At 31.7% G+C, this 240,436-nt stretch overlaps 11 protein-coding genes and 1 long non-coding RNA gene across 21 annotated transcripts; 6 read left to right on the plus strand and 6 right to left on the minus strand.

Annotated features, from left to right (window-relative positions):
- Positions 1 to 6,966: 6,966 nt before the first annotated feature.
- LOC124538381 lies at positions 6,967 to 8,165 on the minus strand. Its single transcript, XM_047115425.1, has 3 exons — positions 7,891 to 8,165; positions 7,564 to 7,633; positions 6,967 to 7,344 (listed from the first exon to the last, which is right to left on the minus strand). Exons 1-3 carry the CDS (start codon positions 8,137 to 8,139, stop codon positions 7,043 to 7,045), a joined length of 621 nt encoding a protein of 206 aa, XP_046971381.1. The 5' UTR covers positions 8,140 to 8,165; the 3' UTR covers positions 6,967 to 7,042.
- A 19,536-nt stretch (positions 8,166 to 27,701) lies between these two features.
- Positions 27,702 to 28,402, plus strand: LOC124538526. Its single transcript, XM_047115612.1, has one exon. The coding sequence runs from the start codon at positions 27,739 to 27,741 to the stop codon at positions 28,150 to 28,152; it is 414 nt and encodes a 137-aa protein (XP_046971568.1). The 5' UTR covers positions 27,702 to 27,738; the 3' UTR covers positions 28,153 to 28,402.
- Positions 28,403 to 39,931: 11,529 nt separating this feature from the next.
- Positions 39,932 to 42,264, minus strand: LOC124538391 (phosphatidylinositol N-acetylglucosaminyltransferase subunit H-like). The gene is made up of 4 exons (XM_047115438.1): positions 41,881 to 42,264; positions 41,445 to 41,569; positions 40,674 to 40,763; positions 39,932 to 40,028 (listed from the first exon to the last, which is right to left on the minus strand). The coding sequence occupies exons 1-4, from the start codon at positions 42,161 to 42,163 to the stop codon at positions 39,948 to 39,950; spliced, it is 579 nt and encodes a 192-aa protein (XP_046971394.1). The 5' UTR covers positions 42,164 to 42,264; the 3' UTR covers positions 39,932 to 39,947.
- An 803-nt stretch (positions 42,265 to 43,067) lies between these two features.
- On the plus strand, positions 43,068 to 45,747 carry LOC124538479 (cilia- and flagella-associated protein 36). Its single transcript, XM_047115557.1, has 7 exons — positions 43,068 to 43,397; positions 43,593 to 43,669; positions 43,928 to 44,131; positions 44,209 to 44,345; positions 44,422 to 44,605; positions 44,958 to 45,090; positions 45,559 to 45,747. The coding sequence occupies exons 1-7, from the start codon at positions 43,289 to 43,291 to the stop codon at positions 45,714 to 45,716; spliced, it is 1,002 nt and encodes a 333-aa protein (XP_046971513.1). The 5' UTR covers positions 43,068 to 43,288; the 3' UTR covers positions 45,717 to 45,747.
- Positions 45,748 to 46,475: 728 nt separating this feature from the next.
- Positions 46,476 to 58,315, minus strand: LOC124538670 (serine/threonine-protein phosphatase 4 regulatory subunit 3). 5 transcript variants are annotated; one of them, XM_047115805.1, is made up of 10 exons: positions 58,254 to 58,315; positions 57,438 to 57,853; positions 56,358 to 57,293; positions 55,729 to 55,921; positions 55,363 to 55,505; positions 54,850 to 55,025; positions 53,973 to 54,163; positions 53,204 to 53,404; positions 52,301 to 52,437; positions 46,476 to 51,593 (listed from the first exon to the last, which is right to left on the minus strand). In XM_047115805.1, the coding sequence occupies exons 2-10, from the start codon at positions 57,732 to 57,734 to the stop codon at positions 51,492 to 51,494; spliced, it is 2,376 nt and encodes a 791-aa protein (XP_046971761.1). In that variant the 5' UTR covers positions 57,735 to 57,853; positions 58,254 to 58,315; the 3' UTR covers positions 46,476 to 51,491. The 5 variants fall into 5 exon arrangements, with proteins under 5 accessions (XP_046971761.1, XP_046971762.1, XP_046971763.1 ...); XM_047115806.1 differs by having other exon boundaries at positions 58,218 to 58,295; XM_047115807.1 differs by lacking the exon at positions 58,254 to 58,315 and adding an exon at positions 57,944 to 58,211.
- Positions 58,316 to 59,132: 817 nt separating this feature from the next.
- On the plus strand, positions 59,133 to 68,942 carry LOC124538471. Of its 4 annotated transcripts, none has more exons than XM_047115548.1 (12): positions 59,133 to 59,194; positions 59,612 to 59,726; positions 59,810 to 60,567; positions 60,877 to 61,098; positions 61,378 to 61,544; positions 61,728 to 61,843; positions 62,787 to 63,027; positions 64,059 to 64,230; positions 65,011 to 65,118; positions 65,693 to 65,782; positions 66,206 to 66,333; positions 67,850 to 68,942. In XM_047115548.1, exons 2-12 carry the CDS (start codon positions 59,695 to 59,697, stop codon positions 67,901 to 67,903), a joined length of 2,088 nt encoding a protein of 695 aa, XP_046971504.1. In that variant the 5' UTR covers positions 59,133 to 59,194; positions 59,612 to 59,694; the 3' UTR covers positions 67,904 to 68,942. The 4 variants fall into 4 exon arrangements, with proteins under 4 accessions (XP_046971504.1, XP_046971501.1, XP_046971502.1 ...); XM_047115545.1 differs by having other exon boundaries at positions 59,148 to 59,313; XM_047115546.1 differs by having other exon boundaries at positions 59,155 to 59,418.
- Positions 68,943 to 76,778: 7,836 nt separating this feature from the next.
- On the minus strand, positions 76,779 to 138,542 carry LOC124538212. Of its 2 annotated transcripts, XR_006966972.1 has the most exons (4): positions 138,402 to 138,542; positions 120,156 to 120,297; positions 111,751 to 111,781; positions 76,779 to 77,142 (listed from the first exon to the last, which is right to left on the minus strand). It is a non-coding gene; the product is annotated as an uncharacterized LOC124538212 (long non-coding RNA). The 2 variants fall into 2 exon arrangements; XR_006966971.1 differs by lacking the exon at positions 138,402 to 138,542 and having other exon boundaries at positions 120,156 to 120,447.
- Positions 138,543 to 142,509: 3,967 nt separating this feature from the next.
- Positions 142,510 to 151,782, minus strand: LOC124538651 (nose resistant to fluoxetine protein 6-like). The gene is made up of 13 exons (XM_047115783.1): positions 151,445 to 151,782; positions 150,975 to 151,198; positions 149,952 to 150,166; positions 149,448 to 149,533; positions 148,975 to 149,156; positions 148,582 to 148,733; positions 148,116 to 148,284; positions 147,563 to 147,756; positions 145,391 to 145,538; positions 144,756 to 144,939; positions 143,879 to 144,021; positions 143,076 to 143,185; positions 142,510 to 142,731 (listed from the first exon to the last, which is right to left on the minus strand). Exons 1-13 carry the CDS (start codon positions 151,764 to 151,766, stop codon positions 142,599 to 142,601), a joined length of 2,262 nt encoding a protein of 753 aa, XP_046971739.1. The 5' UTR covers positions 151,767 to 151,782; the 3' UTR covers positions 142,510 to 142,598.
- A 4,481-nt stretch (positions 151,783 to 156,263) lies between these two features.
- On the minus strand, positions 156,264 to 160,557 carry LOC124538553 (zinc finger protein 200-like). Its single transcript, XM_047115641.1, has 5 exons — positions 160,426 to 160,557; positions 159,142 to 159,810; positions 158,307 to 158,501; positions 157,185 to 157,436; positions 156,264 to 156,892 (listed from the first exon to the last, which is right to left on the minus strand). The coding sequence occupies exons 1-5, from the start codon at positions 160,555 to 160,557 to the stop codon at positions 156,710 to 156,712; spliced, it is 1,431 nt and encodes a 476-aa protein (XP_046971597.1). The 3' UTR covers positions 156,264 to 156,709.
- A 16,845-nt stretch (positions 160,558 to 177,402) lies between these two features.
- LOC124538415 (zinc finger BED domain-containing protein 4-like) lies at positions 177,403 to 180,577 on the plus strand. The gene is made up of 2 exons (XM_047115466.1): positions 177,403 to 177,725; positions 178,004 to 180,577. The coding sequence occupies exon 2, from the start codon at positions 178,010 to 178,012 to the stop codon at positions 179,951 to 179,953; it is 1,944 nt and encodes a 647-aa protein (XP_046971422.1). The 5' UTR covers positions 177,403 to 177,725; positions 178,004 to 178,009; the 3' UTR covers positions 179,954 to 180,577.
- Positions 180,578 to 209,690: 29,113 nt separating this feature from the next.
- On the plus strand, positions 209,691 to 220,050 carry LOC124538176 (senecionine N-oxygenase-like). 2 transcript variants are annotated; one of them, XM_047115125.1, is made up of 8 exons: positions 209,691 to 209,839; positions 213,275 to 213,477; positions 215,872 to 216,010; positions 216,702 to 216,873; positions 217,195 to 217,470; positions 217,725 to 217,888; positions 217,997 to 218,140; positions 219,674 to 220,050. In XM_047115125.1, the coding sequence occupies exons 1-8, from the start codon at positions 209,759 to 209,761 to the stop codon at positions 219,875 to 219,877; spliced, it is 1,383 nt and encodes a 460-aa protein (XP_046971081.1). In that variant the 5' UTR covers positions 209,691 to 209,758; the 3' UTR covers positions 219,878 to 220,050. The 2 variants fall into 2 exon arrangements, with proteins under 2 accessions (XP_046971081.1, XP_046971082.1); XM_047115126.1 differs by lacking the exon at positions 209,691 to 209,839 and adding an exon at positions 211,973 to 212,165 and having other exon boundaries at positions 219,674 to 220,049.
- Positions 220,051 to 230,959: 10,909 nt separating this feature from the next.
- On the plus strand, positions 230,960 to 240,223 carry LOC124538175 (senecionine N-oxygenase-like). Its single transcript, XM_047115124.1, has 9 exons — positions 230,960 to 231,065; positions 233,495 to 233,697; positions 235,639 to 235,777; positions 236,319 to 236,490; positions 236,922 to 237,191; positions 237,428 to 237,591; positions 238,054 to 238,197; positions 238,810 to 239,020; positions 240,030 to 240,223. Exons 1-8 carry the CDS (start codon positions 230,970 to 230,972, stop codon positions 239,011 to 239,013), a joined length of 1,392 nt encoding a protein of 463 aa, XP_046971080.1. The 5' UTR covers positions 230,960 to 230,969; the 3' UTR covers positions 239,014 to 239,020; positions 240,030 to 240,223.
- The last annotated feature ends 213 nt before the right edge of the window (positions 240,224 to 240,436 follow it).

The raw sequence follows: 240,436 nt of genomic DNA on the forward strand, positions 1-240,436 counted from the left end.
AAAACCCTCTCCTTAATGGAAGAGGAGGCCTTATCCTAGCAGTGGAAAATTGACAGGCTGTTACTTTAAGCATTATAGAATACAAGCGACCCGTCCCAGCTTCTCACGGATAAAATACAGATAATAAATATACTACAGATGATGTGTTTTAAACGACATCACTTTAGGAACTTCTGAAATTATCAGTGTTTTATTTAATATTTCGTCCATGTATTATACACAAAAACCTTCCCTTCGAATCAACAAAGTCGCTTACCGCTTTCTGTCTCTATGTATGTTAAGATCATTAAAATTATACGATGGATTTAGATGAATTTTTTTTCAATAAATAGGTTTATACAAAAAGTAAGATTTATGTGTATAATGAATACATGCACACTATAGTAGAAACACTGATTATTATTTTAGAAGTTTCAAAAACTGATGTCACAAATAAACATTATTTTGCGCCTACATTGCAAACGCTAAACCCTAGGAGATAGAACAAAATAATGTAGTACGGTATTGTACACCTTAAAAAAGGTCTTCATAAAAGTCCGTGATGGTATATGTCTACCTTTTAGGGAGCACACACAATAATAATTTTATCCTTTACTTTATGCGAGCAATAATAGCTTATTTTTAAAGCGATTTTAGCAATACAGCATTAATACTTTTCCAAGTACCTTAAATACCTTGTGTATTAAATTTAATATAGATCAATATGGTCCTTTTTTAGTACCAGAATTGCTCCCGTGCGAAGCTAGGACGGGTCACTAGTAGGTATATCACTAGTATAATATAAAATAAAAAATATTAATAAAGCCTTAAAGTTACAATGAGCACTTATACAAAGCAACATCATTTACTTAGAAGCTAAAACGAATTTGTTAATAAAGGAAAGTAGTTAATTTACTCGTTCCACGTGAACTGAAAAACTTTTAATACATAAAACTTTCGTGCATTCAAAATTACTAAAAATCTGAGTACATTGTTGTGTAAAGTTCTAGTTTGAATTCCACGCAGTCTCCGTTGCGTCGCGCAATAAAATATTTCATTACTGCGTGAAACATCCGCCGGTAGCGAGGTGCATTTTTTTATTCAGTTTTATTTTCGACTGCCCACTACATTGACATTCTACTATATATATAAATATAGGTATTTCTATGTATAACGGAGCGCGTTTTATTTGTTTGTGTATTTCATAATTAATGGTTAGAGTAATTAATTGTTAAATAACTTTTTTGTTCCATTTGATGTCGAAACGCTTGGCCCTTGGAGTAGTGGTGTAAAAATCTTCATCAAAAGTATAACACCTCGCCTCATTGCCTCCACTGGTCTCAAGAGAGCTGGATCATTTGTTGTCCAGAGGATCGGAATTGCGATTCAACGGGGACATTCTGCTAGTATTCTTGCCACCATTTCGAGTGATCAGATTGTACAGCAACTAGTTTTAGTTCATATTTGTAAATATTTAAGCATTTAATGTTATTAATTCTTTAGAGTAGGTAATAATAGTAGCCAATAATATTTGATGGCTGATTTACTTTCAAGAGCGGATCAAACCGAATGGATATGTAAGCAGCACGGCAAAGCGTGTCGTTATTATTTGATAAGCGTCTCGAATGAGATGGTGACTTGCTAATACATTTTACTAAAATAGTTTTCCAAATGTTAGGTCAACTTGCAAACCCACGTATTCGGCATCCTATTCCTCCGACATATATATATCATATGCCATGGCAGTTGATTTAAAATTTTGAAAATTTGAAAATTTGAAAATTTAAAATAAACAACAAGCCGAGCTACGAATTAAACATCATGTGGGTGTCGAAAAGGCGATTATTTAAATATTTTTGTTACGTTCATAAATATTATCAGCATTTATCACCTCGACAATCTTTATGGCGGGAATTCAACCCACCAGTAATAACATTCCCGGGGAAATTCGCGTAAAGCAGGCGGTTGGTTATAAAAATCTGCCAAATCCCTTTCTTATAGGAGATAGCCCAATATTTAGAACGCTTGAATCTTAAACGAAGATTGTGTTTTGAAATACAGACAAGTAGTACCACGTTGTTAACTTAAACTTTCAGTTATCTTTTTAATTCTTAACAGTAAATAAACCTTATTATTAAAATACATTTTTTATAGTTATTTTTTTTTTTTTGAAAAAACAATACCACTAAGAGAAACTATACATCCAGAATATATGATGAGTGGTATTAAATATTCTACCAGTATTCAGATACAACTGTGATCCGGTTTGAAGGGAAAGTCAGCCAGCGCTATGACAGGCATAAGGCACGTAACATCTTGGTGACCATCATGATTCACACATAACAAATAATCTGATCACAGGTCTCGCCAGAAACATTTGCACTTAATTCCAGGCAGCAAGCAGCTTTTAATTTGTGCTCATTGCCCAGTCACTATAATTATAATAATCATAAAGAAAACTATTGATACAATTACTAAATGTTGATTTATAAGTACAAAATAATTTGAATAGGATTTGGCTTCTATGAGATCTCAAAACTTTTTACGATGGAAAGACTGTATCGTGAGACTTGACATTTTTTACATTTAATGTTTTTTGTGGCATATTTCTACAGCGTGTCTATTGGCAATCGTGTTGGTAAGTGTACTAACAGGCGGCCCGTTTGCTGCCTATATCATAAACGACAACTTATTTACTTAACTGTATCAATACCAATGTAACTCGAATATACACAATAAAACGTACAATGACATATCTACGTACTTGTTATCTTGGCCCCAGTATTCACATATAATCCACAGTTCGTTGAACGTTGGCGCAGACCCTCAACATACTACACGCTTCATATTTCTTGTGCAATACGCTGCGGTATTCAGTCTTAGGATATATTTCGGTTCTAGTAGATGTATAGTTTATTATAATTTTGGTAACCTCGAAATCACAAGAAGTCTTATTAAACTTGTCAAAATGAGCGCTGATATTTATTTATGACACTATACAATTATAGACTTTTAGTATAAATTATACTATGTACAGTCAGAGTAAGAAAACTTTCGTCAGTTTTCAAATTCATCTCTTTATCAAGTCTTAAACTTAAGAGTTTATAGAAATGAGGGTACGAAGGATAGGTACCTTTTGAATCTAAACATCACGCGACGAGACGAGATATATCATTCTTGACCGGTAAAGCAGATTATCGCTCATACTGAGCACACGAAAATAGGTCTTATGGTGACGAACCCTTTCGTACCCCGATTGTAAAAAATCATTACCTTTGTCTTAAGATCCAATACTGAATTGATGTGTGTATGAACAGGCTCATTATTCTAGATAGTAATGTGTCCTATTCGCAACATCATAACTGTGGAAAATTTCAGCCCAATCATTTCGACCCACGTAACAACATCAAATAAAAACATCTATGCAAGAATAATGAATATGAAAAAAAGGTGTAAGTTTACAAAATTTAAAATCAATCGCGTGATATGGGTATAGTGAGAAGAGCTTGGAATTGTTATAAAATTTAGTTGCAAGATTTTACCAAATTCGACAGTTAGTTTGATATGTTTTTTTATAAATTAATCAAACAAAATACAGTTCAAAATAGTTTAAAATAGTTCACAAATATTTAAGGGAAGAGTATGTTATTTAATAAAGAACTTAAATATGCAATCTATTACAATAACGGCATGCTATTTAATTAAAACATAAAGGTAAGCGCTTACGCCTTATTCAAATTAACCTGTATAGTACTGGTATCAATAAATAAACGTAACGTGTAAATATCAATTAGAAGCGCATATGTTTTCATAAATTCGTTGGTTTGTGCATCATATATATAATAACAACATCCTACCCACCTCTCCGCAGTTCGCTTAACAAACTAGTTTGTTAAATGTTTCGGGAGTTAGGCATTGCTATTATGGCATGTTCATTGAACCTCGTTAATAATTATTAATATTAAGAAGTTTGCATAACAGCGTTTTCGTATGTATTATATAATATAATTAAATGTTATGTAAGCGTATTGGTAGCACAATCGAGTGTAGTGCGTACGTGACTCTTATAATGGGATGGATAATATTTCCCTTTTCTTAGGAGTTATTACATTTATTCCTATTCGTGTAAGCAGGTGCCCCGAGCCTATTCGCAAAGTAACTGTTATTTTTATCCAATTGCAAAAAATAGTTTATTAATTCATTCTCATTTTCTGAGTATGTTTTTCGTTAAGCTATACCTATTCAATTCTTAATGGATCGGTTATATCTCGAGAATTATCTTATCTAAATTAAATAAAAAAGAACCTTAAAAGGAATCTTGATAGACAATTAATCAACATCTGGTAAACAATAAACTTCTGTTCTGTGTTTATAAGTAAAAGTAAAGTAACTTATTTTTGGTAGAGAGAGAGAGAGAGTAAAGCGCAGCGGCGATGGCATGAGAAAGCCTCACGTCATACGAGATGTCATAACATACGACATTTGTTCCCTGAGACGCGCCAATAAATATTTCAAATTAAAAAATCTCTAGGGACTCATTTAATCACAAATAAAGTAAAGGACTGTGTAAAAGGGATCATCTATATCTGCATAATTAAATAAAGTTCGCGCGTCGAAACTCAAGCCAACATTAATAAAATATGCACGTCCTGCGATTTGAGCAACGATTTCAGTGTTAGACAGAGTTCCAAATTGGAAACCTGTTGAAGACCGTCAACCGTTTTGCTACTGTTGTTTAATTTAAAAGAAATACCTGCTCATAGTGAGTGTTTACTATTCTGGAGTGAAATAGGGGCTGATTGTATGTGGTCAAGATTTCCTTGCATGTTTTATCATCAGTCAACCTCATTCTCCTGTCGGTAATAGTCGGTCTATTCTTTTGGATAGACATAAAATAATCGTACTTTAAATTTTATTAGTAAATTAAGGATTTGATCTTGAACTACTTTTTTAGGAATTGAAATTTGATTTCGCTAATTTAATTTTATGGATAAAGTTAAGATTTGATGTTAATATATTTTCAAGTATTGAGTTTACTTTCATCAACAGATCAATTCGCTCGTACTCTGCTATTGCGTAATACTAGTACATTAAATTATTATTTAACGTACATATTTTAATTATAAAAGCTCGGAAACTGAAAAATAATGATTTCTCGAATATCTATTCGAATATTTTGTTTCATATCTGAAAATACAATCCTCAGTTTATAACACTACGAACCAAATATACCTAACTTTTATTTTTTTATTTATTCATTCGCATAAACATTAAAAAAACGTCTTTATTGTGAATGCGCAAATATTTTCATACATTGTAGTTGTCCGAGCGAAGTCATCTTCTTCGACAAATACGGATAAAAATGCAACAAACACATAAAAATCTAGATGATACATTTGAGAAATTATACGAAAACCACGAAGATATGAAACCTTACCTTACACATCGTAATTACTTACAAATGTCACCTTACCTATCACTAATTAAAAAACGCATTCAACAAAAATAATATACATGACAAGAAAAAACGTTATAAAGATTACGATGACAAGAATTAAATGTAGTAAAATATATTTTATTTATTGTTACTACTTTTGCTTTCCTTTTATAAGACAGCAACAAAATCTTAAACAAATGTGAAATTTCAAGACACATCTTGCTTCCCTAAGTTCCAGTCGGTTCTATTGGCTATCTGGACATCTGTTGGCATTCTGCAGTGTTTACATTTCATTTCTCGGAGCAACAAACGGCGTAGTCAGAGGGATGCGCGCGCAGAGATCGCAATTCTGATAGCTTTGAGCTCGTAATCGAGATCAACGAGCACACTTCGTAGTGAAAAGTCGTTGTACCGCTCTTTACAACAGCTACATATTAGTTTTTAAAAAACAACTGTTAACTTTGTTGATTTTAAAGACTCTCTGTGAAGAAACACAAAAAGAAAATTGTTATTTATTTTAGTACAACCACAAACGAAACTCTTTTAATTAAAATTTTCTATCAAATTACACAATGGACTATTGCTTTGTTGCAATACTTCCACATATTAGAATACAGAATAACTATATCGTAAGTAGTATTTAGTATATAATTTATGAAGTCCGAATATTGTACAGTTCGAAACACTCACCTCTCGTATGCCAGAGGGAACAATAAATCCGGAAGTAAGTCCAATACACAGAGGAACTAAAACAACGAGAACGTTTCTCATTTTCCAGTATTACGAAACGAATAGAAGCTAGAAATATTTCTGTCGCTCCGGTATAAATCGCTTTGAGAGTGTGTTCTTAGTAACAACTCTTCGTTAATGACCACAGACAGATATCAAGCCAATCAAGACCGCGTTGTTATGTAATAAACAAAGGCGGTAATAAAAAACTGTTATTCCAATAACCTTAACAAAATATCTGTAAAATTATTCATTTTTAAAGAAATTAATTGGATTTTTGCGTTGAGCAACCTCTATTATATATATATTCATTAAATCCATTTTAAATGCTGTTAATAATATGACCTAGTTATTTTTTTTCTAAAACGACACATATGTGTTTATGAAGTATCCGCAAGCAGATCTGTGTCAAATTTCGTTCAGATCCGTTAAGCATTCTAATGTGATTAAGTTATCAACAATTTGCATGAAATTGTTTTTATTAATTAATGACCTACATATTTATATGTTTAAGATTTAGGAAAATTGTACCAATATTTTACCTATATTTGATTTGTATTTTTAAATGTTAAAAAAGAATAACTACTGAATTTCTTGCCGGTTCTTCTCGGTAGAATCTTCTTTCCGAACCGGTGGTAGCTTCACCAAATCAAATCAATTACAATTAAGTACATTATATTTTAATTATAGTTAAGTAATTTTACAATTAAGTTCATTGTAAAATGACGATTCAAAAGTGCTTGTAAAAGCCCACTTGAATAAAGTTTATTTTGATATGATTTGATTTGAATAATGTTTTGTGTAAAAAAAAAAAAAACATATTTCTGAGTATGCAAATTTTATTACATAATAATTCAAATATGATAATTCATGAATGTTTTTTTAACTTGCATTTACTTAGAAAATTCCAAGCATAGCCTTAGCTTCGAGCAGGATAAGCTCAACATCGATTCCGTTATCTCTCAAGATTGTGACTTCGTTCAAGAATGTCTCGTTCTCCCAGAGAGCGCTGTACAACTCATTCCATTCCTCGGTCTCAAAGCTTTCCATGGCGCTTCTGAATTCATCATCTTCAGCCATTTTCTGTTCATAGAGAGCAGTTAATCTCGCCTTGGGGAACTCATCGATGCAGTCTCTGATAAAAGATGACATATCACGGCCGCTGACCGAATGACGAAGAGTTCTTCTCTGAACGTCATCTGAAAAAAGATATTCTATTTTATCTACTGTGATATGCGTTATTTGATAAGTACGATAAGTTCACTATTGCTTTAAACTCAAGATAATATCATAAATCTTGCCTGTATTTTATTTTTAACATACAGTTCAATTTAAATTACTTTTCTTACAAAATTTAAGAGTATTTGCGGTACTCATAGTTTAACCTTTCGTTAAAACAATATAAATAGTATACTTACCAACAAAGTTGTTGATAGCGTTAATGAAGTAATTAATGTCGATGTTATGGGTCTCGAGGTAGTCGACAACCTGGAATAAAAAGGATTTTTATACTGTAATGAATACTTTATAATAATTTTATATAAGATTTTGTTTATGATCTATTTAGTCATTTATTGACAGTGGGTAGACGCCTTGTGCTTTAAACACACAACCATTTAAACCTACAATATTTTATTTAGCAGGTAAAAAGTATGAAGTATGAGTATGTGAATACGTAGACCGGCTTGCACGATTTTGCTGCCTACATTTTATATATATCTTTATTATATCAAACATTTACTTACAGCTTTGAATTCAGGTAAGTCTTCCATCTCGTAAACCAGATTCCTGAAGTTAGGGGTGACCAGGTAATCGAGGGACGCTTGGAACTCTTCGAATTCCAAGTAATGTTCCAACAAGTGGTTTATGTCATCACCAGCTTCTTCCCCAATAATTCTGGAGAACTCTTCGAAATATTCATGGAACAGAGCTCTCGGTTGGGGAGCTGAACACGCGACAGCAACAAGAGCGAGGAATGCGATGGCGACCTTCATCTTGTGAGGATATTTTTTCAGTGTCAATCCAATGAAAAATCATCTCTTATATACCCTGTATGATGCTGATAGTGATGAAGATATGATATCAGGTGTGAGTGACACCAGATTTGGTTTTTCACTCACTCAGACGAATCATGCGAGTTGCTTAAATCTAATCTTGCAAAGATGATACCTTAATAACTTAAGTTCGTAAATAATAAATTTATTTGATTAATATTAATTAATATTTATTAAAGTAAGCCAAAAAAAATAGTTTTGTACCTACGCGATAGGTAAGGCTCGTATTTGTCAGCAATTTATCACCAATGTTCTGAACTAACCGAAATAAGGGGCTCATAGACTCTTATTCCGAAGATTAACATGCTCCTATAGCCGGCGATTCGCCATCAGTGTTCTATATCCATTATTAAAAATATAAAAAGTAGAAGAATTACATTTTATATTAAGGCTATTTAAGACTTTTAAAATGTAATACATTTTATATCAAGGCTATTCAAGACTTTTATAATTAAATTATATCTCCATAAAATTTTGGGATCATTCCATTTTTCATTATTTAACGTACATACATACTTAACGATCCTCGGTCTAAAGATATGGAATTTGATAATAATAGTTCTACCTGTTTTAAGAACCGAATTGTTCAAAAATTTTAATCATCTCTTGATGCTACAGACTGCGTAACTACATAGTATTAACAAAATTTACGCCAATATACAAAAAATGTTTACCATTTGTTTTCTATGTCGTCTTGGGTCTGGGTGTTTGTGGTACCGTCGTTACTTCTGATTTTCCATAACACAAGCGCTTTAGGTACTTATATTGGGATCAGAGTAATGTATGTGATGTTGTCTCATATTTATTATTATATTACACTTTTAGCAACGGTTTTGTTCAACTATTATACCCTTATTGACTTACAACAACAAAAGCCTGTAAATTCCCACTGCTGGGCTAAAGGGCTCCTCTCCCTTTGAGGAGAAGGTTTGGAACATATTCCACTATGCTGTTCCAATGCGGGTTAGTGGAATACACATGTGGCAGAATTTCTATGAAATTTGTCACATGCAGGTTTCCTCACGATGTTTTCCTTCACCGCTGAAAACGAGATGACTTATAAAGACAAATGAAGCACATGAAACAGCGGTGCTTGCCTGGGTTTGAACCCGCAATCATCGGTTAAGATGCACGCGTTCTAACCACTGTGCCATCTCGACTCTATTGATTTAAAAAGTAGGTATTTATGATTCGTTTGTAATTTTTATGTTTTTTCAGAAATCTTTAATTATGAAACGAATTGATAACAACAATGAAAATACCTGGTTATGTATACAATAGTTATTTATTATACTCATCAGAGAATTTTGGAAAATACATATGACCGAAACTTACCGAAAAATGATTTCGTATACAAATGTTATAAGGAATACAAAAGCATATAATGTCTAATTAAAATTACGTCGGAATCAGGTATCTAAAATAAATAGCAATTACATGATAATAAAATACATTTTTCTATGCATTTGGTTAAATATATTTTCATTTTAGTTTCTTTCGTCATTACAATGGCTCACAGGCCATCTCTTTTATAAACTTTAATAATTTATAAAAAATAAAAATTGAAAATCAAATGCTCATTATATGATTTATAATTAAGATTAAAATGATTATAGTTCTAAAAAAATTAACTTTTTAACTATTAAATTAAAATAATCTATCTATAATTCGAGGGGATAACTTAGTAATGTTCAATCAACATAATATATATAAATTTTTCTTATATATACATATATCTAATCATTAAATAATCTTCATTTCGTAGCGTTACCTTAAAGGGTAAATCTGTTGTTTGTGTCTATTGTTCTAAACATATAATTTTGTAATAATATAAAATGTGTAATATATTTTTTATGTGTAATATTTTTCATTTGCGATTTATTTAGTTTTACATTTACACTTCTTATTGAATACCATACGGCTCTTCGAATTATCTTTGAGAATATATTCACCGCAAGTTGGACAATGGTGTAATCCGGAGCTATCGGTACGACCAATATTTTCTGTTTCATGAGCTTCATTCACTGTGGTACCTTTAATTAATCTCTCTACTGGTTTTTGAACATCGTTACTGTTACCATTAGACAGCTTTTTATTATCATTTATCAAATACATTCCGTCATTTGGATTGACAATTGCGTCAATAGTCTTCCCACTAGGGTAGGCTAATTTAAACGAATTTTTATTAGACACACTTTGTAATATACATTGTTGTACATCACGAAAATGGTGTACATCCGGTTTTAAATTATCTTTAGTCGCCTTTCGAGCAATTTCAATATATGGCTTTAAAAAAGGCTTTATATAAGAAACCAAATATTTTCTTTGTCCTCTAGAATAGCTTCTAGCATTGTTATATTTGAAATTACTGTCATAAATTTTATTAAAACCTATGTCCTCTGTTACAGTATTCTGATTTTCTGGTTTGCTTAATATTAGATTGGAGTCATCTACATTTTTATCTGTATTCGTAATTCCAACTGAAATTCGACGATGAAATTCGTCTAAACTATTGTTTTTATTCAGGGTATAAGTTGCACGTGTCTTATCGTCATCATTCAGTTCAGGCACTACGTTAACAATGAAACGGTTACTAAAAGGTTGTTTAGCCCTTTGCTTTATTAAGACAAACGATCTTTCATTTATGTTATTGTCCTTCTTAGACGTGTCGTCATATAGATCTTTTTCCAATTTATTGCTCATATTATTTTTATTACATAGAGTTTTTGATTTATATATCGTTTCATCAAATCCCTTAGTTAATCTAGTTGTTTCGAATTTCGGCTTAGTTTCTCTTGTTCTAATATGATTTACATTTATATTAGTTAAGTCATCGTCGAATACCTGGAATGTCAAAAAAAAATCTCCAGCAAACTTATGTTACATAGCTGAAGAAAAAGATATCTTACAGCATCGTTGATATTAGACTACACTAATATCAGTACTAGATTTATAATTTACTAGTAGTCGCCCCCGATTGTTCGGCAAAAAAAGGAGTGTTAGGCAAAAAATGTCTATAATCTTTCTTGGAGTTCATGTTTGCTTTATACCAAATTTCATCAAGTTCGGTTCAGCGGTTTGGTCGTGAAAGAGCGACAGGCGAGTTTGAATATTATATAATTGGAAACACTCACCTCTCGTATGGCAATGGGAACTATAAATCCGGACGTAAGGCCAATACACAGAGGAACTAAAACAACGAAAACGTTCCTCATTTTCCAGTATTACGAAATGAACAGAAGCTAGAAATATGTTTGTCGCTCCGGAATAAATCGCTTTAACAGTGTGTTTTTTTGAAACAACTCTTCGTTAATGACCACAGACAGATATCAAACTAATCAAAGCGACGATGGTATATTATAGACAATGGCGAGATGAAATAAACAAAAGCAAATAACTAATAATATAAACAAAACAAGAGCGACGTGCGTTTCAATTGTTGTACACCACCGATGACAATTATTTTGTAAATTTTGTAGCATAACAACTACTGCACTGTAAATCAAACAAATTTCATATGATCACATCTTTACTTAGATAGAAAGAAAATATACTTAAATTGCCAAAATGTTAACAAAATATTTAGTGTAATGAAAATGATTGTTGTTTGGGTAAACCCAGACCTTAATGCATGTAAGTACATGCAATTAATGTTGTCTTAGATTTTCGCAATTATTACACATTGAAATAAAACTAGTTTTAACGGATTTAAATCGCGTATATTAATTATTTTTATCATCCCGACGTTTCGAGCACTTTACAGCGTTCGTGGTCTCGGGTAGACCCAGTCAGTCTACCCGTGACCACGAACGTCGGGATGATAAAATAATTAATAGGTATACGCGATTCAAATTCGTTAAAACTAGTTTTATTTCTACATGGAATAAAATTAATATTATTATAGTTTATAGTAATATTCTAAATTGTTTATTTTGTGACAAAATTCAGACATTTCATCTTCGTTTTGCTTTAAGATCGTGGCTTTGTTCGAAACATCTCGGTCTCCCAGATAGCGCTATTCCCCTCTTTCTATTCCTCAGTGTCTAAGCTTTCTATATCTTGTCTAAGCTGATAATTATCAGCCGTTTTCTCTTCGTACAGAACAGTTACTTTATCCTTAATTTAATGCTATACGCTGATGCAGACATATCAAGGCTACTGATCTGGTGAATCAGACTTATTCTGAAAAGGTTTTTGCAACAAACACATAAGAAAAATCCTTTATATGTCTTCCATGATACGGACGTCAACATCGGGTAATAAAATTGTTTTGATGTAACTTTGTGAAATTGACTATTTATAATTCGATATCGACCGATATGAAATTTTGACGCACTGTTGCTTTGTAAAACACTTGGTTTAAAAATGCGGTAAATTCTGTGATACCTCAGAAAAACTACATAAAACATTATAGTTCACAGTGATAACCTCAGGTTCAGTAGTGCCTCGAACAAACAGACACCACAGATTGTATCTAGATCCAATTTAAAGACGAACAAATTGGTACCATCATATCGAATATCTTGAAGTATTCACCATGGTACAAACGGCACAAACATTTTGAGTACCAACGTCACTCTGGAGTTTTATAGATTGTAGACTGTTTGAAATCATCGATAAAACCAACGCTAAAAATTGAGAATATTACTCTAGAAGCACCAGATTTTGTAAAGCATAAATGCATCTTCATCTGCGAAATATCGACTTATAAGTTTACACCCAAAAATGCCCCAGCCCCTTAAGAATAGTTCAGTTATATACGTACACATGTACGGAGAATTTAAAAATATACAGAAAATTATATAAATGTCATCGTTACAGCGGCGACCGATTTAAAGCCATACCATATAATATTTTTTTTTATTTGGTAACGAATGGATAATATTGATAACCTCCTGACCGCTAATTAAACTAAAATAAATCGCTTATTTAACCAACATTTATTTCCGAAACAATGAATCGCAAATAACAAATTCATTAACGAATTTAATCAAACTTAGCCATCGATTAAATATTTTATAATACTTACAACACACAGCGAACATACCTATTTAAAATAATAATAGACCAACAAGTTTTTTTTTTTTTTTTTATTATTCTTTATTGCACAGATCAATCATGTACAAAGGGCGGACTTAACGCTATTACAGCATTTTCTGCCAGCCAACCCAGAATAGTGCAGGAGAGAAGTCAGTAGGGTGTGCACAGAAGTTAAAGAAAAATTAAAAAATACATACATAGCGATAGACACCTATAAATATATATAATAATAATACAGTAAATTAATTAAATCAATGTTATACATAATATAATATAAAATACATAAATATACATATACATAATATACATAAATATGCACAAACATATACATATATAAGTACATAAATATTTAACATATATACATAAATATATATATATATGAATCCAATTATGAGAATGGTATTGATAAAAAGACATCACGCAGTGTTGACAGACGACAGATAAAATTGTTTTACTTGGCGCTTGAAGGAATCGCGCGATGGAGCTCTACGAATAGAATCAGGCAAAGTGTTCCAAAGCCGGGCTGCAACTAGAGAGAAAGAGTTGGAAACAAAGCCAGATTTATGGGAAGGTATGAAAAGGGTAAGGAATTGAGAGGATCGTAAGGGCTTATTATGAGTAGAGGAAAGAAGAGAAAATTTAGAGGATAAGTAAGTGGGAGCATTAGGGTCGGTAAGAATGGAGTAGAGAAGACATAGAATCCGAGTATATCTACGTTCCCGTAAAGGAAGCCAGTGTAACTGTTTCCTAAAACGAGAAACGTGGTCGAATTTGCGTAAGCTAAAGATAAAGCGAATGCCAGTGTTAAGGAGACGATTAAGTTGTTGCAGGAGTTCTTCCGACAGATCTAGATAGCAGGAGTCACCGTAATCAAGAATTGGAATCAAGAGGGTAGTAACAAGCTGGATTTTAGTTTCCATGGGCAAAAAATTTTTTAAACGCATCATGGAATGCATAGTGGCGTAAAACCTACGAGAAACTTCTTTAATATGTTCCCCCCAAGTGAGTTTACTGTCAATGATAATGCCGAGGTCTTTAACACTACTTCATCAAATAAAAAAAAGTAAAATGTATGCCAAAGAGGTACGGGAACATGCTTTCTTTTTTTTCAAATTTACTGACAAATTCAAAGCATTCTTTAATGCACAATTTCGAAAAATATTCTGATGTTATATAGAATGTTATTTTAGCAAGACATGATTTTTATATTAATAATGGTAGGCGGGCAAATGGGCTACCTATTATTAACGGTCACTACCGTGTATAGAAATCGTTACCATAAAATCAAAATCAAAATATGCTTTATTCAAGTAGGCTTATACAAATACTTTTGAATCTTAATTTTACAATTAAGTAAATCTACTTCCAGTTTGGAATGTAAATCATTAGTTACTCTTTTCCACTATATTAACCAAGAATTATATACATTACCATTCAACGATAGAGTTATCTAATGAGTGGGTGGTACCTATCGAGGCGGGTTTGCACAAAGCCATACCACGAAGAGCAACATCAATGTTAAGAAAATGGTATTTTTTAAGAATCAATTTAAATAAATATAAAAATCCTGTCTTCGCATGATTTATGTAACTAACCTAAAGTTTCTCATGGATCACCTAATATTATTAGAAGTACAAATACGTAGTTCTATTTATGTAACCTTTTCGAAGTCTTAGACTAATATATGAATAACAATAAAACTGAAACCCTTACCTACATTAATAAACCTATCTTACACAGGGATCTTATATAGGATAACAGGAGTTATATACAGGATTTCATATATATATATCATATATCATTAGATGAACCTGTGGCTGTATAAAACACAAACTTCCAGAAAGAGACTTTAAGAGCCAGTAAAGGTTAATGGACCTCTCGATAAGTTTTTCTAAATTAAATCTGCACAGCAGATTCATGAGACTGAGAGAAGACTGCAGATTCTGCAGTCTTCTCTCAGTCTCACTTGGTGGTAGTGCATTGTGCAAGCCCGTCTGGGTTGGTACTGCCCACTCATCAGTTACTCTACAGCCAAATAACAGTACTCAGTATTGTTGTGTTCCGGTTTAAAGGGTAAGTGAGCCAGTGTAACTACAGGCACAAGGAACATAACATCTTAGTTCCCAAGGTACATTGACGATGTAAGGAATAGTTAATATTTCTTACAGCGTCTTTGTCTATAGGTGATGGTGAACACTTACGATCAGGTGACCCATATGCTCGTGCGCCAACTTATACCATAAAAAAGTCAACTGTTATTTTTAGTGTTGATTCGCTAATGTTAATTAAGAAGTTTAATTCTATTAAACTATTATGACTACTAAAGTGAGTTTATTTATTTTTGTAGTTATTACGCCCTCACCTCATAACTTTTTAACCGTAGGAATATGTTATGCATTTAAAAGGGACATAATGTACCTATCGCTCTGACAAATTTTAGAATTTGATATCATGGTCATTAAATTTGGAATAGGATATTTTGGTTAATAATCTATCCAAAAATTAATGCCCGGGATATCTTGGGACCTTAACCCTAGATACTCGATACACACTATCGAGTATCGAGAGTATCCAATAATAGAAAGGTAAATTAATTACAAGAAAAAAGTAAAATAATAATAAAAAATTTGAACCCGCCATCTATGGTTGAGATTCAAGTGTTTTAGTTACTGGTAGTCACAGTAAATCAAAATAAAAAATCGCAAATAAAACCTACACAAAGTAAATTTAGAAAATTAGAAACAAAAAATAGAAAACAGGAAAAAATAAACAAATTATTTATATAAATATTTATTATTCAGTTCTACCGAAGTTACTGAATAAAATTAAAAAAAAAAAAACATATTTATTATATAAATTTTGTTCAATTATATAACCACTAATTATCACTTAATTTAGTCCTAAGATAGCTATTAATATAGCTAATATATTATAGCATATAAAATAATTGAAATTTCATTTTTATTTGAGTATTTCCAATTCGTTCGAATTGGTCATTTTCAGCAAACTTCTCTTCATAAAGAGCAGCTAGTTTAGCCTTAGGGTTAATATCAATGCAGTCTATGATAAAAGAAGACATATCATGGCCACTGACCTCGTGTCGAAGATTTTCTCTATGAACGTATTCTATAATGAAACACATTTTTAACCGACTTCAAAAATGGAGAAGGTTATAAATTCGTCTGTATTTTTATGTTTGCTACCTCATAGCTTTTAACCGAGTGAACCGATTTTAATATATATTTTTTAATTAATTGTAAAAAAACATATTTCATAAAGTTTACTCGTATTGTTTTTTGCTAAATACGAGCTCGTATATTGTAAGGTTTTCTCAGCTGACATCAGCTCCAAAAATAACAATAATTGTAACTATATTGTATAATCGTAAATAGACTTTTAAGTAGTCTAATACTTTTCATTTCATTTTACTTACGAGAACTCTGAAAAATATTTTGAATACGAAATTATTTTTGTTACTTTTTAGTGCATATTAAATTGTTTTGAAATAGTGTATTGTTTGAAGTCGGTCTTTTTTTGTTAAAATTGTTGTTTATAATTATATCAGATTAAATATTGCCATGCAAATAATCTACTCGTTTATGTATAAGCTATCCGACCCGATTTCATACGAGTAAAGTTTTGTACGAATTTAGTTAAGTTAACCACGTTACGATGTTACGAAGTTAAATAAGTGATTGACTTACCAAGATTATAACGAAATTATTAACGAAATCAGACATATCTATACTTATAATAAATCTGTAGAGAAGTCAATTCTGTACATCAAATATTTTTACAAAATAACTATCAGGGGGTGATCAGGGGTCGATACTGATGGCAAAAATGCAATCAGTAAAATTTTTGTCTGTCTGTCTGTCTGTCCATATAACCGTTATAAAAACAAAAACTACTCGACGGATTTTAGCGGAACTTAGTACAATTATTTTTCATACTCCTGAGCTGGTTATAGTATACTTTTCATCACGCTAAAGTCCATAGGAGCAGAGCACTGAAGGGAAATGTCTGAAAAACGGGAAAGTTACCCCATATTTTGAGCTTCCGTCGCGTGTTTAGCCTTAATGGTTAAAGCTACACAGAAATCATGTATTACGGAAATGTTTTCCTTAAAATTGTACAAAAAATATCCCATGACAGCCTATGTCTATCTTTTATGGTTGACTCACAATAACACGTGTCACTCCCAATAGCTTAGTAGTTCGAAACTTTCTGATTATATTTGTCTATTCCTACGTTTATAACACTCTCAATCATCCCAAATTACAAAAGTTAACAGTATTAACTATTCCATAAAAAAATCATAGAAATCGGTATAGAAACACCAAAGTTATACATAAAATACGCACGTGAGTACTAAATCTATACTGTTATATAAATCTCTAGAGTCTGTCTGTACACTTATTTTTGTCGTAATTCGTCATGTGTTCTTTGACTGACTTAATTTTTACCATTTTTGAAATTTTTGTGTGTCTGTGTCATTATAAAAATTGGCATACAGGAAAAACATGTACTTGCACAAATCATTGGCTATCTGTACGTACAAAAGTATATATAGATAGCCAAAAGGATGTGTTTGCATATGTGTCATCGATAAACTCAGAAACTATTTGATCGATCATTATGAAAATTGGTATTTTTATCTATTGTTTTATGGAGAAAGTAATTATTTCATTCGTATCATTAAAAATAACCAACAGATGGCCCTTACGTGTATCACGATACATTTATTATATATACATATATTCCGATCAACCGATAATTATAAAATATGAAATAAAAAATGAAAATATATTCAAAAAGCATTAGAACTAATTTCATTTCCGTCATATGCCAATAAATATAACATACTCACAACAATAATAATTGTCATTTTAAAATGAGATAATTATTATAAATTACATATATGGGAAGAAGTGATTATCTGTTTTGATTATAAGAAAGTAAACAATAATCATAATTGGTAAGTATACTCATAACTCCAATAACAATGAATCTTTAGTATAAAATGTAAACGTAAGACACATAACCAAAAAAAAACAACTTATTTATATAAATAGAAACCACCATGCCATTGAAGAAACAAAAGATCGGAGTATCAACAATATATGCGTAGCGTCATCCAAAAGAGCTACGGAAACAACACACCAACAAGAAATACGTTTAGAAACAAATAGAATTACCAATTACCAATTACTGGATGATGAATGATTAAAAATGACTAAGTCAAGAACAAGAACCAATCTCAATAAATCAGCCTTCAATTACTATATAGGTTATGATAACAAGATGAATCCCGATGTGATCATTTGGTCCAATGAATATATTGTCCAGTATGCCCATATTGTCACACTAAATAAACTGCTAGTATATGCTACTCCACTTGTAAAATGTATTTACCACAACTGGTTGAACCACCAGAACCTCTTTTTACCTACGTTACGGGAACTATTAAGGAGTCTAAATATTTCCTTCAGTATATTAGAAATTACAATTCATGCTTTTAAATGACTCTTTTGGAGTAACAAACATTGTACAATACAATAATTTCGCGTCTACATTTAAAGTGTATCATATGATTGGTTCACTTCTTCCAGTATCTAAATAAAATCCCCAATTTCAGGACATTTATTTCACGGAATACGTAGAAAAAGATTGATCTTTGATGCATGTTCAGTACCACAACTAATAGAGAAATCATCGCTAAATCTAGGATTATGCCTAAAACTGCTCTAGATAGTGAAACAACAAATGATTCAAAGTAATTATCAATGCAGATAGAACGCAGAGCATAAAAGGCGTATTAAAGCTTCCATAGCTCCTGAAGTCACAGCTGTAATTGTCGGACTGTAACAGAAATTACAAAACGAGGTATTGTTATCACTAAGCGACACAAAAACAATCAAGGTGTTGCTAAAAAATATCAATCGTATGACAATTATTACGATTAATTATGATTATGCGAGCAGAAAATGGGTATCATCTCGGACTGTATCAAAATAATCTCACGACTGGCTCTGTGACATCGAAGAGTTTGATTTTTATGCGTATCGTATAATTAGAGATAATCAATCTAACCATATTCTGAAGTATCGTCAACTGTTTTAAAAATTCATTGTTGACATGTACGCTATGGTCGAGAACGAAGGATTAAGCTACATTCGATGTAACGAATCAAAACTTCGAGCCAAAGGGTACATTTATTTACGAGATACATACAGATAACAAGGTTGTAAATGTTATATCATCGATATTTGATAGAACTGGATAATAGAGGACGTTTTTGGTGTGATACAAACTTTTCTAGACTATAGAAATTTAATTAAAATTTTCATCGTACCAACTTTACATCGAGATTACACCAACAAAAACATTCTCATAAATCATATCTGTTTCCGGATTCCAAAAAAAGAAGATATGATCTTGATAAATAAGTTTATGGGTGTTATGACCAATCTGCAGCCTATCGAGAACATCATTGACGAATATTAAATGAAATAATTTTAAGTATTTCATTAGATCTCGCATATTTCTTGATTATTTGTACATTGTATCGGTAATTAATTACAAAATGAAAAATTAAAAAAATATTTTTCTAATAATAATGCCCAGCGAAGCGGGCGGGTATAGCTAATTTATAATAATTTATAATAAATGTAAAAAAATAATATATGCAAATCAAATACATGTATTAATTTACCAAGTTAATTTTTAACCTTGTATTTTTAGATATAGTATATGAATAAAACACCACTCGTTTCCAAGACAAAGACAGTTTATTAATTTGTATTTTCCAGTGTTATATATTTTCCTTTGACAAAGGATATCGCGATTTAGAAAATCAAACTTTTTGAACAGCGACATCTATTGACACATGTTTAAAAATTATACATTCCGCCCACCATGGACAGAATGTCCATTGCTCTCACCCACCTTGATCAAACTTTTTATTCGAAAAAATGGACTGTATAAGTTATAATCGTAGTTTTTTTCAAGGTGGTTAAGAACAAAAACTTAAAAATCTTAACCCAAATTATGGTACTAAAACAAAACAACAATTATTTATAACAAATAAATAATCTTACTGAGTTATAGGCAAAACACAAATTTTAGTTACTGGTCGCTTCAACAAGACACCTTTACATTTTAACGTAATCACCCTCGTAATATCGTCTAAACCAGGATGTTTTTCTATAATTGTACCTAAAAGCCATTTAGCTGGCGGAAGATCATCCTCTTTAACTAAAACTAAATTACCTATCTCAGGTTCAGGATTTTTGTTTGCCCACTTGTAACGATGTAGAAATTGAGTAAGATATTCTCTCGACCATCTACGCCAAAAATGTTGTAGCATTTTTTGTGTTAATTGCCACCGTTTTAAAGATGAAATAGATGATAATTCATAATTTTTCTCTGGAACAAGTTTTATCGGTTCACCTATCAAAAAATGTGCTGGAGTCAGAGGTATGGGATCTTGTGAATTAGAACTTATTTGTGACAAAGGCCTGGAATTTAAGCAAGCTTCGATTTGATAGAGCAAAGTCGTAAGTTCCTCAAAGGTTAATGTCGCATTACCTATTACCCGTCGAAGATAATGCTTATTAGATTTAATTCCAGCTTCCCAAAGTCCGCCGAAGTGCGGGGAATGCGGTGGAATAAAGTGCCAAGTTGTACCGTTGTTTGCTAAAGCCTCAGCAATATCTTTTGTCAATGTCGACTTCTCTTGAGCAAACAGAATTCTGAGTTCCCGTGCGGCACTAACAAAATTTGTTCCGTTGTCGCTATATAAGTCAGCACAATGACCGCGTCTGGCAACAAAACGTTTGAACGCAGCAATGAAACTTTGTGAAGTGAGATCACTCACAGCTTCCAAATGAATGGCTCTTGTTGCCATGCACACAAATAAACATATGTAGCCTTTATAGGCCCTCATACCTCTACCTTTAGACGTTCTGATCTGTATAGGGCCTGCGTAATCCACTCCACTACGATAAAATGCTCGAATTGGCGTTACACGAACCGGTGGTAACTGCCCCATCAATTGATTCCTTGTCAGTGCAGCGTGTCGTGCACAGACCACACAGTTACGAACAACCATTTTAACGCGGTTTTTTGCATCAAGAACCCAGTATTTACTACGAAGATAATTTAACATTAATTGTGGTCCGCCGTGTAATGTGTTCATGTGAGTTTCTGCCAGAATTAGGTTGGTAAGATGAGATTTTGAAGGAAGTATTATTGGATGTTTTGTGTCAGTTTTTATTTCAGCTTGTTCTAGTCGCCCACCAACTCTCAAGATACCTGCTTCATCTAGAAATGGATTCAAAGAGGTAAGTTTGCTCTTCTTGAATACTTTATTGTTATCTTTAATATCCTTTAATTCCCGCTGAAAGTTCACTGCTTGACATTGCTTAATACAAATATTCAGAGCCTCATTCAATTCATCACTAGTTAGCCATACTGGAAATTGACTAATCAATAATTTTAACTTCTTTATAAATCTTCTGCAGTATGCTAAAACCCTAACTAATTTGCGCAGAGAAGAAAATTTAGTCCATAATTCTAATTGATTTTGTTCTATTACGCAGTAAACTCTATTAGCCTTTTCTTCTAAGTTAGTGTCTATTGAACTTGTTCTATCAAATTTTATTGATCGATTTTTCAACCATGCTGGACCTGATTTCCATTGCTGAAATTCTGCTACTTCAGATGGATTTAACCCGCGCGAAGCACAATCAGCTGGGTTGTCACCAGATGATACGTGTGACCATTGATCTCTATTTAAGATGTTAAGGATTTCTGAAACTCGGTTGGCTACAAATGTTTTCCAACGACTTGGATGGTCGCTTAGCCAGGCTAGCACTACGGTAGAGTCTGTCCATGCGTGGATACAAGTTGTTGATATTTTTAATACTGCTGAAACTTCCTGTAATAATTTAGCCAAAAGAACAGCTCCACACAATTCAAGTCTAGGAATTGAGATTTGTTTAATGGGTGCTACTCTTGTTTTTACAGTCAACAAGTGGACATTAACGTTTCCAATATCATCTACAATACGCATATAAACAACAGCAGCATATGCTTCATTGGATGCATCGCAGAATCCATGTAGTTCTGTTGTATTATTTGTCTCGCTAAAATTAATCCATCGTGGAATACGAAATTTTGTAAGTTCAATGAGTTCTTCCCGATAGTGTGTCCATTCATTTAAAAGCTTAGATGGTAATTCATCATCCCAATCTATTCCGCTTAACCATAGCTTTTGAATAATTATTTTTGCTTTAATTATTGCTGGTGATAGCCATCCCATAGGATCAAACAGTTTTCCAATATCTGAAATAATTTTTCTTTTTGTTACAGGTTTACTGATAGGCGGCAGTTGTACCGAATACTCAAAGTTATCAGTTCGTCGGTTCCAAGTAAGTCCTAAAATTTTTACTACTTCATCATTTTTTAATTCGATATTGCTTGTTGTTGCTTTATTCCCTTTGCTTATTTCATTAAGTAGTTCATCATTATTGCTTGACCATTTTTGTAATTCATAACCTCCTTTTTCTAATAGTTTATTCATTTCTAGGAATATTTGTTTTCCTTCGGCTACAGTTTGACATCCGGTAAGTAAATCGTCCATATAAAAATCATGAAATACCCTTGAAGCTGCTAGTTGGAATTGGTTTCCTTCATCATAGGCTACTTGATGTAGTGTTCTCACAGCTAAGTAGGGTGCTGACGCGGTTCCAAACGTGACTCGGACTAAACGCAAATGTCGTATCTCCTGGGTATTGTTTTCTCTCCACAGCAATCGTTGATAGTCTGCATCTTGTTCTGTCACTTTTATTTGTCTATACATCTTGACTATATCAGCTGTTAAACAAATTGGATGAAGTCTCCACCTCATAAGAATGTGCCTTAAATCCGATTGTAAGGTTGGACCTACAAGGAGATTACTGTTAAGGGACACACCATTGTTATCACGATTTGAAGCATTGAACACGATTCGAAATTTAGTAGTTTTTTTATCTTCTCGTACTTCATGATAAGGTAAGTAAACCGCTGTAGGATTATTTATTTCTTTTGTTGGTACTTCTTCCATATGACCGAGTTGTAGATATTCTGAAATGACCTGAGTGTATTCAGACTTCAAATGTGGTGATTTAATAAATCTTCTTTCTAACATTAGAAATCTTTTCAATGCAATCTCACGTGAATTTCCATATTTACAGCTCGGATCAGCTTCCTTAAATGGTAGTTTGACAATATACCTGCCAAAATCATCGCATTTGGTTGTTTCTTGAAATATCTCTTCACATCTTTTTTCATCTGGAGTTAATTGTTTCTCCAGCGTGAAATTATCCGATTCTAGTTCCCAAAATTGTTTAAGGTTAAACTCTTCGTTAGTTATGTTGGTATGCAAACTTGCGATAGTACAGGAAGTATTGGTTTCACTATCACAACTAGCTTGTCCCGATAAAATCCAACCCAGTCTGGTGTTTTGTGCAATTGGTGTTCCAGGTGGGCCTCTCATCAATCCTTCAGTTATAATCTGACAGTAGACTTCAGCGCCAAGTAAAAGATCGATTTTATTTGGTATATTAAACATTGGATCCGCTAACTTCAAAACTGGTAAAGTTGCCACAGTTGGACCTTGAGTTTTCTTACAGGGAGAAATGAAGTTAGTTTACTTAGAACAAGTGCTTTAACTTGTATGGTAAAAGTAGGGTCGTGGAGCGATTGAAGCTTTATAAATACTACGTATTTGGAATTAAGTGAGGAAGTTTCCTCACCCCCCACTCCAGTGATAACACTATTACATTGTGTTTTCTTAAGCCCAAGCAACTGAGCTGCAGACTCCGTAATAAATGATGCCTGCGATCCCTGGTCTAATAAAGACCTTAATGTAAAGTGCGACCCATTGCTAGCTACAGCTTTCACTAAAGCTGTTGCCAATACAACTTGACAGTTAGTATTAGATAGTTGACAAGTGGTAATGTTGTTGATTTTGGTCTCGTCTTTTGGTGTTTCGTTAACTAACATATTGGTACTGGTGTTATCAATTGTTGCTTCATGCAGCAAGGAATGATGTTTCCGTTTACAAATTCTACAACGCGTGGGCAAACGACACGATGTTACAGAATGATTAGCTCCTAAGCAATTGAAACACAAACCTGATTTTTGCACGAAGTTACGTCGTGATGGCAAGTTTTCATTGGCAAACTCTTTGCAAGTCCCGAGTTTGTGATTTGTGTCAGAACAATATATACATAATGACATTTTATTTCTACTGACATTATTGACAACGTGATGAGACTTAGTGACATTACTTTTTGTAAATTTACTACATAAAAATTCAAGCGACCTGAATCTATGCTCTATAAATTCTAAAAATTGTTTTAATGTTGGCAATTCATTATTAAAACTACAAACCTTAGCTTCCCACTGCTTGCGAGATTCATTATCTAATTTAGAACACAATATGTAAATTACAATGAGATCCCAACTGTCTACATTAACACCTTCATTTTTTAAACCATTAAGACATTCGTTAGTAGTATCAAAAAGCTCTTTTAAACAGTTAGATGATTGAGTTGTTACAGTTTTTTGACTAAAGAATCTTTTAAAAATACAATCAGTTATAAATTTCTTATTATTAAATCTATGTTCTAAAGTATTCCAACAAGTTAGATAGTTTTCACTGGTAACCGGTAGATGTCGCAACAGTTGCTCAGCTTCGCCTGTTAGATAACTCTTCAAATAATGGAGCTTCTGTACGTCATCCAACGAATTATTCTTGTGTACAAGAGAAAGAAACAGATCTCGGAAGGTAGTCCACTGAGAGTAATGACCAGAGAATGTAGGTATAGAGATTCTAGGTAACTTCACGCAATTCTGGTTACCGTCAGCTTTCACACAATCTGAAGTGGTTGTATTGATATGATAGTATAGATGATCCTTCATTGCTGTTTTATAATCTGTATACAAATCTTCACCCTTACTATACATATTACTTGTGTTGTACTCCGACTTCGTGTACTCTTCCTTCTTAGACTCAACAATTAATTTACGATGTGTTTCTTCAAATGAAAACCATTGCTTTTCTAAAGATTCCAGTCTTGTTTCAATGTAGCTCATTGTAATTCTATCTTTTGGAGATTTCTTAAAGTTTATGTAGCTTCTTTCTATTTTTTGAATAATGTCATCTTGTAATCTGATCCAGGCATCCATTTTATTTTTTCAAGAAAAAATAATTTCTTTGACAGTTAAAATTTGCTAAGATAAAATTGCTCTAGTTTTTTCTAAGTCTAAAATTAGCAAATTATTCTAAGTTCAATTTTCAAAGTCCAAAATAAGTAAATTATTCTAAGTTCACTTTTCACGTTTTTTCGAAGTCCAATATTCACAAATAATTGTAAATGTTTGAAAGATTGACTTAGACGAAATTTAAAATGGATTCTTCAGACGTCACGCTAAGTCAATTTTTTCTAAGTCCCAATTCACTATGCTTGCTTGGTTGTACACTACTTTATTATTAGTTACTTACAGTTTGTTCTTCTATGACACAATCACATTCACTTAACTGCCATATTTATATTGACACTTCATCCGACTCGATGCGACCATGAATAAAACACCACTCGTTTCCAAGACAAAGACAGTTTATTAATTTGTATTTTCCAGTGTTATATATTTTCCTTTGACAAAGGATATCGCGATTTAGAAAATCAAACTTTTTGAACAGCGACATCTATTGACACATGTTTAAAAATTATACAGTATAAGATATCGTAAGTGTATGTTTTAATATATGTACCTTAATAAAATATCTAATAATAATAGTACATTTTAAAAATCTAAATATATAATTTCAAAAAATCTAACGGCTTTAAATTCAGGTAATTCTATCATTTCGAAATACAATTTCTTTAAGTCTTGTGCCAATGTAGTCAAGAGAAGTTCGGAACTCTTCGAATTCCAGGTAGTGTTCTACTAAGTGGTTTATCTCACGACAAACTTCGTTACTGATAACTTCCTTGAAATCTTCAAAATTTTCATGGAACAGCTTCATCGGTTAAGGAGCTGAACAGCTGAGCGCTACCGAAGCGAGGAACGTTAGGGCGAACTTCATCTTATCGGTATATGTGTCAAAATTTTGAGAAGGACTCTTTTAAAGTTACTTAAATCATATCAAACTGAGATACAAATAATAGTATGAGTAACGCAGGGTTTGTTTTTTAACTTGTAATTTGAAATAATGATCTTCTAAAAATTTTTTTTTTATTATTTACTAGAAGAAACATACACGTGCCACCCAGGGATAACTGGTCACAGTCTCCAATCCTCATCCGGGAACTAAGATGTCCCAATACCAGTACTAATACGTAGTCGTAATACAGGCATACTCGTACATAGAAAAACTGTTTGGCTGTTTTCTACATCTACGCAATTATATTTTACATTTCGTAATTCCCTAAATTTTCATAATTAATTTGAATGGATTATACTGAAAAATAGTATTCCTTAATTAATATGTGACATACTTACAATTCGTAAAAAGAAACAACAACAGTATGGCATTCGCCATTGTCGTGATTCATGATTTCTATTAAATGTTAAATGCCTAAATCGCAGAGCTCGCAATTTCTATGAACCTCACTATTTCCTACTTTGGTGCAGTCATGGTTCCGGTACAGCTTACTAAATGTATCTCAGGAAGACGCCTAGCTGCTCACACTCAATCACTGACCTTAATGTATTGTGACAAAAATATAACATCCAAAGCCAGTCTAGTGAAACTCAAAATCAAAATCAACTCAACTAAATGTTAACCACTCTTACAAATATGCCCAGGTTTTGGCTAAAATTTTGTTCTGGATGGCTGGGGTTGAAATTGGGATAGAATTGAATTAAGGGTAAGTTTTGAAAATTAATCACAGTACCAAAAAACGTGTTTTAAAAATCGTGTTTATAAATAAAACCTTCCACCTCAATTGTTCAGAGTCATTGTGATAAGTCAATAAAATATTTTAAAAACAATAATGTTCTATACATGATGTATAGAACATTTTTGTAATGATAATAATGTAGCGGTATATTAAAAAAAATCAGTACTTTCCTATGCTCCAGAAAGCACGAAAATATTCTAATACTCCGTTTAATAGATCAAGGCATACCAGATAACCATCTTACCATATTCCATAATTCAATGATTCCTGAAAAATGCAAGCAAAATTCTATTCACTAACATATAGCATACGCAATAATAAAATAATATTTTATTGTACTCCAATTGTACTCATGCGAATTCGAGTAGGGTAGTTAGATAATAATCCAAAACCTTGTTATGTTCTACATACGCTTTGTACGTGCAGCCACTTCAAAATGTCAAATTTGATTTCGACCACCGTCAATGATAAATATATTAAGACACAGTAGTGAACAGCTGAGTCACCACAAGTTTGATATTTAAGGAAAATTTTATAAATAAAAATGTGTGATAAACAATTGGATACATTCGATGAGTCGGCCACGTTATCAGATCGAACAAGCGATGAAGATTTTTTTATCGACGATTATTCACATCTCAGATTATCGTACTATCAACATCGAGGTAACGTAACAAGTGATGATTCAAATACAACACTAAATGAATCTAAAATGGATAAAAACAAGATCGATGATGAAAGACGCAGACTCCGTGAATATTACGTTTCGCAAATACCAGATCTTCCGCACCCGTCGTACACGGTGGCGTCTGTTATAGCTACTGCATCACAAAAAATGAACGGCAACGGTTTCAAATATGAAAAACAAATTGAACAAGGCACTAAACGACAGGACGAAGATAAAGTGAAATTTGATCCCGCCCGAAGGTCTACACTGAAACCTAACGCAATGTTATAATATATTCTCACTAATCATAGTCACTTTGAATTGAATTTTGCTTTTAATAATTAATAAGACATTCATAATTAAGGTCGTTAAATATCCATAAAAATATCCGTTAAAATATCCAAACCAATCTATAAAAGTTCTGATCTATGATACTAAAATGATTTGAAATGATTCATAGTCTAGTACCGTACAATTTACTTAATTTATTATTTAAAATATTATAAAATGATTTGTAGGTTAAAAATAAATATAAATACAATTTGTTCACATTAACAAAATACTTTTAATTATCTATAAAATGTATAATGTTTTGTAAAATTTATATTGGAATAAACACGTTTGATTAAAGTATAAACTGTTGATTTGATTTCCAAAAAAAACTAGCCGAATTATATATTTTCAGAAATATTATGTAGTATATGCTTAATTTCTAATAAAAAAAGACGATTGATAACAATGCAATCTTTAGCAATAGGGACATCTCTCAACTCTGAAATATATATTAATAATTTTTTATAAGTGATATTGATTTTACAAAATTAATTAAATAATTACAATAGAACTGAAATATGTCAGCAATTCAAATAGTGATGATAATATTGAATTGTATTAACGAATGAATAATATTTAGTCACAACTAGAACATTTTATCTGTTTATCTTTACGTCGCATCAGAAAAAGTGGTGGAGGGACAAAACGTATAATTACTGTAGCTAGTGATTTCCCCCGGGTCCGCCGCACTGCAGCGCGGAACATAGCTCTTATCTTGCTGGCTTTTTAAAAAAAAATATATTATTAATTTCTGAACTTAAACCGAGTCGCGAGCTAAAATATATTCTGTGCTTTAGCTAAGCCATATAAATGGCCTGCACACCAAAATGGAGGAGATTCTCTTACTTTGTGTTGTATTTTAAAGCGGAGCTCTTCAAGAAATAACTTATACAACATTTAATATTTAAAAACAATTGACTTTTTTCAAGCGATCCAACCTAATTAATAAAATTTATATTTGTAACTAGATGATAATATTTCCTTTGCTGCATAAAATACAGTTATAAAATTTAATTAAATTTTAATCTTAAAATTATTTACAGTCAATTCTAACTGAATAAATATGCTTTTTGATGTCAGACTAAGAAAAAATACTTTAACAATAAAAAAAAACAACTAAACGTGTGTTCTTTAGTGTTTTGGCAATATATATTAGTAACTTTGCTTCTTGTTTCAGTTGATACCTTCGAGACTTTTAACAATCATGAAAAACGCTCAGTAATTCTGAAATTTCTTCCGTAGGGAACACTATTTATAAGGTCCTAAGTTAAAGCGAACTGTCAAACAAGTAGCCTCGGGGAAAAAAGTTAGGAATGGCGGTAAAGTTCCTTAACGTGTCTTTATTTCTGATTTTGAGAACTTTCTACGTAATGATTTCTTACAATTATTATTAGGTTTTTTGAATTGAGATTTAATCTTAAACATCTCAATTTAGTCGTTCAGTGAAAAATATTTGATTTTACTTTTTATTGTTGATTGATTAACGTACTACCTAAAAGTTTACCGTCAAGATTTATTGTGAACTAGCTATACCCGCCCGCTTCGCTGGGCATTATTATTAGAAAAATATTTTTTTAATTTTTCATTTTGTAATTAATTAGCGATACAATGTACTAATAATCAAGGAATATGCGAGATCTAATGAAATACTTAAAATTATTTCATTTAATATTCGTCAATGATGTTCTCGATAGGCTGCAGATTGGTCATAACACCCATAAAATTATTTATCAAGATCATATCTTCTTTTTTTGGAATCCGGAAACAGATATGATTTATGGGAATGTTTTTGTTGGTGTAATCTCGATGTAAAGTTGGTACGATGAAAATTTTAATTAAATTTCTATAGCCTAGAAAAGTTTGTATCACACCAAAAACGTCCTCTATTATCCGGTTCTATCAAATATCGATGATATAACATTTACAACCTAGTCATCTGTATGTATCTCGTAAATAAATGTACCCTTTGGCTCGAAGTTTTGATTGGTTGCATCGAATGTAGCTTAATCCTTCGTTCTCGACCATAGCGTACATGTCAACAATGAATTTTTAAAACAGTTGACGATACTTCAGAATATGGTTAGATTGATTATCTCTAATTATACGATACGCATAAAAATCAAACTCTTCGATGTCACAGAGCCAGTCGTGAGATTATTTTGATACAGTCCGAGATGATACCCATTTTCTGCTCGCATAATCATAATTAATCGTAATAATTGTCATACGATTGATATTTTTCAGCGACACCTTGATTGTTTTTGTGTCGCTTAGTGATAACAATACCTCGTTTTGTAATTTCTGTTACAGTCCGACAATTAAAGCTGTGACTTCAGGAGCTATGGAAGCTTTAATACGCCTTTTATGCTCTGCGTTCTATCTGCATTGATAATTACTTTGAATCATTTGTTGTTTCACTATCTAGAGCAGTTTTAGGCATAATCCTAGATTTAGCGATGATTTCTCGATTAGTTGTGGTACTGAACATGCATCAAAGATCAATCTTTTTCTACGTTGTCCGTGAAATAAATGTCCAGAAATTGGGGATTTTATTTAGATACTAGAAGAAGTGAACCAATCATATGATACACTTTAAACGTAGACGCGAAATTATTGTATTGTACAGTGTTTGTTACTCCAAAATATGTCATTTAAAAGCATAAATTGTAATTTCTAATATACTGAAGGAAATATTTAGACTCCTTAATAATTCCCGTAACGTAGGTAAGAAGAGGTTCTGGTGGTTCAACCAGTTGTGGTAAATACATTTTACCAGTGCAGTAGCATATACCAGCAGTTTATTTAGTGTGACAATATGGGCATACTGGACAATATATTCATTGGACCAATGATCACATCGGGATTCATCTTGTTATCATAACCTATAGAGTAATTGAAGGCTGATTTATTGAGATTGGTTCTAGTTCTTGACTTAGTCTTTTTTAATCATTCATCATCCAGTAATTGGGCTTGTCAGGTTTATCAGTATCTCTTGATAAATATGCTTGTTCGAAGATCTGGAACTTGATCATTTCGTTGACTAACTGTTTTGGCAGCTCTTAAAGTAGAAATTCGGATTATATTTGTTTCTAAACGTATTTCTTGTGGGGGTGTTGTTTTCGTAGGTCTTTTGGATGACGCTACGCATATATTGTTGATACTCCGATCTTTTGTTTCTTCAATTGCATGTTGGTGTGTTGTTTCCGTAGCTCTTTTGGATGACGCTACGCATATATTGTTGATACTCCGATCTTTTGTTTCTTCAACGGCATGATGGTTTATATTTATATAAATAAGTTGTTTTTTTTGGTTAAGTGTCTTACGTTTACATTTTATACTAAAGATTCATTGTTATTGGAGTTATGAGTATACTTACCAATTATGATTATTGTTTACTTTCTTATAATCAAAACAGATAATCACTTCTTCCCATATATGTAATTTATAATAATTATCTCAATTTAAAATGACAATTATTATTGTAGTGATATGTTATATTTATTGGCATATGACGGAAATGAAATTAGTTCTAATGCTTTTTGAATAGATTTTCATTTTTTATTTCATATTTAATAATTATCGGTTGATCGGAATATAAATGTATCGTGATACACGTAAGGGCCATCTGTTGGTTATTTTTAATGATACGAATGAAATAATTACTTTCTCCATAAAACAATAGATAAAAATACCAATTTTCATAATGATCGATCAAATAGTTTCTGAGTTTATCGATGACACATATGCAAACACATCCTTTTGGCTATCTATATATACTTTTGTACGTACAGATAGCCAATGATTTGTGCAAGTACATGTTTTTCCTGTATGCCAATTTTTATAATGACACAGACACACAAAAAATTCAAAAATGGTAAAAATTAAGTCAGTCAAAGAACACATGACGAATTACGACAAAAATAAGTGTACAGACAGACTCTAGAGATTTATATAACAGTATAGATTTAGTACTCACGTGCGATAGCTTTATTATAAGCGTATTTTATGTATAACTTTGGTGTTTCTATACCGATTTCTATGATTTTTTTATGGAATAGTTAATACTGTTAACTTTTGTAATTTGGGATGATTGAGAGTGTTATAAACGTAGGAATAGACAAATATAATCAGAAAGCTTCGAACTACTAAGCTATTGGGAGTGACACGTGTTATTGTGAGTCAACCATAAAAGATAGACATAGGCTGTCATGGGATATTTTTTGTACAATTTTAAGGAAAACATTTCCGTAATACATGATTTCTGTGTAGCTTTAACCATTAAGGCTACACACGCGACGGAAGCTCAAAATATGGGGTAACTTTCCCGTTTTTCAGACATTTCCCTTCAGTGCTCTGCTCCTATGGACTTTAGCGTGATGAAAAGTATACTATAACCAGCTCAGGAGTATGAAAAATAATTGTACCAAGTTCCGCTAAAATCCGTCGAGTAGTTTTTGTTTTTATAACGGTTATATGGACAGACAGACAGACAGACAAAAATTTTACTAATTGCATTTTTGCCATCAATATCGACCCCTGATCACCCCCTGATAGTTATTTTGTAAAAATATTTCATGTACAGAATTGACTTCCCTGCAGATTTATTATAAGTATAGATTAAAAAAAATAGAAATTACAAAATGATATAATGACTTCTTTATTATGAGTTACTCCATTTGTCAACAACATTCCTTAAAAATTTTGTTCGGCGGATTATTAGTTAAAACGAATTTCCATCTTTCTGTTGACATTAATTTAAAATTTGAAGAAAGAAAAAGAATTTTATGTAAATAATAAAATTTATAAATAACTATCTATTGTAACAAAAATTATGATAATGTAGTTATGTTATCTAGTAATTTGAAAAAATAACATAAGGAAAGTCCAATCGGGATTAGGTTCGCCTACTTTACATAATAAGGCAGGCCTTAAAAAAGATCCTCGTGTTATTAGCATATAGATTGTGTGCGTGAAGACAACGCAATCAATCAACCGTTCGCATTAACATGCTACCTATATAACCTGTTTCTTCTTGAAGATTACATATTCGATTTACTTACAATATTTATTGATTCCCTATATAACGGAATCCGGATATCTGCTATAATAAAAACGCTTGTGTATTTTTTTTTATTTTATTTAACTAATGTTTGCTTTGTAATTACAATATAAACTGATCGCGAAATATTTTCATAAAGTTTTTCTTTTTTTTTTAATGTTTGTGTTGCCACTATTATAAAGTATCTCAAATGTAACAATAAATTTATCAAACATGATAAAAAACGACTTATAAATACATTACGTGATTTTATTAAAAACATGTTACTTTAAAATAGTACACAGAGAAACTTAAACAGCGACGCTATATCGATGCAGATTAATTAGCATTTATATTGAGCAGCGTAGCCCTAAAGACTGCTTTAAATTTTAGAATATACTCTGCGGAGACGTGGACAAAAATAAGGAAACAAAAATCCTTTTACATTAAAGCACCAACTAATACAGCAGAACGTTTTAAATATGGATGAAATAATTACAAAGACTTAACGACATACGATACAATTTATACTTTTTTTTAAATAGTAAATACGAGACAGAATCATATAATATTAGAATTTAATATTTAAAACGTTCTTGTTACTTAATTTGTAAATATGTGTGAGACCTATAAATTAAAAATAATAATCTTAAATGGCAATATATAATTTTAAATGGCAACACACCTTAAACGTGCAGTTTTGTGAATAATATACACATAAAAATATGTATCTTCGAAAATAAGATAACATTGAACGTCATAAACAAATCTTATCTTTCCCGCTGTATATATTAAGGCTTCTCAAAGTAATATCCAGTTGCCCATACCTAACAAGCAAGGCTGGAGAAGTTGAACTCCAACATAATTTAAAATTCTAAAGTCCACACCAATATGAAGTTCACCAAGCTATATTAACCTGATGCTGGGTATACGAAATTTTCTGTAATAGCTCCCAACGTAGCGTACTTGAAATTTAATATAGGGTCGGACGCTACTCGCATGCAACGAAACCCAATAATCTTGGCCAGAAACTAATTTTCTTGTTTGTAAACAAATTAATCTGCAAATGTTGCATGTCTGGAAAATTGTATATCTCTTGATATTTACCTTTCGTATCGAATTTATATTACGTAATTTTGATTCAATTCGTTTTAGTTTATGTAGTTGAAATTTAATATTCTATGTTTATTATTATTTGATAAGGTAAATAATATAGTCTTACTGAACCGTCCTGGCTTCGCCCGGATGTAATACCTATAAATATACTATAGATTGTCTGTATGTACAGTCACAGTGAGATAACCTTCGTCAGTTTTAAAAATAATTCTTTTATCAAGTCTTAAACTCTTACCTACCTTACCTTTTGAATCTTAATATCAAATCTTTAGATGCAATGTGTAATTCTTGATCAGTAAAGCAGTTTATCGCTTTTTAAAGTGTCCTTCTCTTACCCCGACTGTACAACATTCAAAGCTCTTTGTCGTTAAACAATAAAAACCGCTATGACCGTGAACTATAAATCTATAACTTCTTCGAAAATATTCATTTAAATTACATTCTGTAAATATTGATCTGTATTAAATGCACGATGTTTCTAAGGTATTTCATTGGATAAGGATTAATGCTGTATTGCTTGAAATCTCTTCGTTATTAAGTTATTATTTGTCCTTAAAATAAAGGTTAATGAAATAATTTAAAAAAAAAAATAACACCGACTTCAAAGTGATCACTAAAAAAGTAATAAAATAATTTTATTTAAACACATATTATTGAAATCGGCTGATCGTATGTAAATATTTCTACATTTTATTTTCCACTCAAAATTGTCCGACTTCAATAATACGTTTTTAAATCAAATTATTTTATTACTTTTTTAGTGATCACTTTGAAGTCGGTGTTATTTTTTTTTTAATTATTTTATTTTACTCTTTCTAGTGTTATTTTCTCAAAATAGAAATTAAAAGTCCTTATGTAACAAATGGTTATTTGTTGTTTTTTTCAAATAGCGCTGAACCTATTTCAATAAAATTTACAATAATATATACCAAACAATAACATAACAAAATAAATGTTTAGTGAACCTGTACTTCTCTTCATAAAAGCTACGAAGAGTAGTATAAATCCATATATTAATGTTCAAAGAACTATTTCCTAACTTTTAGTAATTGAGGACTTACACCTTCCATCATCAGCTCAGCAGTATAATATTATGATTGCCAAAAGCAAATGCCATTCTATCTCATATAATATGTTTAATTATATCACTTTAGAAAAATCTAAAATTATCAGTGTTTATCTATTATATTACACATAAAAAACTTGCCCTTGAATCACTCCATCTATTAAAAAAACGCATCAAATTCCGTTACGCTCCGTTAAATATCTTTACGGGGCGGATAGACAACGAGAGGCGAATTTGTTTTACACTATGTAATGATGATATTCAACTTAATTATAAATTATTATCAGGAAAAAATAATCACAGAATGTATATTTACAATTTAACATTTTATTACTTTATTATAGTGCTTCCTCCTGGAATAATATTTTGATTTTAATTTTTGATGAAATACTTGTTGATTATTTTAATTGGAGAAACAAAATGTTCAAAATAAATAATAAAATTTGATACCTTTTACATTGACACTCTCATATCATGATAAGATTATATTTATGAGGATTTATACGACTTAACTACAGCAACGGCCGTTACTAACGCCGTTAACACAATCGTTTAAAGATAAAATGGTTTCTCATACGTAGATAGACAAGCCAATTAGATAAAAATCTATCTAATATCCTTAAAATAATAAGATTGAATACTAAATTTAACTGAGAAAACATTATAATAAAAATTTCATAGCAACTGAAAAATATTGTTAATGTTACCTAGGTAAGTTTTTTTCTTTTACATAATCGTAGGTAAGGTTTCTGCGTAAAAATAGTAGGAATCTAGTTTTTCTTCTGGGTAGGTAGTGGTTAATACCGCTATCAATAATTGGCACCGGTAGAAATTTTATCCATCCTTTACATCGCCAATACCCCATCAACGTTGCTAACTAATTTTTCAGTGGTTTGGAAAGCATCACTGCATTTCCATATGCTTAATTTGACTTTTATAGTTCATCTTGTGCTCTGCGCTAAAGGAAAACATCGAGAGGAAACCTGCGTGTGTCAAATTTCAAAGTTATTCTGCCACACATTATTCGGTCAAATAAAAGCCTTCTATTCTTATTGACCAGTTAATTATATTAAAGATATCTGTATCATCTCAACCATGTTTTTTGGCGACTTAATAAATTGAGAAATACAATATCCTTATTAATTGTTTATAAAAGTTGCGTAATTTGTCTCTTTTTAGGTTTTAAATTTAAGGCATTAGCAGTCATCACCCGTCTGAGACCGTGCTTGCCTAATACGTAGGCTTTTGTTACGTATACGAACGCCTCTTTTACAATTTTTCTATCTATACTTACATTATATAACATTAAGTATAGTATAAATACCTACTTATTCTTATATAACGAAAGAATATAACGTTCGTTACTAACGCCGTTAAGAACAGACGTCAAAGATAATACGCTTCTTCAAACGATCTTGATAGACAAGATAAAAAATTATCTATGTTCCTCGAAATACTCTGATTAAATATTACTTTTAAGTGTAGCTCGCAGACGGATTAATGATTTCCTGTAGGTATAAAGTGTTTCATGATAACCCGAAATAATAATTTGAAAAACATTAATATATATATATATATATATATATATATATATATATATATATATATATATATATATATATATATATATATATATATATATATATATATATATATATATATATATGATTTTACGTACTAAATAATAAATTTGTGTAATTTGACTGTATTTATGTTACTGTTTTGACTTTTTTCTTATTTAGCAGCAACTTTAAATCGAAGATCGCGTTTTTCAATCCTAGTCAGTACTACTTTTTCTTTTTTTTTACCCATGTTAAGCACATTATTTAAAATATTATTCTATTGCAGTAAAGGTATGAAGTAGCCGCATTGTGAAGATATCCCGGTCTAACTGTGTAACGTTTACGGAATGTTACTTTATAGATTAAATAATCATTTAGTTCAATCTTAATTAACATGTTTTTATTTGTTATTTATTATTCAAGTCACTAAAACTTATACAAATAGTCCCATTTATTCCATTACTACATTTACATGTGAAATAATTTACCCGTTTAATGAATCTAACATAACGAAAATGCGAGTGATTTGTGCAATCCACGAAGATCAGCTACCTACAGCCAGTCCCACCCGAATCTAATTAGGTAATTGAAATCATTCGACGGTGTATTCCGGGAAGCGTCACGTCGTCAATTAGTGCACATTCGCTCGCTGGAATATGCGACGCCATTTTGCGCTAACTGCTAAGCGTCATTTGAGCGATATCAGGGTTGCTACAAATAAGATGATAATTAATATAAAATTGGCGTAATTTATCGTAACACTCTAGAATCTAGATGCCAACATTTGGATGCGGCATTTATACTACCTATGCATAATACTAAAACTATTTTCATCTACCGAAATGCTTGCTTGCGCCACAAGTTCTGTATGCCCAATGATCCAGCACTATGTGGCCTAGTCATGATGACAAAGTTTGGCTTAACTGATTGTTTTTTATGTTTAAGTTTGTTTAAAAAAAATAATGATATTATTATTTTAGCATTTTGTCAATTAATGTATGTGTAAACCTACATTAGAAACATATATATAGAACAAAACTTCGTTATTAAATATAATTGTCTTGAGAATCAAAATGAATGCCATTACCCAATACCATTGTCATTCCTAATTAGTATTTTTATACCATTGCTTCCCCAATCATCTTCATAAGCCTAAACTAGGTAAAATACTAGTTATTCAATGATGCTAAACGCTTATATCAAACGCATCCTTATCGTTTAATGAATGTACGAATTTGACATTTTAATTAAGGTATCGGATCGCGTAATTACACGGCAGTTGTGAACAAGCGGTGTATCAATTTGCGCTCTGCGACGCACAAGCAACGCTTGTTACGGAAAACCAATGGAGCGGTTTAGCATGTCACTCCTGTTTTTGGCAATGTACAGAATCGAGATACAAGGAGAGAACAAATTGGAAAACGTACTCCAAATACCGTCTGTTTTGCTAGCGACGACAATTTGCTAGACGTAAACTCGGGACGGACTATAAATATAGGGCCATATCGACGCTCAATCATTCCGTGATGCGTTGTTCGTACCTTTTCATTACGTCAACAGAATGGCTTAAGTAGAGCGTTCGATTTAAATACCGCTGTAGGCTTATGGTCAAGATGACATATCTTCAGAAATGTTAATTTGTGGACTACATTACAAAATATATTTATTAAGTAATAAATGATTAGATAATAGTGAGGCGCGATGGCCCAGTGGTTAGAACGCGTGCATCTTAATCGATGATTGCGGGTTCAAACCCAGGCAAGCACCGCTGAATTTTCATGTACTTAATTTATTTATAATTCATCTCGTTTTCGGCGGTGAAGGAAAACATGTAAAATTTCGTAGAAATTCTGCCACATGTATGTATATTCAACCAACCCGCATTGAAACAGCGTGGTGGAATATGTTCCAAAGGGAGAGGCCTTAGACCAGCAGTGGAAAATTTGCAGGCTATTGTTGTAGGTAATAAATACACATCTTAAATTATTCTTTACGGTACTCAGTACGGTACTGTTACAACTCCATATTTGTTTACGAGAAATTAAAACTCTGATATATCACCACATTACATTATGGCTTCTTTATAAAACTCGTATAAGTATTAAAGTAATTGTAAATATCCCACTGCTAGGCGAAGATCTTTTTAAGAAGAAATTTTGGAATTTATTCCATATTTGGAATGTTGGTTGGTAGATTTAAATATGGCAGACAAGTTATCGCTCGCGGCTTTGCTCAAGTTTTAGGGTGATGGTTGTCATGAGTTGGGTAAAAAAGGAGCCTGTCCTTACTTTTTTCCTGTTTTCATCAAATTCGGTTCATTGGTACGGTTATTACCTACTATTGGTGGTTACACATTAATAATATTAATAGTATTTTCATAAAATATAAATAAATTACATTTGTTATGTTATTCAAGCTACGAAGGGTCATTTTTTTTATGTTATAGGTAGGCGGACGAGCATATGGGCCACCTGATGGTTAGTGGTCACCATCACCTATAGGCAATGACGCTGTAAGAAATATTAACTATTCCTAATATCGTCAATGTGCCACCAACCTTGGGAACTAAGATGCTATGTCCCTTGTGCCTGTAGATACACTGGATCATTCACCCTTCAAACCGGAACACAACAATAATGAGTTCTGTTATTTGGCGGTAGAATAACTGATGAGTGGGTGGCACCTACCCAGACGGGCTTGCACAAATCCCTACCACCAAGTAAATTTCAGCTTAAATAGGATTATTAAAAGAAAACAATTACGGCATATACTAGATTAAGATTAAACTAAATTAATAAATTCCAGAAACGATAACAAAATTTTATTTAAATTTACTAACATACATAACAAATAATTTAATGACTTAAAAATATTATTTAAAACTATTTGGTTGAGTAATTTGACAAGCTTATTTTATTAAAATTAAAATATATCAAATAAAAAATCACATTTTTGACTATTTCATCTGCATTCATTTCCTAGAAGATATTTTCAACAGCTCTTGCAGTTCAGAGTAAATTGTCTCCAGCATGAGAAGCCGTGGTTTTGTGTACTACAACAAAAAAATATAAGAAAATATATCAGTTTCCACGACAAAAAATATCATAAAACTACAAGATCAATAAGTTGCTTGATATTTTATATTTGAGTGTTGCTATGCTCTAAAATATGTGAAGAATTATGTATTAAATTATGCTGAATGTTTTGCTTTCTTCTCTAATCCAATATTCTCTCTCTTCTCCAGTATTTTTATTGAATACAAATATATTTTTAAAGAGGCGGTAATCTTAATCATATGGCCTATTACAAACAGGCATGTTAATTGACCGAAACCAACAATACAAATTCAATCATAATTTTGTTTGATGCTTGGCTTTTTATTGTGTATATTGTGCCTGAAACATGTGTTGTGTTGTGCCTGGCACTTAGTTGCCCGAGGGCAATTGTATTCTATGGCCTCAAACTTTATACTTTAAAAAGTTTATTGTGCCTCTTCATATTACACAAAACTAATTTTAATTGAATTTCTTATACCCCCTTTGGTAAAAGAGAAGACAATGTATTTGTTTATAAATTTAAAATTCCAGACTTCTTAATCAAAACATGGTAACTTTAACATGTGACAATGTTTATAACTAATTTACAATAAATTTCTTTAACAATTTACAAAGAAAATAGAAATAAAATAATACAATACCTTAAACAGTGGTATTAATCTTATAGGCTCCGTGTCTTGCCCTGAACTTCCAGTTTTGACAATAAGTGTAAGGAAATATAAAACACGATTCTGAAAAAATATAGTCATTGATTTATTTTTTTAGACATAACAAAATAATACTTTGGCACTATTCAATTACTGACTTTATTTTCTCATTATTTTCCAATACTAATTATTATTATTCGAGCATGAATATTAATAAATATATTTTAATGTTTACAGTCCTTAGTTGATGTATGGTTATGTATCACCTACAAAAACACTTAGTTTTGTTTGAGTCCCGCTTTAAGTTATGTGAGAGCTTGTTTACAGGATCAAGATAGATACCATCTGGACTTCAAAAGCTAATGGCACATTGGCAATGTAAGAAATGGTTAATAGATCCTACAGATCCATGTCAAAGGCCTAGAGGTGACTGCTTATTAACAGATTGCCTATTTAACCATACCCACCAATATTCTAAAATATATGTTTTGGTATGATTTCATGATGATTGATTTTGTTTATAATAACTGTTATATCAATGAAACAAAATAAATTGAAAAAGATCAATATTTTATCTAATACAAGATTAATTTATAGGTCCATTGATTATGGATCATAGTCTTTCTGTATGAGTAAGTTGGGCACTTAAAATTTTATTCAATACTTTCTAAAATTATGCCATAAATTTAGCTATGCCTAAAATTTGCTTTCACATTTTTTACAATAGTTAAAGTAATATATTTTAAGTTCAGTTCATATGCTTACCAGTTTTATAACTTCATTAATAATAACATCATCAATACATGCCCATGGCACAAAATAATCTTCTCTGCCAAAGACATACTTCACAGAACTTTGAACACCAACTGTTGGAATTACTAGAACACTTTCTGAAAATAATATAAATAATGTTATAAACTTTGTGTGATTATGAGTGTTTAAAATCTGTTTTTAATGTAAGAAAATAGGTCTATACTCGAACTCTATAATACAGAATGTTTTGGTGTAGGGAGTGCCAACATTATTTATGTAAACAATTTTAGTGTGTAAATAAGTAATTTATTTACTTAAGGTTTCATGTCTCATAAATCGATAATGATTAATAAAATTTAAATTAATTAGATATAATAACGAACGACGTTAAAAGCTGGTAGGGTGTATAATTATTTGTTATAATGATATAAATTTATGCATATTTAACCTGATTGAACACTGTGTGTTATCCAGAAGAAAACCAAGAATGATAGTACAATTATTATAATTAACATCGCCTGTACACTTATACGGACATAAAACATAGTGATAATATTAAATATGATGGCAAAAATTAATGATTTTAAGGGCCATTTAGACTTTTTTTCCTTATTCTTGTAAGATATTGTAAATCGTTGGGAATTCGGTGTATTACAACGACTATCCACTTGTAAGGACAAATTTACACCGTTTACATTTTCATGATTTATAATTTTTGAAGTATTTGACATTTTCAACTGCAATTAAATTTAAATTGTCCTATAATACTTATATTTATTTAAAACATTATTATTTGTTATGATATAGATTACAGATGTGATGCTTCTGAAAGTGTTGCAAGAAACATAAATATTTTACCCTTAAATCCTCTAACTATTACCAACAGAAAATAAAAAATTGCCATTAAATAAAACGAAAATAAAATAGTGGCATATTATTTAGCACTGATTATTTGTAAAATTTCCTTGTAGAATTTTACTATGCTGTAATATTTGAATTTGTTTGAACTCCGATTAATATTATAAACTTAAAAAAAAAATACTTAGAAAATAAAGCTCCACCGAAAAGAGGAAATAGAGCCAGATAGAAGCTAGTAATCAAAACTTGAAAAAAAGTACTATTATGAATTTATGAGTCGCAGATTCATCTGTAAATATTATGTTTATGAATGTGAATATAAGCCGTAGCCAGAACGTTGGGGGTTTTCGTATCCAAACCTAATAAAGACCTTCATATACCTATTACTACCTTAAACTCATACAGCAGGAGCCTTCAACCCGTAGATAATATTCATATAGTTACATCATTTCATTCATTTATTTCCTTCAGTCACATATTACCAACAAAACATTAATATTCGATTATGTTTGCTTTCCAATCGTATAAACTTCGTAAGTGAAAAGATCTATTACTGCATATAAATTATTAACTTCTCAAAATCAATAAGTGATACCAATTAATTTTGTTAATGCCAAGATATTAAACCTACATAATTATGTACAACAAGGATCGGAACTTTCCTCTTTATACTAATAATCATTTCAGACATAATATGCTTCACAAAAATACATTTGAAGATGCCAATCTGCTTTAAATTGAAACTACATATATCAATTCAAAAGTGTTTCAAAGTTTCTATCATTCATTAAAACAATATACACCTTGCAGTTATAATTTTGCCGATGCCTGAAACTATGTACTATTTTAAACAAAAAACTAGGTAGCCATAGTAACCAGAGTACAAATAAAAATTAAATGTCAAGGTAATTGTGTTAGTAAAGTCCAGTGTAATTTAGTTATTAGTCCAGTTCTTATTGCAGTATCGGTAAGACTGATACCTCCGATACATTTATACAATGGATAATCTGGAGAATAATGCTTGGGTTTTTGATTCCTTGGTCGGCTTTCTACACGGGCCAGTGTGGAATATACCATTACAAACATTTATAGAGGAAAAATCTTTGCGTGAGTACTCGTTAGAACGAAGATAAAATTAAAAAGCCATAATGCGCTTCAGTATTGATTTTCATCATTTGTTTCGAAAAGCTGCAGCTATTTCGTTTTGTTAATATAATACAAACATTGTGCGCTCCACAATATGAACACAAATGTTAATCAAACAATTTTCCAATTTTAAATTTATTATATATTTTTTTTTAGCTTTTGAACCTACTGATGATGGTGAAGTACTGGACAGGCCGGAATACAAAAAGATTCACAGTGAATATCGGAATTTGGTAAATAACTTGTATTTGAAATCCATTGTTAAAAAATTGTAAACTAATTTAAATTAAGGTGCTTTTTTAAAATATTATATAATATTCATTACTTCCCTACTTCTAGTCTGTTCTTTCTTTTTAGATTAGAACTATTTATTTCTGCAATGTGGAAATTGCAGTGCAGTTATTTCTTTCGCTTGATTAAGATTGCTTTAGAAAAATTATCGTTGTTATAATGTATTGTGTAATACTTATAGTAAAATATTCATTATCAAGGTGGATGTTATGCTGGGTTCATTCATGGACGATATCGGCATATCCGCTGACCAGTTTGAAGCAGCTTGCCGTCTATCAGCACACGATCTAGCTGGACTACCCGCTTATTTCCACAAGCGTCTCTTTGAGCAAATATGGGCGGCAAATGACTACGAGATGTTCGTCAAAATGATGACCCACAAAAATGTTGAACTACAGTTACAAGTAACATTAATTTATACGAATGAGATTTTGTTGCTAATAACTTATAATATAATACATCGAAATATTTTTTTATATAGGCTTTAGAACTAATAGAAAAACGATTTGGGACTATGCCTAATTTGTTTTCCACGGAACCAGAAGATTTACAATCTTCACACATCGATGAACGTTCCGATTGGCCGGATAATGATGACGTCATGACAGAAATAAAAAAGTCCGTTTTTATATCGTGCTTCTAAATGTATTCCGTTATTTATTTTATTTTTAAATATTAAACATATTTTTAATAGATTGCAACTGGAAGACATTGAAGTGAAAAACGAAATATTATCGGTACCCCCTGAAGAAATGGTAGCCCAGAAACAAACTCTGTTAAGCAAATTACACCACATTGAAAAAAAAGAAAATAATGTGGAGAAAAAGACTGAAATAGTGAATTTTAAAGAAGAACCTGTTATACCGAAAAAAGTAGAGGTACTACATAATTTGTATTATGAAACTAATGATTTTTTTTAATAGCAAACGTGGGCAAGGCAAAGGTATTGCCAATGAAAAGTCATATTTGAGATACATTTTATTTTAATCGGTCTCATTTAAATTTAACAAAAAAGTTATTGTCGTAGCTTTAGTTTACTCGTAACTGCATCGGCTGTCTGTCAGTGAAAATCCCCGTCAAAATAGGTCCAGCCGTGTCAGATTAGCCGGAACAAACAGACAAATACCGTAACAAAATATTATTTTTCATACACATGCATGTATATATGTAATATTTTATAGTCCTGTGTGCAGATATTAATATATAGATGTTAGAAAAGATATTTTATAGGTAAGCGAAGAAGAAATTCGAGCTCGACAAGAATATTTAAAGCAACAGCGAGATAAACTTCTAGCATTGAAGAAACAAGTACGCGAAAAGAGACTCGACGTCGCGAAGAACGAAGGCGAGTCAGAAAGTAACGGTAAGGTTTCTGACACACATTTTTTATCATCGCGTGCTCTCTTGAATACAATCGCGAATACATTGACTTACAGCTTACCTTTTTTTACGCTTATTTAAGAAGTTCTTTATAGTTATAATTTATATTACTTGACTTTATTTACTTGGCTGTAGGGCTTTGAGCAAGCCTGTCTGCGTAGGTACCACACACTCATCAGTTATTCTACCGCCAAACAACAATACTCAGTATTATTGTGTTCGATTATATTATTGTGTTCGATATATTGTGTTCGTGTTTGAAGGGTAAGAATCAGTGTAACAACAGTCACAAGAGACATAACATCTTAGTTCCCAAGGTTGGTGGTACATTGACGATGTAAGAAATATTTCTTACAGCGTCATTGTCTATGAGGCCCATATGCTCGTCCGCCAACCTATAACATAAAATAAATAACAGAAAATCATTATTTATATATTTTTTTATGTAAAGTTGGCGAAGGCTCCAAAACCTTCGCTAGGCCACGGTCTGCTCGCATCGCACAAGCGGCGCTCGCGGGCGCCACACCTGCGCCGCCGCCAGACGCAATGCAACTAAGAAGAGCTCTTGCCTCTAAATTGAAAAATGAAGTTGTCGACATTAAGCATTAATTTTAATTCTCTCCTTTAACTTGATTCGAATAAATGTTATATGTACTAAACTTTCTCATTTTGGAATTTCATCATGATATAACCATAGATTAAATCACAACAAGAAAAGCCTTTTCCCAGTATGATTGCCACAGTTAAAAATCTACTTTATGTATAATATTAGAGGTGGCGTATTAAGCAAAGCCAATATATAATATACAAAACTTTACCAGAAAATTCAGCGTGTATCGGAGCAGTGTTTTAGTATATAATACTTTATATGTAGCCTATTTCAATGGAAAAAAGATAAACAAAACTATATTTCAGTATGTCATGCGACTTGCTAATAATTCAGCTATATTATGCACTACTATGTTTATAATTAATATATATGTATTTATAATACAACTTACACCCATCTACTTATTTCCACTTTTGTCGACGATCATAATGAATATCTTATATTAATTATGCTCTCTATCAATGATATGGCGTCAATTTACTGTCAAACGTTATTTCGTTTTTTCCTCTTTTGTTTGGAAAAGAGAATAAGCAGCTACACTTCGTACTATCTACTTTGAAAACAGACAATTGGAATGAAAAGTGTGAGTTTAATTTTCTTGTTTTGTGTTGTTGTTTTTTTTGTTTCAAGCAATTGCATATTTAAAACAGGCACGGTAGCATTGATTAAAAAAAACTACAAACTGCTTTAATAATATATCGTATTACTTCATCATAGTTATATAAAGGAAGTGAAAATAATAAATAAAATGAACACTCTTCGCATCGTATTTCCTTATATTTATATTGCTTACGTAACTAGTGACATCATAATAATAGCATTATAATAAGCTTATTTATTTTACACAACTTGCCAATAGGTAAATCTATTTAATTTTATTCTGTGTATAAATTAGTTTATGATGGTCATCCACCTAGACAGATAAAAAATAGTTGTTACAGACTACTTTCATCTAGAAATCTTATATTTTCTCATTATACGGGAAGTTTATTTCAAGGAATATAAGAATCGTATAAATCTAATTGACAGCTAGATGCTATTAGACACGTGGATGTTTGACAGATTATCAAAATAAAGTATTACATAAAACATCTATTTACAATTTTTCTCTGACACACCCATTCCACGCATGTAATAAATTTTAGTCTCGCATAACTGTGCATAAACGAACGCCTTTACATGTCGAAATAAAAATTAAAAAAAAAAACTTTTAAATAAACAAAAATAATCTTTCGACTTAAATATTCGAACAGATGTCAGACTTGTTTGCGTATAAACGGTTTATTATGATTTATTCATTTTAACAATTAACGATCTTATTGTAAGCGTATAAAAGTCCAAATTACAACAAGTTTCGAATTATTGCTTGTATAAAATTGAATGAATGATATCTGTTCGAACAGTAAGCATGACCATCATCCCATTTGCTGGTATAGATTGGTTAAACGATTACGAATGAATACAGAGATCAATATTACTTCGTCAAATATATAAAATTGATATGTATTTCTAGGGCAGACACACATGCATCCTAAAAAAATTTATAATACAGATTTTATTAGTTAGATCTGTCGTAGAATAGCCGATAAATAATCACACAAAATATCACGTATAATACAAAAAAAAAAATTACACACCAAATAAATTATGATTTCTAAACATGCATTCGTTAATTTTAATCAAATATATTTTTTACAATCATGCAACGACACATAAGATATTTGCAAATTGCATAAAATAACATTATTGTGCCCTACGACTCCGCATCGCGAATTCAACATCAACACCGAGTGAGATAATCGAGAAATCGTCAAACATTTCGCATAAAACGTTGCTAAAAATATCCATAATATAAAAGTATGTCCCCAATGAAATCTATATAAATAATATCTTAAAGTGACCCAATCTTCCTGAGTATCTTTTACAAATGAAGAGAAATTAAACATATAAATTATTCAGAGTACTATTCCAAAAGACATGAACGAAAAACCCAATAAAAAAATAGTGGAATTGCGAACGTTGGGATATTTACACATGAGGTTTTAGTTGCCGATTAGTATATTTTTAGTAACGTTACATGCGACGATGTATGGAGACGAATATCGATTTTATAATCGAGTTCGGTTTAATATATTAATAAGGGTGACGACCATTATTATTCATACAATTCTATAATGTCAGATATAAAAGAGAGGAAAGATAACGAAGACGGTGAAAATTTGAGACAAGGCTGTAAGAACAAGGTAGTACGTACTACAGAAACCATTTTTAGGAGCCTGCTCACATTTATAATCATTTTTAGATAAAACTTTTTACGCTCATGATCAGTCTCCTACGATTCGTGTTTCTGTAGCTACCTATACAGCCCTATTACAAATATTCACCTTTATTTCCATGAATATATGATTCAGGAATTCAATGAGCTGTAGAAATGAATAAGGCCATCTAAAAAAAGCGAAAAAACAAAAACAATTTAGAAATGTATTTAAATTAACGTGTTCTTTTAATACGTCTACAAATTTATATTCAACAAACCGAACCAGCAACCATTGACATATTTTATTTCAATAGAATTTAGTAAACGCGAAGAAAAAATTATACAAATCAAACTATGAGTTAGAATCGTTGCGTTTGGAAAATATCAGCACTTGAATTTGACCTTGAGATTTTGAAGAAATCATTGATTAAAAATTAAATTCTATTGAAAAAAAAATGTATCATGATGCAAGTTAAAAAAAGAAAACGAAAGTTAGGGATTGTTTCACAACATTTGCATGACAAATCCAGTTATGATTTTTAAAACACTGATTAGTTAGAGATAGGTTGAAAATGTTACCATGTGCAAAAATGTTTCACGTATAAGAATCGGTTGTGACATTTCTGACACTGCTTTTACAATACCTCGGCTTCAGTATTATGATAACACAACAGCAAAACGATGTAAACGACCGCCGATACGAATACTATATAAAATCTAGTATTATTTACATAGTAATGATTAAACTATATTTTAATTGTAATAAAATAAAACTGTTCTTAATCAGATATCTTTTATCACATACAAATTATTTAAAAAAATATAAAAAAAAAAGAAAACGCGTAGAATCGTTTAAAAGAAAGACGGAGAACTTTTACTGATAGTATTAGAAGAATTATTAACAAAAAAATATGTGTTTATCGACATCGAAAAAAACGACCAGATTTTTGTAAAAAATCTTGTACCCAGTGTAAAAATATAACAATGTCCGTTCAACAAGGCATAGAGTTGTATCGATAAGTATCTAAACAGAAATAATGTTTGACATTATTCCGCAGTGTCGATGTCGATTACCACACATTTTCAATCGAAACAATATTTCATACACCATTCAAATCGATAATACCGTGGCCTGATGCTAAAAAGGTAAATAAAGAACCCTCACAATTGCTTATCAGAATAGCAACAATGAACAGTTATTGACTGCTTTATATAACATATTGCTTTTTGCGTGATATTGTTTGTAATCTAATGCAGTGTTTTAGCTTGAATAAATGTATATTTTTGGAACGAAAGTTTTCCACGCGGCTTGCACTTGAGTGAACTGACAGAAATCATCACGTACGGAAAAAGCATTTTCCCCCACCAGACCTGACACTCAATCTATTTTTTTATTGTAATCGATTTTATATAAGACTATTAAAACTTATTTTATATAGCAATTTTACTTCTTAGTCTTCAATTATACTCCAATATTAATTTATTTCCTTGTAACTGTTATTTAATACAGAATATCATAAGCTACTTCGTTCCAAAAGGGCCTCCCATAATATTTCACTATGTTTTTTAATTGGAATTAATCTGTACTTGTACCCTTTTAACACCAGGCCATAGAAAACAAAATGTAAACAAATTGATGACAATTTAACATTAATCTTTGGAAGAAAATTAACGAAAATTTTATAGATTTCTGTATTTTAAAATGCTTTAGTTAAAATTGTTTCGCTTTCGTTTATAATTTGTACGTACGGATCGAGATGGTTGATACTCTTGACAAAACATTTGAATGTAGCATGATTATTTGGATCCCGAGATATTGCAGTTGTTGATAATTAAAACAAAATTTAAAAAAAGCTTCTGCATTATAATCAAATAAATAAGTCAGTCGAATACAGAGTTATGTGAGTTAGTTTTTCCTAATACTTCTTATTAATTTAAAATTATATTATATAACACAAATGAATTATGCTTTTATAACATGTTATAAATAAAAAGAAAAGTAGATAAGTATGCGGAACCGAAATATAATACTGTTTATGTAATCCAAAACAGACCGAGGAATATAAATTGCTTTGAATATAAATAATATTATTTATCTTTGCTTTAAAGAAACCAATTATGTACTTAATTTTTTTTATAAATGTAGAAAGTATATATGTCTAATATATAAACAATCTTCTTATTGATAAAGATTGTATTGTTACACAAAGTTTCATTTTATTATTTCGAATTAGAAATTGCTATCTATCCTATAGCTTTCAAAAGTTTTTCAGTTAGACTGAGTATGTAAAATCATAAATTATATACAATATAATAAATAAATAAATTGAAATAAAATTAGGCTTTAAATGTTTAACTCGCGTATATTTTTATTTAATATTAACGTGTGTGATATACTTTTCATAAATATAATTTATTTTTCAATTTATTTTATCATTACACTGTTTCATTAAATAACTAATTTCTAGAGATCCAAATAACCGTGCAACTGATGAATTAAGGTTATTTTAACACAGGCGAGTTTCCGAGAGATAAATATTATGAAATAAATTAAATAATAACATTGTACACAACAAAATAATAAATTAATGACATCGGAAATGAAAATCATTTTAGTATTACTGTTTTATGGCATGCAATGACAATATATATAAATAAAAAATATATTATGAATTTAAATGAATGTAAAACTATTTCACAATTAAAAAATTATGTTACTGAATAGTTCACTAATGAATTAACAAAAAATATCACATGTGACGTTTTTAATCTGTTAAATTTTGTCGAGTTTATTCTGTAAGTCTATTATAATTTGAGTAAAAAAAATGATCCACAACTCAATGTCAAGACAAATATAAATCTCTGGGAAACTCAATGAAAGACAAAGGAATGCAATTAAATTATTGTGCAAAATTAACAATGGCTAGACAATTATAGATTGTTTGATAGATAAATAATAATCATTAAATTAAAGAAACCACTACTGTGTAGCAATTCCACATTTATTATTACAGACTCCTTAAAAACATTGGTCTCATGGTCATTGTGACAAACTAAGTAGGTCTCTACAAAATACATATACACATACCAATTTCGGTGATCGACTTTAGTACTTTCATTATAAAAAATTTAAATCCCACTCCTAATATAATCCTTTGTACTTTTGTTAATTAACAATCCATCAGAAACGTAACCTAGCCGTTAAAATTATTTCACATATATAATTATACATTTTATAACCGATATTTGTTCTAAAAATTCAATACCGTCCGAATGAATTACAATTACACTATGTATGAAAAACTTCATACACTAACTAGTTAAGTGAAACTGGAGCGTCACTCGTATTTACATGATGTGGACATAACACAGCTAGAAGTACCTCTCCGCCTAGCGGTATCGACTAATCGCAGATGCAAGTCGCATCTGCGCCTAGATAGCGAACGTAGTCTTACAGCGCTCCCTGCACAGCTGAGCGAGACGGGACTATATTCCTTGAAACGTGCGAGCGGCGCCACTACGCCAGGCGCGGCCGCTTGGCGTCGCGCTCGTCCGCCGCCGCGCTGCTGCCGCCGCCCTCCTCATCCTCGTCCGAGTCGCCGTCGTAGTCCACCAGACCCTGCGCACACACTCAGCACGTGACACACCAATATAGAAATAATAGTACTGCCTTGTTTATACAGACAAATATTTATTTTCTATTGTGAAATTGTTTTATTTTTATCATGAACTCGACATCGATAAATTGATGTTAAACTCGACACATTAATTCCGAAATTGTATGTGATCTCGTTTAGAGATCACATTGCCTGGAATGGTGTTTGTGTTCACTATTATTACACAGTGTTAGGTAACTGCGTCCCTTAGGGATTATATGAGAGATATATAAAAAATATATCATATGCTATTAATGGGAACTCATCCCACATGGATAAGATAGCGAAGCAATTGCATTAATGATAACATAAGGTAATATTGCCTATGAATAAAAATGACATATATTTGATGACAATATATAAGTCAATTATGCTATAATACCTTCCATCAAGTGATAAGTAAGACTCATAGACTATGTAAGAAACATATATATTCGAGTATAAATAACATTAATAATAAATAAATAATTTGGTGAATTAATACCACCACCAATTCATATTATCCTCATGCATATATTTCAGTATAACTAAACCATAATTGTATGTTTTATACCGAGAAGCAACAAATTAATTGCCATATTAAAAAATTTATATAACAAAACATGAGATCGCTTTATGAAGCATGCTCATTATACCATTGAAGCAAGTATGTGATTGAACTAAAAGTTACCTTATTGAGTAATCTGGGCGTGGATACCTGAACGTCGGTGTGTGCCGGCTTACTGGTGGTCGTTGTGCTCAACAGCACTCTGCTTGGACCGTTCACACTCTCAGTACTCGAACATACTTTCTTTTCCACTATTTTACCTGAAAGCAGTAGATTATTGTCAACACACGCCTCAATTAAGGTAAAAAAAAATATATGTACAATAATTTTTTTTTATAATCTTTTAGTTTATTTTTAACACAAATGTAATTTTAAAAAATATTTTTAATTATGCTGCGTGCTCATAATAACAATTGGTTCGAAGCTAATAGTATTATGCTATATATAATATTCTTCAATAAATTAATGTTATGAGATCACTGATATAAAATTACAATTAATTTTAGTATAAAATATGGCGTATGATTACATAAAATCAGGTTATTACCTTTAACTACAAACAATAACAATAAATTTCAAATCAAATATGTAGGCAATATTTTTGTAATGATATTCTATGTAAGCGACACGTCACGACTGTCGAACCACTGGGCATCTCGAGAGTCGACATAGCCCCGCGGTTAGAACGCGTGCAACTTAACCGATGATTGCGGGTTCAAACACAGGCAAGCACCGCTGACTCATGTGCTTAATTTGTCTTTATAATTCATCTCGTACTCAGTGGTGAAGGAAAACATTGTGAGGAAACCTGCATGTGACAAATTTCATAGAAATTCTGCCACATGTGTATTCCACCAACCCGCATTGGAACATTGTGGTGGAATATGTCCCAAACTTTCTCCTCAAAGGGAGAGGAGGCCTTTAGCCCAGCAGTGGTAATTTACAGGCTGTTGTTGTTGACACGTCACTATTATCGTGTATTGAATCCTTTATCTGTATTGTGATGTATAAGCGAAGGCCACAAACCGATGGCGTCGAGCGCGTGGTGCGCATGCGCGTGCGGGTGCGGGTGCGCCTGCGCGCTGTCGAGCGGCGCGTCATCCTCCAACTCGTCGTCGTCGTTGAACCACATCTCCTCCTCGTCGTCGGGCTGGCGCGCCTCGCGACGGTACCGCGAGCGCAGCAGCGACGGCACCACCGCCTCCGCTACCGCCACGCTACCACTCACTAGAATTGATCAACAATAACTGTTTAATGATTTTATTGAATACTAGTTGTCGGCCGCGGCTTAAGCATGCGTTTTAGAAATTAGTCGTCAGGTATTAGATATAAAAAGCATAGCAAATTTCATCGAATAGGGGTTTGGTGGTTTAGCCGAGATAAAGCAACGGACAGACTACTTTCGCATTTATATTATTAGCATAGATTTAGTAAAAATATGTATCTATCATAAATAAAATAGACCATACAGAATTAAGTTAAAAATGTCTGACTTGCTTAGTGCACAGTAAAAATAGTTCTATCACCATATAATAAATATATTACTTTTAAAATTAAGTAAATTAAGTACTTAATAAAAACAAAATTAATGTTATTATATATAGGACTAAGGTATGTTTTAAGTTATGAATTATGCTCAAATGAAATATATATATCACAATACTCAACCAATAGAGTTGAATGAATGAATCTGCATAACAATAGAAAGAAGACAGAAAAGTCTCAATTCTCAAAAGGAATAGTGTGTAAAGGATTAACTATGTCCAAATAAAGTAAAAAGAAACAATTACTATACCTCTATCCCTTTCCTTTAATTTATCCTGGTGCTGATCGTACCGTGTTTTTAAAGCTTTAAATGTTTGTACATATTCAACGTCCTCTAAGATCTTTCCATAGTTTTCAACAACATGCGAACAGAGTGATTTTATATCTTCCAATTTGATGAACTCAAACAACTCTAATATAGCAGAATCTAATAAGTTGTATCTGAAATTTTATAATATATTTTAAAGTAAATTACATTAATGAAAATGCAAAAGGTACCACCCACTCATCAGTTATTCTACCGCCAAATAACAGTACTCAGTATTGTTGTGTTCCGGTTTGAAGGTTGAGTGAGCCAGTGTAACTACAGGCACAAAGGACATAACATCTTAGTTCCCAAGGTTGGTGGCACATTGACCATGTAAGGAATAGTAAAAAAAAAAAAAAAGAACAAGAATGTTCTATCTTTAGCACCATTCAATTTTCATTGGCTGTATTTGTACAACATCTCGCATCATGCTCGACAGTGAAATATTGTGAAGAAACCTAAATGTCAGATAAAAATCTGCCATATTTGTATCACACCAATATCCATATTTCTTTATGACACTGCCAATCCAACCATTAGAAAGTTAAAAGTGCACTGATTTATGCACAACATTACAGTTGTCAAGGTCAAGTGAATGCAAAAATATTTTATTATAATAATATTTCAACTTATATACAGTTTTAAGTTAATTATAGGTATGTCTTAACTTTAATTTACTATACATTCATTTGTTAAATAGGGTTGCTATTTATATTTTCACAAATACACTTTGCCACAGAAAAGCTTGGTGTAATTTTATATAGAAAAAATTTATTGCCTTGCAACCTTCTTTTAATTATATTAAAAAAAGAACACCAACCTGCCATTATTCCTAAGGAAAGCATCTATAACTGGTGCAATGAGATTCCCTTTGATTATGTACCGATTGTAGTATTCATCTTTTAAAGCGATGATTTTCCTCATAAACCTTAGTGCACCAAGCACTAAGAATGTGTGTGTTGATCTCATAAGCACCAATATGCGACGGAGGAGGTCCTGAAAAAAGAAGTTTAGATCAGAAAAACTCTAATAAATTAAACTTAATTATTTAAAGAATGTCACTAGATTTACTTGACCTGTTTCATTATGTTTAATTAAAATACTTCTTTAATGTATTTGCATTACTTGTATTTTTATTTCTGTTTACAGTCACCTTGTGTATATAAAACATTAACATACATTATTCAATTAAAAAACTAAATAATGTACAACAAAATACACTAAACAAAAATTAATATCAATAATAAATTGACTGTTAAATCATAATAATTTTATGAATGTACAAATAAATATTTTAAATTTTTTATAGATATATAGTTTAAAAAATAATTACCTTATTTAATATGCATGTTTTGATATGGTATGTGTGATGTTCACAGCAGAAAGAAAGTAGTTCAAGTACCAAACCCAATAGTTGCACTGTGTGATAATCCTCTTTTAAAGGCTTCTCTCCAGTTGTGTTTTCAAGTAATGGAGCTGAAATTTAAGTAAAAACGAGATGATGTACTTGCGAGCCATTAAGTAAAAGATGTTTTAGTTATAAAATTATGAAATAAATACTTAATTTATAATTTTATTTAGAGCTTTTTAACATATAAAATAAAGTATGATAATTATAATTTCCGTGCAATGCAATGCTATAATAATGCTTTTTAGATATTTTTTATTCACATAATATATGCCGCATTTAAATACATACCTATGAGTGTTTGTATACTATGTTTGTAAAAGAAATTTAGGAAGTCTGCTTTTTCACTCTTGTTGACGGAAGCCAGCATACTCTCTGGATCAAGTAGGATACGTAGGACTCCCATTAACTGTACTGCACCACCAAGTTCGGGATCTTGATCCCTAAGCATCTGTTCTATCACAATGTTTAACAACATTTGTTCCTGTAAACATGAAGTAATGTAAATTCATAATTGTAGATTGCAGGTTCAAAGCTAGGAAATACCACTGAATTATCATGTGCTTGATTCGTTCATTGATCTAATGCTCAGTGGTGAAGATATCATTGTGAGGAAACCTGCCTGTGTTTAATTTCACTTAATTTGTTACAAAGTCAGCTCATCAACTTCAACATACATTGCTAGAATAAGTCTCAAGCCATCTCTTTAATGGGAGAGATTATAATCCAGCAGCAAATTACAGAATGTTTTAATTCTACATTAATTATAGTTACTTGCAGGAAGAACAATTATCATTAGTGAATCTATTTGCCAAACATATGATTATGGTGTACATGATATATTTTAACATACTTCTAGCTAACATTATCTTTACAAAATGAAAATCTATTCTAAAGAACATATGGAAATATGTACATACCTCTTCAGTGTTGTTAGCCTGCTGTAATGTATAATCCCTCACAACTGAGGGTGAAAATTCAACAATATAAGTTAAAATATCTATGGATGCAGTCTTGGTCTTCTGATCATCTATGCTTAGAGTAATTTCTAAAGCTGGCAGGATTCCCAATGAAACTAATGTCTTATAAAAAGCATCTTTATCTTGAGGTTGCAAGTTTTGTGAAAAATTACAAAACTCTTTTAAAAATAGAACTAAGTCTCGTCTTTTAACATCAGGTGTCTTATCATCCATCAGCAATTTAAATAAGTCTGTTAGAAATTTATCATCATCCTCTATAAGTTTTACTATTTCTACCTTATTAAAAAATATAAAACTGGACAATGTGCTTAGCAGATTATCCTCAAAGACGGTTGGTGTGGGCAAAACTATATCTTGAATGTACTGTACTCTGTAAGTTTGATGTATTTTTGCCAACAAATCCTTATTCTTAATAGGAATGGCCTCTCGGAATTTAGCTAGCTCTCTAAGGTATTCTCTGTGTTTCTTAGGTTGGGGTAAACTGGGATCATATTCTAAACAGCCAACTACATCAAATATAGTGTCATCCGCAAACATTGTGTCAAAAAGTGTGTTTTTATTAAGAAGAAATATACTTTTGAATATCTCATAGAGATGATGCAATCCCTCAATGTTTTCAATATCTTCACACATATGAAAGAGGTTTAGAAGTTTCTTAATGTAGTGCTGTGTCTCCAGAGCTGCAGCTAATTTATCTTTTCTTGCTGGTGACACTAGACAACTGTTCACTAATTCACTTATGTCTTCCAGTCGACCCATTTCACATGCTGGTAGCTCTACTGGCTGTACACTATCTGACATTTCATCAAAACGTTCATCTTCCGACTCTTCTACTATGTCTTGTGTAATTTCAACTGAGGGATCTTTACCTTGTACCTATAAAAATTTTTGAAAGTTATAGATGGTTTTGAGTTGTAATGCAATTAAATAATATATATATATTTCTAACTAGAATATTTTGCAAACACAAAAATTATAATTTTTAAGAACAATATTTATGTTTTATAAATGGATATTTACCTGACATATTTTCTCCCATATTTCATCGCAGCCAGCTTTTTCTTGAAAACTTAATGCTAAGTCAAAATTATCTCCTTCTGACCATACTATCAAAGTATCTTGCTGTTTCTGATAGGCTGTGTCAGGCTGTATTTTGCTCTCTAGCAGCAGTGTGCCATCTGACTCTGCCCTTACCAGCAACGAGGTTCCTTTCAATCTTTCCACATAACATGAGGAAACATGCCCCGTTCCTCTATCGTCCCACTGTCGGTCAGCGTTCAGAGCGTAAAGCTTGACTCTTCGTCTAGTGTCTGTCATGATAGTCAACGCAACTATTACTATATACTCAAATAATGAATCAATTATTATGGCGCTAATCCTGTGCACCGGTTAATTTTTTTTATTTAACTCCCATTTGTATTAAAACTTATGCACTTCTGGAACAACACAAATATTATTTGATATTAATAAAAATCATAATAAATCACAAAAATAATCTTTATAGGCTATATAATTACTGTAATTACAATCCTTGAATGTCGTTGGTCTTCGTCAAGCTCAAAAGTACCATAAATATTCACCGTAATAGTATTATATTCACTTTGTAACATGGACGTAAAGTATATTTTATAATTAAAAATATTTTTTGTATGACAATGGATCGCTAAATTATCGGAAATCACAAACAAAACAATACAATCTGTAAGCCTTTCACTACACTTAACAAATGCATTTAATTATATAAACTAAAACTTAATTAACGTCCTCGTGGATTAAACTTTCTAAAAACAAGATATTTACCGGATTACACATTATAGAATCGTCAAATTGACGTACCTTCAAAATATTAAAACATCAGATAACGCCATATTGGATTCACAACAACGCTTCGAATATAGGGGTTCTCAAATCAAAAATGAAATGGCGCGAAATTTTAAATATCATTAAATATTTTCACGAATCATATTAAACATTATTTTGTGTTATGATAGTCTCCATTACATAATAATTAAGCCATATTTATACAAGAATAACGGTTAATTTTTACGACTATGTCTTAATTTAAAATATTTTGGTTTGTTTTGATTCAATGTTTTCTTGACAAGCATGACGACGTTAATGAAAAATAAATATAAGACAGTAATATTGAGGTAATATTATTAAAATCTTTAAAAATATATTTAAAGTGTTTGATTCAATAAAATGTTAAAGCTTATGCCAGAGTTGCACAAAATAACTGCAGTAACATTGTTTCGCCTTAAATCAACTGAAATTTATTTATTCACGTTCGAATTCATTCTATATTACAGCCCACAATTTTTTTATTTCAGAAAAAATAACTAGCACGTATATTTTATATTACGTAATTTGTAATAGGAATTTAGAAAAATACTTTTCATCAGATACCAGTAAATATTTACTGTTGATATTATTTCATTTTTATTTGTTGATTATTTTAAGGAAAATTAGTCGTAAAAACAAAATGCTCTGTGTTATATAATAAAAATTCCTATAGTTTAATGTGCTTATATAAAAACATGATGACAACGTTGAATAATAATCGAGTTCTTTTTTTCAGTAAAGTACATTTTTATTTCTTAATAATTAACTGAATGGAATCAGAGTAAAATTACGAGATTCGTTGATACTTTAACTTCTTTCACCTTTAATATATCCATCTTTTATATTACTGAACGCAACTGTATTTTGGCTACCATTTGCCTTAATCTGTCAATCTTTTGATTTGATGTTATTGAATAAAAGTTTGAGTTACAAAGGTCTCATTTTTTGAACAAATTTTAATAATTTAGTTAATTTTATTATATTTGAAATACTGTATGGACTATTATTGAAAACTAGACACAAAAAATGTATTGTAATTCTCCTATATATTAATGTGAGAGTTATTCCTAATGTTCTAAAAAAGTTTTTTTTTTTCTTGTTTGTCAGTGTTTACTCATATCAAAATAATTGTCAAATAACTGAATATTTCACTTTTAAGGTTAATTAAGTTCTTTAATAAGACTTACAACCGTTTTACATAGAAATTAATGAATAATTTTTAGTAATGACAGATGTCATTGTGATTGTCATTGCTTGGTAGTCTTATCTTGAAAAGCAAAATAATACGTATTTTGTATTGTATAATAACATGTAAGGTGATAAAAAATATTTTAAAAAAATGTACTTTTCAGTATGAAGCAGAGGGACCAATCGAATAGTTTCGTATTTCCCAGTGCAAATTGTTTGTATCATTAGGTTGTAAAATGAACACACTATGTCTTATTTGAGTGCTTCAGAAAATGTGGGGTAAGATATCATCTTACGCGGGAAATTACTTGTAAGTTATGCGACTGTGTGCAGTATTCAATGGTCTTAACTGGTTTTATTAGTTTCAGTGGTATTACCCAAAATATATCAGATGCGAGTTGTGCTACACAGTATAAAATGGCAGTTGAGAGTGTGTCAGGGGGCTGCGGTGGTGAAGTAAATATGTTTATACATGATAGTTCAGGGGATGAACAGTACATACCGCACCTGAGTGAAAGCTTCTTTCATACCAAATTTAAAATAGATCCTAATGAATTATACACATTTCATGACTCCGATGTTATTGCCGGAGAAATAACAGTAAGCCATACTGAAGACAATTTAATATTTCCTGACAGCACTGATACTAAAGTAAAGTTATCCGAAAACTTAAATAAGGAAATAGATGTATTAAACTCCATAAGCAATGGTGATATAAAATCGGAAAAAAAAAATGTAGTTTCAAATGGTCATTATTCACCAGTTTTTAACAATGCCTCGATTAATCATACAGACTCAAAAGCTATCCATGCCAAAGTTCAAAAAGCAAAGACTCAAGTTAATGCTCTGCCTAAGGCAGCAGAGATTCGGCGACCAAGCATTCCTAGCCCTAAAGGTCAACATAATTCTGGTTCAGCACCGAATTGTCCGAAAGTTAGTAATAATACAAACACCATTAATGAAAAGCTTTCATCGGCGTCAAAATCAAATGCTGAAACATTCTTGGATGTTTTTAAGAGAGAACAAGGGCTTACAGAGAACTCCTCAATGACTGTTAAAACTGAACCGACTACAACACATATGAAAACCCCAGCACCAACACCTAAAAAACCCCCAACAGGTAATTGTGGTCGAGCTCACATATACTATTACTTATAAAACAAAACAGGTTTTCAATGACTTGTTATTTTCATATTATGTTACACATTTGAGTATAACATTACACAGGTATATCTAAAAGTTGTTTTAAACAGAATGAAAAGGCATTTGTTAATATTATATTATTCATTTGACTGCCTTGTTGATTTCATGGCTCCTTTATCATGACAAACTGCAGATCACATGCGTGACCTTTGTTTACTTTCTTTAAGTCAACTCCCTTGATAATTACCAACGTTAAAATATTTATTATTTTTCATAATTTCTGTAGTTAAATCTTCTCAATCCAAACCTCGAAAAGGTCGAGGTCCAACCGTTCATGAAGCTTTACAACGGATACCTCAACAACGTCGAGTTTTGGCTCTACCTAACTCAACATGGCATGCTCCGGGAGAAGAGATGTTTCAATGTGGTCCTCTAGATGACAAAAAACCGAATGCCTTCAGACAACTAGAGAGTAGCAGTAGCGATGATGATAACATGCCAGAATTTGGTAAATAAAGGATTTACAATTTTTGACAGTAGTTTTAAATATCACTGAGGTAAGAATATGGTATAATAATTACTTTTCTTTCATGTGTGTGATTGAATCGTAAAGGTTTCGACAATGGATTATTATTAATCATGTTACATTGAAGTAGAATGCTGGAATTACCATTTCAATATTCGAAATATTGTATATTTTATCTTTAAAGCAAGACTATGTATATTAACACTGAGTATTAAAATTTTGTGTAGGTTTTTTGTGCTTATTATATTATATTAATTTTAGAATCAGGTTCTGGGCCGGTATGTGTCGAAGAGAGTGCGGCAGAGACTCGGGGCGCGCGACTAGCACTGCGTCGCGCTGCCATGAGAAGACACGTAGCTAGGGCTGCCACGACACTACAATTGAACAAAGGCCACAAGGAACATAAAGCTTTAGCTTCGATAATCAAGGTATACATAGTTTATATCTACTATATAATATAATATATTTAAATATATACAATATGTCTGCTAGTAAATAAAATTACAGGTAAATTGATTGATAATAATAATACTTTATAAGATATTGGATACATTAGTGTTTTAATTGATTTAAGTTATTTTGTAAGTTAATCTTGGATTATTTTTTTTTAGAAACAAATTAGTGGTAAAAATTCATCATGCCGTCTTCCACCACAAACTGTCAATCATTTGCTTGCGATGCGCGGCATGACTTCTGTCTTGACGTTACAAGATCGTAAACAACTCAGGTATGATATTATGTGGATATATTTGTTTACCTTTAGTCAATTCCCATGGCAGGTGGAGTTAAGAGAAATAAACAATTTTGACCTTGACTTTGATTTGACATTGATCTAGAGTTAATCTGTGGTATTGAGCCCAGATGGCCCAGTGGGTAGAACGCGTGCATCTTAATCGATGATTGCGGGTTCAAATCCCAGGCAAGCACCACTGAATATTCATGTGTTTAATTTGTATTTATAATTCATCTAGTGCTCGGCGATTAAGAAAAACATCGTGAGAAATCTACATGTGGCTAATAGGCTATTTGACTGGTTTTTAAAATCCATATTATGTAGGAGAGGTCCAGGAACCTAGTAAAAGTAGATTTTTTTATTTCTAGTACATATTAGCCGAAAAGTATCATATTTAAAATTCGATATTTAAATAGCGCGCTACAATATGGCGCTGCAATGGGGTCGACGTGGTGACGTCACTTGCCTGTTTTTTATTCTGTGGTACACATAGAAGGCGAGCAAAGTTAACAAGCAAGTGACAATCAGGAGCGTTATATGTCACGTGACAAACGTTTAAAAAAATGCATTTTTATTTTTGGATTTTTGAATAGATTAACTATCATTTTCAACTTTCGTTATTAAATGACCATTTTTAAACTCATAATATTTACTGATTACAATAATTGACACTTTATTTCTCGCATTGTCAAATAGCCTATTTTATAAAAATTCTGCCACCTGTGAATTCTACCAACCCACTTCGGAACAGCATGGTGGAATATGTGACAAACCATATCCTCAAAGGGCGAGGAGGCCTTAGCCCAGCAGTGGGAAATTAACAGGCTGTCATTGTTATTGTTGTCTTATAATGTAATACATATTAAATATATAATCTGAGTATATTAAGCATAATTCTATCTTATTAATGGATAATCAAACTTAATTTATGTTTCAGAGAGGGTGGGTGGTCTGGCGGCGAGAGTTGTCGTTCGGAAGCGAACATATGTACAGACGACAAATGCGTGCAGTCTCCCCTGCCCTGCGGACGCTACTGCCTGTCCCACGTGACGCTGGCGCCGGAGCAGCGGCTGTACGCGGCGTGCGCTGCAGTGTTCGCGGGCGGGGAGCGCTGCAAGCAGCCGCTGCTTCCGCTGCAGGAACAAACGCCACTCTGTACGGAGCATGCGTGGAAGCGGGTAAGAATAGTCATCTTTACTTAACAAAGTAATAAGGAGCACGTGTTTACTTATAGTCTGTTCGCGTTAAGAATGCAGTGAGTTGTCATTCGTTACCGGCCTGACTCCGCCCCCTTTGACCAATCAAATCTTTTCAAATTACAATGTCAAGTTCACATTTAATTAATTATTATTAACTGATATTTTTATTTTTTTTAATTTAAATTTTGTTTATTTATAAATTTATATTTAATTTATTCAAGCTGTACGCGTAATAATTAATGTAACCTATAGCTACAAGATGACGTTATGTCAAAATATGTAAATTTTTACATCGCGATGGCAAGATTCGCAAACGATTGTATATAGTGTTAAGAATTTTGTTGATTAATACCACGATTCGATTTTTTATTCTAATGTGTATTTTCTAAATTAATTATACTTAGGCTTTAAAACAAATATAATTTGTTGGAATTTTAACACAAATATGCATACACCTTCACCATGTTGTTAAAAAAGATTTGATTGGTCAGGGGGCGGAGTAAAGCCGGTAAACAATGACAACTCACTGCATTCTTAACGCGAACAGACTATAATTCTGTTGATCTAGTTTCTCTTGTGAAGTATACCTAAAATCTGAGAAGAATCTATAAAGAAAGTACTCGTTTCGTACTTCATGTTAGTCTGACTGAACGTAATTATAGTACGACACAACTTAGATGTCGCATCGGCAAAATTCGTAAAACCGATCACATCCGAATTGAGTACGGTATCCCAAATTATCAATATTTATTTCTCATGCGAATATGATCTTTACACAAACGTAATAACTTGTAATATCATATGAAATGATATATTCGTCAATTTGACGCGTCGATTTACATGCACTTGCTTTCTCTGTCGCGTGAATCTATAGCGACGAATAGCGTCGAATGGCGCGATAGGGAGCTATTTCTATTGGTTGTGTTAATCGGCAGTAATCGGTTTTTATTTTCATTCCATTGCATTTTCCGATGCTACATCTAATTTTTGTCGTACTATATGTTTGTCAGGATAATTACGAGCTGCTAAGCCGTGAGAGCAAGCCGGCCAAGGCGCCCCGTAAGAGGGCGTGGGCGCCGCCGCGCTCCCCGCGTCCCCCCCGCGCGCCCCGCCCCCCGCGCCGCCCCAAGCGCCGCCGCCGTCTCGTGCCCAAGCGACCCACGCAGGCGCACTCCTTATCAGGTATTTACCATCAAACCTTCATTTTCTAAATTTAAATACATATATATTGACATTAAGTATTTGTTAGAGCTGAGATGGCCCAGTGGTTAGAACGCGTGCATCTTAACCGATGATTGCGGGTTCAAACCCAGGCAAGCACCACTATGTGCACTATATGTGCTTAATTTGTGTCAAGCACCACTATATATATGTGCTTAATTTGTGTTTATAATTCATCTCGTGCTCGGCGGTGAAGGAAAACATCGTGAGGAAACCTGCATGTGTCTCATTTCACTGAAATTCTGCCACATGTGCATTCCACCAACCCGCATTGGAACAGGGTGGTGGAATATGTTCCAAACCCTCTCCATAATGGAAGAGGAGGCCTTATCCCAGCAGTGGGACATTTACAGGCTGTTACTTTACTTTTACTTTACTTTAAGTATTTGTTTGCTAAAAATGATATTTATTTGTTGTGTGCATAGTTGCATTATCATTATTATTACCTTGTGATTAGATTGATAAACTATGTCGACAGCATTGAACAGATTTGTGATGTGATAAGTGTTAAATAATGTGATGTAATCTATATCACTTTTCAATAACAGGCTCCTTGTAAAGCTAGGAGCTTAGTTCATGATTCTAATGGATATAAAGTGTCATAATTTCAAACAGATATCCTCGTAAATAAGTACTATGTTTATTTCACCTATGAGCTTGATATGAATCATAAACACAATTGCCCAAAGCATCTTCATCATTTTGAAATATTAACAAATTTATATGAAATGTTGTTTACAGAAATCAACGTATGTTCCAACTCATCCGCCTACGATAGTTCTGAGGATACAGCGATTGGAGGTTTAAGTGAGAACGAATATATGACTCCGAGTAATTCACATGATCTGGGTATGACGTTTATTTTTATATTTAATATAGAATGTTGATTTAATACATGCAAAGATAGGATTGGTACGCCAATAAGTCATCTGATGGTAAGTGTTTATAATGTTACTATGAATAAGTCACTAGCTGTTTTATGTTTCATAATACAAAATATTAATAAATGGCCAAAGTATTTATAGAATTCTAAAGTTGAAGGTGTTCCACAAGAATCAATTTTGAGTCCTTTTCTATTTTTGGTGTATACAAATGACCCTCATTTGGATATCAAAAATTTAATTATAAGAATTTATTTTTATTTATATCGCGTATGTTTATGGAATTCATTTTGACAGACAGTGACAACAACACTAACTTTTCTAAATATATGTAAATAATAGATATTTTATTCTACAATAAAATTTCGCACTATATTTACGAAGTAATAGATTTAATTTAATACATTATTATGAAATTTTTATGAATGAAAAATATGTTTTTTCATGTATATCTATAAAATTATATAAATGTAGTTTGTCAAGTAAAAAAGGTATATTTAATTTAAGTCTCAATTTAATAGATTTTTCTTCGTGTTTTACAGAAGTGGGTCACGTGCCACCGGACGACATTTTAGATCCATCGGTATTGAGTCAGATACCGGACGAAGCATTTACGGAATTTTTTAATCAAAGTTTGTATTTTCATTTCATATAATTGTAACCGATTTTCTTTATTCATTTTTACGAGGTAATTATGACATAGTATAGTGCCCAAATTCATTAAATAATCAAAACATTTATAATTGTACTTCCCTTCGATTGGATCTCTGCTACATATGTCTTAAAAGTTAGCTAGTATAACGAAATTAACCATTTATAACTAATAACTAATGAAATTGTCATAAAATATTAATTTGTTTTTAAGGATAAAATTTACAATAAGCTTCAGGCTCTAAGACACTTTTATATGAAATTATAACCGAAATAAACTCGCATCATATCGTTAAGTATATGACAAGGGGCTTTTATAATCTCTCACTCTCTTTAAAAAACTCTCATAATATCGTCAAGTATATGATAAGGGGCTTTTTATAATCTGTTTGAACGATTTCCAGCGGAAAGCGGTGCCCCGTTCGGCGAGAGCTCTGAGCTGGCGGCGGCGCTGGAGGCCGTGCTGGACGAGCGCGGCCTCGACGAGCGCGCGCTCGACATCGCCGACGTGTTCGACGTGCACAAGCACAAGGTACGCACACACACACACACACACACACACACACACACATACAGCATGCACACACGCGTACACATACAGCATGCACACACGCATACACATACAGCATACACACACGCATACACATAGAGCATGCACACACGCATACACATACAGCATGCACACACGCATACACATACAGTATGCACACACGCATACACATACAGCATACGCACACGCATACACATACAGCATGCACACACGCATACACATACAGCATACACACACGCATACACATACAGCATACACACACGCATACACATACAGCATACACACACGCATACACATACAGCACACACACACGCATACACATACATCATACACACACGCATACACATACAGCATACACACACGCATACACATACAGCATACACACACGCATACACATACAGCATACACACACGCATACACATACAGCACACACACACGCATACACATACAGCATACACACACGCATACACATACAGCATACACACACGCATACACATACAGCACACACACACGCATACACATACATCATACACACACGCATACACATACAGCATACACACACGCAGCCAGCGGTCCCCATGGCCCGGATTGGTTGGCACAAAGTAGCTAGTAGTATTTTGACATAATCGAGACAGATTATTTATAGTATTTTTTATCTGTACTACACAAAAGGTCTCAAACTAATAGGCAAGACATGGTTTAGTAATGGAATGGAATGAAATATATTTTCAATACAAAATTCACCTACATCATTATTTATTTATTTACTTAGGACAACCAACAGTAGATACAATAACACATTGAATTAATTTATCTTAGGAATAACAATAACAATACACTAATTATAACTGGGCTGTACAAATAAATTCATTTATTTTTTTAATGAACAGAGAGCGCGTATCATAGCAGATGTCTATATAACTATATATTAAATAAGCATAAATGTTTATGTTATACCATTTTTACCACCATTTCACGCATTCATTATTAGTTACAATACCTTCTTTTATTTTTTATATGTATATTATTTAGATCAATTATAAATATTTTATTTCATATATGTAATTATATATATTGTAAATATAAATCTACTGTAACGATCAAGAAAGTATAATACGACACAACTTAGATGTCGCATCGGCAAAATTCGTAAAACCGATCACATCCGAATTAAGTACGCTATCCCAAATTATCAATATTTATTTCTCACGCGAATATGATCTTTGCACAAATGTAATAACTTGTAATATCATATGACCTAATATATTCGTCAATTTGACGCGTCGATTAACATGCACTTGCTTTCACTGACGCGTGAATCTATAGCGACGAATAGCATCGAATGGCGCGATAGAGAGCTATTTCTATTGGTTGTGTAAATCGACAGTAATCGGTTTTATTTTAATACCATTTCATTTTCCGATGTTACATCTAATTTGTGTCGTACTATACAAGTATGTTATATAACATTTAAATTAATTTTAACCTCGTGTTACAGATGCAGGTACCAACGGCAGTCGGCATGGAAATGTCATCGAATGCGCCTTCATAACATATTAGTATACACGTATTATGCTAAGCTAAAATAATTCTTATGTACTATGTATTTAGGAACAAATTCGTTATCCGTAGTCTCAAGAAGTTTTCTTCATGCTTTAAGTTTGTGTGCGTGCATGTCTAGTGAAGTTGTACTGTAGGTATTGAAAAGTCGGAAAAACGATTTGATTGTGACGATAAGGGAGTTCCGATAAATCTTTATGGCAATTTGTAAATTATTTTTATATTATTCGGTGGCTTTTCCTTTTTATTTAGCGTAGTGATCGTTTTAATCACAAAATTTCGAATTGGCATTTAAGAAATTAACCTAATTAGGGTGAATTTATCAGTATTAATATTTTAAATTTTTATGAATATATTAGTTAGTTTAAAGAAATGGCAAATCCATTGTACTTAACGATATTTATTGTAATATTGAAAGCTAACGGTTTTTATTTAAATTTAGATTAACTTAAAATGCTAACCGGACGATCTAAAATTGTTGATAAATAAAATATACTTTAGAGGGAGATATTGAAAAAAATAAATTCATTAGTTATATTTGTCGGTCCTCACTTATTGTGGGTAGAATAGAAAAAAATAGCAAGTAGGTACAATTGTGTATTGGACACGGGAGCCCATCGTGCGTTCTCTTTCTAATTCTTCTTGTGGGAGTGAGATAGAACTAGAAAAGTAATACCTTAGAAGTTTGAATTGGTAGCGTGTCGTCGTATCGTTTTTCTGTGAGTGGTATATATTGGAAAGTTGAATCGTTTAAATGGATTGAATGGAATCCAGAGTATGGCATTAATTATTCCAGGTATCAAAGAAATAACTAGATATAGATGCGCCCCATAACATTTACGCTGTCAAATATTATTTATATTTTTGTAATTTCATTTATTAGTATGAATGCAGTTTAGGTATTATATGAGGTTATGAAGCGAATATTGTATTAGTGTATGTGGTAATTTGCTACAGCCTTGAATAGTTAATGATGTTTTGATTTGACGATGGATAAAGTAATGGCCGTTACTAAAAAAAAAATAAACATTTTTTTTTTAGTAACGGCTTAGTTTTTTAGTTATTCTATTCGATTTTTAAAATGTTGTCATAAAAAACAATTACAAAATTACATCTGAATTTAATAATAATCGTACTAAATACCAATATAAAAAAGAAAAAGCTCTTTTTACGGTTATTAATTGTTAATATAATTGTGATGTATTATTTTATTAATTGATCAATCTTAAGGCTGTGGCAAAACATTTAGTATGAGATTTATATTTTGTTAAAATCTCAATTTAGTTAAATCCATTATTATTTATGAACCACTCTTTCATATTGTATAATATTTCGTAGACATATTGCAAATACTATTAATAGAAATAGAATTTAAACAGAACCAAATGAAGAAAAAAAAAAACATATTTTTGTAAAAATGTTTATGTTCCTATAATATGATAACTTGTGATTCGTCGTGACCGAAGTGAGTCTGCTATGTTTTGGTAGTATTAAAATTTTCATTGGTATATTATAATTTTTGTATAAGGGATATAGGAAGTACATATTCTTCATTCTAGATTTACACACAACCCGGTATACACATTAAAATATTATTCATACATAATTGAAGTGAGATGGGAGGTTTAAGTGCCAGAATTATTATCTATAGAAAAGTGTGGAGTGAATTATAAATATTTTTTATATCGAAGACACATTATAGACAATTTTATAATCTGGTAACCCGAGGTTTTGCTGTCTTAATTGATGTTTTAATTTAATTTTATTGTTATAAATCAATCCAAGTCTGTAAATGAGTATCAGAACCGTGACGTCAATATGATATAGCTTTTAAGTATAACAGTTAATTATTAGTGCAGATGACAATACAATATACAAAGTATCTAATATATCTATCTATCTATCTGTGAGATAAGAATTATGATGGTCATAGTGGGTGTACTTTAAAATATTCGCTGCATTGAATCGGAGTTATTTATTTCTTATATGAATAAATAATAAAGTCAGTGGGTAAGTCACTCCATCTGATATAATCTATGGTTCGAAAATCATAGACAATAATATTTGTTTATATTTCAACGAATAAATCCTTCATAATAAGAATTATTTGTATTCCATGTTTGAATACAGAGTAACGACTCATAGACAATAATGGCGTATAAATTGTATTGGAATCTGTACGGTGTAGTGACGCACGACCGCCCCATCCGCCTCAGTAATCGTCGCATAGTCTTATCGGAGACGCTTAAATCTCCATTGCAGTACCTGTATTCGTTTTATAACAATATACAAGTAACAATAGATAATAGAAATTTGTATGTTAGTATGTATTTTTTACTTGCTAGTTATTTATTTCTTTGTACTACTTTAGATCAATTCGAACTGACTGCGTTTTTGGGAGATTAACATTAAAAATAGTATAAGTGAACATTATTGCACCTTTAGTTTAAGGTATATGTAGGAATTGGTCAGGTTATGTAAAACAGATGCGATCGAATTTCAAATTTTCGGTTTATTTTTTTATCTTTTTTTATTTTAATTTCTTTTTTTTTTTTAAGATGAACGAATGACAATGACCGCGTTACAAATGTCAAGAAAGCAATAACTAAAATTATTACTAGTAATGTTGAATAATGTAACTATTAACTACTTTTTGTATGTTTCATACACAAATTGAAAAGGATAGTGAAATTGTTTATGGTATTGTATATGTAATAAACGCTTGCGAGTTACAGATTCTAACGACTTGAAGTAATACCTGCATTGTTATTTTTCGCTGCGATTGACGTGGTATCACGACAAAGTATCGTTAACATGTTTGCTCATATCTCATGAATAATACTGTGACGTATCGAATAACCCCCTATTATTTCGTAGTAGGGATAATTATTGTAAAAAAATGATGTGTCGAGTGTGAACCTTTTTTTCTATAATTGTCTATGGCTAGCGTGAATCGTCATACTAGTGAATATTGTTTAAGCTATAAACGACGGCAAAGATAAGGAAGGGGGTGTATATTGTTTAAACTTCTTAATTAACCGCCGGTTAAGGAAACAGCTTTAAAAAAAGACATCAAAAATAATCGACGTAATATTCTGATAACGAGTAAATTTCGATTAAACTAAGTCATAATAAATCTATATAACATATATATCTTAAAACTTGCAACGGTACAGTGAAACCTTTTCGCGTGAGAACTCTAATCCCAACGTTACATATAGTTACGTTGGATGTTTTAATCATCGCGTTCACTATGGTTATTGTTTATGGTCGATTGATATTGTGAAGTGGCTTCCAACAGAAATTGCAACGTGTGTAGAACTGATATAGACGTGTGTGTCGGTGTCTTAGGATTGGTAATTGTGCTAAATGTCTGATCAAACGGATATCACGTTTCAATATTTGTCCCGTAAACCCTGAGATACATATTCAGCCTCGCTTATATACAAAATCAAATATATTGTAGATTATTGATAAGTAAAGACATTTTTCTTTTTTAATTAAGGTATTTACAAGATGAATATTGAAAAGTAACCGTGGTTTTGCAATAATGATATGTGGATATAATAAAAAAACTGCTACCTCTATGAATGCCTGATATTTATTGACGGTCTGTTGTCCGATGCGTGTAACGTGATGTTGAAATTTGAAATAAACGTAAAATAAGATTAATATTATCTTATTTAAATTTCATTGTGTCCGTTGAAACCCTTTTATTATTTTTAATGTAAACATTACAAAGTTCTTTCAATGATTTATTTATAATGGTAACACAATATTGCAAAATTTATAAATTTTACGTTCATCAAAATATATTTAGGAAACCGGCGAAACGAATTTACTAGTTAATCAGTATGTAATTTTAATCTAGATTAAAATATCAGCACATATTTCGTTCTAACTGTACAACATACTCACTACTATAATCATTAATTTATAATGAGACTACTTAACATATTTAAAAAAGGAACTTTTTTTTTAAAATATTTATTGACATTTCAAGGAAAACTTGTTAAATATGTAGATTCAATTTCCCGTCATTATTTTAATGCAAATCAGATACACATACTGTTATGTACATGCTATGTAATGAAGACTTTTTTTTATATAATAATAATTATAAAGTAAACAATATATTCATTTTTATTATTATTTTCACATTTTGTTTAATGCTTGTAAAATATTAGTTTCGAAAACGGTAGTCTTATTTCATCCGTCATACAAATTCTACTATTTAATTAAAAATAAAACACAGGTAAATTTAAATATATTTTATTAAAGGGTTTTGTTAAATAATACACAAGTTTCGGGGTATACAATATTTAATAGTTGAATCCGCAAACGTTTGATTATAAACGGCATTTTAAGACTTATATTTCAATATAGACCGCGTCGTGTAAAAAGAACGCTGGAAGAAAGCGGAGGGGGTGTGCTTGCGCATACGTACAATCGAGCAACAAAGTACTAGGCATATTGTTTATTTTTGAAGGAGCCTCGCTCGCGGGTTTGCAAATTAAATATTGATAGGCACGCCGAAAAATTTACTGGACAGAATATAATTAAATATAAATAAAAACGTGTTTGATTAAAGATAGTATATTTAATCTAATTACAAAATTAAAGGTGTGGTAGATAATCCTTTTTCGATTTCAATGTCTGTTATTGGTTTTTTATACAGTTCTTTTATTTTTGCCGCTAGTTAGAAAGACAGTAAGAAATTCCGAATCTTTTGAACCTTTTAAAATTTAGATTCGAACCATTTTGTAGCCAATCTATAAAACGGACCACCATTTTACAGATTGTTATAAATTATTATCAACTGCATTAATATCAGCCTCTCTCTTCATAAAAAAATTTACGTCATAAATATTATTTCTTTCTTTCCTATGTAAAACCATTTCGTAATAAAAACTTTTTTTGCGTGATGGTATTTTGGGAACAAACGTAACGTGGACACGGCGTGGATAGCAAAGGGCGACTGACGAACCAATAGCGCACCGGCAAGCATGCGGCGCTTGACCCGCCGCACCTCATACCACCAAATAGACCGATAAATAGTCTAGTGCGCAGGTTGACTGCTAGCGTTCTTTTTACGTGACGCGAGCTATACCTTTGCTTAACCTGACTAAAATTATTTTTTAAATATTTTCTCATTAAGTAATGTTATTAAGATTAAATTCACTGTAAAATATACAAGTTTAATTATATTCATCAATATGAGAAAATATTGTTTGTTTTGTGTAAAATAAAACACTGTTCTTTCTGGACGTTTCTACTTCCGTAATGTATGAGGATTTTGGTATTTCGAAGTAACCTAGATTGCCTATTTTTTTTTAATAATAATTAAATCGCATTTTTAGTTGTAACTCTTGTACAATATGTAATTTGAATATGGGATATCATTTTCTTAACTTGTAATTTATGTGTAGTGGAATAAATAAACATTTTACTGTATATTCGTTTGTTTTATTTTCTTTATTATTACATTTATAGACAACAAATATACATTCTAAAGCATTCAAATTTTACTTTTCCATTTGCAATTTGTATTACCTGCATCGTTCGATTTAAAAAAATTGACCTGGCCTTAAAAAAAAGATTTATTAATAAATAAATCATAGTAATATGCAAGACAAGTTTGAAATTATATAGGTCAAATAAGAAAAGCAAAAGACGAGAATAAGTCTTTACATAATACCAAGTACAAATTATAGCACAAGATATGCGGGACAAATAAGGATGTGTATAATTAATATGGCGGTCCACGTGTCCCGCGACACGCTTTGGCGTCCGTCCCATAAATGCACCTGAAGGCTAGTGCATTTATTTCAGTTCATTGGTGACACGAGTTACGTGCGAATATGATGCTATTTATGATTTTCTATTTGTAGGTCACGTCGCTTATATACTTTGTAATTTCAAGCACCGGGATAATAATAATTGTTCCATAAATACATGCTATATATCGAAGAACTGGAATTATCACTTGGAATGTTGCAATATGAAAAAAAAAATCTTTGTTTGAATTTTAAATAAAAATGTATATACAGATTATTTCATAAAGTAATATTTTAACATACATTTTATTAGATGGACTTTAATTTAATTTTGGTTTACATTCATTCTTAGTTATGAAGCAACGGGCATCTCCATGTTTAAAATACAAATAAATTAAAACCCGCAGACTTGCCAACTTTCTAATTTAAAACGCTTGAGTTGATAGAATTCGTCCACTCGTCACAAGTGTTTTAAATTAACGTATAATTATCGTATAAAATTGACAAGTCCAGTTGAGAGTAATATGTGGCAAGGATTTCGTTAATTCAGTCTTCAAATTCTTGAAATCCAGTTGATTAGAGAGAGAACACAGAGGCAGTGGCGTTACTGGCTGTTGTCGTGATCTAAACAACCAGCTAACCACACTGCCAATGCGGTCTGTCAACATTTCTTCTGGCTTCGATCCTATTTTCTTCTAGCTTCAGTCTTCATTTAAGCAATATTGTACAGAAAAAAAATTGTACATTTCGTAAATATGATCCGGCAATTATTACCGATGTTGCTGCACTCTGCGATTTCCTTAAAAAAAGGTAAACAGCACTATTCTGTAAAAACTCAAATCGTAACTCATTGGTTAAATATTGTAAATTACTTTACAGTGATACGCTGTATTTGAAGTCTGTGTCTTTTGATATTTGATAGAATATGAAAAAAAAATGTTATTATTATTTTATTGTTCTGCATTGTGTTTCAATGTTTTGTTCTTCAATAGATCTATTGATTGGAATGAATTAATATTAAATAAATAACATTTTCTATAACTATTACATTTGGATAAATTCTTAGTCATTAATAAGTATATTTTAATAACTCTTTTTCTTAATATTTTCAAAAAATTACCTTAATGAAATTCTAATTCAAATTAGAATTGATTCAAAATAGATTTGACAGGATGTTAGGAAAGGAAGTCCATTTCGTCAGATTATATCGTTCGTGAAGTGGCCAGAACAAGGTTCGTCGTTAAAATTGTTGATGTTATTTTAAAACTTAAATATTCAATACATAACTTTGTCTGTTAAATAGACTTACATTTTTATGTATATTTTATAGATTTATTTGAATTAACCAAAATAAATGTAAGCATTTTTTACAAAAATGACGAGTACAAAAATAATATATTTGAAATTTAAAGAATGACGTAGCTTCTTAATTCCTATTAGCCCAAAGCTGGATCCTGGAAGTTCTGGCCTGCTATACCTCAAAACTATGATCTTAATGTGTACCTCGATCTGGATTTTTCTCTTACGCTTGACATTCGTCGCTTGACATTACCTAATCCAAACACAGGAGGAGCAAAGACAATCAAAACAAACTGATACCATTGGTCGAAAACTTAAATAATCTATGGTATTAATTATAGATTCGTGTGAAAAGTCTTGATTTTCTGCGAAATTAAAGTGGATTCATAGTTAAGTGGATTACTTTAAATAAAGGTGTATTAAACACGAACTATATTTGTGCGTTATATAGCAAATCGCTTGATTTATTATGTAAATGTAAGATTTGTTTATCTTTACTTAATCTTCACAATCATTATTACAACGGAAGTCATGTTTTGAAATTTCGATAAATCAATTCGTCAATTGATGAATTGGAGTTCAATTCAAAAGTCGGAGGTTCAAATCTATTAATTCGGACTATTTGACAATGATAAAACTATGTTATATTAAAAAAAAAAAACTATCCATACGTTCTCATATAGACGAAGTAAAATAGAGGTTATATTACATTGGTTAGATTCTGCTAACAATATTATAATCTTTGCACACATTTATAATCTTGAAACGTGGTGACATTTTAATATGGGTACGTGTTTAAATTAACTACTTAAATAGCGTATTATGCAAAACGCATTATTTATGTGTATTTCCATGGTATTTAATTGGACGTAACTCGATAAAGCGGTTTCTCACATCTAACATATCTAAAGTAACACTTTAGATTAAAAATAATTCTATCTGCTATTTTGCTCTCAAGACTTAATAAAAAATAGACAAATTAAGTTGAAAAAATTGTATAAATTTCTTAATAATAAAAACATTAAATATTTTTTATTAAACTCATAAGTGTCTGATGAAACTAGTTTGGCTATATAATATGTCAACATATGCACAAGATATGTACTTGTACACATACATTCTAAAAGGAAAAATTAAAACGGGAGATTCAAAATTAAAACTCCAAAAAACCAAACCGACACGAGCGAAAACAATTCTGAAGTTCAGGCTTACATGGCTTATTATGGCGTATCTTTTCACTGGTCCATAATAGTTTGTACTTAGGAACTCGCTTTCAGCAGCCTTTTGTGCTAACCAATAGACAAACAGGGCATTTAAATTTTGGAAATAAACAAAACAATTTGCACCTATAATAAACATACAGCATGTAAGTACTCTATCATCAATAACTCTATATTAAGATGCAATATCCTTTCTGGTCTTTAAGCCAGGTATATAATAATTATGGTTTGTTTGGGGGACACTACTATTTGCACCAACAAAGTTTTATCGTTAATACTTAACAATACCTAATACTTCATGGTATGGGCATGTTTTGCGGAGGAATGAGGACCATATTGTACGGAAGGTCTTGATTGGTTGGGGACAATAAAAGAAACGATGGGTGGATTGTGTAAAAGACAATACGGCTGGAAAGCATGTTACTTGTGTGATCTCAGACAGAAAAGTATGCAAGAAGAATACATGCTGCGCCGACTACAAATTAAATTGGTATAAGGGATGATGATGATAACTCAACTTAAACATTTAAAGTCAATAGTCGATATTTTTGAAATTGATAGTGTACGGCTCTATTTTATTACAACAGTATTTATTACCTTTATCCCTCTTTCGTTGGAATCAACATAATTTATGACAATAGTGATGTGAGTTATGTCTAAAAATAATTTAGTATCCACTAGTAATCGCTTGCGTCTTCGTTCGCGTTAAAGGTTCAGTGGTTTAATTGCGAAAGAAGTCCAAACTGACAGAAAGACTTTCGAATTTACAATATTAGCATAGCTAACTTTTTAGTGGACGCCTAAGATGTTAATTGTCGGTAATAACAGTCGTTCATTTGTTTTTAGACGAAAATAATTACGCATCCAACGCATTTTTCTCAGTCGCAGCTATAATTTGTGTTCATATCTTCGCCGCCTCTATTTTCTTGTCCAACCTGAAAAAGAAAACGATATAAATTAAACATTGCGTGTTTATTTATTTCATTATTCATTAACTAAGTGAAAATTTTAGTCATTAGTTTGATTAATCTATTTGTACCCTGAAAATTAACGACTAACATTCTTATATTATTTGTTTTTATATTACAATTTTATTATTACTAATAATCGCCCATTGTTCGAGATTCAACCGTAATTAATTGCTGAAAATAGTCTTAGACTTGATAGAAGTGAATCTTTAAGTATCTTTTTGATTTCAATAGCTAAATGTGTACATATTTAATTATTTTTTTGATAAGTTTTGTATAAAATTTAATTAAATTTAACTTTTTTATGATAACTTTAGGTTTAAAACATGTGTTGACTTTGATAATGTAAACCTAAAGTATGGACGTTTTATTTTACTAAATGTATTGCTTTTTGAAATGCGTCCAAGTAAAACTCATACTTATTGTATATACACTCATACGTATTTATCCCAATTCCGTTTTGATTTAGAAATTTAAAATTTTCTAAAATCTTATATCAAAGAGTTTAGTAAAGAGTAAATTTCAAATCAAACGAACATTTTCTGTGATTTCTCGTGATTTGGTGTTTTGATGATTATTTCTAAATGTTGGACCAAATTCGATGTTATTTAATGAGTATTTGACTCGGACACTTGATGGTTTCAGTGCATGAATTTTACTTTTTAATATTAAGAAAAAAAAACCGTCGTGTATGTTTAACTATCAAACTCAAAGGAGGCCGATTTTAATTAATTAAGATCAGTTTATTGCTACTATTTCCGTGAGATCGGGAGTACTGATCAGACAAAAGAAGGGTTATGCTTAGCAATGGTTGAAATCTGGATGCTTTTTATTAGGTTTCAGTCTTGTGTTCTCTAACGTGAAACTGTAGCTTAATAGCGTTAATGATAATAATAGTTGAGAAGGATTGATAGTGCAGCTTTCACATCTCTACACGCCCAGTAATCGTTATAAAGATTTACGTATATTTCATCAGCATTTTCATATAACTGTTCAAATAAAAGTCACAATTTTCGGACTTTAGTTTTAAAAATATAAAAACATTCTTTAAGTGATTTTAAAGTGTTTGTATGCTTGGATTTTTAAAAGTGTTCTTTGACTACTTAATTTGTGTAATAGAAAACGAAAATAATGAACACAAAAAAAAATTGTAAAAGAAAACAAACGACGCGATACAAGTTTTAAGTACATTCGTCAAGAAACGAAAATGCTCGATGTATTTTTAAATTATGCGAAAGAGAAAGTCCATGTAGTTATTCATTAAAATCGTCTACACATTTGCTTAAAACGTTGCCCGTGTCTGGTACACTTAATAATTCACGTAGGCATTTGAAAGTGTTTCTGATTATTGCATTGCGATGAAATCGCTTCCTCCTGCATCAACTGCTTGCTAATAAACTACACGCTTTATTAAAATACCTTCTGCGGACAAAACACCGTTTTCCATTTCAGTCACGCATAGTGCGTGTGCGTTGATGACGATTTGTTTCCTTGATATAAATTTGACATGTTTTAATTCTACAATTATACTTTAATATTCATAAATAAGCATTTTACTTTATTAGCAATAAATTATATGAAATTTGCCGAGTTACGTACTAGTATATACTCGGCGAATTGTGAATATGTTTCCACTACATTTAATTTATGTTCATGTATTATAGTAGTTTATGTAAATTAACCTTTTCAATTTTAAGCTTAACTTTTTAATTATCATTGTTACAGAAATATAGAGGAATAAGTAAAAGTTTAGATAATATTTAAAGTAATGTAACGAAATTATTAATGAATAAATAAATATTAATAAATAAAATAAATTATAATCTTAATTTTTAAATCGTTTGATAGTATCTGTGTAGAATGGTTGCGCCACACTGAGCGAGTTAAAATATCTAAGCGATGTTGCGTTGCGTGGCTGTCTAGTGGATGGTTGGACATAGACGCTACTGTATGTTCTGAGCATTGCGCCACAGTAATTAAGGTCGTATAATTAAAATTGCCGCCATTTAATACTAACCGAGACTAGTTGCTTTTAATTTATTCGAACAGAATTAAAAAATGTGACTACATTAGAATGGAAGATCATCAATTATCAAACATTTTAAAAATGTTATTTAAGTTATTATTTACTAATACCTACTTGACTAGCGTTCAAATAACGTTAGATGCAAAAGAACTATTTTAATAAATTAGACTTTTTAAAATTATTTAAATTATTGTCATTTGTTTATTAAAAGAAGGTATAAAATATATTATCAACTATGCCACTGAAGAGTTTAGTTAGTTTTTTTTTACCGTAAATATACGATAACGCACATCACTAGTTCATAGTCTCATACTTCTTGAAATACCATAGCCTGTCCGCAGTTTGTCGATCGTATGTTACCTCTCACCTCACCTCAGTTCACGTTATATAAATAAAAATAAAAAGCATTTTATATTTAACTGTTAAATTAGTTACAAGTGGAAATTAAAATGCTAGTTAATTTGTAAAAGTGATACTTGTGTTGAGTTGAAAACATGTAATGCGTAAAATACTTCTTAATTTGGCGTTTTTGTTGTAGTCTAGTAAACGTAACCTTTCTACTGTTTTAATATGAAAGCGAGATTATAATTTTTACTTTCATACAATCTTTCACTTTTAGTATATTTTTGTTTGTACTTGTAAAATGGATAGTTCATTCTTATTCGATGTTTAGTTCTCTATATGGTCATTTCGTACATTCTTTGAAATCTTATCAAGTGACCACATTTCGGCAACACTGATCCATTTCAAGAGATTAGTCAGTTGATCAGGCGTATTGCATATTGCGTACAGCGTTATGTTATCCCTTACTCACTGAATCTAACTGCAGTGGATTATTTACACTGCCAACTTCCTAAATCTAGCTGTTAATGAAGAGCTATATACAGGATTTAAGCTCAGGAGCTTTCCCTCTGCGAATTACACCTAACTGTTGTTTGCGGAGTAGTTTTGCGATAAAAAATATTTTACTTCTGAGAGATGCTGTGCTCCATCTTGAATACTAGGTTGTACCTGACAATGGTTAAAATATATAATATATAAATAAAATAAAATAAAATAAAATAAAATATGTATATCATACAATAATATTAGTTATACATTTGATACTCTCTTTTATAAATACATGAGCGTGTTTACTATATCTTTAATACTAAGTAGTTTTGGTAGATGTATAATAATAGTGTATTTATGTCTAAATAGTCTGTAAAAGCTAAAAAAATAGCGTTCAACAGTTGGTCTATAAGTAAACGCACACTAGTAAAGTAGTATGATGTCAAATATACTCTATATATTAATCATCATCATACGAATATGTTAAAGTTGGCCCGTTTGTTTTAGTTATTTTGTAGCGTGTATAGATAATACAAGATATATAAATATTTTAAGACTAGTTGTAAGACTAGATAAAGTTGGCCTTTTTTAAATATAGCGATATTTAATTAAGTTAGATCACGCTATGCGATCAGTCTTGCCCGTACCAGACACCTTCAAATTTCTAAAATGTTTTATTTTTTACCGCACATTAAATGCCAGTTCTTTTTGGTTTTTGATTATATTGTGATATTATATCAAAACAGGTTATATTAATATAAAACGGATTTAAAAAAAAAAAAACATTCAAAAAATTCGATCAGTTTAAACTTTTTTCTACTTTTAAAAAGTCAAAACTACGGATACGATCTTATTTATATTTACTATTTCTTACGTTAATGTAATGACATTGTGGAATGAAGCCACGAGCTCATAGCGATGTATTATTTTAATATCGGGTGCAAGTAGGACAATGTCTTATCTAATGTCAAGTCAGTCTGCTAACGATACTCAATCGTTAGGCTGTTTGCCTATTTATAAAAATTTGGTTGACTAACATTTTGGTCTATAAAATGCATATTTTTTGTTGCAAAAAAAAGCTCAATTGAATTTAGTAATAAACATAGCATTCGGCTATTAGTTTGATGTCAATATAATAAGTTTTTTCTCGAACTAAAAACCAGACGTTGGAGAACGATTAGTAAACGTACAAATACATTATACATATATAATAACACACACATATGTATATTTGTTTTAGTATGAAATTAAAAATCATGAAGTACGAATATTTATCATAATTTCAAAAATCGAAATGATCTTACGAGCGGCAAGTTACAAATAAAAACGTCCTTTTGTAATAAAACAATTCAATAATAAATAATTGATATCGTACAAGGACAAAAATAACGCTAAGAAAATACTGAGAACTATGAATTGTCATAAGCAAGTAGCTAATATAATTAGAATCTATATTGTCTTTGTTGATATTTCTATTAAAGATAAATGGGGCATATTATATATTTTTTTTTAATCGACGTTGTAACTTAAACACGTAGAACCAGTATAGGGTATCATTTGAATTCTTATTTTTTATATCGTATTCGGACAGCAAAAAGTAGAAAGTTTAAAATGATTTGTAACTGACCAGCCTTCTCGTTATGTTAATGGATTTAATTTGATGAAAACCGACAGTCTTTCCAAGTATATGAAACATTTCATCAATGGATATCGCGGTAAGGTTGTGTCAAATCTGTGTAAGGATACCACACAAATGAATTTAATACTCAGTATTTTTGTGTTTAAAGGGTGAATATGTCAGTACAGCTAAAGGTAAAAGATATAATATCTTAGTTCCCAAGGTTTGCACATTGGTGTTTTAAAGAATAGTTGGTTCACATGGCGATGGTGACCGCTGATCATCAGGTGGCACATACGTCTATCTGTTTCATGAAAAAGTAAAACCTTCTTATTTCAAATTTGTCTTAACAGTATAACTAATTAGTCAAAACTTGTTTTATACTGGTCGTAAAATTATATGACTGTATACCTGCCTTAGAATTGCATTTTTATTACATTTTTAACAACGTCATACAAGACACTTAGGTAGTATTTACTACATATTTAAGAGACAGAGAATGTAAAAAAAGTATTTAAAAACGAATCAAGTTCGTGCGTATGGTATAGGACTGTATCTTGACAGATATCAGCTATGGCAGTAATTCTTGCGAAGACCAACTTCACAGTAATTATTATTATTATACGTATGCTCACACGAGTAAATCTGTACTCTATTCTCATAACCTATTACGATGGATCAGACGAAGGACCATCACATTTACGTGCTTTCCGAGGGTGTCAAAGCACTGGCAACTTCTTAAATACAAGAGAATAATGTGAGAGAAAAACTCACTCAATACCTTTTGTTGGTCCAAGTGGGGTTTTGAATCTGAACTTGAAACTCGTGGACTTAAACGAGGAAGTAAGAGACAGATGTAGGAAATGCATACGCTACGGATTATCGTTTCAAAAGCAGGATGTTCAGAATGGTCCTGTATTACGAGTTAACATGACTCATGTCTTATATCAGTGCAGTGCAAAGAAACAGCTAAAACATTGTCGATGTATTAGCATCTGTATTCACGTATAGCATCTCTAATCATGACGAAATGCTTGATATTTCATTTTGTTTATTAATAGCACTATATGATATTAAAAAGAAAAGCTATTTATTTGTTTACTAGTATTATCAAAAAGAAAAAAAAATGTGAAAAAGTTAGTCCATATTGCAGGCTACGACCGTAAAGAGAGGCGCTGTGGTCATAAACACCAACCAATCTAGAAACTGTTTATCTTTACTACGCGAATAATGTGTGTAATCGAAATTAGCCTTGGGAAATATCTTGTTATATTATTCTAGACTAGCTGTGCCCGTAACTTCGTGCTCGTTTGAATCAAACTGAAACCTTATCTTAATTTTATGAAAGTAACCCAAGTTATTACATCAGCTATCTGCCAGTGATAGTCCTGCAAAATTTGGTCCGCCGGTTCGCCGGAACAAACAGACAGACAAAAATGATTAAAACTGATAACAAACAGACAATCCAATTACATGTAAAATATAAATATATGGATTGGACAACATCGCATACATTACTCTGATCCCAATGTAAGCTAAAGCACTCGTGTTATGGTAAATCAGAAGTAACGACGGTACCACAAACACCCAGACCCAAGACAACATAGAAAAGTAATGATAATCTACATTGATTACCGTACCCATGATACCCGGTGTACACACCATGGAGGTCGTCAAAATTGTGGGTATATATGTCGTCTGCGGATTTGCCTGTTATAGCGTTTGGTCTTTTAATCTTGGGCATAGAAAAGTAGACTCTAGTTCTCTGAGGGTCAAAGTTGCTTCATAGCAATATTTAATAAAATTCAGTTCTAAGTTCAGTCGTGAAAGTGTAACAATAGACGGAGAGACAGTTACAGTTGCATTTATAATATTAGTGTAGATTAATTTCCTCTGTCATCATAAATTCATAAAACAAACAATTGCTATGCACATTGAGACATACTTATATCAATAACGGCATGAAGTATACGTTTCAGATGATATGTTAAATCGATAGCTTTATCTATTCCTAGTTCTTCACCTCCACTTAAGGTTAGCTGTTGATAATATAAACTACAAACGTCTTATAATACGTTTATTAAAACTTTTTTGTGAGAATTATCCGGCTCTATGGTTTTTACTTTTAGTTAATACATGATGACTTCCAGGCATTACATATATATGTAGTTGTATTTAACTAACATAACTTGTTTTTTTTTTTATGTTGAAAAAGATGAACTACTGAGTTTTTTGCCGGTTCTTCTCGGTAGAATCTACATTCCAATCTGGCGGTAGCTTCACTTAATATAGTTGTTAAACGACGATTTAAGAGAGCTCGTAAAAGCCTACTTGAATAAAGTATATTTTGGTTTTGATTTCGCCTGCAGCTTTGATCTCGTTTTAGACGTCCGCCTTTAGCTTTTATGTAAAAAAAACATTCAAGACGCTTAAGTTTGCTCAAAATTTTCATCAAATTCAGTTCAGTGTGAAAGGGTAATATTCAGAATATTTTTATAGATTTATAAAACATAACTAAATTGTTACCTCAAATATTATTAGCTATTTATATACTTCCACCATTTTTTGTCTTTTAAATGTTGCCTTATAGAACGTAGATAACGGTGTTTGCCTTTGACTTTAAATTATAAAAAAAGAAGTAATACAATAATAAATTTGCAAACATTAACGTTCAAATATTTAAGACGAATATTGATTTTATTAATTATATTTTTAATTACGTAGCAACAGAAAAATGTTTCTGTAAAAGCTCTAGTACATATAAGAGATGTATTTGCTTTTACCTATTTATTATTGGCATAAGGCGCTCGGGTAGTCTTTGTAAATGTTTGTCCAGGAATATATACTCCAGAGAGTCAGTAGTAGTCATGATGTATAAAATTATGAATCAATAATATATTTAATATATTGCTATGCTATTAATAAGTTTCATTGAAGAAGTCTGATTTATAACAAAAATATATTCAATTAACAATTCATTTTTAAAATCAAACAATCCGTTAATTCTTTATAAGGTTTTGTTTTAATCGACGGAAATATATTAAAATGTCGGAAACAATAAATTCGTGTAATGAAGGAAGATTGCAATAAAATCATTTGCAACACTTGATTCGGTTTCGTGCTTATTTTTGACATCTATTTCCTCTCATGTAACTAAAACATTCAATTTGTTTTCCGATTTGTATCGGCCTTCTGGAAAAATCATTTCTCACTGTATCAATTATTTATTAATAATTACAGGCATTGGAAATCGTATTGCATTGATAACCTTTTGTCTATTAAATATGAATATGGATCGCCTATTAAATGATATTAATAATATCGAATGAAGTAATTCAAAATTAGAATCTAATTGATTTTTTTATGATGAAGATTAAAAAGAATATTGATTCGTTGACAGTTTATAAATTCCAAATTTAAAAAGTTAATTAGTAAGTAGGTACAAAATAATGTATTCGATTAATATGTACTATAATTCTGAAAATAAAGTTTTAATTCATATATAAACGAAGGATCGAAATAAAACATAAAACCAGAAATAAAAATAATTTATTGAGACGTAAAACATAGAAAAATATGTTATTAGCAAGTGATCAGGACACATAAATTAAAATAAAAAAACACATCAAATTATATGAATAAAACAACAATATTTATCATAAAATTACATACAACCTATTTTAAGTAAAAAATGTTGTATCAAATACAACTTTTAGTAGATAAAACTAATTTAAATTAGTCGAGTATGGCGATGGCGCTTACGATATTTTGCAGATTTATATTTTTTGTTACTAAATAAAGTAATTTAATAATATAATATTAATTAAAGGGTATCATTATTATTTCTTAATTTTTAACACACCTATAAGAATAATTTTATTTGAAGTATTAATAAATAACTCTCATTAATTTACATACAAAGTAAAAGTTGCATAGTTACGTTAAATGTTAAATTCTTGTTCAATATTTCCAGTAGTAGGTACCTACAAGTAGTATAAAATGAGATTACAATGCAAGGCCGTATAAGGCTTCCCCCGCACTTGTGGACCTAACTATACTTGACCTAATCGTGTGCTACTTATTTATTCTATTAAGTTCCACTGACAATTCTTGAACGTTATAAATTAATTTAAAAAAAAAGTAACATTCCTAATTTAAAACATTTAAAACGTTTATCTTGTAACATACATATGTATGTATTTGTACCTATTGTGTTTCCCATTGTTAAGTAGGACGGCGATTGTGATCAATGTTAAATAGACCAATCAAAACGTACAATAGAAATAACATACCCGTTGTAATAAGATTAGCGTAATATAAATTCGATAATAGGCAATCTTGGGGTACATTTTATTCGTAAAGAAGTAATATTGAACAGCTACGGATTACTTTAATTATTTAGCTCAGTTATTTTCAGATCAGGGTTTCCCACGACTTGTCTACTGAATTATTAATTGACAAGTGTTTTTTGTGGGAAACTGATTTACTAAATAAAAAATCGTATTCGATTTATATGCGTTTCAAATTTTTTTATAATTCCACTACTAAAAAGAATATTAAACATGATATAGGGTTGTGACGCTCGATCGTATCGATATTTCTTGTTTAATTTAAAACGATCAGATGTTTTGATGAGGTCACTATTGTTAGGAGTCACGGACGAACAAATTCTATTATTACGTAGTTGTTTAACAGACTATATACCTAATCATTGCATCCTTTCGTAGAAACCTCAGTGACTCGAGCGCGTAACTTTGTAAGAAATTCAAGGTCTTACAAGAATAGTACAGAAGTGTGAATAGGAGGGAGCTACTATGTTTATTGCTTCTATAACGTACCGCTAATTATAACGCTTCGCTATCATACAATGTAGCATATGTCAGCTGTCAAATTCTTCGTTTTTCATAAATCTAGGCCAGTGGTTATTTCCAATGAAACAAGACAGGGCTGAAAATGAACAGTCGCGCCTTCAAAAATGTGTTAGGCAGATATATTATTAAATATCAGCTGATTTGTACCTGTTAATCGATGCTTCAATTATTTTAATTATTAAAGACTTTAATCGAGCTAAACTAATATTTATGAATATTGATTGATTACTTTAAATTTATAAAAAAGCGCCAAGCTAACGTAAATTTGTCGATGAACGAATTATAAATGGTCTGCTACGTCTATACAGTTTACTTTTTATCTTTTGATAGCAAGACATTGCCAATCCATTCTATGTCCTGCCACTTCGTTAACTCAAGACAAAAACAATCGAAGAAGAAAGAACTAATCTACATATGCAAAATAATAACTACTGATATAAAACAAACATAATAAATTCTGGAAAAAACATTCATAATAATACAAAACAGGTTTTATAGTTGTTTAAATTAATACAAATAGTTATAAACTAAGATACAATAAAATATAATTATCGTGCATAAATACTTATTAAATTAAAATAAAATTATTAAGCGAAATATGAGTAACTTTGTATTGAAAATATATTTAAATTAAGTTCACAATTACATTTAATATCGTTATCTCATATTAGGCGAAACATATACAACTAAATAAAAATAATAATAATAATAAAAAAAAACACTAATTAAAATATAGAAAGTTCAAAAATAAACCGATAAAATTAAAAAGCACTTTTCAGTTTGTATCAGTTCATAGAACTGGTGGTGGCATATTCCGAGTGGCAGGTAAGATGCGTCGCAACACATCACGGGGTGTCGTACCAGATAGTGCATTTACAGTGTCAACTTTGCCATAATGCAAATTGTCGCTTGCTTTGCAAACGCACTCCTGGCACGAACCCCGAGACGTACTCAAAACTTCGATATCGATTGTTCACGCGTTACGTCACTAAACGTCTATGCACAACACTAATGTCCCCTATATTCACTTTCAAATTATACCGTAGGGATGTTACGAATAAGCGTGAGTTAGTGAATGAATTGAGTTAGTTACAGTGTTCGATATTTAGGTCTAAATATCACGTAACCATTACCAAGCGTGTAAACTAATTAATATTTTATAGGCGCAATGACTGTCACATTAGCTGATCGACATCGTCCGTTTATTATTCATAGAGCAACATTAGATTAGTATGGATTGTTAACGTGTCAAATGTTTATGCATAAGTATCAAGTACAAAATAAAACGATAGCTTTGTTTGTAAATTGATTAAGAAATATTGAGTCACCGGTCGTGGCTTTCGTTTGACGTATAATAAAAATCAAAATAGAAAGCGAGGGAAAGTGTTGACAGAAGAATAAGATAAATATGAAAGAAGGTATAGGTGATATTCTCCGCGGCCTCTATATGTTATGTATGCCTTTGTACCAGGACACCAGCAATGATAAAGAGACTTATATTTTTTTTCATTTAACTATAACTCATATGTTAATTTACCATGTGAATGTGTAACACAATGGAGGAAAAGCAATTTATTATTGTGTATTCATTAGGTTGTTTGGTCATCGGTCATGAGATGTCGTCACTCGGCATAGATCAAGGTAGTAAATAGAAAATAATTGCTCGTTTCCATTGCAATTGATTTAACTTTGAAACTGAAATTAATTTATTCCTTCTGAATGATTATAAATTGCAACATATTTTATACCTTAATAAAAAATCAAGTATCAAGGATGTACATTTTTTAAGCGAATGATGATTCATTCTCATTAAACGTCATAATATCGTGACGTGATCATACAAAGGATACAAACATTATCATTTGACACGTGTAGAATATATCTTTTATATTAGTTGAAGATACGATATGACGATGTTACGTATTTATTTATAATATTATATGTATGTACAAACATATTGAAACGAACATCGGATTATTTACTTTAGTTTTCTTTCGAACGATGTGAATAAATGTCGCTTGATCGTGTGAAAAAGCGACGGCATTGTGTAGACAACTATGGAGCATTAAAGTCAATTGTTTGTAATTATTGCGCGTTAATAGAGGCGAGTTTCGCTTGGCATGTTGAGACAAAGGTGAGCGCTAGCGCAAGTAGGCCAGACCGGCCTTGCCTCAGACTGACATAGCCCTCTATCCACCGAGTTAGGCAATGGGATAAATCGAAATGATATATTATTACAAAAAGTTTGAATAACAGACTCTAAAATTTGTTAAATACATAACAACAAGGTATTATTTTGGTTTCAATTATTTGTTCGATATTAATATTTAGATCGTAATACCAAAATAATTTGATTATGAATGGGAATATAATTACAAAGTTTATTTAACACACAACAGAGTTTGTAGTCGCAATTACTAAACTATATAAAACCTCATTAATCGGGTTTAATGAGAATGGGGATATGTCTTAATTGAATGTTATTTTATAAAAAACAAAAACGAAGTAATTTAAATGCACGTGTAGCATGTCGTATGACATCATGTTGGTTAATCCCCGAGATGCAACTTGTTCTTTGAATCATTAGATATTATTATTTCTTTTAGCAAATAAAAAGTCTATCTTACATAAATATCTACTAAAATTTTAACTATAATCGTCTTCCTTCTCACGTTATATGAAAAGCATTTTTTATATTATACTAGCAACGTTTCTAATGTAGCCTAGCCGATTGCATTACAGCATTACTGCCGATCGCCCACGCGTTGTTCGCGGTGCATTCTGACGTAACACATCGTATGTAAGCTGGGTTGCATTGCACGTTGGCCATAATTGCAGACGGGATATCAAAACTGAACGTTTTAAATGTATATCCTTTGATAAACTAAATTACAAATCAACATTATTCAGCAATGTAATGTTTATGGATTGGATAAAATGGAAAATAATAAAGGTTAGATGCAGGAATGCAATTAGAATTAACGTTTATGATATTTTCACGTAAATATACTTTCAAAAAATATCCCTGTCCGCTTAGAGTTACGTCACACTCGTACGATACTTCGAAAGTGCAGCGTAATCGTATTAAACATCAAGAAAGTAGGACAAATAATTGGCTCCCCTGAGCTAGATAAGTTGCATTGTGCAATTGAGTATGGGACTCGTACATGATAAATTGGCATTCTTCTTGATTGCCATTCTACACTATTGAAACGTCCTTGAATACATGGGCCGCATTAGAATGAACGGTTACCGGTTAGAATGTCATAGTTAGCGGTTATGAATTATAAAGCGATGTTACTTTTACTGGTCGATTGCACACGAGCGGTCGGCGAGCGGTCGGAAGCGGCACGGTCTAACGAACACTTTCCCTCTCAACGTCACATCCCCAAGTTTCGACATGCCTTTTAAGATTTGACACTCTATTTGCAATATTTCCTGTGTGTGGGAAAATCTGTATGTGATGAGAATACTAAACTAAGATTAGTACAGAGGACAGGGTTTTTAAAAGCGTCTTGTTCTGATACTGATTCTACTTTAGTCGTACTGCAGTCTTGAGACAGTGGCGGCTAATGCGAGCGCGCTGGGCGCGTTATATTATCACGGCAAGTACTTTATGCTAAATGTCACAGTGTCAGTGTAGTTTGCATTCCGAGTGCGACCTACACTTTATCATATTTTATGCAAATACCAAGCCAAGCAAAGCCTCGATAGAAGAACACATGATTAAATTATATGTAAGGTAAGCATGCATTAAGCTTCAAATGAAAAATAAATCAAATAGAACACGTGACGAACATAATGCAACATTGCACGTGCTTCTCTAAGTACTCATATACAGGTAGGGGTTGCGAGTCGCGAGTCAGTCTCGCGACGAGGTCGTCTAATTATCTAGTTTAAAATAATCCCGCTGTAGGCGGAGACTTGCGCAACACTCAATTCCAACGTTCTAGAAGCGACACTGACACGACACTGGGGGACACTTCACTGGAGTCCACGGAACGTGCAGAGGCGGCGCGCGCGGCCGTACCACTGCGACGCGTTCCACTTTTCCTTCCGGCGCGCAGCGGCGTGCGAGCGGTCGCGAGTTGGCAGCGGCACGCCTTGCATAACCGCCGGTTTCGCAAAGCGGTCGGTGCAGCGAGCGGCCCGGCTTGAAATACGCCGCACCGCTTCGACGCCGACAGCCGGCCGCCTTGCGCGCTGCCAGCCTCCGACACCGACGCCCGCCGTTGGACGCAGTCGCCCGCCGCGCCGTCCATGCCTCGTGCCTCACCTGTTGCGGTTGTCACCCCACCTTTTCTTCGTCTGATTTCACGCATATCACTTTCGCCTGCGTGCGAGCTCGCTTTCATCCTCGGCACATCCACGCAATCATGTGAATTTACGTAGAGAGCGTACAATTATATGTGCAAAGAGAATATATTTGGTACCGTGGGCCACACGGGTGAAAGATAAGCGCGCGCGTTACCAGATGCATCTTTAACTAGGTCACCGTACACTCTGCCTGCTCGATTGTATGATTACAGAAGTGGTTTTACGTCGGGATATGTTTACGGGATGTTTTATCGCATTATATTTAAATAGGTAGTAAAGCGGAGTAATAGGGCTTACTCGTTAACCATGTAATAAGCTCAATGTTCTCGGTTACAATAATGTCGCCGCGGGCCTCGAGCGCCACAAATAGATGCTCCATTTCGACGTCCAACCTACTGCGATAAGCGAAAACACTGCAGAAGCATTTCTATTTTATATTTAGGATTTAACTACTTTACTCACGGTAAACAAATTATTATTTTTAATTTTCAGAAACACTCGTTTATATCTATTTACGGAGGAACCATTTCAAAAGCTATTTCGTTCAAATTAAACGGATCCAATCAATTTATTTAGGAATAGACTCGACCAGTGCTGGGATAGTTATTTGGCAACGCGTCTATTTCTGTTTGCTATGATGAGTATAGAAGGTTCGTGTCACACGTAACCCTAATATCGTTCAATACGAGAGTAGAGTAACCTCGCGTTACTGGCTCGTTTGTTGGCTGAACCGATAAAACAATATTTTAGTGGTTGGCTGGCGGGTTTACAATGTACTATGCGTCAAGGCCGCCTGACTCACGCGTCTCTCCTGTGCCCGCGCAGCGAGTCATAGATCATGCTGCACGCATGTGCACTCGCCGCTTATTGCACTTTGTGTATCTATTTTATCTAATATAAAAACGATTCCAGTTTTATGAGTTTACATTTAACCTTGCGAAGGATAGTTAAAATCATAATTTATTGTTTATTTGGTATAAATTTATAGTAATAAGAAGCTCAAATATTATTAAATTTTCTATAAAGTAAGAATCATTCAAAATGTTATAAATTTATTGGTACACTGTTATTTAGTCTTACTGAGTTTTAACCAAACAATTATTAACTATTATTGCTGCATTTTATTATATACTTTTTTATTAAATATTTATATTGACGTGACATACGTCGACCATTTTCATATATGTATTTATGAATGAAATATTTTCGTTTTAATAAAATTCGATAACATTATTTAAAATTCATAAATTTGTATTATGTCTACGCGCCAAATTTATTATTCAAATATGCATCAACAAAACTGGTTCTGTAGTTTGATTTGAAATAAGAAACTGGTGTCAGTTTATATCTTTAGAGAAAGAGTAAGTATGCGTATATCGCTAAAAGAAAGTATACTAACATTGTAAATTGAAGTGATAACTAAAAATAATACTTTCTAATATTTTTTTAAGCGATGAGCATCGTAGTTGATTATTGTTTGATTTAATACGAATTAACCTGAATTTAAACCACAACCTCACATAGTTTATTTGTAATTAAACGGATAATTAAGTACATTTATATATTAATAAAATACATTTGTAAAGAATCATTTTAATTGAATATAGAACAACATTTTGGCTGTAAATAATGGAATTTGCTTTTTTAAGCTTTCCGCACTGGGGACGAATTTTATATATTTTTGGACTCCTGGGACAGCGTTTGTGACATTTAGCGCACAAAAACGGTATTTGTAATGGAATTTATTTTAGGTGACATTTCGGTATTTCAATTATAAGAAAAAATATAAATACCTATATTTTATATAATAGCAACATAAACAATTAATATGTCAAATATTAATTAATATTTCAACAATTAATATGTCAAATATAAATTGTTGAAAGTAAAGAGAAATTTCGATTTTCATATTTTAAATTAAGAACTGTTTAATTATTTAATATGTAATTTATTTCTACAATGTTGTTTTATACATTTTTTTTTATTGTTCTTTAGAAATACTCATTAATATGTAGCCATAAAGTTTAGAAATGGAATGTTTAGTGATTTATTAATTTACAATTTTTATTTATTTATTTTCAGAGTCGAAATTCGCTCGACGGTATATCCAAATAAAAATTAAGCCCGAACTCAAATAACTGGTGAGTTGGCAATAAGTGGGACGCTATTCCATTATTGAATGCCTATTGATGCACTCTATTGCCAATATCGCTGACTTCCTGCATCCCGGACAGCGAGGCGGGCCGAGGGGAGGGGGAGCTGGCAAACCGCCCAAGGACGCATCTAGGCGACCTAGGACTCGCGGTCAAGGACAATTCTGACTAGGCTAGTATTTTCACGATCTTAATTCGATTTTGAATTTATATAATTTAGATTCTTTTGTATTTCAAAGAAAATGTGTAGAAGTTAAAGTTTGAAATTTGAACAATTTAGTTCATTGTAAATATAGTTCAACATTACCGCTAAGATAAGAAAGGAACGGAGAAACGGGGCTAGCCCAATTGCTGCTGAGGCCTTAGAGTGGAGGCCTCTCGCCATTCATTACATTCCACAGGTGGGTTGGCAAAGATGTTAGACCTCTTACGACACGATTCACTATAAAATTGAAATGCAATGTGCAATTTTAATTATTAAACGTTGCAACGCTGCAGTCAGACTTTCTACGGATTTGCGAAAATGTTACAAAAACAGGTAATGACATCGCGTGTCTCGTCGAGGCGTATCGTGAATTACAATGGCCAGGGCGATCACCGACGTTACGAAATGATTTAGAAAGTCGAGCCACGGTCAATGGTCCCGCAGCGAAAGTTTCGTATGGTGTGTGGCTCGCTTTAAATGCGTGCCGAGTTTCGCAATAAGATGCACGCTCGTATGAGTCGCGAGCGAGATGAAAGTGATAGCGATCACCATCCATGGTGTCGTGACCTTTGCGATGGAAAATTTTGAAACATTAACACGGACTTTTGAAATGAACTTTTATAACGGATAAAATGTACTCGTATGTACTGTATAGACATCAATAAATGGTACAAATATTATAAGTTTATATAGTAGACGTCGATGACAACATACAATAATACAAGTGGGTTGTGTACGTTTGATTTATGAACGTAAATAGACTTACCTAATCATGCTATTTCGCGATAATATTAATATACTGTACAGACTATTAGATATACAAAAAGTTCCGATTTATCAGTAACACGCGATAGGCAATGTGTTAAATGTCAATCAGTACGACGGACGATTCGAAAATAATTGAAACGAAGTACTAATGAATACTCGTTGGGGTTAGGTGGGCGGAGAAATGATTCGTGTGGGCCGATATGCAATAAGCCCGGGACCTGGAGGTCCGGGTGCACCTGCGCGATCGCTCGTAATTCATTGCATTCCCCCGCACCCCGCACCCACCCGCTCCGCTCCTACCTCCCCACTCACACCCACCGTCGACCTTCGGAGTTGCATCCCTGGCCAAATGCCAGATGCAGCATACCTCTTTATACATTTCATAACATCTTAAATTATACCAACAAACTATTGCACTCTCTTTAAAGTATTCAAGTGAGAGATGTAACATAATATTACATAATAATGAACAATACGTTTTCATTTTGAAAAATGTTCAGAATGTAACTATTACTAGTACTCTATAAAATACTGTAGAGCTATTAAAATTAATCAGATAATGTTGAAAGGTTGTTATCAAAGGGGTCGGGGGAGCGCGGGGCGGGGCGGGTCGAGGCTGCTGTTTACCGCAGATACAGATCTAGATCTCCGCCCTTCCATTGTCGTTAAGGAAATATTACTCCGCAGATTTTCCCTAAGCAAACCGACATACAGTACCTTCTCACACGAGTAAACGGACAAAGGACGACAGATACGTCACTGACTTTAGAACCTAGCGAGCACGTGAAAACGCTCCGGTACCCATGGGTAACATATATTACGACTGGTTTAATGCAACAGCACCGTAACCGAGGAATGTGAACGGTGAAAGTAGCCTCGTCCGCTACTGAGAAAAAGAGTTTTCCACACGGTTTCACCTCGCGCAACAGGTGCGATCGCGCCAATTTGTACCACACTGATGTTTGTATTAAAAAAAAAACGTAACAATTAAATATGGAAGCACGTTCGAAAACGAGTAATGAGTAAAGACAGAGTGCACGGGGGCGTTAACGTTGCATTGCACGGCGTAAAACGCGCGCACTGGCGGAGGCGCGGCAAGCGACTGTGAGCTGCACCGAAATAACTGCTCATTGCAGCCCGGCCGCTCGATGCAACACGCCTCCCCCCCCCTCCCTCCAGGTCACGGCTGCAGGTCGTCATGGCGATGGAATTGAGCCTCTATCGATCCAGCTGTTGCTTCGAGGTCCCAGTTGTCCTTGAACTTCAGACCTTTCGTTGTCAGCTTCCGATTTTATTTAACTGTCTTCTTTGTGGGTGTTGCTTCACTTCACTTTAAGACCTTACTTACAATTTAAAATGTGTAAATAATATTTATTATTTAATGATTTAGTATGAATCTCAAAAATGAAACAATATTGTTTTTCGGAAAAACCTCCATACTGAAGTTAATTACGCCGATGTTATTCTTCTAAGGACTGGCCTTTTTTTAAAAACGTAATTTAAGATTGTGTATGTTTCTGTTTTTTGTACCTTAATGAAGTTTCGTTAAAAAAGAAATAACAGAAACATCACAATAATATTGAGCAACAATTGTAATATACGTAATTGTATATATATGTACGTCTCATGAAAATGTTTTTTAATTATTTGTATTTGGGTAAGTATTCAAGAATTAACTCCTATAACCTGTATACGAATACAGGCGATTTTGGTAGCTTTATTATTAGTTGTCTTGCCTTAAACAAAGTTTTGAAAATTATTTTAAATTTTATAAATCAAAGTTTATTAAATATATAATTTTGACGCCACTGTTGTATTAATAGTATATATAATTGGTAATATTTGCCACAATTTAAAACCATTTAACGTATTAAATGAATAATCTATATTAAAACATCTGAGATATTACCTTAACACACAAAAAGCAATTAAAGCTGATTAAGAGTTATATATGCAGTTATCGTTATTCTAATGTAATAACCAACCATATTTAAAAGTATTCTCTACCTTAAAGTTCGGTCATATTATTATGATTTTTAAATATATTACCATTTCTAAGTCGCGACGATAATACCTCGATTTTCTATTCAATAAAATACCGTGTTTGTAGGAAGAATCAAATACGAAATCGATCCTTTCAACGAAGATATAATAATATAAGAGTGATTACATCCATAATAATCAGATGTTATACCACTAAACAGGAATATTTAGTATTTATGTACAGCAGTAGTTCCCATACTTATTTTTCTCGTGGACCACTTTCAAATTTTTTTTTTGTTTTCGGTGGACATTCGGTGCTGCTACATTTATCTTAAAGTCGCCAAAAAAAATTGTGTCGTTTTTGAGTTAAAATAAATGCGAAAAATGTTACATTTTCTAGCACTTTACTTATTAAAAGAATAGAATTACAAGAAAAAATTAATAAGGTACTAAAACAATGCTTACATTTTTGCTCTTTACTATCAAAAGCAAATATTTTTTTATGGATCCCGATTAACATTATGGACCCCCATTTTTTATTCACGCTTACGTAGACCCCATCATGTCTCCCGTGGACCCCTGGGGGTCCACCTGGACCACTTTTAAGAATCACTGATGTACAGGCACAAGTGACATATCACGGAAGAATGATAAATATTTCTTACAATATTCTTGTTTATGGATAGAGGTGACCAATAAACAGGAAATCACTATTTTCCCAGACCGCTACTAATTTCTATGTCATAAAATATTTTCTTTTACTAAATATATTCTAACTAGTAATGTAATCAATTGTTTTATTGTAGTGATGAATTTGAAACTGAGCGTGATTATAAAACGTTAATAACTTAAAATTTTCTTTACAAAGAAATAAACAATGGATATTTAATTAAAAAATATATACAGATATATAAATAAGGCATATTATTTTATTCAAATGCATAATTTTCAAGTAGAGTATAAATATTATCATAATATAATTACTATAGGTAACACAATGATTATAAAAAAGATTAACTACTGAGTTTCTTGCCAGTTATTTTTCATTCGGAATCAATTATATCTTTTCAATTATTTATTTTGTAAAATGAAAATATACTTTATTCAATGAAGCGTCATTAAATAAAGTATATTTGATATTCACTTTGATAATAATACTAATGGTATTGTAGAATACTACCTACGGTTATACTTAGTTGGCAGTACGCTTCATTGGAATTTTGATTTGATTTGAAATTACACTGAAAAAATAACTGAATAGGGAAATCAGCGGTTACCAATCCGTTACATTAAATGGAAAAATATTTAGCACGAAAGCGAAATTTCTTTTTATTGAATTGATAAATAAATGTAATTTCCTTTTTTATATAGAATTATATATGTCATTTAAATTACAAAAAAGGGACTTTATCTATACATATAATAAAATTTCATTGTCTGTTCAATATTATAATAGTCCTTTTTTACTCAATGTATATGTATTTATACACGGTACATATACCAAAATAACATTTTTCACAATTTTTGTCGGTCTGTTTGCCTGTCTGTCTGTTTGTTCCGGCTAATCTCTGGATCAGCTGGACCGATTTTGACGGGACTTTCACTGGCAGATAACTGATATAATAGGGAGTAATGTAAGCTACAATAATATTACTTTTTTGTTCAAAAACGCGTACAAGGTCGCGGGCACAGCTGGTTATAGAATAATAATAATTAAACCTTTATTAACTTGCAATAACCTGGCAAGCTGAATAAGAAACAGTTTCACTTCTACAAAGTTGAAATTTCAATGAAAGTTCAATTCTGATGGCATGCATTTTTATGATATGACTTCATTAACTCTACAACTACTAACTAGATGAAGGAACTCCTTAACAGAATTGACACGAACCTCACTATATAATAGCGTGTCTTTATAATTTACTTGTAATGCAACATTGTGGATACATAAGGGAATATATATACATAAGGTTTTTGTTTACAGTGTAGTAATAATGTTAAAGTTGGTCTTCGTTTTTACGTGTGATAATCATACACATTTTCATATTTTAAAGCTTTCCACGAGAACATATACTATATATATTACGCCTGAATAAAATTGAATATAGTTAGGTACGTAGTCATATTTTGTACATATACATATATAGGAAAATTGTTCCTTTCTATAGAACATAAATAAATGTAAAAAACAATTCATTATATGAATAGATTTTTGCAAATTATTTCTTCTGAATAGATATATCGAGCTGCCCTTGTAGTTATATATTTGTTGATGCAAGGGATGTGCCAGAGACAGTTGGCAGATAAGTCTTGGCTATGCATCTGCGAGCCCCCGGCCAAAGTTATTTAGACTCTAAGGCGCCAAAACCGTCTTTTCAAACTTGATTATAATATGCATTTTTAATAGTGGAAATATCGTAATTGTCGTACATGTTTAAAAATAAACACAGTTTTATCGATCTTTGGACTTGCAAATATATACATGTTTTATATTTAATTATAAGACCGAGCTGAATAAAATTATAAAGGTATCCAAATACACGACCCACCGACCTCTTTGCCAAATTTTATCAAAAACTGTCCAGTTATTCAATAGTGAGTGAGTAACAGATTAAAAATGATTTTTTACTAGTATGATAATTTTATATTAAAAACTCATTTTAAAGTAACTTAAAGCAAAAAGTATGTTAATGATGTAATTGGAGGAAGCGGAGCTGCTAAGACCTACATACATACAGCCAATATTAATTATAACGACGTACACTTAAGAACCTTGTCACATTAATATTACGCTGGATCTTTGTAAGTAATTGGTCGGAACGTCACACGACTGCTAACTAACACAAACTATGGTATGGGTTTATAATATGTGTGCTGTATGCAATTAATGTGTTTGAATCGATTATAATGCATATGATGTCATATGCGCAATAGCTTATTTATTTAACATATTATGGCTAGAATTACACGATATGTTAAGTTATGAAAAATGACTGTACTTTATTTGTTCCATGGTTTAAACTTACACGACAGGATGAAATAAAGAGAGTTTCATCCAGTATTTTAGTGGTTATTTAACGATAAAAAACTTTTTAGTAGATGCAGAACGGATACCAATAATATTATTCCATTACCTCATCTTTGTGATTAATACGACTCTTCCTAAAGCACAATACATTCATAACTAAAAATCATAATTTATCGTTAAAAAAATCTCTTATACACAAACAGTTATGACGACCTCCGTGGTCGAGTGGTGTATACACCGGTTTTCATGGGTACGCCCCTCCGAGGTCCCGGGTTCGATTCCCGGCCGAGTCAACGTAGATTACCATTAGTTTTCTATATTGTCTTGGGTCTGGAAGTTTGTGGTACCGTCGTTACTTCTGATTTTCCATAACACAAGTGATTTAGCTACTTACATTGGGATCAGAGTAATGTATGTGATGTTGTCTCATATCATATTTATTTATTATATAGTTATATCAATGGTATGGGTCTCTACAAGTTGCCTTGGGATAACACTAGCATGTATTATAGCGCGAATTAGCAACCTGTAATTTATTTCTGTATTTTAATTCGAAGTCTTTGTGAGCTATTGAAAAAGGTATAGCGAATGAAACATCGTAGATCATAGACACAATGACAATCAATGATGACATAAACATGTGTCATATATACATGATACAGTTACAGCTACTATATAACATACCATAACTTAACACCTCTGTACAAATTAAAACCTTCAGCAGATATACTGATTAATTAAAATGTAATCAATAAAATTACATATACTGGATATGGACGAAATTGATTATTTGCTATAAGATCTGCCTTTCTTTTATAATTTATGGACAAATATCCTATGAATTTAGAAAATACTCAAAATATTTTAAACGATTTCAAGTTTTAATTTAAACGAAAGCATTAATGTGATTGGTGACGTAAAACATTTGTATAACGTTTCTATGAATAACTTTGTGTATTGTATGTAGTGATAAATTGAAAAAAATATAGTAGTACGACATAACTTACATGTAGCGACGGCAATTTCAATAAACCGATTACTGCCGATTTATACAACAAATAGAAATAGAGAGCTCCCTACCGCGCCATTCAACGCTATTCGTCGCTATATATGCTCGCGTGAGTTCAACCCGAGAAAAACGACGTGTCAAATTGACGAATATATTAGGTTATATGATATTACAAGTTATTACATTTGTGATAAGATCATTTTCACATAAGAAATAGATATTAATAATTTGGGATACCGTACTTAATGCTGATGTGATCGGTTTTACAAATTTTGCCGATGCTACATCTAAATTGTGTCGTACTATAAATATCTTCTGTTATTAGAACGGGAAAATGTTTCCCGCGATCGATTTTTAAAAGAAGAAAACAAATTGATCCGTTGTCAATCATCGTTGTTTTCTCAGTTTTTTGGCAAAAACGAAAAGCGCGTCCCAATTGGTTTGAGAATTAGCTTCTGGCAAACAACGGTGTTATTTGAAGATCTGTTGCTGTACAGACATTTCATTATTAGCAAGATTAACGAAAGATTCATTATTCTGTTTTGAATATACATATTTCGTTACGAACGATGTCGTAAATTGGAGTTAATACACTATAGATTGATTTAAAAACTGTGTTAGAGTAATCTTTTGTATATCATCGTATACAGAAATGTGTTTAATAACAATACTTTGTATTTTAACCGATTATTATGATCAAGCACCGCTGAATTTTTCCGGGGTTAATTTTATTTATATTATCAACTCTAGGCGGTAAAGGAAATCATTGTGAGGACATGTGAAACCAGCATGTTGCTGATTGGGAGGAAACCAGCATGTGATGGATCTGTTACACAACGTGTATCCTCTAATCCGCGATGGAGCTACAGCCAGAAGATAAGTCCAGCAGTGAGACATTTACAGACTCTTTATTTAACGATTTCACTTTTTATTTTTCACAACGTTTCACTTCAAACGATTTAATATAAACAAAAGAAGATTAGGATAGGACTAACTAAACGAGTGTTATTAAAACCAATTAAAATGACCTTCGTATGCCATCAGCCCTGGACTTTAGTGTAATACACAAAGCACGGGACCGGGGAAATATGATCTTACAAAATTTTGATTACGTTAGAATATTTTGGTGTTATTTGATATTATTTATGTATTATATTTTACTTGGTGGTAGGGCTTTGTGCATGCCCGCCTGGGTAGGTTCCACTCACTCATCAGACATTCTGCCGCCTAACAACAGTACGCAGTATTGTTGTGTTCCGGTTTGAAGGGTGAGTGAGCCAGTGTAACTAGAGGCACAAGGGACATATTATCTTAGTTCCCAAGGTTGGTGGCACATTGACGATGTAAGGAATAGTTACTATTTCTTACTGCGTTATTGTCAATGGGTGATGGTGACCACTTTCCATCAGGTGGCCCATATGCTCGTCCGCCGAATTATAACATACTTAAAAAAAAGTGACATGTACGTGTTATACGCAACTAGCGGCCCGTCCGTTGTTATTATGTATAACGTTTTTTTTTATATTTTTACCTTTTATTTACATAATTTTTTTCGCTGCTTTTTCCCGACACCTTTAACAATTGCCGTACTATTTCAACTTACAAAATAACCTTAATAAATGTTATACCGAAACCTTCCTTATGAATTCCTCTGTCTATTAGTAAAAACCGCATGTAAATCCGCTCTATACTCTTGGAGTTACATTATAGTAAACATACAGACTGACAGACGCGGACGGACTTTGTTTTATAATATATAATAATAATTACATTTATTCTATTTATAATATAGAATAAATGTAATTAAACAGCAGGTGACTTATAACTTCAGATAGAGCTGTTTAACGTGATCGTAAAACTAGTCGTTTAACGAGTTTTATTGTAAAGCAAAATACTAACAATAGATGTAATAGCGACGCATGCCCATAGCGTCATTAATATGGCCGCATAGCTATGGAAATTAATTGCAAGGACGATGAAACATCTCGTTACAATGCATTAAGCACACTCGTCTGACAAAAATGCAATGATAAATATACATCTTATATCATATGAAACGCGCATACATTTTATTAACAACTTTATTTGTTATGTTATATGTATACATATATCCTTGTAATGTAGTTGAAATAAATATTGTTACTCTTAATTTTAAATGACTTTAAGTATATTACGTGCCATAGATTTTCAACAAAACCTAACACAACATAAATACATGCAAATATGTCTACGTTTGTATACAAAAATATAAAAATATATAGACGCGATGTACGCAAAACAACGAATTCACCTAACTACCATTTACTACTTCCACGAAGAGTTATCAGATAATCTTCTATGAGGAACTGAATCATTGATCGGAATGAAAGGTATCCTATGTCCGTCTGCGTACCGTTTACGAGAATGACCTAAGTAGGAAACAGGAAACAAATACACAGTAACAGCTTACAAAATAAACATACATTTTATTTTTCATTCATATTATAAATGCGAAAGTACCTTGTTACGCTTTCACGGCCAAAACACTAAACTGAGTTTGAAGCAATGTGGTACGCAGCTTTTTTTTTTGTTATAGGTTGGCGGACGAGCATATGGGCCACCTGATGGAAAGTGGTCACCATCACCCATAGACAATGACGCTGTAAGAAATATTTACAATTCCTTACATCGTCAATGTGCCAATCTTGGGAACTAAGATGTTATGTCCCTTGTGCCTGTAGTTACACTGGCTCACTCCCCACAGCATAAGCCCCAAGGAAGAACTCCGGGCAAAACCACGGCCGGAATTAGTAGGTATATTAATATAAAACGCTTATAAAGGGGAAAATGATAGACTGTGCTTACATTTAATATTTATTATATTATAACAGACAGAGAAAGCTAAGACGCTATGACCGGAAATGTCCCAATGAATGGCGGACGTGAACCATTACTGAGTTTATAGATACAAATCTGGTATTTCTTTTTGTATTTTTTTTTATTTTGTGCTCGATGGTATGACATATACTAACTTGTATGTATGTGAATAAGCTTATCATAAACAGACGATTATGCCTTCGCCAATTGTGAGATACGAGCTAACTATTGATAAGAAGTATTGCAATTTATAATAATTTAAGACGGTTTCTTGTAGTTAAAATAAAGATTTCATCAATATATATACAAAAATAATTACGTCCGTTTGGTTGTCTTATATTCTTTCTCGGTTAAACTAATGAACCGATTTTGATTAAATTTGGTATGAAGTAAGTTTCGACTTCAATTTCCTTCCTTTTATTCAAGGTTCTTCTTTCCTAGGGGCTACTTTTGTATGCCTAGCTTCTGTCGATCAACCCCTAAGTCACGAGCTAAGCCGGGAGCGACAACTTTTGAGATATAAACATTCGCCAAGCCATCCCGTTTTCAAAAATATATTTCAATATGTCGTTTCAAAGCTAGTTCGAATCGAAATGTGTAAAATTAAATTACATTAATTGTTTAAACGCTGTTGTGGTTATATTAATATGCGGTTTATTTTAATAAGGATTATACATTATTGTATTTACATAGTATTATTAAACCATTTCACAATTAAATTAAGCGAATTAAAGATAAAAGGTTACAGTAAACTAAATACACATTCTGAAGATTATGCATATACATATATAAAGACTTTACTTAATCGAAGTTTTCAATCTCAAAAAGATGCAACATATTAACTTACTATATGAGGAAAAATAAACAAATGAAGTTTCTTTGTAATATCAATATGATTTCCATAACACGTAGTTTCATGATTTTCAATCTGAATTGATGAAAGTTATGTTATTCGGAATAGCTGAGAAGTCGAGTGTGCTTTTAGAAGAAAGCGGAACGTGGGAGTACCCTCCAGCAAGATGGGACGATGACCTTCAATAGAGAAGTAACAGATACAGGTAGACTGAGGGACAGTGGTGCTATTACGGCTATAGCATATGATGGCAACTGATAGCAACTGTTGCTGTTGCTTTGATGTGAATACGATTTCTTAGCCTGTAGGCCAATATCCCATGTATTTTTATGTATTAAAATTATATATAATTATTAAAGTTATAGATTTCTGGATATTTTTGTTCGTTGAAGCTCGATATTTCGACATTATCTACAAATGTCTTGTACACGAGATATATATATATATTCGTAGATAAAAATAAAAATCATGGTAAATATACCGAAATCAATAACTTTAATAATAAAAATAACCATGTTGATTTAAAATCTTATATATAATTGTATGCATAGAAATGTATCTATTACTAGATGAAAACCTGGCTCGCTCGGGTTAAATAAATAGACCTAAACAAATACGTCTTATCGTTTACTTTCATATAATATATAGGTACCTTTTTCATAAAATTTTCAATCATCAAATATGTCTAACATCACCTGTAAACGTCAAACATAGCCGTTCGTTGAAATGTGTTATCTTTGAATTTTATGGATTTAATACTGAAATATAATTGTTCTGATCTATAATTGTTAATATAATATATAGGTCTTTCTATCGTAGGTCTGCACACAATTATTAATATAGATACCTAAACAACAGCATCAATACACTCGAGTAAAACTGAGTTTAATATTGTTTATCTATTTTCACGTTACATTCTTTCGTTTAGAATTTTCACTGCTGCGTGTCAGGTAACTGTTTCGCTTTAGCAGACAACGTTTGTTGTTAGACTTTAGAAACGTAACACAGAAACCCGTTTTTATAACGTCTATCTTCATCTATTTAATGAAATATATTAACTTTACACACAACCTTAGCTATGATGGATAAGAACATGAAATTTGCAAAGGATTATTTTTGGAAAGTAGGCGAGAACTTCGAAAGGATTATTCAAAAACTTCAAATTTTAAATAAGGGTGAAAGTTTGTACGGATTAATCATTTATATTTACTTTTATTTGTTAATATTAATTACAATAACTGCTGAATAGCAAGTACATATTGATCTTTGTAACACATACAATTAAAACACAATAATTGAATTATGTGACGTACTTTCTTTTTGTTATTACATCCAATTTTATAAATAACAAATCAATGAAAAAAAAAATAATGCTGAAAGTCAATGGCCCTGCACTGTATCGTAAATATATAACATATATTCCTTTAAATTAATTAATTATTTTAGCACTCATAAACATTTTTTTATTATTATTTTATCTTGCACCTGTTATTAATAACTGTATTTAAATTGTTATTTATTTGTAATTTACATTTTTTATAGGAGTCCAGGAATAATATCATGTAAACGGAGCTAAAGGTTACATGTGAAAAAATGCCTTAGTAAATAATTAATTATAAAGTAATGATATTATCTGTGGAATCCATTTTTTTTTATTTTACTCACGTACATTCCTGTATTTATGCGAATGTAATTTTATGTATATTATTTTTAAATAATTTATTCTTAAAACTTAACGTATCAAGCCACTCTTTCAATGTTATGCCAGTTAATAAATAATTTCGTTACGAAGCCCTAATTACGTTGTAAGTACTTACATTCAATTCGAAAACTCTCACTTGATTTTTGTATAAAATAATGTATGCGAAGTGTCTAAAAGCGAGATTTAAATTATCTTTACGGTGTAAAGTACCAAACATGTAACATCGTAATATTTTCTCACTACCGACTTTTTTGTGCTCTATCACACTTGAGTTCTCTGGTTGCGCTACCAATCGTCTAACCAAAGAAAAAAATACGATTTAATTATGTGTAATATATTATTGATTATACTCAAATGTATGGGTTTACTGGGTAAAATATATTTGAAAATTATTTTTTTTCAATTGATAAGATAATTATGAGTTATCCTTAAGAAAGACTCTTGTGGTTATAATTATGAAAACAGTATTTTATACAACCTTTATTTGGCAAATAAATACTCAAATTAAGTATTCGGCATCCGAGTGTAAAAGTACATTTAAGAGAAAGTTGCCATTCGGATATCACGTAACGAAACTGACAGAACGCACGTATTTATCTAGATTGGATGCAAATGCGGTTTGATAATATTTTTTGTGAAATGAACCTTACACAAAGTGCATTCGTAAATGCTAAAGAAACCGAGTTGACTCAGTAAGACACGTAGATTTTGACTGAAGATTGCGTGTTTAATAACCTATCTTCCACATCAGTTAGAAGACTTAGCCCAGCAATGGAATATTTACACGCTATTACATTTTTTCTTTCTTCTATATTAGCTTTCAGTATTATATAAAAGAATTACTCCATTTACACCGATATTTGATTTCAGTATTCATAAACAGTAGTGCAATAAAAAAGAAAGGATATAAAACTTTGAAATCGCTGGTAACTATATTTATACAAGTAAAACAGTCCACAGAAGCTGAATGTAATGATATAAGTTTTATGAACATTGGTTTAGTAATTCTTTCAGTGACGTTTTTCAAGTAATAGGTCCTTAGTTATTTATACATGTTAATACAGGCAGTTGTACAATGTACATTTTATTATTATGTTATGTTACATTAAATAAAAATAAAATTAACATTCTCTTACGTCACTAATAGGTTGACATCATTCGTCGTCGTCATTGCATCTTAGATTAACTAATACAATTATATTTTTGAAGTCGGTTTTAATTTACATCAATGAATGAAAATATCTTATTCCTTAAGTTGTCATTAATTGTACATAACAACGATTATCGACTGTATTTGTTCAACGATAAAAAAATAATTAAACAAAGTTAATAAAAAGGATAATCTAAATCAAAAATAGTAATTTCTAATAATGTCTGAAAATATCAATCAAACATTTTATAATGACAGCAAATTGAAGGGTTTTTTAAGAAACTTGATTTATCAAGAATATTAAAGCGGCAGAGGCACTGGAGAACAGTTACTTTCTCTCGGTTAAAATACGAGAAATACTGTCATGTTCGGACGTGGAACGAATAATTAAAAAAAAAAAAAAAAAAATTTAAAATTGGCAGGAAATAATTGGCTAAAAGATTAAAAATTAATACGATTTTTTGACAGTAAATATAAAATGACGTATTATAATACCTATAATAATAAGAAATGCTGATTTATAGAGACGATAATGATACTTTTATAAATAAATGACTAATAACTCACAAAATATTTATAAAAATAAATTATTCATCGTATTTAATCTTAATGAAATTAATTATTTCAAAGTATGCAAATGAGATTTATAACATTATCGTCATTAAAATTAAGCATTAAGATTGTGAAAGGTTTTAACAGTTCTTCTGTTTTGCAACGCTTTCTTCTCTTCTAGAATGTTCATTCGTCTTCCGTGGGAGAACTAGGGAACAACTGAGATACCACCAGCTGTGTTCACTCACCAGTAAACCCGAGAGAGCACAGCGTGGCACCCGGTCGTTCGATAGCCTGGCTTCTTGCTTGACCATAAATATTCCTTAAGCTTGATTAAAGATGCTTCTTGTGATTCTGCTGCGTTCAATCTTGATTTTCATATAAATAGATAATATTAAACACATAATTATTTAGCGTCTTAAAGTTAAGAGTAAATAAGAGTTACCCTACTAACATAAGAAAATCGTGTTAACTTAGGAGGTAGACGTGAGTGAAGATATACATATGTAAGTGAATTGAAACTTTTTTGCGTCAGTATCGTTACATATATTCGTTGCATTTTAAAATTACTGTCACAGCGCACAAATAAGTTTCATTACATAAGTTATTATAAATCAATTATCATTATTGTTTATATTTTTATATCCAGTTGACTTTAATGCGTTTATGAACGTTTGTAACCGACTTCAAAAGTTTAAGTTTTATAGTTGTAAAGTAAATATCAATTTTGTAAACATTATGTTTTCCTTTGCATCTTAAAATTAACATATTCTGCTCCTTATCAGGTAAATTTATTAATGACTATATTGCCCTATTAAAGAATTAAACGTTAAAATTTATTAAAATTTCTTAAAAGGCGAGTCACGATATTTTATTTCTAGAGATAATAGAGCTAAGTTCTGTTGTTTTAAATACAGATGTAAGAAAATCCAGATTTTAAATCGATATCTAATTGGTTAATATAATAACCGACATTATTTTCAATTAAAACTTTTTTTACATCTCTTTAGTTATCTGTATTCTGACATACAAAGAAAAAAAATTAACGTTACGTTATTACTTCCCATAAATAATTCTGCAGTACACGAAATAAATAAATTAACCGCTTCATGATGTTGTGTTTAAAAAAAGATTATTTATAAGCATTTCCTTTTTAACGAAACGGGTAATCAACGTCATCTATCGGAGATAATGATAACTATACAGGCTTCTTGTTAGCCGTTAAGAGCCACCTGTCTCTTCGTACATGCACTACATTTAATTATAACAGCCTACGAGTTTTCAGTTATAATCAATAGATGTCACTATACCATTAGTTTTTATATGGTACAACCTTAAGGACAATTTTCTTTTTCATTTTGTAACATTATTTTATGCTTAATTTTACTATCGAATTAATTGGTATATTATGTAGAAAAAAAAAACAATAAAAAGTTTGTTTTACAGATAGGTATGAATAGTACAAGTAGTTATCTACTTTACGAATTCGATATTGTTGATAATATATAATTCTTTTTTTGTTATATGGACTAAAATTCTACGAAATGTGATGACGATTCCGAATGCATACGAAAAAAGTTATAATACAATACCTATATGTAAAATATAAATTTAAACAAACGAATATTTACTATTTAATCAGCCTATACTAAAATTTAATTTAAATTAGTTCAAGGTATATCAACTAATAAAATTTTTCGCTCAGTGAATCAGCAGCAATCGGATTCAACGAGGGAATAGCAGCCATTACGAGCGGGCATGATTTGCACAATGGCGGCTATTTTAAACTTTTATTAAACTTTTATTAAACACTTATTTAAGTTAAACGTGTGCTTATAAAATTGCATGTTATATTATTCTACAATTAAAAATGAATCGCTTATTACAAAAATGCATTATTCTACAATTCAACATAAATCGCTTAGTACAAAAAAAATCAAATATTTAAACTTTAACTTTCTGTTTTTAATTTAAAATAACAAATAAGTTTACGAAATTGAATCGATAGTACAACAGGCTGACAACTTTTTTTTTTTAATTTTTAGATGAGATTTACGGGTTAATAAGGAAATATGTGGAAAAACAAAACAAGGGCGGAGTCGTAGTGATAAGCGAGTCTTTTCATAAATGTTACGCTAAGATTATTCACTTAACATTCAGTAACTATGTCAGTAACTCTGGAAATATGAACTGGTTAATAATTATAAGTTTGTAAAGTATATATAAAATATCTAAATAACTGTGATTAAGTTTATAAACTATTCGAGATATGTTTGAAACGCATGTTTTCTTAATGAATTACTATTTGCAATTTATATTGATATTAATTTAAAATAATACATTAATAGCGTACATAAGTAGGAAATAGAATTTGAAAAGAAAAAAGAGTTTCAAATTTATCATCGTACTTATTTGATTCACGGTAGCCCTACCCAAGATACAGTCTCCGAAGGAGGCAAGATTTGGCGGGATGAGGGGAGGGCCTTCTCGCCACGTGCGAGCCTTGACCTTGAATGGCTTGTGTACGCCCGTCGCTAAATGCAGCTCACCACTTAATTTGATGCAGTGCTCGTTTGATTCGGTTATCTCAACGTCTCGTCATTCGTTAAATTATCTTTGTTCTGTTCATAGGTTTAAATGCTGACTGTATGCTGACAATAAAATAATTTCAACTGGAATATTCGCAGAGCTCAAAGCTCAAAACAAATTAGAATCTATAACTATGTAATAAAATTGGAGTGTCTGTTTGTAATATTAAAAAAACCGCTCTTTACAATGTTTGTCATCTTTCTGTCCGTTTGTTTGTTCCGTCTAATCTGTGGAACGGATTGCCCGGTTTCGACGGGATTTTCACTGGCAAAACGCTGATGTAATAAGGAGTAACTTATGCTACAACAATAACCTCTTTGTTAAAAACGCGCGCAAAGTCGAGGGCGAAAAAGATTATGAACAATTACAATGATCTAGGGCAATATGTATATATATACCTATGTCTTTATGAATAAAAACATAGGCACCAGACGAAATATAGATCAATTATTGGGTAACCTAGCTAAGCTAATTCAATAACCTGTATTAAGGCCAACCAGTCCTCTCCCCAAAGTAGAAATGATCGAAATGCATCAGAAATATTGTCTAGGTTATTAAAAGTGGTTTTAATATTCATCAGTGTAATAACTATGTGCTTATCAGCACGTTATCTATGAAACATGACAGCGGTGTATATTGACTGCTCATTTACGACGATACGAATCTATCGAAATAATAATATCATGATGAATGACTTGCGCGCATCTTCAACAAGCCGCTTAGAGCTATACATTTCAATGTTTTGAAGTATCGTTTATACATGTTATATAGAAGTTATACTTAAGTTTAATTTTATAATATTACAAGTGGCAACACTCTCACGTGAATGAAGACAATAATTACTTGATGTTTGGTTCAATAATCAGTGAAAGCGTTAATACAACGGTTAATACAACAGTACTCGATCACACTGCACTCATGATATTAGGGCTCTGAAATTAACAGGTCCCTTGTGGCCTACACTGTTCAAATATAAAAATGCATCCCGAAAGTCAGCCAGGGGCACGGTTATACGGTTAGTGCTGAAGTGGAATCGAATTGAGTAAAAACGCATTCAGTTTGACATTATGAATTGTAATGCGTACATAATTTGTTCTCAAGCTATTCCAGTCGAAAATGAATGACAATATATCGATTTAAAAGTTATAATCGAATTACGGAGACATCAAAACGATAACTATATCCATACAGAAGAAAGCCACTTTTAATTCATACTGTGTTTTTATGAATTTGCCTCATAACATTAAAATTGTTCGTTTTTGTTAATTTACTCGTATGGGGCAGCCAACAAATTATTTCAAGTAGAACAAGTGCTGGTAAACGGTAGTCCGGTTAATTTACTAAAACCTATCGTATTTTCTTTGTAACCTCACCTCGACCTCTAGTTAAGGTTATGACGTCAGGCTAATGATGCTCAAGATGATAAATTATATTTGTTAATATAAGTATTAAGGCTTCACTTGGTGTTGTTTACATTTGAAATATTTCATAGTATATTTGAGTCACTAATGTTAAACATTATTTTATGTTAACGTTACGGTACAATAAGATTCCATTCAAGATAAATATCATTCTAATAAGTTTTTTTTTCGAGTCTGAGAAGGTTTAGACATCAACTCAGTTTCTTTAAGTATACTCTTGCTATAAATTCTTGACTGCCGACGAATCCTTGGAAAGTTTCCAGACAGGAGAATTCACGTGGATTTTTATTTCTTATAAGATTTTTATTAAAATATATTTCTTTCGAGAAAACGATATCAGAAACTTCTATGTGAAGACAGTAATCTTTAAGGTTTCTCTAACAACGTCAGGTCATAAGTTTTGAATTTCGTTCAAAACTGGTTTTATCCGGTAAAAACAAAATGGCCTTAAGAATCATACAATAGCACAATATAATAGGATGACTGTGCTATTTATGGACTAATGAGACTTAATGACATCCCGTGCTTAAAAGAATGACCCTCGCCTTTTCTTTCTAAGTTTTGGTGCATAATTTTACTTTAGGTGTTTTTTTACTGTTCATTTTATTTACTTAAAATTAAATGTTTGTTAAATTAAACTTACTTGATTCAGCAATAATTCAGAGCAGAAGTTCCTGCAAAACATAAAAGATTTGTATGAATAAGATAAGTAAGCAGAGATAGAAAAATTTGGCCTGATAAAACCTCTAATGTTGGGTTTGTCAAGGCACGATATGTTTTGCCTCGGGTAATAATGACTAATGTAAGTGTAACATTATATTAGTTGCAATATATTGGAAACTGTAAATATTTGTCTGAGGATTAAACATACTGTCATAAGCACTGTTACTAGTTGAAAAGGTGGTCTGTTGAGTCAGATAGTCATCTGTTATTTTTATATTATCTGAAGTTTCTAATCTTTTTCCTATTTGATTGAATATGAAATTATTCATTGACTCAGACACAAAAAGTCACAAAATGTCTGTTTGGTTTTACAAGACTACAAGTTAAAAATACAATTATTATGTAGAAAAATATAATGTTCTGGCATTGACCACTCACCATCAGATCGTAGAGCTCGTCTACCTTCAAGTCATCCGTGATGAAAACAGAAATTAGTATAATTATCTGCTAAATATGCACATGATTTCACATAAACAGATCCTACGTTTTGCTTTACAGCGCTTTGAATGCATTCCAGCGTACACCAGCAACATAAAGATGTTCATATCTTAGATCTGTTGATGTTTATTTTAAAAGATGCAGTACTTTAAAAATATTTATAAGGATAATTAACATTTGCTTCGTGTGTTAAATTTTTAGTTGCGTTTCGATATTTAACTTTTTGTATATAACCTGAGTCGATGAATAAGTTGTGACGTAGCCTTCATTTTTGTATTTTTATGCATTATTTTTTTTCCAATTTTCTAAATCTCATGATGACATTGGTTATCATTCTAAAATAAGGGTTGTTTGTTTTATAATTTACCCAAAAATGTGCGTTGGTTCTTTTATCATTAAAACCATCTTATTATTCATTAAATTACTAACTATTATCCGACATTTACATACAGGTTCTCCGTAAGGACGAAAAAAGTAGGTAATAAGCTAGAAACTCTCTTTTCCTTATAAAATACCTAAATAAAAATAAAATTTAATCAATTAAGATTTTTCCGAGCACTTTTAATTCGCCATTTTGCAGAACTAACTAACTAACTATTTTTTAAAGTTACCAGCGGTTCGAAATGTAGATCCTACAGAGAAGAACTTATAAAATATTTTAACTTTAATTAACGACCCTTTGTTAATTAAAGTTCTCTTTAAATCTTTTCCCTAAAAGACTGAAGTCCTAGATAAAAAACGACTCTAAAACATGTCAAGACGAGATTGATACGTTAGGTAATATATTCGTTGGTCACAAAGAAAAATAGATGACCATCGTTCGTTCGTTCGTTCGTTGGTCGTTGATTTATGTTTGAAACTAATGATTAAAATGATATGGTTATACCATCATGCAGAAACAGAGGCTTAAAGTAAAGCAACTGAGTAACTGTATTGTTAATTTATACACAATAGTATTTATGATAAATGTTAATATTTATACATTCGTCCAAATTACGCACACAACCTTAAAAGTTAGAGTTGGGAGTTTGGGACAAATAACGACATTACATAAATATTTTACACTTGCACTAATTTTATACCGTCCGTTTGGGTGGAACTTCTCCTTTTTCCCAATATTAAACATTTTTGTGTTATTCTTTTATGCCAATTTATTACATTTTATTAATATATAAGTAAGAAAAGCGAGAGATACAAAAGTCTTAAATTATAAACATCTGCATCCAAACATTATCAGTCAATCAAACAAATAAGTAGTAACTATTTTACTGTTTTATCAAACAAGGGTAGTAAGCCACCTACTTAGGATTACGTTTTTATCATTATGAGTAGTATTAAATAATTCAAACGAAATACAGTAACGAGAGTCGCAAAATGTTGTTATGTTAATATCTTGATGCTTTGAATCAAAGCTCGTAATTAATGAAGGCACGTGCATGCAATACAACCTCTTTTTAGATAAGTTAATTATATTAAAATAAATCTCAATAACGGAGGCTTGATTAATTAAGAAACGTAACTAATGTAAGACGTGACGCGTTAAGTCTCGACAAATTAGCAGTGGTTACCGTATTTTGTTTTGAATTTTCAGGAAATCCTAAAAATAGACTTCTAGGGCTTTTGCGTCATCTACCCACGCCGGGGTGTGGAGGGGGTGGAGGGGAGGCAGGATGTAAGCGCATGCGCTTCCTTACCGCCTACGTAATGTCAAAGGGCAGACCCGGGCGAGCTGGATCCTAGGAACCGACGCGGACTAGATTGATTTAACAACTTGTACGCTGAATTTTGTAATCGATAGCGACTAAATTTTTTACCTTTAGGTTTTTCCAACAACTGACCGTCTTTATATGTAAGTATATATAATTTATACAGGATAATTGTATACGTTTACGTAATATATTTAGCAATTCATACCGCCTTTAATGTTATTTTTAGTAAAAACCATTGTTGTTTTATTGTTATACAATTAGCATGCTCATATTAAAACCCATTCATTGTCAGAGGGTAGTCATTGTGACTCTGTGGTTAAGTGGTTTTTATTTTACTGCCATTTTGTTGTTTATATATTAATTGATGATTTTTTGACTTAGTGTGACTTTAAATTAAATAGAGCCGCATTTTTTAGTATCGTTAACTGGGGAAATATTTCTAATGGACTGGAAGATGCCCGTTCTTAATATAACGATGAAGATGATGATAAAAAGTTACCAAAATCTTATAACAACTATTAATATTATATGCTAAAAGTCGCAATATCGCAATAACAGTTTATATTTTTTAAATCAATAAATTCGCGTTTAAAAAACTAAATAGTTCATAGTATTATTTTTTTTTAATTAAAATAAGCAAACGTCCAATTATAACTGTTTATGTTCGTTTGAGGTTGAGGCTTATGTTTTAGCCTTTTATGCCTTTAAATATGAATTTTCGAAAGCTTTGGTTTCTAAGAAAGATAGAATAATTATTTTTATCTAAGTAATTTACACTCATTTAAAATTCAATTTCATATGTCTTCGAAAAATTGTAACTCAAGCTATCAGTGCGGTGGAAAACCAACTTCTAACAAGATGATAATTTATAAAACAATAAAAGGGATCGTGAAGCGACATTTAGTTTCGATGAAACAGCGACACGCGATCCATCTCAACAAAGGGACGGGCATCTGACAAATGCACACAAAAGGTCAAATTCCCGCCTGCCATTACGACTCCATAAAACGTTCTGTTTAAAAATTGCCAGCAAACGTGCAGACGAGTAAAACAGAAATAAATAAGCAAGCGCTGGCAGCGCTGTTGCTAGGCGCGTTCAAGGTCTCCTGCCCCTCCCCATCAGCGCGCATGTGCAAGCTGCACTCGCCAGACGCACACACGTACGATCGCACACATACCCATGTGCTAGCTCAAGAGCTAGCTCTCCAAGTGCTCGCTCAAATCGACGTATATTTATCTGATTACATTTAAAACAATTATTACAAAGGTATTCATCCACATGTATCCATGTACATGAACACCAATGCCAATAATCACAATTAACATTACATACGACAGTCATTGTTTTTTTTTATACTTATTTTTATTTAAAAAATATGCGTCCAATATTTCATTAGTTTCAAACTGCGCTTAGGATTCATTATACAATTTTAAATCACAGTACAAAACAACATTGACAAATAAGGCATATGACTCAATACAAAAATACACGTATACATATGTCTACAATATTTATTTTTCAATTATAGATGACGTTGACGATAATAGAAAACGTGTGTTACACGTTCGATACCAACATTGTATCATCGAATAGCTGCCAGCTCTCGCGCTACGTCCACAAGCACACACAACCTACGTAGAGTACAGACACGTGCAAACTTAAAGGGTTCACGTATGTGTGCGATAGCTGATTAATAACATGAGATATTCTTGGTTTTGTACGGAATCGCTTTAAAATTTCAAACAGCGTTAATAATAGATAGTTTCTATGATAAATAATTTTTCAATGTTCAAGCACCGCATATGGAGTGATATTTACTCGTGCTTGTACACATATCTGCTTAAATATAGATTTTTAATATTTAAAATGTTGCCCTTGCAAATATTTAATGATTTTAAGGTTTTGTTCAAATTTTCGTATGGGCATAAAATGATATTTTTTTTTTTACGATTTCGGTATGTTTGGGCAGTACAAGATCAGCTTTTGTCAGGTCTCTTGACAAATATGTGAATCTGTTGTAATGAAACTATAACGTTTATAATGAACCCATCGCTAAATTAAACTTGATATGTCGTCAAAATATATTACGCGAAATCATTAGCGGACGAATAACATATATAACCTTGGGAAATTCAAATTCTATAGAATATTACAACGCGTATTTTTTTTAAATAGACCTATAAAAGTAAAATAACAGCTCATTCATTTATTTTCGACATACAAAACATATATTCTTAGTCAACCTTACTTAATTCTATTCATGTATGAAAATCGGGCACTGAAAAATCTGAATCAGAACTAAGAATTCACATTTATTATTTTTATATGTAATATATAAAAATAATAATTTAAATTATACCTAATCATAATTCTGGAATCAATAAAATCGATCTTAATTTTGAAAAACGAAGCTAAAAAAATAAACAAATGAGTATGTATTTAATGTATCACAAACATTGGGCCTTTGCCAATTATTGTAAAAAAAAACCTTTCCTTTCCACGGCACGTGTAAAATTTACAATATTTGAATGAATTCTCTTATCACCGCTATGCGAAGTGTATGGTTGAAATTCATTTAAGCAAATCAATGCTATGGGATGGATATGCGAGTCGATTTATTCGCGTAGTGGAAAAAAAATAAACATATTATAGGTACAAGTGCTTTTATTCTAGATAACTAGATGAATCTAGGAATTCGTGATGCTAATTTTAATACCGATCTGTATACAATTATTGAACAAAATTTACGATTTATGAAATCTTATGAAAGGAGCGAGTTATTTCTTTATAATTATAAATATTATAAGAATATTTAATACAACGATTTCCGAAAACGACGATATCTACAATATGACAAAGGACTTTTCTAATATTTTTTTGAAGGCAGACAAGGAAATTTGCTCAGATGGCAAAATTCACCTACACCGATAACAATGGAATAATGAAAAAAAAACCTAACACCATCAATGCAGAGTGAGCCTCCTGTAACTGTTTATAATAATTACTTTTCAACCCGAACCATAATATATAGGGAATTCAATTTATGTGGTAGAAAACGTATAAGTCTCATAGTCGATACATATACAGATGGGCTTACTCACGCAGTTCCGGTATAACTTAAAATATAATAGTAAAACTTAAAATTTGAAAACTAGCAGGTACCGAGGTTTTGAGTAGTTAATGTCTCCGCAATTGTTATAGTATTTTGTACGTAGCTCGTGTACGAACGTAGAATTTTTGAAAATATATCATATGTAAAATATTTGTTTCTGTATAAATATTAAATTAATTTATATTTAACTATGTGAAATTTTAAACTTAACAAACATAATCATTCTATAACTCTTTTCTAATAAGAAATAAACAAATATTGTTGCTTTATTTCAAAATAAATACGTTTATTATAGAATAATTCGAAGACTTCCGAATCCACAAATGTTTATGGATAAACTTTTTTACTATAAAAGTTATTAATTATTTTATTTATATTTAAAATACATAACCTTTAAAATAAAAAAAAATGAAAAATTTCAATACTTCATTCAATAAAAAATCCACTAACTTCGTTACACAGCTAATGCATAGTCTAACTCCCCCCAGGGTGAAGAAAGTAACCTTTGAAATGTCAAACGCGATTGAAACGACCTTGTTTACCTAGTCACCTACTTACTTATTTACAAACTACCCTCTCTTTCTCACCCTACTGCACACGCAATGGGGAGATTTGTGGGGTTGTTGATTAAATAGTACGCAACTATTAAATTACATTATGTACAATCGCGCCTCGAATATCGTTTAAAAATTGTTAAATATTTCAATAGATTCTGTGAATTCAAATTAAAATAAAAAAAAAGTTATTAAAGTCAGTCAATTCGTTAGAAATTTATATATGACCTTTTTTATAATATTGTTTTGAAATAAAATATAGCCTAATGTATAGAAAAAAAAACAACAGCTCACTGCCTACAAACTAAAGTTTAATTAGGTATATCACGGTCTCGACTCATGATGGAACAATCCACCGGCGATTGTTTCTGTCTACACGTGCCGAGACGTCACAAAATGATCAACTTACGGCAATTTATAGCATTGATATTTAAACAAGTCAAATTAAAAAGTATAATTATAACGAACTATTTTGTAAACACAAGTAAATTAATTAAAACTTACATACATAAAATATTGTTTTAAATAAAGCAGACCGCAAATATTAACATGACTCTTATAGTTGTGACTAATGTTGTTGTATAATGTAAATAAACATAAACGATCAGCCATATTGGCCGCCATGTTTGTGACGATACGTCAATGTGACGTGACCGTCAGCTGATATTGTTGATAGCGCTATTGCACAAGCTCATAGAGCCACGCTCATGCGAACTTGTTTTATTATTTTCCGTGAAGGTTCTATATGATAAGTATAAACGTATGTCGAACCAAAATACTACGTGAACGAGAGCCAATAACTGTACCAATTTACATACGTTTGATCCAGTTTTAGATCGAATAATGAACAATGGTTTTGTATACAGCTTTGTTATTGAATTGCATGCTCAAATGTGAGCAAATTCCTGAATATTTGCTACAAAACTTTGTTACTCATTTTGAAATATTGTTTATTATACATATTCAATTATCATATAAACCGTATTAAATACAAATTAAAACAAAATACGTTTTGCTGATTATAATTATTAGTTTGGTGATTGATATTCAGGCTTCGCGGGTACGGGTTCAAGGTAATTTAGCCGTGTGGGAGGCCCCCGGGCCAAAACTTTTAATACATCAGTTACATACTGTACCTCGATACAATAATTTTACATAAAGTTTTGAAGTTATAAATATTTTGTACGTTAAATGGGCTTCTTAGATACATTTTCTCAAGAAGAAACACTTTTAGAATTTGGTATATTATATGTATATATATTATAGTATTTTGAAGCTTTTCGTTAACAATTGATTAGAAAATATTAATTCGTACATTTAAATATATATGTTTTATAAAATTGAAATGATTTGTATCGATGTGTTGAAGTGTTTATATAAAGTTTATACCTATAATGGAAGTAACACATCTCTTAAAATGTATTAAAAGCAAAATGAAGTAGTGTTACAAACATATTTATATATTATATAAAACGGCAATTATTACAGATTATTTCACAATATGATAAAATGGAACCCATAATTTCTACGTACAAAATTGTGTAACAGTAAGCCAATAGTAACACCCATTATACACTGCCGACTTCGCCATTGTTATACTGTTGCGTCATTTGAACTTTTTTATAAAATTAAAAAATATATATAAGGCAGAAAACGAAATACATAATTTTAATTACTTGTATTTGTCGGAACAATGTGAACAAAATGAATAATTGCGGTCGAACACTAGTAGTGTTCAAATAAAGCAGCCTGCCAAAGCTAGCGTCGGCTGGGATCACCCGATTGCCTTGAACTTGTGTGTTCGACATTTTTTGCCGACTCCACAACAGGATACGACGCGGTGTATCAGTCTCTTGGCCCTTATTCTTGATGCCCTTGATTGGCCTTAGAAATTTTTGGCAGCCATTTTGAAAGCGAAACTTGAAATAGTTTTCTTTGCATTCTTGAATTTTTTGAAAACATTTTTGTTCTTTTTTCAAATATACATACATATAAGGCATTAAGAACAATTCGTCCTTTTTTGTTGCTAAGCGCAACGATGATGTGCCTTTTACATAAACATCTTCACCTAGCGCAGTGTTTTCAAAACGTGACGATAATATTTCATTCATTTATGTCATATCATATCTGTTCTATTTGCAAAACAATGTGAAGCAGATAAAGACGTTCAAAGTAATTCATAAACTGACCGCCACGAATGCAAGCTGTTGTCTATTTAAGACTTAGTTGGGTATGTCTAGTCTAAAACAAATATGGCCACTACGACAAGTAATATGACGCCTTCAAACGCTTCCCCGTAGAAAAGCAAATTGTACATTGATTTTTGTTATAGTACCTTAACTTATTGGAGCTATCCATTAAAAAATATATTTAAACATTTCGAAGGATATAAATTGCGCAAACGACACGTAGATTCTCTGCTTACCTACATTTTCACGATAAAAAATAGCGTGGACTCCGAACGAGATAAATGATCGGTATATAAGTACGAATGTATAGCTTACTGCTTACCAGTAATTTTCGCGTCAGGTATTGCATAACTGGAACCGGGTGACGGGTCTCGTGCGCCAGAGAAATGCACATGGTGTTCACCGGCAGAATTCCGACACGTCGCGGTACGATCGCAACTTTGCACACTGCTCTTTCGCGTCACCTGGAAGGACCAGAGGGCGTTTGAGAGCCTTAAATTTTCGGATGGTTGTATTAATTTGGCGGTTAATGGTTGGACATCGTAAGGAGTTTCGCGATGCGATGTGCAGCGTCGTTGTCGAGGTACTGACGGCGGGCCGGCCGCGTCGCCGGCCGCTCCTGCATTGCGGCGCGCAGTCGCACTCGCTCGCGCATGACCTTGGCATTGAACTTGGCAATGGGCCGGCGCGGGCCGAGGGGCGCGTGGGTGCGGGGCCCCGCCCGCGGGGCTGGTGATGCACCGGCAGCTGCACCGCCCCTCCCGCCGCCATCCTTCCGCCTTGCCGAGATCACCTCGACCAACCCTTCTCCCATTTTAAATTTAGTGCTACGGTTTGAGCCTGTTTCGGAATTATTAATGAAAGCTAACCAGGACATAAGTGGAGATTTAATTAAAAAGAAACAGTTATGATATACGTAGTATGAAATGATTCAAATTATTGCATAATTGCGTAATTTCTAAATAAGTATCGTCGTTGTAGGTAATTTAAAAATAGAAGATTACTTACATGGCCTTGTTAAGCTGAACATTTATTAGAAATTAGTATGTAAATAACTAAATGCTATGTAAAATGTGATCGAAACGTAAATATAAATAACGAAAGTTCGATTTAAATTAAACAATTTAAATCCATCGATTCATTCATCGCTGTACCCGTAATTTCCGATTACGTATTCCCGATTACGTTTACATTACCAGAAGCGTCAGTAAACGTAATGGATTTCATGTACGAATGGATCTAGAATTTCTGGATGAATTCTCGTATAACAATATCGGATATCTCCATTGAGTTACAAAATGAGTTACTCGGGTGATGCCTGATGGCGTCTTCCTACACGACGGGTGGAGGTGGTTAAATGAGAGATCGATGCGGAACGCGCATGCGTGAATCCGCTACAGCCTTCCTGGGCTTGGGAACTATCGAGCCCGTCACAACTTCATCGCTACATTATATGTAGTGTCCGTTTTCATTACCATTGTAAATGAATATGTAAAACATATGACTCACCTTTCATTTAATTAATAATTGCGATAGATTAACATACATATATATATTGTTTTGATCTGATCATAAAATAAATGGAATATAAATTGCATATTAGAATATAATATGGACATTAAAAAAAAGAAAACATAATACCTTGTATATATTAAGTATTACAAGATTGTACTACAAAGAAAAACGAAATCGCGAACTGCAAGTAGACCATATTGTTTCAATGTGACGTTATATCGTAATATCAATATACTCGGAAAGCGTATAATTTAGTTAAAACACGTGTTCAAAATGGCAATCATAGTCTTCCAAACAAAACTTGTAAATCAATAACGTTATCGTCTAGATAAATTGTAATCGGTTATCATCAAAGATAAGCCAGTTTGCAGATCACCATAAATTATAATGTGCTTTGCATACTATGTACTTTAGAAAAGTTATTTAATGGAAAGATACTCTATTGCAATGTGCATTATCTTTAGAAGTCTATTAATAATATCATTTTTAATTGAAGGTAAATATAAAGTAAACAATCCATTGCTGGGCTTGTTTACATGTTTAAAAGAACGAGTAGTTTTATCCACCAAGCTACTCCACTCCGAGTTTTAATTAGCTTTAATAATAAAGAAATCTTCATTGTATTCGAAATGAAAAATAATCATTGTAAATGTATTAGTTTGATATGCAAAGTCAAAAATCCTGTGTGCTCAAAACGTGTCACAATTTTGCAGACTTGTGGGTGGCCTTGTCCTTGCAGGAATCGATAGGCGCGCGCCCTACACCAGCTGAGCCCTGCCATACATTCTAAGCACCAAAACTTGTACAATTTTATTTGAATATATCACTTATTAACACTGCATTAGAATCTATAATCGTATTTACCGTCCCGTTATACAAATCTCAATTTATAATCCTGTTTATTTAAATTGTTACTTGCGAGAATACAGTCCCATAGCTTTTGTGTGAACTTTACACTGGGAAACAATTAGGTTAATATATATTTGGGACAAATGTTACGCTATATTTTTATTACGACTTTATATTAAAATTTCTTCTTGTTATAAAATTTTTATTCAATAACACGTACTATAGAGCCTATTCCACATAATTCCAAGAATTAATAAATATAACGTAGAGATCAATGTAATATTTGAAGTACTATAAGAATCAATATCAGGAAGCTTTTACAATTTGCGACTGGTAATGAATAGGTACTAGTAATAAGTACTGCTCCGTGTCTACTAAATAATAATGTTCTACCCCTGTTACCTACTAATAGTTATGTGTGTAATTTCCAACACCGCATTGAAGCATAATGTCTGCATCCCATCAATTTATTGGAGCAGGCTTCCATTTTGCAGTGAGACGTAAATAAAACGATGACTGGATATATTTTTCGTGCATTAAGAATATTTCGTCTATGAGCAGATAATATTGAAATCTATAAAAAGAGCGCATTCCATCAGCCCACTTCGCGATACCATTCCCTCACGTCACGAATTATATGACACTAAGGTCGAATCGACCCTCATTTATTTTATTTGCAATCCAATGTAAATTTGATCAGCATACCTGATTAACACCACTTCATCAATTCTGTATAGACGGACATATATACACATATATATAATACATATATATAACACTAAAGGCAGTAAGATATATTATATTACGAGAAAAATCATTATTACATACACGACAGACATTTTTCTATTTTTATTAACGTGTTAATGGAGATGTAAATATTAAATTTCTTTGTATTCCGTTTATCGCCGTTGACATTTAAATAATCTTAATGTTTATCGAAAATATAGTAGATTCCATACTATATTTTCGTAGAGGAGGTAAAGGCTTGTTACTTTCTAAAATATTAGAGTATTTTCTCACTACACATTTTCGTCTTATTTTTGTTTATATTAACTAATTTCATCGTTTCATTTCATGTTTTTTTCAATTTTTAACTTTTTAATTTTTCTATAATAATTTCGCTAAGTCCGTTACGTAGTATTAATTATTTTAATATAAAAAATTGTGAATACTACTCGGATCCACACCCAGATCATCGCCGTATTCGTTTTCTCGATTTCCACCCGGGAAATCGAAAAAAAAAGAACTAGGATATAACTATATTATAACTGTATCTGTATTTACACCGGCTCACTGGACCTTCAAACTGTAAGTATTTAAATATATAAAATTAAAAAAATATATATCGTTCACGCTGAACAATTTCTCTTGTCCCGTTTTAAAGTATTATTTGTAGTTTACGTGGAGATACATTAGTTAAGTGCACCCTAGTTTTGGAAATCAATTTGTTTTCCTACTTTTATTATTTATAATTATTAAGAACAAGAACGACACTATCGTTATCGTACTAATACGAATCTGTATAAGACCATTGTTAACTTATAATATATACAATGGAATAAGAGTTAATATCGCTTAAGGTAGCGAGGATAATACGACAATGAATAAGGTTGAGTTATTTTAGTATACCAGTTTACCCAATAAATACATAATACGATACACAGCGCTTATTCGCTGCCTTGTGAAGTGTACTAATATTATACACGTGAAACTAACTCATGTCTATTTGTTACGCTTGCACGAGTAAATCACTGAACCGATTTGATGAATTTATGATGTCTGAAGCAAGCTTGAACCCAAGAAGGGCAGAGGCTACTTTATATAGTGTTACTCAGTGGTAAGGCTTTATACAAATTCGTTTTGGTAGTTTGGTACTCACCAGAATATCTGATATTTGGGGCGATATTCCATGAAGCCATATCTGGTATTGATGTGTTCCGGTTTAAAGGGTGTGTGAGTCAGTGTAACTATTGTGCCTGCCTGTGTTAGAAAAAATATCTTAGCTCCCAAGGTTGGTGGCGTATTGGTAAAGTTAGGGATGGTAGTATTTCTAAATGCGTCAATTTCTATGGGTGGTGGTGGCCACTTAACATCAGGTGACCTATTTGCCGAACCCTGACCTATTACATAAATCTAAAATATGCCACTAATGCACGGGGAAAAGTAAGTTATATAAAGGCTAATCTTTCAAGTAAAACCAATAAAATATTTTTTCAAACTTAAATATATTCTAAACATGTATAAGTAATAAATTAAAGCGCCGAAAATCAGGTTAACTTTATGACAGCGATTTCAGACAGCTTATTTGGCTCTCATTCAAGAAAAATATTTTGTCAGACTTCAAGCATATACTAAGTTAGCCATCGCCATTTAAAGGAGACTAGGTCAGTGGGATTATTCAATTTTCACAAAGAATATTCTTTAAATATAAATTTCTTGGGTAGTAAAATATTCATATATGTAGGTAGTCATGAATTTCCAAGAATAACTTGTAATAAAGAGTTCATATGCTGCTGGAAAGCTCCGCCATATTTTCATATGTTTAACTTAGATACCGCGAGGAAATCGGACCGGTTGTATAATATTCTACCAAATGGAACCATCACTCCCAATCGTTGTTAACTATGTTTCAATATCCTACAAACACGACGCGATGCATTTGCTCTTTTAGCAATTAGCCATAAGAAATGGTCAGTTTTAAAACACTATAACGTGCCTACATATAATATATCGTTGTGTAATTTAGAAATCAATATATTAAGAAGTATTAATATGAAAAAAGAACCGCGTCTTTTTCAAAAATAAATTTGTTTTCACTTTAAATAGTCATATATATATTTTAAATACAAAAATATAAGTTGGCTTTTATAAACTGATATACATCAAAAGCACGAATAATTCGGGGTTCGGTAAAGGAAGATTGAACTTTATAGTATTCAGTAGACATACTTGCTAATTCTTTCTACGGTGTTATATTGTATCACTAAACCAAAGAGGCAGTCTGACTTGCCTAGGATGGAATAGAGACTGCATCTTTGTATATATACACTTATGTATTTAAATAGGTCCTGCGTGGTTGGTCTCACGTGAGATTGGGTTTTTGGATTGGGCCATCATCGCTTAGGAAGTATTATATCAGAAAAAAGACATTTTAATTCAACGAATATCAACTTCTTAGATGACTATCTCGTATAGACAAATAGATTTTGATCTTCTAATGTTTTTAATTCTTGTCTGGTCCTCCTGACTTAAAAAAGCTGTAGATCAGGGGTCCTCAGTTTATACTTATAAAAAAAATCTCTTAACCGAAATCGTTGAGGCAAAATATACTATTAAACGTTAACATTAAACTTGTTTCATATAACGAACGGAAACGGAACAATTAAAACTTAACTCTAATTAATAACTAAACTTAATCAAATACCCATATAATATGATTTAATACACAACACTATAAAATATTTTGCTTTAAGCATTCACATATATATTTAAATGTTGTTATAATCACTGATATTTCAATTTGAAAACAAGTTTATGTTACCTCAATGTGACGTCAGTTTGCCTAGTCATGAACATTGAGCAAAGAAGTCTCATAGAAAAACCCATGCTATAGTTCAAAACAAAGATTTATAATGCTAACAAGCGAATCGCCCGGCCTCGAACGGGTAGCGCTGACAATAAGTACTTAGATACAGATACACGTATAGTGTCGCGGAATCTTCTTTAGAACTGATTGAAAATAATAATTCCTACATACATTTTCGTTATGGATTAACACGGCATTCTTCAAGGAAACTGACAGCAACCTTGCTTTTTGTTAACCTTGAATATATTGCATTAAATATTTTAATTGAATATAAAAATTAAATTCACCTATCGTTAAGATCAATTTTATTATAATTGAAAACAGAATAGTTTTAGAAATTCGAGCGAATATAAATCCTGATACACAAGGAATTTTTTTTTTTTTTTTATTGCAGGATCATCTACTGCAGTTTTTTTTAATAAAACTTCCAGTTTTACAGAGCCATATTTTATCAAACACGTCGTTACTTCGAATTGGTATGAGAATGAAAATGAGAAATAGTTTCTGGGGCAGCTTCGCTGTCCAGTCACGTGTTCTGAAAAGCACGTGCTCGAATTTCCTTTCACAATGTGACATTTTATTTTTTAATCAATAATAATGTATTTACAATAATATGCAAACATATTTAATAATAACATATAAATGTTACTTCGATTTATGTACATAAAAAGTATATTTTTATACCTAAGCAAATAGGAATTTGTTATTTGCAAAACAACCTAGTAGAATTAAATAACATATATAAATAACTTAATTAAATATTCATATCGGTGTCCTTAAATTATATAAATATCAATTTTGCAACGATGACAAATTGTCAAGTATCATTTTTATTCTCTTCTATAATTATAGACATTTTCATTAAACCTAGTATTACATTTTAAATCTCTTTAATGTGACGTTGTTTATGAGATTATAGACGCCGAGCGAAGCAAGTGTATAATAGTTGCTCCTTACGTAACATTGGTTCCTCTAACTACATATGTAATACCTTAGAACATAAAATATCATGGAAATGTCATCGACCTAAACCATAAAATGTATAAAAAAATTAATGTTCAAATTTGGAATATAATGTCAATTCTAAAGATGACGTCTTTATTTTTACGATTTTATCAACGTAACATGATTTTTAATTTCAAGATTTTCATCCGTCATTTTTATTATTTTAACCTATTCGTGATCAAAATGTCTAAAAAGATTTAATTTGAATGTTGCCACGTTGTGGAATTTCCATTGATATTTTTGTTCTAACATAAAACCTCGATGTTCTAGTCGGTAACGAGAAGCAATAGCAAAAAACGGACACATGCGGACAAAGCATGAATTCAGAATTTGGAGGACACTGAGTTATTTGTACAATGAATCAATGCTCGGTTGTTATGCGGACTGTTTCAAGTGACACTCTACTAGTTTGGAACTTAAGCGGAGTTATGCGATTTAAAAAATAAATTATTCGTTGAAATATTAACAACATTTTGTAGGTTTTTTTTTTCGTAGCGTTATTTGTATTTGCGTACTTTCGCGTCCGTTTTGTTTTTTGATTCTTATTATTTCGGTGTTCGCGAATTCAAAGGTATAAAAAAAGTAAATGCCTGCTCACTTCTAGGATCTCTCTACCCTTTTTGAGAAGTTTGGGAGCTCATCACGCTGCTTCAATGCGGATGGGTGGATGCATATGTGAAAGACTTTCATCCGACACGAGCAGGTTACATAGTTATGCTTCACCCCCGAGCAAATGAATTATAAACAAAAATTCAGTACATGAAAATTCAGTGTTGCTTGCCAATGTTAAGGCACGTAAGAATCATTTATACTTTGTACAATGTAGTGTTTTATTAATATGCCTTCGTAGCCGAGGTTTACGTGGAGGAAGATTGAATTGATGTCTTCCTTAACGATTCCAGCCGCGGGCAATTGCAAAAGGAGTATATCCAACTGCACAGGAGTAATTTTAGCGTATAGATGTGTGTGCAATGCAAAAGTGTGTACACTTTATTACCACCCTCCACATAGTTGAGGCAATTAATGTAAATACTGTCATGTTTCAGACACGCAGCTGGTTACTTAGATTTTCTGGGCTCATAAATCGAATTTATTTTTTGGCCCGAGAACCCTTTTATCTTGGGACATCCTGACAGTCTACCTACTAGAAAAAAGAGGCAATCAATATTGCATTATGGATGCTATCCCTTAGTTTAATAAAGAGAAGACCCAGTCGGCCGGGCGACAAGTAGGTATATAAAGTTCATCTAGTATGTAATGGGCACTAAAGTACGCTAATGGAGTTCTAAGTGGCTGAATATTATTATTATTAATTACGCTGAATGTTCGACATTATGCAATTAAACTTTTTTTTTTTACTTTTTAATGTATTTTATATTTCTAGTAATTAATTAATTACTTTTTGTATATGCTTAATGACAACAATGCTTATTTTATTAATATAATTATTTTATTTTTGCTGTAAGTATATAAGCGAGTCTTTCTATGAGTAAGAAAGCTGTGTCATCCGTAATATAATAATCTTAGTAAAACCCTCATATATTAACTTCCAATATGTTTTATTAAAATATCTACTGACCTATGCATAATACTTATATAGATATGTCAGCTTCAACCAAACTATCGATCAGTCTTTATTCCAGTACCATATTCGTTCTTAAACGTATTTTGAAATATCGTTTAAAGTCAAGTGAAAAGTAAAGTAATTTTGATAATGTTTAATGTTGCCTCAAAAATAAAATTACTTTAAGTTTATCCTCAACACGAACATGGATATATTTATTAATATAAGTTTAATTACTAAATCATTGAGTAACATCTACTGAAGTGATTTCGAGAAATATATTAAATGACCAAAAATCATTGACGTGTTATTAAGAAATAAAACGAATATTACACGACATGAAAAAGTGCCGTCTGCTGATATAAAATCATCTTAATCTTATATATATAGTAGCGCTGTAACAATTTACCATTCCTAGCATCAACACCACGCCATCTCGCCACTATGAAGTAATGTCACTTGTGACTGTTATCACAAATGCTTAATCACCCTTCATAGCCGAAACATAGCATTAATAAGTGGCTTTGATTGGTAGTCGAATAAAGGAGGCGGCTAGTACCTAACCAGACAGGCCTTAACTATGTTATATTTTAAGTAAAACAAGTAGCTACATCTCTGTCTATTATAAGAGCTGATGGCCCAGTGGTTAGAATGCGTGCATCTTAACCGATGGTTTCGGGTTCAAAACCAGGTAAGCACCACTATATATATGTGCTTATTTGTGTTTATAATTAATCTCGTGCTCGGCGGTGAAGGAAAATATCGTAAGGAAACCTGCATGTGTCTAATTTCGTCGAAATTCTGCCACATGTGCATTTTACCAACCCGCATTGGAACAGCGTGGTGGAATATGTTCCAAATCCACTCCTTAATGGGAGAGGAGGCCATTAGCCCAGCAGTGAGAAATTTACAGGCTGTTACTTTACTTCACTTTACTATCTTTTATGTTATCACCAATATGAAATAAACTGAAAAGTTTTCCCACTATTCTAAGAAACAATATGTACCTACATATATTTAGCAAGAGAGATATATGGAATTATATGAGGGGTTGTTAATAGTCATTGAAACTAGAGTTCGAATAGTTCGTTCGTTAGAGTTGAACATATATATACATATATTAAAATAGCCCTTATTTACTCAATGCGTTTTAAGTCATGTATACATGGTACATATAAAATGCAATTTTCAAAGTTAATTTAATAAGTGAGCACATTTATAGTAATAGTGTACTTTATATAAGCTGTCCGAATGAAGATAGATTATTTCTTTTATAAGCAACGCTATTTTTAGCTACTGCAATGCGCTTTATTGGTTTTTTCCTCGCCTTGTAAGCCTTAACTATAAACAGATCTATCGCTACAGTCTTAATATTTACTTTCAAATATACCAGAGTAATGTCAAATTTAAATTAAAAAGCATCATTTCTTTATTTAAAATGAATACTGCATAATGACAATTATTATCAAGTGGACTGTCTAAAAGTAAGTATTTTCGAAAATGTTACCAAATAAAATTTATATCCATTAAACAGGAAAAATAATTTTCGTACCAAATTTTTTAAGGCGGTTTACATAAGAGTGAACTGGCAGAAATTGTCTCGGATTGAAGAAGCATTATGCCTCTAGGCGACCTTTCGTCTCTTTCCCTATAGCTATTTTACACTTTAAATCATTTAGTCTTTTTAACTCATATTGGATATCGTTCATAAACGATACTGTCATTGTTATTTAAATATTCTGAAATGTCGGTCAATTATTTCATTGTTTTCTATTATTTAATACATACTACAAAATATACAGCGAAACCAACTTTGATGTGTCATGACATGTATAAATTTTTTTTTGGAAACTTTATCGTAAATATTTCAATCGTGCATTAATGATGAAAACGAATATATAAATAATTTAAAAAATAAATCTCAAGAGACGCGGTGCATATTTTAAAGATTCATTAGATTTAAGAGAAACTCATAGCACGTATCGAAGCCGTAGATTATAAAAATAAATATATGTTCTATGCTGATAGTGTCGGCCGATAAGAATTCTAAGAAGTAATGTTAAATAGCAAACTGAAGAAATGCGCTCATTGTCAATGAAGTGATTCATGTTTTAAAGTTATATACATTACCGTCGAACCTCAAACTACGAGCTACGATGCTCTATTTTCAACCGACTTCAAAAAGGAGGAGGTTCATCAATTCGTCTATACTGTATTTCTTGGCTAACACCGACTCCAAATATAGCAATAATTATAACTACATTATATAATCGTAAATCGACTTTTAAGTAGTCTAATATTTTTCATTTCATTTTACTTAGGAGCACTCTAAAAATATATTGAATACGCAATTATTTTTATTACTTTTTAGTGTATATTCATTTGTTTTAAAATAGTGTTTTGTTTGAAGTCGGTTTTTCTTTTTGTTAAAATTTTTATTTATCAAACAACACATTACTGGAACTACCCTTTACGTACATACGAATACAGTCGAAATTCATCCCTTAATTCGACTGAAATTGATATGCCATACTGACTAAAATAAACTAATATAACTAATATTGTCTAATATAACTTTTGAAGAAACCAAGCACCAAAATACTACATCCACGTAAGTAAGTTCTTAAGTGAAATACGAAGTGAGTTCTATTCAAATAGAACTGTACTCTACGATTACATTCAGTAACATTTTATAAAGGGTACTTTCCATCATAACAAATAAAACTCGATTCTAATTATTCCAAGTCCAAATTCATGTGAAAGAAATTATAATCACGGCTCATTTAAATTGAAATACAATCTAAAAAATTTATATTTATGTGGATAAGGTACACTAAATCAATAATTATTTATATTCATTACTTTGTAAATGTAAGGGTACAACTCCAATTACAGTAATTAAACTCAATTTAGTTGATCTGCCAATCTTCCTCCGGAATTAAAGATCGCCACTAATGTTTGACGGCTACCTGGAAGTAGCCGTTAATACTAAAAAAACAAGATGGCTGCTCGTCCGTCCGTATACATTTTCAATTCGCATTTAGTGTGAAGCGTCAATAAACAATTTTTTTTATCTGTGGGCGGATTTGGGGAAGTTGGGGACGGTCGATAGAGGCGACTACCGCCCACGCCACCCCTCGCGCTCCCTGCACCCCACCCCCTTTACCCAGCTTCCCCTGACCTACATAGGGATGGGAGTACGCACGCGTATTACGCACACAGAGAAATACAGATTATGAAACAAACGATGAATTATAACTCGGGTTAGAGGTTAATCCGAGAACGCTGGAGGTACATATGTTATCGGGGAATAGTTATACGTACTCGGATGTACGTACAGCACTAACTACTAACGAGATAAACGAATTGAGAGCGCTATGAAATATATATACACTTATAAAAATATGTTAGATTTTTTCTTTATTATTGAATATAGCTTCATAAGGCGAAAATGATTGCCATAATGAAAATTATCTTTACAATATTAAATTTAAAAACCTATTCTAGTTTAACATAAAAATCGTTTAATTAAAGCTATATAAATTTTTATATTTGTGTTGATAAAAAATGTGATCGTCACGGCAGATGTGAAACATCGATAATTAATTATTATTGATGGTTATTGAAATATTTTAATTATGTAGCAAAATGTTTAGTTAATAAAATTAATATTATTTTCATATAAGTGTAATAATAATTGAGTATGTAGTATGCGCTATACGCTCCCAAGGGGGTGGAAAGTGGTGGCGGAGAGGGGCATTATGGCATAGAGCGTCAAGCCGTTTGTCGTCACGGCATACGAGTCTATTTTACTCATACAAATCAAAAGAACCAATTAATACGTTAAAAAACAAAAGACAAACGTTTACTATTGAAACAACGAAAATCCATACAATAAAAACAATCGATACTTCTGTATGTACTAATATTATAAATGTGAAAGATAATACTAACCAAGTAAGTAAGCAAGTAACTTATGAATAGGTTACATACCTAAAACTGAACCGATTTCGATGAAAATTGCCGTGAAGTTATAGGCACTTTTTAATTTACCCCTTCAGGGAGTAAACTATGTAGTTTTATAAAAAACAGCTGGTATAATAATAAAGATGTACATAAAATAATTTCTTTGTTCTCATTTGTAATACGGATAATTGTTTAGTGCCTATGCTTCTATTGTATTCATACTCGCTTAGATAAAATCGTATAAGGATGATCTATTGTCTATTCGGTTCTCTTTGTCCTTATACTTTATTAACGCCGTAATTGTTACCTTAGTACTCTATCCCAGACGATCAGTATCAGCCAATCTTGAGTAATTGTATCATGGAACTAATATAAATAAAAACCTTGCCCTGTTAACTTTGCTTGTAAATAGGTAGCTCAAAAGAGAAATTAATAAAGTATCATTGCAGTTTCGGATATATTTCGAATTTAAATACAACGAAATCCTAAACCAAATATTAATTATTATAAATAATTAATTGTTCAGTTGAACCTATAAGTTATTTTCACAACGTCATTCAATGGCTATTTTCTTCCAATTTCTTTTAATCCAAGGGACAAAACCTGTTCAAATTTGATACTTATCAACAGCAGAGATGGCTATGTGTGCGTGGAAACCTTTACCGATGATTGCGGGTTCAAGGCCGGGTCTCATTGAGTGTTCATGCGCTTAATTTGTGTGATTCATATCGTGCAAGCATGCACTGCTGCAAAGCCTGGTGGCTTTACTCAGCAGAAGGACATGTAGAGCTGATATTATGATATTACATTGACAGATGAATTTAGATGAAACTGTTCGAACATTATACGTTTAGTTTTTCTTCCCACATTTTTCTTTAATCTAAAAGTTGTATGCATAGCTATTGTGTGGAACAGTGAGAAACCGGGATTGGTAGCTAGTAAGAAATAAAATAAAAAGTTATGAAATAATATATTAACTAACTTAATATATTTATTAAAAATAATTACGAACCATTCCAATATATAATTTTTTTCTTAGTTTTAGGTAAACCTATTTAACCTAATCACCTAGTTTCAGTATAGAGCCGAATAACCTTGAAACAGAATCTTTAGCGATGCCTTTACCGATATTATATTACGACCTTCATCTCGTACCTGTAACCGCTTCCGGATATCATGTGTTATTATCTGTTGCGGCTCGCACATTATAAAACATAATCACAGATTAAACATTATTAATTGACAATAAAATTTATTATAATTAAGATAAATTATGTAGAACCTCTTTGGAAATATTCGCTTTTTTATTGATAAAAGCAATGATGAGATTTATTATACTAATAAAAAATTATTTTACTGTATTATTCATCAATAAAAAATAATTGTTGTAACATGGAATTATACAAGACATATTTATGGTTAGCTGATACTTTGAATCCAATGAAATTGCATTGAGTTATGAAAACCGATCCCAATGGAACGAAGAGCTTGCGAACTTACTAACTTGAGGAAGAGTTTTGTGCAAACCCGTCGGCATGTTACCACCCATTTATGAATTACTCAGACGAACAAACTAAAAACATTATATCTTGGCTAGTAAGCTAAACAGCGCATTTCTACTATGTTAATATCTATGGGTAGTGTTGACCATTAAACGTAAATTGACACATTTTCTCGTCCCTATAAATATTATAAAATTAACAACAGAAAAACCTACTACAATCGTATGATTTGAATTGTCAATCAAGAACGTAACTATGCGATATTTATTTCATATCATTAACTGCGATGGAAATATAAGTTTAGAAATTTTCTTCACTGAAAACTCACTAAGCTGATATTAATGACATTTTGATTGTTAGAAAGTTTAAGAACTAGCACACGGTCATTTAATAACAACTTCAAGAAGTGTACAACGCAAGAATTAACTACATTTTGCTGGTTTTAAGGGCCTTCTAATTGTATGGGTACATATTTCTCTTATAAATATAAAATCGAAAGCGAATATAGTATTTACAATTTACGATCTAAATCCGCAGCTTAATCCGAGGACTCAGCTCAGCTGATTGTTTTGTGAATTGTCAATTCAACTGATTGTTTCGTAAAGTTGTTTTCAGTCCGTCATCTATATTAATAATTTCGTCCAGATCTACGATAAACCCGACCAAAACCTATCTACAAATGTAGAACGTTAAAAATAATGATTTTTAGTCGACATCATATTTCCGTAATATGTATTTGTATAATCGAGATAATTCGATATTAAATCATGAAATTCAATGACAATTCAACTGGCGGCCATGTTTGACGTTTATGGGTGCGTTCAGAAAATTGTGTAAAAAATCATTATAGTTAATTTTCACCACCTAAATATTAAATATAGAAAATGAAACCATTTGTAAAATAATTAAAATTTAATAATAAACCGTATTTGTTTAGTTTTATTTATCTCAGCCCAGCGAAACCGGATTTTAATTTAGTACTATATAATTTGTTTTTGTTGTGTTTCATGGCGGTTATTGTCAGAAAATCTAATAATCTGTAAGAAATAAGAAAATATTATACATTTATAAGCGTAGATAATAGAACAAGTAGAGTTTTACAAATTTTAATAATATTTTAGTAATGAAAATTTTTATGAGGTTAAACAAGTCTCATTAATTTGAGTTTCACTTTGAGGCGACGTAGGCTTTGTGATTGGATACACTCCGAATCCTAAAAATAATGATTACGAGTCTCTAAAAGGTAATTTTCCTTGTTCATAACCTATTATTATGAAGTTTCATAAAAAAATGCAGAATTTAATTTTATAAAAAATGTATCTTTATTTATACTTAATATAAAGGAGATAGGAACATAAAAATTCACGTACTAAACTCCGAGCACCTCGAAACATAAAGGGTTGTCAAGAGTCAGGCTACCTTTATTAGTCATTCTTATTTATATCACATTCTAATTCAATAACTCTCAGTTTAATTACAAAAATGAGCCTAGATGGCTCAGTAGCAAAGCATATAAACCATACAAGCGTTGAGTTACGTATCCCACAATATATAGTAAAGGAACTTGCATGTTTATTTATGTAATCCAAACCATTTCCTCTGAGCAACAGACACTAACCCACTATTGGAACACACAATAGCATTTTACTTAAAGAAGTTAAACGTACAAATACGTAAAACCTAATTGTATTCCATTCAGTCATATGTAATTCAATTTAAAAATAAAATTGAATAGCGTATTGTATTGATCCTTGAATAATAATTTGTCCCATAAGATTTGCAACAACTTAGTTGACAGAAGCCCCTCGTAATCGTTTAAGACGGCAAACCGGTCTACGTAATGAAGACACGAGTAATTACTCGCTATGCTTGTTATTTTTTTATTTATATCGACGGTGAACTGGGCCATCGGATAGTAGGTGGTGACCACCACGGATAAGACATCGGTACCCTGATTAATGTAGTGGTAAGGTTTTCCTCTTCATCATACTCCTATCATTCCTGTCACCATAGTACCGTAAATCCGTTTCAAGAAATTACATTACATTAACTGGAATTAACGTAACCCTTAATAAAACATTTTTTTTTTCGATTTCCTTTTGAAAAAACATCTGAGTTTTTATTAGTGATTAAATACATCTCATGCTCGGAGAAGAATATAAACGTAGTAGGAAATATTGTATGTGTCTGAATGATATGTATTTAATGTGTGTCTTCGAATTAGGCAACAGACATAGGTATATATACCTATCTCTTTTTTTGGTAAACATTTTTATATTAAAAAAAGACAACTGTAGTTCGGTTTAGTCCAATCGCATTGTAACAGCAAGGTGGAATAACGCCAAACTCCCTCAAGAGAAGAGGCTTTCTAACAGCCGTTGTATGTTTACTTGAAACTTTACTATAAATAATATGCTTAAAACATATAATACATATCTTGTTTGAATATAATCATAGTAATGTTTTAAATATTTTATAATAAAATAATTTAAAAAAATCGTTCCGAGCTGAATAATTTCATTACTTTTAAAGCTTTTATCGCCGCTCAACGAACAGGTGCTTTAACAAAACCTTAAGTGAATTGTATATAAGGAGGTCCACTTAGATAGTACGCAATGTGGATCAAAATTTCAAAATTATTATTAAATAGTATTCAGTACCCCTAGGGTCTGAAAGCGAATACAGAAAAAATTTCGAAAAAAAAATACATCCGCCATTAAGTGCATGGAATTGGTTTGATTTGTTACTGTATCCTTGTCCTCTGTATTTAGCAAATAACGCGTGTACGGATTTCGATGAAATTCGGAAAAAAAGTACATAGTTTCTCCCCTCGCGGAAAACATACACAACCAAAACCAATTTCAAGCTAAGTTGAGAGGGGAAGACAGTTGTAATAATGCAAGCTAGATAGGTCTATGTATATTATTATATAATATAATTTATTTATTTGAACACAAACAAGCAGATAACATTATTTTTATTTTTTTAATACATATTGTGTAATGTGATAGTGCATGGTGCGACTAACCGTAAATCCGAGAACATTTTAAAAACGAAAATCCTATATGTTTAAAAGAAATAAATCAATTTTTGATCTAGACACGCGGTAGCGTGTCAGCCAAGTTCAGGAAATACCTAATATTTAAAAAAAATAATTATACCTAGTTATCCTAATGCGAGAGTAACTCTGTCTTTCTATTGCTCATTCACGATGAAACTGTCGATGATATCAATAATATGGTATGAAGTAAGCTTGAGCTCCAAGGAAGGGTCTACTAACCTAACGACTTATAACTAAGCTAACTTAAAAATACAAGCGAAGAATAAATAAATTATAGAAATATATAATATAAGAATAAATTATAGAAATTGCACAAAAGAATTAGAGCCGTTTGTCAGTTACCGCGACAAAGGAAACATGGCCACAGAAGTCATAGGTTTATTACTGTAATCATAATAATAGCTTCGTTCAATGTTCCATCATAACAATAACAAATAATAATTATAATTTGGATAATAAAGCAGTACAAGATGTGATCTCAAATAAATACCGCCTGCATGCATTTATATATTTGTTTATATCTGTCCTCACACATTCCGAAGCTATTGATCGGGATAAAACTAAGAAAAACGGTTTACGAAGACCAAAAAAAGCCAAAATCTACAAGCAGGGACATGTAGATAGTTTACCATGAACTTATTAAATCGTTGAAACCGAAATCATAATAAGTGCCACTGTTACCTGGATCTCATTAACATAATACGTTGTAAGCAAATTATAAGAGTTATTGTATTTCACTATAGGTATCAAAAGATTATACAAGTATTAATAAATATGCATCTAGCGATTTGAATTAAATTAATTTTCTGAGATTTACGTAATTTAAGCGTCATTTTCGTCATTCAACAGATAAATAATGTTCATTATTTAGTGTTCATTAGTTTGTTGGCATGAATCATTTTATTCAACATACGTACCTATAAACTATTACACATTTATTAAACACGGTACGTACGACCATTGTTTTTGAACTTCATTGACAAATGTTTACACGAACCGCCATTTCATATTTATTCCATTAAATTCTTAATTACATTACTAGAAAAATATCAAACTAGCAACGATATAATCCGCAGCTGCTATTCAGGGTCGTTTTAAAATAAATTACGTAACAGCCCACCTTTGTTTCAGAACCTTAGGTCTAGTTAAACTCGGCACTAACATTGTTCCGAAATATAGCGAGCTGTTTGTTTAGGCGATTAGCGCTCACCGCGATGACGTGAGGCACGTAAGAACTATGCAAGGTGATGTGACCGATTTTTATACAAAACATGTCCATTTTTAACAATTATCATGAAATTATTCTCTAATGTATAAAACCAAGGAACCTATGGCGTCTCATTATTTATATCCGCAATCACACAACGAAGTTCATCAATGATTAAGCCGCGAAGGCGCATTCGTCCATACCTACCTCTCTATGAATACTTCATGATTACAAACATTATCCAATCGATGTTAGTGCTGCGTTATGAAGTATGGATTTTTGTGGCTAAGGGATTGCATAGGAATAAAGTTACCTTCGTTGCAGTGGCAGGGTGGCGTTGAGGGTTCACTCGCGGCGTATAATGCGCATTACCCCTTCATAGAAATAGTTTCGAGAAAGAGGGCACGCAAGAGACTTGCCGACGCGGCGGCGCGCGGCAGAATCGCGCGTCCTCGACCTTGGCCGTCAAACCGGCGCATGCGCCCCGCGTCGCCCCCCGTCGCTCCTCCGGCAATTATGTCATTATGTTTGCTGCTGTTATGTTGCCAAACAGAGTCGCGCTCCGCTGGACGCTGGATACAGATTCCTAGCATGTTTCATATTTAACATTGCTAGCTTCCATCTCCTACTATTATTATACCATTTATACCGATACACTTATAACTTACGCCACGCTCTAATATTATAATGATACATCCCAAACAACACAAGCGTTTTTATATACATACTAAACAAGTTCCTAGGTGTATAATGTTGCCTAGTCAATATTCTACCAAAATATATGTACCTATATCATCTTCGCCATTGTCGGGAAAGCATTAACTTTAAACTCTACATTAGATGTAGAGCCACAATTAAGTACTTGTATTTGCCTCGACATACCTTAGTATGGATACCTAAATATCTCAGATAAATTGTACTTATTATAATTATGTATTGTAATACTTTATGTTTATCAAAATAAGTCTAAATAATTCTTTTGTGTTTTTTAGTAAATATCATGTTTTACATTTTATTTTCAAAGGATATAACTATATACATAACACAGAGACCTGTGAGGAATTTGAAGAAATAAATATAGAAGTAAATAGAAAGTGAACTTGATACAAAATAATTGATTTACCAGAACTAACTATTTTTTATTAGTTCAATATAAAATAAGAGGTAAGTAAATTTTGTAAATTAGTTTGAAAGGTAATATAATAATAAGGTAAAGAGAACGGTCTGTATAATAAGTGTGAATATAAGTAAGACTGTATCTATGTAACATTGTATCCATAACCTAATGAATTCTAATAATAATTCTAACATCACGCGGCTTGTTTAAGTGACGTAATGCCTGTTGATTTACCTGCAAGATGCACGTAGGTAAATTAATTTGCAAACTCATTTGCTTGCTGATGTGTGTAATTCATTCAGGTCATTTAATATTATTAACATGAGGCTAAATATTTTGTATGATAGATTAATTTAAACGTAGATTGTTTGTATCTTTATGATAATATCATAGCTGGGCATTAACTCGTTAATTCGTTAATCGTTAATTAACGAAGTTAACATTTTGATTAACGAATTAACTTTTAAGTTAACTTTTAAAAATGTTAACGGACACGTTAACTTTCGTTAATATGCAGAAGCCCGTTAATCGTTAATCTAATGCCTACTATTTACCGCTCGGCACCGCGGCGCGGCGCGAAAAACAGGTTCAGACAAGTATGAAACGAATGACGTCCCTCTCGATCGTATCCTAGGAGAAGCTCAAGCATATATCGGATCACTACTACCGACAATTGCAGCAACTGTCTATAAATTAAAAAATATTAAATCTAAGGGCCTAGTAAATTGCACAGCTTTAGCCAATGCCTTATTAAATGGTATAGAGAAAAGGTTTGGTCTACTCCTGAATGATGAACAGTGCCTACTTGCCGCGGCATTTCACCCAAAGTTCCGGTTGATATGGCTGGAAACGTATGACAGCAGTAGAGTGGATGCAGTAAAAAAGGTAGAAGATGCTTTACGACAAGAAGCAGCGGAAAATTCGAAGGACAGAGATAGTTTAACTGGTGGAGGGAGCAATGCGAGTAACAACGATGATGACGAGGAAGAAGACATTTTAATTCTGTCACTCAGTCTATAGAAAAACCAAAGAGCTCCAACTCTTTAAAGAGTAAAGCACAAAGTCTCGTTCAAATGTGGCTGGACATGAAATCAAGACTCGTTCAACGATGCTGCATTCCTCGGGGAACAGATATTCATAAATCTATTTATTAAAATACTATACAATACTGCTGCTGCCCTCAAGCGCTGCAGTTGAACGTCTGTTTTCCACGGGTAAAGACATTTAAACACCAAAACGATCCTCGCTTTCAGACGAGAACTTCAACATGTTAATGTTCATGAAGGGGTTGCACCTTATGCCCGACGATTAAATTACACATTTGTATTATACAAGTATTTTGTTTTATTCCTAACCTGTTAACTTCCAGAACCTAAGCTAACAAGTTGTATAAGTTCACTAACCCAACGATATAAAAATGCAATTTTACACGTATTAACGGATTAACGATTAACGTTAACTTGCGTTAATTCTTCTGAAATGTAACGCTTTAACGCTTAACGAAGCTAACTTTTTTTGTAGCGGATTAACGATTAACGAAGTTAACTATTTGATTAACGGTGCCCAGCTATGGATAATATACACAAAAACTTCAAAATATGACTTATATCAGCATTTTAAAATAAAATAAATCAAGAGAAACAATTTTAAGTTATTTTATCTTTTTATAAAGTTATCATCAGTTATTCATTTTGACTATCAACGCCATCTATGTAAACAAGGTACAATAGGATTGCCTTTGAAGTTGCTCTTAAGTAATTCAGACTCAGTAATTTTACTCATGAAATATAGATGGCGCTGTTATACACTTAAACTTCAAATAAAATAGTTTCAAAATATTGTTAATGTTTAAAAAACTAGTATATATTGAGTGAATAATTATAAATATATATTAATCTGAATATACCCTTGCTGGACAAATGCCTGTAGTCTTCTTCAAACATTTGGACTTAGTAATTCTACCTGTCAAAAATAGATGGCGCCATTATTTTAACTCTTAAATTTCAATTTGAGTACTTATGTCATAATGAAAAAAAATCAGCAAAGTCCAATACAGATCTACAATACTGGATTCGTTGACCTGGGGCAAAACTACGGCACTATATCTAGTCACTAGACTAACGATGTAAAGTAAAGTAAAGTAAAGTAAAATATCAGAATCTAAATTTCCTTGCTTGTAAAAGGTAAAGACCTCCTCTCCCATTATGGAGAGGATTTGGAACATATTCCACTACGCTGTTCCAATGCGGGTTGGTGAAATGCACATGTGGCAGAATTTCGATGAAATTAGACACATGCAGGTTTCCTCACGATGGTTTCCCTCCCCGCCGAGTATGAGATGAATTATAAACACAAATTAAGCACATATATATAGTGGCGCTTGCTTGGGTTTGAACCCGAAATCATTGGTTAAGATGCACGCATTCTAACCACTGGGCCATCTTGGCTCTTAACGAGGCAATAGAGTCGAATTCAAATCATTTTGTACATACATTTTTCTTGTTTTATGCAAACCTTAGCTGTATATTATTACTTAGAATATTTGATTACGCTTTGGTCTCTGAAAGTTACACTAATCTATACATATTACTGTATCCATGACAATGTAATATTCTCCAGCAAACCAATATAGACCACTTCTGAATTAGTCCAAACTGGCTGTCAAACAGCACAGAAAGTGAACTGTCCGCTGTCCTAACGGTGATGAGGAGAGACGACAGAAGCCGACGACGTCCTACGATCAGATGCCTACTACAACGTGTATTCCAAACATTTTATTTTATGGTATAGGTTGGCGGACGAGCATATAGGCCACCTGATGGTTGTGGTCATCATCACCCATAGACAATGACGCTTTAAGAAATATTAACTATTCCTTACATCGTCAATGTGCCACCAACCTTGGGAAATAAGATGTTATGTCCCTTGTGCCTGTAGTTACACTGGCTCACTCACCCTTCAAACCGGAACACAAATATACTGACCAAGTATCATAAGGGGCGAAAAGTATAATAAATAAATTTAGCTTTCACGCACTGCTGAGTTTTCTTGGTGGTTTTAAATTTTTATCAGTATACTGCCTTCCAAACCCGTACGATTTGATTTGAATGCTCTGGAAAAAATTTACAGGCGTTAAGTGCAGTAACAGTAACAGAATAAATAAAAAAAACACTTTTTGTGTTACATATTTTATTTTATTTATAAATATTTGATTACCTTAAATTAAAGCATTCATATTTCTTTAAGCCGATTTTTACAACTGTTTATTCCTAAACTTTTAAGAAGACTTTAATACCAACACTTAATTTGATGCCGATGACAATTATTATACAAATTTTTGGTATAACACTTTTGGTACATGAAACAAAAAAAAAAAAAAAACTAAAAATCATTTTATATCTTTGAAGAAATAATCTGTACCGACGTTGGAATATTTTCGTGTAAGTGCCCACTGTTTGGTCTTTTATCGTTTCCGCCATTTGTGGATGATTGTCCTTCTGCATCCGTTTCTTTTTTCTCATTGTTACTGAAAAAAAAACAGGACTAATTTATTTAGCCATTTAGGTGAAAAGTTTCGAGGTGCGAAACAGAAGGATTTTATTAAATCTATTTCAAAATGCAGATATTTGAATCTGTTACTTGAAAAGTTTAAAACTTATTTTCTAGTGCATGTTGATTAACTTAAGATATTACGTTATATTGTGTTCAAGAATAAAAAAAAAATAAAAAAATAATGCACTAATAATTGTTTTATTTAAATTAAATTATTTGCTTTCTAAGAAATTTGAATGCAAACTTTAAATAATAACCTTTTCTGTTCTTTTTGATTCAAATAGATTATATTTTTATATAGTTTATTTGAATAATTACCTGAATTTGAAGATGACATTAAGAAGGTTGTTGATAGGTGCTTCAGCGATGAGCCAAATAAGCAATGCCGCCAGACATCCTTCGCAAATGATACCGAGACAGTACGTCATCTGAAAATACAATATTTATATCACTATGACTTTAAAACAAACAATATGTTTTAAAATATGATTAAAATATACACTCATGACACTCTCCATTTTCGTTAATTCTAAGTGTGTATATGTATATATACAGGGTTATTGGTAATTCCTCGTATTCCAGTTAGGGATATATAGTGACTATTTGCATTTTTTTTAAAGCAAAATGCATTATGCAAAAGTGAACCATTTTCGAGTTAAATCGTTTTGAAAAATGCAAGTTCAACAATTTATTTGAAAAGTATCAATTAAAATCTATTTCTTTATTTTGACTTATAAGAACAATTAAACAGTGAATATTATAGAGAACGTTAGGAACGTAATCTAAGGCGCTGTTCCAACGCGGGTTTATGGAATACACATGTGGCAGAATTTCGATGAAATTAGACATATGCAGGTTTTCTCACTAACCTAACTCTAACCATTGGGCCATCTCGGCACTTACATTACAAATAACTCCAATTCAACAATATTATGTTATATAGCTTGGAATTAATACCTGTTGACTTCCAGGCAGGATACATTACATACATATATTGTTTTTAACTAATATGATTGTATTTTTTAAATGTTGAAAAAGAGTAACTACTGAGTTTCTTGCCGTTTCCTCTCGGTAGAATCTACTAAGGTTCATTTTGATTTTGAGTAAATTAAAATACTTACTATATTAATGTAGTCGTGATGTTGTGGATTTCGCGTGACATAGACATTGCGAGCTATGAACACGGTGTGAATGAGATAGAGGCCATACGAGAGACGGCTCAGCGGCACCCACGGGTACCAGGTCAGGAAGCCCTTGATGAGAGCTGGACATAAAATTTAATTTAAAAATTTTAAAATATTCTCGACCTCCGTGGTCGAGTGGTGTGTACACCGGTTTTCATGGGTACGCCACTCCGAGGTTCTGGGTTCGATTCCCGGCCGAGTCAATGTAGATTATCATTAGTGTTCTATGTAGTCTTGGGTCTGGGTGTTTGTGGTACCGTTGTTGCTTCTGATTTTTCATAACACAAGTGCTTTAGCTACTTACATTGGGACAAGAGCAATGTATGTGATGTTGTGTCATATTTATTTTATTTAATTTATATAATATAATTTTAAGTCTACTTAATGAAAAAAATTTATATACACTATGTTTGGAATTAGGGATATTTATTTTAAGGCTATTTCAGTGTTGTATATACGGTCAGGGGAGAGATGCAACATTCAAAAGCCTAGCTTTAGAGACGCATGTAGGCCGTTCCGGAACACACAATTAAAACATTGTACACTTAATAAGGATATTTCGAACAACATCTCGAAATCAATATACATCATATAAGACGAAGCGTAAATTGTAACTTTGTCACACTCATACACCAATGGGAATGCAAAAATCTTGCTATAGGGCGCTTATGATTTTAGTTTATACGTTGCGTCATTTGAATAGTTGTGTATCTTTAGTTAGCAAAGATTATCTACATTACTATAAGCTAGAATTGTTAATATTTAACCAAGAATGAAATATTTAATTAGTATTGTCTTGCAAATTATTACTCACGAACGTGTCCAAGTGATAGGCATATGACGAGCAAAGCGACACAGCTGGCCCACACCGGCCGATTGAGGGCCGCGTATATGGCGCTCTCAAGTACGTCGTAGCTACGCCACAGGAACATGGGCCCAGTAAACATAACTACAGCCATAGTGAATATACTGAGACATGCACCTAGGATGGACCATTTCTGAAAATCGAACAAATTACATATATTTTAGTTTTTTTTATATGTAGGAAGATGGACCAACGTTATTGCCAATAGCAAGTGTTGACCACTTAAATAAATTGCCTTTATATGAAATACTTATTCATCCATCTATTGTCAATACCCCATATTCTTTGGGAACTTACAAGTTATGTCACTTGTGCCTGAAGTTACACTGGCTGTGAGCCAGTTCAGTGAACCCAGTTCAGTTTTTAGGACTTAATCCTAAAAACTGAAACATACCTAACACACCCACACCTAACACATCAACAACATCCTAAGTATTTCTGTTTGGCGGTAAAATATATGATGATATGATATAAATGATACGAATGTAAATGGTACATTTAAAAAATGAAATATGAATCAAGCGACAAGCTCAAATTTTTCTTTATATTCGACGAATAAACTACACATATTTCGTTTTACTTACTTTGGATATCTTATTGAAGTTATCGGACGCGGCGCAGTAAGAGTACAGGTGACCACTCAGGAAGCCGATGATGTACGCAGCATATCGCGTGTGGCTCTTGATATACGTCATGTGAAACTGCAATGGTCCTCGGGGGTTTGTTATGAAGCTGTACAAAAGACAGACATTTGAATATCCAATCCAATCCAAACCAATCCATCAGCCCATTTCCGTCCACTGCTGGACATAGGCCTCTTCAATTGCACGCCACTGAGATCGTTCTTGGGCTATTCGCATCCAGCTCCTGCCAGCCGTCTTGCGTAAGTCGTCACACCACCGTACCCGAGGACGTCCTACACTACGTTTGAATATACTAATATCGAATAGATACAGAATTAGTTTTGCTGTTTTGTAGATGTGATACTGCCGGGAACGATTCCTTAAATTTTAAGGACATAATTTGGTGTACGTTTATAGCACGCTGATCCAATGCAGAATGGTGGATGGTGAAGCTAAAATATTATGTCCCTTGTGCCTGTTACACTGGCTAACTCACCCTTCAAACCGGAACACAACATGACAGTATTGCTGTTTTAAAATATCTGATGACTGCGTGCTACCTCCCTAGACGGGCTTGCGCAAAATCCTATCACAAAATAGGCATATCCTATCCGCAATTCACATTTAAAAAAAGAACGTGTCATCACTCAGTAATCTTATAGTATATCAGCTAGAGTAAAATAATTCGATTGAGAAGTATAAACATTGAAATACAATGTTTATATTTCAATTTCATAACTTACTAAGGAATTATTAAGTATCGTGTTAATAATGAGATATAAATTATATTAGACAATAAGTTATTAGAGAAGCAAAGTGCTGGTAATCATGCAAAATAGCAGAGGATTCATAATTACAACCTTAGCCCTTTTAGAGTGGAATTTTTATAACCCGACTTATCAATAATCGTAGATAATCGTGGAGCAATGATAGATGCGTAATGGCGTAGTGCAATAATAATTGGATTGATTCAAGCGTAAACAATGTGCTAAGAAGATTAGAATTTTCCATTATTGTATTAACGTATAAAAAAAAGCGTTTTTCGCACGCTATCATTAAGTATTACATATATATTAGGTAAATAGAAGTGCATTATAAAAAACATGCTTAGAATTAGCTTTGCTTAATTTTGTATTAAATATATTTTGCGAATAGGAAGTAATTAATGTAATCCTGTAAAATTACGGTTCGAAAGAGCTTAAAATGTAAAAGGCCTTAGAGACTACTTAATAAATTGATTTTTAAGTGATCAATGAAATTTTGATTCGATACCCCATCGAATCAGAATTTGTCGTGGTATTCTTGTCGTTTTAATATTATTTATATAATTTAATTTTTTTAATGTTTTTTCATGATCAATTTAAACATTATTTGAGGTCTTCAGACCTTTTAGTAAATAAAAGCTGTAATATCTTTTGAATATAAAGGACAGTATAATATTGTTATCATATTTCCAATAATTAATTGGTTTAAGTAGTACTTAATTGTTGCACTTATATTTTTTATAATGTAAATAATGAAACGATCGTAGGTCGTAGCGCTTAATCCTCGTTATTACAACCTTGTTATAGAAAAGGTAATACTTTATTGCGCGTAAGTTTTCAGTTAACTTTAAAGTTCTAATAATTATTCTAGTATTTGTTTAAGTCACACTGTAGATCAACAAAATCACTAACAAAGATTTACTATGAGGTATATAGGAAACAAAGATTATTACTTAAATTAAAAGGTTTTCATTCACTTTCAACTTACAGAATAAGTTTTAGGAGATTCAAAGAAAGAGTTTGATAGAAAAGTTAAAAAGAAACATAAGAACATTAGTGTAACATGGAGATTTAGCAATATATTATAGAGGAGAATCGAATGACGATGACAAGATTTCTTTCAGATTAATTTATGAGACGTTATAGCGTTATATAATAAAGAAGCATTAATTTTCAAGTTCATAATATGATGATGTACTTCTGGTCAATTTCTGAAAGTTAACTGGTCGTGAGTTGAATTTTAACTCAGGACGTTGGGATTTGTGGCTTAATATCTAGCCAATCAGCTGGCGAGGCTATTCGATGGATTAGTCAAGATATCATAACAAGTATTATAGAATTCAGTTTCGCAATGCTATATTATACTCACTCATAGGTAAACAACTGTATCGCCGGTAGTTCGTAAATGTAGTTGATTATTCCTGGCGCGAGGATTGCAGCTATGGAGACAACGGTTGCCAGTATTTTTCCGGCCAGAGGAAATTTCTTATAGAAGCAGTACAATGCCATCGTAAATATACAAAAGTGGAAGTCGCAAGGAATGTACCAGCTGACGACGAGGCACTGTTGAATAAAATGATGAAAGATAAGTTAGAATTGAATTAAAATATATCTTATTCAAATGCTATCAAAGGCGCATTCAGTTGGTGAAAGAAGGCGGGCATATCATCATGATAGTCCTCTTTCCTCAATTCATATAATCGAAGAAAGTTAAGAAGTCAGAATATTTGTTTTCATTTTTGAGTTTTGATTGTTTATAATTAATGTTAAGCGGGCAAAAGTAATTTATCTAAAGTTAACTGTTACGATATGAAGGCTTACGGCACACATGATTTTATTATGCTAAGCGACTTTGCTGACTTTTAAAACTGGTGTTAAACATGGTAAACTTATGTAGTATAAAAATGACAAAAGTCACTTACTATGTTTTCGCTATCTATATAGTTACTCAGCATGAGAAGACTGAGCCACCAGTTCTTCCTGCATGGCTCTGTGTCAGCTGCAATGGCCCTGTGCCACAGAGGACCGGAACCAGTATACGGGAAGATCGCACAGATGTAAAATATAACTACGGCATACGCCACCACTAACCTGTGGAAGAAATTAAAAAACAATTTACAATAATGAAAACTTTACGTAAGTTTGGATAGTGCCACTAAAAGGTTAATCCAGATATTTGAAAACGTAATAAATAGAATGAACAATGACTTGTCAATGAGAAAAAGTTGGAGTTTCCTACAAGCCTGCAACTCATATTCTCGGTTACATGCAGATTTCCTAACAGCATTTATAAAAAAACAGCAAAGTCTTAGTTGTGACCATTGACCAATCAGTAATATTAATCTTTTATTTGTAGAAAGAAAGAAATATTTAAAATCGAATTCATACCTGACGTATCTCTTTAAGAAAAATAAAAATAGATTGGGCAGTTTCTTCGCCTTTATAAGTAATGTGGCCATAAGGAAACCGGATAGCAAGAAGAAAGAGTCTACTACGACATCTTCGTGCAGAAACATCATACCAAGTATGGTTAGAGCATCCTGAAATCGAAAACAAAAACGTATATGAAAGTCTCTGAAATTCCATCAAAGAGAAAAAATCTAAAATAAACTTTATTTAAGTAGACTCGTACGTTTTTGGATTCGTATTTTTTATAAAGAAAGAAAAATAATTTTAAAGTAACCAGTTTGAAGTACATATTACCTACCGGTAAGAACCAGTAAGTCAAAGTCATCTAATAAACTTGGGATATTACCAAAATATACTAAGTGACGTCATTACCTCGTCCAATTTGGAACCATTGCTCACTGGACCTCCATTGAATATACCGTACTGGTGAGCGGAGACGATCACACACATCGTAAGGAACTTGATACCATATAACACTTCAAGTCCATTCCCCGACGTTTTTAGCAAATTCTTCGCATTCGTTTTAATATCGAATGCAATAATAATGCTGTCTTCTAAAAAGGCAAAAATATTTTTAATTATCATACTGCTTATTGTGGTCGTAAAACATTTCTGGAGCTTTGGAAGCCAATTAAAAACCTTTAATTGAACTATATTTGTCACACGATTAACATATTATTACATTTATTTAAATCATATATGTATATTTTATAATTTCTCAATAACCTTACAGTGACTCAGTATAATATAACGCGCATAAGTATTGAGTCACCATCAGGTTTCTTCGAGTATAAATGTGCAATAATTAAAATACAAGAACCATAACATTTTATACAAATACTTACGAATTCTGTTATAATTTAAGTCCTTTTTCTTATACTTTATAAATGTGCATGCGAGTGCCAAAATTGTTAAAGACCCCATCACTCCTCTGAAATTTTAAATTAACATAAATTAATGTTTTTCATATCAGCGATCGCTTGCAATTTGCAAAACCAAGATGGCTCAGATGTTAGAACATGATAATCGTTGATGAAGATTTCGGATTTAATCTAAAAGCATTTATATTCAAGTAATTTGTGTTCATAATAAATCTTGTACGGAATCATTTCTTGGCGTAAAAATCGTCTACATATTAGATTCTAAAAACCCGCTTTAGAACAGATTAGTGTTAGCTTAATCTTCTACTCAAAAGAGGAAAGGAATTAAACCAAATATGGAACATTTACTTTTTAAGTCATTGCAAAACCTTTTTATAATGCTATATTTTTATAGATGTATTTTATGTATAATATTGTTCGCATTTTAGATTGTTTAGTTCATGTAATATTTTTTTTAATTAAACCTACATGAAAGCATAAAACAAAGCGTCGAACGGTAGAGGTTCATCAACTTTCTGACATGGTTCGGTGACGGATATGTGAGCTCGCAGGCCCGCGGTACCGAGGTGGCTGTGTGCAAGGAGGATCCCCATCAGTCGCTCCACAGACTTAGGTTGGCACACTGCAGGTACACATACTCCCCAAGTTAGCTTGTTCAACGGTCGACGGAACACAGATCGGTGCTAAAATTGAAAATCACGGCGACATTTTGAACTTCACAAATAATTACAAATATGAATCTAAATAAAAATAGCTTTAATAAAGTTTTAAGAATATAAACGTCAATGTAATTAAGGAAACTATCTCATTGGTTTAATACCTTGAATGTAAGACCGCAGATTGGCATAAAAAGTAATAGGTTTTTCTATAGAAAACTTCTCTGTGTCCGAGTCACTTGGAGACTCAGACACAGAGAAGTTGGAAGTATGTTCCTACGTTTACTGGTATTATTTAATTGTTGACGATTCAAAAACGCTTTCTTGTAAAGTTTACTTGAATAAAATTGATTTGATTTACCGGCACTTCGGATTATGACACTTATGCACATTATATGACCTGAGCTGTAGGCTAGTATCCCTTAAGAATGGCCGCCACTGAAATCTCTCAGGAAGACATCACCAACAAATGTCTACGTCGATTTTGAAAATATATTAAAGGTTATAGCCTCGATTACCTATTTACTAATAAAACATATTCATAAAGCCTATTCCAAAAACATAAAAACAAAAGCAACATTCCAAAATTTGTCGACGAATTGACGCGAAAGCATTGAACATTTTGTAAAACAAAACTCAAAAGAAAATAATTGAAAGTATAAATAAAATTTATATCAGAATTTGTGCATTTTGGAGTTTTTAGTGCATAATATCATTATGTCAGAGTTTTATCTTTAAATTTGGACTTAACCCAATAATTTTTGATTGACTTGTCATCATAGTTAATGTAAAGAAATAAAGAAAAAAAACAATTTTAGTTGGAGCTTGTACTCACTTCGAGAAGATTTAAAGCAGACTGGTACGGATCATACGGGTCGGAGATGCGTTTCTTAACGGGCTTATCAGTTCTCTCCAAAACAATATCAGCTAAGCAGTACTGAGTCCGAAGCTCTGGTTGAGTTTTGTACCATGGCGCGCTCATACACTCGTCAAAGTTGCCCAAATGAAATCTACTCCCAAAAAGGAGACCCTGAGGTTCAGATGATATCGCATCCCAGTCTATATTAAAATTTAAAGAAATAGCTTACTTGTACACGTTCAATAAAATTTTAAATAGGACCTCATAATAAATGAAAAAGAATGTCAATAGAGTTAATAAAGTAAAACCTATTTTTTCTATAATTTATTGAGGTAGGTTGCTGCAACTCAGTCATATGAATGCTAATCATGAATTTATTTCTATAAGCTCTATGTCTTTATAAAATATTTCAATATCAGAGTAAAGTTTTAAAAATGAAAACTTACTCCAAACAGCCCATAAAGTAAAATTCTGAAGATTGTGTAACATCAGCAGCGTTCTATGTAAGCAAGGCTGTTCTTCTTCCGTCCAATTTTGATTCTTCAAAACGAATAACACATCATCAAGATACACCGGACTGTCATTCAAATTAAACGTTTTCACGGATCCCTTCTTCTTTTCACCGGATTTGATATCTGACACATTCTGTGCATGATTATCCAAAGGTATACTTGTTGTGACGTCACCATTTTTTGTAAAAGAAGTCACATTACCACTTGCTAATACTATATGTACTGAAATAACAATAGCTACGGTTATATGTCGCATGGTGTTCTTTCGAGAATGGTTTGTTAGTAAACTAAAGTTTAAATGAGAAGATCTTTCATTATAACAGGAAAAAAATTGCATGATCAAGTCAGGCAATCTTAAGAAACATTAGTAATTAACATATCTATTGTAATTTTTAATTGTATCGCAACTTGACTAGTTTGTTGTATTATAATCTTCATAAACAGACCCATTATAATAAATGTGTTTGTATATGAAAATCGTATTTCCCGAAGTGGTTTTTGTTTTCTTTGGGATTAATTTCTTCAATTGCTTTGGAAAATTTCTTTCTTTTCATTAGCATATTTCTTTGTACTTTTCTATAAGCCGATGTTGACACAATTGTATGGACCGAGGTGAGTACAAACAACAAACAAACTTTTTAAAATATCGCCATATTTAAATATTAAATTCCTGTGCGGGTTGTTCACTCACAACAGCATAAGCACATTTTAATTGTGAATTTCTAATGTTAATTATCAAATATCTTTATGACTTTATGTTATATGCATTTCAATTATTTTTAAAATCTATTTTCCTTCGGCAGCAGTAAACCATAAAACCCAGTTTTTCCTTTAACGGAATGGTTGGTAAGATCGTTTTGACATATTATTCAGTCTTTATTCGTAACATAATGGATAATTTTTTTGTTCTTTTAATTATATTGTTTACATAGTAAAGTATTTGTTGACTTCAATGTTCGACACAGCTATATCGATGTTATTCTTTTAGACATTTATATTCTCGTCGTTTGCTATAATTTGTTCTGTATGTGGCAATAAATAAGTTACTTTCTTGCTCACCCTTAATACAAGTTGTGAGATGTGCTTATAGCCTTCCTTACTTCTCAATATATACGTAGAGGATCTAGACATCTATATAAATATAAATTAGGCGACGATTTCGATAAATTTTCCCGAAGTGCGCTAGATCTTCTGGTATAAGTTATATATATATTGGTAAAGTTTTGATTGAAACCACGGTGGTTCTTTCGGTATCTTTTCTTAGGCCTATTTCCGGTGACAAGTAAGTAGAGATAATTAAATAATAATATTGAATAAATATCATTGGTATTAAATTTTAATCTTTTATTATTTTAATTATAATATCATTTGAACTTTAAACATCTCATTTTTTATTTCTTTGAATAGAGCCATCTATTGGAAATTTTCAAACCTAGTCTGTCCAACACCGGCACCCTCTACGATACACTCACCCCTATAACCACCCTTCGCTGGAGCTACAATCGTTTTACAATAGATGGTGCTCAAATATGTCTAAAAGCTTTTGGAAAGTTCGTACCTAATCGTATTGTATGTATGACTTTTCTTTTATTTTCACAGCTGAATATCATGAAGTACTGGGATTTGAACCCAGAACGGGGAATAAAGGTAATTCGATTTTCTGACAAGGAATCCCAAAAATTAGCAGTCGGATTTAATAAGTTAATAATGTTACACCTTTTTTTTGTGGACTATGTGTAAATCTTCATTGATACCTGTCTCCTGGGGGGGATATCGGGTAATGTGAGATTGTACTTACTAAAAACCACTGCGATGGCCGCCGACAACACCTAACTAACTTGATATAAAAAAAAATGCACTGCTGTATATTATTCCTAACGAGAGTATTGACACAGTACAAATGTATAAGAGAATAATATAGCTACTAGCTAAAAATCTATAATCATTCAAGGAACCGGGTTTAAATGAAAAAATATGTCATTTTTTAATATTTTAATAATTCATACTTTTACTAATAAATATATACATTAAACTACATTCACAATTATTGTTAAGAACTACTTACATTTTTAATAAATAAGTGCACACTATGTTCTACATCGCCACAACGCTATAACATCGTGTTAAAATTGCATTTAATACAATTAATTAATTATATATTACCTTAAGATTAGAATCATTTAATTGTAATTACTTAAAAATTCTATTTTCCGCTTAATTCTATAAAAATATTAAAATAAAAAAAATACAGATATTAAATCGGATTCAAATAATCGTAAAAATAATAACTATTATTAGTTGCTAAAATAAAAATGGTGTTACTATTATTTAAATTTAGTTTATAAGAACTGTAATTCTGAAATTGTTTAAAAAAAGAAACAAAAAATAGGCTTAAATAAAACCTCATTTTTCATTTAATGTTAATTCTAACTTTTTTTTTTTTAATTTGTTATTTAAAGACTTGGTAAATGACTAACTGCGGTGATATTATCTATTCAACGTACTATGAGAGATTGCAGTTATATAATATTATAAGTATTCATACTTTTGTATATTGTTATTTAATTACAGATGTCAAGATATCCGTTATACATTCAGGTTTAATCTATTTTTATTTCATAACTATTCTAGAATCCGGATCTTTAAAATATTATATTTCATGAATTCATATCGTACAAACTTACATATGTAAACTATACATATATATTTAAGAGTTTGATGATACATTTTAGCCTAGAATTGTACTTTAATCAAATATGTTCAACGTTTAAATATTATAACCACTTTTATCTGTTTGATGTTATGTTTAATATTCTTTACATATATTTAATTGTCTATTAACTATAAACAATTTCTGAATTAATATAAATGAATATAAAATTAATTGATCATTTCAAAATACTGTTAACTGTAAATAAATTCGCAACTTTAAAATAAATTTAAAAAAAAGGTTGTATATGTGTTTGATAAATAAAAAATAAAATTATTTGATCTCTCGTTTTGTAGAAAATAGAAAATTAAATTATACAATAAATATTTATCTTATTTTAATAATAAAATATCTTAAATAAATTAATTGCGTTTTTTTTTTATTTACAAATCTTTGGAACGCGTTGCAAAGAACACACTGACTAGATTCCACTCGATACCTTCTTAAAGAATATTACATCTTTCTATTCTAATTATAATAATAATAATATATTAAAATTTCTAAGATAAAATATATTTATATAATTATATGTATATTTTAAACTGATATGTTTTATACTATAAAAATTTAATGTTACCTCAATGTAACATATTTTTTGTTAGAACTATTTAGTTAAAAAGTAATATTAATTATACGTGTAAAATTGGTGTATTATAAGTTTGTAATTTTGTAATAAGACAATGGAGGCATAGGTCGCTGTAAGTTTCTGCGTGCAGGATGTAATTGGTTTTAGAGAACGATATGATATGACCTTAAACCGCTTTAATTTATTTTTATAAGATTTTTTTATTATGACTAGAAACTCTTTGAGATCGACTAGATTTGTATAAAATTTTATGTGACTAGACTAAATGACTGAGATCTTCAACGAATTACTAAATTGTAAAAAAAATGGTGTGACTAGACGTAATGACTAAAATTTTCAACCGATGACTAGATTTTTATAAAATTTTAGGTGACTAGAGTAGACTTTGAGATCAATAAATTGACTTTATATAATATACGTAATGACTAGAATACGATTCTAAGATATATTTTATAATATTTAACTTGACCAGATTTATTGACTAGCAAGTAATTTCGACTAGAATTAAATTAAAAAATAATATAAGAATAATTTATTTTAAAATGAATATAGACTTTTATTTGACTAGAATTTAATGAGATCTTACTAATATATGTTTAAATAAAATAATTTAAAAAATATATAATCTTGATTAGATATAAATAAATTTGACTAGATAAAATCGAGCCGTAAGCAGTTATATAAAACTCATTCGACCGAGTTTTAAATATATATTTAGAAAATAAGACTAGAAAGTGAACTTTGGTTTTTAATTAATAAATACATTTATTTATTAATTACTAGATTTTCTTTTAAATAAAAATTAAATAAAATAAAGAATCTTTTTTTGTTATCTTAAATGTATAAAAATAATTAGATTTAGTGTTGAGATCTATTATGAAACTTTTATTTTTTAAGTATAATATAACCTATACATAAGGTCATAATGAAAAAAAGCAAAATTAAACGAAATCATATTATCTCCATGACAGTTGCTGTAATTGTAGCAGTTTAATTTTAATAATTTCTGTAGATTTGTATTAAATAAAAAATAATATCAAGTATTTGTTCGTATTGCAGATATATCAACAGCCTACTTGCAGCGACCTAGCTCAATTCCGATGTACGGTAAACGGTGAAAAAATTATGAGATACCGGGCCGGTGCATCTAAAAATATGCTCAAACCGACGATCGATTGCGGTGACCCTTCGTAACTCGCCGATCGAAATGCAATATGGTAGGAAAATTGCCTCTAAGAAAACCAATGCCACCTCATTTGCTCACGAGAATACTGTGGATGACTATATAGAAAATTAATATATTTTATATTACACTTTGATCATTTTAGATATAGATATTTTTTTAAATTATTTGAATTCGTATTAAGATATAATTAAAGATTTTAAATGTTATGTTTACATATTCATACTATGAATATGTAAACATAACATATATATAATATTATATTTTATGTGATTGATATGCTATGAATTATAATTAAACTACGAAATCTATATACAAATATTAGCACGGAAATTAATCTATACTAAAATCACGAGCGATGTTTGACATCTGCGTGACACAATTTTGGAATGTTGCTGTAGGAGATCTTTCATATTTACAATGTTTTCATAATCTACGCTACCATTTACTACTAATGTTTTAAACAACACATAACTAACTTAATTATTACCTAAGGAATCTAAGAATAGTTAAAGATCAAACACACACATTTACAATTAATTTAAGTATCTAAAACTAAATAATAATTTAATGTTATATTTGCTTTCAATGGAATGTAACGAAGAAACGAATTCACTTTATCTACGAGAAGTAAACCGCGCTATCGTGTCCATACGAATACGGATACAGCGTGTTCGAAATGTTGTAAGGGAACCGCGGCACCGGCCGCAGGACATGACGTCACCCGTCCCTACCTTCCTGGATCCCGCCGCCTTCATCCTCCGACCCCGTGACATCCAAGCTTCGAGAATCTTCCGAGGAACAATTTGAAGGGCAACGATTCCGAGACTCTTCCCAAGTAGGTTCCACCAAAGGCATTTTGTTCCAAAACGTATTGAAGTTACTGTCACGCGTTGGTTCCTGCTAAAGAATAAAAGGTAATTATTACTTATTATTTATTTTATATTTTTTAATGTTTGATATAAAGTGTTGTTATTGCCGATTTGTTAGCGGCTTTTGCACCGTAATTACTTGAGTACCTATTATATGTGACTGACAGAGAATTACAGGGATTTTAAGTTAAGTGACGTTTTTTTGTACCATATAAATATTTAGGGTTAACAAAGTTTAATAAATACTAATAACAAATAAGGTTGATAATGATTGTTGGCAAAGTAAAAATTGTTCTCAAGAGATGAATCATATAAATACTTACAGATTGGTAAGTGGAATAGTCCACATGGACTTGTCTGAACGCCGACGGTTCTTTCTCAGATTCAGTGTCAGGTTGTTCATGCGCGAGAAGATGTTTCCTCAAATAAGCTTGCCGCCTGAATAGTTTGCCACACTTCTGACAAGGAAAGCGACCAGCGTCAGAAGTGGAGGGCTCACGTCGCTTACTCCCCCCAGGAACGCGTGGTTTATGCCATCGACGATGGGATGCCAAATTTGCTGGACAGTTGAATACCTACGGTAACAAAAAGATGGTTATTTATTAGAAAATATTCGATATTCCAAATAAAGTTTCGTTAGCCAAAATTTTTTATCAGGTTTTTATAATTATAATATGCCAAAAAGTGCATGTAAAGAATCAACACGAATAATTAATTAAATAAACAACATTTATTATAGGAAGGCTTGTTATATAACGACTGTACATTCTCAGTTGCATCGGTATTGAGGTTAATTTTATTCATATTAAATAGTTTTATTTTGTAGCGTACACAATGAGGTCTTTGTTATTGTTTATATAATTAATCGTTGCTCCATCATCGAGATAAATGCTAACAATCAAGCGTCACGCACCACGTGAAGTATCAATTAAGGTGCACAAACATTTCGCTAGCGTTAGACCGACGCGATTCCCATGGAATTGTGCCAAGTGTTTACAAACGGCACCCTCGTTTAATTCGTTCCCACACAACACGAATACTTTCAATGAGTGTGTCATAAATATATCGTCGAAATTGATAGTAATTAATCAATAATAGAGGTATACTCCGTATTTTTTATAAAATAATATCTATCAATTTAAAACTCCAGTTGTTACCTATCTCAATTGTTTAAATAATTCTCTAACATGTGTGTATCATCATTACATAGTATAAAACAAAGGCCCTTACTGTTGTCTGTTCCTGTGTATTCTTAGATCTTTAAAATTACGCAACAGATTTTGATGCGGTTGTTTTAATCGATAAGAAGGTTTTTGTATATAATAGATATACACAGACAACATATTAAAGTAATACTGATAATTTTAGAAGTTCCTAATGTGATCGTAAATAAACAAATTCTGTAGTACATTAAAACCCGGGGCGGGTCGCTAGGATATAATTACCTTATCGCATTCAGGACAACGGTATTCAATATGGACGATCCTGGAGCATCGGTGTTGTGCTAACGCAAACGCGTCACTATAAAGTCGCCGGCAAAGTCTGCAGATATATCTTCCAAGTTTATTATCGATTGTAGCGATTAGGGCTTTCGCTTCTTCAGTTACTTCAACTACATTGAAAGCTGGATCTATATCGCCCTAAAACAAGAATCTTTATTAATATTATAAATGTGAAAGTAACTTTGTCTGTCTGTCGTTCTTTCATGATCAAACCGATGAACCGAATTTAATGAAATTTGGTATGAAGCAAACTTGAACTCCAAGAATGGACATAGGCTACTTTTTTTGCTTAACAACAAATATCCTACAGCACGAACAAAGCCGCGGGCCTTCTAGTGTAAATCGTGTGAGAATTATAATACAATGAAACGTGGTGAAAAGAATGAAAAGTATGCCAAAATTGTTAATTGAATTTATCTTACAACAATAAAAACTATTTTTTAAAATAGCCGGAAAGTATGAAAAAAAATTTCTAATATAAGATTTATTTCGTTTCTAATGTCCTCAAGACCCACCCCTTCTAAACGTCGCGGCTCGCCCTTAAAACTGTTATTAGCACAAAAACACAACACAGTAAGCGATTTCATAGCGTTTAATTGCCGACGCGATAAGGAAAGTCACCCGCGGCCCATAGTAATGCTATGGTTAGAACGTTTAATTAACAGTTCAGTGCAGCTTTTCCACTTATTTTAATGCGAATAAATGATGAAGTTTTGTTCCTTTACAACGATTTGTATTCGATGGTTTTAGCGAATAGTAAAAAACAAAGAGCTATTACCTTACGAACGACTAGGGTTTCATCCTCAGCAAGATCACGTATTATTGTTCCAGACACTGGTGACGTTTTGTCCTCGTCAAACATTAAGCGCCTGACGACTTTACTCTTCTTCAATGGTTGTTGTGGTTTCGGTGACTTTTTCGGTCGTTCTTCAACATCTTTAATTTCAACGACGTCAGGTGAACTTCTTTCACTCTCAGCGCCGCCTTTATTGGGTAGACAACTCCGAAGTTCCTCAAAAAATTGTTTCGTAAATTTAAGTTTTTTAGCTTCGGGACTATCGCTGTCGTTTGAAACTTCATCATCGGTTTTTCTCTTTTGTGTTTTTTCCTGTGACTCCTCGTTAACATTGATGTCGGTTTCTTCAAAATGTCTGAATATCTTTATTGGTTTGTCATTTTTATTGACGTCGGGTGATTTTCTTTTCTGCGGTGGCGGTGGAGTGCAAGGCGGAGTGATTGGAGTGGTAGACTTGAGTGATAAGTCAAGCGGCACTAAAGGTTCATTGTAGTACGCCAAATATTGCTGGAGGAGGGTCGGATGTTGTTGCGGTATTAAATCATGGAGGTAATTGCTCGATATGCGAACGGGTGGCGCAGCGTACTGCTGATAAAATCGAGAAGTTGCAAGCCGATGGAAATGTGGTAATGCCGCTTCCATTTTCACACACTAATCAGGAATACTTCATAAATAGAGATGTTCATTATTTTATATTTTCATTGTCATTCCTTTTGTTTACCTGTAACAAAAATTAAAATATATAGTAATACTTCAACTACCCAATATCTAAAATAGAGACAAACAATATGATTAAATCGAGTAGATGAAAAAAGTAACACCTCCTCTCGTTTGTGTTAAGAGCGTCCATTTTGCTGATTGTAACAACGTGCTACAACTAACGAAATTGCACTTTTCTTCAAATTGATATTTCGCACAAAGGACGCAATTGTCCCGTTGATAATAAATGACTGTGACTTATATTTGTGGTTTTTCGTTTCTAATCAAATAATACACTCGAGTAATAAGTTCATACGAAATTTTTGCTCTACATCTAATTAATATTTTGCTCTATTTTTTTTTTTCTTTTTCAGGGTCTTTAAATAAATTGTTTTCCATAATTGATTGCTCTTAGTTGTTATCGATACTTAATTATTGAAACAAAAACCGTCGTAAGTAATTTTCTTCCAATAAAAACAATTATTTTCGGGAGATTACATTTGGGAAGCTTCGAATATTGATAGAGTAGGGTGGAATGGGGCTACTTAAACCATGTTGTCTAATTACTGTCGTCGAGATGGCTCCCACGCTCTCCCTATTGTGCGCTACCCTCTGGGACCAAAGCGGCCTAGGACGAACGAGCACAGGACCCTTTTTACTTAATACTTTTTGTGTATTTTGACTTAAAGCAAATAGCATGAATAAGTTATGCCTTAATGGCGGTATTATGGTTAGGTTTGATAGCGCAATTATTTAAAATGCAAATACTGCTTCTATTACGTTTGTTCTGGGGGCGTTGCTTGTAAAAAAAATGCAATAACCAACTCATGTACCTATTTTGTGATTTATGTATTGTTTGTTTAACTACATGGAGTTATGTTTAGTTATTATGAATATTCAAATAATTATAAATGCAATGAAATAATTGATTCATACATTGGTTACTTTTGTTTTTAAACTATATAAAATTTTATTTTATTTAAATTTAATTTATATATCATAAAAACACTAATGTGAATGTAATTAACGACACTTTGTGAACGTAGCTGACTGAAAAATTACTTCTAAATCTATATACATAAAACTAATTCCTAAATATACCATTAGTGTATAGCTAGCTAGCATTTGCTTTATTTAAGACCTGATATGTGACAAGCGTATACCTAATATAAATTTTCTTGTGTATTAAAACAAAACTGATCAACATTTAAATATAATAATACGAAGAGAATATATTAATCGTTACGACAAATTATAATACTCTACATACATATTTTGAACATTATTTAATTGAAAAAAATAGGCCAGTTTGACAAACGTCCCCGAAATATTGACACCATCAGATATTAATCATCCCTTACATCGTCAAATTGTCTTCAACCTTGGGAACTGAGATTGTATTTCCACTGTGTTTAGTTTAACCTCGATCACTGCTAAATTAAGCAAATAAATGAAATAAATAAATGAAAATTTTAATCGTCAAAGGTGTTTCTAAAAACCTACATGAATGATAAACCTATAGCATAAAATGATACAGTCAAAATCAGTAAAATTTTATGAAAAATTGATTAATCTCTCTGGGCTTTGAAAATAGCTTTAAATGAGTACGATTGGGCGTGTTATATTCTATATAAGCTGTAGGCGGATAGCGTCAGTGGGCGGGGCTCGATCTTTTATCCTTTTGAGTTTAATATTTCTTATTCTATTAGTAAATCGGTACTTTATATAAATATATTTATTGTATATATTTGTCATAAAAATAATTGATGTTACCGACTATACATTTTTTTAAGAAAGACTCACTAACTTCAAGAAGATTAAAACAAATATAATTTTTTCACAGTCCTGTTTTTCAAACTGTTAATAATAATAAATATATTTACTTAAATTTTGACTTAAAAAACATATTAAAAAGTTTCAGTTTTAAACTATTAACAAAATCACTTTTGCCTTAAAACATTAAATATTTTTTTTTTCATTCCAACTCATATTTTTGTTTATATGAGATCTTGGGCAATGATTATGGTGTATTACAATTTACAGAATGGCATGCCTCTTTTTTGACGCGTTGGTTAAAAATACGTCTTGGATCCCTCAGGCTAGTAGCTCGAGGTGGTTAACACAATTTGAAAATCAGACGTTGATTATTAATACAAACCAAATGTGTTACAGATTTAATAACACGCTTCATAAGGTTTCAATGAATATTTGATTTTTGAACGTAATATCCAAGGCGTCACGTCGGGTACACCGTACTATAATTATCGTAATATAAGGTGTTAATAGATAGTTAGTTATTGAAACGTTTCGTGCTAATGACGAATTCATGGTGGAATTATTTATAAATGATAGCGGTAAATTTCATTTGTAACGTACGTTAATATGGTAAAATATTTTTGGACGAAATATTTAAATGTTTTAGTTATAAATGTAATATTGAACCCATATGTCCCAGTTGTTTGGAACCGGGCATCTAACTCGATTATTACGAGTTGAAAACCAGGGAAGTACTACCGAATTTTTATTCGATTAATTTGTGTTTATAATTCATCTCAGTGGTAATGGAATCGTCGTAAGGAAACCTGTATGTGTCTAATTTAAACGAAATTCTGTTACATGAGTATCCACTTATCCCCTTTGGAACAGCACAGTGGAATGAGATCCTTATCCTCAAAGCAGAGGTGCCCTTAAGACCAGCAGTTGGACATTTGCTTGCTCTCCCTTAAATGTTGTATCTTTAAATATATAGGAACCCTTTTATAACATATATTTCGAAAAAAGGGATTTTTCATTACATCTTAATACTAAATTAATTGCATAAAAGTTGAATTACTTTATAAAACCTAAAACACTAAATGAATTATATAATTTAATATAAATTAATTGTTGTGGATTTGTTACAGGGAAACTTCGCTACTGGAATTTAACCCAATACTGAGGAGTAAGGATTCACGCCTTGCACCCGTGAAATCTTAAGTTTCACTATTTCCGTTAACTATCAGAGAAATTCAATATTCAATGCAAACTACTTCGTACAATATAGAAGGTAACTAATCAACTATGGCCCCTAATTTAATTATCTATGCATGAAAGTGGAAAATTGTCCGCCTGTCAAATATTATTTGAAGACTTCAATCGTATGACACAAACTATAAACGCTAATATTTCATAATAATAATTGCTATGCGCTCACCGTAACATTATTGTTAGTAAGTATTTTTGATGAATATAACAATAGCAATACGACGAAATCTGACAATTAGTATATTTTCTTATATTTTTGTTTATATCTACAAATATCTTTTGAAAAACGCATTGTAGCTATATATTTTTAAATGTCCTTCCCCCTAATTATTTCAACTAATCCGATGACAAAGTAAATTAAATATTACAGTCAGAAATATTAAATAGATTAGAAATATGAAATAAAACTATGTATTTATTTAAATATACGTCTTTTCTAAAAACAGTTTTACATTTACAAATGTATATTACAAAATATTTTTACACTTACTGGAATTATATTCAAATCGCTCGACAAAACCCGTCATAATTATATGTTTACTAAATTAAGTAGTAATACATTATCTTTATTAATGATACGATAATCAACAGGCACGCGACATTCCTGCCTAGTCGTGTTACTTGGCCTAGGGTTGAAATTTATTTTAAAATCAGCCAACCCTTCATTAAATGGTCAGCGGTAGCATGTAATGAAAGGGGTGAAACTAGCCTATTTATTGAAGAAATATTTTTATGTCAAGCCCCGGTTTAAATGGCAGACGCGTCCTTTTCGTGTCTCTTTAAAATCGAATGTAATCATCAATTTAGCATAACTTGATTAAATGAAACTGATTTCATTTAGATTATTTCGAAATAATAAGCTGTATAGATTCTACTAATTAAATAATAATTTCAATGTGACATTAAACAAAAGTCTGTTATACACCGAGATTTTGCAATGAACGTACTAATTACACTACAAGAAAAGTTAGTCAAACTTGGGGTAGAAATTTGTTTGAATATGTTAAAATAATTATGCTACAATAAGACAATTTTGCGATATTTCGTTTAAATATTGTAAAAATAAAGATGCGCATTTTGTTGGGGTATCAAACTAAAAAAAAGAAACTATTATTCAAATCTAATGTGGCGTAAAAGTTATTACGTATTGTAACACAACAAACTCTTTGAATTTTTACGTAAGAAACTTTGTTTCACGAGTTTGGTCGAACTATTAACCGAGAAACTTTTGGTATATATAATTTCCGCCCTATACAGGTTTCTTGCTAACTTCAACCTGCAAATTGTACGCAAGAACCATATGACTCCTGGAAAACCGATACTTGTAAGTTAACAATGTTCTTGGAATAGCTTTAGACAAAATACTCTTTTATTTTTTAAAACAGGTAACACTGTAGGAAAAAAATTCAAATCTCAAATGACATACCTATATATTTTAAAAAAAATTAAAATGAGTAATACATTCCAAGAAAATAAAAGTTAAATTTTTGGTTTACTATTTTTGAAATTATAAACAACAATATAATTGTGATTATAATTAAAACGATCCATAAGTGACACTTCAATGATTTTCCGGCTACGTATAAATAAATTATTTTGCGCCTTTCGAATTACATTATTTTAATTTGTGCCACTGAAAAATATTGCTACGTACCCGCCACTTATTTTTTTAACAATTCATTTAAATTTTAATTATTTTATATATTAATTATAGGAGGAAAATTGAATACATCGTTCCCTAGATGAAAACACCAAACGTCAAAAGATAGTTAACTTTTACAATAATGTACAAAGAGTTATTTTAACAGAATAAGTAGTAATAAAACAATTACACATTAATAATAATTTAACGTTATATATCTTTACTATATAGGCAATAGTATAAAAAATAATCGCGAAAGAGATTTAGGAATGAAAGTTTCCAAGTGCATCGCGACTTGTTATCAAACTTACTCGCACTTCAAGCAAAGACGTATATTTCATTACTTTATTAAGTATCTTCGCGTTAATTTATTACAACGAATAAAATAATAATTAAATTAAATAATTCGAATTTTAAATACACTAAATGTCATTTAAATATTATATTTTAAAAATATATATGTTTTAAAGAAATGTAAAATATATTTAATAAAAACACAAAACTCATCACGACATACAAAATAAAATTGGACACCGAAAATCCTTTTAATACTGGACGTTTCACCTTTGTATACTTTTGGGAATTAAGTTTAGGGTGTTACTATGGCGAGAGAACATATGACTCATACCTGTGCTCCTGCTGACTCAGCCGACGACACCCCCGGGCACACTTCTAGACTGGCTGGATATTTAAAAAAAAATTAAAAAGATAACTGTTTGACGTCTATTTGAATTTAGAATGTGATAGTTTAAGAGTTTGTCGTGGTTAGGGGTGCGCGGTCCGCTCTGCAGGGCGGTCGGAACAGGACTGGCTGTCAAAGCTGGGGTGCGTACCCTGGCGCGTGCCACGGGCCGCTGTTTCCACCCTCCTACAGGCTGCTATCAATAGTGGGGAGATATTTTTATTTCTTATTTTTAACAACGTTGGATTATAACAAAGAGGTGTTAATATCTTTTTATTAAAGATGAGTTAAACTAAGGATAAATATATTAATGTTGTGTCTTGTAAGTATAATATAAATAATTATTTGTTAATTAATTTTTAAAGAGTAAAATAGCTAAACCTTTACCTGTACTTCTGTACTATGCTTAGTTTTAAGATAAAAGAATATATTAAAAAAAAATTAACGAATTAAATAACGCAAAATATTGAATGGATTGCAAGAGTTCGGACGCCTCATCCTGTAGAGTCGACCGAGGCGAACCGTATCGCACGAGCCAACAATGTGTGAACCCTCATAAATTCGTTGTGTTTACTAAGTTTTTTAACCACCTAGCCTAAGATAACACCCGCATCTTACATCACCTACTTGTTAACAAATCGCTTGACATATTCCGTCTCTATCTGCAGGTATACATCAGAGCAGGTGAGAAGAACGAGTGAATGAGTTGATTTCCATGAACTTGGTAAAATTCAAGGTGTTTTAATGTTGTACGAACAAAAACATGTCATGTATTTATAAGAGATAACTAAGCCTTAATTGTATTTGAATAATTGTTATAATTTTTGATCACTTATATAACATTTTGTTGCACAGGGACTTTGTAACATGAACTTAGCTGTTAAGAACGAAGAAAAATGAATATGAGGTTGAAAAATATAAAATTCAAGCATGGAACGTCGAAATTTAAAACAAAAAGACCGAGATATAGCTTGGGCGGATCGTCCCGCCCTGGCGCCGCCCAGCCCTCGCTCCGCCCTCCGCCCGCCTACAGACAAAATAATTGAATGTAATCGAATCATCTCTGTATTCAATTATCTGACTCGACTAATTGCTGCGATTGTTAGGATGTACGGCGTGGCGCTAACGCCGGCTGCCTTACTGAATATTTACGTCTACCTACGGTAACACTCAAACGAATCCTATCTAGAGAGCATAAATGTATTCGCCTGTGAATATTAAGCTCCTAAATATGAGATCGTGTGCTTAATTATATGTCACTAAAGTTATTTATCAAGGCAATGTAGCTTAGATGGCCCAGTGGCTAGAACGTGTGAATCTTAACCCAAGATATCGGATTCAAATTCGGAAATCGCCACTGATATTCGTAATTTGTGTACATAATTTACATTTACATTTATGTAATAATTCACATTGAAGTAACGATTAAGTATGCTACAAAGTCCTGGATATTAAAAAGGCTTTTACTTAACTCTTTTACTTTTTATAGTTGAGGCAACTCTAATCTAAAATCGAATTATTTAAGTTGATTTTAAATAATAATATGTATAAAGGTTTATATTTATAGATATATATCGTGTGGTCTATGTATAGTATATGAGTAGATTATACCTTAGCTTATTGTTTTATCGTTAATAACATTATTGTTGGGCCATTTTTACGAAGTACTTTAAGAGTTTTCCGTCATTATTAACGTAACAATGAAATGTAGTAGCATTAATATTTTAATAAATGAAATAAAACGTATAATATATTACTATTCAACTTAATAAAATTAAACCATTTCCACCATTCCTTAAGCCGGGTGTCGTATCACCACGGCGCATGCCCGACGGAACAGGGAAGCCCCACTCGCGCACGCGCCGGAAACTCTGCGCCCGCGCATCCTACTCCGGTGTCACTTACCGGTAAGTGCGCGTAATTGAAGTACTTGCTTTGTATCGGTTACACTACCTACCGGCTAATCCGAGCTTGAATACTTGAACATGCCTACCTACGTAAGTACATGTTTCTCTCTAAATTTATTTTTATATCGATCAATTTTTTTAATCTATATTAATATATCTGATGCATTTGTAATTCGAAAGTAAGGCTGTCTGTCCGTATGTCAGTTGCTCTTTTATGACCACATTTAAAGTAAGATAGACCTTCAGGTCAATGAACCATCAATGGGTTAGCGTGTTGGAATAAGCCATCTCAAAGGAGGACCATAACATGCTATAGCTGTAGTAGTAGTAGTAATAGTAGCAGTAGTAGTAGAGCGACTTTACATTATAGATCACTATAATACAAAAAATTAATTAGGGAATACAAAAAATAAATATCGCTTATCTAAGTACCTAGTTGATGTACGCTTAACTCGTGGGAACTAAAGGTGGATTCGTTACGCTGAGGGATCGATGTAAGTGGAAAAAAGTATCAAAAATAACAAAAATAGATGATAAATATTTCCTACTCTTCTTTTACAGGAAGTTACTGCTAACATAATCACATGATCGTGTTTTAATATTAAAGGAATAGAAACTAAAAACTTCTTTTCAGTAATAATACGATTATTAATCGTTTGGAAAGCGTATTTGACAATAATTAAAAGTTCTTCTTATTTAAAAGTTATTTCGTATGGCAGTATTAACTCCCTTGTAATAGACAGCTAAAACAGTGTGTAAATATTAGTCACAGTAAGCTTTGAGAGAAAATGTTTGGATCGAGTTTGATTGCGCGACATTGATTTTTTGTAATCAAATAAAATAATTACATTTCAAGTATATGAGTATATAAGAATAAAAACAATATTTCAAACTAAACAATCCATCCCGTGACATGAAAAGTTTCTTTTAAATTTGTCATTAATCATTTGAATTGCATTGTATGTTGATAGTCCTACAACCATCACCAAAATCCAAACAGCAGCCAACAACCACCCAACAACTTCACTTGACGATCTCCAATCTGCAAAGTACATTGCACCTAAGACTTAAGCCAGTTACAAATTGGCAGAGGCATTATTTTTTTTTCCTTTTTTCATTACCTTTTATGAAAACTATCATAATACCCCGTGCTTATTAGACCCCGTAACGTTTAAGAAACTAAAACTATTGTTATTGATTGAATCAATAATATATCTCTCATTTCTTTATCATATCAATATATTAATGACTACAATATATCAAATTGATGTTACGTCCTCCGCACGATGCACAAATCTCTGCTTTTCTTAGCTGCACGCAAGGGAGACACATGAGACCTTGCTCCGTATAAGACGATGCATAAAATACTTAACGGATAAATCTTAAATTGGCTCCAGTATTTATAGCAGCAAATAAACAGGTAACGGCTAGATACGAAACTCCCACGTGTCATTGCACGGCGCGCTCGTGGGAACTTGTCCGGTCGGAAGGATGTGTGCCATTGACACGTCCCAGTGTTATCGGGGTTGTTAATTGCCACAAAACGCCCGGTGGTAGCTGTTTGGTGCGATGTGCTTGACGAAATGTTTGTAAAAGCGAAATTATTAAGTACTTTTTTTTATATTTTTTTTATTTCGTCATCAGATATTAATAGTTAGACGTATAGTGACTGCTAGTAAGACGGAATAATACATTATTTTTATATTAATAGTTAGTTTGACCTACAATACAAATAATAAAATTTTAATAATAAATTGATTTATTTTATGTGTTTATGCGTAATTAATACTTCTCGTAGATATTTGGCAAGTTTCATTTGTTTATTATCAGTAGGTATAGAGTGGAGATGACCCATTGGTCAGTGCACATGAATAGATTTGCATAATAAATAAATGTATGCACTTTGATGATCCAATGTTTGGCCAACACCAGGTTTAATTTTCTAAGACGATTCCGTCACTTTGCTCCCATAACGCTTGGTTAATACATATTTGGCCAAATAATTATGCAACTTGTGCAAGTAAGTCATCTTTTCCTTTGCCGCTGAACACGAGATGCATTTTAAACATAATTCACGTATACTTGGACAACCACTTGGATATCTCGACTCAAAAAACATTGAATTAGACATTTATAAATATACATCTTTATATATTTAGACCTTAATTGGCAAATAAGATAAAACCACACATGATTTGGTCTGCCTAGTCCAAGGCATTTATGACACAAATTGTACATCACATTTGTCATCACAGCAAAGATGCATATTAACAAGTTTGTAGATTTTAAAATACTTTCAATTCAGGCGGCCTTATTCGATACTTATACCCGTGATATGTTGACGAGGTATGTATGACAAACCTTACATGAGAAGTGAAAACAAAATATCCTAGATCATATTTGAATGATAGATTTCGCCGTTACATCGAAATTCGGTATCGATTGGAGTGTATCGTGGAAATCAGTGGCGAGGGTGCGTTACACCGGCGACCAATCCCGAAGCCCCATGTGACAGATGCGCGTGCGCAGCTATTGTACTCGACGCCTTTGTCCGGGATAAAAGCTAGGGTGGCCCGTGAGAGCTAACATGTGAGTTTGATGGTAAAAAAAGGTGAAATATCGATGGTCGTTACTCTTTTCCTGTGCTACAATGTCCCTTTTATAAATCGATGAAGATGTGAAAAGAGGCAATTGCCGAAAAGTATTATTTGTTTTTTTTTTTTATTCTATATATGGAAACTGTACTATTTGTTTTTTTTTTATTCTATATATGGAAACTGATACGTAAATAGTTATGTATATTAATTTGGTCATCTCTCTTTTTATAAGATGATTCTACTGGAAATTGCTGTGTAACGGCATTGAAGCAAACAAAAAGCCTTATTAGACGATATATAAAATAAAATAACATAAAATATTCGATCATAAATTTTAAATTATAATACACTCATAGTTGAGAATATAGTAGAACAAAAACAATTTAGCAACGCCTGTAAACATAAATTATCGAGATACATGTATCAATATGTAATACGAGTACTTTCTTTAACATTAAATTTATAATACACAAAATTAATTAAACCAGCATACCTATATTAAATTATTGGAAATAGCAAAATGCTTATCTGAAATCAAAGACAATAATTCTCAAATATAACTAAAGCTAAACTAAGCCTATGTCGATATTAGATTAATTGTAACGAACTATTCATATATTTTATGTAAACTATTAAAACTCCTTTCGTTATACATTATAATTTACTAGACTCTTTATGGTATGTATTTTGCTACTGTTCAAGAATCCATCCATTTAGTTTTTGTTGCACTTTCATATCATTTTCTAAATTTACTTTTTTTTATCTATATTAATATTATAAATGTGAAAGTAACTGTATGTCTGTCTTTCCGTCGCTCTTTCACGATCTAACCGCTGAATCAAATTTTATGAAACTTGGTATGGAGCAAACTTGAGTTTCAATAAAGGACATAGACTAATTTCTTGCCTAACAAATAACAACCAACACCAAAACGCGAGCGAAGCCGCTGGTAACTACTAGTATATAAATTAAAATAGTAAATAATTAGTTGTACATAGCAGTTATTTATTTATAAAACATTGAAGATAATTAATATCCAGCGTGTTCATCTTATTAGCAAGGGCCATCCAATTTACGGTAAAATTGTTTTACGGTGTTGCCGTGACGACGCACCCTTCGCCGTCCTGCAGGTGTGTTGGGATTTTATCAACTGATTGCAACTGACAGGATCGCACCCCCATTGCATCATCGAAATAACGCATGTACTAGTAGGTCCAACAATGTGGTCCAATTAACAAAAAGTTAGCCTGGAAATTTCACACAGCTTGGCTAATGCTTCTTGTACTTTCGAGGTTTGAAGCTAATTCCAGCATGCTGCTTCAATGAAAACATACATACACATACATATACATAATTTCATATGACATTGCCGCGTTCATGATGAATTCTAAAGACATATTGAAATCATCAAAAGTGATGCTTTCCCTGATTTGAACCCACAATCATCGGTTAAGTTTCACGTCTTCTAAGCATTGGACTGTAATCTCAACTTTTAGAAACTAATTCTATTTGTCAAGTTAAGTTAAATATTAGTCCTTTATTTGAATAAAAAAATATCCATCTACTTTATTATACATTAATAAGTCATAAAATTTGGCCATACGCATATAAAAGTGTTTTGCTCACCTTCTATGTAATGTTATTATATTCAATTCACATATTTTATACGTTTACATACATTGGGAGATAATTATGGCAACCTACAGGTTTATTTAACTATGCCTAAAAGATAAATAATATAAATTATATATTATTAGATAAAGAATAATAAGGCCTTTAGCCCAGCAGTGGGAATTTACAGGCTGTTGTTGTTGTTGTTGTAAGATAAATGTGAGAAAACATTATTATATATACTAGTATAGAAAGTGTTCGCTATAAATAATTGACTCAGCTAATAATACCGCTCTAATAAAAATCTAACAGCGACCCTAAGTAAGCCGTACAAATATTTCATGTAAACATCAACGAATTCTTTCATAGGTCCCCTCGGCGAGGCATAATAGTGATGCAGTTTAGAGAATCCATAGTCGATTGATCGTAGAAAATTAAATAAAAAAATAAAGAGCACCTGAAAACGTCGGCCATGACAGTGCAGAACTGCGAGCGCGCACGCGCCTGCCACGCGCCGCACGCGTCTCCCGCTATGCACCTTGCTACGGTCTGCAAAACAATGTACATAAATAATAAATAACTCGATAATACTCTAGCGTTAAGGCTAACTTTTTAGGTAACGCTACCGAAAAATTATTTTAGTCGATAGATAATTATTCTACTGTACCTAATATAATTGTAAAGGCTTCATTTGAAAGCAATAAAGCTTTCTTTTTTTAAATATATTCATCTAATAAACATCATTAATGTATATATATCGTATGAGGCGTATGATAATAATTACATTTATTAATATCTATATATATTTTAACAGTATAAGGTAAACCTAGAAAAGATTTACAAATAAAAAAACGTTAATTTTATAAAGTATATTGTTGACGGTACTATAGTAAAAATTTCGTACAAAGCGTTGGATTATTTTATTGTGTTTTTCGGCGCACGCTTCAAGGGGACCGAGTATGTATGTATGTGTGCCCTTCTAATCCACCGACCGTTATTTTGAGATTTATGTACATAAATAATATGTATGGTAAAGATTTGAGGTAAAACTCCTTTTGAAACTTCAAAGTCGAGGATGAACTTTAACATTTCAACATAAACAGTACAAGTATGAAATAATATTAATAATTTACTTACTATAAATGTAACAACATATAACACCTCACCTTATTACCTCTACTGGCGACTTTCTATCGCCGTGTTCGTTTTTGGCCCAGAGGATCGAAATTAAAACGGGAAAACTCTGCTAGCATTCTTGGCACCACCTCACACGTCATGATTTATAAAGAAACATATTTAATACTTATTTAAACTTATATTAACCCACATGTAATGGTTTATAAAGTAACCATTAATTCTTATCTAAACTTGTATTTAATGTAAACAATTATTATGTAAACGATGTTATTGGGTAACTATGTATGCATATAAGTTCTTGTCCAATCTACAGCATTGTTTATCGAACTTGGCTGTAAAATTTTTAGTTATAAAATATTTGTGATTTTTACAAGTAACGTAAAAAAAATCTATTACAATAACTTTTAAAGCGAAAAAAATAATTCAGCGGTCTATGACACCTTAGAAGATTTTTAACCGATTAAATAAAATATGTAATGTGTGAATAGAAAACAATAACATAAATATTTGAAGGGTTGCTTCCATAAGAAGGATAGAAAATTCGTCACTTGTTTATGTTTAATTCAATGAATTGCCGATCATAGACAATATTTTGTTTTTTTTTTTACATATTTGATGATTTTTTCATTATAGATGAATACAGTGTTGGGCATTAATCAAGCAATTGTTAATTATTTTATTAATTGACTAAAAAAGTAATTGCAATTAAATTAATTACAATTAAATTAATCGCAATTACACTTTTAATTGCACCTTCCAATTAAATTAATTTGATTAACGTATGTCAATTGCAACTTACAATTAAAATAATTGCAATTAACTTTTTTAGTTGTTTTATAAAACAATTAAAACTAACAATTAACTTTATACATCAAAATGTAATTAGTAAATTTTTAGGAAAATTAAGCTATAAGTATTAGACTTCAGACGAATAAAAATGTGGTCAAAGACTCTAAGTTTTAAGCTTATTTTTTCTAAATGTCTCTTTCCACAGAAAAAAAGTGTTTATTTTTATATTATATAATATAAAGTTGCATTGATAAATATTTCTTAAGCGTAGGTATAAAACAAAAACATTTCAAGTCGTCGTTTTCGCTCAAGTCTTTATATTTTACAGCAGTATTTTTAATTGTTATTTTTAATTAAAATTAACAAAACAATTAAAAATTAATTAATTGTTAATTGGTACTAATACAGTTAACAATTAAATAATTGTTAGTTGTGATTTTCCACAATTACAATTGATTAATTGTTAACTGTAGTAGTAACAATTAACAATTAAATAATTGTTAATCTTTAATTTTAATTGCAATTAAAATTTGCCCAACACTGGATGAATACAATTTACTAAAAGTAACTCATTGTAATTATTTAATGAATTCATAAAGGAAAACCATTAAATATAAATGCAATTTTATTTAGAGATTTAAAAAATTAAAACATAAAAGCTAATGGCTACATTTTAAATTACGTGGAATACAGTTAAAACAATACTATTGTTATAAATTTTAATAACACTATAGATTTATTTTTTATACTATATTATTAAAATCTTAAACAAGTAAAATTAAATAAATAATTAATGTATCTATCTATCTGTATTTCAGGTAGCAGTTTCTCTATGAATTACTTATAAATTTAAAGTAAAATTCATTTTAATTTATTATTAAGTATCCTATTCGTGCAAGTAAAAGTTGTAAATATTGTACATAGGTTTAATTAAAAAAATAGTCTTATTTTGTTGTAATAACTTTCAAGTGTGTTAAAATTTAATCTGTTCGAAATTAATTTGAGTTCATATCTATTTTCACAACATTCATATACAACATTTCATTTGCAACATTATATTTTTATTACAACTATGAAATTTTCTTCTTTTTATCAACATTATTATTTATTTTTATCAACCAGTTTGATCTTTTTTATATATTGTTTGAAGTTATAATATGCAAATAGGTACTTAATTCTTAAATCCCCGGGTGCATTATCTTGTAATGAAGCGTATCTGTATGCCCGTATAAACGGGTTGCAGATAGCGCGGCAGGGCAGCTGCGCGCGCGCCGTGATACGGGCAGGTGTGTGGCCCGTGCACGGCTGTGGGTGCCCAGCCATGCTTGCTTAAGCTAAGGGATGTTTTCGAAATTTTTAGACGATTTTTGTTGCTTTGCTTTGCATTTCAACATATTTATTATTGAACTGTCTTTCAATTAGTACGTAGCCTTCGTTAAAAAAATATTTTTGAGACGATGCCACTATCACTTATTTTTATATACTTTTCTTCTTAAATTTTTTGTTGCTTTTAAGTAATGCTTGACACTGTAAGACTAGAAATTATGTAACATATCTATCATTATGTAACATGAAGAGAATGAAATGTAGAAAATTAAACAATTGTCATTAAAAATCATAAATCCACAAATGACGAATGATATTTTAGAATTATGTATTTTAAAACTGTCTTCATTACAGTTGTTAATAATTAAATCGTGCGAAACGCATCGATTTCAAAATTAATGACGGACAGTATTGTGTACAGCTTTGTTTAATAATGATTGTCAATGCTGCAATCTGATAACACAATCGCGAGTAATGGCAAAGGGGATGCACCACAGCAGTATTATGTTTCGTCAACGGAATACTTGTCAAAGCCTCTCTATATTGCGGATGGATTAAATGGTAACTACAGCTTGCATAAACGTAAATATTTCGTGAATATATTTTCGATTCAAATCATTTTATTCGAACATGTAGCGTTTAAATATTACGTAACGCAATTATTTGCTGTGTTCACGCCTGCGATTTATTTCAATTACATCTATATTATATAAACATCTAAATTTATTTGATTTTAATTAACATTATTGCGCCACATATAAAACCTTTTTTTACAACATTCAAAAATAAAAAGGTAATGTGTAAAATCGAATGTTCTGTGATCTTCTTTTGTTTTTTTTTATTCACTTACTACCTACTAATGACAACGAAACAATGTATAATTATATTGCAATGACATCAAGATTAAACTAGTTTTAAAGCAATCTTTTGTTTAATTGAGTTCGGGTTATTTCACTTCGGACTCCAGTGTCTAAGTAATAACATGATGTCTCGTAAAACATTACGATGCGTCGTTGCCTTTCTTATAACACGTTACGTAACATTGACTTTTTTTTTAAATACTTTAACATGTTACTTTGAATTGTCACGCGTTACCACAATTTCGAGAAGAACGAGCAAGATACTCAGTAGTTACTGAATAGTATACCAGTTTACACGAGATCTAGCAAACATAGAGTCCATGCATTTTTGTCAAATATATATGTATATGTATATTTATTTGCATACATATTGTAAACGACGGACTTTCCCAATGAGATATATTTGAGTTTATTGATATTCTTCGAATTAAGACCATGATGTGTGTATAGCCTAAGTAGAAATTTAGCAAACCTTAGACTTACTTATTTCATTTGGTTTGCTAATATCTCAGCTATATTTTTCACTACTAAGAGTTTTTGAAAGATATGTATTTATTTACAATACAACACTGTTTCACATACTTATTTACACGTTTATTTTACTTCCAAAAGTCCGATACCAATTTCAATGCTCTCGACTATTGATATCAATAAATTGTAGTTTATTTGGCATTATTTCTGTTATGGTTGGAATAGAGTATAGTTGAAAATATTAGTTCATTAGCTTAGTTTAACTCTGTTAAGACAAAATATAAACACAGTGTTATACAACTGAATATGGTACACTTCAATGAAGTCTGCCTCTTCCCCTATCGCATAGTTTTACAAAATAGCATCGCAACGAGTTTCATTACAAGAGCTCTTTGGTTTTAAGCATAAGTACGAATTGAATGCCAAAGAATAATACTAAGCACCCGCATTCCACTCGCTTTGATGAATACATACGAGTGCACTTATCAGCACCGAATACCTATAGTAATAGCCTAAAGACTGTTTTGTTTCCTCATTGTTCCCACCTGAATACAACTAGGAAGGTAATTTAGGTGTAACGCTATTATAAACTTTATTCTTTTTGTAAATAAGTTTGTTTTCGTTTGTGATATTTCACGTGCCTTTTTAATTGAAGTGCTAATGAGTATAAAGGTATACAGATAAGTGTTATTTATTGAGAGCTAGAAAAATACAGGTACTAAAAACATATGTTAATTTTTATTATTAATAGCTTAACAATTCTTACTCCATTTTTAATTTACTTATTTTCATAACATTTTTTGAATGTTTTGTCTATGTAAATCGACAACTAATTTCACTTAAAAACCAAAGCTTACAAAGTTATATAACTTTTTTATTACTCAGCTTCTCCTTGTAATAAAAAAATATATAATTATTTATGACATTTGTGTATTTTATTAAGTCTTTGGTGTTTTATAAATTATAAAAAAGAAATTAAAATTATTAATTATACCATAAATCATTTACTGTTCATGTCCCACTTGTTATCGACAAGTTAGTCAAGTGTAGAGTTAATCATACACGTATCCTAATTTCTCACCCCAAGTTTGTTGTAAGGAGGGTGCAACAGGTGCCGCCTTGACCTGTTTCCCCGTTTCTTTAAGGGTGCGATATCACATGTCTTACACTTGTGAATGGGTGAACGAGTGAATGAAACGCATGCCGTGTTAAATGATTGATAGATATTTCAATTATTAAACGCGTCAAATTTAAGACCGTTCGAATAACGCGTTTATATGTTTGAATTAAATTGGTTTGAATTGTTTTCTAGTTTTCATAAGACGATCATTTGATACTTTGTTTATTTTTTAGTTTTAATTTTAATGTTTATATAGTTAATGCTGTTTAAGAATTATAGGAAGTGTTAAATCCGTTAGTGTTTAGACATCGTAGGATTTTTTTTTTCTAAATGTCATTTGTTTTTTAATAGTATGTAGTATGATGAATACTTTAATAAGAAAATTAATGTCCGACCGAACTTTCGGTTTCGGTTTCGGTTTCGGCCGAGTTTCGGCCAAAAATCAAGTTTCGGCTGCAGTTTCGGTTTCGGCCAAAATCGGCCGAAACTTTTGCCGAAACCGAAACTTATCTCGCAAGGTCACGCACGTTCGCATAACTTCGTTTTTCGCGGCAAAGCTGTGTCGTAAGCCGTCGGCTCTGTTCGGGAATCGTCGTGTGCCGTTCGGATAGCTCCGTAGTAATGCAATAAAACTTAGTCAGTGCGTGTGCGTCCGACGGAAACATTATTTGGAGGTTATGTTTTGATGGAACTGATAACATGTAAGTTTTTGTTTTGTTTCTGTACTTGAATGATTTATATAGTTAATTAAATAATATTTAATTAAATATTGAATAAATATTGAGTCAATAACTGTTTTGTTGTTATTAACAAATGAAGCCACATGTAAAAAAGAAATTGTAAGTAAGTAAATAAAAAATGTGAAGTGTTTAATTTCATAAATTACATTTTATAGGTAATCTTATTCGAGATTTGTTTTTCATTCCGATGACCTATTGTCCGATTGTTATTGTTACGGTTTTATTTTTAATTGTTTCAGAGTAAAATGTCACAACGAGAAAAAATAAAAAATCCGATTTGGCAGTACTTTGATAAAAGTATCAGTGATACATCAAAAGCTGTTTGCAAGATATGTAACAAGTGCTATTCATTAGGAAGCCACGAAGCAAAAAAACAAACATCACATGGACTGAAGTTGCATTTATCAAAATTTCATGACCATGAATACAGGCAAGTACAAAAACGTGTCTCAGAATTGAATGATTACAAAAGTGAAGCAAAATTGAAACGAACAGACTCGAGTGCATCGTTGAAAAAATCGAGCGCAGATCAGTCAACTCTTGTACAGTCAACTATCTTAAGTTTGACTTCTAAACCTAAAGTTGCACTATGGCCTGATGATCATGAAATTACAAAAAGGATTGACAAAACTATAATGGATCTGATTATCGTGGACATGTTGCCTTATAGTTTGGTGGGAGGTGAAGCATTCCGCCGTCTTAATTTATGGGACCCTCAAGGAACTCGCAAATATCGCTTAAAATCTGAAAAATATTTTAGGACTTCTCTAATGCCCCAAACATATGACAGAATCAAATCAAAAGTACAGGAGTTAATGGCACAGAGTAAGTGGGCAAGTGCTACTACAGACATTTGGACCAACGCGAGTAAAACATGTTCACTTCTTAGCTTCACAGCTCATTTCATCGTTAATGATAAACGTCTTAAAGTGATTTTAGGTGCATGTGTTCTAGAACAAGACCACACCAGTCAATATATCGAAGAAAAATTTACAAGTATGGTAAACGAATGGGGTTTGCAAGGCAAGATTTTTCTAGTCCTACGTGATAATGCCGCTAATATGGTTCGCGCGATGCGTGATCAATATGAATCTGTAGGATGTGTCGCACATACTCTACAGCTCGTAATAAAACAAGCGCTATTTTCAGAAAACGAAATAAAAGACCTCCTAAAGAAATGTAGGAAAATCGTCGGCCATTTCCATCACAGTGAGCCAGCAACCAGGAAATTGAAAGACTGTCAAAAGCAATGTGGATTGCCAGAGCATGCTTTGGTGCAAGACATTGATGTGAGGTGGAACAGCACCTATTTGATGCTGCAACGACTTTTGGAACAAAAAAATGCGGTAAACTTATACTCTGTTGAACATGGTAAGATTGATTCTCTTCAATCAAATGAATGGGTCATTGCAAAGAACCTCACATCCGTATTGTCATTTTTTTATGAAGCCACCCTTGAGTTATCATTTGATAATGCATGCATTTCGATTGTCATACCTTTGATATCGTTATTAAACCGGAAATTGCAAGTTCGCTATGAAAGTGACAACGAAATGATGACCAAGATGAAAAATTCACTATACGAGTCCATGAACAATAGATTTTCATCAGTGAAAAAACTCCCTTCGTTGATGGTAGCTACACTATTGGATCCAAGGTTTAAGTCTAAGTACCTCAATTCCAATGAAGTAGACATTGCTGTTACAGAGCTAATATCTTTCTTGACCGAGTCTGAAGGCAACAAAAAATCATCCCGCACCACTGATAATGATAACGCCAATGATTCTGTGGCTTCAACTTCAACATGCGTCCCGCAAGCTCACAGCATACAGCAAGAAAAAGAAAGTCTTTGGGATGTGCACGATAATACGTCTAGTCAAACAGAGACCACAGAATCTGAAGAAGGCACAAAACACTTTCTAAAAGAAAAGATTCAGTCTTACCTATCGGAGCCATTATTACAACGTAATGCTGACATATATAGTTATTGGAACTGCAGTCCATATCCTATATTGAGAAGTGCTGTTTTAAAATATCTTTCAGCTCCACCTACCAGCGTCCCGAGCGAGCAGTTATTCAGTGCAGCTGGCCAAATATACTCGGATCGTCGCAATAATTTACATGGCGAAAATGTAGAAAAACTGCTTTTCATGGCGTACAATATAAGACTTTTCAATTATGAGTATTAATAATACGAAAATCCAAAAAACAACCCTATATTAAGAAGTTTTTATATTTGATTTTTTAATTGTTTTCAATTTAACTGTTTACTATAGTTTAATAGTGAGTTACTTAATTTTAAATATACCTAAGTATAACTGTCCTGTTAATTGTGATCTAGTTAAGTATCTTTGTTATCTTATCTTAAAATATGTGATTTTTGATTATTTTTTTGTTGAGACTGAAACTGAGTGTAAAACTAATTTTAGTTATTATTATTTTTAGGCCTATAAGAGGTACCTAAAAAGACTGATGATTATTCTAAGTACAATCCAAAGTATTAAATAGAAAGATCTCAAAACTTAGTATTTAGTGAAACAGTAACAATTACTTATTTGATTATATTTATATTGTCAACTGACATACAATTTTGCTATGAGAACTTACTTTGAAAAAGTATTAAAAATGTTATTAAGATTTTTTAATATTATATTAAATAAATGATTACAATACAAAAAACTGAATTAATATACTGTGTTTCCACTTCATGCCCTAATTAATGCAAAATAATGGTAAAAAACACCAAATTTCAGTATTTTAAGAAATTTTATACTTGACCATGTGAGTTTCGGTTTCGGTTTCGGTTTCGGCCGAAACTGAAGCCACGGCCGAACATTCGGTTTCGGTTTCGGTTTCGGCCGGAAAACCAGTTTCGGTCGGACACTAAAGAAAATTAATTCATAGTGATATTAATGCAATAGTATCATGATATATACATACTTATTTTTATGTATTTTTACTAAACTTGCCTTACTACTTAGAACACTATAATAATTAGTTGACATAATATGGTTTCTTTATACTTTTAACTAAATTACACGGCATCTGTCAATCGTCACCCTTTAAGGGTCTAATTAATAGTGTTGTACAATTATCTACATCATCAGATCTTATCGGTTGCTGGGGTACTGTTAACTTAGAAGGTTATGGAAATTAATTATAACATTTGGTGATATTACTTTTTTTAGCTGCGTTTATTATGTCAATGTTTAAGTTGCGATCATATTCAACTTCATTCGAAAAATAGAATACTAACATATCTATATATTAATACATATAATAAATTACAATGAATATCTGTTGGCTATCTTCGCTCGCTTTATTATATTATTACTTTAATTATGCTTAGCATAAATCCTTTTTATTAAAAGTGGTTTAAAAATAAAATACAAGGCGGGCGGGAGAAGTGAAACAGATCTCAAACTTTGAAGGACTTCTCGGACGAGAACTTAATGAACTTCGAAAGCTAATTGTTATTAAAACGTTCAAGAATAATTAATACTTAAGGTTTTATAATACACAGTCTATACGTATAATAAAATGGAAGTGTATGTTTGTAATATTAATATAACCGCTTCTTACTAAATGCACGTATGTATAGACGGTACATATACCAAAATAACATTTTATTTTACTTTTTTTTCTGTCTGTCTGTTTGTTTGTTCCGACTAATATCTGAATTGGCTGGCCAGATTTTGACGGGACCTTTATTAGCAGATACCTCACCGATTTTATCAGGAATTCACAAGCAAATAGCTGATGTAATAACGAGTAACTTAGGCTACTTTTGTTTTAGATTGAGTATTAAATTCAAACGTGGTCGAAGTCACGGGCATAGCTAGTTTATAATAACTTGATAGATTTAGTTTTTTGTTCCTCTTATAAAATAACAAAATACCTAACTAATTTATATCTGTATACTAGTTGTTACCCGCACCTTCGCTCGTGGTAATTATGAATTTCTTGTGGATTACTCATCAGCTGTTAAGCATAAAAAATAGCCTGTCTTGGCTTGAAGTTGAGACTTATTTCATAACACATTAAATACGGCTAAGTAGTTTGGCCGTGAAGGAATTAGAGATTACTTTTCCATTTATAATACTAGTCTAGTTATCACCCAATAGTTGTTATCTAAAGGCTTATTGTAGAAGAAAACCGATGTATGTATGTAAGTATCCCCATAAGAATATGAGGATCCACATAAAATCTGAACTGATCATATTCACTACAAATAAAGTAGGTCATAAAATTCGATTCACAGTGAAACAATCGTTTCACCGTTACTATTCTAAATCAAATTCGAAAATGCTGTACTTTCTCTGCAAAAAAAACCTACATCCGACCCCCGAAATCGGCCCATTGAACATCTGACGAGGTGAATGAATCCTTAACATTAGGGTGCGTACCGACTGATATAAAATGTAAAGTTACTAGCAAACAATTACATTCCGCCACACATCTGTCAGGGCTTAGACAATCACGATACGTCACGCGATTTAAAACTAGATCTGAATCGTTTTGATACTTTTTATTTTTTATAAAATAATTGCATGAAACGTATCACATAATAAAGGTTACATAGCTAATAAAATTATAAGAAAATTGTTTAAATATTCAAAGCAAAATGGGTTTCCTTTAATTTGAAATATACTTATTTATTTTCTTAACTTCAGTTTGGGCCATGCCAATACCACATATTAAAATTTAAATATAAAGAATATAACTTTTAAGCAGATTTTTTATAGTATGTATTTGTATTTTAAATTAACTAATATCAAGGCAGTCATTCGCAGTACACGTAAGGCGACAGCTGCATCGTCGCGCCGGCACACACCCGCCGTGGCCTAATGTACCGCTTTTTAATTATACGCTGATAAATCTGCGCGCGCGTGCCGTACCGCTCGCGTGGACACCGCCTTATGTCCGCTGTTCGTAATAAATAATAATACCAATTCAGAATTAGCAATAACAATAAATTTGTTGGAATTTTCACGTATTAGTTACTTAATAATGTTTGATAAGTTTGTTGGAATTTTCACATATCAGTTAATAATCACTACGTATGCTTAAATCTTTAAAACTACGCAACGATTTTGATGCGGTTTTTTAACAGGTAGAGTGATTTGAGAGTTAGGTTTTTGTATATAATACATGGAAAATATATTAAAGAAACACTGATAATTTTAAAAGTTGTCAATGTAGTAATTAAACAAATTCTATAATACACTTAGTATCAGCTTTGCTCCCGAGCGAAACCGCTAGTGTTTGTTATAATTGTTCAATCTACACAGGTAACAAGAAACTGTTAAAAAGTAATAAATCAATTTATATCTTGCGAAATGGTTTGAGATATCAGAGATATTAAAGTTTTAGTTTTGGCTTTTTGATTTTTTAAATTAATTTTTTTAAATTATTACTTACCTCAAGTTTTTTGAAGAATTACTTAGAAAGCTAAAATATTGCTTAAGTTAAATACATATACCTATACGCATGTATGTATAATCATATTAAAAAAAAACTCTATGTTTAACAGTCATCCCTTCAAAGTCACAAAAATATTTATATATTCCCATATGCTATTCTGCTTTATATATTTTAACACGGTATAAAACTTCATACAATAACATACTACGCTGTTTGTACGCTACTTTGATTTTAATTTGACAACCACAAAGCATAGTAGGGGGTGACAATAATTATCTTTAATTGAGTGAAAGCAAATGAAGGCCGGTATTCGGGGCCCGGGCGCCGGTCCGGACTGAACACGTGCGGTAATAAGCCTGGCATTCCACACACATTACCTGTTCGCATGTTTCATACGAGACATTTCTCATAATTGTTCTCGTGTGAATATTCTTGTTTAATTTAAAAAAATATATGTATGAATATATACTTGGTGGTAGGGCTTCGTGCTAATTCGTCTGGGTAGGTACCACCCACTCATTAGTTATTCTTCCGCCAAATAACAGTACTCAGTATTGTTGTGTTCCGGTTTGAAGGGTGAGTGAGCCAATGTAACTACTGGCACAAGGGACATAACATCTTAGTTCCCAAGGTTGGTGGCGCTTTGACGATGTAAAGAATAGTTAATATTTCTTACAGCGTCATTGTCTATGGGTGATGGTGATCATTTACCACCAGGTGGCCCATGTGCTCGTCCGCCAGCTTATACCATAAAAAAATTGGACAATATCACATACGTTACCCTGATCCCAATGTAAGTAGCTAAAGCACTTGTGTTATGGAAAATCAGAAGTAACGAGGGTACCAAAAAACTATTAGATTAGTATAGTATAGTATTACAATACAGAAAAATAGTCGACTTTTTCTAAATCGCCTGACCCATGAAAACCTGTGTTAACACTACTCGTCCACGGACGTCGTCGTCGTTATATGATTATTTAATATGAATAAAACAGCATAAGCATTAAGTAATAACTTTAGAAGTTGTGCAACTTCTATTCTATTATTTATTTTCTATATTTTAAAAATTACTCATATCGATTCACTTTTTATTTGTTGTTGCTATAAAATAAGAACAATCTTATACAATAAAATACTCGATTTTTTTGTCTGAACTTCATTACCCTAAAAAATGAATTTTTTGAAATCGATAATAAAATAATATCAAACCTATTAAAAAGTGTACACTTTTAATTAAAGTATGTATAACTATTACGAGCATGTTTACAAATAAAACATATGGTAAGCTAATCAAAATTTTGATCTCTGTGTATTCTATAAAATCGAATTCGATTACGAATTAACCACAAAAAACTCGATGAATTAACTCGTGATTAACTCTTACATCGACTTGGAACATCTGCCGTCAAACAATAATTTATTAGAATCGAATAAACAGAATGAATTACGTTTATTATTTTGAAATACAAAATCTTCCCGTCATGAAGTTCTGCGGGTTGATTATTGTTAGAATATTTAATCACAATAAAGACATAGATAAAGTTTGAAGGATACAGTAAATACTCCTTAAGGAAGAAAAAAAAAAGTTGAAGTTGCAGCTTGTCAATGTGACATTACTGGGCAAGTGTCTCGTATCTTCTAAAATTTAAGTTAAAAAATAATTCATTCAATTCATTAAGATGAATTATACTTAAATTATTATGTTCGTCAATACTTAAAATAAATTGTAATATTCGGCGTTAATTTAAAAGAGTGCATACTATAAATATTCTCGCACACCCTCGCTGTACCTTAACGTTGTGACTTTTTTAACAAGCCATCGATATCAATGATTTTAATTATAATCTGTAGATAAAAAAAAATTATAATACAACCTTAGTTTGATTTAATTATTTTATACACAATATTTATAAATCTTCTTATTATTTCGATGAAAAGTTTTTTTTTTTTAATTACAAAGACTAGATGATAATTTTAATTAAATAAGAATGGAATGTTTGTATACTATCTTTTTCCAAATTATAATGAATATTGAATTTGATTGAATGAAAATTATTGTTTATCAACCAAAAAATGCATTTCATTCGCATAAATTTTCATTAATTTGGAACTAGAAATAGAACTATGTTTGTATTATAAAATTACATATCTATATTTTCGTCTGATAACATTAGAAGTGGACATTATACGTTATGTGTCTATCTTCAAAGAGTCTTCACTGAAACAAACATCCTTCAATTCAAAGATAAAAGGACTGTCAAGAACACAAAATGGATTTGCAGTTTCCCAAACACACCAGATTTAAATCAATGTAGAGATTTTATTACTTTGTAATAAAGTTCATATCAAGGATCACAGTGTCCAAGTATCGTATAAGCTGGACCGCCGACCGGAGTAACTATTAGTAGGAAAACCCTAGGGAGGTCAATAGAGTCAACATCATTTTGCTTTTAAGCGGATTTAATATTTTTTATTTCATACATAATAAACCGAATTTGCAGTATGGTTTAATTTGTGATCACCACATATTATAGAATAAAATCCCCCGGCCGCGTCTGTCTGTTTGTATGTTAACCCCAAAACTACTTAGCGGATTTTCATACGGTTTTCACTAGTAGATTCATTAGGTTTGTTTAAGAAAACTAATGTCCACTCTTGTGAAACTGGTACGGACTGCTACCTAGTATAAAATAAATTATTTCAATTGAATCGCTAAGAACTCTGAATTTGTCATGAAGCAGCGTCTCCTCTGAATCGGCAATATTGAGTTGCCTAAACCCTAAAAAAAATCTGTAATTAGTTCGTTCGTTCATTTTGACTAAAACAGTTACAATATTGCATAAATAAGCTTTTAGAAAATAATCAAACAGTGCCGCCTAATTAATTAAAAAAACAGTATCAGTTTATTATACTTTACTTTATTCCATATATTAGCCGATTTGCGGTCACAAACAAACGCTGTCAGTATTACGGTGACTTGCACCAAAGCAAACATGTGTAGTGCCTTCTTTTATGATAGCTCCAGTTTCACAAGGACCGCTGGCGTAGCAGGAAATTAGATATTTATTTCCAATGAAAACATTTACAAATAAAATTTACAATTTAAATTTAGTAACAATAGGTACTCATCAATTTCGTTCACGATTATGATTTTCAAATCATAAATTATCAATTAAATTACATTACAATTGATAAAGTATAATATGCAGTCTAATTAATTTTTATTCATAACATTCTACAATTATATATTGGTATAAACAAATTTTCCACTGTGTTTCTTGCGCCGGTTATTTTCAGATCTAAGATAGGTGTTTATTTATAAACCGATTATATATTTTATTATTATATATATTATATATTAAACCATGTGGTTCCTGATAGTACCTGAGTAGTTACCACTACTCATAAACATGGGCGCTTTAAGTAAAAATAACCATTCCTTACATCACCAATGCGCCACCAACCTCAAAAGCTTGTCCCTTTTGTTCTGTAGTTACACTGGGTTACTTTGATAAAAAAATTAATATGACTAAAATAACGAAATTTTCAAACATTGAAAATGAATCGTTACAAACGTTGATATCCATAGAAACAAACAGACAAGCTCGGTCGTGTAGTTCACACACACCGGAAGCAAAGCTGCAAAGTGCCCTCCGCCCTCAAACAAAGCGTAATGTACGGAGAGTTAGTAGGAAGCCCGTCACGTACCTCGCAACCTTTTATTTAGATACGATAAAATTACATTCAAGGGAATATAGGCTTTATTATAAATAATATTAGAACGTGGTAAATCGTTTTGGAAAATAAATAGGTTATTGTTACATTTGCCCATCAATATGACGTCAGCTTTTTAAGTAAAGTTCCGTTAAAGTTATTTTGTTTACAATAAAACCAATGAAAGTAACTTTTGTTTAATATTTACATGTTAATGTTGTCCTAGAATCAATTATACATGATTTATCTTTTCGTCCCATTATACTATTTACTATATACTATGATGCACTAATTGTACGTCTAAGAAAATTATCTATTCAAGAATTTCTTTTTTTTTTGCTTAGGCTGAACAAGGATTGCCGTGTTCTTTTAAAATTAAAAAGAAAATGTTTTCCTATTTTAAAATAAAATTTTATAATCTATATCAATATTTAAAATGCTCTTTCAAAATCATATCATTGTAGAGGGAATCATTTGCTTGGGGCGAACATTATAGTGTTGTGTTACGGTACAATTAGAGAGAATGTGCCGCGGGCGTGCACACACTGAATGCATTTTGTTTAAAACCGAGTTATGGCACATTACGTGACATGTATGTATATATGTATTTTCTTTATATGTTATACAAATCGATTTAACAAATAATAACGTATTGCTAAAAATTATTTAGATATTTATCGTTATTAATTTATCGTTATTTTTACTCTTTAGCCATCTCCAAATAAATTCACAATTCGGATGTTTCATTTTATTTTATTCGAAAGAGGCTTACAATTTAAATTTTCCTGAGTTTCAGAGATACAAAGCGGAACTTATCAATGAATGCCAGAAAAACTACTGCTGCTGATTGCGATTTCGTTTATATGCGATTGAATTAGTTCTTATTTGTTACAAAAATATTTTTTTAATCTTTTAATTATCAATCAAAAATAAGAAAAGATTTAAAGGTGTTTCATTAGAAGAATGATCTTAACTACACCTTTTAATTATATCTCCCTCCTCATATCCTGATATCAATTTATATTTCATAAATTCAAGGGAATCTCTAATAATTTCTGAATAAATATCTATTAGTACATATATTTAATAACAAAATAAAAAAGACTAAGTTATTACTTTAAATCTAATTGATTCCAAACAAAAAGTCAAAAATTACAATAAATTAATATCTTGCCTGATACCTTCTTCGGGTAATTGATGTTTTTGACGCTTTACAAGGTTTATTATTAAGAGGCGCGTATAATTTAATTACGCGAGTTTCTTTGACGTCTGCTTGTTTTATATTTTTCGATACTCGACTTAAAGATGATCCACGAATTTGTCGACATCATTTTTAATATATATTATTTGTTATATAACATAAACTTAAAAAATAAACTACATTACGTACGTATTTAATAACATCAAAGTTATTTATATAATGGTCTGTAACTGTTATTATTGTTTTGTTAAAAAAATTAATTGATATATTTCTGTTACAGATTAATTAATGATTAGTTTTTTTTTGGGAAAAAGACGATAAAAAAAACAAAGGTTAATTGAATTGATTTTATATAATACTAAAAAACTATGTCGACAGTTTCAATTGCTTTTAGTACTAAAAAATCTATTCCTGAATATTTTTTTTATATAAAATATCACTTTACGTTGATGGACGTTATTTCACGACTTAATATCAATATTATGTATGTTAACTTTGACAGGCAAAGGGTCATGACTCATATGTCCAAAGGGTGGTGGCGTGATGACTGCATAAAGACGGTTTTTATATTTTATAAAGTGCTATATTGGCACAGCACAGAATATCTATAAAAAAACAACATTATTACTATAATATTGCCCTTAAGCTTATACCTTGGTCAGTAGTGAAACAAATTAAAAAAAAAAACATTTCGTATAGTTCTGTCAGTTTAAATATTTAAATTGACATGTCTTATTTTTATTCACATTTTGGTTATTTTAATTTTAACAATATTTTATATCGATATAAAAAAGATACAGCACGCTTTTTTTTCTAACAAGGTGGTAATATCAAAGTTTGAAGTCAGTAATTATGTTCGTCGCGAGCCACCGGGCGGGCGTCATAATCGAGCCAATTACGCGGAACCAATATACAGGGCACAATTAACTCCGGCATTTTGTACGAGGGACTATTGAGATAATTTAAATTGAAAATAGAAAGGTTTTTCATTTATTTAATAATAAAACATGTATTTTAAATAAATATTATGATTTGGAACGATTTTTAACTTAGATATAATATTCATTTGATTTTTAAAAGTTTTCCAAACGTCTACAGTTTCGATACCTCAAATATCAGTTACATTTCACTTTCGTTGATAATTCTAGTTCGATTTTTGAAAGTAAAAGATTTGTTCAAATACTTACGCTTTAAATTATTCCAATATTGATTTCGTGCATTTGTTGTTGTAGAGTAAGTATATCTAATTTAATTTAATAAGAAAGAAATATTGGAAAACTTTGAAAGTAAAATCAAACATATAAACCAAATTTCTTCCAACACTATTAGTAGAATAAGTGTGTATTATTTTTAGCTACTAATACATATTCAATTTCATTATATCTAATTCAATATTTTAACGAGTGAGCACTTGTTTTTCATTATTATAGGTTTAAGGAAACGACCAGCAGAGTTCTTGTCACGAAAACTTTCCATGTGGGGACACTCACGCCATCTGGTGCAATTTGCTGTGAACTCAGCTCTGTATACCAATCACGTCATACGAGGCAAAAGAAAATTATATTTTAACGTATAAACATGCATGCTATTTTGCGTTTATCATAACAACATTCAAACGATGTTCATTTGTTCTTTTTAGTTTTTCTATCAGCTATATTACTTGTACTTAGGATACCAATAAGGCAATTGTTAGAACGTATGTATACATATACATGCCTAACTAACGATTGCATATTCAAACCCTAACAAGCATATGTCAATTTTCATGTATTCATTTTATGTTCAGCGGTGAATAAAATAATTGTGAGGAAACCTGCATGTGTCTAATTTAAATGAAATATTGTAACATGTCTGCTTTCTCCACAAATAGGAGAACACCTTTGCCCAACAGGACATTTTCAGAGTGTTACTTATTCCACCACGCTGTTCCAATGCGGGTTGGTGGAATACACATGTGGCAGAATTTCTATGAAATTTGTCATATGCAGGTTCCTTCACGATGTTTTCCTTCACCGCTGAGCACGCGATGAATTATAAAGACAAATTAAGCACATGAATCAGCGGTGCTTGCCTGGGTTTGAACCCGTAATCATCGGTTAAGATGCACGCGTTCTATCCACTGGGCTATCTCGACTCGATTAAATAACATACATGTAGTTTTTAAACTTATACACTGATGAAGCTGTTTTCGACGGCTCTATGAGTTTCAGAAATGTGTAAAAAAGTAATTAGAATAAAATAAAATACCCATCGAAATAAGTCATTTTAATTCATATTTTGAAAGAACACTAGAATAACTTAGTAACGATGTCTACTTCGTGAGGTTTTATATAGGTATTACGTTATATTTATTATTAACTATAAATGCAAGATATGCTGACAGAACGGAGTATATTTGGCCTGAAATTAATTATATTTTGATTATTGAGTTGTTATAAGAATTCAAAATAACACCTGTATATATTTTTTTTATTTTTTTTTTTTATCTGTAAACAAATGCGTTGAAAGTTAATACTAAATATAAATTGACGGTGTACATGTAAGTATTTTATCAATATTCAGGGCCGTAGCCAGGATTTCATTTCGGGGGGGGTTCGTGTTCCAGGAAAAAAAGCAATAAGATTATTTTAAGATAAAATAAGCGTAAATAAATTAAAATTATACACAATTTATGCACATTTATTTAAGAGACAACCGACGACTTCTTTTATATTATAGGGGGCAAACGAGCACGATGCTCATCCGATGGAAAGTGATTACCACCGCCCATGGACATCTGCGGGGCTTGCAGGAGCGTTACTGGCCTTTAAGGAAGGAGTACGCTCTTTTTTTTTTAAGGTTCCGAAGTCGTATCGGTTCAGAAAAAGCGTCGGTGAAAGCTGCTTCAACAGAGTGGGTTTGCAAGCAAGAAAATATCTTAAAAATCGTTTTTGTGGATTTTTGAACATTAAGGTGGTGCGGGTGAAACTTTGAATTTTGACGAGATGTCCGAAGGTGAAATTCAGTAGCCGGGATTAATCCGAACAATGCCTCCGAATATTTTCCATGAAATATTCGGTATAAGATGCAGAGTGATCTAACATCGCAAAGCCAATTGATCAAGCAGGTCGAAAAGGGCTTGATCGTCGATAATTTGAGCAGCTCTGCGTTGGATACGGTCAAATGGAAGGAGCTGGTACTGGGGAACACCCGCCCAGAGGTGTGAGCAATATTCCATATGAGGTTCAATTTGCGCCTTGTATAGTTTTAGGCGATGGGCCGGCGTGAAATACTGTCTTGGCTTGCTGAGCACACCGAGCTTTTTTGATGAAAATTTGTCTTTGTGTTCCAATTGACCACGGAACTGAACGAGCCTCGAAATAGCCACGTCAAGTAATTCGATACTAGCTGTGGTAGCTATTGGAATCTTCTGAATTCGTGGAGATACATAAAATGGTATTTTTTTAGCGGCTAAGGCGCAAACTTGCCTCTTTTTGGGGTTGAAGTGGACTAATTTCAGCCGGGGGGTCCGAAGCTTCTAAGTGAGCCTAAGGGATTACCAAGGGAGAGTACTTCCCCGCCATCAGATATTTTAATAGCAAAATAGGAATCATATATGGACTAAGTTTAGCCGGTCCCAGTTCGAGACTTTGTTTAATGAAGACTCGATTTCAGACACAAGTGTCTTCCGGTTTTCTCCGAAGTTTTCCCGAGAAATATTATCCCGGCCGGTGTGTGAGGTGTCTACAGTACTGTCGTCCGCATAGCAGTGAAAGTTACATATTTGCTATCCACTGTTGATCATAGGCCTCCCCCAGAGCGCGCCACGCTGCTCGGTCCTCTGCCTCCCTCATCCAGCGTCCACCGCGCGTTCCTGCGAATGACCAGCGGGTCGAAGGTCGTCCTACATTACGCTTACCGCGACGCGGTCTCCACTCTAGGACTCGTCTGCTCCAGCGGCTATTGGTCCTACGACAGATATGGTCAGCCCACTGCCACTTCAGCTTGCTGATCCTCCTAGCTATGTCTGTTACTTTAGTTCTCTCACAGATAACCTAATTTCTGATTTTATCCACGAGAGAGACACCTAACATAAGTGGCTCCAACGCCCGCTGCGCGAACTTTAATTTGTGGACTAGCCTCACCGTTAGTGTCCACGTCTCGGTACCGTACGTCATCACCGATAGGACGCAATGCTCAAAAACTTTCGATTTCAAGCGTTGTGAAATCGCCTACGTAAAGACCCGACGGAGCCTGCCGAACGGTGCCCAGCCCAACCGAATCCTCCTATCAATCTGTCTGGCCAAGGTTATCCCGCACAACCTCGAGGGGGATGCCGAGGATGGGAAGATATCGGTCCCGGCACGACCTGTTTATTGATCTTGGTTTTGTCCAAGTTCATGCCTAGACCGACCCGCCGGGAGGCACCATTTAGATCGTCCAACATTCCACGAAGCTCTTCCAGCGTCTCTGCAAAGATGACTATATCGTCTGCGAAACGAAGATGCGCTCTCCATTGACGTTGGCGCCTGTTGCAGTCCAATCCAGAGTCTTGAAGACGTCCTCCATCGCGTTGATGAATAGTTTTGGGAGATATTACATGTCTTCTATCTCACCCCGCGTCGGAGCTGAATAAGTCTTGTTCTCTGGTCCTGAACTTGCACGGTCACCGTCGCAGCGTTGTAGAAACATCTCAACACGTCGGTATATCGCCAGTCGATATGACATCGCTGCAGAGATTCCAGAACAGCCCAGGTTATGGAATCGAAGGCTTTCTCGTAGTTCACAAATGCCATACTCAGCAGCTGATAATACTCTTCGGTCTTCTGATGCACCATATATAACGACTTTAATGTTCTCATTTGCCAAAAAGCTGGTGATCCAATTGCATAATTTCCCGGGAAGCCCGTACGATAGGTGCTTTGAAAGAAGCGCTTAGTACCATACGCTATCAAAGGCCTTCGCTAGCGTCCAGACTGGGCGCCAATGCCTCTCCCTTGCTCTCAACTGCTTCTGCCCATCTAAGATTAAGTTAATCTAGAAGATCACCAGCTGAACGACCCCGATGGAAACGAAACAAGGAGGTGATGGCTAATGGCCTATAATGGGACAGGTTTGGGCGGTTGCTCTTTTTAGGGATAGGATGCACCAAAGTAGCCTTCCAGTAGTTGGACTGCTTTCGTAGTCGGCGACTATTCGTTAAAGAGCGCCGACTCTCCGTTTTTTTTAATAATATAGTTTGTAAATTCTCAATAAAATATACATATATAGAATGTATCAGAAATTTTACAATCTGTCTTACACATTTCAAAATGTAATGGCACTCTGTAAAAGGTTTATCCTCTTTAGTATCTAAAATTACTAACATAACATTTTGACATTAAAAAATTAGTATCTTAATAAAATGTGAATAACGGTATGATTATTATTGCCTTTGCGTAAAATGATTCATTTTGTTTAGATTTATTGTCGTATCTAGAGCAAACGGCTTAATTTTCTGAAAAAAACCTATAAATGCTTAAATTGTTTGTTTAATTGCCGCAAAATATTTTTTGTTAATACTATAGCGGTTAGCGAAAAAATTTCGGGGGGGGTTTGAACCCCCAAAACCCCCGCCTGCCTACGGCCATGTCAATATTTGTAATATTTGAATAATATATTACATTAAAGCTGTAATAATAGTATTTAATCTACTAATAATTATTAAATCAATATAATTCACTTAGCATTAAAACATTATTTTACTTCATACTTTTGAAAAATTAATTAATTATAGGACTTGTAAAATGTATGTACCGTGCCTATCTAGTATCTAAGAGTCAAAAAGGAGAGCGCTGGTGGACGACCTTTATTTTTAATTGTTTTCTACTCCATTTGCTTATAAATCAAAAGATATTTATTAAATTAAATTAATATTTTGTATTTTTTTTTTGTTATATAAACAATGATTTGTCTTATTTTGATGGTCAAATTACTCGTGACAGAAAGAGTGTAAGATTAAAAAAAATAATTCTTATTTTAAATATATATGTATCCTCTTTACAACCTTTAATTTAATTTATTAATAATACAATTACTAAAAAAAGTAAAAATACAAAATATCAATGAAAACTCAAATTAATGCACTTCTGATTAGAGGTAATTATAGCTAACTTAATATTTTAATGAAATGAATAAAAATGAAAAAAATCAAGCACAAAAAGTATAAGATATATGCAGGTAGATCTTTATAAATCTTATATTTTTTTAAGTTATCAGACTTCAGAAACAAATCTAAAATACTACATATAAATAAAAAAATATAATAGTTTAATAATTAATTTTTAAATAACATTAAATAAATAATTTATTTAGTACATTTGACTTTTAAGACTTCTGCTTTATTTCGTTTAAAAACAATCAGATTTACACCCTCAGTGATTCCTTGCGTCACAAAACACACGCCCTGCAAATTGGAAGCTAAATGCTGAATAAAGTTATTTGCCATGAATGCCTCCGGGCACAAATTTCAATTATTGTCGCATCCGAATAGTTACGTGGGGACTTCTGATACATATAAGGAAAAAAGCTTTTTTATATTTTGTAGTAAAATAATAAAATGTTGTTAAATGTGGAATTTTAAAAATTTAGCTGTTGCTGTTGTTGTCATGAAAAAACATCCTTTGATGTATAAAAAAAATATTAGTTCTATTTTTAAATGGCTTTCGAAAAAAGAATAACGATTGATGCCACAGATTTAAAAGACCTTAAGGAATATTATATGTATTTCAAACGAATGCATATGAAATTCCTTGTCCTTCTATAAATCAACGGCGCATTGAATTCACGTGTATGGAATGGTTTATATTTCTTGCGGTGAACAACCATTGGTAGGTTATCCATTTGACCAGACTAATGTATCTATACCCTACTCCGACCACAAGAGAACAAAATCCATACAAACAACACTTAACATCGAATTCACGCGTTATCATTTAACGGGGGCTTCAATAACTATTAATGAATTTGCTAAAAATGGCGAAAAACTGTTATAAGAACTTTGAAAGTAAAATTAAAATGTTTGTGGATAGTTATGAGGAATAGTGTTTTGACAATAAAGATATGTTAATTGAGAACAATTAATATAATAAGAAAATTAAATGGAATACGCAAATCTAAGCGTTGTTTTATTTTTGTTGTTGTTTTTATTATTGTACCTTTGGTTGGAACTGACTTTATAATGTATAATTCCTAATTTTTGTCCCAAGGGAAATAGCGGGAGAGATGCTTTAGATAAAGAGTTATAAATGAATATAATTTAATTTTCTGGAACTGACTTTTATTAAATCTGAACAATAAAATTAATTAGGTATAAGCTTTTTTGTAGATAGATGACTTGACGCATGAATACAATTTAAAAAAAAAAAGAAAAACATTTTGATTTACTATGGTCCCATCATTCATTTCTTCGTGAGTGTACCATACAGTAGGCGTATTCGTCTAGTAAAAGGGTCAAAATATTTTATTAGCCTTGCGATTTTAACTGAGTAGCGGGGGCACCAACAAGATTAGAGGCCCGGGGCGGCGGGAAATCGAGTGTTGCCTACTTCAACGGATCGGCACTACATTTTCATAAAATATTTTAAAATATAAGAATGAAACATAAATTATAATTTCTAAAATATTTTTAAATTAATTAATACTATGTGTCACTTCTGCTCAATAAAATCCGCTTATAGCACGACCAAGTGTTCTTAGTTTATAACTTCCCATTTACTGATTTTTTTTTAATTTTATTTAATATAGCTTAAGTATAGATTAACAAATATGTTTAAGTAGAGCAAAAAGTTTTGTGGAACAAAAAGTATTAGCATAAATAAATATAACATTTTATTTGAAGCGCAGTAGTGTTTTCAGAAAAAATATTATTATATTTTTAGAATAGATAAATATTTCCATTAAATAGCACTTTTACTAATAGCTTTTAAATATAATTCTAGACATTATCATCTGTGAAATTAATAGTTTATTTAACGTACACAAAAAGCATATTAATTCAAAAAAATATTAATGAAATTGAAAAGTAATGGATTATAAAAAAATTATTTCGAAAATGTTATTTAATATTTATGAGAGCTTTGTTTTAACTATTAGGAAATTTTGAACGATGATTTTCATCTACCGCTTAGTTTTTTTAAACATTAAAAAAAAACGCATAAAATCCTGTCTGAGATGGTACTTTCCTATCCGCGATGAAGTCAATCTGTCATAAAATGCATTATCTAAAATATTCATGAGACTTTCCCCGAGTCTAAGGAGGTTCCAAGTCCCACCCTCTCTATGTAGGATGTCGTTAACATGATTCGTTAACATGATTCGTTATCATTCTGAAGATTATATTTGAAAATGAAATTTAACGTTTGTAATTTTAACTAAGTTTAATATTGTGTTATTTTTGTGTAAAATATGGAATTTAATATGGTTATTTTTGTTATTAAAGTTATTAATATTTCGACATAGTATCGAGCTCCACCGAAGAAAAACTAAAAACATGGTAAATATTCCGAAATTAATAACTTTTATAATATCAGGTAATCATAAGTATTCCATAAGTAAAAGCTCATAATATCGAAATAAAAGATTTGTAAAGTGAGAACGAATTCAGCGACGGTTTTTTTTTCTTTGACCCTCAGTGTAATTTTTTTTTGTTCATCAATATCATTTTCGGAATGATGACCAAGGACCTAATAATAAAATTAGACCAAAGAGGTCGCTTAAACAACCAACTTCAATAACGATAATATTTCAAAAGACTATGACTGTTAGGAATAATATTGTTTATGAATTTTGTATGCAATAAAATGTACTACATAATTTCATCTAACTAGTTAGTACATCTTATTTAACATTACAAAAATGTATAATAGATATTTATGAACACACTTATGCCTATAACTGCGAGTCCCATTTGTACAGTCATAATGTTCTTGAATAGTCCGTTTATTGAATAAGATTCCGAAATAGCCTTAGTTGTAACATTTTTCGTTTAGTTGCCTTGACAACAGTTTATAAAAATAGCAATAATACTGAAAAGGGAATTGAGGAACTATTTTGACGCCTGCCTACATACATTTTATTTTTGACATATTTAAAATGACTTGTTTTTATAGGGGTATAAAATTTAAAGCATAGAATTATTGATTTGTGTAGGATGTCAGGAGCAGAGCAATAATTAGAGAGTCTGACGAAGGCAACAATGAGGCGTAGCGTCAGACGCACGCTTGGATTTCTCCAGCGACTCCGCCTATCTCGCCTTTATTTAAAAGGACTCTTTTTTTCTACGAGTAGGTGACGATTTAAAAACATTATACATCCGGGTCCAGAAGCGTTATATCCGATTACCTGATCTGATCTTTCGTAGGTAACCTGTTAACCTATATATTTTCCTAAAAATTTTAACGACTTCAAAAAATAAATCAAGCTCCGAAAAGTGTACGTTAGTCATAAAATTAGAAAGTTACATTATGTAATTGAATTCGACCGCCTTTTTTGGTTATAAAGTCACATATAGATTGCCATGAAAAGTTATAATTATGAATTTTCAATAGAATCGAGTAAGGATAAATAAACACGACAAAAAACGTTGTATAAACTAAACCTGTCTTACGCCTGGTTTACTTTATGATAAAATGCTAATTCTGCTAGCCCAAACCCGTTCTGTAGAGTCCACATTCAGGATATAATTGAGCCAAGGTAAGTATTAATCTCCTTCTTCCTTTAAGTTGGATAGCGTACAGGTGAAGTAATGCATGTATTGTGACCTTTATCACTTTTATTTCGGAAGCCTGAAGGACTCTCTATATAGCCTCGGCTACTTACTTACGCATGTATTCCTTATATAGATAACTCAAACATATTTCGCACCATTTCATCTTTACTAGCTTTTATTAAATAAACAAAAAATAATGTTTATTTACAACTAACTTGTAAGTAACAAAAATTGTGTTAATTTGTTGAGCATATATTTCAAAAAATATTTTAATCTACGTAGAAAGTCTTGTCACAAAAAAAAAAAACGAACATTGTCAAATACTATTCTATAATTTCCGTTTCCGTTTCGTCGCTGTCTCAAGTCAATCACGATAAAGTATAGAGGCTTAAATCGTCAGTTCACTCAGACATCCCCTGGGAATCCTTCCTTTCAACGTTCGCTGAAAAATCCAATGTGCTGAAGATTGAAACGACCGAATGTGATGTAAAGCCTTGAAAATGTTGAACTCGGCTTATTACAACATTTCGCACCTACTCGTAACGGGATTGCCGTGATGGATTCCTACAGCTGACGAATTTGTCGTTTAGAAAATGTATTAAAATAAGGTAACAAATATCACACAAGACACAGTTTTATATAGAACTCTACATATTCAAGAAAAAAATAGGATATTTTCGCAAGATTTATTAAAAAACGAATTGTTTTTTAAATTGTTTCAGTCTTATTACTTAATTATAACCAACATCGCAGTTGCTTAAGTACCAATGGACTTAAATGTTTACTTCAGTTTTGTCTCGGTGTGTAATAAAATCTTCCAAGTTTAATTATCCACTTCCTGGTATCCGAAAGAGCTAAAATTTGGCTCACTCGTTTGGTTCTAGTGACAATTTATTTTACTATATTCATAACATCAATCAATCCGGAATTGACTTTAGGTGACGAAACATTTCAACGGGTCAATATAAACAGGAAATGGTAAACAATACCTTGCTTGATAAATATTATCGAATAAGTAGCGAAAATGATACTATACACATACTATGCATTGAAAACTAGACATTAATACTGTAATAAATTATATGTACATGCAAAAAAATGATTATTCTAGTAAATGTAATAGGTATCTAAGTGAAAAAAGAATGCCTCCGCGATCCCCTGATAGTTATTTGATATGATTTATTCATACGAGCGCTCCACGTCAAATGGAAGTTTATTTAATAGAAAATACTTTCCGAAACGTATTTATAAAGCCATTACGCTTTTATTTTAAAGCTGTTTGTGACGCCGCTTGTTATGCTAATAAGGTGAGGGTTGTGATGTCTATCTAACTACGATGTTTACTCGTATTTTTATTAGTTGATGTTTCGCATAAATCATATTCTTCAATACCTATTAGCTTTGAGACTATAAACAGCTGTCTTCTAAATTTATTTACGTACTAAATTCTTACTAAAATATATATATCATCATTATTTAATAATTGTAAAATCGTAGCGTGATTACGTAGATACACGAATTCTATTGATTCTTTAGGTAAATTTCTTTAAATGTTAAATTTCAACGTAAAAAGGCGACTCTTCTAACTCGTGTCATAAAAAAACACTAACTTCAACTGTGGCTTTACGATAAGACTATTGGAAAGAAATAAATAAACCTCGTCACGTACTTGCATACATACAACCTCATATACCCATATTTTTGGGCTATGATTGCACAAAATATGTGATAATATTCTGAAGATATAACTAGAACCATAAATATCTCTGGAAAATACCTTTGGATTTGGGAATATCGATTTATACAATATCTTCGTTCCCAAGGTTAGTGGCGCATTGACGATGTAAGGAATAGTTAATATTTCTTACAGCGTCCTTGTCTATGGGTGATGTTGACCACTTACCATCAAGTGGCCCATATGCACGTCCACCTATACCATAAAAAATCAAATTAAAGTAACTATCTATAAATATCCAAATCCCAAAAGTTGGATAAAAGAACTCCTTTTCTAGAAGATAATTTTTGTAGTTCCAGCGCATTGTTCTACTGCAGAAGACTATAGACAAGTCTTTTGAATCTTATATGCCAGAATTTCAGCTGATATATGACTTCAGTACCAAGTTTTCCTTCTTTTTCCGTACAAGAAGTATTAGACACACATCGATGCCGGGGTGCAATTTTAACTACAATATTTTTCACTTTTCTTTATCGATTCAAAGTTAACCTTAAAAGTGTTCCACCAAGTCGACGATTGTTTTTCAAATCAAATTAAAACCTCACTTAAAATGCGACTATCGTTTGTGGAGTTAGTTAAAGCCATATGGAAACATATCGGTAATTTATTAAGAATAAGAAAATAAGTGAATATCAAAAATAATTTAAATTATATTTTCATAGGCTTCCTTTTATTGTCGTCTAATTATTATTACTTCTTTCTTTGTAATTGATTAAAATTCAATAAATTATGATGATGAGGATGATTGCATGTGTAAGGGTCTTCTATTAATAATTTTGTATTTTTTTTTAAAATATTTTTGTGTAAAACTAAAATGACATAGGTCTGCTATAGAGCAGTGGGTAGGATGACATTATGAATAGCTTCTTAAAAACCAAAACAGACAGAACCAGAAATTTATGAAAAACTGTATTGATTAAAAGAATAATTTAAGGTGTAATATTTAAAAAGATATAAAAAAACTTAACTATGTTTTCTAAAATATCAGAAATACTAAGATCCCATTTTTAATAGAGTCCTAGAATATATAATAATATTTGTTAATCTTATAGATTATTTGTAGCATTATTTTGTCCTTTAAATTAATAATAATTGTAGGTACACTGTATATAGGACATCAATTTTACTATTACGTATTAAATAATTTACATTGCAACAAAATTTCCAGTTAATTATTAACGACATTCGTATCAACACAACTCGTAACTATACCTCCGAAAATGTTGGAGCTTATAAGGTCACCCATTACTAGCCGTCAAAGGATCCGTGATAAAGTATTCACAGTCCGCCCACATAATCTCCGAGTGGAGGATCGTGCTGGATCCGCCCCCGCCCATTGCCTGCCAACGTACAGTCGGCAACGATTCTGTGCAAAGCGTCCGATATTTGTATCATTTATATATAAAATAACATTTATAAAAACCTTTTCTGTTCTTTTAAAATATAAAATTTATATGGCTGTATAAAATGTAGCTATGTACCAATATTTGAACTATAGACAATAAAAAAAAAATTATGTCTCGTAATCATTTATTTTTTTCATCTGTACATTTAGAGCTACTGAACAAACATTGTAATAAGTATGCATGTCAATGACCCACTGCTGGGCTATGACCTCTTTTCCCTATTGATGTGATGGTTTCGAACTTATTCCATAGCGTTACTCTGTGGTTCAACTTGTGAAAGAAATATTCCATGCACGAGGTTCTTGCCTAGATTTGAACTTCAATGATAGGTTCACAAGGCCCATATCAGCTGATATTAAACAAAAATATACCTACTCAAATTGTTTTATTATCCTTTTTCTATATTATGAATAAAAATCAAAAATTAAATTTACATTTCCAAACGGATAAAATTTTGTAAATCACGACAAAATTTAATTCGAGTAAAAGTTACTCAATTGTTAATTCTTATACGACATTTAAACATTTATACAGATAATCAATTAAATCTTACCATATGTTGGCTTTAAATGAAATACCTATGTTAAGTCATTGGCAGTATGTAAACAAAAAAAAATACATCATTTCATGTATTTAAAAAAATATATATTCATAAATCGAATTCGAGCAACCGGAGCCCGCATTACTGTCTCCGCGTACTGGGGACGTACATGCGGAGTGGTACGTGCATATTTGATGCCTGCTTAGTGCTTAATGCCCGGCCGTAAGCCGATTGTGGCGCCGCTAAATGCTGCCACTCCCTTTGTTGGCTGTTTACTAATATGTATCATGCCTTCCGCTATGAACATCAGCCCATACCTGAAAGTAAATAGAGATTATTTGAGTTGTCGAAAAAAATCTGTACATATAATCACGCTCTTATGGAAATAAGCCCCAGCTTCGCACGGTTGCAATGCTGATACTGAATATACTGCAGAATGTCTTACAATGTTTACAAATTTAGTCATTCTCTACTAGGTATATGGTGTATATATCATACATATAAGCTAGGAAAGCTTGAATCAATGTATTTCTTATAGAAAACCGCATCAAAATCCGTTTTTTAATTCTCTAGATCTAAGCATACATAGGGACAGGCAGTGGTAAGGGACTTTGTTTTATACTATGTAATGATATAATAACGTAGCGAATATTAGTCATCATCGGATCACAAATTCAAACCCGGCCATGTACTACGAATATATCATCCGTTTATTTTGTGTTTATGATTCGTCTCGTACTCGTCTCGGCTTTGAAGGAAAAGATGGAGAGGGAGCCGGCATGTATAGGATGAATCTCTGACACCAACACCAATGACACAGACTTACAGACTAAGTATTAGGTAACGCACTTTACAATAGTCTTTTTTTATAATAATATAAAAAATATTTCGTAAACATGGCAAGTATCAAGCATGTAACCTATAGATCCATATTAAAATTGTGATAAGAGTAGGGAATAGAAAAAATACTATATATTTCATGATTGCATTTCTTGTTACAAAATTCATCGCTAAAAAAATTACGAAAATACACATTTTACAATTTTTTGAACATACAAAGACCATGTGATTTACCCATAAAATATTTTACAACTTTTTAGTAACTTTTTACTAATATATAATATTCTAACACTGTTAAACTTAAACAGCCTAAAAGGCGCTACAATTTTTTAAAGTTGACTAACACAGGTGTAAATCAGAGCGTCACTATAACTGTAAACATTAACATTTTTTTAAGTTACGGAACCTTTGACATACAGAAATCGCTGATTCTCTTTTTATACATATATTTGATTTAAAAAAAAACACGATTATCCCAACATGACCAAGTTCTTGGAAACAAAATCGATAACGTGTCAGATCTTAACATTTCTTAGAAGCATTATAAAACTTTATGAAATAAAGCAAACATTTGAAGGTTGAACATGAATCAATGAACGAAGTAAAATTAGCCGAGACGCCGCGAACCGTGTGAGGAATGTCCCACTTTATTAGATTCCATAAGCTCTATTCATCGTTTTTCCCTTCGAAGGGAACCTTTGAAGGCATCAGTTCGTATTAGTGAATAATGCGATCGAATCATTCGATATCGCGTATTAGACGCGGTCGGAGTCTTTATCATAATGTACCCAATGAAAATAGGCTATGAGTATTAGGCGATTATGCTTGCGCTACTCAAACTTTGGTACCAGCGAAATATATTATTTTTTAAGATTAAATTGTCATAAATCTGAATTTTAAGCTGATATTATTGTTAACATCTATGTATGTATTAGTGCCAATTACATTGCATCCATAAAATACTAAAATTATATATATTATATAATTGTATATATATATATTATAATGATCAATTATTTCTTTCGTATTTTTCTACGAGAATAGGATGACTGCGATGTTATTTTCGAAAATTCCTTAACATATGAACATTAAACTAAAATAAAAAAGAAAGAGAAAATGTTTGACAATAAATGTAGCTGAAAAGTCATTTTCAAAGCTTGTCGTCAAGTAATTAAATTGTTTTTTTTTGTTCTCTTATAAATGTATTATTAGGCACAGTTATATGATTTAGAAAACTTAACAGTCGTAGCAGAAAGTTTACTTTTGTTTATTTTGCAATTATTTTTTTTACAAAATTGTTGTTTAGAATCATATATTTCAGCATAAATACAAATAAATATAGGTGTTATATATTAAAATATTTTGTGTCATTTTATGCAACTTGTCTTTTAAGTATAAAATACAGTCAACAATATCATATAAATTCTCAATTTACTCGAACCAAAAGAGGTTTGAGAAGCAAAAATACTGCTTTACTATTGCGATCACCTGTTTGATTCGATTAAGAATTACAGAGGATTATAGGAAACATACTTGTAGGGAGTATATATAAAAACAGATCTGTTATTTTTTTTAATAATATATATTTTGATGTGTAATATATGTATACAGTCGCGTCTTAGATATAAGAACGACTCGTAAGCCGTGATGGAAAGCGGCATACAGCCCTCATCTGCCCTCATGTATCCATGTGTACTATACATTTTGTTCCAAAAAGCAGCGGAGATTAATCGTAATGATGAACTCTGTTTATATTTGTTTTACTACATATTGATTGGCTAACTGCCGCATGTTCCGTGATGGTCATATGATTTCTGACTGCATTTCATTTTATTAAATTTTCGAAAAAATATTCTTACCAATGTTTCCTTTCTGATTGATCTGTACAACCAGCCTCTTACATTACAAATATCAAAGGAGGCTTTAAGGCACGAATATTATAATATTATTGCTTCACTAATGGATATAGTACAAATACGTATTTAAACTTATTCCTTAAAATATTTGATCAATTTAAATTTACGGTCTGAAATATAGTAAAACATTATAGTAATGCTAAATAATTAGTACGCACGTATTTCCTGGAATGTTTTAATAAAGTTCGTTTCTTCGTAATGGCATAGTTGTTGTGTTCAAATAAAAGCAAACACGAAAAAAAAACGTATAATAAGAGCTACATGTACCACCAGGAGAAATTCTGAGACTCGGTAGAATACTGAGAACAAGCTCGGTAAATCTTTTTCACAGTCAATTTACAAGCGTGTTAAATAAATATAATTAAATTATTTTATGTAACCTGCCTGACAATCAAAAAATTCTACAAGACTTTTTGAAAAATAGATAACGGAATGCATTCGACGACTTTTGGTGTCACAATCATTCAAAAATTTACCTAATTTATAAGTAATTACAAATATCACATTAGCAATAGATGAAATAAAAGTCACGCCATATATATAAGATTCCAATAAGCCAGTCTTTGTGCGGTAATCTCACAATGTCCGGAACTCATTCGGTGACCGGCTTGTAGGCTTTAACCGGCTTTGTAAGGGCATTTCTAATACCCGCATTGTCGCGAATCGAGACACCTTTGTCCGAGATGTCTAAGAATTCCTTTTTCATGAACAGAAATATAAAATACATAAGCTCACCTAATTGTTCGAATTCGAAGGGACACCGGTTTTCTTATTTATTCGTTCGAAATAACAAACGAAGATAAAAGTGAAAAAAGAATAAGACGATTTTTATTGCAATCAACATATTATTGAGAAGCATAACAATACTTGGCATTTATTAGAAATTCAAAGCACTTGCTAATCTTTGATGATGCATTTTCTTCCCGTCGTAGCTTATTCGATAGCGTCGATATACGCCTGTGAGCCTAGCCAGAGCGAGGCGACCGATTTCCATGGAATTTTTCCATTACCTCGACAAATTGCGCTCCTGCTTCCATAATGTACTGCCATCGAACGGTTGTTATTTATTTTCTTGAGAACTTTATTATCGAATAAACATCTATAATATTTTAAATTTTTGTTCATAAAAATAGTAATTATGATTAAATTAATACATAATCGTAATGTACAAATATGTATATATTATAAGCGAATTAACATTAATCAAAAATTTTTAGAAATTATGAATCTGATTGACTTGAAATTTCGTATAGTTACTAGTTTTAAGTTTTTTTGGAAATTCCAACATCAAGAGTCGGCATCAAGAGGCGTCATATGTATGAACTTTTTCATACGAGGTCAGGCCGGCTATGTATAATAGTTTGTCACCACAATTTTATTATTAATAATAATATTATGAGACTGTAACATCACATATGTACATTATAATATAATATGGATATGGAATATAATTACGAGTTGCATACACAATTGGCAGAATTAATACAACACATGCGTTTTTATTTTTCTTCACCTTTGAGCACGCGAAAATTTATAAAAACTATTTAAGCCGGACTTAAACACTGATTCTTATCTTAAACGATGATTGGTGGTTCAAACCCAGGCGGAATTTTCTAATCTGTGTGTGGTAAAAGTAAAAATCGTGAGGAAACATAGAATGTGTCTGATGAAAATCATCCATTAATGACATTGAATCAGAATAATGCATAATCTCCTAAACTTCTCATCAAAAGGAGAGCCTCAGCCCAGCAGTGAGTTCAATTTTGTTCAATTTAAGAACTTCTATATTTTTAAACAAATATATTATTTTATACCAATTGCATATTTTTTTTACACAATTTAGCAATTCAAGTGTGCACTTTCCACGTGTATAAACAAGATGTACCTTCACAAACTCTTTGGATGCGGTCACCGTGCACCGGACAAAGGAAACCGTAACAGCGCGGTTTCCGTTCAAAGTTTTGCGTTAATACGCATGACTATTATCATTTTAATGATCGCTGTTTCATGTAGTCTACCTCTCTTTTGGATAAATGTTTGCCCAATGTTTGCTACGTGCAAGTTTTAAATTATTACGAGGAAACAATATAGTAAGTTACAATCTTAAAACTAATATTTTGTTTGTGAAATGACTATCGGAAATGACTACGCTGCCTCCAAAGCATGAATTGTGCATTATACATTATTAGCAAATGTCACATTAATAAAAATAAAACCTTAACATTGTAAAAGTTATTATTGTAAAAGTGCCTCTTCTTGCCTTGCTTGCCTTCTTCAGCAACTATTTTTAATTCATATTTGTACATAAGTTAATGTTAATAATTCTTATGTGAATAAGTGAATTAGTATATTATTTAAAATCAAGTACAAAGATAGCCTAATTGTGGCCTATTTTAGTACCTTTAGATTTTGCAATTATTAAAAACACATTTATTAGTTTTAAGATCAACTTTAGCAGTCATCCTCGATTTCAGCATCACATAAAATTTCCTCAAAATCATTCTCTCGTAGTGGTCAACTCCGGTTCAAGTCCTGCCATTATATAGTAACACAAATTTAAACGTTATTTCTAAACAATAAAGTTCACTTCGGCGAAACAGGGACACGTGTGTATGAACATTCGATTATACACATCGATGGTCAAGTATTTATCAATTAACAGAAAATTTAATACAGCAAGCATCTCGTCATTGAGCGACGAGTCGGCGACATTCCAGTTTGATAACACATAATCAGACTGGAATTTACTCTACACGAATGGCTGGAAGTGTATTAATATAACTCGTGTCTTCACTAATATTTAAAACAAAACAATTAAAATAAATTTATATCAAAAACTACCGTATGAACTTTTTAGAATTACTAAGTTTGTTCGTAATTATAAGACATTTTAAGGCAGTCCCCGTTTAGCTTTTTCATGTGTAAAATTTCAATTAAACGTTTAAGGTTCTGACGCAAAAAGTTTCCATTTCTTACTCTTACAGGCTGTTTCGTCGTTTGTAGATTTTTTTTTTTTTACTTAAAAGCAATTTGTAAAGAGGTTTAATTTTATCTTAAGTTAACAAATATAACGAACATATTTAATAAATTGATATTGCTTTTAAAGTAATGTCTCCTCATGCTCATATTTTTTTTTAATTCCTGGCACAATAAAAATTAAATTCAATAACATGAATGATATAAAATTATGAATATTAAAAATATGAATCAAATTGAAATCCGCGCTAGTGAATGGGCGGTGATTCGAAGAACCCTCAAGTTCGTCTGGCTAATCTACGCGAGGGTTAGATAAAGTATACGTCAAACAATCAGATTAATCGTATAAAATACTATATTTAATCTTTATAAAATAATATGACGTTAAATACTTATCGACTTTTCTTTAACTATTTTATTATATTTTAAACGAAAAAGAGATATTCTGAAAAAAAAATTTCGCTATTCACCAAGATCACAACAACAACAACAACAACAGCCTGTAAATTCCCACTGCTGGGCTAAAGGCCCCCTCTCCCTTTGAGAAGGTTTGGTACATATTCCACCACGCTGTTCCAAAGCGGGTTGCTGGAATACACATGTGGCAGAATTTTTATGAAATTTGTCACATGCATGTTTCCTCACGATGTTTTCCTTCACCGCTGAGCACGAGATGAATTATAAAGACAAATTAAGCACATGAATCAGCGGTGCTTGCCTGGGTTTGAACCCGCAATCATCGGTTAAGATGCACGCGTTCTAACCACAGGGCCATCTCGACTCAAGATCACACGAACGTAGAATGGAAGAATGTGATATGCGACATAGACTATAAATATAAAATTTATAGAATATTCATAACAAAATGGCGTATCTCCATAAGTCAAAATATCACGACTGAACGATGTGAATCCCTAGAGAGTTGCACTGCATTTCCCTGTATTTTATTCAAGCATCAAATCATAAGCTTATCTGGTATTATGTTTTCCTCAAATTTTCAATAAAAAAAGAAAAAAACAATCATAAATATATTGTATACTAAAAAAATGGTTCCATATATTTTCCATAGTCTGTACTATTTGGGGGCAGGCTCCGCTAAAATTCTTTTTCATGGTCAATTTAGAATATAATACAGTTGTCGAAGCGAATGGCCCCTTGTGAATCTAATTTGCGCTTCCATAACCTGACCAATGCATTTTGTTAGTTCAATCTCGAATAAGTTGAATATATTTCCAAAAAATATATTTCCTTTTTGGTAATAGTAAAATATTAATATTAATATATGTTTTTTAAGTTTTTTTTAAATTAAGTATGGGTTTTGATTTAACAGAAAAATTGTGTATTAGTTGGCATATAAGAACGCAACCTACTTTGTTTAGTAGTTGACAATGATGTCTTCTTAGTTTAAAATATTTTCAATTGACATGTTAGCTGGTACTACTTTTTTTCCAATATTATACGTCGTTGCATTTTTCTATGTAATTCTTTTTATTTATTTCCACCGAAATATCATCAGTATTTTAATGTAATAAAAATCAAGTATCTTCACTGTGTGTAAGATTTCAATCATTGTAAAGCCTTGTATGCTTTTCGATGTCTGTTCGATGATTATCATTATATATAAAACCTCTGTACATGTGTACTTAACTAAATCGCTCTAAAACGGTTGTACCATTTGATGTGTTTTTTTTTTCAATTTTATCTTTCAAGACAATTTAATCTTTTTATTATTACATATTAAAAACAAGTAATACAATTAGAGCTAATATATTCTTGGCTCACTATCTCTCTAAGATTGTTTTCTCGGCCTCCTATTGCTCGACTGATAACGCGAAGCATCCGAGATGTACTTTTGGTCAACATATTACTATACTTCTGATAGTTTACAAAGTTAAATTTATTGCATACGATGTAAAGACAAGATTGGTGATCATTTCTGTACTTCTCAAAAAATCCAAATACCTTACTCAGATTTCTTTATCTACTTTTCGTTTAACTTTGAGAATTAACAATAAGTAGAATTGCTTTTTTTTTCGATTCGGGGTGCATGATGAGTCTTGCACATTCCGATTTTTCCATATTTTTATGTATAGTGTAATCTTGTGTATGTTTGAATATGTTGTGTATTCCACAATGAGCTTAGGACTTATTTATTAAATCAAACATACGTCATTAACTAAACGCTTTTTAAATTTTTACATCAACAAAACTTTACGTCTAACGTACGAATAAACCAATCATCATCATCCAAAAATTATCAAACCTAAACCATAAATGTTTTTAATGTACATATACACATATAAAATCTTCTTGATATATCTTGACTGAATACAAAAAAAAATGTTTTTGGTTGTTCGGGACTTAAGACTACTCTTCAAATTATTATATATAATATACTTTAGAGGTCGTTACGATAGAGGTCACGTATATAATAATTGACACAACGTTTAGGACCACAGTATTATCGTCAATCTTGTGTGAAATAGAACTTTAAATCTTCATATTTGTGTTATAATGTGTAGTAAGAATATATTATATGCACTTTGTGGGTTATATATTAAAATAAGCTTAGTTTCGGCATTGGATTTAACTAAGGTAATGTATGTTGTTAGTTAACTTTGAAACCAATATTTATTTTAAATCATTCGTCATTTCAATTGAACAAGTGGCATAATATGTATTAAATATTTGATATTAGGTTATAAAATAAAAAATGTAATTAATATTTAACAGTGAAACATTTGAGAAATAAGAGTTTGTCAAGTTATCTCTTTTTAAAAATCAATGCAAAGATTTTTCTTGCGAATCTTTGACAATTTTGAAAAGCTTTTTTGTAAAATTTTTGAATTATCTGTATTCACTAAATTTTTAATTAAGTTTCGTATGGTAAATTTATAGACTCAAAACTCAAATAATACCAGATGCAATGTAAATATATTTTTATCATAACCTTATGCGGAACTCTTATTAGATATTGTCTTCGGAATGTAAACTGATTTAAGTAGAGTCTCGTCATCAAACATTTCAGTCGTTATTATATAATTTTTTGTCGAGATAAATGACATTTGTTGGAAACACTAAAGTAACACAGTTTAATGTCCTAATCAATATTCCAGTCTAGCGACATTAAGCAGCTTTTTCGAAAAAGGTTACAACAAACCATAGTTTCTAAAATCACTGCTCTCCACATTTACGCTAAGAAATAGTTTATAAAAATTAGAAACGTAAAAATCGTTACAACTTTTCTAGAAAACATTTTAGGATTAGATAATTTTTGGAATAGTTTACAAGATAAAGCCAATTTTTTACAAGCTTTTTCTTTAGAGCTTGTTATTATAAATGGCGGAAATTGACACGTACATATTAATAAATAATTTAAAAATTTGAATTAAATTTAAGGAGCGTTGTCGTTGTCGTTTGAAAAAATGCATTTTTATTTATGGATTTTTGAATAAATTGAGTATTATTTTTAGGTTTCGTTAGTAAATAACCATTTTTAAACTCATTATATACACTGATTACAATAATTCACAATTTATTTTTCGCATTGTCAAATAGCCTATTGTTGTACTTTTATACTTGTATAAAGTCTTATATTCGTTTATTATATTAAAGACTAGATGCTGTGCGCGTCTGCATTGGCGATAAACATTACTCCGCCCTTTTAGACCGAAACATGTTGTTAAATAGCCTATAACCTTCCTCATTAATTGAACTGTCTAATGAAAGAATATTATACCACCTCCGATTGTAGTTCCAAAGCTTAGCACGTTCAAAGAATAAAACTATTTTAGTACAGATAAAAGAACCGCTTTGTTAATTACCAGTAACATTTCACATTTACAATTAAATTCCACAGATACTTGTTTGGTACAAATTTATAAATTTGAAACTATCTTAATAACATTAATAAGACTATTATTCTGTTGAAGATATATTATAGCATAATAAAAAGACGTATATACGCCAATGATTGTGGCAAGATTTAAAATAAATACTTATATTTAGTGTAAATTATAAATAATTTAATTGATAAAATAGATTAATTACTAAATACGAAAACTAAATCCCGAACCCAATGACGTTGTAGTAAACAGATATGTTATTAACACGCAAAAAGTGAAGACTAGAAAACGTCCTAATTGGGACGTTTTCCGTAGTAATACGTTATAATACATCATAATTACGTAATAATACGTTTTGCGTAATTAAAACATCTATTTATCCCTTTTACTTATTGTTTTTATCAAGCTATCCTTTTTAATTTTAACGAAATGTAAAAATAAACTAAAATAAACGGTCCCCGGCGCGGCACACTTTTTTCTGTTGTTTAGTATGGATATAACATATCTGTTTATTAGAATATCATTGCCCGAACCAGTATTAGTTTTAATGTTACGAATATACTATTTTTCATTTATCTAATGTCGGTATAATTAACTGGACGTCCGATTTTGGCCACGCTTTTAGAGTTAACCTTATTAACATAATTTAAATTGCTAGATTTCGAAACCGATTGTAGACCATTCATATGACTAGTACCAACAGCGTTATACAATCAGTATGTTAATAGCGGTAGTTCGAACAATTCGAAGTTCGGACCCTTTCCATTTAAGTATTCAGTCAATAAACTCATAGCGTCCTCTTTATTCGAGATCATAAATGCGTTTTCGTAACAATTTAATCAGATACAAGATATTCACATAATACGGTGTGATAATATTATCAATAAAACGCATTAACTCAGACCATACCTAAATACCTACTAAAAATATTTGTTTCATTTTAGTTTTCTTCCTCCGTTGTACTTAGTTAACCGTTTATTTCGCAACAAGTGAAAATTATTATAAAAGTTGTATAATAATTATAAAAGACGATATAATATTCCATTGTTTTGATCTACATTTCATCGTTCTAAATGGTAAGACTACAAATAATTGATAATAATTAAATATAACCTCAACATTGACATTGATGTTTACACAATGATTGATCGGCATTTGTTAATTTACGCCTTTGTATATTACGATACTGTTATCGTAAAATAATAATTAGGTCACATTATTTATGTATAACAATAAATATAAATATTTTGATTACATTCGACTTTACGTATTGATTTTGGAATTACTGTAACACAATACAAATTAGATGAACATTGAATATTATAAGATTGTATTGTAGTTATCGTACTGTACAATTTGGAGTGTGAAGTTGCTGTCATCTGTCGGCTGTCATTGTAAATGGTGCATTTATGAAGTATGCTATTCGCTTTCGTAAAAAAAAGTTATCTAAGTTTAAATAAAATATCTTATTAAAAACTTTACGGTCGTAGTTTTGCATCATTATTGTTATTTTTTAAATAACTATTTCCGATAAGTTAAATTTTAGGTATAATGTGTAATTTTGAGAAAATATTATCTGGACGGTGCTATTTGAAAACAATAGTATTCGAAATAACTTTACCGAAAACTTTGTAAATTACATACTAATTTTATCAATATAAAGGATATTTCTTAATTATTTATTTAGTAAGAATGATTATATAAAGAAAACCTAAAAAGATAAAAAAGTCCACAATAATTGATAGAAAGCTAAACTTCACGTGTGGTGTGTTCATATTATGATAAACGAGGTTAATGATATTAATGACTAAAAATTAAAGTATATGTGCGCATCGATCCAAACTGCCCGTACTCCTTTTTCCACATACAGGACCGGATTTAGAGATCTGGAGGCCCTGGGTAACAGAGTAGTGGGGGCCCTTATTTATTATTTTATTAATTAAATTGAACTATATCATATCTATCAGTAACGTTTGTCTTTAATTTATTATTGTATGTATTCGTATTTTTGAAACAGTAATTATCACTTGTCGGAAATATAGCCTATGTTCACTTGTCGGAAACTTCGTCGTGGGGGGCCCCAGGGTAGTTCCCCCAAATGTCCTCCGCTAAATCCGGCCCAGTTTACATATAATGACATTTTTTTAAGGATATACCTATATTCTTTTTGTTTGTTTTTCTGTAGACACATATATCAAATCCCCGAGTATGTATAATCGGGGCTGGCCTAGCGGGACTAACTTCAGCCAAGTATTTAAAAGAAGAGGGCATCAAATTCGTTGTTCTTGAATCAACTCGATACGTCGGTGGCACGTGGCGATATGACCCTAGAGTGGGCTACGATGAAAATGGTCTACCGTTGCATACAAGCATGTACATGCATCTGAGGTAAGTTTATAAAACTAACCATCAGCTGATGGAACTGCCATGTTTGTTAATTATAACGCTACTTACGTATTACATATTAGTGTATAATCTCTATTGGTATAATCTTGACGCATTACATTATTTACAATTATCTTCCTGTCATGACTTATGTCATCATTAATTTGTTTTAAAGATAAATTTATAAATAAAAGCAGTAAATGATTAGTGATAACAGGTTACTGTTTTCTGGCGTAGTTCGTCCACAGGTTATAAATATATAAAAATACATTTGACGTTCTATTATTTTAATTTAAACAAATATTGTTATCATTTATCTTATTGTTGATCGAGCACGATGTCAAAACAAATCAGAATACTGTATTTAGATTGACATTTAAATAGGCAACATTGTTGTAAACACTGAAAACACATGTTAAATGAGAGAAAAATATTGTTATGTTGCTGCTTATATATTTTGCAAAATTCCTTTAATCGAATGCATATTTTTTATTCCAAACTTCATTGTTTAATAACATTTGGTATATCGGTTTTTGTTGGACATAAAATAAACTGTGATGATTATGTTTAACAAAACCAAATTCATAAATGAAATAGATAATATTTTTATATATCACAATCGTGACTATTTTTTTGCTCGTAATGACGAAGTAGTAATTTAACTTCCTTAAAAAAACACTGTTTTCATTATCGATAAATAATAGGTTATATATGTGATAATAGGTTAAACGAGCATTAAAAAAATTGCAACATAGTATAGAACTTTATTACATACTATTGTTTATTATTATCTCGTAAATCTCGCTTGATAATTGGCGATTCTTATTTCTTCCACCAATCTATTCTGAGTAGTGAGTGTGAATTTAGACCCATTATCTCCATTTATAAGTCCCCTTTCTCTTGCTGCATGCAATCTCTTTCTCTGATATTTTTTTATAATTTATCGTAAAATAAATAACCATTGTAAGTTTCAATAATTGAAGCAGGCTACATGTGCAATAAATGCAATTGTCTAATAAGCTAAGATAATAAGGACTTAACCTTTATCAACACCGATAAGAAACAATACATATGGTAATGGCTCAGCTTAAATACTGCAGTTGATTATATGACATTAGAATCTAGTACTTACGACGTTAAATTTAATGATTATGATTACCGCTTAGCATCAAAGAGTGCATATAACACTAGCACCTCTAAGTTTTCGAATGCATATTTTTTGTTTTGACTAACCTTCTCCAGTGGAACCTCTAAGGATTTTTCCTCATTTTCAGTCCTATATAAGAATAGTCTACCGCCATACAGCAATACTTGGTATTGTTGTGTTCCAATTTGATCGTAAAGTAAGTTAGTGTGACTACAAGAACAAGGAGCATGACTGGCTTAGTTTATATTATAGTTTACAGCATAAGTAGATAAATAAGATGAGTTGGCCAGTTTGCGCGTCTACCGACCTATTGTCAATAAATATTAATATTAATAACAACAAATATTCCTATATCACAAAAAAAAATACTTAATATAAAAATAATATTTATATCTAAAGAGATTATAGCATCATAATAGCAAACATGCAAATATAATATTTATGAAAATGTTGCTATTAAAATGTTAAAAAAATATAAAAGAAGGGCCACTGCAAGGTTAATAATTGATGTAATTTTGTTTTTGAACAATAATTACGAATTAAAGTAACGTGAAACGGAACGTATTTCAAAACACGAATATAGCGTTCAGTGACGTCACTCCTGTTTTGACTATTTATTTGAGGTTATAGTTTTAAAATTGAACATTAAAACGAAAATTAATTGCGTTTATAGCATTAAAATTGAAGTTGGGTTTGTCAAAGCAGACTCCAGATTCGTATTTTCAGTTTGAAACCACTTCTATCTCAATTTTGTGTCAGAAGGTCCTGTTAAAAATCATTTATTTGAAAACTTCGAAGTAGATGAACAAATTGGCTCAAAACATACGTCAACAAAGCTTTTGTTTCGGAGTATCGTTAATCTGTCTTATATTGTTACAAAAAATGTCTCAAAAGTCGAGAAAAAGTACATAAGTATGAAAGCCAGCGAAGACAAGTACGTTCAGAGGGGCAGTGACAGACAGCAGTGACGTCATACGACATAAAGATCCGTTTTCGCACGAAAATTTAAATTGACATTTTGAAACCGACTTTTTTTGCAGAAAATTACAGTGTTTTAGATTTTTCATATATTTGTGGTCTATCCTATATGGAGCTCTTTTAAATAAACATAAAAACAAAATATTGCATTTTCCCTTCCGTCAAGAATGTGTAAGCTGGTCTGAGTTAAGAAGAGGTATAGAAATGCCTGCTGTATCACAGATCACCGGTAAATAATCGAAATATTGATAATACGAACGTTTATATTGTAGAACGAATCTTCCAAAACCTACCATGGAGCTGAGAGATTTCCCCCTACCAAGTGATTTGCCTTCGTTTCCGAACTGGAGTGATTATTACAACTATATTAAAGACTACGCCACGCATTTCGATTTAGAGAGAGACATCAAGGTAAATTATTATCTTTAAATCTTCAATGTGTACTGACTTCTTTATATTTTTCATAATAATTATTTTTCAACAAGTAAGATTTAACAAGTAACATTATAAGAGCTGAGATAGCCCAGTAGTTAGAACGCGTGCATCTTAACCGATGCTTTCGGGTTCAAACCCAGGCAACCGCCACTATATATATGTCCTTAATTTGTGTTTATAATTCAGCGTATGATTTGCGGTGAATGAAAATATCGTAAGAATTGAACCCCTGCATGTGTCTAATTTCATCGAAATTCTGCCACATTTGTATTCCACCAACCCGCATTGGAACAACGTGATGCAATATGTTCCAAACCCTAATGCGACAGGAGGCCATAGCCCAGCTTTGGGAAATTTACAAGGTTAAGGTTACTGTTATAAAATGATTAGTTCGAAATTGTCATAAAATGTATGAATGAAGAATCCAGATGGTCCAGTGGTTTGAATGCGTGAACCTAGACCGAAAATTGAGGGCATGAACAATGGCGCTTACCATTTAATTCTATTGGACATAATTTTTTATTGTAATAATTCATCTCGTATTGGGCGGTGAAGGAAAACACCGTGTGAAAGCATCTGTGTCGGATTAAAATCTGCCACATGCGCCACTAAAGGGTGCTAGCATTTCACACCAATATATCCTGACTTATTTAAACATTCATTTCAGTTTCTTCACAACGTAATATTAGTTTCTAGAGTAAATGACATTTGGAGGGTTAAATATCAAAACGTGGTAACCGGTGAAGAGTTCGAGGATGAGTTTGATTTTGTAATCGTCGGAACCGGACACTTCAGTAAACCAAATATGCCTAACATTCCTGGAGAAGAAAAGTTTTCTGGTAGGTGGTATCTGTTTTTATTTTTTACACTATTTAAACCGAGATATTGTTTTTTATTAATATCTGTTTGATAGTTTGTGTGTATTTTATGCATATGTTTGAGGTACATAAATAATATGTTCGAAGCAAAATGATTTAAGTACTATTTATTGCTACAGGAATTTTATTTTAACGTATGCTAAAGTACTTAACAAGCCTTAAAAACGGATTGAAAACTGCGCCTAATTTTTTTTAATGAGTAATATTCGGATGAAATTAAAACAAAGCTAAGCAGGAATAGGAAAAAAATATTTTCCTTAAAAAGGTTACAAAATATTTCAGGTTCCATTATACACAGTCACGACTACAGAGAACCGGTTCGTTACGAAGGTCGACGAGTGCTCGTGGTTGGCGCTGGACCATCCGGCATGGACATCGCTATAGATGTAGCATATGCCGCAAAAACCCTCGTTCACAGTCACCACTCTAGGGCTAAATTCCGTACGGTATTTCCGAAGCACTATATTAGAAAACCCGATGTACAGGAGTTCAATGAAACTGGTGCAATTTTCAAGGATGGAAGCTACGAAGATCTTGATGACGTTATATATTGTACAGGTTCGTTTAAGAACAACTATCGTTTTCGATATTTAAATTCTAGAAACCCAAAAGTTGTTTAAGTTTTGTCATGGAATATTCATACCTTAATAGTTTTAGAAGTAATGCTTCACGAGTATCACTTAAGTCAATCTGTTAAACGAATGAAAATATTTCTATAAAACATAATTTTATATTACGGACCTATTCTCTACTTTAAATTAGAAATATATTTTATCAATAAAACAAAAATATATATTATTTTTACATTACAGGTTTTCAATATTACTATCCATTTTTGGACGAAAGTTGTGGATTAAACCTAACTCCTCAAAGTATAACTCCTCTGTATAGATACATGGTGAACATTTATCAACCCACAATGTTGTTGATAGGACTTGTCGTAAGAGCTTGTCTTGTTGTGGCAATTGACGCGCAGGTATTACACACAATTTTAATTTAAGCTCTGAGTTTAAAGTCAAGACATTAGTAGATCTCTTAGTCGCTCCAATAACAGTTCTAATATTTATTTTATTTACATCCACAGTCCAGATACGCAAGTGCATTAATCAAAGGTAACTTCACATTACCACCGACAGAAGAGATGTTAGAGGAATGGCAGAAACGAGCTGACGTTGTCGTATCCAGAGGTCGACCTTTTTCTGATATACATATTTTAGCGGAAAAAGAAGTAAGCAAACATTACCAACTTTATATAAACCCAAGTATATATTTTATTGAATCAGTTTTAATAAAAGAATTAATAACGTCAAATACTTAAATATATACGAATATGACTTAAAAATAGTTACTGTATAAATATTGACCACTTGGAATGGTCGCAAGAATGCTAGCAGCTAGTTGAATCGCAATTCCGATCCCCTGGGCAAAAAACGAACCAGCTCTCCTGTCGCCAGTGGAGGCAATGAGGCCACGTGTTTACATTAATTGTTGAAGCTTTTTGCACCACTACTCCAAGGTCCAAGTGTTTCGACAGCAAACCGTCTTATATAAGGCGACAAAGTGTCGTGTAGATATCTAAAAGAACTTAAGTTTTAAATGACTGAATTAAATCAAAACAAAACTTCACAAGAGATAGAATGTAATTAATAAAGTACATTTGAACTGATCGCTTTAAATAATTGCGTAATAATATAGTTAATATTAAATTCAAAATAAATGGAAGTTGTTCGATCGATGACATACTCCAAGAATAGGCTTGAATTGAGCCTACCGAATGAACTAGGCCGTTAACTGAAATGTAGATTTCAGAATCGATACCGAAAATTTATATACTGAAAATTAATTGTGGTATCAGTGTTGTTAATTTATAGAAAAGATCGTATTTAGCCAACATTTCAAGGGAGAAAGTAGTACGTAATGAAATTACAAACAATCAACAGCTAATCATGGAGGAAGAAGAAAAAAAGACTTTCAAATTTGAATACAAAAATGTCCCTTATACATAAAATCTCCAGTTCCCATTACTTGCTCAGTCCGCACGTATTCATTGCATACTGATACGCTGAGTATTTCATGCAAATGCAAATTACTGAGAGTTAGGCTTACTTATGATTATGGGTATAGATTATGAAAAGATCGTATGTTTTGCGTACGATTTCGATTACACGATCGTACATCGTACAAGAGCCAAAAAGGTCGTATAAATACGATTTAAATCGTGCGGTTGGCAACGCTGTGTGGTATGTCTTATACCACCTTCATTTAAATTTACGTGATCTTGTGAGCTAGGTATACATGTACGTAATGTTTTACTATATTTCGTGGTCTAAACTATTCTGATTTTGATTTTATATACTTTAATTACTAATCCTTTTAAATATAATACAACAACAACAATAGCCTGTAAATTACCACTGCTGGGCTAAAGGCCTCCTCTCCCTTTGAGGAGAAGGTTTGGAACATATTCCACCACGCTGTTCCAATGCGGGTTGGTGGAATACACATGTGGCATTTCTATGAAATTTGTCACATGCAGGTTTCCTCACGATGTTTTCCTTCAGCGCTGAGCACGAGATGAATTATAAAGACAAATTAAGCACATGAATCAGCGGTGCTTGCCTGGGTTTGAACCCGCAATCATCGGTTAAGGTGCACGCGTTCTAACCACTGGGCCATCTCGACTCTAAATAAATATAATAAGATATGTGAAATATGAAATTAAAAAAAAAAGCATTACTAAAATATTTGTCATATTTTTCAGGACGAGTATTATGCTGATTTAACAAAGGAGTCCGGTATAGACAGAGTTCCACCCGTTATGTTCAAAATTCGATCTCTAGACATGGAAGCAAAGTTGGAAAACCTCTATACGTACAGGAACTACGCTTATACGGTTATAGATAATGAAAACTTCGTCAGAACATTAGATAATGTAACCGAAAACAATAATGACAATCACTTGTAAATACTTAGTAAGTTAGTGTTTATTCAATGCAAAAAATCACAGATTGTAATTCTTGGAAAATCATATCAAAGTTAGCTGACAGTAGGAATACCTTCTATTTTTTCTTTTTTAATACATTAAGTTCATTTTTTTATAATATTTTGTTCATAACAGGCGGTTTGACTGGTTTTTAAAATCTATTTTACATATTAAGTAGAGGTTAAGGAAGTCAGTAAATGATTTTAATTTTTTATTTATAGTACCTACATATTTGCCGAAACATATTATATTAAAAATTACATATTTAAAAAGCACGCGAAAACGCTACTTGGGCAATATGACGCTACAATGGTGACGTAACTTGCCTGTATTTTAATGTACCCCGTACATATAGTAGGCAAGCAAGGTTAACAAGCAAGTGACTTCATCAATAGCCTGGCCAATCAGGAGCATTTTGTGTCACATGACAAACTTTTAACAAAGCGCATTTTTATTTATGAATTTTTGAATAAATGAAAAATTATTTTCAATTTTCGTCAATAAATAACCATTTTTAAACTCACAATACATACTGATTACAATTATTGACACTTTTCTCATCAATATGGTTCGTATAGAGTTGAGAGCTAGTTGTTAAGAAAATTAAGTTTTTGTTGATCTACCGTTGTGTCCGATCTACTATTGTTTGTGTCTAACGTGAAGGCTTATCATGTAGATATTACTTATCATTTATGTATAAAACTCTTCGTAATTCCAATTTTTTCCATATATTCTGTTGCTATGTGCTTATGCGTTGCGTATGGTCCAATTATGTAAGAAATGAAATGCTATCTCACGGTGATACGCCATTTCGATACGTGTATACTTTATATATTACATAATTATTTTAATCAGAGTCGCATATCAAATTTTGACATTCGACTCGTTTTCTGCTCTAACTTTAGAGTTTCTATCTCGACCGTTTTTTTTTAATATTTTGGAAGCAAATACGTATATCTCATTTCAAATACGTATATACATACAAAGTTAATCTTTATTTACTTTATAGTATCTTTAACTGTTTAAGACTTATTTTTATAGACTGTGTAAAGCATTTCTATTTGTACTTTCAAATAAAAGTTAATACTATATTATCTTATAATATATGAAATATAATTTGTCATTTTATAAATAATTAATTAACCATTAATTCATTCAGTTTCATTAATTAATATCAATTATAGGTACATTAGTACACGTTAATTTTATACAAATATAATAGATTATTAGAAAGCCTGTGCCTAGGCTTTCCTACGAAAGGCAGAGAATAGGAATGGCTGGAGGAAGGTGGTGCGAAGTATTCAGGAGAGCCACACGCATGGTGGTCACGAGCCTCAGTAATAAGGAAACGACTAGGAAGAAGAATAGATTATTTCTTTTATAACAACAAATGTGTTCTAATAATGGCTATAACTATATTATACATATATAGAATGTAAACTGAATTATTTTTTCAATATATAATTGTAATGACAACACTTATTATTAAGAACTAAAATGGCTCAGAGCGTAAAATATGCCCGGACAATGGTAACCCCAGGGCCGTAACAAACACTGGGCAGAGGACCAATCAGATGAATACATGCTCACAACTTAAATATCATAACTATGTTCTTTAGGAAACTTTCAAATTCTTCTCAGATGTAACGGTTTTATATACCATGATGATCTATGGTAAATTCAATATCATAAAAACCTCTTCTAGCTACCTATGCAGCGACGTATTCGATTCACCTTTTTAAAATACTCCATGGATTAATCATTAAAAATCTTATCCTTTTAAAATACTCATTTTTCTGTTTATTATTTTTGTATAAAATCACCTATATTACAAATTGTTATAATAAAAAAATTAAAATAATAAAATACAATTTTTATAAAAAAATATTTATTTTAAATATATAGCGTGTTTATACTTTTCTCTCTATGTGACATACGTTTTCTTCGACGAGCATATGAACCACCTCATGGTAAGTGGTCACCATCACCCATAGACAATGAAGCTGTAAGAAATATTCCTTACATTATCAAAGTGCTACCAACCTTGGGAACTAAGATATTATGTCCCTTGTGCCTGTAGTTATACTGGCTCACTCACCCTTCAGACCGGAACACAACAATACTGAGTACTGTTATTTGGCGGTAGAATAACTGATGAGTGGGTGGTACCTACCCAGACGGGCTTGCACAAAGCCCTACCACCAAGGACGTGATTTAGCATTTGAAAGAAGAAGACATAGCATCGAGTAACTTTCGAATAACTATTTATAAATATTAAATTAGATAGCATCCAATGACAGCAGTGTTTCTATCGTAAATATCATATCTAAATTAAATTAATTCCAGTTGAATTATCATCAGAGTAATAGTTTAAATGCCAAAGTTACTGTCAATCTGTCCGTCATCTTATCATTATGGTCATTACGTAGAATACACTCACTAACCGAGGTCTGACCCTATGTATGCTTAGAAATTTAAAATTACGTAACGAATATTGATGCGTTTTTTTAATAGAATAGTGATTCAAGTGGAAGGTTTTTATAAATAATACATGAACAATATAGTTAACAAACACTGATAATTTTAGAAGTGTCTAATGTAATTTCGTAAATGCAGAATTTCTTCTGTAGGTAGTAACTTTGGCTGGTTGTAGACCATGTGATGGCTGTGAAGTAGTTTAGCGGTGATGTTGTGCAGTTGGCCAGCAAGATCCAATCCCGATGGTCCAGCACCAACGAGGAGCACTCTTCTGCCTTTATATGTCTCCGGCTCTCTATAATCGTGGCTATGGATAATTGATCCAATAAACAAGTAATAAGTTATAAATAGTTAAATCTACTCAAATTGATATGTAAGGATGCACATTGCACAAGCTGCACGAATATATAATGTCAATGCTTTAGGAAACACTCCTGCAGATTACAGTACATAGTAAATGTGTTATCTTTCTTTACTCTTATAGTAACATACATAGCGAAGCTGTTTTAATTTTTGCAGAGCAGGATCACCTCTCCGACAAAATTCAAACCTGACATACTACCATAAGTATTTTCAAGAAAAGTTAGTATCAAGCAAAGGATGAAATATAAAAAATGGCTAATCTTTTCATTGCTTTTAAGGCTACATGAGCTAAATGCAAGTTTTATAATGCAAAAAAGTATTTGATCCAATACAGTAAACCAAATAAAAAAAAAAAAAACAATTAAATTAAATATGACAAAACCAATTTTTTTTTTCAAAAAAGTCTATACTTTTTGTACATTCAATAATTTTGGTCTTTTGTCAGATTATTCTACAAGCAATATACTAAATTATTGTTACTTAAATTATTTAGTAAAATCAATAGATTTTTTTTAAATCAGATATTCTTATTTTCGAACAAAATGCGTAAACATGTGTGCGTGAACGCCTTGCACAAATGCACAGACACTAGACAGTGCCGGCCGAGGCTTGTTGATATACAGACGTGACGTTCTTTTTGCCGCATACGAGATACATTTCTTTTTTGTGTCATTTTAATTGTAAATTCATTGTTTCATTATTCCTCAAAGTAAATATTATTTTTTCTTGTAATTAGAACTACACTATTAATATATTTATTAACTTAATATATTTATATATGTCGGAGACCGTCATGAATTCCTTAGCGTAACGAAGCGCGGCACGAATCCCGCGAGGCGGCAGCACTATCGTTACGTCACGACGCGACTAACTTCGTGCTACGAAGGAGCCTACCCGGTGGAGGCGCTCAGAGACGACTCACTTACGATTCCGCTCTCGTGAAGACCAGTACCTCCATCCTAGGAACTGTCATTCTGATACAAGTGCCAAGTGTGATACAGAGTGATACTGAATTCCTACTAAGTGTATTAAGTACTTTAAACGTAGAATAAACGTGTTACTGTATTTGCGGTTTCCTCTTTGCTCGATCACCCAGTAATACGCCCCTATGATGCCTGACGATCGTACGGATGTCGCTGTCGATCCGACATATATAATAAGTTAAAATAGCGTAGTTCAATGATATTCTAATAAACAGATATGTTATACCCATACTAAACAGAAAAAAGTGTGCCGCGCTGGGGACCGTTTATTTTACATTTCGTTACAAGTAAAAAGGATAGCTTGATAAAAACAATAAGTAACTAGATGTTTTAATTACGCAAAACGTATTACTACATAATTATGATGTATTATAACGTATTACTGGCATAATTATGATGAAAACGACTAAAGGTAAACGTCCCAATTAGAACGTTTTCTAGTCTTCACTTTTTGCGCGTTAATGACATATCTGTTTACTAGAACATCATTGGTGTAGTTCTAATTACCCATATGCTTTTTATTAACTTATTTGTTATAAATTTTAGTTGTGTAAATATTGGAAATATAGTAAAACCGATGAGGAAAAATAATATAAGGTCATATAAATTAAAAGCCAAACACTATATTTTAAGGTAAGAGTATTTTATGAGTAAACAACAGCTCGGTATCAGACATGATGTTATTCAAAATATAAGTTTAGTCGTTCACATTCGTAATATACTCGTAATTCTTTCGATATCCTTTGAAACATATCTTTTTTCGCTTTCATGTGTCCTAACTTCTACGTCATACTGACGTCGCCAGTATAATAATAATAATTTATTTCCATACAAAATTAAACAGTTACATGGTTGAACTACGACAATAGTCACACTGTGTTATACATACACGGTCATCAAAAGAAACACAGATCAAGTACTGGCTATCCTAGCTAGGCTAATTAAATAACCTGTGTTAAGGATAAACAGTCCTCTCCCCGAAAGTTGAGATATTTAAAAATACATTAGAAATATCACTACGTAGTTACAAATTAAATGTTATATAAAGTGGTTGTAGGTAAATAGTAAAGAACAAATAATGATAAAACAAATAAATTCTGTGTATGTGTTTTCTGCATGTTTGTGTGCGTTCGTGTTACTGTATGTGCGTGTGTGCGTGCGAGTGCGTGCGTGTAGGTATGTATGGGTCATTTGAAATTAAGTTGTAGAAGTAACGTATTTCTCTGTTTCATCGTACGTCTTGTTAAGCAGGAACGCAGATACGATTTTTTTACACTAAGCTAGTGACAATTTGTGTATAGACAGGTCTGCATTCAACTTATTATATAAGCAAGGACCAAGGTAATAACCGGATCGTTTCGTGAAAGCAAATTTTGGTGTGTGTAAGAAACAAATGTTATGTTTGCGTCGTTTGACAATACCAGTGTAAGGAACCCTCTTATGTTGGTAGAGAATTAAATTTAAGGTGAATAATTATCTTACGCTAAGAACCGCACAATTTTAATATAGCAGATTAGTTGGATAGAAGCCGAAAAGTTGCCACCTTTAAGATGGCGCGCTGAGCAATTTCTAAGGGTTTCATAGTAGTTTTTGGTGCACCACCCCAACACGTGATACAGTATACAATGAGAGATTGGCATAAAGCATAATATTTTTTTCTGATCACTGAAAAATTTGCAACATCTCTTAGAGTTTTAATAATATAAATTAATTTGCGCACTCAGCCTGTTAGTAACTCTAAACTAAACTAGCTTGTTACTTTTATTGAAACAAGTGTGAAGTTTGAGTAAAACTGGAGTTTTTGGTTATGAGTTTGAACGAATCGAGAAGGTTACAGAGATTGGATACAATGCAAGATTTAGATTAGGAGTTTAGCCCATTCTGGGCTGTAGTTTGGAGTTCGGGCCAGGATTTATCAATGAAGGTAACAGCGGTATCGTCAGCAAATAAACAATTTGTCCATTGGGTAAATGGGTTCCACAAGGGTTATTTATATAAATAAGAAATAATATTGGCCCCAAAATACTACCCTGTGGAACGCCGTAAGAAATCGACAGCTCGTCACTAATATGGTTGCTGATTTTGGTGATTTGGGAACGATTAGTAAGATAGCTGCTAAATAAATTGTTTTGAGTACCTCTGACACTTGAATTACTTGAATGATCTTGGATAAATACCTATATAGAAGCATTAATTATGTGACATAAGATAGGTGCCAGAGTTTGTGAATATCTTTTAAGTACGCCTTAAAGGATATTCACAAATACCGTCCCAACCAGTTGAGGAATTCGATCGTAGGCCTTTAATAACTGTAACAATTTCATCAGAGTCAGTTTGTTTCATAACAAAAGATGATAGGTTATTTGTTGAGGGTGGTGTTATTATTCTGTAAAACAACGCGAAACTTCATTATAAAACTCGATTGTCAAGTATTAACAACAGCCTGTAAATTTCCTACTGCTGGACTAAGGCCTCTTCAACCTTTTTGGAGAGAAGGTTTGTAACAAATTCCACCACGCTGTTTTTGGTTGGAATATGATGCGGATGAAGACGAAATTGTGACATGAAGGTTACGACTAATTTTGTTAGCTAGTTTAGAATCGCCATTGAAAAAATCATTTATGTCGTTTCATTTTTGTAGCGGAGTAGAATCATTCTGTAATAATTGTGTTTCCCACAGCTTCTAAATGTTATTGCCTGCTTTATTAAATTCTTGAGTGTCATATATTCTTTTTGCCTTTTTCAGAATCTTAGAACGAAAATTTCTGTATCGTTTGTAAGTTTTGTTGAGAATTTCATTATTAGGAAATTTATAAGTTTCTTTGTGCATCATATCCCGATTTCTCATACACCTCAGTAAACCCTGAGTGATCCATGGTTTTAATGTTCTCTTTCTTCTTGGGACCTTTGAGACAGTTGTACAATCAGCAATTGTACAATCAGCAATTGCTAAGGATAGGGACTTAACGAGTTTATCAGTAGCAATATCCGGATTTGAAATAGAGGCTATAGGGAGAAGATTAAGACTTTTCAAAACAATGTATAATTTTTCGTAATTTGTTTTGGATACTGTGTTTACAACATTACTCGAGAGATTAAGACAATTACGATTTGCAAGACCTATGAGAGTTGATGAATGGTCAGTGAAGTATGAATTGAATATAAGTGTTTTCGCGGAAGACTCTGAGTGTAAAATTACAGGATCTAAACAACTGTTGCCTCTTGTTGGAAAAGTATGGACTGGAAGGAACCCATGGTAAGCAAGGGTGTTAAGATTCTGATAATCCTGTGAACGTGAATCTAAGGAACAAGGTTTCATATTTATGTTAATATCGCCCGTAATTATAACTGATTTGTATTTATCAAGACAGGGAAGAATAACATTGAGACAAGAAATAAAAGAGTCAATATTGCCATGAGATGGCGATCGATATATACAAAGAACAGCAGTATCGAAGTTAAGAATAATTATTAATCCAGAGGCTGAATTTTGAAAATCAGGTTTATGGTCAGTAAAGTAGAGATCAGATTTTACGTAGACAACAATACAGTCACTTTGATTTAAATGTTTAACAGTTTGTAGCGAAGTGTAGTTTTGGATATTGGGAATTATTTTTATATGGTAGCCAGCATTCAGTCAAAACTAAGATGTCATTGTCAAATGGAATGCGCTCAGTAAGGGTAAGGAAATCAAGATAGTTGCAGTTAATCGATCTAATATTTTGAGTTAAAATTTTTGTGTAGTTTTCAGAGTTTTTAAAAAAAGGAATTTGAATGCTCGGGTATACAGATACGAGTATCAGATACAAAAAAAATATTATCTAAATCATCTATCAGAGTATTGATATGACTATCCATTTGAATTTATAGGAAGTATTTGTTGAGAGAAATGGTGAAAAATAGTTGGTCTACAAAAGACAAATACAATCGTAAGCACATAAGAATATAAGTTTCCAATACAGGCAAGGATTATGATAAATAATTTATCAACAATTGTGGTTGATCGGTATACTATGCAGGTAATTACTTTGTATTTAGAAAAATATGAGATGAGTTGTTTGAGTGTGTGTGGTGCGTGCAAGTATAATATGTAAAGTGTACCTTATATAAATAATTTTATAAAATATATAATCACTAAGTATTAAGTTAAAAACATGCATTATAAAGTAATAAAAGGAAAATATATATCTAAATAGTCACATTATCGGAGAAGTGAGAACTTGTTGAAGCTGCAATTCATTTTTAACTACAATATAGGGGCGTTGTCCTTTCTCAGCATAATTCGACCATTTCAAGTCCAACAGTAATTAAATTGTGATGATGTGATTTAGCAAAATTTCGGGCAGCAAAGTATAGTCTTCTTGCTTGCAGCGTCAGGTTAACATAAATTGGTGATTTATGTCCATTTAAGCCAATATGCGTTGTTTAATTTATTGGTTAGGTTACGCTTGTTGTGTTCCTTGACAGACTTTAAGAAATGCGTTTTAATCAAGGTATTTGTAAATTCAACAACTACACTGGACGACTTATTTTCTTTTTTTGAAGGTTGCCTTATCACATCCCGAACATTAGATGTTTGTATATTTATGTCTAACGTTTTAGAAAGGTATTCAACCATGGCAAATAGACTATCTTTAGATTCTCTCTGTTTTTTAGGTATGTTACGCAACTCTATGCAAGTTTTGATAACATTACGGTCAAGCGAATCCAGTTTGTCTTCAATGTTTGACAATTGAACAGACGCATCACATCTCTCTTTTTTCGAGGAAGCTGATATTTGACTGCAATAAAGTTAGTTGTTCGGATATTTTATTTGCAAAATTTTCAATTTCGTTTTTAGTGATCTCGGTCTTTGAGGATTGTTTTTTAATTTCGAGAATATTGTATATTGTTGCTGTTGGTTTTCTAATTTATCCATGCGAGTATTATAAGAAGAGGTTACTTCCTTTAGTAAAGTCAAGTCTTTGATTTTTTCTTTGAAAAGTGCTAGGTCATTTGCAATTTCAACACTTGGGGAACGGCGACGCTTGGCTCTTTCTGTCGTAGGTAAGTCCGGTAACAACTGTTCGTCATAATATAGCTTGCGCATATCTGACTCTGACTGACCGCGAAGGTGAATTATACGTTTTAGACGAATTAGATGGTGTTTTGTACATAATGCAGTGAAATTAGGTTGATTTTTATATAAAATAAATCAAAAATAATAATCATAAAATTATAGAAAATAACATAAGGATGTCACAAATTAGCAAAATAGTGCACTAACGAGTGAAGACATAGTATATACGTCAAATAATAAATAAATCCTTATTAGACTTGAAATAAAACTAGTTATGTGTAATCGCGAAAATTTAAGACAACATTACCTTATTAGACTTTTTGACGCTTCGACATATATATTTTATAAACAATGATTATTTATTAGAAAAAAAGTGCAATCAGTTCGCATAGAAACAGATTTTTCGACGTTAAAATCACTGACACCATGGAGCATTTGGTCAATGTAAAGAATTCTTATGTGAGTGTCTAGGTTTGAAGCCCTCGACTCTGAACTAACATATTAAATTTTATTAAAGTACCAAATTTATAAATATACATTTTTTTATAATTAATAAAATATAATTACTAACAACTATGTATTATAATTATTATATTTATTATAAATTATAAATATGTAACTAAGTACGAACGTTACGTAAGTGTTTAATTTTATCGATTTGTTTATAATATGAGTTATAGATATGTCTGAATTAATATAAAAAAATTAACACAAATTAGCAGATCTCATGAATATTTAGTGGTACTTGTCTGGGTTTAAACCCGCTATCATCGAGTAAGAGGCACGCGTTCTAACCACTGGGCCATCTCGGCTCTTGAAATATGTAATCGTTGTGAACCAAAGAACTAAAATAATTAGAAGTCTTATATGTACGTAATTCAATTTTTTTATAGTTTAAAAACAGTATAACTACGAAAAAATCATATATTGACGCTGTAAAAAATTTCAATAGCCATATTGTATTGAATATGGCGGCAATTAATGAATCGTTGAAAAAATTCTGGTCATAGCTTCAGTGGAAATGGGTGAAATATTGATTACAAGTATCCAGGATATACATACATTCAGCATACAAGTCAAATTAAATAATCGATTTTAATAAAAAAATTAAATGGATTTTATTTTTAGTACCAAACATAAATAAAAATATTTGAAGTTTAATTGAATCAGTTTTATTTCTTAATTATTTTCAAATCTAAGTCAAAATCAATACAAGTAATTCTAATATTCTATCTATTTTTATGAAATTTATTACCAAACCTAGTTAACCAATACATATATTTAAAAAAGTAGGAATACTCCCTGTTGCGTCGCAATATATTTACAACAATATTAAAAACATTCACAGTAACATTGATCACTTTGATAAAATCAGTGATACTCATTGTATGTGCACAAGAAGTAAGGATAAGGTTTATAACACCAAGTTTCCGACTCCGCAAAGTCAATAAATCCTTCTTGGGGCAAGGTATCCGTTTCTATAATAATATTCCTCAGACATTTTTAACTTTGCCGTTTCATAAATTTAAATAGTTTGTAAAAAATACATCGGTAAAAAGGGCATATTATTCGATACAAGATTTTATAGACGATAAAAAGCTTGGAGTTAATAATACATGTTGACTTCGAAGCAGGATATATTAATTTAAATAATTGTATTTAACTAACATGACTTTGTATTTTTAAATGTTGAAAAAGAGTAACTACTGTTTTTCTTGCCGATTCTTCTCGGTAGAATCTGTTTTCCGAACCGGTAGTAGCTTCACTTATCTGTTTAATGACGAAAATTGTTTGTAAAAGCCTACTTAAATAAAGTTTATTTTGATTTTGAATAATATAACCAAATTAAGGCAATCGACTTGACGACTATTTTTTTAAAGTAACTTTTTAGATGCTGATTTTTTTATTTGTTTTTTTCTTTGCAAATCGATATTAATAAAACGAACAAACACTACGCTTTTTGTTACCCCACGGTTACTACACTACAGATTACGAACAGTATTTTATGTTTAATTGAATCCGTTTTATTTTATCATATTTTTTATTGACCCTCAAAAGAAATAAAAACATTTCTGTTGTCTATTCCATCTATTTTTATAAGATCTATGATTGTTCTTTTCTCGGTTTGGCGCCATCTATTGGAATATTCAGGCATAACCTCGTTGCCTCGCTAAGCCATTATTGCGTGGGCATGGCGTATGTAAGCCGTTTTTTTCGTTTGCGTAAGTGTGTGCGTACGATTCTCAAGAGGGTAAATATGTCGAATCAGGCCTGCAGCCCAAAAGTGGTACAAAATTATTTTTTATGATTTTTATCATTAACGGATGGTGTCCATTGTGTGGTGTGTTAATTTATTGTCGGGGACGCCATGAAACCCCATAAAAACCCCATATTTATTTATTTGTTAATTTTGCCGCAGTTCGGTTAGGTTAGGATAGTTTTTATAATTTAACTGAAATTTAATTCGAGAGAATGTAAACTACCGAATAATAACGGTGACATATGATTAGTCTTAAATTTACATGGGACACCATCCGTTAATGATCAAAGTGGTCCAATTTTTTTTTTGGTTTTTAACATTAACGGATGGTGGTGGGTGGGTGTATGGGGATGCCTTGGGACCCCATAAAAACCCTTTTTTTTAAAAGCTTAACTTCAGATTATTGGAGCAATTAATCTATAAAAAATATGACTCCATCATTTAATCAGATACACCATATTTAGATAATGTTGTAACTGTGTGATAATATTATCAACTAGCTGTTCCCGCGACCTTGTACGCGTTTGAATTTAACAAAAAAAAAATAATGATTGTGGCCTAAGTTACTCTTTATTATATCAGTTATAAGTCCAGCCGTTCCAGAGATTAGCTGGAACAAACAGACAGAGAAACAGACTACTACATATCACATATGCATTGAGTCAAAAGGAGCTATTTTAATATTACAAACAGACACTCCAATTTTATAATATGTATAGACAAAACGTTCACTTGGACCATACCTAAATATCTGCTAAAAATATTTGTTTCATTTTAGTTTTCGTCTTCCGTGGTACTTAACGTAACCACGTTTATTTCGCGACAAGTTAAAATAATTAAAAAAGTTGTATAATATTTATAAAAGACGATATAATATTCCATTGTTTTGATCTACATTCCATCGTTCTAAATGGTAAGACTACAAATAATTGAAAATAATTAAATATAACCTCAACATCGACAAAATTGTTATCGTATAATAATAATTAAGTCACATTATTTATGTACAACAATAAATATAAATATTTTGATTATATTCGGCTTTACGTACGGATTTCTGAATAACTGTAACGCAGAAAAGAAATTCGGAGAACATTGAATTGAATCGTATACGATAATTGTATTGTACTCTACGGTTACAGCGTGAAGCTGCTGTCATCGTTCGGCTGTCAGTGGAAAGTAAATTGACAGCTAGTGCATTTATGAAGTATGATATAATTTTGTAAATAAACTTAAATTAAACATATAATAAAACCTATTGTTATCATTCATGTAACTATTTCTGGCAACATAATCTTTAGTAACTGTGTGTAATTTTGTGGAACTATTGCTTGAATAATAGGTTCTAATAGGCTATTTGATAATGCGAAAAATAAAGTGACAATTATTGTAATCAGTACATATTATAAGTTTATAAATGGTTATTTATTAACAAAAGTTGTAAATAATACTTAATATATTCAAAAATCCAAAATAAAAATTCATTTTTTTAAACGTTTGTCACATGACACAAAACGCTCCTGAATGGCCGGGCTTATAATGAAGTCACTTGCTTTTTAACTTAACTCGCCTTCTATATGTACCATAGTTAAAAATACAGGCAAGTGTCGTCACCGACACCATTGCAGCGCCATATTTTCCAAGTAACGTTTTTGCGCACTATTTAAATATGATATTTATCGGAAAATATGTACTAGAAATAAAAAAAAAAACTATTTTTACTGGGTTCCTTGACGCCTACTAAATAATATGAAATGGATTTTAAAAATCAGTTACATAGTCGATTGAAAACAGCCACATTTAAAAATAAAAACCTATACTTTTGTAAACAATATACCGATTTTATCAATTTTAAACGTATTCCTTTATTTTTTACCCTTAGTAACAATATAATATAAAGAAAACCCAAAAAGATAAAAGAAGTTCACGATTATTGATATAAAGCTAAACTTCACATGAGTTATGTTCATATGATAAATGAGGCTAATGATAATAAAAATATTGATTGGCTAATGATATTAATGACAGCAAATCAAAGCATATGCATCGATCCAAACTGCCTATACTGCTTTTTTCACATACAGGACCGGATTTAGAAATCTAGAGGAACTGAGTAACAGAGTAGTGTGCGCCCTTAATTATCATTTTATTAGTTAAATTTTGAACAATTTCATGTCAATCAGTAAAGTTGATCATTAATTAATTATTTTTTGTATCAGTATCTTTTAAGACAGTAATTAATAATATTATTATAATTTGACTATATCCTATGTTAACTTGTCAGAAACTCCGTTGTAGAGGCCCCCTCTTCTAGAGAGCCTCTCTCTAGAAGAGGGGGCCTCTACAACGGAATGCCCTGGGGCAGTTGCCCTAAATGCCCTCCCCTAAATCCGGCCCTTTCCACATATTATATATGTTTTTAAGCATATACCTATATTATTTTTATTTTGTTTTAGACACATATATCAGATCCTCGAGTATGTGTAATTGGGGCTGGTATAGCGGGGCTAGCTTCAGCCAGGTATTTAAAAGAGGAGGGCATCAAATTCGTTGTTCTTGAATCAACTCGATACGTCGGCGGCACGTGGCGATATGACTCTAGAGTGGGCTACGATGAAAACGGTCTACCGTTGCATACAAGCATGTACATGAATCTGAGGTAAGTTTATAATACTAATCATCAGCTGATTCAACTGTCATAAGTATAATTATAACGCTACTTATGTATAATATATTTATGCATGAACTCTTTTGGTGTTTTCTAGACACATCATACTATTTACAATTATCTACATGTCATGACTTATGTTATCATTAAATAAATAAATATAAAAAATATTTATTTGTAAATAAAGGCAGTAAATGATTAGCGATAACAGATTAGTGTTTTCTGGCGTCGTACGTCCACAGATAATAAATATATAAAAAATACAGTCAACGTTCTATTGTTTTAATTTAAAGTAATATTGTTATCATCCGTTTTATTGTTGATCGATCACGATGACAATGCAAATCAGAAAACTATATTAAGATTGACATATAGATAGGCAAGTTTGTTGTAAACAACACTTAAAACATATGATAAATGAGAAAAAATATTTTTATGTTGGTATTTATAAATTGTGTAAAAAACGTTTAATCGAATACATATTTTTTTATTCTAATTTTAATTGTTTAATAATATTTGGTATATGGGTTTTTTAGTGGCGGTTTTATAAATTTGCCGCTAGTAATACTAACTATTCAATTTTGGCCGAGCCTACTGATTTTTGAAATTCAATACGTTAGTTTAGTTCCCAATCATATTAAATACATTCATTCTAAAATTGCAACATTATGATATGTGTTCTATCGTCCTCATTACTTCGGCTTTTTCCCGTTATTATAATTACTAGATATTTTTGCTACACGCTATGTAGTGACTAGTAAACGGATTACGGACGTAATGTGTATACATATAATCATTACTGTAAGATAAAAAAAAATTGGCAAATTTAACGCCCCTCTAAATGTGCCGCCCTAGGCTCCAGCCTACTTCGCCTATTGGTAAATCAGCCACTGCGGTTTTTGTTTAACATAAAGTAAACTATAGTGATTATGTTTAATAAAACAACAAAACCAAGTGCATAAATGAAATAGATAATATTTTTATAGGCCTATGACGAATAATTTATTTATCGTGAAATAAATACCCATTGTAAATCTAATAATTGAAGCAGACTACATGTGCAATAAATACAATAGGCTATTTGAAAATGCGAAAAATAAAGTGTGAATTATTGCAATCAGTATTTTTAGAACCAGAAGTAGAAATTAATTACCCAGTAATAATCATAAGTATAATCAGCCGCAAGACTCCCGCCTTTTTTTAAGGGAATTAGTATAACGTATGGCTGATGTTGCTTGTTCATTTCAACACGGCCTCTCCTGACGGTGCGTCGTCCTCGGGCACCCACACTGTCTTTTGATTGCTGATGAGATTCACAGAAGGCCTGGCTGTAGCGTCATCTACGATCTCATCGTCATCACTCGCATTTGTCAAAATAATTTATTAAAAGCGAATTAGTAAAATATTTGCCTAATCTCTTATTCATCACACTTATGCCGCCCTCTAAGTATTCGTATGCATAATTTGTTTTGACTGACCTTCTCAGTGGAACATTTAAGGTTTTTTTATCATTCTCAAGCCTATATATGTTCTTCCGCCAAACAACAATAATTAGTATTGTTGTTTTCCAGTTTGAACGTTAAGTAAGATAGTGTTACTACAAGAATAAGGGGTATACCCAACTGACTTAGTTGATATTATGGTTTATGGCGTACTTAAGTAAGAAGAGTTGGCCAGTTTGCCCGTCTACCAACCTATTGTCAATAAATATCAATAATAATTACAAACAATATTCCTATATCACAAAAAAATACATAATAGAAAAATGATATTTATATCTATTTATATCGAAAGAGATTGTAGCTTCATAATTATTATGTTCTGTCAAGAATGTGTAAGCTGATCTGAGTTAAGAGGTGTAAGAATGCCCGCTGTATCACAGATCACCGGTTAATAATCGAAATATTGATAATACGAACTTCAATATTGTAGAACGAATCTTCCAAAACCTACCATGGAGCTGAAAGACTTCCCCCTGCCAGATGATTTGCCTGCGTTTCCGAGCTGGCGTGATTATTACAAGTACATTAAAGACTACGCCAAGCATTTCGATTTAGAAAGAGTTATCAAGGTAAACTATTATCTGTAAATCTTCAATATGAACTGACTTCTCTATATACTTCATAATGTTTGTTCTTAAATTAGTAAATATTATAAATTGATTAGTTCAAATTGCAACTGCAGTAAAAGTCGTACTTATTAATAGCGTAATAAAATTAGATAATTTTTGTAAATTTACACATGTTATTTACATATGCTAGTGTTTATTTTATTTGTTGGTATATAATTGTTTGGGAAAACTTAATAACATCTTACTTTATTTTATTTGAAAAAAAATATATGAATGAATTATCGAGATGGTCCAACGACTTGAGCACGTAAATCTTAACCCAAAATTGAGGGTCTGAACAAGGAAAGCATTTAATTGTATTTATGTTTATCATAAATCATCTCGTATTGGTCGGTGAAGGAGAACACCGTGTGAAAACATCTGTGTCGGATTAAAATCTGCCACATGCACCAACAACCCGTATTGGAGTAGCACGATGCAACTCATTGGATGCTAGCATTTCACATCAATATATCCTGACTTATTTAAACATTCATTTCAGTTTCTACACAACGTGACATTAGTTTCTAGAGTAAATGACATTTGGAAGGTAAAATATCAAAACGTGGTGACCGGTGAAGAGTTCGAGGATGAGTTTGATTTTGTAATCGTCGGAGCCGGACACTTCAGTAAGCCAAATATGCCTAACATTCCTGGAGAAGAAAAGTTTTCTGGTAGGTGGTATCTGTTTTTATTTTTTACATTATCTAATCCGAGATATTGTTATTTAACAAATTTATCAATTAATAATATTATTAATCTTAAAAACTTTTCACTTTATAAACATATTCAAATATTAATTACATTGTTTATTTATATCTGTTTGATTTTTTGGGTGTGTTTTATACTGTATTTGGGGATACATAATGATATGTTCGATGCAACTTACTCAAATCAAAGTACTATTTGTTGATGCGGGAATTTTATTTTTGTATATAGTAAAGTACTTAACCAGCTATTTAAAACTCTTTGAGAGCGGCATCGAACTATGTTTGGAATGTGCAACATTCATAAAAACTAAGCTAAACAAGAGGAGCCGAATTTAAAATGATATTTAAAGGAATAAGGAAAAAATACTTCATTAAAAGTACGAAAAATATTTCAGGTTCCATTATACACAGTCACGACTACAGAGAACCGTTTCCTTACGAGGGTCGAAGAGTGCTCGTGATTGGCGCTGGACCATCCGGCATGGAAATCGTTATAGACGTGGCAAATGGCGCAAAGACCCTCTTTCACAGCCATCACTCTGAATTCAGTACGGTACTTCCAAAGCACTGTATTAGTAAACCCGATGTACAGGAATTCAATGAAACTGGTGCTATATTTAAGGATGGAAGCTATGAAGATCTTGATGACGTTATATATTGTACAGGTTAGTTGAAGAACAACTAACGTTTCCGATATAGAAATTTTAGAAATACAAAAGTTGATTGAAGTTTTGCCAAGAAATAGTTTTAGCGGTAATTTTTCGCTGGGCATTTAAGTCAATCTATTAAACAAATAAAAACATTTCTATAAAACATAATTCTGTATTCTCCACTTTAATTTACATATATATTATATCAATAAAAAAATATAATACCTATATTATATATATATACATTACAGGTTTTCAATATTACTATCCATATTTGGACAAAAGTTGTGGATTAAACATAACTCCTCAAAGCGTAACTCCTCTGTATAGATACATGGTGAACATTTATCAACCAACACTGTTTATGATGGGATTTGTTGTAAAAGCTTGCCAGGTTGTAACATTAGACGCACAGGTATTAAACACAATTTTAATTTTACTTTCGAGTTGAAAGCCTATGTCTACTTCTAAAGGCTCTAGTCGATCTCATAGTCTCGCCAACGTTTTAATATTTATTTTTTTCAACACAACAACCACAACTACAGCCTGTAAATTTCCCACTGCTGGGCTAAGGCCTCCTCTCCCCTCGAGAGGCGGCCTTAGCAAGAAGGTTTGAAACCTATACCACCACGCTGTTCCCATGCGGGTTGGTGGAATACACATGTGGCCGAATATCATTAAGGCTTCCTTACGATGTTTTCCTTCGCTGCCAAGCACGAGATGAATTATAACACAAATTAAGCACATGAATAATGGTGCTTGTCTAGGTTGAACAGTCAACGGTTAAGATGCACGCGTTCTAAGCATTGGGACATCTCGGCTCCTTATTTTAAATTATAAATTTATTTACGATATTTAAATATACATATATCCACAGGCCAGATACGCAACCGCATTAATCAAAGGTAACTTCACATTACCATCGACAGAAGTGATGTTAGAGGAATGGCAGAAACGAGCTGACATTGTCATATCCAGAGGTCGACCATTTTCTGAAATACATTTTTTAGCGGAAACAGAAGTAAGCAAACATTTATATAAACCCAAATATATTATATTTTATTGCATTATTTTTAATATAGGAATTAATAATATTGAATGCTTAAATATATAATAATATGAATTAAAAATCGTTAGGTATAAATCTTGACCGCATGGAATGCTGGCAAGAATGCAGAACTGCAATTCCGATTGAAATTTATATTGTTGTGTTTTCCTGGGTTTGAACTCGAAATAATCGGTTAAGATGAACTCGTTCTAACCACTGGGCCATCTCAGCTCCGTCGTTACGCGAGATAAAATGTAATTAATGAATTGATCAGTGTAAATATAAATGCTATATATTTTTCAAAATAAATGGAAGTTGTTCGATCGATGACATACTCCAAGAATAGGCTTGAACTGAGCTTACCGAATAAACTAGGTCGTTAATCGTTAACGAAAACGTTGCTTTCAAAATCAATACCGAAAACTAAATGCAAATTTAATTGTGGTATGCCTTATACTACCTTTGTAATAGTTTTTTATTTCGTGGTCATTGCTACACTATTGTAATTGTGATTTTTTACACTGTAATTACTAATGTTACTAATAAAAAAAAAACAATATTAAAATATTTATAATTTTTCTTCAGGACGAGTATTATGCTGATTTAACAAAGGAGTCCGGTATAGACAGAGTTCCACCCGTTATGTTCAAAATTCGATCTCTAAGTATAGAAGCAATGGAGGATAACCTCTATACGTACAGGAATTACGCTTATACGGTTATAGATGATGAAAACTTCGTCAGGACATTAGATGATAAAATCGTAAATAATAATGGCAATAATTTGTAAATACTTGGTAAGTCAGTGTTTATTTAATACAAAAAAAATCACAAATTGTAATACTTGGAAAATCAAATCAAAAGTTGGATGACAGCTGAAGCATTTTCTATTTCTTCTTTTTTTATATATTAAGTTCTTTTTTTGAATGACCGCAACCATTTTTAAAGTAATTATTGGTGATAGTTTATGTTAGGAGTGAGTACAAAATTGTAGAGCCATTTTATCTAGGATTTTCTCGTCATTGTGATTCATATAGAGTTGAGAGCTAGTTGTTGACAAAATTAGGTTTTTGTTAATCTAACGTGTCTAACGCGTCTGCTTATCATGTAGATACTACTTATCATACTACTTTATAATATGACTATGCGTTGTGCATAGTCAAGTTCTGTAAGAAATTAAATGCTGTTAACCGACCTACGGTGATACGCCATTTTGATACCTGCATCCATTATTTTGCATAATTATTTTAGTCATGAGTCGCATATTACATTCTGACAATTTGCTCGTTTTCTGCGCTAACGCTTATTTTTTTTTAAATATTTTGGAAGCAAATACGTATATCTCATTTTAAATACGTATATACATCCAAAGTCAATCTTTATTTAGTTTATTGTTACCTTTAACTTTTAAGATTTATTTTTTTTAAATCTGTGTAAAGCATTTCTATTTGTACTTTCAAAAAAGAGATAATACTATATTATAATGTGATATATGGAACATAATTTGTCACTTTATAAATAATTAACCATTTTTAAATCATTTTTATTAATTAATATTAAGTATACATATAGTATATTTGTTTTATACAAATATAATATATTATTCGTTTCGTAACATCATATATGTTTCAATAATGGCCACATATTCTACATACGTATATAGAATGTAAACTGAATTATATATTAAATATATGTTTGTAATTGTTAGAAATACTTCTTTATGAATTATAAGAAAGAAACTAAGAAATTATGAAAATTCATAATTTCTTAGTGTATCCGATATCATAAAAGTGTAATCGATTTTAGGATGTCATTGGTAATTGGTATGGCTGTATAAAATAATACAAGACGATTTCTGCGCAAACGGATTATTGAAAAAACAAAAGAGAATCGCGCATGGAACGACAATTGGAATGGAAATTATAGTAAATTGGATATGTTAACTTCAGTGCAATAACATTTTTTTAAATATAAAACTAATAATAAATAAATATACATTCTACTGGCCTATTTATTATAATGAAACGACTTATTATTAAAAACTAAGATAGCTCAGAGTATAAAATATGCCCGGGCAATGGAAACCCCAAGGCAGTTACTACAGCTACGTATAACTTGATCTGCCTATTTACCATCCACTGATCGGCTATTGCACTGACTACATAAATGATCCATCCTAGAGCACAGCCTCAAGACATCGCTCAAATCCTTGC

Source organism: Vanessa cardui, chromosome 20, assembly GCF_905220365.1.
Source record: "Vanessa cardui chromosome 20, ilVanCard2.1, whole genome shotgun sequence".
Classification (NCBI taxonomy): domain Eukaryota; kingdom Metazoa; phylum Arthropoda; class Insecta; order Lepidoptera; family Nymphalidae; genus Vanessa; species Vanessa cardui.

Excerpts from the sequence above, each read along its gene's own strand:
- LOC124538381 (XM_047115425.1), bottom strand. The coding sequence starts at position 8,139 with ATGAAGGTCGCCATCGCATTCCTCGCTCTTGTTGCTGTCGCGTGTTCA. Across the intron at positions 7,634-7,890 it reads ACTTACCTGAATTCAAAGCT|GTTGTCGACTACCTCGAGAC; the intron begins GTAAGTAAATGT and ends TTTTTATTCCAG. Across the intron at positions 7,345-7,563 it reads CGCTATCAACAACTTTGTTG|ATGACGTTCAGAGAAGAACT; the intron begins GTAAGTATACTA and ends ATCTTTTTTCAG.
- LOC124538526 (XM_047115612.1), top strand. The coding sequence starts at position 27,739 with ATGTGTGATAAACAATTGGATACATTCGATGAGTCGGCCACGTTATCA.
- LOC124538391 (XM_047115438.1), bottom strand. The coding sequence starts at position 42,163 with ATGTCAAATACTTCAAAAATTATAAATCATGAAAATGTAAACGGTGTA. Across the intron at positions 41,570-41,880 it reads AACACACAGTGTTCAATCAG|AAAGTGTTCTAGTAATTCCA; the intron begins GTTAAATATGCA and ends TATTATTTTCAG. Across the intron at positions 40,764-41,444 it reads TTAATGAAGTTATAAAACTG|AATCGTGTTTTATATTTCCT; the intron begins GTAAGCATATGA and ends ATATTTTTTCAG.
- LOC124538479 (XM_047115557.1), top strand. The coding sequence starts at position 43,289 with ATGGATAATCTGGAGAATAATGCTTGGGTTTTTGATTCCTTGGTCGGC. Across the intron at positions 44,606-44,957 it reads TTATACCGAAAAAAGTAGAG|GTAAGCGAAGAAGAAATTCG; the intron begins GTACTACATAAT and ends GATATTTTATAG. Across the intron at positions 45,091-45,558 it reads AGGCGAGTCAGAAAGTAACG|TTGGCGAAGGCTCCAAAACC; the intron begins GTAAGGTTTCTG and ends TTTTATGTAAAG.
- LOC124538670 (XM_047115805.1), bottom strand. The coding sequence starts at position 57,734 with ATGACAGACACTAGACGAAGAGTCAAGCTTTACGCTCTGAACGCTGAC. Across the intron at positions 55,922-56,357 it reads AGGCTAACAACACTGAAGAG|GAACAAATGTTGTTAAACAT; the intron begins GTATGTACATAT and ends TCATGTTTACAG. Across the intron at positions 55,506-55,728 it reads TAGTATACAAACACTCATAG|CTCCATTACTTGAAAACACA; the intron begins GTATGTATTTAA and ends CTTAAATTTCAG.
- LOC124538471 (XM_047115548.1), top strand. The coding sequence starts at position 59,695 with ATGTCTTATTTGAGTGCTTCAGAAAATGTGGG. Across the intron at positions 63,028-64,058 it reads CGGAGCATGCGTGGAAGCGG|GATAATTACGAGCTGCTAAG; the intron begins GTAAGAATAGTC and ends TATGTTTGTCAG. Across the intron at positions 65,119-65,692 it reads GAGTAATTCACATGATCTGG|AAGTGGGTCACGTGCCACCG; the intron begins GTATGACGTTTA and ends CGTGTTTTACAG.
- LOC124538651 (XM_047115783.1), bottom strand. The coding sequence starts at position 151,766 with ATGCGACATATAACCGTAGCTATTGTTATTTCAGTACATATAGTATTA. Across the intron at positions 147,757-148,115 it reads ATATAGATAGCGAAAACATA|TGCCTCGTCGTCAGCTGGTA; the intron begins GTAAGTGACTTT and ends TTTATTCAACAG. Across the intron at positions 143,186-143,878 it reads ATCACGACTACATTAATATA|ATGACGTACTGTCTCGGTAT; the intron begins GTAAGTATTTTA and ends TTGTATTTTCAG.
- LOC124538553 (XM_047115641.1), bottom strand. The coding sequence starts at position 160,557 with ATGCTATTTGCTTTAAGTCAAAATACACAAAAAGTATTAAGTAAAAAG. Across the intron at positions 159,811-160,425 it reads TGGGAGCCATCTCGACGACA|TGTGTGAAAATGGAAGCGGC; the intron begins GTAATTAGACAA and ends ATTCCTGATTAG. Across the intron at positions 157,437-158,306 it reads GTTGTCCTGAATGCGATAAG|GTATTCAACTGTCCAGCAAA; the intron begins GTAATTATATCC and ends TTGTTACCGTAG.
- LOC124538415 (XM_047115466.1), top strand. The coding sequence starts at position 178,010 with ATGTCACAACGAGAAAAAATAAAAAATCCGATTTGGCAGTACTTTGAT.
- LOC124538176 (XM_047115125.1), top strand. The coding sequence starts at position 209,759 with ATGTGTAGTAAGAATATATTATATGCACTTTGTGGGTTATATATTAAA. Across the intron at positions 216,011-216,701 it reads ATTTAGAGAGAGACATCAAG|TTTCTTCACAACGTAATATT; the intron begins GTAAATTATTAT and ends CATTCATTTCAG. Across the intron at positions 217,889-217,996 it reads TTGTGGCAATTGACGCGCAG|TCCAGATACGCAAGTGCATT; the intron begins GTATTACACACA and ends TTACATCCACAG.
- LOC124538175 (XM_047115124.1), top strand. The coding sequence starts at position 230,970 with ATGGCGTATGTAAGCCGTTTTTTTCGTTTGCGTAAGTGTGTGCGTACG. Across the intron at positions 235,778-236,318 it reads ATTTAGAAAGAGTTATCAAG|TTTCTACACAACGTGACATT; the intron begins GTAAACTATTAT and ends CATTCATTTCAG. Across the intron at positions 238,198-238,809 it reads ATTTTTTAGCGGAAACAGAA|GACGAGTATTATGCTGATTT; the intron begins GTAAGCAAACAT and ends ATTTTTCTTCAG.